At 39.2% G+C, this 279,858-nt stretch overlaps 1 protein-coding gene and 1 long non-coding RNA gene across 3 annotated transcripts; one reads left to right on the plus strand and one right to left on the minus strand.

Annotated features, from left to right (window-relative positions):
- Positions 1 to 7,744: 7,744 nt before the first annotated feature.
- Positions 7,745 to 120,927, minus strand: LOC132540922 (uncharacterized). Its single transcript, XR_009552111.1, has 4 exons — positions 120,790 to 120,927; positions 19,546 to 19,658; positions 10,324 to 10,424; positions 7,745 to 8,077 (listed from the first exon to the last, which is right to left on the minus strand). It is a non-coding gene; the product is annotated as an uncharacterized LOC132540922 (long non-coding RNA).
- Positions 120,452 to 123,332, plus strand: MSC (musculin). 2 transcript variants are annotated; one of them, XM_007527263.3, is made up of 2 exons: positions 120,452 to 121,182; positions 122,139 to 123,332. In XM_007527263.3, exons 1-2 carry the CDS (start codon positions 120,676 to 120,678, stop codon positions 122,223 to 122,225), a joined length of 594 nt encoding a protein of 197 aa, XP_007527325.1. In that variant the 5' UTR covers positions 120,452 to 120,675; the 3' UTR covers positions 122,226 to 123,332. The 2 variants fall into 2 exon arrangements, with proteins under 2 accessions (XP_007527325.1, XP_060056271.1); XM_060200288.1 differs by having other exon boundaries at positions 120,452 to 121,173.
- Positions 123,333 to 279,858: the final 156,526 nt, after the last annotated feature.

Below are 279,858 nucleotides of genomic sequence, written 5' to 3' on the forward strand. Positions count from 1 at the left end.
TATTAGAATTAGGTTCCTGTGACCAGAGACTGAGAGCTCAGACTGACAGGGACATAGAGGTTACACAGGTTCCTTTGCTAAATATGAATAGACATGGGCCCTAGGTTAGATTAATGGGGTTTATAGTTAATGGTATTTTTAAAAATAATTTATTTATTTATTCATGAGAAAGACAGGCAGAGAGAGAAAGAACCAGACATCACTTTGCTACCTGTGCTGCCAGGGACTGAACTTGGGACCTCATGGTTGGGGTTTATCCACAGTGCCATCTCCTGGACCACTGCTAATGATATTCATATACTTTGCTCATACTTGGGAGCTACTCTCTGCCCTAAACCAGCTTTCTAGCCCTATTTTCAACTCTGATACCATCTTCCCAGACAAAAATTTTAGGCCACCTGCATGTTAGCTATCTGGCTCAGGCAAAAATTACTAAAGTCATGGGCCACATAGAACATACCTAAAATAGTCTTACTAGCTTTTTTCCACATAAAGACCTTAGTTTCATTTTTTCTACTCCTACCTTTGGCTCCTGTTTATTGAACAATTTCCTTTATGTCTTAATGCCTTTCAGCCACCAAGTTGGAGATGCTAACATGATGCCATCCTGACCTCACCATGCATATGACCTCACCAATGCATCCTGGAACCTCACCTCTCCAGAGCCCTAGCCCACTAGGGAAAGATAGAAATAGGCTGGGGGTACATGTCAACCTTCCAATGCCCTTGTTCAATGAAGAAGCAGTTATAGAAGCCAGAACTCCCACCTTCTGCACCCCATAAAATGTTTTGGTCCATATTCCCAGAGAGGGATAAAGAATTGGGAAGCTTCTAGTGGAGGGGATGGGACATGAAACTCTGGTGGTGGGAACTATGTGGAATTGTACCTGTTACCTTACAATCTTGTTAATAATTATTAAATAACTAATAAAAATAAAAAATTATCAAATAAAGCATAATACAATGGTCTGTTTGACATATTTCTTTTTTAAATTTATTTTTATATGTATTTATTTTCCCTTTCGTTGCCCTTGTTGTTTTTCATTGTTGTAGTTATTATTATTGTTATTGATGTCGTCATTGTTAGATAGGACAGAGAAAAATGGAGAGAGAAGGGGAAGACAGAGAGGGGGAGAGAAAAACAGACACCTGCAGACCTGCTTCACCGCCTGTGAAGCGACTCCTCTGCAGGTGGGGAGCCGGGGGCTCGAACCAGGATTCTTACTCTGGTCCTTGTGCTTTGTGCCACTATGTGCTTAACCCACTGCGCTACCGCCCAACTCCCTGATTGACATATTTCTTCATTGAAAAGAACCCGTAAGGGATGTAAATATCATTTGTAAAGGTAATCTCCATCCTGTCTTCAGGGTACTTCATATGAAATTAATATTTTGTCCAGAACATAATTGGGGGTGACATATTTTTGTTCCATTCCTCCCCACTGAATCTGGAAGCACAGAAAATTCTTTCTTAACTGAGTGATGAAATTGGATAAGACTGAGGAAATTTCTAAGCAAGGTGGTGAAAGTGTGAGTTGACTTCTTTTGACCACCTTCATTACAATGTGAAAAAGAAATGACTTAACAATTGAGTTATTATTTAGAAGGAAAACAAAACAAAATATGAAGAAATTCTTACCCTATCTACTTTGTAACAAATAAGTAAATTTCATAAAAATGAGAGAATCAGTTTAGGACCTTGAAAGAAGTGGTCAAATGTGATAAATATTATATATATATATATACTTTGTCAATAGAAGTCAAAAGAATTAAGGGAAGTCATGTGGTCATGTAAACACACACACACACACCATTATTCAAGATAATTGAAGAGTGACTTGGCAGACATTTAACACATCATTGGGACTGCTCCAATCATCACTTGTCCAGAACACAAGCGTAAGTGGGGCAGAATGATTTCAAAGAAGGGGCCACTGCTGCCAGTGTTACCTTATGGTTTTACACCATCAGCTTTGCTTCCTGCAGTCAGTCTCTGTGTTCTTTTGTGTCCTTGGTATGGTTTAGATGATTCCTGGGCAGTATGGAGTATGCCCACAAAACCAGTGGTGGCATACCTCTACCTAGCGGTGCTCCCTATGCAACAGAGCTCAATGCCAAAGTGTGTGTGTAGGTGGGGTGAGGGGGTTGGCTTTCTAAAGCTCTGAGTAGACCATGTGTGTACCCCATTGAGCCTGAAGTTCACATCCTTGAGTCAAAAAAGGCTATTCTCACCCCACGAAGGTTATTCTTGAACCATAAGGGTATATAGATTTGTTTGAGACTCCTGTTTTATTTCTTATTTCTCCTTCAGGATGGGAGTATCTATTCTATGTCTGTTCCAATTATATTCTGGAAGCAAGAGCCACATTTCATGTTTATATTTCATAGGTAAAAACTAGAAAGAAATCTGCCTCAGCATAAACTGAGGCTTACTCATACCTAATAAAGAAAACATTTAGATAAACCATTAACCCCTCAGTAATTTTTTTGAAGTTGGATTCAGATGTGAGTTGTAGACCTGTGAGAGAACCAGGGATATGAGAAGAGCCTCATGTAGTATACAATAGAATGAATATTGATGTCACGCTTTCCCTCTAACCCCCTTCTTCTGGGTAAAATTCCAGTTCCCAAGGTTATGGTATTAGGAAGTAGAACTTCTGACAGGTGCACAGGTCTTTTAGGTTGAATTTTCATGCATAGGATTAGTGATTTATAAAAATAAAACCCACAGATACTCCTGCCATGTTAGGATACAGTATGAAGACTGTGTTTGAGAAAGTAGGTTCTCAGTGGATTTGAATTGCTGGCATCATTATCTTGGACTTTCCAGTCTCCAGAATTGTGAGAAATAAATGCTTGTTATTTATAATTCAGCCAGTCAGTGCTGTGCTACTACAGACCAAGTGACCTAAGACAAGCAGGAACTACATTCCAGCCTTTTGTGTACCTTCAGGATTCAGCATTTGTTCACTGAACATTTAATTATTGGAGGGAACTTAAGACTGAAAAAAAAGTATATATATATATATTTACTTTTGAACTTCCATATGTGTGTGTGTGTGTGTGTGTGTGTGTGTGTGTAGAGAAAGTCAAAAGACTATTTAACCTTAATCTCTGATTAATCTGAATTGTTTTCTCTTTTTCTCATGCATTAGCAATCCTTAAACACATCTGTTTTTCACGCACTTCTTCTTTTCGCATGTTCAAAGGACATTGTGTATACAAATGAGATAAGGGCAACTAAACTCCCAATATCCACATGTATACAAGTGTCAGTGTTTAAGTAGACAGTCCCAGGAGAGAACACTTAAGATGTCACATTTCATAAAACTTCCCTCACTGAAAGACATAAAAAAATTGGCTGGATTTGTAAATCTGAAATTTCTCTCAGAGAGGCTTGGCTCACCATACAGACAAGCAAACAAATCTGGAATTTAAGAAATATGAAACACTAGAAATAATATATTATTTTGTGTTTTTTTTCTTTTTAAAAAATTTAGTTATTTATTTGATAAGACAGGAAAATTGTGAGGAAAGGGAGAGGGAGAAGGAGAGACAAGAGAGACACCTGTAGCACTGCTCCACCACTCGCTCCTGAAGCTTCACTCCTGCAGGTGGGAGCCAGGGGCTTGAACCTGGGTTCCTGAGCATTGCAGCATACGCACTTAACCAGGTGTGCCATAACCCAACCCCTGTATTATTCTTGTTTAAAACAGGGTTTTATTACTCTGGGGTGATTTGTCCAGAGAAGAAGAGAGGAAGAAAGAGTATAGGGGGAGGGGGTAAGGGGGCGGGCTACAGCACTGATGTATGGTGCTCCCATTCAGCGAACTGGGGGCTTGAACCTGAGTCACATGCACAGCAAAGCAGGCATCTTCCCAGGTGAGCTCTCTCATTGACCCCTCAGATATCCTTTTAAAACTATATTAATAATCATTTTAATAAGACCTCAGAAAATGGGACATTTTCATAAATATAAACTTTTCATATTTTGGATATTTTTATACTAACTTTACCTCCAAATCAGTTCAGTATCAAACCTTTCCACATGTGGGTCCATGCCAGAGGGAGTTTCTAATGCAGATATTAGCAATCCTCTTTTTGACCAAGTAGGAAAAACTGCCAGAAGACCCAAACTGGGAAGCTTAAGCTCTTCACATTTAATATCTACTATAGATCTGGAAGGAGAGAGGGAGAGGGAGAGGGAGAGGGAGAGGGAGAGGGAGAGGGAGAGGGAGAGGGAGAGGGAGAGGGAGAGGGAGAGGGAGAGGGAGAGGGAGAGAGAAGGGAACATTCTTTGCAGAATTTGGTTCTTTCTAACCTCTCACTTGAAGTACAATCATATCGTCCTTGTAACATCTCTCTTTTTTTTTTTTTTGGAGTGGGGGGGCTCTTCATAAAGAAGGTGAATTACTAGCCTGTAAAACAAAACCAGCATGCAGCAAACTCAGCCAATGCCCTTCACATGTCACTGTGGCTGCTCATACATCATTCATACAATCCAATCCATCCCCACACCTTCGGCTGCTGCTTGGGTTTCCCTGCTAATGCACTCCTGCAGTGCCTGCTTTCATGTTCTGACTTTGCTCGGAATAAAAACGATTGGGTGTCCCCACCCTGTATATCCTGAAACTAAAAAGAATCAATTAAATCAGCCATATTTCCATCAGGGGGGCTACCGCTGTTCCCCAAACAGCTTAAGCTGTCTTCTCATAGTTTATGATGTCAGCAGGATCTCCTGACTGAAATACAGCCTGGAAACCTCACCCCACCCCCCTCTCTGGCCCTCTGTCTGCAGTATATATTATTCTTGTAGTTTTCAGAGACAGCTGTGTGAATTAATGAACTGATGTGAGAATCAGAGTTGGCCCGGAGCCCCATTTAAAAGTCATGTTGATGACCTCATAAAAACAGCAAGGAATGCTTGCAGTTTGCTTGTAAAATAAATCCATTTCTTAATAACTTGGAATGCCCACATAATTCAGTACATATTTTAACCCCAAATGATTACTTCATAAGAGAATGAAAATTTCCCATGAAAAAGACATTTAGGGGACCCAGGCAACTATAAACTTTAATTGATATTTCACAGTATGTACAAGTTTGCTCTCTGGGGAGTGTAGAATATCATTCTTGCACCTGCACTTTCTCTCCAGAGTTATAGTATTTCAACCATTAAACATTTTTCATTAAAGCACCTCATATAGAATTAGTCTAATCTTATTTTAACAAAAGTATTCTATATTTAGTTTTTTCACACTGTATTAGTCCAAACCGTTAGAACTAGCAAGACTGCTTTTGTTCTCTGGCAAAAGCAAAAAGGTAGTCTGTACCCACTCACTTCAAAGATGGCCCTGACTGCATTTGTGGCCTTTTGAAGCCAATGCAACATTTCTAAAGTCAGACCCTCCTGGGAAAACTGCAGACCCCAGAAAAACTCAAACACATGAGAAGCTGTACTGGCTGGCAGAATCTTCCTTACCTGTGAAGGGCCACAGAGCCAAAGCACCTCTCAAGTAGGGAAGGAGGCAGCATAGTTTCCCCTAGTTAGAACTGAGGAAACGTGCAAAGTTCTGCACTTTACAATTTGAATTGTACAGTTGCTATCTTGCTGGCAATCTTGGGTGAACTTGAACAAGGAGAAGGAAGCCTTTCTGAACGCCTCAAGTTAGCAGAGAGGGGACTCAACGTGCAGTTAGAATATGAAGCTGAGCAAGGTCTAGAGAGAACTTCTGAGGACTGCTTTCCCCTGTAAGGCTAAACACAAGTCTCTCTCTCAACAGTAACTAAGTGCTCAGCATTGAGAACACCTGCAGTAAACTAAAAGCTTTTGATTCCACAATGGTCATCAGCTTTTTTTCAAATAAACACATTCCTGAATACTTTCCTGACTGAGGTTAGCATTTACATCTCTATGCTTAGCATTTACGTAAAATCATCTTTATATTATTTCTTTTACAGGTGTTTTAACTTGACAGGCAACCAATTTTAATGTGACCTGTGACACTTTGCAGTTAGCTGGAAAATAGATAATGTGCTAGAATTTCATATATATAATATTTATTTTCCCTTTTTGTTGCCTTTTTTTTAATTGTTGTTGTAGTTATTATTGCTGTTGTTACTGATGTTGTCATTGTTATAGTTCAGAGAGAAATGGAGAGAGGAGGGGAAGACAGAGAAGGAGAGAGAAAGATAGACACCTACAGACCTGCTTTACCACCTGTGAAGCGACTCCCCTGCAGGTGGGGAGTCGGGGGCTTGAACCAGGATCCTTTGGAGGGTCTTTGCGCTTTGTGTCGTGTGTACTTAATCCGCTGTGCTACTGCCCGACTTCCTATTTCATATTTTATATTTTTATTTTTCCCTTTTGTTGCCCTTTTTTATTGTTGTAATTATTACTGTTGTTGATGTCATTGTTGTTGGATAGGACAGACAGAAATGGAGAGGGGTAGGGAAGACAGAGAAGGGGAGAGAAAGATAGACACCTGCAGACCTGCTTCACCACCTGTGAAGTGAACCCCCAGCACGTGGGGAGCCAGGGCTCGAACCGGAATTCTTAAGCTTAATTCCTTGCTCTTCGCGCCATGTGCACTTAACCCTCTGTGCTACCGCCTGACTCCCCCTATTTCATATTTTTAAAACTTTATTTATTGCATAAAAACAAAGAGAAGTAGAAAGGGAAGGAGAAAATAGAGACAAAGAAAGAAAGGGACACCTTCAGTAATGTATGGCTGTTTGCAAACCTTCATCCCACAGGTGGGGACAACCGGCTCCAAACCTGGTTCTTGTGCATTGTAATATGTGTGCTTATTATTATTAACTGGGTATGTCACCACCTGGGGGGTCTGGTGTTTAAATTTACAACAAAGAGTGGTCCAGGAGATGGCGCAGTGGATAAAGCCTTGCACTCTCAAGCATGAGGTCCTGAGTTCAATCCCTGGCAGCACATATACCAGAGTGGTGTCTGGTTATTTCTCTCTCTCCTCCTATCTTTATAATAAGTAAATAAATAAATAAATAATATAGAAAATAAATTTACAGCAAAGAAGAAATGTGTCAAACACAGGACATGATTACTTAATCTTATTATAAAAAGAAATCTGAAGTGATACAAATGTTTTTGTTTGATGCATTAAAATATTAAAGCTTTCTACACAGTTCTGATAAAATGGATGGTGAGTTCACAATGTTAAACTTCCACTACTCTCTGTAAGTTTCTCATTAAAATAAATAATTTTATAGAAGTAAATAAATAAATAGAACCTCTATGACACACTCCTTATATTTTGCTAAGTGCAAGATTAAAACATAAAACCTACCAATATTTGTTGTTTTGACCTGTGGGGATAGTCCAATCAAACAGTTCCAAGGCTTCCCTAAGTGTTACCTAAAATGGAGACCAATCAGGACAATGATCCCATTGGAAGAAGTTGGACAGGGAAAAGAAAAGTTGCAAAGGAGAGTTTCCAGCAAAGGATCCCTAGGATATTAAAGGCGGGACGTAAACAAGACTAAAAAGAGAGAACTCTTGTCCACATAGGAGGGACTCCATCTTAAATCACTTCTAAAAAATAATCCGCATGCTATTGTCATAAGAATATACAGATATCACTGTTGTACACTGTTATGGAGTCATCTCTGATCTTTCTCTGGAAAGGGAGGCAGGTAAAGACAGAGGTGACTCAGGTTCTTTGGCTGAGGCTGGTTGTAACAGGTCCAAGCTTGCCTCATAGAGACACAAGTCAGAGAGGAAGTAGCAGAACTGTGACTTTGGAAGGGAGAGAGATGGTCAAAGTCTCAGCTGTCAAATGAACTAATACGCTTTTTTAAAAAATTTTTTTTATTTATTTTCCCTTATGTTGCCCTTTTTTATTGTTGTTGTAGTTATTGTTGTTGTTGTTATTGATGCTGTCGTTGTTGCATAGTACAGAAAGAAATGGAGAGAGGAGGGGAAGATAGAGAGGGGGAGAGAAAGATAGACACCTGCAGACTTTCTTCACCGAAGTGACTCCCCTGCAGGTGGGGAGCCCCGGGCTCGAACCAGGATCCTTACGCCTGTCCTTGCAGCTTCACACCACCTGCGAATACAGCTTTGTTTTAATTAGAACTAAATGGTACAGTACAGGTAAAGTCCTAGGTACAGATTAAAACTTCCTTTCTCTCTCTTATTTTCCTTGGTTTTTTTGTGGAGCAGTCAAGGTCTCCCAAAGCTCAAAGTCACTGCTCCCTGATTGACTTATAGATTATTGTTTTAGTTTTTTTTTAAAACAATTTTTATTTGTGATTAATAGTGTTTTAAAAGACTGTAAAATTACAGGGTATAGTTCCACACCAGAACTACCATGTAGGTTCTGTGTCTCCGCCTCCCCAACAGTCACCATCACAGTTCTCACACAATCTAACAGCTTATTTATTTTTTGATTCTGCATATAAGTGAAACCATCTGGCATATAAGTGAAACCATTTACCACTTTACTTATTTTGCTAAGCATGGTCCCTTCTAGTTCTATCCATTTTGTCCCAAAGGATACAGTGTGATCTTTTTTGATTATGGAATAGTATTGCATGGACTATATATCCCATAACGTATTTAGCCACTCATCTGATGATGGGCATAAAGGCTGCATCCACGCTTTGGCTATTGTGAATCCTGCAGCTATGAACATAGGGGTGAATGCATCCTTTCTAATTAGCACTTGAGTGTCCACTGGATAAATGCCCGAGAGTGGTATTGCTAGGTAAGGTAATTCCATTTTTATTTGATCAACTATTTTTCCAAATTGGCTCAACCACCTGACTCCTACTCCTCCCTACAAGGTTGAAAGATAGCCAGCTGGAGAAGACTACTTGTTGTCTAAAAGCAACCAGCCCATAAGCTACCCATATCCTTACTGGAGTGTGCATAATACTGTTGAAAAACAAGGGGACCAGGGAACTGCAGGAGACTGTCATATTGTCAGGAGTAATAAAAAAAAAAGTTACTGAATAATGTTTTGCTTTTTCAGTACCTACTCTCAGCTTGCTCTACCAAACTCTCCATTCCAGCTGGCTTTCTGCCTTCCTTAATATTGCTACTCCTGATCTCTCTCTCTCTTTCTTTTTTTTTTTTTTTTTTATTTCTACCATGTAACATTATCGGTGGGGCTCGGTGCTAGCACTATGAAACCACTGCTCCCAGCAGCCATTTTTTTCCTTTCTATTTTAGTTGACAAGACAGAGAGAAATTTAGGGGGGGGAGAGAGAGAGAGAGAGACCTGCAAACCTGTTTCACTGCTCATGAAGCACCCCCCTCCCCTGCAGGTGGGAAGCAGGGTCTTGAACCTGGGTCCTTGTGCATGGTGATATGTGTACTTAAACAGGTGAGCCACTGTCCACTTCCCTTAATATTTTTTTAAGTTCCTTTTACTTTAGTAAAAGTTTTAATGTCTTGTGCAAAGCAGAGACACACATGGAGGAGCACACATGCTACAATGCAAAAGGACGGACCCAGGTTCAAGTTCATGATTCCCACCTGCAAAAAGAACGCTTCAGGAGCTGTGAAGAAGTGCTTCGGGTGTTTTGCTCTCTTTCTTTCCTTTTCCTTTTTTTAAACATTCTATTTATTTATTTGTTGGATAGTGATCATTAGTAATCTTGAGGGAAGGGGGAGCTAGAGAGGAAGAGAGACAGAGAGACACCTGCAGCCCTGCTTCACCATTTGCAAAGCTTTCCCCCTGCAGGTGGGGACCAGAGAATTGACCCAGGGTGCTTGTACACTGTAACATGTTCACTCACTCAGGTGGACCACTACCTGACCTCTCTTTCTTTCATTCTATCTACCCATTCCTTAAAGATTTCTGTCTGTCTATCTCTAGTCAATAACTAAATAAGTAATATATTTTAAAGTTTTATTTTAGTTTTTAAAGTATACTTCACTTGTTTCACTTTTTAAGTTAAACTTCATCTTCATCTCCAGCTTTTTTCCTTCCCTTAGTAGCATAAACAGGAGGATCCTTCGTGGAGGTGGGATAGGCCTCCTTCCATACATCTACTCCACTGAGAGGTTGTGTAGAGGAGAAAAAGGGAGATAGTGACAACATGTTTGAAGGCCTGTGACAAGGTGTCTGTCCTTTTCTACTTTTATTGTGGCTTTCCTGTGCACTTTCACAAAGACAAACAAAACAAATTGTAGTGAATGATTCCTATGCTAAGTTGTCATTCCAGAAGAATGGTCTTTGAAAAGACCACTAGAATTACTACCACTGTGGGGCTGGGCGGTGGCACACGTGGTTGAGTGCAGATGTTACAAAGCACAAGGATTCGGGTTCAAACCCCCAGTCCTTACCTGCAGGGGGAGAGCTTTGCAAGTGGTGAAGCAGTGCTGCAGGTGTTTCTCTGTTTCTCGCCTTCTATTACCTCCTCCCGGCGCTCAATTTCTGGCTGTCTCTACCAAATAAATAAGATAATAAAATTTAAATAAAAAAGAAAAGCATTACTGCCGCTGAGTGTTGTTTCACCGCTGCAATAAAGAAAACCAGGGGCCGGGTGGTGGCGCACCTGGTTGAGCGCACATGTTACAGTGCACAAGGACCCAGGTTCAATCCGCTGGCCCCCACCTGCAGAGGGAAAGCTTTGCGAGTGCTGAAGCAGGGCTGCAGCTGTCTCACTGTTTCTCTCCCTCTCTATCACCCCCTTCCCTCTCAATTTCTGGCTGTCTCTATCCAATAAATAAATAAAGATAAGAAAGAAAGAAAGAAAGAAAGAAAGAAAGAAAGAAAGAAAGAAAGAAAGAAAGAAAGAAAGAAGAAAACCATAGGACCAGAGCAGAGGAAGGAGAAGAGAAAAAGAAGGGTGAATGTACACAGCTTTTCTCGGAAAACTGAAAAGCAATGGAGTTGCTCTGTGGCCCAAGTTCTAGGTTCTCATGTAATTGAAATTGGCAAGAGAACACTTTCCAGATGAGACTTCACAGAGTTTATGTCTGGACCCTAGGGAGAGAGATTCAGGCAGCAGATTCCCATGCTGGCTCCCTAGGGGGACCCCATGTTGTGGTATTTAGGGGCAGGGCTGAATGAACTGCCTGTGACCCGATGGGGGTCTTCCTTCCCATCAGCATCAGAGGGACGAGTCAGGTTGAGTGTCCTAGTCAGTGGATAGGTGGAGTGTGGACAGATCAGGCTACTCCGTCAGAAGTATAGAGGCTTAGGTAACCACGCTAAGTCCATTAATCAAAGACAGTGAGCAGATTCAGCTCACCATTTAGGGGTGGTTGGATAGTTGATTGCTCTTGACCTAGGTGGGCAAGTTATTGACCCAGACAGGTGTTCCAGGGACACTTACCCAAGCTTATGACAGCATAATTTCACCACAACCATCTAAGAATGTCACAAAGGGGGTAGTGATAGCACTTAGGAGTTTGTACAAGGACAGGCTCTAAACTCAAATCCAATAGGGCGTTCCTGATAAGCACTTTCTTATCTTAGCCCACAGGATTTTGGTAGTCAGGAGGGATAAAGCCAACTCTTGGTTTCTTTGACAAGGAATATATTGTTGATAAATTTCCTGAGGACAAAAAAGGAAATACAAAGAAAAATCTCAGGAAAGGCACATAAATGAGAGGCCTGGCAATCTCTACACATCTGGATTACAGATTTCAAAGCGCTCATGATCTCATTCTCTCAATACAATGAAAAAGAGCGGAGAGGATACCCTGAAAATAAGCACCACTGCCCTTGTTTCATAACAAGGAGACGCTTGATTTGTTCCATCCTTGCACTTGTACTTTCTACTCCACAATCACATGGAACTCTATGGTAAATCACACATAAAGATTTATTCTTATAATAACGAATTTGGAGAGTTATTGCCACAATGGTGTTACATAAAAATTGACCAGAAATGTATCAGCCACAAAAAATGAAAGACAGAGAGAAAGGAAGGAGGGAAGGAAGGAAGGAAAAAAAAGAAGAAAAGGAGGGAGGCAGGGAGGGAGAGAGGAAGAAAAAAAGGAAGGCAGATGTGCAGGGAGGCAGGGGTCAGCTTGGCTATGCTCCTAGTGGGTTTCAGTCTCTGCTGGGCCCAGCAGGCCAGCTCAGGCGTCTTCTGATGGAGATAACAGAGGAACAAGAAGGCAAGCCCAACCACTAAATCAGCGCCAAGGCCTCTGCTCATGACACGTTTGCTAACATTCCACTCACTAAAGTAGAGTCAAAGGGTAACTCCAAATACAAGCCTGCTAAAAGAATTCCTTCATATTATAAGAGCTACAAAAAAAATCACGTGGTAGAATGCAAGAATACAGAGAAGGCATAACCAAGAACATTAAGATAATTGGGCAAAAATAGTAGCAGAAATTTTGGAAAAGATAGGTGCCCAGTGTTAACTTTAACAAAACAATCTCAAAGAGGGCACTCTGGCAAAACAGATGAAGGCTGACCACACACTTGCAAGCACACTCTGTTTTTACATGCTCTTATCTTGTTTACATGATACCATTAATTTTTTCAGTATGTCCTGCTTTTTGGTCTTACATTCCATGTCCTATTTTGACACTGTATGCACCTTTAGAGAAATGAACCCTCAATACTAGGACTGATGACTTGCAAAACACCAGAAGAAGACAAATATGATGAAAGAAATTAAAAATGAAAAAGAAAACATAGTAAAGAAAATATGAGATTTCCTTTATAAAAGTCAAATGTTCTGCAGTGGAAAAGAGGGCAGGATCATAGAAAAAATAGGAAATATCAGCCCATATCTGTGACCTTGGGGACAACCACTGCAGTTCCCAATTGAGGAAATGGGGACACAGAACTCTGGAGGCGGGAATGGTGTGGAATTGTACCCCTCTTATTTTGTAATTTTGCAAATCATTAATTTAAAAAAGGCAATTTTTCTCTGTCTCTTTACAGTCAGACTCTTCCCTGCTTTCTGTTTGCCGTGCCTCTCTGCTCAGCAGTGTTCCAGTAAATATATTTCACACTTTGCCTTTTGTGACTTTGTTCACGAACCCAAACCATTGATTATATCCCTGCCCACATCTCCATAAAAGATTATTTTGGGTAGGTGGGGCCAAGATGGCTGCTTGAAGACAGTACCTAGCATTTGTTCTGCAAGGAGGCAGCTTTGAACCTGGGAATTTTGGGTGAGGGCAAGATTTCCAGGCCAGTGGTGGAGGAAGTATGCAGGAGAGGTCAAAGTAGAACCAAGGCAGAACCATATAAACCACCCTTAGGCTGGCAAATGGAGGCTGAAAAGGACTAAGGAGGCATGGAGTTCCACCAAGTTGTAGATACTACTGTGACACCAATCTGATTTCACTGGAAATATCTCACCAATGTAGCCTGGAACCCCACCTCTGCAGAGCCCTGCCCAACTAGGGAAAGATAGAAACAGGCTGAGAGCATGAGACGTGCTAATGCCAATGCCAATGCCCATGTCCAGCAGAGAAGCAATTATAAAAGCCAGACCTTCCATCTTCTGTACCCCATAATGATCCTGGGTCCATGCTCCCAGAGTGATAAAGAACAGGAAAGCTTCCAGTGGAGGGGATAGAATGTGGAACACTGGTGGTGGGAACTGTGTGGAATTGTACCCCTCTTATCCTATGGCCTTGTCAATCATTATTAAATCAATAAAAAAAAAAAACACCTCATTTCCTAAACCCACCATTCATATATAGAATTTTCAGAAAAGCCAGGACATTTTTTTCTTTGTTCTTCTTTGCAAAACTGCATCACAACTTTTCCAACAACCCAATATAAACAGTACTAACAATACCTTTTTTATCTCACTATGTCCTATTATTTCTGTAATCTGAGGTCAAATTAATTATACAGTTAATTGGGGCTTAAAACTCTTATCAAAACATATTGGAGGCAATTTTCCATGTCATTATACATCATTATCATCCCAGGGGCAGGGATGTGGGATAGGATATAGTTCAGCAGGTAGAATGTACACTTAACCATGTGCAAGGAGCTATGTTCAAGACCCTGACCACTACATGGGAGCACCAAGCAAAGGGGGAAGTTTTATCATCAATAAACCAGTGCTGTGGTGTTTTTCCTCAACCCCCCCTCACCCTTTTGCTTGAAAAAATAGTCCACCAGGAATAGTGGGATCCTGTAAGCACAAAGCCCCAATGAAGCTTTGGCAAGAAGTGTGTGTGTGTGTGTGTGTCTGCTGACTTTATGTTGATTCAGCATAGACACACACTGTATTTAATCATTTTTGTTAGGGAACATTTAGTTTGTGGATGCTGTTTCCTTAACAGGTAGAAATGATGCTCTTGGTGAGGAAAAAAAATGGTACTTCTCTGAGTTCAAAGGAATATGCTGGATAGGCAAGCTATAACAGGTAGAGAATGAAAATTCAGGCCTAAAAAACATAAATTTGTCTGCATATACTCTTGGGAAATATATATCTTTTTCTTCATAAGAGGCATGAACTTTTAGAAAACTGTATTTTAGGGCCAGGTGGTGGGGCACACCTGGCTGAGTGCACATGTTACAGTGCTCAAGGACCCAGGTTTGAGCACCCGATTCCCACCTGCAGGGAGAAAGCTTCACTTGTGGTGAAGCAGGGCTGCAGGAGTCTCTCTGTCTCTCTCCCTCTCTATCACCCCTTTCCCTCTCAATTTCTGGCTGTCTCTTTCTAACAAATAAAGATAGTAAAAAAAATTAAAAAGAAAGCAGCACACTATCCAAGCGAGCTGTTAAAAAAAGGAAATAAAACTGTATTTTAATATAAAGCAACAACAAGAAGTCATTGTATAATGAATAACACATCTCAGTATATGTCATCTTAACTTTGTAGTGCTTTGCTTTTTACATATTACCACTATAAACAAAAGTACTAGCAATTTCAGTCTCCTTGAATTTTCCAGGTGGTATTCTAATGACCATGCCATCAGATCAAGATAAATATTATGTTATGAAAAGCTTATCAGTTATTTAATTAGCTAAGTAATTTTTTTCTTTTGTATTAAACATAGTTACAGTGGCCAGGAGATGGCTCACTTGGCAGAGAGTACACTTTCTTTGTTTTTCTTCCTAGGTTTCCTATTAGCCCTGCCTTAAGTCTCTATTTTTATTTGTATTTATTTTATTTCTTTATTTCACCACTCCCATCACCAAAAGGTCTGTGTCCCATACCCACACCGACAGATAATCACTGTACTTCTCCCACAGTCTTGAAAGTTGGTTGACATTTTTTTTTTTTACATTTGTATGTCTAATTGTTTATGTTCGCATACGAGTGAAACCATTCTGTGGTTCTCCCTCACCTCACTTGCTTCACTGAGCATAATCTCCTCCAATTCCATCTACTTTATCACCAAGGACACAATATCATCCCTTTTTATTGCTGTGTTATATTCTTTTGAATATGTGTCTCATAATCTTTTTATTTATTCAGCCATTTGGTGAAAGGCATTTTGGTTGTTCTCAGGTTTTTGCTATTGTGAATAAAGTGCTATAAATATTGGGGAGCATGTAGACCTTCAAATCAGTGTTTTACTGATCTTTGGAGAGCATACACTTTCTTTTTTTAAAATAGTTTTTAATATTTATTTCCTTTTGTTGCCCTTGTTGTTTTATTGTTGTTATTATTGTTGTCGTTGTTGGATAGAACAGAGAGAAATGGAGGAGGGGAAGACAGAGAGAGGTAGAGAAAGCTAGACACCTGCAGACCTGCTTCACTGCTTGTGAACCGACTCCCCTGTAGGTAGGGATCCCGATGCTCAAACCGGGATCCTTACGCTGCCGGTCTTTGCGCTTTGTGCCACCTGCGCTTACCTCACCTGCGCTGCCTCCCGACTCCGAAGCACACACTTTCTAAGTATGAAGCCCTGAGTTTGAGTACTGGAACCATGATCTGAGAACCATGAATAGCACTGGGTAAGTTCTATCACTGGGCTAGTGCTATTGCCTCTCTCTCTCTCTAAAAGTAAAGAATGAAAATTTAGGGTGGGAGGCTACTCAACACTATTGTGTTGAAATGAAGTGCTGGGCTTATCGTAGAGGCCTCCTAACTCATAATATCCCACTACTGTTTACTGGATAACTGTTTCAAAATTCAAATACATCCTAGGAAGAAAACCCTGTAGGTCAATCATTTACAAGCTATCAGTTACATAATCATCAACTCATCTTGAATCAAAGCCGATAGTGAAAAGGGGAAAATACTTAAGATGCCAAGAGTTTACTGAAAGAACATGGGGCTTAAAATTTACTACTGAAAATCAGTATTTGATGATAATATTGAAGCTTAAGGAAGGCCAGTTACTGAGCTTTCAATCCTTGCAAATTGTGCGCATGCAATTATTCACTTTGGTCACTAGATGGAGATATTTCGCCCATTAGCTCTTGACATGGCAGCCTTTGGTCTTTTCCTTTGCAGTAGGTATTTAATTTACTGGAAATTCTACATACAGCTCCACTATGTTAACCAACAAACATTTTATTATTGAAACTATGATTTTTCTCCTTGATAAAACATTACAAGGTGCTTTTATATTAGGTATGTCAAAATAATGTAAAGAAAAAGATCAAGTGTATAGTTTTTTTTTCAGAACTTCACTATAATGATACAGTATGAAGACTTTTTTCAAGTGAAAGGATAATTTTCCATCAACTCTGGTATTTTAAAACAATAAATCTACTAAAACAGTGCAATTTGTCTGAAAGCACAACTTAGTAAGGGTCTCAGCTGAAATTTGTCAGTGTATTTAAATTTTAGTGTTTTACCTGTGAAATTACAACTTTGACTGGAAGTGCTCATTCACTACTGAGGGATTTGCTGCTTTTCTACAACTACCCAGTGGCACATTGGTCAAGACCAATGTTGACACAACACTTAAGTTAGACAAAGAAAACGCTACTGAGAAAGTAGGTAGAAGGGACCTACTAAAAGTGCTAGTGCGCTAATAAACAGCTATATCACAGCACCAGAATTCATGTGGGTTTTAAATTTTTTTAAGGTAGTCAGGCTATAGGGCAGCAGGTTAAGCACATGTGGCGCAAAGCTCAAGGACCGGCTGAAGGACACCTGTTCGAGCCCCCAGCTCCCCAACTGCAGGGGAGTCGCTTCACAAGCGGTGAAGCAGGTCTGTAGGTGTCTATCTTTCTCTCCTCCTCTCTGTCTTCCCCTCCTCTCTCCATTTCTCTCTGTCCTATCCAACAACGACGACATCAATAACAACAAAAATAATAAATATAACAATAAAACAACAAGAGCAACAAAAGGAAATAAATATTCTTTAAAAATTTATTATTTTATTTATAAAGTGGAAATATTGACAAGACTATAGAATAAGAGGGGTACATTTCCACACAATGCCCATCCCCAGAGCTCCATATCCAATCCCCTACTTGATAGCTTCCCTATTCTTTTTTTTTATTTACTTATAAAAAGGAAACACTGACAAAACCATAGGATAAGAGGGGTACAACTCCACACAATTCCCACCACCAGAACTCCGTATCCCATCCCCTCCCCTGATAGCTTTCCTATTCTTTATCCCTCTGGGAGTATGGACCCAAGGTCATTGTGGCATGCACAAGGTGGAAGGTTTGGCTTCTGTAATTGCTTCCTGGCTGAACATGGGCGCGGACAGGTCGATCCATACTCCCAACCTGTGTTTCCCTAGTGGGGAAGTGCTTTGGGGAAGCAGAGCTCCAGGACACATTAGTGGGGCTGTCTGTCCAGGGAAGTCTGGTCGTTTAAAAAATTTTATCATTGATTTAATAATTGATTTACAAAATTACAAAATAACGGGTGCAACCCTGCACCGTTTCCATCACCAGAATTCTGAATCCCCAATATCTCCATTGTTAAGTTCATGTAGCATTTTTTTCATTCATGTAGTTTTCCAAGAATAAGACCCCAAATAGTAACCAAAAGTAGTGGCAATCCATAGGACATTTGAAGTCAGTGAGCTTTCAAAAAAAAAAAAACTCTACTTTTATTTTTTTCTTTCTTTTTTTTTTATTGTTGTAGTTATTATTGTGGTTGTTGCTGGATAGGACTGAGAGAAATGGAGAGGGGAGGGGAAGACAGAGAGGGGAGAGAAAGATAGACACCAGCAGACCTACTTCACCACTTGTGAAGCAACTCCTCTGAAGGTGGGGAGTGTGGCTCCAATAGGAATCCTTACAAGGGACTTTGCACCACGTGCGCTTAACCAACTGTGCTACTACCCAACTCCCTTTTTTTTTTCTTTCAACAATTCCACTCTTTGTGGTATGTCTGTTGAGTTTATCTCTGATTGTTAGATTTTTTTTTCCAAATTGATTCCAATAATGCCTTGTTATGACATCTGTTAATTCAAGATAGCATTTTACTCAGTGATTGAATAAAGTCCCCTGGAGAATGAAAGGATTTGTAGAGTGAAACTGATGAAACTGAAGAGCGGTAATTAGCAGTATGCACATTATTCAGATTCAGCCTGGGTAAGCTGTTGAGGGGATGCATTCTTGATTACTTTCAAGTTTTTACGCTATCAATATAGCTGATGGTTCAGAATATGGACAGAGTGGGCAGAGTATGAACCCCACTCTCAACTGCAAACAGCAGATTGTTAAGAACAAAACTTTGCCACTCACCTTGATTCTACACAGTGTTGATTCATATTGCTTCCTCTCTCACTGGAAAAATCAACAGTAAAATCCCTGACACCTTCATGTTTGTTACCAAGTCAGTAATGGGTAAATAAATGAAAGGAATTTGCTTTCCATTTCTTGTTTGAAAAGAATAAAATGTATGAAATATTCTGCAAAATAAAAGTAGCGTGTCTATTTCTCAAATAAAGCCCTTATCCCTGTATGATTCCAACTCATCTCTCCAGTCATACTTTTTTTTTTATTGTTGTTGTAGTTATTGTTGTTATTGATGTTGTTAGGTAGGACAGAGAGAAATAGAGAGAGGAGGGGAAGACAGAGAAGGGGAGAGAAAGACACCTACAGACCTGCTTCACCACCTGCAGGTGGGGAGCTGGGGGCTCAAACCATGATCCTAATGCTGGTCCTTGTGCTTCGTGCCATGTGTGCTTAGCCTTCTGTGCTACACCCAACTCCCAGTCCTACTTTTTCATGAGCTGCAGATACACAGTGAAGCCCTATCAACTCCTAGACCTGTCCCATACCAGTGTCCCTTTGCCAAATTTCCTCTCTTTAGTCTCCAAAGGAAAAATTCTGAGTCTTTCATTAGACCTCCCTGTCCAAATAGGCCCATATTTCCAGGCCCCGCCTCAAGTTTCCCTTCTCCATAAAAGGCATTCTGATTCCCCAATAAGATGATGATCTCTGTCAAATACTGAATCTCGGCATCAATTTATGTGTCCATGAACAAGTAAGTAACTGCCATTGGATTATAAAACTTTGGTGTCTGTGTGTCTCTGGTTTTTTGTTTTTTTTTTTTTAGAATTCTCACCCTTATTCTACTAGAAACTCCAGGTCTACAGAGATTACCTGTTCCTATATAAATTTACATTTACTTAATGAAAGCACACCCAGTTACTATTGGCAGAGTATATAGAAAGTAATGCTGTTTATGGTAGCATATTTACCAGAGGGCACCATGTTGGAGAAAGAAGAAATGTTGCTGGCTCCTTATTATCTTGGTTCTAATGTGTTTCCACATATTCCCAGGACAGTGATGATTCATCATCTGGATTGGAAGCTGAAGAGATAAGCAAAAACTATTTAACAATGTTGTTTTTCAATCCTAGAATTCTATAATCCTATGCAAATCAAGTTATTAGGAGAAGTTCTGATACTAGGAGTCCCCATTCATAATCTTGATTTAATGAAACAAATAAATGTTTGTAAGTGGGCACTACTCAAGTTGTCATTAAAAATGTTAAATATCCACTCCCACAATTAATGAAGTGAAGTATGAAATTAACTTATCAAGGTATTGAAGTTAAAGAAGAGAAAATACATAAATAAAATCAAATCATGTCATTAGACTGCTGGTTCTCAAACTTTTTTTGGTCATTGCACATGCACACAACACATTTATTTGCCTAATTATAAGGACAGAATTATTTTCTCAATTACAGATTGACACAAAATGTAGTTTAGTGGAAGTTTACATGAATCCAGAATGTCTCCACAGTATTTTGCCTTTTCACACTTAAAAAAAAAAGAAAAGAAAAACCAACTTTGCCTTTTCATGCTTTAAATTTATTTAACTCAAATGTTAATCCCTTTGGGATATCTAAATCACATATGCAGGAGGAAACTCTTTTTTTTTGTTTGTTTCTTTTTTTTTTTTCCCCTCCAGGGTTATTGCTGGGCTCGGTGCCTGCACCATGAATCCACCGCTCCTGGAGGCCATTTTTCCCCCTTTTGTTGCCCTTGTTGTTGTAGCCTCCTTGTGGTTATTATTATTGCCATTGTTGATGCTGTTCGTTGTTGGATAGGACAGAGAGAAATGGAGAGAGGAGGGGAAGACAGAGAGGGGGAGAGAAAGACACCTGCAGACCTGCTTCACTGCCTGTGAAGAAACCCCCTTGCTGGGTGGCTGGAACCAGTATCCTTACGCTGGTCCCTGCACTTTGCGCCACGTGCCTTAACCCACTGCGCCACCGCCCGACCCCCAGAAACTCTTTCATAAGGAAGACACTCGTAATCTGTGAAACTGTTTCAGCCCAAATGAGATTTTTGTGTCTTTTGTTGGTGGAGACAGTGTGAAACAGGACGCACATGTCTCAGTGATGACTGCAGCCCCACTGAGAAAGCAATTTGCAGGTCGTATCTTTGAAAAATTATTATCTGAGATATGAAAAGAGGAAACAAGAAAATAGATCAGAGGGCAGCCCAATAGATAAAAAGGTAAAATTCAGTTCTATTTGAATAGTGGAATGTCATCAGCGCCCTTTAATTTGGCCTCAAATAGCAACTGTCAGCAATTTGCTTTCAGTTTCTCTGTGAAAAAGAAACACTGACCATGACCCCACGCACTATGCCTAATTTTCTACCTGATGGAAAGGGATGCTGGTAGCTTCTTTATCCCAACGAATGGACGTGTGGAGAGACAATGCTGACCTTGGTAGTTATTAGTGGATGCTGGTTTTATTGGTTATAAGTGTTATTAGTCATAAATCATGAATGGAGAGCACTCATGAAGGATCCATTCCTCCACAGATAAGTGCATTTCACACATAATCAAGAAAAATTATCATCTGAAATATAGGAGTAGGAGTAGAATCTTGGTTCTCTGTGAAGGTAGTCAAGCAAAAGCATATGACTTTGTAAGAATTGTATTTCCCAAGTCTGCAGTAAGGGGAATGATTTTCAGAGAGAGAGAGAGAGAGAGAGAGAGATCTGCAGTGAGGGGACTGATTTTGAGAAAGAGAGAGAGAGATATCTTTATTAGAACTGAGTTCCTGGATTGGAGGTGGGGAGACAACTCTACCTCCATTTTGCTTCTTAGCCACATCTTGTTCTAATTTACTCCTGCTAAGCACACCACCTCTGGACCTTCTTTTGATGGTTATAACTATTAAACAGGAAGGCAGATGCTACTCTGACTATAAGAGCATAAAAGTGGAGCTTTAAGGCAAAAAATGATAGGTTATTGTGGAGTTTTATTGCTTGAACAGCTCAAAATGTTAGTCATCTTTATTAATCAAGTGCCATTTTGATTTACATCTCTCTTGGACCTGTGGATTTGATCGGACTAATTGATCATCACTGATGTATCATAGTCATTTGTGAGTTGTGTTTCAGGTTACCCATTGGTAATAATAAATTGTTCTGGTATTTAGAAATTGATATTTGGTGGGGGTTGGAGGGGTGGGGTGAGTGGGTGGGTGGAGGACTGGTATACCTGGTAAAGTGCATATGTTACCATGAATTTGGGTTCAGGTCCTCTGTTTTTCAGTTGCAGAAGTGGAGAGGGAGCTTCATGAGTGATGACGTAGTGCTGCAGATGTCTTTACTCTCCCCCTCTATTTTCCTTTTCCCCTCTCAGTCTCTCTGTCTCTATAAAAATGAAGTTGATGCCAATAACTGATTTGAGAAGCATCAAGTCTATTTGAGGAGTGTCAATCTTGAAAGTTTCATATGTGCTGAACATTTTTTTTTGTGCCTTTAGGGCTCAGTGCCTGCACCACAAATCCACTACTCCTGGAGGCTATTTTTTCCCCTTTTGTTGTTTTATCATTGTTGTGGTCATTACTGTTGTTATTGATGTCCTTGTTGGACAGGACAGAGAGAAATGGAGAGAGGAGGGGAAGACAGAGAGGGGAGAGAAAGATAGACACCCGCAGACCTGCTTCACTGCCCATGAAGCAACCCCACGGCAGGTGGGGAACTGGGGGCTCGTACATATCAGATGATGACTCCTGCTTTAAAAGACTCACACATGACCATGGCAGTCCAGGGCTTTACTTGCACAGGAGGTCCCATAGACCCAATCTTTCCTTCTATGGAGATTACTGTGGTGGTGATATTGTGACCCCTAAGAAAATTTGGATACACCAGCAACCTGGCACTCAAATATCTTTTTTCTTAGATAAATACCCACTTTTGGATTGCCAACCTCCCTCTCTAGAATGTGAACTCCATGAACAGAAGAATTTTGTTTTATTCACTGCTGTATCCCAGGTATCAAGAAACCGTGCCCTCCAGTGAGCAGAGTCATAAGGGGAGAGAGACTTGACTCAAAGTATTTAAGCTAGAATTGCAGGGACTTAAAAACAGCATAGGTTACTGTTGATCTGTGAAACCTGGAATCCATTATCAGCACATAATTTTTTAATTTTAAAATTGTAAAAAGAGCCTTTTGCCATTCAGGGTAGAATGAATGCCTGGTGTTGGGGTATAGATATGAGTTGATATCCAGATTGAGAGCCAGGAAAAGACTACACTTATCACTAGAGAAGTGAAAATTAAAGCAATATTGGAGTCCATGTAACCCCTGTGAGAATGGACTACATCAACAAAACAGGAAATGGTTCCTCTTGGCAAAGATGTGGAGATTGAGAAACTCTATTATACTGCTGTTGTAAACACAAACTGGTACAACCATTATGGAAAACAGTATGGAGAGTCTTTAAACAAATAAAAATGCAAATGCCTTATGATCTAGCAACCACTATTAGGTATTTATCCAAAAGACATGAAAACACTAATTCTGAGGGGCATATGCACCCCCAGGTTTATAGCTGCACTATGCACAATAGCTAAAATATGGTAGTAACTTAAATGTTCACTGACAGATTACTAGATAAAGAAGTTATGGGGCATATGCTCAATGAAGTATTACTTAGCAATTAGAAAAAAGACAATAGTATGCCTCTCAGGACACTATGGATGGAATTGGAGGTGATTAAGCTTAGTGAAGTAGGAAAGGAAGTGAAAGACAATGGCAACATGTGGAGTAAGAAAATTGAAACACTGCAGCTATCAAGAACAATGAACCCACCTTCTCTGACCCATCTTGGACAGAGCTAGAAGGAATTATGTTAAGTGAACTAAGTCAGAAAGATAAAGATGAGTATGGGATGATCCCACTCATCAACAGAAGCTGACTAAGAAGATCTGAAAGGGAAACTAAAAGCAGGACCTGATCAAATTGTAAGTAGAGCACCAAAGTAAAAACCCAGTGGTGAGGGGTAGGCATATAGCTTCCTGGGCCAGTGGGGGGTGGGAGTGGGCGGGAGGGATGGGTCACAGTCCTTTGGTGGTGGGAATGGTGTTTATGTACACTCCTAGCAAAATGTAGACATATAAATCAGTAGCTAATTAATATGAGAGGGGGAAATCAATTGTATGTCTCAAAGTTTCTCAAAAGACAAACTGAATCTTTTTAATATATAGGCTATGTATTTGATATGCGGACTCTCTCAAAAGCCTAGACCAAGTAGATTAGAAGCTTCCAATAGCACAGCTATATACAAGATACTGGGTACTGTCCAGCAAACCATAACAAAGGGACTTTTCAAAGTTAACCCAATTAACAAATAATGTGATGATAATATTAACTATTGATTGTCTTTTTGAACCCTAAGACAGCAGGAACCTCACATCTTCACTATAGAGCCCCTACTTCCCCCAGTCCTGGAACCCTTGGATAGGGCCCACTTTCCCGTATGCATCTCCCAATCCAAACCAAATAACATTGCATCTGCCGATCACAACCTAACCAAAGCAACGATTGCTACCTCAACATGCTTCACCTCAGAATGTATCCAGAGACTTCACGTGTGGAATGACAACCCTTCAGCTTCATTACTCGGGTGAGACCTTTCCTTTAATAGTACACTCTAATTTCATCTCAGGTAGTTCACTTTCTAACAAAGTCCCATAACCTAGATATACACCAGTTTCTGTGAGAGAGAGCTTATGTGCACACATATCCATAAACTACTGCAGAATATATACCTGAAAGCAGAAGTACACTAGAGTTCGCAGTTCCAGATGCCACCAGAATGCTGGCTAGGCTTCCCTGGATTGAAGACCCCACCAATGTGTCCTGGAGCTCAGCTTCCCCAGAGTTACACCCTACTAGGGAAAGAGAGAGGCAGACTGGGGGTATGGACCGACCAGTCAACGCCCATGTTCAGCGGGGAAGCAATTACAGAAGCCAGACCTTCTACCTTCTGCAACCCTCAACGACCCTGGGTCCATGCTCCCAGAGGGCTAGAGAATGGGAAAGCTACCATGGGAGGGGGTGGGTTATGGGGATTGGGTGTTGGGAATTGTGTGGAGTTGTACCCCTCCTACCTTATGCTTTTGTTCACTAATCCTTTCTTAAATAAAAAATTTTAAAAATAAATAAATAAATAAATAAATAAAAGAACAAGAAAAAAAAAAAGAAAATTGAAACACATGAACTTGCAAAAAATAAAAAGCCAGGGTGGTGGCGCACCTGGTTGACTGCACATGTTACAATGTATACAGACCCTAGTTGGAGCCCCCAGTCCCCACCTGCAAACATAAAAAAAAAAAAAGAATAATAAGTAAAAATCCAACCTATCTTCAAACCTGACCTTGGGAGAATTATGGTGATTATCCTTGAGGGTGTGGGGACTCAGAACATTGGTGGTAGGAGTGGTGTGGAACTATACCCATATTATTTTATAATCTTGTGTCTCACTATTAAGTCACTAATAAAGAGAGGAAAGAAGGAAAAGATAAGAGATAAAGAAAAAAAGGAAGAGAAGGAAGAAAGAAAGAAAGGAAGGAAGGAAGGAAGGAAGGAAGGAAGGAAGGAAGGAAGGAAGAAAGGGAGAAAAAAGAAAGATCCTGGCAAAGGACAGGGGCTGAAGAAGCAGCATGGACAGAGCTATCGTGCATGAAGACAAGGCCAGGCTGTGCATGCAGAGCAGTGAGGTAAGGTCTCAGAAAGCCCCAAACATTGGTGACAGCGCCATGTTCTGAGTCATTGCATGAAAGGGAAAGTTTGAAGATTTCCTTTGGATTTTACTTTATTTTCCAGATGTAGGAGGAAAGAGATTATCAGAAAGCCCAATAATAAAATGTGATATTTGGTGCCATGAAGAAGGTTCAGTGGTACAGCACAAGTCTCACACAAAAGTGAGTTCCTGGGATCATTGTCCTCACAGCATTAATAAAATAACTTTTTTTCTACCAGGATTATCATTAGGGCTAAGTGTCTGTGTGACAGCTCCACACCTGCTGGTAGCTATGTCTTTTATCCTTCCTTCCTTCCTTCCTTCCTTCCTTCCTTCCTTCCTTCCTTCCTTCCTACCTTCCTTCCTTCCTTCCTTCCTTCCTTTCTTTCCCTCCTTCTTTTTCTCCTTTTATTTTCTTTAAAGGGACAGAGAAAAATAGGTGGGTGGGTGAGGAGAAAGAAACAGCTGTAACACTGCTCCAATGCTTGTGAGGCTTCACCCTCTCCACCCCTCCACCCCACCTACTGCTGATGGGGACCAAAGGCTTAAACTTGGTCCTAATGCATGGTAAAATGTGTACTTTCCTGAATGCGCCACCACCCAGCCCCAAGAAATCTTCTTAATAAGTAGTGCATATACAGTACAAGTAAGGCACTGCTCTTAGTAGTTCACATGGATTGACTCATTTAATCCCCACAACAGCAACTGATTTGGAGAGAGGTTAAGTCATCACAGTTAATCAGGAAATGACTGAGCTCAAATCTGAAGCTCAGGGTGTCAGTTGTCTCTCTGTTTTTTTTAAATGTATTTTTTTATTTTTATTAGTGATTTAATAATGATTACCAAGATTGTACAATAACCAGGATGTAATTCCATATAGTTCCCACCACCTGAGTTCTGAGTCCTACTCCCTCTATTGGAAGCTTCCCTATTCTTTATCCCTCTGGGAGTATGAACTCCCTTAAATTCCTTATGGGGTGCAGAAGGTGGGAGGTCTGGCTCTGTAATTGCTTCTCTACTGAAAGATTGACCTGTCAGGTAGGTCCATGCCCCAGCCTGTTTCTATCTTTCCCTAAGGAGTAGAGCTCTGGAGAGGTAAGGTTCCAGGACACATTGATGAGGTCCTCTGCCCAGGGGTGTCAGGATGGAATCATAATGGATGGCATCTGCAACTTGGTGGCTGAAAGGCAGTAAGATATAAAGTAGGACAAATTGTTGAATAAACAGGAACCCAAAGGTAGGATTAGAGCCAATGAAATTAAGGGTTACCCTAAGCTAGGAAGTCTATTTTAGGTATATTCCAAGGGGCCCCTGACTTTAGTAATTTTTGCCTGAACCTGATAGCCAACACGTAGGTGGACTAAAATATTGTCTGGGAAGATGTGTCAGAGTTGAGAATAGGGCTAGAAAACTAGATCAGGACAGAAAAGGGTGCCAGAAACAGCTAAAATGCAAAGATAACTTAGATCAGTGCTGCCTCCAAAATGGGTGGTACTTGAGAAAACAAGATTTTTACACTGACAATGAAAATAAAGTTTTCTCAAATCCTAGGGTCACGACTTCACTATAGGGTTTTTTTTTCCTTTTGTAGGAGTAAGGTACATAGAAGCAATTACACAGGACACTTGGGACGCTTGCCTGGACTAGGGCTGTATCTCTGTTGTACACAATAGCAACCAGAGAATAACAGGTGGCCTTTCATTGCTGGAGACACATAGGTGATGAAGACAGCACAGCCCTCAAGGTGGGTTGGGGTCAATAGGACCTGTATCTCCCCACATCCTGAAACAGAGTAGGACAAATATGTTCATGAAGACATGACCTTGTTGCTAAAATTCTCCAAAGAGGACTTTCAAGGGCATGTCCATGGAGTTCAAGTTTAAAAAAAAAAAAATCACAGCTCAGAAACAACCCAATAAATTCAGGAGAAATAAACCAGAATGTTACAACATTACAACTGTAAGGTTTGAAGAAAATCCTTCCAGAGGTGGAAGGGAGGAGCATGGAAACTCTACAAAGATAGTTTAAACTGGAAGCAGACACCAGGCAGTTGGTACCATTTTGAGTCACATGGCAGAATTCATAGGCATGGACAGAGAGGCAGAGAAAAGAGTGTTACTCCACGAATGAAAAGCTGTATCCTCCACTCAAAGGGTGGAAGCAAGCTGCCATAGTCCATAAGGCCTGGAACAAGGCAAGAAAAACTCACTGCTTAAGCTCATACAATGTGAGGACAGAAGATGCTCCTCTCCTCTCCCACCTAATAAGGACATAGAAGAAAAACACAGACATAGCACCACCTGCTGACTGAACAGGATTTGGAAAAGATGTCTGAGTTGGAGTTAAGAAAAATTATTGTGAAGGAAATTCCTGACTCCAATCATCATATACAAACATAGATCCACCATCTCAGAGACAATCATCATATACAAACATAGATCCACCATCTCAGAGAACGTTTTACTAGAGAACTACAAAATCAAAGGAAACTTTGAACGGAGGTCCATGAAGTCAAGTTCAACATTAAAACCCAATATTACATACTTCAAATTGAAAACTCTTAAAACCACTATTTTTCCTACAAGTCACTGTTCAGAATCCACCAGCTGGCTGGAGTGGTGTGTGTGTGTGTGTGTGTGTGTGTGTGTGTGTGTGTGTGTGTGTGTGTGTGTGTGTGAAATCATAATATTCAGAGAGTTGTCCCTGCACCAGAGATTTTTCTCAGCATTGTGGTGGCTCATTCCATGCTGCCTGGGCACCTGCAGGATCAGTCAGTTTGCACAAGCAGCTTCCCAAGCGAATGACGTAGCTCCCCTTCTGTTGTTCCCAAAGACCAACATCTGTCAGAGATCAGCATGTGCATCCATGTATTAAAGCGCTCACTGTTCTAAGGCCCTGCACTTAATTTTCCCTTGGGTAAACAGATCCAATAATGGATAAATACTGAAGGATCAAATATCCCTAAACTATTGGAGAAAGCTATGAGGGTAGACTTTAATCCACACCAGGAGTGAGAGAGACAGAGAGAAGAAGGAGGAGGAGGAAGAAGAGGGTGAAGAAGGAGGAAGAGGAGGAGGAAGAGAAGAAAAATAATGACAGAGGCTTTCCAAATTATGAGACGCCTGATATAGAATTCATGCCACTGATTGTGTACTATCTTGGAAATATCTCAAAAAATGGTGGTGGAGAGAGCTGTGCGGTTCAATCACTTCAAATGTTAAATATGGTGTGATTGAAGTAGACTATCTTTGCTCCCATCAGAAAAGAATAGCATAGAGCTTACTTGCTGCTCTTCTGCAAGCTGAGTTGACCCCCACTCTCTGTAACAATACACCAAAAAAGATATCTACAAGCATCTACTAATTGCATTTTGAGACAAGTCCCAAAAGGAAGGTGAACTCTGGACAGGCTCAGAGTCCTGGCCTTTCAGTCTAAGGCTGGCCTTTCTAATGACTAAGCCAGTCCCTCTGGGAAAACACACAGCTCAAGTTTATCTTTCAACTATAAACTTCTGAGGAAGAACATTTCAACTTCTCAGGAATTTTACCTAATGCAAAGACATATTTTATAATTTTTCTGTAACTCTTTCTCATAGAAGAAATGTTCTAATGTTAGATATAAGTTTTTACTTCAAAGGATTGCTCCAATAGAACTTTTTAGCCCTATGCAATCACACTATTATTTTCTGATTTTTTTTTTTTAAAAAAAAAAGAGGGAAAATTTAGCACTGCAGGTTAGAGATGCCTTCTTGTTACCCAAAAAGTATCAATTACAGATGTTTTCTTATTACTTAAAAAGACAAACCAATCTTGTTGTAGACTGATATTCATTACAACCATGCATTTATCTTACTTAAATTTTGTGGGTCCACTCAAGTTAGTCACATTCCCAAACCTCAAAAACAGGTTATGTATACGACTACTAGATATGATGATGACTTTTATCTAAGAAAGCAGAACTGCATCCCAGCATTCATAACTGCATTATTTATAATAACCAAGAAGTAGAAATAGCCTAACCACTTATCCACAGGTGACTTGGTATAGAAACTGTAGGGCAATACATTCAAGTCTCTGCAATCAAAATAGGTGGTATTGTGTCCTTTGGGACAAAATAGATGTAACTGGGGTGGGGGGGGGTGGTTATGCTTAGTGAAGTACGGAGATGAATGGCAACTACATGACAATTTTACTTATTTGTGGATATATAGAGATATAGATAATTAAAATATATACTCTTACAGGAAAAAGCAGTCAATGTGAAAACTATCTTTAAGACTCTGAGAACCATGGTGGTTGTTGGTGATATTAGGACTATACTCTATAATCTTAGAATTTTGTTAACAAAAAATAAATTATTTTTTTGCATGACAATTGAGCATGAGTGTAAGAATCCTACACTTTGAAAATGTTCACATGACACAACTTTGCTTTTATTAAAGGCCTACGTTAATATCGACTTTAGGTAATGAAAAGAGAAGTCCAAAAAGGTTGCTGGTGGATATGGTGTGGAACTATACTCCCGAAATTTTATAATCTTGAAGATGATTATTACTTTTAAAAAAGTAATGCAAAAAGGACTTTTGATATTATAACAAAAATAAAACTAAAAGTATCATTCAGGTTTCATAGGGATATTGTATTTCAGACAGCAAGGAAAATTTTGTTTGTAGAGTATCACTAGTGTTATAAAGCTAAGGACTCAGAAAAATCTCATGAGGATAATGCTATGAAAGTAATGTAAAAGGACATTAGAGCTGGCAGCTTTTTCAGTTAAAGTAGTAACTTTAATATCCTGTAGCATCCCTTGATTCACTCAGCCTACAGCATCTTCTTTCTTCTCTTGTGATAGATCCTACTCTCTCTATCCTTACTTTAGCTGCCTGCATTTAAGACTAAGACAGACCTACTCAGAATCCCTGTCTAGTTTTAGTGTGACTCAAGAAGCACATATGAGTCCAACCACATTAGTTAGAATTATTCCTTGGTCCTTTTCTAACTGCTTTGCACTCTAAAAAACTGGTCTGAATGTCTAAATGAATATTAGATAAGTAAAGGGTTTAGAACAATGAGGATATGTGCCTTATATACATGCTATGCATTAACAAAAAAGAAGGCAGGAAAGGAAAGGAAGAAAAAAGTAAAGAAAGAGAGAAAGGAAGAAAGAGAAAGAGAAGAAGGAAGGAAAGTAGGAAGGAAGAAAGGGAGGGAGGAAGGCAGATAAAGAAGGAAAAATGACTTAAACAAGATACTCCTCAGAAACAGACTGACACTGAACCATACAAGTTATATAAACTAGATTGTTGTTCGCCTCCACAATTCTTGCCATATTTAGGCAGTCCCATCTGACTGTTTCAGTAGATTCTGTGACCTGTTCTCACTCAGTCTTGCCAGACAAGAACCTAAATAACCTTGAGAGTAGACCAAGCACATTATTACCTGGTTTTGACTAATAGAAGGAGGACAGCAATCAAAGGATTTGGTCTAGTATAGACTCAAATTCCTTGCTCTCTCTTCCATATAAGTGAGTTGTAAGTACAATGACAAAGGAAAATGAGAATTGCAGAAAGCAACTCCTAAAAGCTACATCAGATTTTCCTTCACGTGGGTTAAATAATGTTTAAACCTTGAGAAATCAATGAGGATTGAATAACAGCACATAGATTCCATAAATAATAAATGAGGTGGCTGTATAATCAAGTATGTTAAAACTGCATTAATAAAATGACCAGTAACCAAGAAAAGAGAGAGTAAAAAAATAAATAAACCTGCCTTCACTAGTAAAAGATCTCTTCACGCTAATAGCCTGTGTTTTTGTAAATGAGTCCTTTCCCATCTTTCATGGTAAAGAAAAAACAGACAAACACACATGTTGAAGAGGCAATAGTGATATGACTGCCACTTTAAAGACCACTTGACAGATTTCTGGCTTCAAGCATGGTTCTTCGTACTTGTTGATTTATTTTCTGGAAATTTTTATTTCTGTGTTTCTGTCTTCCTCAGAACCAGAGATCTGTGTACCTAGTTTGGTATATATTTTGCCATGTACCATTTACAACCAGTTTTTATATTGGGCTTAATGAAAGGACAGCCATAAACAGTATAAAATGAGCTGGAATTTAAACCTAGTAGTATCTGTATACTACCATTGTCTTTTAGGATGTCGTATTTTCTCTTCTAAAGAAATAGATTTCTCCCTTTTTACTACCCAAGGCCTCTTAATTTTTAAATATTTTAAGTAATTTTAATATATTTATTTATTTATTATTGAGTAGAGATGGAGAGAAACTGAGAGAGGAGGGGAATATAGAAAAGGAAAGAGACAGAGACCCTGCTTCACCACTCCTGAAGCTTTCCCCCTGCAGGTGGGAACCAGGGTCTTGAACCTGGGTCCTTGTGCACTGTACTGTGTGTACTTAACAGGTTGCACTACTGCCTGTCCCCATTTTAAAATATTTATTTATTTATTAACAAGTGAGAGGAAGAGAGAACCAGAGCACCACTCTGGCAATGCCAGGGACTGAACTCATGATCACAGTCTTACAATCCCAACATTGGACCCATCTCCTGGGATGCTCTAGGACTTCTTTTTTAATTTGTCTTTTTCTCCCACTGAGATTCACATTCTAATAGAATTTTGATCAACAGGTACATAATAAAAATGAAATAACTAATTCCTCATTTGTGGTCATAAGAAATATTGATTAAAATACAAGCATCAAACCAATGTGAGTTAATACTGAGCTGATACAATTTCAGTTAAAAGGTTTTCCATGGGAATTGGGCAGTAGCACAGAGGGTTAAGTGCCCGTGGCACAAAACGGAAAGGACCCTGGAAGGATCCTGGTTAGAGCCCCCGGCTCCCCACCTGTAGGTGGGGAGCCGCTTCACAAGCAATGAAGCTGGTCTGCAGGTGTCTTTCTCTCTCCCCTTCTCTGTCTTCCCCTCCTCTCTCCATTTCTCTCTGTCCTATCCAACAATGATGACATCAATAACAACAACTACTACAACAATAAAAAACAAAGACAACAAAAGGGAATTAAGTAAATATTTTTTTTAAAAGGTTTTCCACAAGACTCTATTTAATTCCTTGTGTTAAAACGCTTTTATGTATAGTCTATTTTACTAATTAAAAATATTTTTAAAAGAGGAATTCTATGCACCTTGGGGACTCTAATCCACCGTGAGAAGCTACCAGATTTTGTGTTTTTGAGCAGGAGATGTCATTATGCAGTTCATGAGAAAGCATTACCTTGAGTCAAAAATCCTTTCATATGCCAGTCTAAATCCCTCCTGCTCCAGTGTAAACCCATTTCCTTTCCTGGTCTCAGGAGAAATGGGAACAGCTGCTAGTTGTCTTTTAACTCTCGCTTTGTGACCCAGGGCTGGTCTGTCTTTATTGTCCGTGCACCATATTGTGAGCCACTTTGGACAAATTCCTGAGGAATGGTACGTTTTGTTATCCTACTCTCATTTCCCGGGTTTCCTTTTTGTTATGCAAGTAGGGATTTAAATTCTGGGAATCTGGACAAGAAAGCTCCAGACTTGAGAAGTATCTCACAGGACTGCTTGTATTCTTCATGTAGCACCAGGAAGGAGGAGATTGAAAAACCTGATACCATGATAGCTGAGACTAATATCTGTTGCTGCTGTTCCAATTGCATTTAGTATTTCTGGAAATTCTTGCCTTGGGTCACAGTCTTAGTACCAGCTGGGGTCAAAATACACCATATGAAGGATTCATATTTCCATCTAATTAATTATACTGATGCATCTGGAATTGGGCATGCTAAAGAAATTTAGAGATATTTGGTGGAAACACAAAATTGGTTTTTTATTGTTATTCAGTCATATGTTGACAATCATTAAATAATATTTTCAGTTCCCATCAAAGCATAATAAAAAATATAAATGTAATATTTAATTCCACTCAAAATCAGGAAGTCCAAGTAGTCCTAAATCACATTTTTTTACAAAATACTTTGCTCTTGTTACGTTGCATTTGACCTCCAAGCTTGAAACATTCAGTAACATTTGTGACAATATTGAAAATAGACTTCAATCTTTTATGCAGCTGCTTAATGAAACCTATTTCCTAACTTGATATTTCATTGTGGGAATTCAAAGAAACCAAAACAAGTATCCCTTCCCACCCAGAGATTTGAAAAGTGTCATAAAAATTAGAGGTTGTTGGGGAACAAACATTGGTGCAACCTGTTGGTGCATTTTACAAGGCTCAAAGTTCAAAGTTCAAAGATCAAGCCACTGGTCCCCACTTGCAGGGGCGCAGGGGCTAAAGCTTAACAAATGGAAAAGCAGTTCTGTAGGTGTCTCTCTTATTCTCCTCTTCTTCCTTCCCCTTCCTCTCTAACAAATAAGTATAACATTTTTTTAAATGGGAAATTGTAACAGAAGAACCACTTTAGTTTTAATTATGCCAATTTCAAACTATTTTTTTGCTACTTTCATTTCACTTTGACTTTTGAGTCTCTGCACCAAACTTTTTATAGTCACTCTCTTTCAGTCATTAGAATGTTAACTGGAATAGATCTGCTGAAAGACAGGGGTGAAAATTTGACTTCTACTTAAATAAAAATGTTTTCTGAAACACTAGGATTCAGAATGGAAATCCACAGAGTCCAACTTGGCTAGATTTTCTGAATCATCTATCTGGCCATCACAAACATTTAAGGAAGGTAAACTGCACGTCTATTGACATTTCTATCATTATTAAGTAGAAAGTTTTTGACATGAGTCCTTTTATTGATTAATACCTTTATTTCTATTGCCAAGTAAAATAAAATAAGCTTATAATTTATGATTGCTTCAAAGAAACAAAAATCTAAAACTGGGTTATATGGAATAGGAGTCCTTCCCCTTTCATGGTTGCAAAGGAATGGAATTGTCTTACACACACACACACACACACACACACCAATAAAAAAGATACATCCACATTACATTCACAGAACCTGTAGCCTCAACTTATTAAATGAAGTCCTTTCAGGTGTAACTATATTAGGAAATCACCCTGGCTTTTCTGGGTGGACTTTAATGTAATTATCCTTACAAGAGACACACAGAGTTACTGTGTAGGTGAACTATCCAGATAAGCTATTTTGCTGGCCCTTGTTCCTCTCTTTCAACTCTATAGAACTGATATAGTTTAGGGCACTCACTTCAGTTCCTTTCCCATATGCCTTTTCTGACAGAAACAACTGATGTTTCCAGAGACTATCAGAGGCCCAAATAACTCAGGAAGCAGAAAACTGAATAAGTCAATGAAGAAATCAATCTGCTTGGTTTTGCTATATTGTAATTTTACTATACCCATTTATAATCTTCATTACTGAAATAAATGTTTCATATATTCTGAATTCATATAAGAGAGATAACAAAATATTTAAAATGTATGTATGAGCAAGATCAGGTATGTAAAACATTAGTATAAAGAAATGAATAGATTATTAAGTGAAAAATGGAATAGTTATAGATTAGGACATTTAATGAGTTAGAAATTCTGATTAGGGCTGGGGTTATGAATTGACCTGTCAATGTCCATGTCCAGCGAAGAAACAATTACAGAAGCCAGACTTTCCACCTTCTGCACTCCATAAAGAATTTTGGTCCAGCAAGAACCCAGGTTCAAGCCCCTAGTCTTTACCAGTAGGAGGAAAGCTTTGCTAGTGATGAAGCAGGTCTGCAGGTGTCTCTTCTGTCTCCCTCTCTATCTCCCCGTATCATCTCGGTTTCTGGCTGTCTCTATCCAACAAATAAAGATTATGGAAAATAGAAAAATAATTAAGTGGGGTCAGGTGGTGGTGCACCTGGTTGAGTGCATATGTCACAATATGCAAGGACCTGGGTTAGAGTCCCTGGTCCCCACCTGCCAGGGGAAAGCTTTGCAAGTGGTTAAGCAGTGTTGCAGGTGTCTCTCTGTTTCTCTCCCTATCACCTCCTTCCCTCTTGATTTCTGACTATCTCTATCCAGTAAGTAAATAAAGATAATAAAAAATTAAAGAAGAAAAATAAGTAAAATAAAACAAAACTTTTTTTTTTGCCTCCAGGGTTATTGCTGGCGCTCAGTGCCTGCACCATGAATCCACTGCTCCTGGAGCCACCTTTCCCCCCTTTTGTTGCCCTCCTTGTAGCCTTGTTGTGGTCATTATTGTTATTGTTGACGTCATTCATTGTTGGATAGGACACAGAGAAACGGAGAGAGGAGGGTAAGACAGAGAAGGGGAGAGAGAGAAAGACACCTGCAGACCTGCTTCACTGCCTGTGAAGTGACTCCCCTGCAGGTGGGGAGCTGGGGCTTGAACCGGGATCCTTACTCCAGTCTTTGTGCTTTGCGCCACGTGCGCTCAACCTACTGCACTACCGCTCAACCCCCAAACTAAAACTTTTTAAAAAAAAGAATTTTGGCCCATACTCTCAGAGTTAGGGAAGCTTCCAATGGAGGGGATGGGACAGGGAAGTCTAATGGTGGGAACTGCATGAAATTGTTCCCTATTATCTTACAATCTTGTTAATCATTATTCAATCACTAATCAAAAAATTTAAAAAGAAATTCTAGTTAGTAATTCTCCATGAAAATATAAACCAAATGTATAGGGTTGTGGAGACATCACAATGATAGTACACAGAATTTCTGTACCTAAGGTTGAGAAAGCCTAGGTTCAGTCCTCAATATCACCATAATCCAGAGCTGGTTAGTACTCTAGTGTCATTTATTTTTATTTATTTTTATTTATTTATTGGGTAGAGACAGAAATTGAGAAGTGAAGGGAGATAAAGAGGGAGAGACAGAGAGACTCTCATGCCCAAAGTGTCAATCCCCTGCACTACCATAAGACAGAACTGAGCAGTTCTCTGTTAAAAAAATATACATATACATATATATACATATATATACATATATACATATATACATATACACATATACACATATACACATATACACATATACACATATACATATACATATATACATATATACATATATACATATATACACATATACACATATATACACACATATACATATATATACATATATATATATATAAGCAAGAAACAAAAGTGGAAATATTAGGTATGTAAAATTAAAACATTGGTATAAATAAATTAATATATTATTAAGTAAACAATGAAATAGTTATAGATTAGGACATTTAATGAGTTAGAAATTCTGATTAGGGCTGGGGGTATGATACAGTCCAGTACAGCTTTATAATATCAGTTGCCAGCACTGCTGATGACTTGAGAAGAAAGTCTGGAACAGAAAAATATCAAGGCTAGGTCTCATATTAAATCAAAGTTCTTTTCAAAGTTTTTCTCATCAAGGAATAATACAGGTAAAGTGGAAGTTTGCCCCAGTTTTAGAAGACCATGGGGAAAATTTAATAGGAGAAGCTAAAATAACTTGAAGTAAGTTCCTCCTTGCATGGTTACATTTTCACTCATTTAGATCTGATAAAAAGCAAAAAGGTATTTTTTGTTTTTACAAAATGAAGTTTTTTCAATGAAAAGTATTATTCTCATAGTTTAATTATTTAGCAACATCATCAACATGGTAATGAGAACTGTTAATTTGTTCCTCTCATATAGCAAATCAACCTGAAATGATTTTCTAAATTGAATAGCTTTAATTCCCACTATAACAACAATAAATACACACACACACTAAAATTTAAGTTTCTTAGCTGTTATAATCTAAAGTTACTGTGTGTCTGTGTACAGTAGTAGCGACTAGACTAACTTAATAAGACCACTGAGTATGTTGAATTTGTGTGGTGTGCAGGGGATGGGTTTTCAAATAATGTTGGTCAGAATAAGAATCATATAAGGAACACCTGTCTTGACTCTCAGCCATGCATTAGTTAGAAACTGGAGAAAGAACCACTTTTGGAAACACTAATGAGCCCCCGGTGAAAACACTGTTAATAAGAAGGCTACCTTTTTGTCCTCAAAAATTCTAGTGTTTTGATTGATGAGCAGATTGTTTTAGGATCCCTAATTCTCCATTACACTAAAACATAACCTTTGTTTTCTTCCCAGTTAAAATGTTTCTGGGATACCCCTAATGCCTGTCATGGTTATAGTAAAGGCTTCCTTTTGCAGAATCACTCAGTGAGTGATAGAGTCTGCAGAGTGTTTGTGATCCAAGAAAGTAAGAGAAGAACACCATAGGGATTCAATTGGTTAGTTATGAACATATTTTTACATTTTCTCACATTTGCAAAATTGACAAGATTCAGAATCTTCCAACATTTAATTTTTTAATATTTTTTTTCATATTTTCTTTGTTGGGGATTAATGGTTTACAGCTGACAGTAAAATATAATAGTTTCTACACGTGTAACATTTCCACATAACAATACAACCCCCACAAGGTTCTCCTCTGCCATCATATTCCAGGACCTGTACCCTCCCCCATACGTGAGTCTTTTACTTTGGTGCAGTACACCAACTCCAGTCCAAGTTCTGCTTAGTGTTTCTCCCAACATTTTAAATAAAATTGTCTTAATTTTGCAAGTATGATGTGAAAATGCTCAGTTACTGTCAAGTTCTAGGTGCTGAGAAGAGTCACTAACTTTAAGGAAAAGCAATCCAAGTATAAGTTTTCATTGTGCAGTATTATTAATTTAGCATACAATTGTCATGACTAACATGTTATGATCTACTACAAAGAAATAAAAATGTAGGTAGAAAGTAATAAAAATGTAGGTAGAGAATCCAGCAGTCGTCTACATTTCTATCAAGATCAGAGCCTGTAAATTATATGGCAACATTTTGAGTTTTATAATTTTGTTGTGGCCCCAACAGGAGTTTGGGACAATTGGCATACGAATAACATCAGCCTGAGGTGGAAAAACTGACAAGGGATCTGTATGTAGTAAGCAAGGACTTGCAGCAACTCCTTCTCTTGACTGGATTACCTTCATTGCAGCACACTTCTGTTAGTTTGGCTGTAGAGTTATCTCTTCACATGGTGGTCTTGGGTGGCTTTGTTGCAGACTTGGACTTTTGCCTACTTTCTTTTTTTAAAATTGTTTTTATTTATAAAATGGAGATATTGACAAGAACATAGGATAAGAGGGGTATAATTCCAACTACCAAAATTCCCTACCTCATCTCTCCGCTCCCTTGAAAGCTTTCTTATTTATCCCTCTGGGAGTATGGACCCAGAAGGTCTGGCCTATTTTCTTAACTAGACTTCTTTCCTCATGATTACAATGATTTCATGAATAAACTGCTCTTTTGATTTAACCTTAAACGGAGCCATTTATTGTTTGCTATATTTGGCACCCAATGTGGGGCACAAACCCAGGACCCTGAGATTAAGAGTCTCATGCTCTACAGACTATTTAATAAATACTATCCTGTGTATTGATGATCACAGCAAAGAAATAAACAGGTATCATTAGTTTACTCATAGATAAACATAAAAAATAAATAAATGCTGGGAAATTGTGCATATGTATTCACATCTGCCATGTTTCCCCCCCAGGCTACTAGTTCCCATGAGAGTTGGGACATTCTTGGAGTGCCTGTTCCGCCATGTTATGCCCTCAGGACATTGTCTATATCCCCACGATATTTGGAGTGCTTTGGTTACTCCTCCCCCCTCCCATTCTCACGAGAGTCATCATCCTATCCTGGAGTGCTATGGTTACTCCTCCCCCTTCCCATTCTCGTGAAAGCTACTCCTATAAAAACCCTTCGTTTTCCGCACCTCACTCTCTTGCTAGCACTTCACTCCGGTGTTCAGACGCAGGAAAGGTTACTGCGTGAGGCGGCCATTTTCACTACCTCCACGTGGCCCAACCTGCTTCTCTAGCACCCAACTCTGAGGTGTCAGCGCAAATAAAAATTTGTGTTTCCTCTTCACTCCAGACCCCCCCCCCTTCTCTGTGGCCCACGCACAACAACATCTGGCTCAACAACAAATAGATGTTTAGAATAAGATGAAAGTGTATACAATAGAAGGACAAAATAGTGACAGGGAAATCAGGGAGGATCTCCCTGAGGAAGTAACAATAACTTATACCCTAGAGCAGAAATTAGTCCAGTGGAAAAACACATAAACAAGCACACAATGACAGTAACAACAAAACCCTTACACAGCACAGACAAGGCCATGAGGGGAAGGAACCTTAGATTAAAGACAGTAGTCTCTATAATTGTTTGTTAGTTCCCTATCTTTGTAATCCTATGTGATATAAACTTTTATGCCTAATTCATGTCAATGTTTTAATCATCTGCAATGATATGGTTCTCAAAAATGCCATCTTGAATTGCCATCATCAGTGATTTGAAAAGGAAGTCTATAATAGATATATTGCCCCTGAAATAAATGGCCCCATAAAATTGTTCTTGAGGTTTTTAATTGATATATTTAGTGTCCTTATATTCAAAATTTTATAGTCTTCTCCCATTACTTTTTTTGATAGTACTTCTGCTTTTAGTATCACTCTGTTTTGGGGGTCTGCGGAAGGTGGCTGTGGCCTGTACATGTACTATTTCACTTCTCTGGTCTACTTTTTTCATTCAGATGAAGAGAAATGGTAAAAGGGAGAGTTCCCATGCCCACCCCCATAGATAACTAGCATAGTTCTCCCACAGTCTTGAAAAAAGGTTGATATTTTGTTTGTTTTTCTCACATTTGTATGTTTACTTGTCTGTATTTTGCATATGAGTGAAACCACTATGTAGTTTTCCTTGGAGATACAGATTTTGGTGATGGGAGTGGTGAAAAAAAAAAAATAAAAAATAAAAAATCTTCCGTGGTCTGAAAATATAAATTATATACAAAAAATGGTGATTTTATATTTTAAAAATACATCTTAAGTCAAAATAATCTTAAGTTAAAATAGTCAGGTTTTAACATAACATTCATGGTACCTAGACAAGATACATAATCCTAAAAGTCATGGACTATATAATATCTATCCTGATATTTTGAAGAGCTTTCCATATCTAGGACTGAGTAGGGTCTTGGGCAGTCATGCCAGGCCTGGCAAGTCTAAAATTCTTAAGAAAGTTATATCAGAGGACATGCCCTATATCCTAGATTTGCAAATTAAGTCTGTGAAGCATTTAACCTCACTTAATCTCTATTGTTGTTTTCGACAGGTTATGTTGTTTTCGCCGGGCTGGCTTCACAGGCAGGTAACAGACGACCAGGGACTCATGGTTGAGCCGAAGGCAGTATCTCTTTATTCATGCAGGACGCAGCACAATCTAAGACGAGCTAAGTTAAACTCAAAGTACAGTACTGTAAAACTCACAATGCTGTCTTTATATATACTTGCCAAGTAAGGTGGAAACAGGATGTGACATAGAGAGGGTAGAGAGAAAAGTGACTGGTGAAAATCAGAGTGTGACAAAGAGGGGGCAGATTAGGCGAGAATCCTATCACTGAACCACAAATGCCCTGGAGGGAGGGTGGAACTTGTTAACAGTGGTTATGTAAATAGAATGAAGTGGTTATGTAAATAGAATAGTGTTAAGCAGGGGGGATTTAAACCAAATGAAACAGAAGGGGTCTCATGCATACCAACAATTCCCCCTTTCTTTTTAACTAATGGCCATTGTGGGGTGAACAGAAATGTATATCGTACAGGTGTTTTCAAAAGAACTGGCATAAGACATGGAAAACAAAATAGGTGAGCAGCAATAACCAATGTGATGTCAAGGGGAACGTTTCTTGCCTCAAAGGGAAAGGCCTAGCAGGCGAAATGGCATTTCTTGCCTCTGGGAATGCTTCATGCCTCTGGGGGCATCTCTTGCCTCAAAGGGCGTTTCCTGCCTCTGTGGGCATCTCTTGCCTCTTGGGGAGCTTCATGCCTCTGTGGGCATATCCTAATAAGGAGGGGGAGTTTTCTGCCTCTGGGACAGAGCCTGCAGGCGAGGGGACATGGTCTATAAAGTCTCAAGGTAACTGGCTGACGTTAGTCTTTGAGAAACACAGCAGCGTGTACCAGTAAGTCCGATGGAGGTGTCAGTCCAAAGTAGCTGACCACAGAAGAAAATGCCAGAGGATGAAACGCTGCACGTCTGTCTCGATGGGGAATGTCGGCCACCAGAATTCTGCTTTTCTGTAGAGAGTGAGCTTTGGAGTCTGTGAATCTGTTTCTTCAGGTCATGCCAGGTCTCATCATTGGTTTCCGGGGGTGTGTTGTAGTCATTCCATCTTGTGGGTGATGTTAGAGAACAGGGGTCCAAATGTATTTCCGGGAATTCCATTTGAGTAGATGCTTTTTCATGTGAAGACTTGACAGCTGAAATTCACTTACTTGTTGAACAAAACTTGTAGCAGATTAGAAGTTTACTATAATTGATAATTCCATTATAATTGGAAGTCCTTTCTAGTATGATTTTAAGGTTGTTTAAACAGTTTAAGCTCAATAAAATGTGAAAGGTAAACAGAAGAACCACGGTTAAAAGCCTCAGGCATGAGAATAATTAACATAATCATTGCACTATCTGCCCCACCCATAACTCATACAGTTTTCAGGATTAAAGGTTTCAGATTCATGTCAAGACGTAAAAGAGAAATCAAAGGAGGAAAAAACAATTTTTTGGATTGTTTCTGGATGTCTCTAGAAATCATGGTTGCTTCCAGCATTTTTTTTAAAGTCAATGTCAAACAAAAATTTAGTCATTCAAATCATTCTCTTATGAAATGTAACTTGAACCAGATTATCAAGATCTCACCATGTAGGATTAAGAGTCCCCGGAGGGCGTCCTAGTCCAAAAAGCTCCTCAAAATTCCATTTAGGGTGCTTCTGACTGTTCCTGCTGGATTGCTTCAGGCACCCATTTTTAAAAGTGTCTTCCCATCAAAGAAAGAATCCAATCAGGAGAGTAGAACTAACCACGTGTCTCCATACTTGGGAACTGCCAGGGTACTCGAGAATGTTCTTCAAATTAGAGTAGTCCTTCTCCATGGGAAACATTCGAGAAGAAGTCCAGAAAGTTCCAGGGGAAATCCCCATGTATACCCCAAGGTCTACGATCACAGTCATAAAGAACCAAACTGTGGCCTGGAGCAAAATGTAGTCCTTTTCCTCAGGAAACATGGGAGAGGGAATCCAGAAAGTCCAAGGAGAAATCTCCGTGCATCTCCCAAGCTCTATGATCCCCGTCATAAGAAACCAAAGTTCCCGGTCAGGGAACCGAAATGTGGCCCAGAGTAAAATGTTCCAGAGACAGACTAACTATCTCATGATGAAACAGTAGAGGCTTTGGCAAACCTCTTCATAAGTAGAAGAGAAGACCATAGTGCATAGGTAGGCAAAGTCTTCACTTATCTGGGAGTTGCACAGGTCTGGTCCCACATTGTAGGCGCCATATGTTGTTTTTGACGGGCTATGTTGTTTTCGCTGGGCTAGCTTCACCGGCGGGTAACAGACAACCAGGGACTCATGGTTGAGCTGTAGGCAGTATCTCTATATTCATGCAGGACGCAGCACAATCTAAGACGAGCTAAGTTAAACTCAAAGTACAGTACTGTAAAACTCACAATGCTGTCTTTATATATACTTGCCAAGTAAGGTGGAAACAGGATGTGACATAGAGAGGGTGGAGAGAAAAGTGACTGGTGAAAATCAGAGTGTGACAAAGAGGGGGCAGATTAGGCGAGAATCCTATCACTGAACCACAAATGCCCTGGAGGGAGGGTGGAACTTGTTAACAGTGGTTATGTAAATAGAATGAAGTGGTTATGTAAATAGAATAGTGTTAAGCAGGGGGGATTTAAACCAAATGAAACAGAAGGGGTCTCATGCATACCAACACTCTATCTCAGTTTTCCCCCTTCTCTATATTTCCTTTTCTGCTGAACTTCATGTTAGTTAACATTTCAGCAGGGATTACACTACAACCTGAGCCAGGAAGGTAAACTGATGCTGGAGAGTAGCTAAATTGCTGACATGTAAGCAGTGCTTAAACACTATTTATTTTAAAATGTAAATAACACAATGTGGTCAAATGGACCCACCTTCCAGCATGTCAGCAACTGGCTTTTTATTTCTGGAGAGCTGAGTTCTACATGAAGTCTTCACATTTATAAATGCTTTCAGCTAAAAATCATTTTAAAAACACACAGACACAGTACACCTATGAGCTAGGATCCCTTTGTTTTGAAATCTCTACTTTTTTATTATCTTTATTTATTTATTGGATAGAGACTGTCAGTAATCCAGAGGAAAGGGAAGGTAGAGAGGAAGAGAGACAGACACCTGCAATACTGCTTCACAACTAGCAAAGCTTTCCTCCTGCAGGTTGGGACCTAGGACTCAAACCTAGGTCCTTGTGCATTGCAACGTGTGTACTCAACCAGGTGCACCACCACCTGGCCCCTTGAAATCTCTACTTTCCATTCTCATTTCCTTTTTTCTAAGCTGATGGCAAAACAAGTTTCTCTCAGATCCAGGTTTCTCTCCTAGCAGTAGTAAACAGACAAAGGATGAACAATTTTTATATACTTTAACTCATAAGACTCCTTTTTGTTTAACAATAAGTGGGTTTAGGGTTGGGGCCACAGCATAATGGTTATGCAAAATGACTTTCAAGCCTGAGGCTCTCAAGATCCCAGGTTCAATCCCCAGCACCACCATAAAAGATGAGCAGTGTTCTTGTAAAACAAGTCAAAATAAAACAAAATATCAATTAATGCACTTACAAAATTCCTAAAACTAATCAGTTCCACTGGACTTTCCTGAACTGTCTCTTGGTATCAGGCAAGCCAGATAGGGAATAAAGGGAGGAAGGGACACAGAGTAAGCTCACTGGATGGAGAGGTCACAGTCCAGCAGCGAAGGTAAACTAGAGCTTATTTTGGTAGCTCTGGCCTCATGTAGTTGTGAATCATGTAGCTGAAAATAAAAATGACTATTCTCTAGAAGAGAAGATGTCAAATTGTAGCATCTAAAGTTCCTTAGGACATTTATGTATAGGTTTGAGTAGGTGCTGGGAAATTATGCCGATGCAGTCACATCTGCCATGTTGTCCCCTCAGGATACTGCTAGTTCCCACGAGAGTTGGGACATTCTGGGAGTGCCTGTTCCACCATGTTATGCCCTCAGGACATTGTCTATATCTCCACGATATCTGGAGTGCTTTGGTCACTCCTCCCCCCTCCCATTCTCACAAGAGTTATCATCCTATCCTGGAGTGCTATGGTTACTCCTCCCCCTTCCCATTCTTGTGAAAGCTACTCCTATAAAAACCCTTCGTTTTCCGCACCTCACTCTCTTGCTAGCGCTTCACTCCGGTGTTCAGACGCAGGAAAGGTTACTGCGTGAGGCGGCCATTTTCGCTACCTCCACGTGGCCCAACCTGCTTCTCTAGCACCCAACTCTGAGGTGCCAGCACAAATAAAGATTTGTGTTTCCTCTTCGCTCTGGACCCCCTCTCTCTTCTCTGAGGCCCGCACACAACAACATCTGGCTCAACAACATCTGGCACTCAACATGTCCCGCACTCACGCCCAGCCTGAGGTCCAGAAAAGCCGCCCAGACACAGGTAAGTGGCATCCGCCCGCCTCTGTGGCCCTGCGTTTCCCTCCACCATGGGAATTTTTTGTTTTATCAGGAGGTGTCCCAGTTATTATCTCCTTCTGCCCTGGGACAGATTCGCGCTCTCACAGACGGTTTAATTTTCACTACCCCTTGGATTTTTATAACTGTGGTCGCCACTTACAAGATCTGTACAACGTGGTCTGCCATGAGGATAAGTGACCTTGAGGCTGAGATACGAAAGTTAAAGCACTTGTGCTTAAGACTCAGACACCCTCAGCGATCAGCAGATAGACCCAGAACTTCCGTTCCCACAGACATGTACATGTGTTCGGAAGCTCCTCCTCTGACCCCGCCCCCTGCTGCCCAGGGTTCAGCTTCTCCTGAGATACAAGAGTTAAGAGATATGTGCTTACAACCTAAATGCCCTAAGTGATTTGCAGTCAGCACCCAAACTTCTGTCCCTGCAGACACGTGTTCGGCTCCTTCTGCAGACACATGTTCGGTTCCTTCTGTGGCAGACACGTGTTCAGTTCCTTCCACTTCTCTGGCCCTGCCACCTGCTTCCCCTGAGGCTTCTGGTTCTCTAGCCCTTCCTCCTACCGCCCCAGTTTTGGCTTCCCCTGAGGCTTCTGCTTCTCTGACCCCACCACCTGCTGATACGTCATCATTAAGAGACCTTGTGGCTGAGATATGAGAGTTAAAGGATATTTTTTCAGGATTTAAGGACCTTAAACCATTTGCAGTCCACCCCAAGAGCTCCATCCCCGTAGATACGTGTTCAGTTTCCCCTGTCACTACAGCAGTTTCCACGGCACCTTCCACTTCCATTGATCTCTCCCCAGCATCATCAGACCAAATCCACACCTTCCCGGTAAACGTGGCCCCTTCTAAACAAAACCCTCAGCCTTGGCAGCCATACTCCTTTAAAAGCCTCGGAGCACTCAGGCAAGTGGTCAGGGAGGACGATATACACGCTCCATGGACCAAGTTCCTTTTAAGGAGTTTTTACCACCATCTTAACATGCTGCAAGATTGGAAGGATCTGGTTTGTGCTGCACTCCCAGACCCCCTCTACCTACAGTGGAAGGCATGCTTCCGTGATGAGTGCTCTAGACAGTTGCAGGAAAATAGTAACAAACAGGTAGGATGGGATTCTGATGCTTTGTTTGGAGAAGGAACTTATGAATCTGGAGCTCAGGAGGCAGAAGCCAGGTTTCCAACCAGTTATTTTAAACAGGTACGCATCTGCACAACACAAGCATGGGAAAGGGTGACCCCACCCAATGTAGATTCGTCAGTTCCCATTAACTCTCTTCGCCAAGGCACTGATGAATCATTAGCGAGCTTCATCTCAAGGGTGAAGACAAGTTTAGAGAGAAAGGTTTATAATCCTGATGTCCACTCACTACTCCTGCGCTCTATTGTCTGGGAAGGCATGATACCACAATCCCGTCAGGCATGCCTTAATCTTAAACACTTACACCCAGATAATTGGATTTTAGCGACACAGGAACTTACATCAGGCAATTATGGGGCATCCGCTACGACACAGGTTTATGCAGTCACCCCACTTAATCAAAACGGGGCCTGCTTTCAGTGCAGTCGCCAAGGACATTGGCGTAACCAATGTCCTGATAAGCTGCGACCACACCTCCAGTCAGGGAAACCCCGCCCCCAGTTAGAGCAACCACGCCTCCAGTCAAAGCAACCCCGCTTTCAGTCAGGGAGCCAGAGGCCACGTACTGTTTGTCCAAGATGTCGTAAGGGGGTTCATTGGAAGAGAGATTGTTGGTCCAAATTTCATAAATATGGTTCACCCCTGAATGGTACAAATTCGGGGCCTGGGATTTTGTGGACCACTCCTGTTTTAGAACGGGGTCACCCTTCTATGACAGTAAAGATTGGCAATATTCTTTTTAAATTTTTGATTGACACGGGGGCAGCAAAGTCAATTTTAAGGCAAGAAGAGGTTCCTCAAGATTGGGAACTTATCCCTGGACCCAGTATACATGGAGTAGGAGGGGTGACCCAATCATTTTGCACACGAAATTTGCTCATGTGGGAAAACCCGGAAGGTTCTACTGGACACTTCCGCCCTTTGGTAGCTAATATTAGCACCAACATATTGGGCAGGGATATTCTGGAATGTCTTGATGTTAGGATATCCACAGATGCCTCTGCAGAGCGTAACACTCGCTCCCTCGAGACCAGGTCTAATCAGCACCCCCAATACTAAATGCCACTGTTCATAGCCAAACACCCCGCTTAAGCTGGCTTTCTAAAGAGCCTCTCTGGGTAGAACAGTGGCCTTTACCTCGTGATAAGCTAGAAATTTTAAAAGAGCTTGTCCGAGAGCAGTTGTCCTTGGGACACATTCACCATTCTCGAAGCCCATGGAATACTTCTGTCTTTGTGATTAAAAAGCGCTCAGGAAAATGGCGCCTCCTCCAAGATCTTCATGCACTTAATAAAACCATGCAGGTCTGGGGCTCCCCCCAAAGGGGTTTGCCTCTTGCTTCTGCAATTCCCACAGGAATTCCAATCATAGCTATTGATATACAAGATTGTTTTTTCTCTATTCCCTTGCATCCGCAAGATTGTAAACGTTTTGCCTTCTCTGTTCCTTCTATTAATAACGCAGCCCTGCTGACAGATTTGAATGGGTGGTGCTGCCCCAGGGTATGGCCAATAGTCCTACAATTTGTCAGGAGACTGTTAAATCTGCCCTTGTCCCATATATTAATAAGGGCCTTAATGTTTTTCATTATACAGATGATATTTTAATATGGGGAAAATCAGGTACAGATCTCTATGCCTTATGTGATTTTCTCATTCCTGCATTAAAGAAAAGCGGCCTTAATGTAGCTCCTGATAAGATACAGCTAGTTCCTCCCAATATCTTTCTTAGGTTCAGAGATTTCTTTAACGCAAATTCGTCCCTTAAAACCTAATGTCACCTTTCCTTCTAACCTTCCTCTGGCTTCTTTACAAAGTTTTCTAGGAAATTTAAATTGGCTTAGGCAATTTATCTCTATCTGCCTACAAGCTGCCTCCAACCACTGTTTGACCTGTTAAAAGGAAACAAACAGCCCTCCTCAAAATGTAAGTTAACTCCCGAGGCCTCCTCAGCACTGGAAAGGGTTAACCAGGCCCTCCAGGACATGCACCTTGTTCGATTCTCCCCCTCCTCTCCGGTAAACCTTCTAATCTTCAACTCCACCCCCACAGAAGTAGGGGCATTGTGGCAAGACCATGGATTCTTGAGTGGATTCACACGCCAGTAGGAGGAACTCCAAGACTCCTCACTGAGATAGACGCATTAGCATTCACGGTATGCCAAGGGAGAAATAGGTCTGTGCAGGTCTTAGGGAAAGAACCGGATTTAATTATTCTTCCCTTTTCTCTCACAGATACAGAGTGGCTTATATGCCATCATTCCCACTTTGCCATAAGCTTCATGGGGTTTCCAGGACAAATAGATAACCATTTTCCTTCCAGTAAATTGATAGCTTCTTTACCTCTTCTGCCTCTACTAGCACCTAAACTTGTCTCTCGAGATCCCATTCCTTCTGCTCCTACAGTCTTCACTGATGGTGGAAAAAAGGGAGCTGCTGCCCTTATATATTACCCAGACAAACAATCTCCTAAACCTCTCTTTACTGAGCTTCCTGAGAATTCCCCTCAGTACAAAGAACTTTATGCTGTTTTCCTTGCATTAAAAGCTGTACCAGAATCCTTCAACCTTTTTTCTGACTGTGTGTATACTGTTAACTTACTCTCATGGCTTGCTCGTTCTTATGTGAAAATTGATGACAACCCACTTTCCCCTCTCTTGATTCAAATCACCTCTATGCTCTCTTCTCGAACCCAACCACTATATATTCAGCACCTTCGTTCCCACAGCCCTCTTCCTGGTGCCCTGTCTTAAAGGAATGCTGCAGCTGACTGCCTTACCTCCACAGGAGCTCTCCTAGTCTCTGTCTCTGATCCTGCTGATTTCCATTCCCTAACCCATGTTAATCTTAAAGGCCTTCGAGCTAGATTTCCTGGTGTTCCGTTACCACAATTAAAACATATCTTAGCTACATGCTCTTCCTGTGCAAGTGTCATAAAAACACCTGCTATTCAGACTCTTGGTATTAACCCCCGAGGCTTAAAAGCTAATGCTATTTGGCAAATTGATGTCACCCACATACCAAACTTTGGCAAACAAAAATATGTGTTTGTCTCAATTGATACCTTTTCTAAATTTATGTGGACAACCACTCAGACAGGAGAAAGCTCTAAGAAGCTTATAAGCCATATGCTCTCCTGTTTTGCTGTGATGGGCTTACCTCTTCAAGTAAAAACTGACTGTGGACCAACATTTACCAGCAAACAATTTAAAGATTTTTGTTCCCTCTGGAACATTACTCATACCACAGGCATTCCCTATAATCCACAGGGACAAGGCATTGTCGAGAGGGCCCATAAAACCCTTAAGACTCAATTAAATAAAGATAAAGGAGGAATGTACCCCCCCAAATATCCAGCTAGCAAAAGCCTTAACTACGTTAAATCTCTTTAATATTTACAATAACTCAGACTTACCTCCTATTATTCTTCACTGGAAAACACCACCTACTCTCCCATCTATTAAGGTCAAATGGAAAGACCCACTTGATAAAATTTGGAAAGGGCCTAACTCTCTATTGACCATGGGAAGAGGTTTTTCATGCATTTTCCCACATAATTACTCTAAACCTGTCTGGGTTCCTGCCTGCCATGTCCGACAATAACCTCATGATGGCACTGTTATCCCTGAAGAACAAGAAATACAAGAGGACTAGCCGCAGGATACATCCCAGGATCTATAATATGACATGGCAGAACCTACAAAAGTTGGCTCACATGACCTCTCTCCTACCCTTTCCCTGAATGTCTTATATTATGACTGGCCAGTTGTGTTTTGTGAGTGAGTGTGTTGAATGACCAAAAATTTTTGTATGACCCATCTGCTCAGATTACTCTAAATGTTCAAACCATTGACACTAACATGCATTAACTCTCTAAGTAACCTGAGTCTGTTTATAGTCCGAAGTCAATTATAGTAAACCTCTAACTTGTTACAAGTTTTATTATTTTTTTTCACAAGTAAGTGATTACAGCTATCAAGCCTTCATATGAGGAATCATCTGTTCATATGGTAAGGTATTAAACTGAAAGAAGTTCCTCCATATCCAACCTATGTGAATTAACAACATTCACATATTCTTGTAAACTTAACTAGGGTATCTTGTCTTGCCACCATAATCCATGCCTTTGTCAGCCAACAATTTAAAGATGTTTCCCTTTATAACATCACCCATGCCACAGACATCCTTTACTACCCCCAAAGACAAATGGCTGTTCCCCTAGACATCACATCCACTGACTGCTTCCTTAGACTTGAGATATGATCCCACCTCTTCATACAATGGATACATTCCCCCTTTCTTACTTGTCTACCCTTAGTTGTAGGACCCTAGTTTGTTTTACTTCTTCTGCTCACAATAGGTCCTATAATTTTTTTAAACATTCTAATTAATTTATTAATAAGAAAGAGAGGAGGAGAAAGAAAGAACCAGATATCTTTCTGGTACACATGCAGCCAGGGATCGAACTTGGAATCTCACACTTGAGAGTCTAACGCCTTATACACTGCGACACCTTCCAGACCACGGTCCTATAATTCTTAACAAGCTCATGGCCTTTTGCGGCAACAGATTGATGCCATAAAGATGCAACCTATGCAAACTCACTATCATAGGCTGGACATGGCAGAATATTGAGTTGCTGTGGAGGATTTTCCCCCCTCCATCAGAACATCCACCATGTAGAGGGCTGGCTAGCCAATGATGGTAAGAGGAAACTAGCGCTATCCAGTCAACCTAAGACAGGGCACCTGGTACTACTGGGCAAAAATGACCAGGTGTTCCAATGACGGGTAAGACGGAAGGCTGATCCCCAACCTAAGACAGGCACAGTCCACCCTGGCACAAAACAAAGTCCGCCAAACATCAAAACATGATATAAGACAGGGGGACATGTGGGGAGCCACATGTGCCCTCAAGGTTGCTATTGGCATGGCCATAGAGTTTATATTAAAAGATAATTCCTGGGAATCGGGCGGTGGTGCAGCGGGTTTAGCGCAGGTGGCACTAAGTGCAAGAACTGGCTTGAGGATCCCAGTTTGAGCCCCCGGCTCCTCACCTGCAGGGGAATCACTTCACGGGTGGTGAAGCAGGTCTACAGGTGTCTTTCTCTCCCCCTCTGTCTTTCCCTCCTCTCTCCATTTCTCTCTATTCTACCCAACGACCACAATATCAGTAATAACAACAATATAATTACATACAATAAAACAACTAGGGCAACAAAGGCGAGATACAAAAAAAAAAAAAGGATAAGATAGTTCCCGCTTCCCTACACCTTAGAGTCTTTGTTAAAAGATAAGTTCTTTTTCCCCATGAATCACCCAGGACCTTCCAGATAACGGCTGACTACCATGACAAATAATATAAAATATAATCATAAATGAATAGGAAAGATACATCCTCCAATACTCAGTTGGTCAAGGCACCAAACCTCTTTTTCTGATTTATGTGTTTCTTTTTTTTATGCTCTGTTGTTCCTCAGTTGTTGTGTATTGAGTACAAGTAACACTGTACTAAATACCTTTATGACAATTGCACTCACCAACCTCAGGAATTACAGTAGCAACTGAAGTAAGTATTGAAGTAGTTTAATCGTTACCAGTTAGCCAAACAATTTCTCCAGTCCGTGAAAAAATAGTAACCAAATCCCAGTGAAGAAAGAGAAAAGAAAGAAAGGATAGCAAGAATAGACAGTTATGCAAATCTACTATCCATTGTATATTCTAGGGGTAACAAGAAGGGAAAGGGAACTAGAGCAGAGATACACACATAGAGAGTCCACTCTGAGTCAGATTTCTTCCCCAAAATAATTCACAAATTCAGAAAGGCAAATAAGAAGGAAGAAGTGGATGACAAGATTAAAAAAAAAGAGAAATAGAGACAAGAGAGAGAAAAAGGAGAAGATAAGAAAAAGAGTTGTAATTAAAGAGCAGTGAAAGGAAATTCCAAAATGTGTATCAGTGAATTCAAAAAAGCACCCTGTTTGGTGGTGTGGGGGATCCTGCTAGGAGCTGGTCCCCAGGGACTGCTTATGGGGGGGGGCAGGAAGGAGGTATGCTTGAAAATTAAAAGGAAGAAAAAAAAATTTTTTTTCCCCTTTTTTCCCTACTCTAATTCTTAACCCAAATTAAGTTATAGTCACCTCCTTGGTGTCACCGCTAGGACCCCTTATTGGCTGGCCTGCCAAAGGCAGAAAATCCTACTGTTTCCAGGAGATGTGTTTGGAGCTCAGCGGCTAGCAGCTTCTCAGTCCGCCATCTTCCGGGAAAACCCCCCCCCCAGACTTTTTTTAAAGGATTTCTAGAAAATGAAAACTAGCTCCAAGTACTTTGATCCAATGAGAGCTATACTCAAGAAGTCTTCGGATCCGCCCTCAGGGTCTTGGTGGTCCCTGGAGACTCCCAAGAGAAAGCCCCTGAGCTACAGTGCTCCCTCCCGGTCCTCTGCCGGCCACCCAGCAGCGCTCTGCAACTGGCGGAGGAGCCGCCTTCCCGGGCGGAGGACAGTGCCCGGCGCACTCGCCTTGCCTGCCGCTGCCTGGGAAGTCTGGAGCAGCCTCCTGCTAGTCCGTGCCACCTTTACTCTAATTCTTAACCCAAATTAAGTTATATTCACCTCCTTGGTGTCACCGATAGGACCCCTTATTGACTGGCCTGCTAAAGGCAGAAAATCCTACCGTTTCCAGAAGATGTGATCAGAGCTCACGCCACTAGCAGCTTCTCAGTCTGCCATCTTCTCTCTCCATCCAAACCTCTTTTTCTATAAAGCATTCAAATCAGATGCCCTGCTAACCATGAGAAGCAGATCGTTTGTGTTTCTTCCACAGGAATCCCGGAAAAAAACATCTGGACCCCTTCATACCCTGACATGACCCACTAGATGGCATGACTACAGTGGCACACCCCCTGAAACCCTAGATGTCACCTGACACGATCTGAAGAACCTGATTCACAGACTCCGAGGACAGAACCTTTTTACTGCCTGTCTGCCTTTCCTGCTTTTGCTTTGACCTGTCACGTTTTGGCAGTTCCAGCTCACTTTCTACGGAAAAGCAGAATTCCAGAGGCTGACCTTCCTCATGCAGCATTTCATCCCCTGCCATTTCTCCCCCTAGTTGCCTACTTTGGACTGAGACTTTTATCAGACTTGCTGGTATACCCTTTGGACACTTTAGACAATTTTACAGCAGTTTTCTTCCCTTCACGTTGCTAGTTTTTCATAGACTGACCCTGAGTAGTTCACAGACTTTATACACTGTTGCCCTGGGCATTAGATAAAAGGAAAGAGGGAGATGCTGGGAAATTTTGCCGATGCAGTCACATCTGCCATGTTGTCCCCTCAGGATACTGCTAGTTCCCGCGAGAGTTGGGACATTCTGGGAGTGCCTGTTCCACCATGTTATGCCCTCAGGACATTGTCTATATCTCCACGATATCTGGAGTGCTTTGGTCACTCCTCCCCCCTCCCATTCTCACAAGAGTTATCATCCTATCCTGGAGTGCTATGGTTACTCCTCCCCCTTCCCATTCTTGTGAAAGCTACTCCTATAAAAACCCTTCGTTTTCCGCACCTCACTCTCTTGCTAGCGCTTCACTCTGGCGTTCAGACGCAGGAAAGGTTGCTGCATGAGGCAGCCATTTTCGCTACCTCCACGTGGCCCAACCTGCTTTTCTAACACCCAACTCTGAGGTGCCAGCGCAAGTAAAGATTTGTGTTTCCTCTTTGCTCCGGACCCACTCTCTCTTCTCCGAGGCCCGCGCACAACAACATCTGGCTCAACAACAAGTAGGTATTTGGAGAGGTGTCCTAACGAGGTTCAAAACCACAGGCTCACCACAGCACATCTTCCTGGACTATTGTTTTTACAAGCAATTAAAAACAAATCTTAAAATTCTTATATATGTGAAAGCAAAAACCAGAAGAATCTCACTTTTTTCACATCAGTCAGTTATAGGATGTGGAGGGATGGAAAAGTGAAAATATGTGAAATAAATTAAGACAGTTTTCATTTTGATGCAAGCTTGTGAGTTAAAGCTGGTAATTTTGAGTATAATACTAGTCAAGATTATCCCAGTATCACATATCTGATGTCAACAGAGAAACATAAATGGATACTAATACGCAAGATTAAGAAAATTAAGTGGCTTAATATTATTAAATCTCTTAGAGCAGTGCCTGGTACAGAGTCAATATGTTTGTTCGTTTGTTCGTTTTAGTAGTTCCATGTCTTACCTCTTCCATACTCTTCTCCTTGTGAATTTGGGAGAAGTAATTTAGCCCTACTCCCTCACATACTTGTTTTATAAAGCCCACAATGGACAGGGGAAGGTAGGTGGTTTGAGTTTTCTCTAGTTAGTTAAGGGGTCAAAGAATAGTGGCACTCATGAATCAGTCAGTAGATGCACTGCCCCATGTAGCCATTGTATGTGTGATCTAGCTTGTCAGGTTGCAGGGGCTGAATGGCAGAGCACACCACACATGCTCACACATTATATCAAGGATTTCTCTAATTATAAGTAAAGTGGAGCATTTCTTCATATGTCCCAAACACAAATTCTACACTCCTACCTTCAGAGCTGCATTATTCACAATAGCTAAAGAGCAGAAGCAGCCTAAATGCCCATTGACAGTTTACTGGCAAAAGAAGTTATGAAATATATGCTCCATGGGTTACTTACTCTGTAATCAAAAAAGATGATATTGTATCCTTTGGGACAAAAATGGATGGAACTTGAAGTGATTATATTTAGCAAAAATAAGTAAAGAGATGAATGACAACTCCAGATAGTTTCACTCATATGTAGACTCTAGAGAACTTGTATACACAAACTTGCAAAAACAAATAATAATAATAAAAGAAGCAGTTACTAATACTTTGTGATAGCTATGGTGATTATCTCAGGGAGGTAGGAGGGAGAGGTATGCAACTATATCTTGGCAGTGGGTGTGGTACGGAATTATATCTTGTAATCTTCAAATCTTTTAATCTACTAAAATTAAACACACTAAAATAGACTTCCTAGCTTCTTCCAACATAAAGACGCCAAATCTCACCTGCTATATTCTTACCTTGAGGATCCTGATTATTAAACATCATCTAAGTTCATTTCCCACGTCTACGCTCGACTGGACTTGCCAATATACGCGGATATCTTCGCCCACCCTGTCCAACACTTGACGTCTCGTCATCCAATCTGGTCTCCTATGCCTACACTGAACTCTGTTCCAGACTCTTGGAAACAGAGTTGGCAGTCAGCTGAGGTAAAGAACAAACACCTCATCACAGACCCCTGCAAGCGTCAACCCGGCTTTGACCTAGCACGTTATGATTGGGCCCTCCTCAATCGCTATCAAACAGGCCATGGCCAGTGCACCACTATGTTCCACCGCTGGGGAGCCAGAGACGACCCGAACTGCCCCTGTGGCTACAGACAGACTATGACCCACATAGTCAACGACTGCCACCTCTCCAGATTCAAAGGAGGTCTCAAAACTTTACATCAGGCTCAACCTGACGCTGTTGACTGGCTACGAAAGAAGGGCAAACCCTAGAAGAATTAAACAATTTGTTCCGCTTATACCTTAGTGCTTTTTGACCACCAAGTTGCAGATGCTACCATGATGCCAACCTGTCTTCCCTGGGCAGACAACCTCACCAGTGTGGCCTAGAGCCCCACCTATCCAGAGCCTACCCAAATAGAGAAAGGCAGAGAGACAGGCTAGGAGTATGAATTGATCTGTCAGCACCCAGGGAAGCAATTACAGAAGCGAGACCTCCCACCTTCTGCACTCCATAAGGCTCTTTGGCCCAGGGCAGGGGAGGGGGTAGATAGCATAATGGTTATGCAAAGTGACTCTTGTGCCTGAGGCTCCAAAGTCCCAAATTCAATCCTGCACCACAATAAACCAGAGTTAAACAGTGCTCTGGTAAAAAACAAACAAACAAAAAAAAATAACACAAGTTTGGTCCATACTCTCAGAGGGACTAAGAATAGGGAAACTTCCAATGGAGAGGATGGCATATGGGACTCTAGTGGTAGAAAGTGTATGGAATTGTATCCCTCTTATCCCACAATCTTGTCAATCACTATGAAATCACCAAAAAAAAAAAAAAAAAAAAGGTGATACCAAGGAGCCTGCCATACTTGTGTTGTAGTTGTGACAATAATGTGCAGAGCAGACATTCACAGGGTTGAGCAGGGACCACTTACTGAATGAATGTGTTAGCTGTGACACCAGTTGACAGGGAACTAGAAGAAACAGGGAAGAATGTGAATCCATATATGTTGAAGAGGGCCACCTGGTAGACCTACTGAAAATTACACCTATCTCTTTTTGAATCAGTAGCTTAGTTTTTTTTCCCTTTGATTTACACAGAAACTTTTTTTTTTGGATGAAGAAGATAAGAATAATGGTTATACAAAAAAGATATTCATGCCTGAGGCTTCAAAGCTCCATGTTCAATAGCCAGCACCACCATAAACCAAAGCTGAGCAGTGCTCTCTGGCCTCTTTCTCTCTCGCACACACATTAAAATAAAACAAAAGCAATATTTTTTAAATAAACCTGTTTTTACATACCCAACCAAATTTATTGCAACCAAATTTATCTTAGTTTGGGAATTCAAGGTTCCTCATGTCTGATCTGTTTAGACACACAACTTTAAAAAATATGTGCTGTGTGCTAACATGAATCAATGTTTAAAAAGAATGAAGTATTGATTGATCACTTTCCTCAATTATTGTTTTTAGATTTAATATAACCTCTTTACAGAGAGAAAAAAATATACTATTTAATGGTACCACTAATGGAATTAGTGAACTAAAACCAAATACTAGGTCTCTTAAAAATATTAATTTTACTCAGAATTTTCTAGGATTAGTTTTTATTTGTGCATATGCAGTAAACCTATAAAATGTGATATTCCTTTGGGAAAATGCACAACTTCCTGAACAATACTTTCATAAATCTAGAGGACATGCCCTACCATTAAAAAAAAACTCACAATTTTTAAAGACAGTCAGAAGCAGTACATTAAATATAGTAGGAATAACTTAGCTCAGAGCATGATAATGAAAAGTACAATTAAAATTAAAACTCATAAGAAAAGTAAAATAATGATGGCACAACTGGGTTATACTTCTCCCACTGTAACAATTTATTTCTTATCACCAGGGCTTTACTACTCTGGGCTAAGTTTTCTATATATACAGACAGAGACAGAGAGAGAGAGAGACAGAGAGAGAGAGAGAAAGAGAGACAGAGACAGAGAGAGACAGAGACAGAGAGAGACAGAGAGAGAAAGAAAGAGAGAGAGACAGAGAGAGAGAACCATAGCACCTAGTCTGGGCGCATAGCAATGCCAGCCGTCTTCCCAGGTAAACTATCTTGCTGGTCCTGAATCAATTCTTTAATGAACAAAATATCTGACAGTAGTGATAAAACTGACAACAATCAACAAGGAGTTTGAGACTGTCATTTCTGAAAGAAAATCAGTAAAGGAAACAAACCTTATGGTCATTCAATCGCTGTCTGAAGTATTTTTGGTCCTCTGTGCAGGGCCAAGGACCCATAAGTGGAACAGAAATGTCTCACTGAGATGATGAGTCATAACAGAGTTCATAAGGCTGAAATAGCTGGTACTTAGGGCATCAGAGTCTAGTGGAAAGGCCACTTCACAATTCTAGAATTTTCCATAGCACTCATCTTGCCTTGTTGGTTGATACCAATGAGCATATATGTAGGGTAAATTCTGCTAAACTAGACAAAAACTAAAAGTCTTTAAACTTAGAAATTCCTAAATCTTACATAGGACTGAAATATACTCAAATTCTGACTATTCAAAGAGTTCTTGTGGAACACTGGATACACTTAATAAAGACTCCAGAAAGACTGTGTTCCAAAGTAAGTACTATATTAAACTTTTCTTAGTGTAGATTAAAAACAAACCTTGAAAACATTAATGGATTCATATATATATCTTAAATTTATGCTAAGAGAAAGTTCATCATCTTTAAAGAAGGGCAACAAAATCCAGTGTAAAATAATGTAGTATCTAAAATATCTGCATTCGGCTCAAAGACTACAAAGAGTGAGAGAAATACATACAACTCATAAGCAAAATTCAAATCAGTCAATATAAATATACAGTAATGAAATAAATGATGAATTTTGCATCAGGGATATATGAAAAGCTATGCCATATATACTCATGGGTTTAAAAGAATACATAAGTATAAAAATGATACACCTAAAGATAAAAAAGGACTGAATGGAATGTCTAAAGATAATATGTCAATCAAACAAATAAAAACTAAATCACTGTATAAGAATATGAGATTCTACAAAAGAAAAAAGTAGTGAGCTTGAGGACAAGTAATAGACTTTTTTTTTTTTCAAAGTAAGCAGAAAGAGACAAAAAAGACTAGCAACTTCAGAAAAATGTTGGAGAGGTACAGAAGAAAAAAAATCTTATTATCTAACCTAGCACCTGACTAGAAATTGACCTAAGTGGGGGGGAATGAAATATTGTATCTAACATCCCCCTCACAACCAATGTAGCCAGCCTTGAGTATAAGCCTTGATGCTGTAAGTAGCATCTCTCTAGCACTTACAGGTGAGAACTGGAAGAGGCATCTCTGAAGTGCAGGTTCACAGAAAAGTCTAAAGCTACGAATAGAACAGAAAAGAGAAAAAATAAATTCTCCAGAAACAAGGTCTTCACCCTGAGGGGGGGGAAGGAAAAAAAATGCTAGAAATATTTTAAGCCAGTGGTACATTTAGAGAGACCACAGCAACACCAAACAGATCTCGGGCCCCAATTACAAGAACTTGAGCTAAACAATAAAGACCTAGCAGAAGAATGCCTCAGCTCATTTTCAGGCATAAATGCAGATTATCACAGTCTCCGTTATCCTACACAGGATGTTTAGATTTCAACAAATTATTATGAAACATGAAAAGGAGAAGAAAAAATTTCTTAACAGACAAAAAAAATCTACATAGCCATACTCAAAATAGGACAGATGCCCACTAAGTCAAACAAAATAGTCAAGAGTTGAGCCAGAGAGATTCCTCATGGTAGGGTGGGTGCCTTGCAATGCATGTGGCCCAGGTTCGACAGCAGGCACTACACTCCATATCTGAGGTGACAGGGTATGTCACTCTGGTGCTATGGTTTCTCCCTATCTCTACTTCTCTATCTCTCTTCCTCTTAATTTATCAGAATGAAAAGTGACCCAGAATGGTGAAATTATGAATTCATAAAGCCCTAGTCCTGCAAAAAAAAAAATGAAATTACTATGATTCAGAGTGAGCTACCAGAACATACTTATCAAGATGACTTAAGTAGCAAACAAACAAACACCAATGTTACCAGATATATAACAATGGAAGCTCTCACAAAATGCTAACTGGCGTGCCATATATATATAACTACTTTGGAAAAAACAACTGGACAGTCTTTTATATAGCTAAATATGTATTTATCATATATTCTACTATCCCAACCCTACATACTATCGAAGTGAGAGTGGGGGGCAGGGAGGAAAGTGAGGAAGAGAAAGAGGCACCCACTTTGTTGTTTTGGGGGGCTGTCCATGAAGTTTTCATGTGGCTCATGAGGACTGAACCCAGGGAGGCATGTGTTCTACCCACTTAGTCACCTCCTGAACTCTGATCACACCCATTTTGCAAATAGGAAATAACAAGGCTTGCAGACTTCATTGTGAAGACAACATTACAAATGGAATTTTCTTCTTTTTTTAAAACTATGTCATCTTTATTTGATAGAGACAGCCAGAAATTGAGAAGGAAAGGACTGATAAAGAGGGAAAGAGACAGAGAGACACCTGCATCCCTGCTTTCCCACTGGTGAAGATTCCCCCCTGAAGGTGGGGACCGGGGGCTCGAACCTGGGTCCTTGAGCATTGTAACATGTGTGTTCAACCAGGTGTGCTCCCACCCAGCCCCTCATATGGAATTTTCTGACTGTGTTTTTTGAGATAAATGTTTTACAGCACAGTTGTTCTTAGAGGTGTGTTTACAATGGCTGGCCCACCTTCATGCAGTAGCAGTAGCAGCTATGCCAAGTTTGGCCTCCTGAATATGAACATGTTCCGTATCTTAAAGCTGGGAGCTTTGACGCTGATTTGCTTTGTGGCCAACTAATATAACAGTATAGCATAGCTTTATTATTATATTAATTTAATTTCATAATTAAACGGATACAGATGAGATTCCTAAGTGTAGACAGTTAAAGAGACATAAGGTTACATCAATACCTAAGCACATAGAATTCCTTTGCTTTTTTTTTTTTTTAATCTCACTAACACTTTTAGACTTTAAACTAGGATTTTCATGTGGCAATTCGAATCTTGAATCTGGGTTAGTTGCAATATATGAAAAACTGTGAGCAGTGAAATTTACATTTGCAACAAGATCTTCTTCTGAAAGGATTGAGACTAAACTACTATTTAACTTCCCATGTTTGGAAAAGGAACTGAAATAAGTACTTAAATCCCTTTCCCTCCATTTTTTGTAATATGAGTCAAACTTCAGGAAAACTCTACTCATTCCTCACACAAAGCCAAATGTTATGTTCCTATATGGTGTAGAGCTATCTAATAACCAGATAAAATCCCAAGATCTTTTTTTTTTTTTCCTGGAAAAGCCACTTGTTGTAATAGAACATTCAGTATGTCAAGGAGAACCCAGCAAATTCAATTGGCAGTGTTCCTGATGGTTCCTGGAGTCTGTTCATGCACCTGATATGACTGAAACTGTTATTGAAAGGCCAACATGTGGTTTTTGAATTGAACAGAACTGAATGGTATGAAAACCCCACCCAGAATCTGTGATGTTATTTGGTATTTTATAAACTGTTCTACCTCTGAACTCTGAGTAATTTCCCTGACTCTTCTTTGAAAAAACTTATGCCAAAGAGCAGCAACAACAATGACAACAAAAGAAAAAAAAAACAGTCCTTACGATATTTTTACTGGACAATTAGTTTCTCAATAATATTTTCTAGTCCATTTCTGAAGTTTGGACCCAGTGTCTCAGGCATGTGCTCTACTACCTTATTGACTCCACCAATGATTTTTTAAAATAGATTCTCAACTTTAAAGGTTAAAACTGTCCAAATTTGTGCTAGTTGACACCAGTTATCAAAAATGCAATGCTGTGTGTATATCAAATGCATTCATTCAACAAATATACTGCATTTCCAAAATATAAGATTACTATGGTGAATAGAAAACTACTGATTTGTACTCTTTCCTTATAAAGTTTAGAATTCGCAATGGGGTAACACTAGCATTTTTTTTTCATGTGACTTATTTAACACCAGTTGATGTAATAAGTGAGACAGAGAAGTATTCAGTGCCCAGGGATATAAGAGGGAGAGATCCCCTAGGTTAGGAGGAACCACTGTAAATATATGTGTGTGTGTGTGTGTGTGTGTGTGTGTGTGTGTGTGTGTGTGTGTGTGTGTGTGTGTGTGTGTTTGAAAATGTGCCCCTAAGATCTTATGATTTTATAAAGCACTGCTAAATTCCTACTAATAAAACTTTCTTTTTAAAAGAAAACAGGGCTGGATGGTGGCAAACCTGACTGAGCACATGTTACAATTCACAAGGACCTGGGTTCAAGTCCCCCATCCCCATTGCAGGGGGAAAGCTTTTCAAGTGGTGAAGCAGTGTTGCAGGTATCTCTCTGTCTCTCTCCCTCTCTATCACCCCCTCCTCCCTCTTGATTTATGGTTGTCTCTATCCAATAGACAAATAATGATAATTACAAAATTTTTAAAAAGAAAACAAAAAGTTCCAAGAAAAATGGCTGAGTTTTGATGGAAGGGAAAAATTTTATGGATGACATTATAGGCTGATGAGGTGGCCGGCCACAGGACAAGCAATAATGTCTACAAAGGAAAAAAATGTAACCAGTATACTGATAGTCAGTGCTATTGCCTATTAAAATGGTATTGTCCATCACCAAAGTCATTTACTGCTGCTCAAATTACATTAAACTATATAGTTTACTGCAACATGCTAACCCCAGAATACTGATAGTTTTTTAATGGTTAGTGGTTTTATGCTATTCCTACTAGAACTTCACCAATGGAGCAATATGATATCAATCAACATTCAGTAAACAATCTTATTTATAATCTAATAAAAACCTGTAGTCATTTTTATTTTATCTTTGAGTAAGCCAAAGTTCAAACATATTTAATTTGCTTTGATAGAATATTCCATGACATCAGAATTTACGTACTGGAAACTGCTGGCTGCTACATTTTGTAGGCATTTTTTTTCCTAACATACAAAACAGGGGCTTGGATCACTTAATGCAAATAGCTTTCTCCAGATGTATAATTCTTACTTATTTATCTATTTATTTAACCAGAGCACTGCTCAGCTCTGGCTTAAAATGGTGTAGGGACTGAACGTGGGACCTTGGAGCCTCAGTTATGAAAACCTCTTTGTATAACCTTTATGCTATCTACCCCCACCCCAGATATATAATTCTTAAAATAGACCTTAATTCTAGATATATGTCTCCCATCTATATGCTGTGCAACTGCAGTAAATTCTCAGACACCAGTGCCTGACTACTTCAAAGCCTAATACTTTTAGAAAAATCATCATCATTTTTTTTTTTAAGTTAGGATTTAAGAAGATTCTCAGACAAAGAAATGTCAAGAACAGTCATCAAGAGACTGAGCTAAGAACATTCACCGCTTCAGCTTTGGCTTAAAGGGACAAGAAGTTTAAAGGAGTGTAGAGGAAGTAGATGTGGTGGAAAGAGAAGTTCAGTGTCTGGGAACAGAAAATGTGTTCTGTTCCCAGTTCTGCCAGTGCACTAGCTGTGTGACTCTGGGTGAATCTTTTAACCTCTCTGGGCTTAGTATATCAGGTTAAAAATAAATTGACTCAAATTATATCTGAGATCCATTTTAGCTCTACTACAAAAAAAAAAACCCTCTCTTTTCTTCTATGTGGAACACGAGTCAGTATCTTGATGCTAAATCACAGTAATCATTCTCAGGTTAATAAAAATGAATGCATATTATCATTTGAGACAGCCAGTTTATAAAATTCAGGAAGTCTTTTCCTCCACTGCTTTGATTCTAATTCTGTTTTCTGCTTTCATTGCAGAATCTTTGGGTTATTACCAATTGTTCCCAATAATGTAAATGCTCTTGCTTATCTCCTGAGCTATTCAAGAGGGATTTCTGAAGTTTGTGGGAGACTCAGATCCCCTTCTACTCATTTATGTGGGAAGTGAGACTTCCTTGATGCTTCTCCTTGCTGAAATGCAAAACATTCACCCCAGACTCTAAATTATTAGACTAAAGATAAGCAAAAAAAAAAAATTTTTTTTTGAGAGTTAGAACAGCTGCAGTCACTGGTAGATCTTTGAATTTCTAGTAATTGAGTACTAAAAGGAACTCAGTAGATGTGATTCATTCATGAGTTTGCAAGGGTCATGAAACAACTGCAAAATAATGAGGGTTATGGTAGTTTATAGAAATCACATATTTATGAGACCATTATTAGCAGAAGTATGTTCTACTTAGTATTAAGGGAACTTTTAAATGTATTTTATGTGGATTTTATCCCTGGGTAAAACAGGAACCAAAAATGATATCTTATCTTATGAAAAGCACCTGATTTCAGGAGCACAAAACCTCAGGAGGGAATATATATTTGCTAAATTCCCAGAATAACAGATGCTGAAAGAAAGTGATGGGTTCCTTTTCCCCAATGATTTATTTGTTAATGATTTAAAGTAGCTTATTACTCCCTCCCAGAGGGGTGGTGGTGGTGGCACACACAGTTGAGAGCACATCTTACTATGTGGAATGACCCAGGTTCGAGTCCTTGTTTCTTATCTACAAGGGGGAAGTTTCACTAGCAGTGAAACAGATCTGCAGGTGTCTATGTTTCTCTCCTGCCCCTCTCATATTCTCTATTTTTCTGTCCTATATAATTTAAAAAAAAAAGGAAAAAAATGGGTTCTGGGAGAGGTAGATTTGTAGTGCAGGCACCAAGTCCCAGCAATAACCCTGCTGTCTAATAATAATAATAATCCCTCCCCATCATGATATCTTTCTCACACACATGCGTGAGTGTGTGCTCACATCGGTTTTTAAAAGAATTATAGAAATGTTTATTAGATAACTTCATGTAAAAACTTAAACATTGTTATTACCTGTTTTCCATTTCAGTTATTTATACAGAACACACACTGAAATGCTAAGGCAAAGGACAACTTTCAATATAGAGATGTGCTAGTTATAAAGCTATAGAGACTAAGAAAATGAAAGTCTGTAAAATGCATAGAAAGGAAACACAAGATTCCAGTCGTATCCAGTAGCTCTAGAAGACTCTAGGATTGGCAAAAGTTGGTGGAAACTAGGAACCAGGATTTTGTGGGGGCTTAAGAACAGTTACTTGAAATTGTCGGCCTCAACTGTAATTAAACACTGAAAATTCATGCTGGCAGCTACCTTTCAAAACAGGAGGAATGACCAGCCCATAGGCCAAAGTTATTTGGTCTGATCCTGTCAAGATAACCCCAAGCAGAAATTGACAATTCAATAAATCTAGGAGTTTTTTTTTTTTTAATAGTAACATTAAGTACTTATTTTCATTGTACTTTATTCTCCTTTTTTAAATTGCCACTAGGGTAATTGCTGGTACTGAGTACCCTGCATTATGTACCCACCATTCCCAGTAGCCACTTCCTTTTATCCTTGTATCCCCCACATCTCTCCTTTTGTCCTTACTTGATAGAACATAGAGAAATTGAGAGGAGAGGGGTATAGTGAGAGACCTCGATTTCTAATCTTTAAGTTGATAATGTTACATGGCCTGAGAATGATGTTATAAATATCCTTGGCAAAAAAAAAGGTTGTCCAACCCTGTTTTAAAGTCATCCAGTAGAAACACCTGGGAATTAATGATGGGTGGAGGTGGCGTATTGAGGACCTATGGAGGTTTATTGCTTGATGATGTACAGTATGAAGAATTTGCATTCATCACAGTAAATATGTGAATCTTTATGTGAAGTTACCAACACTTTATTTTTATCAATAAAAATATTTAAAAACTAAAGCATATATTGCTAAGTGGCTTTCATAATAGCATTATAAGTGTTTATTTTTAGTGTATTTGATTTTATTTTTTTAATTGCCACCAGGGTTATTACTGGGACTGGATAGCCTACACTATGAATTCAAAGGTAGTATGTCACATACTATCCGTGCTCACATTCACATCTACTTAAGTCCAGGTCACACTTTAGCTGTCCAGCCTCTCAGGGACACTTTCATCATCATCATCATCTTCTTTTTCTTAAATATCTATTTATTTATTCATTCCCTTTTGTTGCCCTTGTTTTATTGTTGTAGTTATTAGTGCTGTTGTTACTGATGTCATTGTTGTTGGATAGGACAGAGAGAAATGGAGAGAGGAGGGGAAGATGGAGAGGGGGAGAGAAAAACAGACACCTGCAGACCTGCTTCACAGCCTGTGAAGTGACTCCCTGCAGGTGGGGAGCCGGGGTACTTTGATCTTCTAATGACACAGGTCTGACTGGAAGCTTAGGATGGGAGTAACAGTTCTCTTGGCTTCCCCTTTCCCTCTCAAGCTAGGGGCTCTAAACCATGTAAGGAACTACTACTGACTGAATTGGTGTTGAACTTATGTAATTAAATGCCTGTCTTAAATATCTTCTGAATATTGGCATCTTTGTACTTGATTTCTACTTTCATGTAGTCCACTACTGCTGCAGGTCTTTTTCTACAGTCTGTATTTTAATGTCAACAGAGAAGGTGCAATATTTGCATTTTTCTATCTCCTGCTTTTTCTTCTTCTTCTTCTTATTACCAGATCACTGATCAGCTCTGGCTTCTGGTGGTGGTGCTGGGGATTGACCTGGGACCAGAGTCTCAGACATGAGCATCTATTTGCAGAACCATTATGCTATGCTATCTCCAGGATTTGCATTTTGTTTAGGTTCTTCTTTTTTTCCCCCTTCCTTCCTTTGTTCCTTTTTTCCCCCCTCTTCTCTTCCTTTACCTTAATTGGTCATCCTAGCACTAACATCTGGTTATACAATCTGCTCTAAGGAGTATGAATAGTGTGTGTGTGTGTGTGTGTGTGTGTGTGTGTGTGTTAGAGAGAGGTAAAAAGAGGGAGAGTGAGGAAGATGGATTAGGATGTAGTTTTATGTACTTTAAATTTAAAAGCAGTCTTAACTTATTTCAGACAAATATATGAAGATAATATAATAAATGTCATATACTTAATATAATTGAATCCCTCTCATATCCTATTCCTTAAAAGAGTACAGATATCTTAATTACTTAAGTATAAGTTTTAGTGCCTGCTTTTAAACCATTTAAAAAATATTTGAAAGACTTATTTTATGAAAGAGAGAGAGGAGGAGAGAACCAGAGCACCACTCTGGCACATGCCATATCAGAGATCAAACTCAGAACCGAAAGCTTGAGAGTCCAGTACTTTATCCATTGCACCACTTCCTGGGCCATTATTCCTTTTTAACATTTTATTATTACTGATTTAATGTTACTTCACACACACACACACACACACACACACACACACACACACACACACACACAAGATTTCAGAGGTATAGTTTTTCATTTAGTACAGCCTGCTTCACTCATCACCAATGTCCCTGTGATATCTATCATAGTTTCTACAGTCAAAGAGACAGTTCACATCAGAAAAGCAGTTACAGAAGCCAGACCTTCAATCTTCTGCACTCCATAAAGAATTTTGGTCCATACTCTCAGAGGGTTAGGGTATAGGGAGGTTTCCAGTTGAGGGGATGGGACACAGAACTCTGGTGGTAGGAACTCTGTGGAATTGTACCTCTGTTATCTTACAATCTTGTTAATCATTATTAAATCACTAATAAAAATGTAATATAGCCATAAAATGGTATATTATTTGGTGATAGAAAAGAATCACAGATACAGAACATAGATGAAACTTGACAATAGTACATTAATTGAAATAACCCACTCACATGAAAAAAGAGAGAGTTCAGTTAGTATTTTTCTGTATTTAAAAAATATTATCTATATTCTACATAAGGGCAAAACCACCCATTAGCTGCCTTTCGACTCAATAAACATAAACATCTGGAGTTCTATACATTTTGTCCTGAATAACAAAGTTATTATCTTATTTAGTTGCAGAGCAGTATTGCATTGAGTATATTTCCCAAACTAATTTATCTAGTCATCTGTCAGTGGGTATTTAGGCTGACTTTAACTTCTTTCAATTTTTTTTCAAAATTTTACTTTCACTAGTAACAAAAGATTCTATCCTCCTCCACCCCGTTTCTTCACATATGTGTAGCGTTTTGGGGCTTGTGAAATAGTGTGACACCTGATTCAATAAATTCTATCTCTGCTTTCCATCAGATGATGCACAGAAACCAGTACTCAGTCAGCAGGGTTCAATGCATTTGATCCATAACCTTTCATTCAGAAAGGTTCATTCATTTTGCCCTCCTCAGAACACCAAGGCAAAACTGTCCTGTTGCATAATAAATCTATTCATTTGAAAAAAGGAAATTCAAACAGGAAACATTTTATAGAGAGAGGCAAATCTGATGATAGAATGATCCAAACTACACAAAAAGGAGGCCAAACCCCAGTTAATCCTGGCTACAAATCAAGCCTACTGTGAGATGACTTTTAGCTGTCCCCAATTTCTTAGAAGTATGCTGAGAAGTCATAAGCCTTGAAATCTTCAGTTAGGATTCTAGCTAACCACTTGGATGTGGGTTGCTACAGGGTGTTAGAAAGGTTTCAGTTTGTAGTCCAAACTTGCTCTGAGTTTCTCTGAGGTCATAGAAGACTGCTTTATGACTGTGTCTTGGTCCTTTGGTCTCTGGAGATAAGATTCATGTTCTGCTAAAAAGATCATGATTGTTAAGAGATCAAATGAGATACACAAAGGCCCAGGTTCAAGCACCTGGTCTCCATTTCAGGCAACACTGCATAAGCAATGAAGCAGGGCTGCAGGTGTCTTTCTTTCTCTCTCCTGGCTCTAACTCCCACTCAATTTCTCTGTTATACCAAAATAAATTAATAAATAAAAATAAAATAATAACAATAATATAAAAGGGAGTTTTGGATTCATCCTGCAGACAAGCCCTACAGGGTGAGATAGGGCAGGGTGAGAGATAAAAATTGACTTTGTGTATAAACATTTAATAAAATTAGATATAATTTTTTAATTGACCTAACATGAAAAAGTGCTTCACAAGTCAAAATTCTACTCAGGGTAGAATTGTGAAATCTTCTTCCCTGTAGTAGTGGCACTTAGTCAGGAGAGGGCATGTGCCAAGATATTCTTTAAGGCACCTTACATGACTGAAATATTTCAAAGTCTAGTTTCTGGCCCTCTGAGAAAGTCCAAGTTGCCAAATGTCCTTTTATCAAAGTTCTTTATTATTAAATTAACTAGAGTTGGTTTACATTGCTTGCAAATAAAAATGATCTCTTGGGGGGAACTCAAGGAAACTTTTTTTTTAGTTTTTTAAAAAATATTAATTTATTCTCTTTTGTTGTCCTTGTTGTTTTATTGTTGTTGGATAGGAAAGAGAGAAAAGGAGAAAGGAGGGGAAGACAGAGAGAGAGAGAGAAAGACACCTGCAGACCTGCTTCACCACTTGTAAAGCGACTCCCTGGAGGTGGGAAGCCAGGAGCTTGAACCGGGATCCTTACGCTGGACCTTGCGCTTGGCGCCACCTGCGCTTAACCCGCTGCGCTACTGCCCAACTCCTTCAAGGAAACTTTTTATCTGATTTTCTTGGAAAGAAATCTACTATAGTCTTATAACATGGAAAGCTTGAATACATAAGATTAAGATGTACATTCTATTTCCAGGAAGGTCTACAACCTTGCTTAATGGTAATACATCTTTCATTGCAGAACTTAGTGTGAATGATAGGTATATTTGTTAGTATCTTTATGAACATGTGTTTTAGGTCACCAAAAAGTTTTATTGGAAATAACATTAGTGCAAACTTATCTTTCAATAAGCACAGCAGAGCGCTGTTCAGATAATCTTTTCAGGTTAAAGAATCTGTCATGACAAAGAAGATTGAGAGGGGGTAGTATAGGCATGGATAAGAAGACTGAGGGAAGCACTGTAGTACAGGCATGGATAAGAAGAAAGCATGTCGAGCCACTTTACAGTTTGAAATTATCTGCCACCACTGAACTCTCTCTATATGCATACTGCACAAGCCACCACCTCCACTGATTGGTTTACACCCAAAAGAAATATGCACATGTGCGCATCAAAAGATGTGTGATATTTTGTTACCAAATGCATAAATTACATAGTTCCACTTGTACAAGGCATGCTCAGAGAGAACCAGGGGGAACAAAAAAGTTTCTGGTATTACTGGAAGTCTAGTGGTTACCCTGAAGGATAGGAGCCGGTATTGACTTGCAGAACAAAAAGCAGACTTCTAGGATAACTCACTGGCTCTCAAAAAGTCTTCATGTGAATTGTGTTTTTATAAGCATATTATTTTTCAGTTAAAGGTTTACTTAAAATTATTATGGTGTGGTAATTTGCCATATTTTACTTTAAATGTTTCTAAGGCCAATAAAATACTTTTGACACTTTTCTTCTGACTTTTAAAATTTATAAATCTGTCATTTAGCAAAATAAACTAGTGTGTTGCTTTTATTGATGCATTCACTCAATGTGTTTATTTGCAAATCTATTCACACATTTAAAATCTTCCTTTGGGGGAGAATGAAGAAGGGGGAAAGGTTTTTTTTTAAAAAAAAAATTTAATGTGAAGAAGGTGATTGTTCTGTTATAATTTAGAATCCACTACTTTTTAAACTTGGCAAAGAAGTAGTCCAAAAGGAATTTGCTGGGACAACCTGAGTAAGTGATGATGGAGCTGGAGTGAATGTTTGGACTTTAAGTGCTACATATAACCATAACCAATGTGTTTAAACCAACTCCAGCAGCACGGAGCCACACCTGTGATGTGTGTCCCTTTGGATGAAAGTTGCGGCTAACTTGTTTACTAGACTGAATTTCCTGACCATTATTTTAACATGAGTCTTAAAGGGAAAAATGTTCCTTGCAAAAAACATTTTATCTGAAATTCTGGAAGAAATCATACAGTATAGTTCAGCTATTTTGTGACACCTTCACTAGCTTTTAGAACTAAAACTTAACACTTAAACAGCTTCCTATTTAGTCATGTATAACTTAGTATCAGTAAACTTAAAAAGAAAAAAACCTCTTCTTGAACAAGTCTAGAGGTATGGGATAAATCAGGTTTCTAAAAGAAAAAGGGTTTCCAGTATTGAAACTTATAAGAAAACTCCATGTAGTGCAGGATTAGAAGAAACAGCGCTAAAAGCAGGTTCTTTGGAATAATGTCACTTGTGTTCTCAAATTAATGAGAACCAAATATTTTCTCATCACAATGCACTAAATTATGAGATCTTTATATCAAAGTATAATTACACTAAATAATTATTAAACTATCTAGAATTTAATTTCCTTACCTACAAAATAAGAACTGCATTGGACAGCCCTATTATAAACTATGATTCATGCCAATGAGACAGCACAGTAGTTATGCAAAAGATTTTCACGTCCAAAGCCTCAACATCCCAGGTTTAATCCCCAACACTACCATACATCAGAGGTGAATAATGTTCTTGTTTGAAAACAAAAACAACTATGATTCATTGACTAGTAACTTGTTACTTAAAAGGAAGGCTTTGTAACATAAAAAGAACCCCTACCTAGTCTTTATCCCTCTGGGAGTATGGATAGAAGATCTTTATGAGGTGCAGAAGGTGGAAGGTCTGGCTTCTGTAATTGCTTCTCCACTGGATGTGGGCATTGGCAGGTCAATCCATACCCCCAGCCCAGTTCCAACTTTCCCTAGTGGATCAGGGCTCTGGAGAGGTGGGGTTCCATGATACATTGGTGAGGTTGTCTGACCATGGATGTCAGGCTGGCGTAATGGTAGCAACTGCAACTTGGTAGGTGAAAAGCATTAAGATATAAATGGGGAGGATAGATAGCATAATGCTTATGCAAAGAGACTCTCATGCCTGAGGCTTCAAAAGTCCCAGGTTCAATCCACTGCACCACTATAAACCAGAGTTGAGCAGCACTCTGGTTAATAAAAAAGAAGAAGAAGAAGAAGAAGAAAGAGAGAAAAAGAAAAAGAAAAAAGAAAGATACAAAGCAGAGGACAAATTGTTTAATAATCAGGAATCTCAACCTTGTCAATCATTATTAAATCAATAAAAAAAGAACTTCATACCAATGGAAATTTAACAGATATTCTCAGAGCTCCACTCATATTCCTTAAACCCAATTAAACACCATTCAAGTGTCCCAGTTGAGTTATGTTGGGTAGGATCTTCCTCTTCATACAGAATAACCATTGTCATATCTATGGAAATACAAAGGCAGGGGCCGGATGGTGGCACACCTGGTTGAGTGCACGTTACAATGCACAAGGACCCCATTTCAAGTCCCCAGTCCCCAACTGTAGGAGGAAAACTTTACGAGTGGTGAAGCAGTGCTGCAGCTGTCTCTCTGTTTTTCTCCCTCTCTCCTTCCCCTTTCCTGTTGATTTCTGGCTGTCTCTAAATAAATAAATAAATAAATAAATAAAATGGGCATGCAAAGGCCTGGTAATTAGCACTCTGAGAGGGCAAGCTTTAGGTGCTAATGACAGGAGCTGATGTGTTCATACCCAGGCCTCCTTTCCTAAACAGAGAAAGTATTCCATTTTTCAGGGTTACCCCCACGGAATTAAGCTCCAGACTGCCTCAATAAATTACTCTATATTGTGAGATATAACTGAAGAATTTGAATTTTCAGTGTTTCTTCTGAAGCTGAAATATTTATTTAATGCTGGGAACAGTAATAAAGAGGAAATGGGGGTAGTTGGGCATCCAATAAAGAGCTGCCTCAATAAATTACTCTTTATTGAATGCCCAACTACCCTCATTTCCTCTTTATTACTGTTCCCAGCATTAAATAAATATTCAAATTCTTCAGTTATATCTCACAATATAGACATTACCTAAACATTTTATTGAGGGTAGATGCCTGTTCTGATGCTCGGGAATAATGAATATGTGCCCATGAGGTAAAGTAAAAAACAAACGATTAAATTTCAGTTCTGCAAAATGAAGCAGCCAGCCCTAGCATAAAAGAAATCCAGAAAAGTTCATGTACTCTCACATTTTTCTATCAAAACTACCCCTTCCCCAAATTCCCCTAATAAATGTAACACAACAAAACCTGAGATCATCCAAAATCCCCCAAATCATACTTGCATAATCATAACAACAATTTGATTTCTATCATTTTCTGTGTTTTATATATTTAATATAGAATTAGAAAAATAATCATCATTTCCCTTATACATATGTCATTAATTAACAGACATTAAGAAACAGTTACAGATGATTCATTACCTAACAGAAAAGAATATCAACAAAATGCAGATCTTTTTATTTTTTATATTCCTCCTTTCAAAAATCTACTTTCAGTTTACTTCACTGATGCTTTCACTTGACTGTTCTGAATACTAGCAAAGACAATAAAAAGAATTTCAAATGGCACAGATCTGTTGGCATAGAGAGGTCAAGAAGTCAGAAAAATAGTTAATCTGAGCACCTGTGAATCTAGTGCTTTACCTTCTTTCTGGTCAGTCCTAATTCTAAAACCATCCAACTCTGAGGTCAGTGCCAAATAATTAGGAAGGAAGGTGAAAATGCAAGCCTGTCTTCAGGACTATTCAGAAGTACTGGCCTTTAGTGAAACTTTCCTAGGATTAGTGTTCACAGCAAGCACAGTCTCCCCTGACTAGCAATACATTAGTTTCAGACAATGAGATTATTGCACCAGACACCAGTTCACAGTGTAAAGTCCCTAGCTAGCAGACTTTTTGTTCTAGTTTCCCATATAAGGAAGTCAGTGTTAGTGCTTTCCTTCTTGACCTAGTTGGAACGGGAGCATTGTTTCGAGGAAGAATATTGTCTGAGTAGATGCAATACTCAAAGTCTTCTTCCCCCCAGGCGTATTGCTTAATCCAAGTTTAATACTATATATATATATATATATATATACATATATATATAGTATTAAACTTATATATATATATGTATATATATATATATATACATATATATATTCTAAATTAGGATATGAGCCATCACTTTAAGATATAAGATATATCTTGAAATGACAATATAGCAAAATAGCAATTTCTTCTTTTTTATAGCAGTATTATTATTATTAACAAATATAGAAAGGCAGGGAGAAAGAGAGGGGAAAAGGCCACGGCATCAAAGCTTCAATGCAGTGGGGGGCCAGGCTTGAACCTAGGTTGCACACAGGCAAAGCAGCACACCATATAAGTGAGCTATTTTGCTGGCCACACTTCCACTTTTATTTTAGAATATGTTCAGAAAGGAGTTGGGTGGTAGCGCAGCGGGTTAAGTGCACATGGCGCAAAGCCCATGGACCAGTGTAAGGATCCCGGTTCAAGCCCCAGCTCCCCATCTGCAGGGGAGTCGCTTCACAAGTGGTGAAGCAGGTCTGCAGGTGTCTATCTTTCTCTCCCCCTCTCTGTCTTCCTCTCCTCTCTCCATTTCTCTTTGTCCTATCCAACAACAATGACATCAATAACAACAATAACTACAACAGTAAAACAACAAGGGCAACAAAAGGGAATAAATAAATATGAAAAATAATATATTGAGAAAAGTCTTTAAGAACTTATAAAAAATATAAAACAATTCAGCCATCTGCTGACTATCACTATTCCCAGGAGTGACTTCTAATAATACCTTGGCAGTTTTGTAAATATTAAACCATGTTAATAATGAGTTCTGCCTTCAAATTCTAAGGATGTATGACTACTAGTATTCCTTCTTCTTCTTCTAGCGTTTGCCCTTCCTCCGTAGCCAGTCAACAGCGTCAGGTTGAGCCTGATGTCTGCTTGTTGCTGGCTTTGAAAGTGACTGGGATCCATGTGGATTCAGTCAGCTAGGAAGGATCATCAGTTTCCCCAATAAATGGGTACTCACGGGATGCACCACGAGAAGGTCAATCCAATACTGAAATAAAAGCCACATGCATTGAGCAAAGATACTGGAATGAATCCGAAAATTACTTCTTTTTCAAAAGATTTTATTTTAATGAGAGAGACAGAGAGAAAGACCAGAGCTTTGGCTTATGGTGGTAAGGGTATTGAACCTGGGACCTGAGAGCCTCAGGCATGATATTCTCTTTGCATAAACATTATGCTATCTCCTCTGCCCAGAAAATTACTTCTGAGTCTTTGTGGTGGCACATCTGGTTGAGCACATAATTTACCATGTGCAAAGACTGAAGTTTAAAACCCTGGCCCCCACCTATAGGAAGAGAGCTTCTCAAGTAGTTAAGTAGTGTTGCAGGTGTCTCTCTTTTTTTTACTTATCTATCACCTCTTTCCTTCTCAATCTCTGTGTCCTATTAAATTTAAAAAGGAGGAAGGGTGGGCGGTGGTACACCTGGTTGAGCAGGTTACCATGCCCAAGTACCCAAGTTCAAGAACCCACTCCCTACCTACAGGGGCAGATTTCGTGAGTGGTGAAGTAGTGCCTCAGGTGTTTCTGTTTGCTGCTTCCTATCTTCTCTTCCATTCTCAATTTCTCTCTGTTCTGTCAAAATAGTGAATAAATATTAAGAGAGAAAAACTTTCCAGACAGTAATATGACAGTATGCTGTTTTTAACATTTGCCATTTTGTAAAATGATCACATTTTCTTTTTTTTTTTTTAATTTATTTATTTTGGAGAGAGACAGAGAGAAATTGAGAAGGAAGGAGAAACAGTCATGGAGAGAGAGAGAGAGAGAGAGAGAGAGAGAGAGAGAGAGAGGTGTAGCATGGTCCCTGCTTGTGAAACTTCCCTCTATAGGTGGGGACTGGGGTCTGTGTTTACAATATGAATAGTCACAGATATTTATTTAAAGTTTTAGGAGAAAAGATCAGAAATACTATAGTATTAGGAGAGGATTTCAATTTTAACTTTCATTTTTTAAAATTTACATTTGGACCCTGAATCATGTATCTTCATAATATCTCATCTGCATCAAGGAGAACTCAACTTCAGAGTCCTTGCTAAAGTTGACACAGAGAAAAAATATTACAGTTAAGTGAATGAAAAAACCTTGGCAATTTCAAACTCCCATTATTTTCATCACATTTATTGAGGTGTAAAATTCAATAGCTAGAACTGTTTGTCTAAAGGCTCAGATCATTCAACTTCATCCCCAATTCTTCTGCCTGAAAGAGTCATAAAGCTCATAAGATCAGATATATTTCATTTCCGTATGTTTCTTATCCTTTCTGAACATGTGAGTGAAGAGAGATTGCTGGGGGCTGGGCCCCTGCCCAGGGAAGTCCAGACCATTGTTTCCATGAGAGTCTGAGTGGGTCGACCCCAGAACCTCCCCACTGCGAATTGAGATATGGCAGGTCCCTCCTGACCTCTGGAATTTATGACTTGGACCCCCAGACATGGGCACCTCTCTACACATGCCACCCTTCCTCCCTTTTTAAACAAAGACCATAAATTACTGTGTATGGCTAACTTGAAAACCACCAACAAACATCCTGATTGCTCAGCTACTTCCCTTCCGCCCTCTGCTCTGAAGTGCCTGCAATCTACCTCCGGAAAAATATACATTATGAAGCTTGTGATCAAACTTTGTATGGTAACCTTTCACTTGTGATCATAGTCTGTAAGTCAAAATGTGACTATACATTGTGTAGGGTTAATGATTAACCTTTCCCTCCCCCCCAGCAATGGGTATATTTGCCTGCCTTTTCCCCCAGTAAATGAGTTGTCCCACTGAGGCTCTCCGAGAGCTGACTGCTTGTCTCTCTGAACACTTTGCCCTCTCCATGCAGAGCTACCCCAGGACTCCCAGAAGGCTGCTCTGACCCTTTGCCGCCACTGGCCAGTGCAGTGGGGGACCCAGAGTGAGCCCTCAAGAGATGTACATTTCAGATGAAATGTTACCCTTCGGGTCAGTGAACATAGGGCTTTGACCAAAGTAAACCAAAGATAACAGATATACTATCTTTGATTTGACACATTAAAAAAAAAAAAACAGTGTTGGTTTTCTTTTTCAAAATAAAACAAATCTTTGATTATGAGATAGCATATATATATAAAATTTACAAACACATCCAAAGAGGATAACTACACATACGCATTTGTAGACACACCTATCTCACTAAACACTGAACACATAGTTTCTCTTTCAAGCCCTTCCTCAACACTAAACTCTCTTATTCTCTCATCCTTTAGAGACTTTGATGTGTTTTTTTTTCTCTTTGTAACAAATTCCTCCTGCTTACTTTTAAACTATCTTCTGGCTTCAATAGTACCAAGGTTGCAGTGTCCACCCAAACTGTAGGTATAGAAACAACTTTATAGTGGATGAATCATTTGTCTGTCAAATTACTGGAAAAAAATCACTTAGGAAAAAATGATAGTCAGTCAGTGCATTTTTTTTTTTTTTTGCCTCCAGGGTTATTGCTGGGGCTCGGTGCCTGCGCTGGAATCCACTGCTCCTGGAGGATTTTCCCCCCTTTTCGTTGCCCTTGTTGTTTTATCGTAGTTGTGGTTATGATTATTGTTGTTACTGATGTCATTGTTGTTGGATAGGGCAGACAGAAATCAAGAGAGGAGGGAAAGAGAGAGGGGGAGAGAAAGATAGACACCTGCAGACTTGCTTCACCACTTCTGAAGTGGCCTCCCCCCTGCAGGTGGGGAGCTGGGGGCTCAAACAGGGATCTTTACACAGTCCCTGCACTTGGCACCATGTGTGCTTAACCCGCAGCGTTACTGCCCAATCCCTTAGTCAGTGCATTTTTTTTAATATTTTATTTAATTTATTTATTCCCTTTTGTTGCCCTTGTTGTTTTATTGTTGTAGCTGTCGTTGTTGGATAGGACAGAGAGAAATGGAGAGAGGAGGGGAAGACAGAGAGGAGGAGAGAAAGATAGACACCTGCAGACCTGCTTCACCGCCTGTGAAGCGACTCCCCTGCAGGTGGGGAGCTGGGGTTCGAACCGGGATCCTTATGCAGGTCCTTGTGCTTTGCGCCACCTGCGCTTAACCCGCTGCGCTACAGCCCGACTCCCTAGTCAGTGCATTTTTAATAACATGGCACTAGCTGTGCAGTTCATCCAAACAAGTTATATTTCATTAATTGCTCCAGATGACTTCATGGCATACCGATAACATGCACGAGCTCTGTAACTTCCCCAACCCACACAGGACAATAATAACTGCTGCATATTTATGGAAGAAAGTTTTAGAGAAAACTTCATTATATATAGCAAGGGCTGTTTCAACAACAAGTACTGAAGAATCTGGTTTAGATGTTTATTTCTCTCACACAAGACTTCTGCAGGCAGGCACACTGTGTTAGTTCAGTAGCTCAAGAATGTCAGAGAGAGATACTCTTGAGCCCCATAGAGCTTTATCTCCTTTACAAGGTAGATGCTTCCAGTTTCTGACCACACATTTCCAGTAAGGCAGGAAGAGGGAAGAAAGGAAATAGCAGAGAAACCACATTTATTCCTCTTTAAGAAAAAAAAAAAAGAGTTCTTCCAGAATCCCACTCTTTCCATACTCACAGTTACTCCCACCCCACCCCACCCCACCGCCTTTCAACTGAGACCTTATACTTGCCCAGAGCTGTAGGGGGAGACTGAAGATCAGAATGGAGCTTCTGTACTCTGTTCTCTTTCACTCTCTCTATGCCTTTCAGTCTCTAATTAATTATAATAATAATAATAATAATAAATTAAAATAAATAAAATTAAAAGTAAATAACAGAGGGAGTTGAGCGTCAGTGCAGCGGGTTAAGTGCAAGTGGCTCAAAGCGCGTGGACCGGTGTAAGGATCCCCACCTGCAGGGGAGTCGCTTCACAGGTGATGAAGCAGGTCTGCAGGTGTCTATCTTTCTCTACCCCTCTCTGTCTTCCCCTCCTTTCTTCATTTTTCTCTGTCCTATCCAACAACGACGACATCAATAACAACAATAATATCTACAACAATAAAAAAGGACAACAAAAGATAAATAAATAAATAAATAAATAAATAAAAGAATAGTGAGGGGAGGCATCAGAAAAAAAGATAATGTTCTGATAGTGACAATAATCAACGCTCTATGTGATCTCTTCCTTCTAGATGATGCTTCAAGATTTACTAGCAATCCTGCCACCTGGGACCTCTACAAACCAAAGCCTCCAGTTAGTGATTAACATGCTTTAGTAGAACTTAGTCATCTCAAAACCAGTTCATTCTGGAATTTCCTTTCTTTCACACAGACCTGGATTTTATTATTTTAGTGCTAGTAATAAGAGCCACCATGCAAAAACAATTCTACCTAGGTAACCACATGTGAAAAAACACCATGAGAAATTTGTGTGAACATCTCCTCTCGGCTGTTTTATGACACTCAGGTGAATATTCTTGGGAGGGCATTATAAGTAAGTAACTGGCACCTCAATGTGTTTTTACTCAAACTGTTACTTGTTGGTTCTTAGAGCTGTGTCTGAGAGTGCCAAACACATTACATTCTGAAGCAGTATAACAAACAATAAACAAAAAATTAGTAAAAAGTCCCAAAATATAAAAACTCAACAATACACTACTTAACACCTACTGGGTCAAAGAGGAAATTAAGAAATTAAAATGTTTTGAGAAACCAGTGAAAATGAAAACACAAGCTATCAAAATATTTGGGACACAGCTAAGGCATTATTGGGAGGGAAGTTCATAGCCATACAAGCACACATTAGGAAACAAGAAAAGTCACAAGTAAACAACCTGACTGCACACCTTCAAGACTTAGAAAAAGAGGAACAAAGGAATCCTAAAGCAACCAGAAGGACTGAAATAACTAAAATTAGGGCAGAAATAAATAACATTGAAAATAAGAGAACCATACAATATATCAACAAAGCTAAAGGTTGTTCTTTGAAAGAGTAAACAAAATTGACAAACCCTGAAACAGTACAACAGCTTCACTGTAGTCCAACATATATGTGTTTAAATTCCTTGTCTTTGAACACGTAATTCACAACTTTTGTCTCCTTCAGTTTTCTCTGAAGCTTTCCCTGCCTATAAATCAATACAGACTCAGCTAACTTACTGGGCCAAGCAATGAGAGTCAAAAAATATAGTTGACTACTCACTCATCTTATTTAGGAGTTTGGTCTATGGAGATACAAGACTGACTTGCTATACAATGGATTTTACTGTCATCATGAAATGAAGTTGGTGTCTAAATTTCAAGATTTGCTTTATAATATGCTATTCATACAATAATATGCCATTAAAATGTTTACATGGCCAGGCAACTATGAAAATCAATGCTCATAAGTAGGTATTTTATGCATAAATGTGTGTTAGAAAGAATATTTATTAATAGCCTGAAGTAACACTCTGAAAGCCACACCTTAAAATATGCTTAGCTAGTTCATAAATTATAGACTGGCCCTGTTCCTATTCTTTTCTTTCAGCTGATAATCTTCTTAAATTTATGTATTTATTTTAATTATTTACTGGATAGAGATCAATTGAGAGGGGAGGGGGGAACAGAGAGAGAGAGAGAGATTTGTAGCACTGCTTCACCACTTGCAAAGCTTTCCCACCAAAAGCAGAGAGCGGGGCTGGGGTGGGGGCAGTGTCAAACCTGGGTCCTTGTACACGGTAACATGTGTGCTCAAACAGGTGTGCCACCACATTATTTTATTTCATTTATTTCAGATACGCTATTTTATTCAAGTATGTCCATTTCTTCCATACAAGGTACCAAATATGACCTAAGGTATGAGACCTAATAGTGTGTGTGAGCTAAATTTCAGTCTTTTTATTCTTTTAACTCACATTTAAATACAGAAATTTCTTGAAAACGTAATATGAATACTCAAACAATTTCATTAAAACTATAGGTTCTAAGAACCAACTAACAAAATATACATTGTGAGCCCATTATAATTAGATCAGCATCTGTCTTATAATTAAATGGCGAAAGTATTGTAGACTTTAATCTGTAACTATAGACAGATTTTCAGAGATATAAAAACTTTTAATTTTTTTCCCCTTTTTGTTGCCCTGTTGTTTATTGTTGTTGTTATTATTGTTGGATAGGACTGAGAGAAATCAAGAAAGGAGAAGAAGACAGAGAGGGGGAGAGAAAGATAGACACTTGCAGACCTACTTCACTGCTTATGAAGAGACCCCCCCCCGCAAGTGGGGAGCGGGGGCTTGAACCTGTATCCTTATGCCAGTCCTTGCACTTTGCGCCATGTGCACTTAGCCCGCTGAGTTACCACCTGGCCCTCAACTTCTAAAGTTTTAACTGAAACTTTTTTTTTTCCTTTGCCAAACTGTTAACAAAGCCAGGACTAAATATTGCATGTCTTAACTCCTATCAATATTATTTCTCCCTTTTCTGAATGATATGTGCTATTTTGGAAAATTCAATGCTGTTTCAAAAAAAAAAAACTACATCTGTTTTTTAAAAATATTTATTAATTAATTTATTTTCCCTTTTGTTGCCCTTGTTTTTATTGTTGCATTTATTATTGTTGTTATTGATGTTGTCGCTGTTGAAATGGAGAGAGGAGAGGAAGAGAAATGGAGAGAGGAGGGGAAGACAGAGAGGAGAGAAAGATAGACACCTGCAGACCTGCTTCACCGCTTGTGAAGCGACTCCCCTGCATGTGGGGATCCTTATGCTGGTCCTTGAGCTTCGTGTCACATGCACTAACCCGCTGCACTACAACCCAACCCCAAGACTACATCTGTTTTTAGCAAGTCAATCAGGAAACATTTGCATAGTCTCATTGAAACACATATAAACTGCACCATTTAAAAGCTCTACAGGGGCTGAAGAATGGTGCACCCACTAAAGCATACACATTACGACATGTAATGATCCCATTCAAGGGTTCAATATCCCTGTCCCCGCCTCTAGAGAATAAACTTCATGAGTGCTGCAGCTATCTCTTTTTCTTTTATATTTTTTGTTATTGTCTTTATTTATTTATTGGATAGATACAGTCAGAAATCTAGAGGGAAAGGAGTGATAGAAGGAGACAGAGAGTCACCTGCAACACTGCTTCACCACTCATGAAGCTTTCCCCTCCAGGCAGTGACCAGGGATTTGAGCTGGGTCCTTGTGCATTGTAACATGTGCACTCAAACCAGGTGTACCACCACCTGGTCCCTCTCTTTCTTTCTCTCTCCCTCTCCTTTTCCTTTCCTCTCAATTTATGTTTTTATCAAAATAATAATAACAACAACAACAAATGCAGCCACAGATGTAGTGGTAGATTCCTTATGCAGGCACTGAGCCCCAGTGATAACCCTGGTAGCAAAGAGAAAAGGGGGGGATGTGGGGGAGTAAAAAAAGTATATGCAGTGGCCCAAGGTTCAGTTTGGCCATTTTCATCCCTCTCCTCCCCCAACCAGTTTTGTGAGAACCGTGCTCTTTGTTGGCATGCATCCAAAGAATTTGCCACAAATAAATTCGCTGCCTGTCTATAAGAAGATAACTTAACTGACTGTTGGTTTTGCAAATTTGCCTTAACTTTGGGAATGGCTGAGTTCGGGGATGTTGTAAACCTCTAAAGGATTGTGTGCATGGAAATTTAGAAATCCGAAACCCCTGTACCTTCCACATGCCAGTCAGAGGCACAAGTCATACAGCAAAAATTCCTGTGCCTCCCATCTTACCACTAGTAAGTGACATATTCATCAGAAATTGATCTCGAGAATATAGAAGAGTGAAAGAAGCAGATTATTCTCATCCTTTCCTATCACTTTTCATTGAAGACAGCGGGAAAATCAATTTACTTTTTTTTTGGCACAAATTTAAATAGAAATAGAAAGATAGCACCAAGAATTCCTTCAATAAATTGTAGAATTTAGATCTGAAAACTCCAAAACACACATTTCATTTGCTTACTGGTATTGCTAAAATTTCTGTTGACTCAAATTAAAAACCAAAGTAGATTTTACACAACTATATGTTTATGCTTTTCATAGCTGACTACTGCTTTGAACAATATGCATTCCCAAATGAGTCAGTCTGGGATCTACTTCTGATGTTAGTTTACTTGTTAGTTTACACATTAGCACACATCTATTTATTTCCCCAAGTAATGTCACATACTATCATGCCTGGGAATAACACCATCTTTTAGATGTGTGATTTTTGGCAGAATTAGTAAAGGGTATTTAATTTGGATATTCTGCAATGAGATTTAAAAGGTGGTTCCTGGGGCTAGGCAGTGGCTCACCTGATTAAGTGCTCACATAACCCCAAGCAAGAACCTAGTTTCAAGGCCACACTTCCCCTCTGACAGGGAGGAAGCTTCATGAGTGGTGAAGTGGGCAATTTCTCCCAGAGGTGGGGGGAAGGAGACCAAACCAATATGAAACATACCAACATTCAGGTGTCTATTTTTCCTCTCTCCCTCTCTATCTCCTCCACCTCCTCTCAGTATCTCTTTGTCTTATCAAATAAAATAAAACGAGCGGATGGAGGAGATAGGAAAAAACAACACCAGGAACAGTGTATTCCTAGTACCTGTACCCATAACCCTGCCGCAGTGATAACCCTGGTGACAATAAATAAGTAATAAGTAAATACAAAACATGGTTCCTAGAGGCAGACTGGGAGTATGGACCGACCAGTCAACGCCCATGTTCAGCGGGGAAGCAATTACAGAAGCCAGACCCTCTACCTTCTGCAACCCTCAACGACCCTGGGTCCATGCTCCCAGAGGGATAGAGAATGGGAAAGCTACCATTGGAGGGGGTGGGTTATGGGCATTGGGTGGTGGGAATTGTGTGGAGTTGTACCCCTCCTACCTTATGCTTTTGTTCACTAATCCTTTCTTAAATAAAAAATTAAAAAAAAAAAACATGGTTCCTGGCCAGTTTTCCTTTATTAAAACAGGGACTGTAGTAAACCAGAAAAGGAAAAATATGAAAAGGTCAAATGGCAACACATCTGTAGGACAATGGGAACACATGTGCTACTATTGCTTATAGAGCAACTAGTACAGCTGTTAGAAATCAGTTTGGCATAACACCTGTGTCCAGTGAAGTAGCAATTACAGAAGCCAGAACTCCCACCTTCTGCACCCCTAAAAGAACTTTGGTCTCTAGTCCCAGAGAGGTAAGGGATAGGGGAAGAAGGCTAGAGGGTTCTGAATCCTAACTCCACCAGGACCCCAAAATTTGTCACCAGGAATCTTGGTTTTTATCACTAGAAGTCCAATGCATTATCCACTGCGCAACAGAGCCAGGAATCTTGGTTTTTATACCATCACTGAAAGAAGCAAATCTGGAAAACACCAGAGAAAGCCAGGCACAATTTCTCTTATCGGAGCAAGAAGAAGAAAAAAAGAAAGGACACTCGGAAGTAGTAAGAGGTGTAGGTGTAACTTAGAAAGGAAATGAAGGTAGGACCGTAGAAGAAATGGGCAATATATAAATATAGCTGTATAGCTATAGATAGATAGTTATTTATAATCAACCCATCAAAGTGACTTTTGGAGAACCACTGCAGTGTCAAGTGGAGGAGATAAGGACACAGAGCTCTGATGATGGGAACATTCTGGAGTTACACCCTCTATTATCTTACAACTTTGTAAATCAATATTAATCACTAATACACCTTTTAAAATTTAAAAAGTAGAAATCAGTTTAGTACTGCCTAATAAAGCCAATGTGTGCAGATTCTACACTGAGAGACTCCAACCCTGACTAGAGCAATACTCAGAAGGCCCTGATAGCTGACTGACTATGGACCATTAAATGGGTCAATAAACCAAAATAAGGAGAAATTTTTAATAGAATGAAATGAAGCAAAAGTATCAAAAGAAATCCCCTATAATCAAAGCATTAGTTTATATATAAAGTTTTATAAAACCAATTTCTCAGGCTATTGTCAGAAACTTGTAAATTTCAGTTCATGTTCACAACAACAACAAATATATAGTATATCAAGGCCAGGTGGTGGCACACCTGGTTGAGCGCACACATTACAGTACACGAGGACCCAGGTTCAAGCCCCTGGCTCCCACCTGTAGGAGGCGAAGCTTCATGAGCGGTGAAACAGGGCTGCAGGTGTCTCTCTGTCTCTCTCCCTGTCTCCCCCTCCCCTCTCAATTTCTCTCTGTTTCTATCCAATAATAAATTAAATTTAAAAAGAAGATATTAGAAAGTATATAGTATATCAAAATAATTCACAGTCTGTGTACTTATACCCACTAAGAATAAGCACTGAAATACATGTCCATTAAAATTAGAGTTGATAAAAATATCTCTGAAGCATTATTATAAACAGATATTATAAAGCGTCAAATATAACTAGACATCAACATTATTAAATTTCAATATTTTCATAGCAATGAAAGAAAATAAAAATAAATCACAAAGGGATGTACACAGTGGATTCCATTTATGTAAACATCAAAAGCATACAAAATTTTTTAAATGCAGTAGATGTCTAAATTTGTCTTAAATGTTCAATAAAATCAGAAGAGAAAGGAGAATGGCAAACACAATTTTAGGCTCACGATGCCCTCCAGGAGAAGAGAGAGAAAAGGAACCAAGAGAGAAAATGAGGATTGTAAAGACAATGGGGATATTCTATTTCGTAAATTGGATGTCAGTAGTGTGGTAATTGATTTGACTATTTGCAAAACTTTCTATCCTAAAACTTTCTATCCTGCAAAAATTTCTATCTATGTAATCATAAAAATGTAGGTTGGGTTGTGTTACACTTCCTAAATTTATCATGTTCTGTGGTTCATGTTGCTCATCTCAACAATTCCACAAATGAAATTCCTTCATATAAGTTGATATATAGTTATCTTTGATGAATTTTTCAGCAAAACAATATTTCAGACATTCTTTTCACCTCTCATAGAATTTATGACTATAGAGCGATCTCATGGCTTACAGAACTAGCTGAAACACAATATTCCATGAGCTCATAACATTTCATATAGGAGTCTATTATCCAGCTTCAGCAGTTATAACAAACATGCTAAACTATGTCTATAGCACAGAAATAAACTCTTTAAATTTTACCTCATGCTCCTTTCAGTAATATCACAAATTATCACCCATAAGCACAGCAAAATAGATAATAGATACCCCGGAATAACTTATATAACCAAATGTTTGCTTTCAAAATTCTTATCTTCTTCTATATTTTTTATATATCTTCTATATAGGGTTATCGGTGCCTGCACTACGAATTCACTGCTCCTGCAGCCACTTTTTCTTTTCTTTTCTCTTCTTTTATTTTCCTTTCTTTTCTCTTTCTTCTCTCTCTCGCTCTCTCTCTCTCTCTCGATAGGACAGAGAGAAATTGAGAGGGGAAGGGAGGTAAGGAGAGAGAAAGATAGACGCCTGTGGACCTGCTTCGCCGTTTGTGAAGCGACCCTGCAATTGGGAAGCCGGGGGCTCAAACCGGGATCTTTTTGTGGGTCCTTGCAATTTGTACTATGTGCACTTAACTTGGTGCAACACCGCCTGGCACCCCAAATTCTTATTTCTATCTTGTTTTGCAATCAGCTAAAATGCAATATGACTTAGAAAAAAGCTATCAACAATCCTTGAAGAAATCCATGTGCATCTTGCTAAAAACCCAGTAGGACCAATTTTGTCCTCTGACACAGGCTCTGGCTTAGTTCCCCCACAGCCTTCATACTCCTTCAGGGTAGACCAGAATATACTTACACCAATCTAAGGTAAAGAGACTTCATGAGAGCACGAGGTCTACCTTCTACCTGCTCAAAATGGGTAAATATATTGCTTGCAAACATGCAGAAAAGGTAAGTTAATTATTATCTGTTCAATCTTAGAAGCATAGAGGGTAAATTCAGCAATAGCTCATGCAATTCCAATTCCAATTACTCCAAATCCTGCTTACTTCTGAAGATCGCATTTAAATTATGTAATTCCACAAAGCTTTCCCTGGTTTCTCTCCCCAACCTCACCCAGTAAATATAATTGACCATAGTCTGAACCTATATAACTTTTCATTATACTTCACATTATACTATATTGTGTCACTGTTCTTTGTATTTATTTATTTTTTTCCATCACTGGGTTTCATCACTTTTTGCACAGAGAGGGAGAGAGGGGAGGGGGGAAGACACCACAGCGCTGAAGCTCCTCCCAGTGCTGTGGGTTTGGGGGCTTGAACCTGGGTTGTGTGTATGGCAACATCCACAAGGTGAGTTATCTTGCCAGCATATTTCTAGCACTGAGAACAGAGACTGCGGGAGCATGAGAGAGCTCACTCAGTACAGCTTGCACTTTACCATGTGTGAGAACACGGTTTGAACCCCCCAGCCATCACATAGGAGCATCATGCAAACGGGAAACACCACTAGCAGTGCAGTAGTGGTGTGGTGTCTCTCCTCTCTCCCTTGTCCCTCAGTCTCTATCTACAAAAAAAGATAGAGGGAGAGAAAGACTGCCCACTGGTAGAACCAGTGTATAGACACAAAGTTCCAATGAAAACTTTAGCAGAATAAAACAAAACAGAGATGTGTGTTAAATTATTCAACTGCGGCTAAAAAGTGAATAAATCATGTGAAACTTAAAAAGTAAATGTCATTATATTATTCAAGATTATAGGCTATAAATGAAAGCTATATAAATGTATGAAACAAAAATGTGAATTTTTGACCATCATAAAGAGGGTCTAGAAGAGCTTTCAACTTGAAAATAGGAAAAAATTATGGGTGTTGAAAAGGAAAAATGACAAAAAGCAGAGTGGCTAACACCTGAACCCACAGAAAACAAATAAGCAAATAAAAATGGCCTTTCCTCCCATGCATGTGTGCTGGCTACATACAGGGTGCATGAAATTAAATATGACTCTACCAGAAAATTTACTGACTCACAGAACACTGTATTCAGCAAGTAAAACACAATTATTGGATTGAAGGAAGAACAGGAGGAAGGGAGGCAAGAAAGGAAAGACAGACAGATATGAGAAAAGAGCAAGAAAAATGTGATAAAAATATTTTAAACAAACAAACAAAAAAACCCTAACAATGACAAGAAAGGTAGCTCAGAGGTTGAACATGGTGAAGTTGTGTGATCCCTGGCACAAATCCTGGAGCAGAGTGGTTCTCTGGTGTTCTCTCTCATTAATAGATAAGTACAAAGATACGTATTTTTTAAAATGGCAGTACCTAGAGCCGGGTGGTGGCGCACCTGGTTGAGCACACGTTACAGCACGCAAGGTCACGGGTTCAAGCCCCTGGCCCCCACCTGCAGGGGGAAAGCTTCACGAGTGGTGAAGCAGGGCTGCAGGTCTCTCTCCCTATCTCCCCATTCCTCTCAATTTCTGGCTGTCTCTATATAATATAAATAAAGATGGGGGGGTCGGGCGGTGGCGCAGCGGGTTAAGCGCACCTGGCGCAAAGCGCGAGAACCCGTAAGGATCCCGGTTCAAGCCCCCGGCTCCCCACCTGCAGGGGAGTCGCTTCACAGGCGGTGAAGCAGGTCTGCAGGTGTCTATCTTTCTCTCCCCTCTCTGTCTTCCCCTCCTCTCTCCATTTCTCTCTGTCCTATCCAACAACGAACAACATCAACAATGGTAATAATAATAACAAGGAGGCTACAACAACAAAGGCAACAAAAGGGGGAAAAAATGGCCTCCAGGAGCGGTGGATTCATGGTGCAGGCACCGAGCCCAGCAATAACCCTGGAGGAAAAATATAAAAATAAAAATAAAGATAATAAAAAATTTTTTAAATGGCAATCAATACCTAATGCTGGATGAGATCCAGCAAATTTGGTCCCACTCATACATTACTGGTAGTAATTTAAATAGTATAGTTACTCTAGAACATAATTTGACAGTTTCTTATGAAATGAAACATATTATTAGCAGATAAGCCAGCATCTGCACTACTGAGTATTTATTGAATTTACGGTCAATTAGAAATATAAGTATAAATATTCATAACAAATGCGGCAAAAGGTGCCCTGTTGGTTACTCAGTAATGGTGATGATGGTGATGGTGACTGACGATGAGATAGTGAGAGATGAAACACTAATTTCCAAAGAGTGTAGGTGAAATGAAAAATTCACAGGCAAAAGAATGAAAGAGAGAAAACTACTGCAAGTACTGGACTCTCACTTTCACATTCCAGTGTCCCGTGTGAAAACCTTGGTGGACTTGGGGCCAGGCAGTGGCACACCTGGTTAGTGCACACACTACAGCACAAGGACCTGGTTCAAGCCCCGAGTCCCCACCTGCAGAAGGGAAGCTTCACAAGCCGTAAATCAGGGCTGCAGGTGCCTTTCTACCTTTCTCACTCTCTGTCTTCCCTCCACCTCTCAATTTCTCTCTGTCTCTATCTAATCATAAATAAATAAATAAATATTTTTAAATTATTAAAATATTTTTAAAAAGAAAGAAATCTTAGTGGACTCTGACTACACTCAACTTGCTCTCACTTTTGATATTGTCAGCACCTTGATGAATTCTGCTGGTTATCAATCAACTTTTGCTGTGCCCAGATTGTAAAAAGAAAAAAGGCTGGGTGCTGAGATTGGAAAATTGTTCAGGCCTAGTAGGAATCGACCTGAAACCTGTTAATGAGAAATAAAGGTAACTCCCTGCCCTCCATGTGGTCTTGATCTCATTCCTTAATTACTTTTGAGCTGTAACCCTGGAGAGATGTAACAGAGGGAGCTGTATTTTGGAATTTGGTAGTCCTCTTTTACACATTTATAAAGCATGTTACAGAAGTTTACTGCTTATTTGATATCTTTGCCACGTTACAAACAGAAGTTGACACAAAATTGATTGAGAAAAAGGAGGAGGAGGAGGAGGAAAAAGAGCACCACAGGTTGAAGGAATAGCACACAGAAATGTGAGAAGTAGGAACAAATATAGAACAGTCAAAATAGAGCTCTCTGGCTAACACATATACCTGGCCATGAGTATGGCCCAGGTTGAAATCACAGTACCAGGGGTACATCTGGTTCTATGGTGGCTTTCCCTCTCTCTGTTTCCATCTCTGTCTCTGACTCTCTCTGTGTCTCTGTCTCTGCATATACATATGTGAAATAAAAAGAATGCAGAAGTCAGCCAGGGAGAGTGAAATTATGCATATGTGAGGGTCCAGTGCTGTCAAAATCAAACAAAAATATGCAGTGTTTAAGGAATGGTTTTACATGTAGTTGAAGCTTAAAATCAAGAGTGATAGGAGATGAGAATGGGAAGGAACTGTGGACAGTATTGTATTCTGCCTTAAGATGTTGCCATCATGAGGTCAACCAAAAAAAAAAAAAGCGTGAGTCAATTGTGTCACTTTAACTAGTTATGCAGCCTAGGGGAATCGCACAATTCTCAGCTTTTGTGGACTCATCCACAAAATAGAAAATATTCTGAATATAATGTGGGCAGAGAATATTATGTTATATCAATTGTTAAGTGATAATAAAGTAGACATACAGATAAATGATTTAGCACCAAACTCAATAAATGTCAATGTTGAGTAGGATGAGAGAGAAGAGAATTAGAGTCTATTAATATCAATAAATATCAATATTTTGTGACTAAAGTCCACAGAAGTGATGAGAGTGAGGAGAAAGGAAGGTTTCAAAACAGAGTGAGGACACTGTGCAGGACTACTGAGAGTTAGGTGGAGCAAAAGGAATGACCCTGTAGAAAGAAAGAAGCAGTAAATAACATAAAAGAAAAAACATTAGTATGTATTAAGTCCTGAAGACATACTTTTGCAATATTAGTAGCTCATTTAATCTTCACAAGAACAGAGATTGTTATCCCCATTACTTAGAAGAAGAAATTATCTCAAAAAGGTAACTCAGCCAAAGGGCTGTCCCTGCAATATCCATACTCTTCCATTACACCAGGTAAATCATTTCCAAGTCATAGTAAATGGTCCATAAAAACAGTTCACCATCAGTAATAAGTAATTCTATACAACAAATAATTCTCTGTGACTAATGGGGTTTTTATGCCTCTCGGTAACCTTCCCCCCCCCCAAGAAACAGTCACTTTGTTCAAAAAAAAGGGGGGGAAGTCAGCAGGAAAGGAACACATAATTGATTATGATTATGGCTGGAATTCTGGATGCAAAGAAGAAAAATGATCATTCAAGTTGAAGCTGAATGCTAGATAACACTTTCTACTGTCATCTAATAACAATTATTCCGTAACTCTCACCTTTCTCCAACTAAAATCCCCTAATGGTTTTACCATAATATCCAAACCCATACACCAAATTAAAACACACAAGATAACAGAATCTGAAAGAAGAAATCCTCTGTGAGTGAGAGAATAATCATGGTTAATTTTCTTGCTTCTACTCCAACTGGATCCAAATGTTTCCTTTTATATGATAATTTACCATTTATAGACCAGGTAATAAATATATTTAATCAATTTCTCCCACCACCATTACCGATAAAATCTGTCCCATGGATTATTTTAAATTTTTATTTATAAAAAGGAGACACTGACAGAAATCATAAGATAAGAAGGGTACAACTCCACACAATTCCCACCACCAGAACTCTGTATCCCATCCCCTCCCCTGATAGCTTTCCTATTCTTTATCCCTCTGGGAGTGTGGACCAAGTGTCTCATGGATTTTTAACTGATTAGCACACACATATTCTAAGCCAGCAAGACAATTTTTCACATGTCACAATAGCCTAAAACACAATGCCATGTTTCTTTTCCTAAAAGTATTATCTAACATTTACTTGTTTAAACGATATGCATTAAATGGAATTTTAGTTTGTGACCTACTGGTTAATGTAATGCTTTATAATGTTTTCTTACCATTATATAGAAAATATAGATTTTAAGGGAAGAATACCACAGAGCTCAAATAGTCTTTTCTTCACATCATGTCATGAAAGCTAGCTTGCTGGTGGCTAATAAGGTTAGTACAGCAGTTAAAGTGATGCCTGTCATGACTTTTCTTCTTTAAAATTACTTCTTCATCATCATACTTTTATACACAATAAATTAAAAAGGAACTTTATGCCTCTCTCACAAGGATGGAAATCAAGCTCTATTGATTGAAAAGGTAAGTGTCAAGCACAAGGACCCACAAAAGGAGTCCTAGATCCCCCACCTGCAGGAGCTGGGGGGGTGGGGATGGCAGCAAGCCACTTCACAAAAAGTGAAGCAGGTCTGCAGGTGTCTATCTTTCTCCCACTCTACCTTCCCTTTCCTCTCAGTTTCTCTCTGCTCTATTCAGTGGAAAAACTAGCTTCCAGGAGCAGTGGATTCATAGTGTAGGCACCGAGCTCCAGACATAACTCTGGAAGTGAAAGAAAGAGAGAGAGAGAAGAGAAGAGAAGAGAAGAGAAGAGAAGAGAAGAGAAGAGAAGAGAAGAGAAGAGAAGAGAAGAGAAGAGAAGAGGGGAGGGGAGGGGAGGGGAGGGGGAGGGGGAGGGGGAGGGGAGGGGAGGGGAGGAGGAGAGGGAGGGGAGGGGAGGAGGAGAGGGAGGGGAGGGGAGGAGGAGAGGGAGGGGAGGGGAGGAGGAGAGGGAGGGGAGGGGAGGAGGAGAGGGAGGGGAGGGGAGGAGGAGAGGGAGGGGAGGGGAGGAGGAGAGGGAGGGGAGGGGAGGAGGAGAGGGAGGGGAGGGGAGGAGGAGAGGGAGGGGAGGGGAGGAGGAGAGGGAGGGGAGGGGAGGAGGAGAGGGAGGGGAGGGGAGGAGGAGAGGGAGGGGAGGAGGAGAGGGAGGGGAGGGGAGGAGGAGAGGGAGGGGAGGGAGGAGGAGAGGGAGGGGAGGGGAGGAGGAGAGGGAGGGGAGGGGAGGAGGAGAGGGAGGGGAGGAGGAGAGGGAGGGGAGGGGAGGAGGAGAGGGAGGGGAGGGAGGAGGAGAGGGAGGGGAGGGGAGGGGAGGAGGAGAGGGAGGGAGAGGGAGAAGAGAGGGGGAGGGGAGGGGAGGAGAGGGGAGAGGGAGAGGGAGAGGAGAGGAAGGGGAGGGGAGGGGGAGAAGGAGAGGGAGAGAGAGAGGGAAAGACACATACATACAATAAGTAATAAGTCTCCTGGGGGAGAAATACACTACATAAATATGCCACTTCTTCATAAATATTTATTTGCTAATATTATCTATCATCTGCAAATCATACCCAGGACTGTTATTTTTGAGGTGTTCTAATGGTTATTTTCTATTACCCTAGTCCTTTCTACATATATTAGACTTTTCTCTAAAGAATTAGCCCCTTCCACTCTTTTTACTGAATCGTTTGGTCTTATCACGTGCATATTATTTACCTTTTCTCTTAAGTTATAGTCCAATACTATAATTTATTCTGTTTCTCAAATTGCTCCAGGCCTAATCATGAGGATTTCTTACAGATTAGTTTCTGTCTTCTTGACAGAACTGTATCTGGTTTAAGTTTTGTTTTGTTTTGTTTTTTAGCACTTCCTTGCTTTCTGGTACTACACAATATGCTACAGATTTCTCTTGACACAATCTGAGAATCTGTCTTTGCTCCACTTCTTTTTCTCTGCAGTGGTGTTTAGAAACTAGCATCAGGAAATTACAGTGCTCATTTCTACCAAGCAGCTTCTGTTACTATCTCAGTACACGGAGATCATCTACCAATCTCTGCCTGCTTTAATTTCTTCTCACTTTTTGAAACTATGTATTTATTGTTACTTGATAGGACAGAGAGAAATTGCACAACGTCTGTGCACCTCCTTCCTTTTCACTATTTCACCAGAGAAAGAGAGAAAGGGAGTGGGCAGTACACCACTCCAGCATCTACACTGACCATTCTAATGTCTTCCTCTTGCTCATCTCTAAATTCTCCAGCAGTGAGAATCCTCTCTCCTGCCACTGCCATACAGTTGCTTAGTTGTTCAATTCCAGTTCACATGCATCAGGAGTATCAAACCATATCCCAATGACAAACAACGTTTGCTGACAACATTATCAATTACAGTCTTAAAGGTTTCATTCATTTTAAAATGGATTTGGTAACTGTTTTCCACAGCTTAGTTACATATTTATAATATAGATTGTTTTACTGTAGTCTACATTTCTTTTTTTTTTTCTTCTTGCCTCCATGGTTATTGCTGGGGGCTCAGTGCCTGCACTACGAATCTACAGCTTTTGGCAGCCATTTGTTCCATTTTATTGTATATGGCAGAGAGAAACTGAGAGGGGATGGGAAGATGGCGGGGGTTGGAGGGGGAGAAGAAGACACATGCCGACCTGCTTCACCACTAGTGAAATGCCCTCCAACAGACGGGGAGCTGGGGGGGGGGATGTTAGAACCAGGACCCTTGAGCAGGTCCTTGCGCTTTGTACTGTGTTGCGCTTAACCCAGTGCACCACCACCCAAACCCCTACATTTCATCTTAAATTCCTCCAGCCTCCTACACTTTATAACTTCTCATACATTAGATTTCACCCTGTGCTGTAGAAGTACATGGGTCTCACCAGTGCATAATTGTTTATTTTTTATAGATGGCATTGTGCCTTTTAGGAAAAAAAAATATCAGTGAAACAAAGTGATTGTATTAAGTAAAATAAAGAAAGAAGTAAAATGCTATTACTGCACTGTTTCACTCATATGTAGACTATAAATAAATAAAACAAACAAACAAACAAAACTAACTCTTAGATGATTACCAGAGTGAACAGGGAAGTGAAGATAGAATAGACAGTGGGATCTCTGGTGTGAAGTAGGAGCCTCAGGTTAGAGCCCAGTCCCCATCATAATCAAGGATGTTCTAATATGCTGTTATCTTTTTTTCTTTCCCTTGGTCTCTGCTTGTATTTGAAAAAGCTGATCTGGAGTAAGGAAGCCCCAGTGACAACAAAAACAATCAGCCTGTTTCATTGTTCAGGTGGGAACTGTTTTATATCACATCTGATCTCAAGTGTGCTTAATTGCTACCTTTATGTCAACAGTTTTACTTTTCAACTCAAGGGCACATATTTAAATATACATATTTAAATTTAAATATATATATTTATGTATATTTAAATATATATATCCACCAGGGTCATTTCTGGTACTTGCTACAGTGGCTTTTTTCCTTTTTTTATACTTATTTATTCCCTTTTGTTGCCCTTGTTGTTTCATTGTTGTAGTTATGATTGTTGTTATTATTGATGTCGTCATTGTTGGATAGGACAGAGAGAAATGGAGAGAGGAGGGGGAGACAGAGAGGGGGAGAGAAAGACAGACACCTACAGACCTGCTTCACCGCCTGTGAATCAAACCCCCTGCAGGTGGGAAGCCAGGGGCTTAAACCAGGATCTTTATGCAGGTCCTTCGGTCCTTCCTTGCGCTTTGTGCCACCTGCGCTTAACCCGCTGTGCTACCGCCAAGCTCCCCCCCCCCTTTTCTTCTTTTGATAGAGACAGAAATTGAGAGGAAAGGGAAAAATAGAAAGGGAGAAAAAAGAGAGAACTGCAGCACTGCTTCACTGCTTACAAAGCTCTGGCCCTGCAGATGGGGCCCAGGATCTTGAACCAGTATCCCTACACATGGTGTTTTACTGGGTATGCCACTACCTGGCCCCATAATATAATCATACTAGGGCAAGTCCGTTCTACAACAGCAGCAGCACATAATTCAATTAGCAGTAAAGGAAGGCGTAGGAGCAGTAAGTATACTGTTGTCCTGGCTCAGGAGACTAATGTGAAGGATCAAATGTGAAGGGTCAGGCAGTGACAGAAAATTCCCAGCAGGTAGACTCCCCTTGCCGGGAGGATGTGACCACATTTCACAAAGTCCTCAGAGGTTGTTACTAAAGAAGGCTTCTGCACCATGGACAGACTCCAGAAAGTCTCATCTGAGAAGACTCAGATTTGGTCTTATCAAATACCCAGTCTTATCAGAACTCACAGGTTTGTGACATGGGCCACCTGTGGCCAGTTTCACCTCCCCCGAGACAGCATCACAACACCTGGGGAAGCTCCACTGAAGTGGAAAAATACTATGATGGCTCTCCTTGGTCTCTTCGTCTTTTTGAAATAAAAGCAAAAGCAAAAGCAATAGGGCCAGAAGTGGTGGAAGCACACATAGGTGACAATCTGATGCTGCTAGTAGAAAAGGATATAGATATTTCTAGAGATGTAACTAACAATCAGAATTCAATAGAAAAAGAAACTGATGAGACTTGTTGTTACTACTCTGAAAGGATCAAGTGATACAGCAGAAGACAAAAATAATAGGAATGTAAACAAGTGTGAAATGAATGTAAAATATTCTCTTACATTTTACTGGTTAGTTGAAGGTTGTATGTTTAAAACTAAAATACTGGACAGACAACCCCACCAATATGTCCTGGAGCTCCCTCCGCTTCCCCAGAGCCCTTCCCCACTAGGGAAAGAGAGAGGCAGGCTGGGAGTATGGGTCGACCTGTCAACGCCCATGTTCAACAGGGAAGCAATTACAGAAGCCAGACCTTCCACCTTCTGCATCCCACAATGACCTTGGGTCCATACACCCAGAGGGTTAAAGAATAGGAAAGCTATCAGGGGAGGGGATGGGATATGGAATTCTGGTGGTGGGAATTGTGTGAAGTTGTACCGCTCTTATCCTATGGTTTTGCCAGTGTTTCCTTTTTATAAATAAGTAATTAATTAAAAAAAACTATAATAGGTGTGTGTGTGTGTGTGTGTGTGTGTGTGTGTGTGTGTGTGTGCATGCATGCGTGTATGTCAGTGCCAGCGCTAAGAATTCACTGCTACTGAAGGGGGTCGGGTGGTAGTATATCCAGTTAAGCACACACAGGACAAAGCCCAAGGACCCCTGAAAGGATTCCGATTCGAATCCAGGCTCCCCACCTGCAGTGGGATGGGTGGGAGGAGATCCCTTCACAAGTGAAGCAGGTCTGTAAGGTGTCTGTCTTTCTCTCCCGCTACTTTCTCCTCCTCTTGAATTCTCACTGTCCTATCCAATTTAAAAAAAAAAAAAAAAAGGAAAAAAATAGTCCCCAGTAGCAGTGGATTCGTAGTGCAGGCACTGAACCCTAGCAATAACCCTGGAGGCAAAAAGAAAAAAAAAAAGAATCCACTGCTCTTGGCAGCCATTTTTTCCATTTTACTGGTTAGGATAGAGAGAAAGTGAGAGGATGGGGGAGATAGAGAGGGAGAGATACTTTGCAGTTTGGAAATCATTCCCTCCCCCTGCAGTTGGGAAGCCAGGGGCTCACACCCGGATCCTTGAGAGGGTCCTTGTGCTTAGTAGTACTACATGTGTTTAACTGGGTACACCACCACTTGGCCTCCTAAAATAGGTGTTTTACCAGTGGTCACATATTCAAGTCAACTTGGCAACGGTTAAGGAGAACCTACTACTGGCTAGCTCAATCCAGGATGGTTGTGGGATCTGTGTGCAGACACTTATGAAAGGATGAGAGATCATACCCCTGGGACAACAACTGCACTGCAAATAACTATTTCTCTAATAAAACATTTTTTAAACAATAATTATTTGTCACAGGGATAAATAGAGTTTAGCCTACACTCCTGATGGTCTAGCAGAGAAAGCAATAGGTTCTTAAACTAACTTAATCATTTAATTACAGACATCTGACACTAACATTGATCTACTCTGTTTTTATAGGAACAAAACCTCGGTAACAGAATGTATACCTAAGAAAATTAATTGTTTATGTTTACATTACTACACATTAGAATATTCTCTTAAATCTGAAGAAAATGCCAACTGGCTGTCTTTAAAATATGATCCTGGATGCAACTTTATTAAGTAAATATTTGTCTTATACCTAGAGGAATCTTTGGAAACAACTAATCTGCATCTCTGATGCGGTGGTACCATGGTTTAGAAGTGTAACATTTGCTATCAGCATAATTGCATTAATAATATTTTGTTTTGATGTAGAAACATTTTTTGTATCAATTGATAGCTCCTTAAATGATTGATTCATGTTTCCAGTAGGTCAATTATAAATAAGTGGATCCTAAAACTGAAGGGTTAGATGCAAAAACATGTGTTCAGAGTTGAGACAGAAATGGCAAATGGCCACATTCTTAAGATCATGTAATTGAGTAAAATAGGGAATTCAATACCTCAACAGATGACAAGTTCAAGGATGACCCTGTTTTAGCAAAAGCTGAGCTGGAACACATGAAACCATCTTATTTTAAGTTTTCATGTGAATCATTTTAGATCATAAGGATTAATGAATGTATCAGAATGTGTCCTTGGATTAGAATACATTCCTACAGAATGAGAATAAGAAATATGAGAAATATTAAAAAGTAAGCAAATACACCATTGTTAATTTCTTACAATGTGACTAAAAGACTTGAAGAAAAGGATTTGTGTGACTTTAGTGGTGGGCTACTTTCTCACAAGGCACCTGCATACAATAGACAACTATAAACAGTGTTCCCAGTCACAAATATTCACAAGCTACCACCAAACTTGGCCCCATTTTCTTTATACACTGCTAGTCTTCTGGAACTAACAAGATTAAAAATTAAACTCTGCTCATGCTTTGTGCAAAACAGTAGAACTATTTAAAAACCAACACATATATGCTTATGGTGTATGTATATAATTATGAACTGAATAATTTGAGTACATTTGGGGCCCTTAAAATATCAGTTGTGTAATTCCAGGCTGCTTTTATGAAAAACTTCTCTTGCCAGTTCATATCATGTTACCAAACATAATAGGAGACAATGAGCTAAATATCTAATCTAAATAAGTCAAATTCAACTCTGTTTATAAGAAAGACAAATCAAAGTTCTGAGAGAACTGCAAACTTTTCTAAGGTTAAGAGTCTGTTGGAACAAGGGTGTCAGTTGTTCTATTAGATAATGTCTTGGATAAAGTCACATTTTCACACTTTGTAATGATAATGCATCACTACTTAAAAGAAAAAAAAAGATATTGACAGATATTTGTGATAGTCCAAAAACAAATTCTTTTCTTTTTACATGCCTGAATTTATTTTTTAAGCCAAGAAAGAATTCAAATTTTGTCAAATTCCATGAGACAGTTTAGGAATGAAAATGACAGCACTGTTGTAATGGCAACATGTATTCAAAGTATAAAGCGATTTTATCTACTGTGATCTTCCCTCCCACAAAAAGCAAAAATAAAAGTGGTCACTTTAAACTTTTAGTTATGCTAATAAAAAACTTAGAAAAATTAAAGAGCTAAGATAATGCACAAGCTTACACTAAAATCATGAGACTGACTCCCTACTGTGCTAAGAGAGCAGCTATTAAATTATTACTACTTCTTCTAAAACTATCATTATTTTTATATTTCAGATTATCAATAGTAATAAAAGGAAATGAAGAATACTCTTGTGCATGGCAGAAATGCAGATGGAACTGTTCACAAGTTTATTCTGTCAGCAGTTACTCTTATGGAGGTAGTGGGATTTAAAGAATATATTTCACTTATGCAGCCAAAACATTCTTACCCATTAAACTGGTTAGCAGTATAAGTGAGAGGTTATTTTTGTGCATTTAAATGCTGTTGATTTTCTTTTTCAATGGCATAAGATCACACAACAGTTCCCTAAATTCTCTTCATCCAAATCAAAATGATTGCTGGAAAATCAGATAGCAATATTGAAAAGTTAATACTAAATTGTAAATCATGCTTTTCTTCCAACTGTGGTTTACAATGGCTTGAATTATGTCAGGACTCTGTTCTAGACAATTTAAGATCAAACATGAGAATATGAATATCTCATACCACAATGTGATACGCATGGCTGCTATACAGTAATAGACAAGCAATATTTTCTTAAAGCAGAGAACAGTGGGTGTTCTTTTTCAAGGCAGATGTTTTCTAAATATGCTATTGTCATTCATTAAGAAAGTAAGAAGTCTGTGAGTTATGACACAGTGAGATTCAATATTGGATGTGGCATCTCATCCATAAAGCACCACAAATTTTCGAGTTAATTCTTTTCATGCTTGTTTTAATTGGTTCAGTGTGATTGCTTTTCTTTTAGTATATAAAACTTATCTTGTCCATGTGATAAAATGCACACAGAGAAAACAGAGGCAAAGGGAATGTTGATATAGTAGAAGCCAGGGATATATTTTAGTGGACAGGATCCATAAAAATTTAAACTGTGCTATTTTAAAGCAGTATTGAAAGGAAATTATTTTGTGAGTTCTATGAAACTTGGTAAGAAAATCTACTGGAATTTGGAGACTAATATGTACTTTAAACACAGTATAAAGATAACCCAATGAAAATCCCCATATAAGAGAAGAAAAGGTATTTTTGTCCTCATAGTTTTCTGGAGTAAATGGCTAAACTGACTTTACAGTGACTGTGACATGCTTAATAATGGAAAATAATGAAAGCTTCATATTTTCTACCTATAAAGTAAATTATAAGTAAAATAATATAGAATACCTATTAATTTTCAATCTAATATAGTATATGCCTTCTCTTTATTTTTTTTTTGTGATTAATAGTGAGATACAAGATTGTAAGTGTACAGGGACTATTTCTACATTGTATTCACCACCAAAGTTCTGTGTCCCCACCCTCTACCTCTCAAAGATAACCACCATAATTCTCACAGTGTCTTAGAAGCCATTTATGTTGTTTTGTTTTTAATATATACCTTCTTAAAGTTATATGCTTACTTACATAGTTATAAAATTTGAAATACGGTAGATGAACTATGTAATATATAATTTAATGATCTATATATTTAACTGGTATGTCTTTATTTATTTTTTTCCATCATTGCTATTAATATATATATCTTTCAGATAATTTATTGAAATCAATAGGGTAACTAGTGGTGAGAGAGGTTTCTATTTTCCCACACAGTGGATATCTGTGCAGGACTCCCAGCTGGCCTGCTGCTCAGACCAGAATTTGCAAAACCACATTCCAGACCACCTCAATATTTCAATATAAGATGATCTAATCATATAAAAACACACTTAAATACCTACTGAAAGAACTACAAAAATCCATCAATAGTAAGACAATCATAGTGGGAGACTTTAACACCCCACTCTCACATTTAGATCAACAAATTAGAGAGTCAACAAAGAAACAAGAGAATTAAATGAAGAGATGGACAGACTAGACCTCCTGGACATTTTCAGAGTTCTTCACCCAAAAAACTGGAATACACATTTGTTTCAAATCCACACAGCACATACTCAAGGATAGACCACATGTTAGGCCACAAAGACAGCATCAACAAATTCAAGAGCATTGAAATCATCCCAAGTATCTTCTCAGACCACAGTGGAGTAAAGCTAACATTTAACAACAAACAGAAAATTACTAAAAGTCACAGAATTTGGAAACTAAACAACATACTCCTTAAGAACCACTGGGTCAGAGAGACACTCAAGCAAGAAATTCAAATGTTCCTGGAAACATGAAAATGAAGACACAACCTATCAAAATATTTGGGAGACAGCTAAAGCAGTATTGAGAGGGAAACTCATAGCCATACAATCACATATCAAACAACAAGAAAAAGCTCAAATAAAGGACCTTACTGCACACCTTAAGGACTTAGAGGAAGAGGAACAAATGAACCCTAAAACAACCAGAAGGACAGAAATCATTAAAATTAGAGCAGAAATACACAACATCAAAAATAAGAGAACCATATAGAAGATCAATGAAGCCAAATGTTGGTTCTTTGAAAAATTAAACAAGATTAACAAACCCCTAGCCAGACTCACTAAAAAAAAAAAAAAAAAAAGAAGACTCAAGTAAATAGAACTGTAAACGATAGAAGAGATATCACAACTGACACCTCAGAAATCCAGAAAATCATGCGAAACATCTATGAAGAACTATATGCCACTAAGCTAGAGAATCTGGAAGAAATAGAAGAATTCATTAAAGCACACTTAACTTCTGAGATAACCAATGAAACTAAAACTATGACTATCTTACAAAACACTAATCAAAATATTACTCCTTGTAATACAAAAAAACTTATAAGGCATTAACAGTATCTCCTGTACATATACATCATGAGTATTACTTAGAAATGTATGTACTGATTCATAACCCCACAGAAATCAGTTGTGGACATAATAATGGATCCCAGAATTCAGTTCTTCTTCTTCTAGCGTTTGCCCTTCTTCCGTAGCCAGTCAACAGTGCCAGAATTCAGTAATTCTGAGTATCACATGTAGTACTTCTTTTTTTATTTTCATGGTATTTCTTCCTCATTACTCTACAATTATAAAATATGTTTCCATCCCCTGCATCCAGCATCACAGTCCAATATTTTATATGACTAAAATAAAACAAAAGGGGGTATAACTCAAAAGAAGGGCTTCATAACCTCTGTATACTGACCTCAATACCATGAAAAGTTGGGGGCTGACTGACAACCCCACATATAATCATTAAGATTTCTACCCAGATTAACTGCTGAACTCTCAATGGAATTTTTCGTCATTTAGTGACAGCTATCACTGATCGGTACTGAGTTCTGATCTTAGTATTCTTTGTGGCTACCTGTTGCTGAGAAACCTTGTGTTCAGAGAGAACTACTATCCTGCTGAAAGAGCTGAAGCAATTACCTTTTGATGACACTTCTTCTAGAAAATGAATGATTCTGGTCCCACACCGATTAATGTTATCTGCAACAATCTGCATTTAGATTACTTCTAGAATTATGAAGAGGCAGCCAGAGTACATGAATAAGCTTCTCACTATCCCAAACAAACGTAGATTGTGAGAGTGAAGAGAGATAAAAATCCCAAAAGGCTTAGGCTATCCCAAGCAAGTGTGAGCCCACTCTTGGCAAAAAGATTTGATCTGAATCCAAAAACAATATAACACCAATTTACTGATTAGTCTGTACCAGGAATTGTCCTATGGCATATGACAGAAATTGTTCCACATGAATCTCAAAAGTCTACGAGAGAAGCTGTATTGTCACCTATTTTGCAATTTGAGGTTTAATAATCACAATAAGGATGTGAGTAAGACACAAACCCAACCTCTCCTCTGAACCTACAGCTATAGTCAGGGAAATGCAGTGCTCTAGAGGCCGGCCCTGTGGGGAGCTCAGCCTATAGTTGCCATATAAATTGAGAGGTAGATACTCAGTGAGACCCTGAATTTTTGTTTCCACCGTGTGATCTAGAGGGAAAATACTGCAGAAATGAACATGTGTGTGTGTGTGTGTGTGTTTAAGATTTTATTTATTTATTCACAAGAAATTATAGAAGAGAGAGAAAGAACCAGGCATCACTCTGGTACATGTGCTGCCGGGGATTGAACTTGGGACTTCATGCTTGAGAGTCCAAAGCCTTATCCACTGTACCGCCTCCGGGACCACAAGAACATGGTTTTTTAAAGAGTAGTGAGAAAGAAATATGTCTTTGATTATACAATTAAAATAATGCAAATGCCTTGATTTTTTTCTTGCTTATCTAAATCATAGTTATAATTAAATAATTACAGGCAATGACTTTAAACATGATTCTTCATCTTGTTTACTTCCTTTCTACTTTCCCCACTCCTGGGAGAGAACACATTCCCCAGCTCCCCAGGGTACCTATCAGTCTCAGAGTGCTCTCCAGCAACCTAAAACCAGCCCTCTAAAGTTTTACTCTCCCTGCTACTGAGCTACTGAGTGTCCTGTTTTCTGGATTTAATCTTTATAAGAGCTAAACATCTGGTATCAACAAACTAAACAAGTCATCAAGTTGCCCTTGATCACCTCTTCCTGTAAAATGAGGGGACTCTTGAGGCATTGCTAATGCACCTTATATAACCAGTTTCCTCAGCCCTTAGACTCAGTGCAACTGAAATCCATTTGTTGACCTCACTGCCATGATCTCATTTAGAGGAGGGGACTCTTTCTATCCCTCATTAATCCACCAAGCTAGGGAAAAGTTCTAGGTCTTCCCTGCTCTGGAAAATAATGAAGTCATTACTCCCAGCCACTCCCTCTCTCTACCCATTCTTTCCCACAGGACTGAGAAATGTTCATTTCTTAGATTCCAGTCTAATTTCTACCAGAACCTGTTTCTCTGTGCAGTAACACCCCAGGTCACTACTTTTGTTATTGCTGTTGGTGGTGTTTTCTTGATAGAGACAGAGAAACTGAGAGTGAAAGAAAAGGTAGAGAGGAAGGGAGAAAGAGATACCTCCAGAATAGCTTCATCACTCATGAAGCTGCCCCCTTGAACATGGGAACCAGAGATTTGAAAGTGAGTTTCAAAACTGACCTTGACCAGGTGTGCCCTTACTTAATATGGCATTATGTCTAGTTCTGATATCCCTCTTCTACTGGTTTGCAAGTCACAACTTTTTCTATAAGTTCCATTCTAATTTGGGAAAACCTGCTCCACTCATTGGGGAGGCTAGCTAGTCTCTCTATTTCAGCTGTTCCTGCCCACCAGCAGTAATCCCTGGAAGTGCAATAGAGTAACTGGTAGGCTGCACCATAAACTCCACTCTCTTTTGCAGGCACAGAAGCTTTCATTAAACTGAGAAGGACTACCCAAGTCTTAAACCACATTCCTCAATCCAGATTTCCCAGGGTTCTGTATCTTATTCACCACTTCTTTGCCTGAAAGGAGGTTACCTTGACATTCCATTTAGCTAATGATTCTTCTCTCTTATAGGTGATAACTTGGCAGGGAAGAAAAGAGAAATGCACTTGAGCTGTCGTTTGCCTTTTGCAGCCATCCCTAAACTATTTTAACGTGCATTCTTATCCTCTCATTTTCACAACTGCTTTGTGGTGCTGCCAAACAACGATGATCAACTTATTTTAAAGTTAAGAAAGCAGAGATCTTGGTTGAACTTGGTGCACTTGGATGAACACACACATTAAGGATCCAGGTTCAATTCCTGCTTCCCACCTGCAGAGAAGTGGTACAATAGGTCTGCGGGTCTCTATCTCATTCTCTCCCTCTTTATCTCTTCCTCCCCTCTCAATTTCTCTCTGTCCTGTCAAGTAAAATAGAAAGGAAAAAAAAAAGGAAGGAAGGAAGGAAGGAAGGAAGGAAGGAAGGAAGGAAGGAAGGAAGGAAGGAAACGAAATCAGTAGATCTGCAGAGCTGGTATTCAGGTAATAATAACCCCTAGTGGCAATTTAAAAGAAATAAAGGGGGAGATGGTGTAGGGTGCTGATACACTGAGTTAAGAGCACACAGTATAAAGTACAAGGATCTAGGTTTGAGCCCCCAGCTCCCCACCTGCAGGGGGGGAGGTCGCTTCACAAGCAGTGAAGCAGGTCTGCAGGTATCTCTCTTTCTCTCCCCCTCTTTCTATCTTCCCCTCCCCTCACAATTTCTTTCTGTCTTATCCAATAAAATGGGGAAAAATGGTTGTCAGGAGCAATGGATTAGTAGTGCAAGCACCAAGCCCCAGTAATAACCCTGCAGGCAAAAAAAAAAAAAAAAGAAGAAGAAGAAGAAATGAAAAGAAAAGAAATGAAAAGAAAAAAAAAGAAAGGGAGGGGAGGGGAAGAGAAAGGAAAGGAAGACAGGAAGGAAAGTGCTGTGTCCATGATCTAGTTAGTGGAGTGGAACTAATTTCACATCATCAAACACTAAGGATAGAATCTCAGAACCAGAAACACACAGACATTATACAACTTCAAAACTCTACACTAACACTTCACTAGAAGAAAAACATTCAATAGTTACAGCCCATCTCTTGTACAGCTCTGGCAATAAATGTTATGAGGGTCTAAGAATTTCGATCTTTATGTAGTGTGCAGAGTACACGCAAAACCAAAATCATGTAGGTAAGAAAATATCATAATGTCAGGCCCATAATTGAATTTCTGAGTTCCCGTGGCACTGTGACCACACAGATAACACACACACACACACACACACACACACACACACACACACACACACACTGCAGATTTTTTTTCCCATGTGGATCTTAGTGAATGTTATAACTGTATGCCCTGGTGCATATGCATGCTTGCATTGCTTCTGCTCTTTTAATGACCTTATTGGAGAAGATATTGGATATCAGTAGAGATAATGCAAGCCTTAAAGCCTGTCAAATTGAGGAAGTCTGTGCACCTGCACCCAGCCATCCACCACCACTGATTCTGGCAGCTGTCAGTGTTTCCACTCTCCCTCCCACCCCAAGAACTAGCGTATCAAGCCACACACATAATATATCCGCCTATGTACAAAGAGGGAGTAAAATGACCAAAACCAGCAATACCTTGGCAACCTCCAATATTAAACTAGAATTTCTGAATTCTGCAAAATAAATTGATGAATTTTTTTTATAATTTTATTTTAATGAGAAAGAACAGATACAAAGGGAAAGATAGAGAGAGAGAGAGAGAGAGAGAGAGAGAGAGAGAGAGAGAGAGAGAGAGATTCCAGAACACTGCTCAGTTCTGGGTTATGGTGGTGCTGGGGGTTGAACCTTGGACCTCAGAGACTTAGGCTTGAAAGGCTTTTGCATAACCATTATGCTGTCTTCCCCAGGCTGATGAAATATATTTCAAGCAATACCCCATATGCATTTGATGTAGAGCTGGAAACTTTACTCCTTCCCCCTTCCCTATTTTCCCTCCTCTTTCCTTCCATTCATCTTTTCTTTCCTTCCTTCCTTCCTTCCTTCTTTATTAACTTGTGCTGGTCTCTTTTTTTCTTTTTGTTAATCTGTACCCATTTTCAACCTGATAAAGTTGTATTGGTTTGATAGGCTTTAGAAAAAGTTTTTATGTAGGTAAAGGAGTGATATAGTAAGATGTAGTCTCCCCTCTGAGTTTTCCCAAATAATAAACTAGGAGCATTTACTTATCTTGGATGGAAAAAAATGCTAATTCACATATGAGAGAGTTGGCTAACTGAGACAAGGAATAGAATCTGAAGGAAGTTTTATCAAGGGAAGACTGAGAAAACAGAAAAAAATATATAGTCTGGGGTTCCAGTGAATCTTTTTTTTTTAAAGTTTCCAATTTTGGGTTTTTATTTATTTTAAGTCTAAATCTTTTATTTACCACTGGTCTATAATATTATAAAATATCATGAGTACAGCATCAAATATAGCTAAAATCTTCAAATAAAAGAATTTCCCTGCAATCTCCTAGATCTCAAATTAGTATCTGTATATGTCTTAGAACACTAAGCAAAGAAAAAAATGATAACCATTCTCTTGCATGCCTTTGTCTCATACAAGCAAATGGTAGGAGCTTAAAATTTATTTTCATTTAAACTGCCTTGGGTTTATAAATAGGGTGTCCTTATATTTTCCGTTAGGTGCATGTAGGGTCATAAGTGTTAGAGACTACTAGAAAAGCAATATCAAAATTTTGTGTACCATCTGAATCACTTTGTTCTATGTTTAAGGATAAAGAAAAGGGCAATAAAAGTAGGAATGAAAAAAAATTCTCTTGGATTGTGTGCTGCTTTGCCAAGTGTTCCCCCTGGGCTCAAGGTCTCATAGCATTGGAGGAAGTTTCCCTGTTGTAGCTTTTCTAGCAAAGAAAAATATATAAATAAAGCTGTTGCTACAGTCCATGGTTCATGACCAGAATCAGAGAATTAAGGCAGGTCCTTAGTTACATGCCTTATTCAGAATAATTGCTTCCCACTGATGAAAGAATGAAGTTAAATTGGTTTTATCCCAGAAATTATTGATTAACTATATCCTAAAGTGACCATTACTGTTTAGTAGTAGCAAACTTGTGTTTTCATGTGAAAATGTGAAGTGGATGAAATAAACTAAATATGTTCTCATTATTTTTACTCACTTAGAAACTGTTTATAAAAGGGCTGGAGATGGGGGGTACACAGGGTTAAGTGCCCATAGTCCTAAGCACACATAGTGCAAAGCACAAGGACCCATGTAAGAATCCCAGTTTCAGCCCCCAGTTCCCCACCTGCAATGGGGGTTGTTGCTTCATAAGTGGTCAAACAGGTCTGCAGTTGCCTATCCTTCTCTGTTTCTTTTCCCTCCTCTCTCAATTTCTCTCTGTCCTATTCATTAAAGCTAAGATAAGATAAGATACAATAAAATGGAATAAAATAAAATCATTAAAGTGCTGGAATGGGCCAGTGAAATAGCTCACTGGCATAGTGGCAAAGTGCTGCTTTGCCATGTGCGTGACCCAGGTTCAAGCCTGGGCCCCACTGCATTGAAGGAAGTTTCAGTGTTGTGGTCTCTTTCACCTTTTTCCTCTAGCTTTCCGTTTTCTGAAAAAAAAAAAAAAAAAAAAAAAAAGGGCTAGAACATTAAAACTTGTCATCATCATAAACTTAATTAATCAAACCCACTACTTCTAAATAACTTCACATCTTGGAGTCTTGGAGGAAAAGTTTTTAGACATATATTTCTGTGCCAGATTATTTCATAAGAGAATGATTTCATCTTCACAATGAAAAGACTAAACTCAGAGAAAAGTGGAAGACAGCTTACATAGTTAATGTACCTATTTTGTTATACCTGTGACCCAGACTTCCAGACTTGAACCGCAGCCCCCACCTCACTAGAGAAGATCTCTGTCTGAAAAGCAGACTTAGAGCAGTGCAGCACTGGCAACTAAATAAAAAGTCAGTAAATGTTTAAAAAGGGATTGGAGAGAAAGTATACTGATTATGCAAAAAGACGTCCATACCTAAAGCTCCAAAGTCCCAGGTTCAATATTCAATACCACCATAAGCCAGAGGTCAGTGGTGCTCTGGTAAAAATAAATAAATAATTTCAAAGTAAGTAAAATAATGAAAAAAAAAATACAACAAAGCTACTAAGGAAGATGAAAAGGCAAAAACAGAAATTCACAAAAACGTTGTTTACACAGGATGCTGTGGTGGACAAGCAATGAAAGTATAATCTTACTGAGTAACAAGGTGCTCAAGGCTCCCCTGCTTTACCCTAATTCTTCCACTAGTGAAAAATGGAACACTCCTGAACACTTAGGGCTCAATTCCTAACAGGACCTTTTAATATTCTTCTACTTTCATGTAAACAGAAAAACTGGCAGTTCATTTATTGCCCTTCTAATTGGATCTCATGCTATCTATACTATATAGCAAGATTCTGTAGGGAAGGAAATATCAACAAGAAATGACAGAAAAAATACTTCCAAAAATTATCTCCTTCAGAAAAAACAATGAAAAAAAAATCTCAAAAACTTGTCACAATCAGCCTTTTCAGAATGCTAGAAAGTCACCAAAGACCAATCTGGATAGTGGTTTCTAAGAAAAAAAAATAGCTAAACTCTGATAAGAACAGTAAGCTTCATGACATTTCAACACATTCTGTTTACATTTTTTGTATCTGGAAAACTAAGACAACCACAGTATAAAGCAGCTGGCTGAAAACTACTGCTAAGAGTAGTTTTCAGATGTAGATGGGAGCCAGCCAGTTAGTTCCCCTGAATAGTGATGCTTTATCTGTCACACACAGGACTTAGTTTCCAGTCCAGCCTCCACTATACTAAAGGAAGCTTCAGTGCTGTGGTGTCTTTTTCTGTTTATCTCTGTTTCTTTCTGTCTAAAAAAAAAAAAAAAACTCAGAAGAGTTCAGGTCCTAGAACATGAAGTCAGAGGACCTAATTGGGGTTGCACTGTTATGTGGAAACCTGAGAAATGGTATGCATGTACAAACGACTGTATTTACTGTCGACTGTAAACCATTAATCCCTTAAAAAGAGAAATAAAAAAAGAAAGAAAGAAACTGGAGAGGTGAAGCCTCAGTAATGACAGAGAGAAAGAGAAAGAGAAAAAGAAAGAGAAAGAGAAAGAGAAAGAGAAAGAGAAAGAGAGGGGGTATAAAATGGGGTGGTGCTCCACTACAGCTTCATCCTAAGTGAATTATCTTTATTTGTGCTATCTATTAGTCCCCTGAAAGACTTCACTTGAAAAGATGTGTTTGACCTAAGAGTTTACCAAGTGAAAAATGTCTTTTCCCCAAGTACATATGTCAAAAGCAATTACAGACAATTATTTAACTTTGAAGCTACCTTTGTGGTAAGAGTTGAAGGAAATAACAGGCTAAACAAACAAAAAAATTAAAGGAATAACCCTATGAGATTTCCACAAAGGTTTGAAAAGCTAAAGAGAGAGAGAGAGAGAGAGAGAGAGAAAAGAAAAGAAAGAAAAGTTCTAGCATCCTCTTGTAAATCAAGAAAACTACAAACAGATGTCAGGCTGTTCACATTCAGCAGAATTTTAATATGCTTCGGAAAGATCTGATTATCCTAGTCCCTCACCTCTAGCTAACCTTGAGACTCTGTGCAAGTAGGAAGTAAAGATCAAAGCAGAATCATAAACTCACTATTGAAGCTGTGCCCCACAACCATGGAAACCACAAAGCCATGAGGTAACACATTGCTTAAAGAAAATATTTAATACCCAGCAAAGCTGTTTATCAAAACTGAAAAGCAAACTAATAACATTCAGATTTTTTTTTAAAGAGTGTTACTAGCTAGCTTAATCTACAAAACATACTAAAAGGAGTTCTGTAGTCTAAAGAGAAAGGATACTAAAGAGTTCATTCAAATCCTTAAACAAAAATGGGGGAAAAAAAAAAGCACAGGCAAAATTAACTATTGATACATAGGTATATATTAAAGGCAGTATAATAGGATAAATCTTCAATGGACCTCAATCTATTATAGCTGATTTGGAGACTCAGAAAGTGGAAAGGAGGGACACTTGATGGAGGCTAGGGGCCTATATTCTCTATGGCGCAAGAAGATGATGGTTGGCTGAAGGAGAAATGTACTGACACCTATGCTGAGGAATTGTGGATATGTGACCTTTTTACAAAAAGTCTGTAAATCAACATTTCCTCAATAAAGTGATATCAAAATGGGAAGGAAAAAATAAAAGGCAGTTTTTTGTTGCTGGTAACTCTATTTGATTTAAAAGACAGCAATAATTATCAATCTGAGTTGGTGGACTTATATAGAAATATAATTTATATGACAATAACATAAGCAAGTAAGAGGGAATAGAGGTATACAGGAACATAGATTTCATATGCAATGAATTTTAATTTGGTATTAACCTGACATATATAGTTATAAATTATTATTAATTGCAGTTCCCAGAGCAACTGTAAAGAAAATAATTCCAAAAAATATATATTTAGTAAGAGCAATAATAAGAGGGCTAAAATGGTACACTATAAAATATTTACTCAATACTAATGAAAGCCATTATGGAAAAACAGAGGAATGAAAAGATACAAGATATACAAAATTGACAGTAAAATAGTAAGCATATATCTCACCTCACTGATAGTTGCACTACATGTAAATGGATAAAACTTGCCTGTTAAAAAGCAGAGATTTCCAGCATACATTGAGAAGTATAATTCTGCTGAAAGTAGTCATGCAAGTGAAGTAAACCAAGAAGAGAAGTACTGGGTGATCTCAATTATAAGTAGAATATAAAGAAACAAAGCAAATTTTATTTGACCCCCGTCAAATAAAATCAAGCTCTCAGTTTAGGATACAGGACTGATGTCACCAAAATGAGATACTGAAGTTTAGTGTGCATAATGAAAAGATAAAGACATCAGAAATCTAATCAGGTCCAGAAGGTAGAACACATGCTTTGAAGTCATGAGTTTGATCCTGAGTATATGATTAAGTAGCATTATCTATCTGTCTATCTATCTATCTATCTATCTATCTATCTATGATCTATCCATCCATCCATCCAACATCTCAATCCCTCTCTTCACTCACTCATAAAATAAATATTTTAAAATATTCCAAATATACTGTCCTAGTGTTAAAAATAGGTATGTTACAAAGTTACAAATAGATGTATGTGTGGGGGGTGGGGTGGGGAAGACCTGCCAATATCTCCAGGTAACCTAAATTTTTGAAGAAGACTATTTGAGTTTATGTAGATATGTATACATTCACATATTTTGATCTTTAGTTCATTCTACATAGACAAGGACAGTTGGGAAATAAACAGATTATTTCACAATGTTTTCTAAGTTCCTGGCATATCTGAGATTTGCATAAGATGAAAGGGTTTTTTGTTTGTTTGTTTGTTTGTTTTGTCTTTAGGCTCAGAAGGCCCAATAAGGATTCCTGGTAATGCATGTGCCAGAGTAATGCTTTGGTTCTCTATACATAAATTAATAAATCTTTTTTAAACAGGATATTTTACCTTTGTAAATAATTCTATTTCCACTGAGCAGCAAAAGAAAACAAAGAAGTATAGTAATCCTTCATTTTTCTCCCTATCTCCATTACCTAAATCCCCAAATACAACAATCTTATCTAATTTTCTAAGAGTGTTGCCCACAAGCTCCACCATTTTAAACTATGACTCTATTTTATCATAACCTAATGAATTTACTAATGGCTAATTTCAGCAAGATTTTATTGTCAAAGATGTAAACAGGTATTCTTATTATCACTACTCAAATATTTATTTTTGGTCTTAACCTTATTTTATTATTATTATTATTATTTTTTAACCAGATCACTGTTCAGCTCTGGCTTGTGGTGGTGCAGGGGATTGAACCTGGGACTTTGAAGCCTCAGGCATGAGAGTCTGTTTGCATAACCATTATGCTATCTCCCCTCCAAGAATAACATTTTATTATACTTTCAGATTTTAAACATATTAAGTAAAAAGGAAATGAGTAAGTTTCACAATGTACCAGGGAAATAGTTATGTAATTAGATACATCGCTGGGGTAGAAATCTTCATATTGGAATTTGTTTTATTGTGTAGTTAATGATTTACAGTGCAGTCTTTGATGCATCAGCACAACCACTCCGCCCCTCCTTGATAGACAGGTGTCTGGGAGATACTTGCTCCTTCAACCTAGAGCTCTCTCCTTCATCATACTCCAGGACCCCTATGTCCTTTCATCCAATCACTTTTCAATTCTTTCTTTCTTTCTTTCTTTCTTTCTTTCTTTCTTTCTTTCTTTCTTTCTTTCTTTCATAAAGATCCATTTCAATTATTTCTAAATGAAAATTGCAAGATTGTGCATAACTTCACAATTGTTAACAGGTCTATATTTTAATCAATCAAACTCACAAGGACCTTAAACATTGTTTTGAAATACATTTCATTACACCAAACCAGACCCTTCTTCAATTTCCTAAAATAGTTATTCTCCACACTCCTCATTTCTGCTAATCGTGTTATCTCATGTTTCCTTATTTACTCTGAGTTGATAATCTTAATTTTTACTCCTCTGGGAGGGCAAGGGGGAACAGATACTATCAGAAGCACCTCTTTGCAACTTTGGAGGTGGCATAGTGCCTAGAGTTCTGAACTTATAAGCATGAGGTCCTGAGTTCAGTCTCTGGCATCACATATTCTAGTTCTCTTTATCTAGTTCTATTTAATTAATAAATAAGTAAAAGATTTTTTAAAAGATGCAAACCTCTAACTTTCCATTACAAATCTCTACTGATCTATAGTAGAATCCAACATCATTAATTTTTATCTCTTCTTGGGTACTAACCTGCCACTCAATTCCCTTTTCACCTACTAGGACATCTTGGCCCATTTTTATCCCCTTACTTATGTTTTTTTAATGCATATTTATGTAATTCTCACCTGTAATTTTTTTTAATGAGATAAAGTTTCATTCTAAGATGCCATTTCTAAGACCAAAATTTGTGGCTAATATCTCATGTCAGAAGTAAGACTCATCTTTCTAGATGAAACAACAACAGAACAGACTAACATTATATGATACATCTTTGGCTAGGAGTTTATAAAGGACAATGAGCACAGAAAACAAACAAGACAAGCACTATATTTGCTACAATTGCCCCAGCTATTACCATGATTAAGGTTTCCAAGAGATGGAGAGCAAAGAAAGAATGAAGGCTGACTCCCTGAACTGAGAAGACTTGAGACATGGAAGTGAACAAGATTTCACTGAAGAAAGTGCCAGAAAGATTCCTGTTGACAAAGAACTCTGGCCAGCTACACAGTATTCCCCTGGGGTATCAGCCCATTAGCAGAAGCATGTGAAGAAATTACCAGAAATGAAAGATGACCTAAAAGAGGATTAAAGGGAAGGGCATGTGCCTGGTACTCACACAGATCCAGGAACAATACCTCCCAGCAAGACAGGAAAATCTCAAAATTCACAGGGCATTAGGTTAAGTACGTGGAGAGGTCTTGCCTCAGTAGAAGAAATAAAGCTCTAGAATGAGGTTTGCTCTGATTTCTCCTACACATTTTAAATGTAAGACCTAAAAGCTCTGCACTACTTCCAAATAGCTGCATCCTATAATAAAAAGATTAGCTTTGTATGTTAACTCTTTTTTCAGCCACCAGGTTTCAGATGCTAGCATGATGCCGACCAGACTTCCCTGGACAGAGGACCCCACCAATGTGTCCTAGAGCTCAGCTTCCCCAGAGCCCCACCCTAGTAGGGAAAGAGAGAGGCAGGCTGGGAGTATGGTTCGACCAGTCAACGCCCATGTTCAGTGGGGAAGCAATTACAGAAGCCAGACCTTCCACAATGACCTCGGGTCCATACTCCCAGAGGGATAAAGAATAGGAAAGCTATCAAGGGAGGGGATGGGATACGGAGTTCTGGTGGTGGGAATTGTGTGGAGCTGTACCCCTCTTATTCTATGGTTTTGCTAATGTCTCCTTTTTTAAATAAATAAAATTTTTAAAAAAGAGAGATTATATGTACAGGAATTCACAGATATCCAGAACCCAAAAGACAAAATTTATAATGATTGGCAACTAAACAAAACTTAGCCAAACAAAGATGGAAAATGTGCCTCATATTGAAGAAAGAATTGAAGTTAACTTAGTCACAGAGCCAGTACTGCCTGAACAGCACAGAGACTAGCTGATTCCCTTTGCTTCCTTCATGGCTCCATTCACTGAAATGGAGTCTCAGGTCAGTATCCTAATTTAGCGGTGACCCAACTCAGTATTTCTCTTCACATGGGAAACTATGTTCTTATTTGTAAAGGAACACAACTCCTTGAGGCTCCTGCCTACAGAAAATCCAGAGCAATTAGCTTCAACACCAACTCACCATTCTGGTTCTGTTTGACTACTTGTTCAGAGAGATGCTTTTCTTACTTTTAAACATGATTATTTCTTTTTAGTTTTTTATTTTTTCAATTTTTAAATCTCACCTCTATCTGCCAAGTGCTTGGAACACAGGGGAAGCTTTGAAATGTGACCTCGGAGCCTATCAGAAAATTAAAAATTGATCAGTGAGCTAGCACCACTGGTAGTACAAGAGATTTTCATGCCTGAGATACTGCAAGTCTCGGGTTCAATGAACAGTACCACCAAAAGTCAGAGCTGAGCTGTGGCCTGGTATAAATAGATAAATAAATAGCAGCAACAAGGTGGTGGTGCACTGAAGTGAGAGCACGGACTACCAAGTGCAAGGAACCGGGCCCGAGGATATTTTATCCACTTCTGTTTCCAAAATCCTCATGGAATTCTCCTTCGAGAGTAAAACCTGGAGAATAATGTAGCAAACTATTTTTCCCTCTCTGCAGGGTAACTGGATCATTATTCCTGCAAATTGGGCAGAGCGGCACAAATAAGCCAAAGGGAACAAATCAAGGAAAAGTAGCCACATTTCCTAAAACATTTCTCTGTTCTCTGATCCTCTATGAAAACTCCTTGCAGAACTGGAGGTCAAAGGTACTACACACTAAGGAAACAAAGTGTGGGTGTGAACAAGTTAGCACTTTCTTTTGCAGGAGTTGTTTGAAGGACCCACTGACACAGTGTACAAAGTCTCAGCTCTCTGACACTGCAAAGTATCTACTACATGGGAACTTCTTTCTGGCAACAGGAAGTGTACGGTTTTTACTTAGTGTAAAATAGAATCATAGAATGAGATGAATGGGGGCAGTTGATGGGGTGCTAAGATGAGAGTGACTGATCAGGGTCCACTACTAAGAGAGGGAGTGGCAAAAGAATGAGTTCCTCAGAGAATTATGACAAAATGGTATAAACTGGCCTTGTACAATGCTCTATAATATCCAGTGAAGGTTGCAGGCAGTAGAATGTCGTGCTGAATCTCACTAGCACCTGGATGGTAGAATGTACACAAGAAAATAATTGTCAGAAAGCAAGCAAGTAGTCCTGACTCACTCTGCTAATAAATGTCCAAATTTTCTAAACAGGGAAGCATAAACAAGGACAATAAAGGAAAAAATACTGTGAAACTTGGACTGAGTGTATGTGTTGCACCATAGCAGAGGATTCTGGGAAAGGAATGGGATGAAGGGGCTCTGGGCTTTTGGTGCACGATGGTGGAAAAGGACCTAAGTTGGGGGAGAGAGTGTCTTGCAGACATATATTATGGGGAGATGAGCGGTTGTACTTATGTGTCAACAACCATCACTTTCCCAGTAAAGTAGGGAAGGAAATGTATATATCACATGACAAGATGTCATTATTCTCCTTGGTTAACTTAACAACTAAATCAGGCTAGGCTTGGGACCACATACTGGTGATCAAACCTGTGTCTTGCATTTTAAGGGATATCACAGTAATGGAATATTTTCATATTACCAAAGTCTTTCTCCTAGAAATTAATAGTAAAAGAAAACTTTCCAAAGAAAAGAGACTTCTTTAGTGTCTAAGAGTCAAAGTCTCAAAGTCTACCGGAGATATTTTTGTTGTTGCTGCTATTTTTTCACCTTCAGAGTTTCCAGGTTCCAAGCTAGTTTTTTCAAGTAAAAGAGAGAGAAGCTGGGCAGAGAGAAAGAAAGAAAGAAATCACAGCACTGAAGTTCCTCCCAATGAGGTGTGGTGTCTGGGTTAGAATCTGAATCTCATGCTTATAAGGCTATCCATGTGAACTATTTTGCAAGCCCTTGTGAGTTTTTTGTTGTTTTGTTTTGTGCTTTAAATAAGATTGTCTCTCTGTGCCTGGTGCCACAGTGCCTAGAGATCCCAATAAGTAAAAAAATAAATATTTTTAAAATAAACAGATAAAGACTGTCTTAGACTAATAAGTCACAGCCCCAGTTCAAAGTAGCTGATGTTGGCCTTGGGCAGACAGCATAATTGGCTGTGCCAACGACTTTCATGACAGAAGCCCTAAGGTCCTAAATTCAGTCCCCAGCATGACTGTAACCTAGAGCTGAGCAGTGCTCTGATAACTCTCTCTGTAGCTCCTTTCTTATATCTCTCTCATTAAAATAAAACAATAAAATATTTCAAAACAGACAAGCACACAAAATCAAAGTAGTTGATTCTCCAACTCACTGAGATTCAAGGATTTCTATAAATGGGTTATTTTTGGCCTTTGCTGCAAAACTTGTTTCTTCTTGAGAATAGGCAACTTTACCCAGGTGACTGATATTCAAAATCATTTGCAAGAGATACACAAAAAAAAATCCAGTTAGAATTTGACACTTTCCAGAGTGCATCTTGACCTTGACTCCCTAGAATTCAGAGATGCTATAAAAATACGTCTTCCAGGAACCAGACTCACTTTTTAGTGCACAAGGAGTTGGTCCCCAGCTGTACAGGGAAAGCTTCATGATGAGGCAGGGCTCCAGGTGTCTCTGTCTCTTTCTATACCTTCCTCCTCCTCCCCTCTCAGTTTCTGTCTGTCTCTATCCAATAAATGAAAAGATTAAAAAAAAAAAAAAACTTTTTCCCCATGGCAATTCTGTAAACCAGCATTTCTTCAAAAAATATATACATTTTCCCAAGTCCACCTACTTTTTCTGTCATCAACAGTACTTTACCGCTCTAGATGACTGTTTTCTGAGAAAGAGACAGACAGAAGGAGACAGTCAGAGAGACAGACAACACAGCACCAAAGCTTCCTTCAGTGTGGTGGAGACTTGCCTCAAACCTGGGCCCAGCTCAAGGCAAAGCAGTATATTCATTATCCACATGAATTATTTTCCCAGCTCACCACCTACATTTTTACCGTCAAAACAATCACTGAATACATTTTCTTCTCTTCTGAATGGAAATAATGTCATAGCTGAGCCTCATTGCTCTTTGTGTCCCCCATTTCATTCTTAGCTCTTTTTTTCTATCCACGGTCTCTACAATCCCAATGTGCCCTTCCATACACTAGGTCTTCACCATTCTCTAAGGAAACTAGAATCTTGGCAACTTTTGGATAAACCAGCAGCAAGCTCTTTCAGCCAATGCTAACTGTTCCCTGTAGCATGCTTAGAGAGTGCGCATTCACATCATGTGATCTGCTTAATTCTGCTCCATGTGACCCTGACCTTTGCCCCCATGGTGGGCAGGGCACTCTGAATTCAAGTTTTTCTGTAAATGTCCACAAACTGAGGCTGAAAAAAAAAATCAGTTCCTAGGAAGAAGATGCAGCAAACATGAAAGAGTCAGAGAGAGAGAGAGAGAGAGAACTGTTTAAGTGGCAGGTTTATAACTATGCATATATGGTGGGGAACGGGGTCTCTGGGGCCTTGAGCATGTGTGATTTTACTATTCTTATGTTGACTTCATCATTAATTTATTTCATATATATATGTATATGTGTATATATATATATATATATATATATATATAGAGAGAGAGAGAGAGAGGGAGGGAGAGAGAGAGAGGTGGGGGGAGACATCAAAGCACTGCTCCACTATCTGTGGTGTTTCTCTTAAAGCTGAAACCTGGGCCTTGGCCCAAGGTTTGTGCACTACAGAATAAGCTGTCTTCCTAGCCAGCTTTCTAATATTATATAATCTTCAAGTTTACATTACACTTCTATGTCTGCATGTACTATATTATCTTCACTACCAGAAGTCCGATTTTCATCCATCACTATACAATTGAATCTGTTAACGTTCTTCTAATTACAAAAATAGTTATTCATTTTACAATATGTGGCAATGTGACAAAACAACGCTACTGGGCTTTCTGAAGAGATCATTCTACACTGTTCAACTCATGGAGCTGCTCTGATTACTCCGAGAGAATGAAAAGTAAATGCATTTTAAAAAGATAAAGAGATGACAAATGGCAGACATGACTACAAATGCGAATACAAACTACAATTATATATTAGTATGAAATGCACATGAAGACAGTTTCTACCAGCCATTAGGAGTCTTCAACTTGAAACCAGTAGTAAAAATGAAGATATGACAGCAAAGAAATGGAGGGAAAGGGGAGGCTAAAATCAACATTAGCCCTCTCAGTATTATATAGTAAATCTTGAACAATCCCAATGCCATCAATTTATACAACAATCAACAATAAATATATGCTAATATATCTAAAATTGAAAGCATGAACAAATTGGAATTGTTCAAAACATGCTTTTTTAATTTTTTTGTTTTTTAAAAAAGAAAACTATTTCTCATGAAAGAGAACAGGAGAGACAAGGAGGAGAAAGAAACTAAAAGATCAAAGAGTTATGGAAAACATAAGTGTGAATTGTTGGGATCAGGCAGTTTCTTCAAGAAAGAGAAACTGGTCATGACCCAGTCAGATTTGGGGCTGGCTATAGTTTTTGTGACTGTTTAGAAGAAAAAAAAAACTAGTGTGCTCCCCACCATTAATCTTTCCTAAAGAAAGATTTTGTTCTGCACCTGTATAAACAATCCAGATTTTTAAAACCTGTAAGTCTGCCCCTAATGTGTGGGACTTTGTATTTATTATACTGATAGCTTCAAGTCATCAGTAGGTGATGCAGAAAGCTAGCTTGAGTCAGGCTCTTTGCATCTTCCTCCTGCTCTATTTTTGCTGCCTTTCTTACTTACCCTGGCACAACTAGTATAAAGTTCAAGTGTTCCACGAAAGATCTCTATCCTCTCAGATTTTCCTCAGCCCAGAGGAGAAATGATACCGATCCCAAAAGGAACCCCTTTTCCTCCAGCAAGTATACTGGGAGAAAACCTCTAAAAATGGGGGCAAGCAAGAGGGATTTGTAAAACATTCCCTCTAAGAGGGAGGCATGGCCTGGGAGAGGAAGGTGAACTCATGCCTAAGTGATGAAGTCAGCCCTGGTCAGCCACCTGTTGTGGCACTTCAGGCCAGGAGCCAGGCACATTTGTTCTGCAGTTAAGGGAGGCTGGGCCAGCTTTTCTGCCTGTTCTGGCCTGGGTGCACATCTGTCTCCCTGCACTTCCCTCAACTTGGAAGCCTTTGGCTTTTAGGCAAAGAACAAGTAAGTACTTAGGATGGGTGTGGAGATACAATTTCTGCACAGTAAAAATGAATAAAAATACCCCCCCAAAGAAAATAACCCTAAACAATGACCTTAACCTCATGGAATTTTCAGCACTTTGTAGCTCAGTGAGCAGGGCACACAGCAGGCACTTGGAGACTTATCATATATTAGCCTTCTCTTCCAAAATGAAGTACACAGCCCCAATCCACCTGTCAGAAATGTCCATCTCTCCCTCCAGTTTTGTTGCCATTGTGTGAAGGGACAAGCTGTTTTAACTTGGGTTGAGTTTGGGCACTAGAATTCTGAGTACTATTTTGTGGCTTTTTACTTCAAGAATTTAGTCCAATTTGATGGTCTGCATCCAGGAGCGTGGTGGACTCTAACACAAACTAATACAGTAATTTACTTCTCTGTCTTTAGCTCAAAGCATTGGCACTGTGATATTAAAAAAAAAAAAAAACTCACATGCAATTCTCAAGACAGAAGAAACCAGATAGAACATTCTTTGGCGTGGGGCGGGGGATAAGGGAATCGTCCCGGTGACCAGGAAACTGAGGGTCCCGGGATTCTGAGCACAGATTTTCCAGGTCCTTAACTTACTGGCTATCTCTGCAGTTCAGTTTTAAACTCAGCAAAGTGTAGATAATGCCTTTTAACTTAGGGATATTATTCAATGATGATTCAAACCAAAGTAGATAAAACTGCCTTATAAGTCATAAAGCAAAATTAAAGGGAAATGATGAGGAAGAAACGAGAGACTGCTCGGTGCTGTCCTTATTTTGCTTTTGTCTTTTTTTCTTCTGTCGGGCAAGCCGTGGATAAACAATCCCATCATAGGCGTGATAAACACATAAAGAGATTGGGGGGGGCAGTAAAAAATGGGAAAGAAGCAGAGATCTTGGTCCTGAGCTTTTCTAAGTGTCTAGCCACCTTCGTCTTCCTGTGATCGATCAACTGGGGGTGGAAGTGAGGCGAAGTGAGCCAAGTCACCTCCTTCGCTCTCCCCAAGCACACTCATCCTCTCCAGAAAAACTAAAGGTCGGGCAGGGACCCAAAGCACGACTTGGTGAAGACTCCCACTGGCCCGCCCCGACCCGCAGAGCCTCTGCCAGCAGAAACAGCGGTCCCCACCCCTTCCACGCCCCCGCCCCACCTCTTGTCCCCCTTCCCACCCCCTCTCGTCTTTGCTCGGGGTGGTTTGTTCCGAGGAGCGCAGATAAACCGTTCTGTCAAAAGGCGCAGCTCTCCGTTGTGCGCGCCAAGCCCGGGCCGGGGCGCCGGCTCCCGTGCGCTCGCTCACCGCCCACCTCGCTCTCCAGCCCCGGGACCGGGTCGCCCCCTCCACGAGGCAGCGGAAGGCGGAGACGGCGAGACTGGCCTGGGGGCGGCGGGGGAGGCCGCGATGTCCACAGGCTCCGTGAGCGACCCGGAGGAGATGGAGCTGCGGCGTCTGCAGCGCGGGTACCCGCCCCCCGCCTCCAAAAGACCGCCGCTCCGGGGCCCCGAGCGCAGCTACCTCTCGCGCAGTGACAACTCTTCGGCCGAGGAGGAGGACCCCGACGGCGACGAGGAGCGGTGCGCGCTGGGCGCGGCCGGAGGCGCGAGAAACTGCAAGAGGAAGCGGCCGCGCGCGGCTGGGGGCGGCGGCAAGAAGCCCCTCCCGCCCAAGGGCTCGGCCGCCGAGTGCAAACAGTCGCAGCGGAACGCGGCCAACGCCCGCGAGCGCGCCCGGATGCGAGTACTGAGCAAAGCCTTCTCCAGGCTCAAGACCAGCCTGCCCTGGGTGCCCCCTGACACTAAGCTCTCCAAACTGGACACGCTCCGGCTGGCTTCCAGCTACATCGCGCACCTGCGGCAGCTGCTGCAGGAGGACCGCTACGAGAACGGCTACGTGCACCCGGTGAATCTGGTAGGGACCTGGCGTGGGAGCCGCGCGGGGCCTTGAGCCGCAGGCGCCCCTGGGCTCCAAGTGGTGTCAGCCAGCTAGGAAAAACCCGAAACTGGGGGGTGGAGTGGTGGGGTGGTGGTGGTTCTGCCACGGGTGGGGAGGAGGCCAGTTCAAATTTCCCCTGATCACCAGAGGGCCAGTTTTTGTTTTGTTTTGTTTTCCCTAGAGAAATCTTCACTGCGATGTTTTTGCATCATTCTTAGGATTGTACGTGATGCTTCGCCCAGTGAGCTCTTGGCTGCTGTCCTACTTCCGGGGTTCCAACTGAATGTAGCACCCGGTTGCATATTGCATTAATGATAAATCTCCCATTTGCAGCCAGCTAAGACTGACAGGTTAGATTCAGTCGGCCCTAGTTTCTGAGAGCAAAGATGAAAGGCCAAGCTCTAATATTGAAATATATATATTTAATTTTTTAAATGTTTACAGAATAGCAGAGGTTTCCCCCAAACGAGATTTGCCTGGAAAGTCCCTTTGCGAACAGCCAAGTCTCCCAGCTTGTTAAATCTTTTCAGGCCCCAGTTTTTAATTGGAGAAGAGGGGCGTGTGTGTGTGTGTGTGTGTGTGTGTGTGTGTGTGTGTGTGTGTGTGTGTTGGGAGAAGGGAATTAAACTATAAATCACCCACTCATTCAAATTTCATCAAATTATATGCGAAGACCAAGTCCATAAGGCAGTATGGATGGACTTCTCACTTCTCAGATAGTAAAAACTCAGTAAAATTAAAATCCTAGTTTAGAGACAAGACATAAATTCCCAGAACAATAATATAAACACTAAGAAGATACGAGGAGGAACTACTCCAAGTTAGGGATGGATGTTCCAGGGGCCCTTTAGGAGAGCATTTTTAGTTAGAGGTTGTGGTTTCTTTCCTAATCCATCTGACTTCCCCTCCGAACCTCCCCCTCCCCCCCTCAGACGTGGCCATTCGTAGTCTCCGGAAGACCAGACTCTGACACCAAAGAAGTTTCTACAACCAACAGGCTATGTGGGACCACTGCTTAGATGAACTGACTTGATGGGAATATCCGTTCAAGGCTTCCATCTGGGGGATCATGGAGAGAAGGAAAACCTCGGAGAATAAGAAGAATTGGATTCTCTTAAACCCTCCTCACCTTCCCTGGAATTGAGAACTGGACAGGTGTTAGACTTGGGGGACAGAAGCGGGTGTGGCACCTGTGGCTGTGCGTATTCGCAAAGCACCGACCATTAGGCTGCAGCAGATCTACGCAAAGACATTTAACTCTCCCGAGTTTCCTAGATTCGTGGACGAGATAGCGTCTCTGCGCTGCTGTAGGAGCCTTGTACAAAGCTTCATTGGAGTTTTCAGGCCGAAACAGATACCTTTATGATGGCACAACTCTGTACAAATCAGACTTGTTACGGTTACACATGGTTAGCACGGTCTCTCGACGATCGACTTTCAAGACAAATCTTACATGCGACCCCCCACCCCCAATCGGAAGAGGTCTTAAAGTTGCCGAGAGAGGAGAGTGGCATATATGGGTCAGGTTTGTATACCACAGGACAATACTCTCCAAGTGGGCTGAACTTTGCTCATTCCGAGTTTGGAGAGGTGGAGATAAACTTTCAGAGACTTCCAGGACTGGACTTTGCCTGGAGCGCGCGCGGGGTAGGGGACCTTCCAGCTTTGGTCAGACCCTCCCCTGCCCCGGACTCCCACCCCACCCGTATGTTTCCACCTCATCTCACCTTAAACTTTGAAAGCTGGTGTCTCACACCCTCTTCCCTACCAGCTCCACTCCAGTCTGCATCCTTGGCTCCTTGGCTCTCTAGTCCTCCTCCTCCTCCTATCCCCGTTTCCCATCAAGGACTCCTGACACTTTTGCCCTTTAACTTCTAGTTGGCCCTCCCCAATAACCTCAGCACTAATTTGCTGTTTTCTTTTGTTTGTTTTCTTTGTTTGTTTGTTTTTCAAAAGGAGCATGCCATGCCGACTGTTGGGTGGGCAGCTGAGGCTGTGGGGTAGTTGTTACCCAGCCACCCAGAGGCCCCCCCCCCCGTAACTCCCCCTGATACAGCTGCACCTAGACAGTCGTCAGAAAATGTAAATGTTTATTTTTATGAATAATAAAAGGCTTTGTGAAAATCGACTGCCCCTTGGGCTTTCAGAATGTGGTCTTTGTTGCCCTTTATTTAATCTGGAAGCAAATTTTAATGGTGCTGACTTGGTATGGGGCAGGGGTTGAGCCACTATCAGTGGCAATAATGGTGATGATATTTGGATCATTGTTTCCCCCTTGGTTAAATATTAATCTCTGTAATTCTGATGAATTTACTACAGGCAAAACTTACTGGAAGGCTAGAACTTGGGCTTATTTGATTTTAAAAGTCTCTTGTGGCCAGGACTGCACTAAGCACATATCTTTACCTCAAACCCTCCTCTTTTATCTCCTTCCACCTAAGGCAACCTCCATTGCTTTCAACTGCAAGTAGTGCCAGAACCAAGCACAGCCCATACGCCACCAATATTAGGTCTAACTGGCAGAATAAAACCATAATGCAAAATACCAGTGTGTACTTAAGTAAGGCGTCTTTCTTTTTTTTAAATTATTATTTGTTATTATTAGTTTGTTACAAGATTGTAAGATTACAATATACAGTTCCACACCACACCTACCACCAAAGTTCTGTATCCCTCATCCTCTCACATCCCAAAGATAACCACCATATTCTCATAATTCTTTTTTAATTTTTTTATTAATGATCTAATAATGATAAAGAAGATTGTAAGACAACTGGTACTATTAATTCCACACAGTTCCCACCACTGAAGTTCTGTGTACCATCTCCTCCATTGGAATCTCCCCTATTCTTTATCCTTCAGGGAGTATGTACCAAAATTCTTTATGGGGTGCAGAAAAGGTGGAAGTCTGGCTTCTGTAACTGATTCTCTATTAGACATGGACATTGGCAGGTGAGTCCATTTCCCCAGCCTGTCCTTCTTCTCCTTCTCCTTCTCCTTCTCCTTCTCCTTCTCCTTCTCCTTCTTCTTCTTCTAGCGTTTGCCCTTCTTCTGTAGCCAGTCAACAGCGTCAGGTTGAAAGCCTTCAGGAGCTGCTTGTTGCTGGCTTTGAAAGTGACTGGGATCCATGTGGATTCAGTCGGCTAGGAAGTCAGTTTCCCCAATGAATGGGTACTCACGGGATGCACCAAGAGAAGGTCGATCCAATGCATCCCCAGCCTGTCCTAAAGCTTACAAGCACTTTGCTTGCTTCTATTTGTTTCGATTTTTGTTTTTTGGCAAGTTCATGTGAATCACATCTCTACCATCTGGTAGTTGTCTTTCTTCTCTTTACTTACTTTGCTAAGCTTAATCACCTCCAGTTCCATCCATTTTGTCCCAAAGAATACAATATGATATTTTTTACCGCAGAGTATTATTCTGTGGAATATAACTCCCATAACTTCTTTCGCCAGTCACCTGATGATGGGAATTTAGGCTGCTTCCACTCTGGTTATTGTGAATAATGCAGCTAGAATGCAGTAGGGCATCTTTCTTTCAAAGAATGCCTTTATCGTGTTTTTAAGGACCACCTCACTTTCTTTATTTTCTTCCATTTTCACAGAACTTTGTAATGTATGAATCCCATCACAGAATTTTTCTTTCAATGGCTGTTTTTGTCAAGGCAATATTCTCTTTACAGAACCAATAGGGGAAAAAAAAATCTAAATGTGAAAAACTACCCAAACAGCATCCCAGTGTTTCTTCATAAAATCAAATCACAATTCTCTTGACTTACAGAATGAAAATACAACTTGGGTTTAGGGAATGAGAGAGTGGTAAGGGAATGTGACTTGCTATTTTGGACTGAAACAAATCTAAACTGGAGATTTGGTTTATGACATCATTTTTTCTTGGGCCTTTGCTCATACCTTGGGGGAGGAATGCAGTCTTTAGCAATGCTGACTTGGCCTCACAGTTTACATTAGCTGGTTTCTGTAGAAACAGGGGCTTTCTGGTAAAAGTACTCAGTGACTAGTGGCAGGAAGCACTCACTTGCTTGGTTAAGGGCACTTTGTCAGCTATTAATTCTGGGTGTCCAGCTACCTGGAGGTAGAAAGTCTGCTGACGACCAGCTCTGAGTAAAGTGTTTTTCCAGTATTTTCAGCAAAATAAGGTCTTTTCCTTTTTAAGTAAAGGAAACACTACTTTGCTTAAAACAAACGAGAATTTCTTCAGAAAAGTTTGAAATCCAAGCTGTCACACCACAGGTTTGTTACTATGTGCAACCCCTCAGTTTCCTGGTCTACAAAATAAGGATGGTGTAGATGGTGCCTATCTGAGCAGATCACCTCCAGTAATAAATGTGGTAACAATATTTAAGCCAATCTCCTAATAGGTAGTGAACAGTACCCTAAATGTGGACTCCTGAGGGGGTGGGGGTAGGTTTTTTTTTTTTTTTTGGTGGATACTTCAAATCTGGGATATTTTGGGAATCTAATTATAGACTAGGTTTGGGTTTGATATGCCTATTTTATAATTGTAATATTAAAATGACCCACAAAAGCAAATAGACAGAAACCTAAATGCTTGCATTTATAGTGAAAATACATATGAACTAGCATTAGAAAAAAATAAGAAAATACTTGAGCAAGTTTCTATAAATAAAAACCATTTAAAATGTATGTCTATAATTCCTTGAGAAAAATTTAGGGATCAACTCACAGATTTTAACCTAAACTCTGCCTCCTCACATTGAAAGGTGCTATTCACTGACTCATGTAATGCTAAGGGCTGTACCCTGGAGCTTTTCTTTTTTTTTTGCTTCCCTGCCACTTTATAGGCCTACAATTTATAGAAAAGGAATAAAAATATGATGATTTTTTTTTCTTCATGGGTTCTATAAGAGAAAAAGGATCTCATGCCAACAATTTCTAAGATTTTAAAATTTTATTTGTAAAATAACATATTTATTTATTTATTTAGTGGATAGAGAAAGAAATTGACAAGGAAGAGGGGACATAGGGAGAAGGGGAGACAGCTGCAGCACCATATCACCCTTTCTGAAGCTTTCCGCCTGTACTGGGGGCTTTAACGGGGACCTTTGTGTATGATAACATGTGCAAGACCACCCAGCCCCCTCTCAACACTTTACTTATTCAATAAAATGAGAGCGCCTTCTATTAAGTCCTCATGAGTTGCTTAACCTTCTGGATAAACACAGTTGTTGGGAGAGTCCTTAAAGCCCTTGGACTCACTAACCTGATACAATGTGACTTAAGTGGTAGAAAGGCAACTTAAAGCCTTCCTTAATTTTTTGTCATCATTTTATTTCAGGGATTTGGTTGGATAAATGGGAGTTCGGATCAGGAGGAAGAGAAGAGCAATAAGAGAAAAACAAAGCCTATCTTTTTCCCCCTTAGAATTATTCTTAAACTTGATTATATGACCATGAGATAAAAGTCGAGGTGGTTATCTAAGAAATGTAAAAGTGCTGACTAACACAGAAAATGTGAGAAACTTGAAGACTAATGTTCAGGGGGCTTTTTGAGAGACCAAAGCATTACTATTAGTGATCCTGACTCAATCAAAGAGAACAGAAAATCCCCTTTCACAGGCTCTTCCTAAGATGAATATCTTAAAAAGAAAAGCTCTCTCGGCACTGTAATTTTGAAACACTGAGGCATTTATTTTAGTTGTGGATGATGACTTGATTTGGTGCTGATTCTCTTGTGTTAGGCTTTCAGTTAAGGCTATAGCTCATTCTGTCTCCTTAGGCAGTGACAGTGACCATGAAAATTTACAAAAGAGCTTCCCCTGTTCCCATGTTCCCCCACACTCCTATACTAAACACTTCATAAACTAAAAAGCAATGCTGGAAAAAAAAAAAAAAAAAACCTCTATGTAAGAAGAACCAAGTGAAATGCATCTTGGTTTAACAGGTTTGGTTACTATTTTTAGAAAAAAAAAGATTGAAGCAAATGTGAAAGTCATTTTTGTAATCTTTAGAAGGGCAAGAAAAAAAAAGGTAAATTCATAATTGGCTTCTTACTGTCAAGCACCTGACTTCTAAAGAAATCTACCAGCAATTTCAGAGTGATGCCCTCCCCTTGTGACTGAGCACCTGCATTCTATCTCTTTACTTTTATTTGTTTGTTTACTCATTAGTTTATCTTATTTCCACCAAGGTTACTGCTGGAGCTCAGTTCCAGCACTATGAATCCACTATTCCCAGAGGTCATTTTTCCTCTTTTTTTTTTTTCTATTTTTAAAACTATTTATTTATTTATAAACAGGACAGAGAGATAGGAGAGGACTACTCTAAAACATAGCCAGGAGCCAAAACTACATGTAAAATTGTAAACCATTAGCACTAATGTCCTAGTTTTCTGGAATTAGCTGTGTCTTATACCTTGTTGATTCTGCTACCACCAAGATAATAACTGGATCAACTCTGGGATCCTTCACTGGGAAAGAGGACTGTGGAGCAATTAGGGGTTTGGTAAAAAAAAAAAAAATGAAGGAAGGAAAGGAGGAAGGAAGAAAGAAAGTAAAGGGAGGAAGGGAAAGGAGGTGGGTGGCTGTGTACCTGATTAAATACACATAGTACAATGCTCAAGGACCTAGGTTCGAGGCCCACTTTCAGGGGAATGCTTCGCAAGCAGTGAAGCAGGTCTGCAGGTGTCTTTCTCCCTCTATTTCTCTCTCTGTATGTGTCCTGTGGAATAAAATGGAAGGGGAAAAAATGGCCTCCAGAAGCAGTGGATTCATAGGGCTGGCCCTGGAGGGAAAAAAAAAAAGAAAGAAACGGAAAAACTTCAGTATTGGTTATTACTAACTACAGTGGATCTGGGAGGAGAGTGGGAGGCAAAGAATCAGAGGTTTGTATGTTTTCCCTATCTTTGTGTAGAAAGTTTGTATATTATCTTGGAAATTTGACAAAACTCAATTTGTTTTGTTAGACACACAGCTTACCATCTTCTAAAAACAAACAGATATACAGAGTTCCTGTCTAATTTAATCATTCCATAGCTTTGTGTCCCCCCAGCATGTCACCATTTCTCCTTGAGACAAGGACAGTGCAAACCCTGTCACAGACTGTTTTGAAAATAAAATAAGTGAGGGGCCAGGTGGACGCACCTCATTAATTGCTCACATTACAGTGTGCAAGGACCCAGGTTCAAGTCCCTGGTCCCCACCTGAAGGGGGAAAGCTTCAGGAGCGGTGAAACAGGCCTGCAGGTGTCTCTCTGTCTCTCTCCTTTCTATCTCCCCCTACCCTCTCAGTTTCTCTCTGTCTCTATCCAATAATAGATAAATAAAAATATTTTTAAAAAGAAAATAGAATAAGTGAGGCAAAATCAAGAAATCCTCCTAATATATGGATTTTAGAAATAATATCCTCAATTTTCTTTCTTTCTCTCTAACAGTACCTCAGGGTTCTTTATTGTCATCTGCAAGTTTATCCCACATTCCCTCATTGACCCTATTTTATCTTATTTTATGCCACTCGAATTTTTTATATTCACCTTTTTTTCCCCCACAAAAGAAAATTTTCTTTTAGTTTCTTCTGAAAAAAGTAAAGATCCTAGCACTCAACATCAAAAATTATCCCTGGAGTGAAGTACAGACTCATTTAGGAATGTAAGATAGACCAGTGGACTTTTTTAAATTAAAATTTAAAAAATATATTTATGGGAGTCGGGCTGTAGCGCAGCGGGTTAAGCGCAGGTGGCGCAAAGCACAAGGACCGGCATAAGGATCCTGGTTCAAACCCCGGCTCCCCACCTGCAGGGGAGTCACTTCACAGGTGGTGAAGCAGGTCTCAGGTGTCTATCTTTCTCTCCTCCTCTCTGTCTTCCCCTCCTCTCTCCATTTCTCTCTGTCCTATCCAACAACAACAACAATAATAACTACAACAATAAAAAAACAACAAGGGCAACAAAAGGGAATAAATAAATAAAATAAATATTTAATATATATATATATATATATATATTTATTCCCTTTTGTTGCCCTTGTTGTTTTATTGTTGTAGTTATTGTTGTTGATGTTGTCATTGATGGATAGGACAGTGAAAAATGGAGAGAAGAGGAGAGGACAGAGAGGATGAGAGAAAGATAGACACCTGCAGACCAGCTTCACCGCCTGTGAAGTGACTCCCTTGCAGGTGGGGGAGCCGCGGGCTTGAACCAGGATCCTCATGCCAGTCCTTGCGCTTTGCGCCATGTGCACTTAACCCACTGTGCTACTGCCCAACTCCCAGACTGGCAGACTTTGATCAAGCACGGTAACAAAACGTTCATTGGTATGATTTTGCATTACACATTGCAGCCAACCTTTGAGAAGTTACACTAGGATTTTTTTTTTAAAGATTTTAAGATTTATTTATTTATGAGAGGACAGAGGAGAGAGAAAAACAGGGCATAACTCTGGCACATGAGATGCAGAAGATCAAACTCAAGATCACATACTTGAGAGTCCCAGCACTTTTTCCATTGTGTCACCTCCTGAGCTACACTAGTGGAATCTTAATATAATATCTAGGAATGTTCATAATTACTTGAAATGGCAGAGAACAGATTCCTTCTATTTACAACTAGATGTTGTTGTGAGATTTAGTTTCCTTCATTTACATTAACTAAAAGAGTATTATAATACACTCATCTAGAAAGGAACGATGAGGGGCCAGGTGGTGGTGCACCTAATTGAGTGCATGTTTCAATGCACAAGGACCCAGGTTCAAGCCCCCAGTCCCCACATGCAAGGGGAAAGCTTCACGAATGGTGAGGCAGTGCTGCAGGTGTCTCTCATTCTCTCTCCCCTACCCCTTTAATTTCTGGCTGTTTCTAATATATAAAGACAATGAAAAAAGAAAGCAACTGGGAGTCGGCGGTGGCACAGTGGGTTAAGCGGACGTGGCGCAAAGCGCAGGGACCAGCGTAAGGATCCCGGTTCGAGCCCCCGGCTCCCCACCTGCAGGGGAGTCGCTTCACGGGCGGTGAAGCAGGTCTGCAGGTGTCTATCTTTCTCTCCCCTCTCTCTCTGTCTTCCCCTCCTCTCTCCATTTCTCTCTGTCCTATCCAACAACAAAGCAACTCAACAATGGCAATAATAACCGCAACGAGGCTGCAACAACTAGGGCAACAAAAAGGGGGAAAAATGGCCTCCAGGAGCGGTGGATTCATGGTGCAGGCACCGAGCCCAGCAATAACCCTGGAGGAAAAAAAAAAATTAAAAAAAAAAAAAAGCAACTATGATAATCTAGCCTTCTTCTATTTTGCATTCTTTTTATTTATTTTATTTTATTTTATTTAAGAAAGGATTAATTAACAAAACCATAAGGTAGGAGGGGTATAACTCCACACAATTCCCACCACCCAATCTCCATAACCCACCCCCTCCCCTGATAGCTTTCCCATTCTCTATCCCTCTGGGAGCATGGACCCAGGGTCGTTGAGGGTTGCAGAAGGTGGAAGGTCTGGCTTCTGTAATTGCTTCCCCACTGAACATGGGCGTTGACTGGTCGGTCCATACCCCCAGTCTGCCTCTCTCTTTCCCTAGTAGGGTGTGTCTCTGGGGAAGCTGAGCTCCAGGACACATTGGTGGGGTCTTCAATCCAGGGAAGCCTGGCCAGCATCCTGGTGGCATCTGGAACCTGGTGATTGAAAAGAGAGTTAACATACGAGGCCAAACAAATTGTTGAGCAATCATGGGCCCAAAGCTTGGAATAGTGGAGAGGAAGTGTTAGGGAGGTACTCACTGCAAACTCTAGTGTACTTCTGCTTTCAGGTATATATTTTGCAGTAGTTTATAGATATGTGTGAACATAAGCTCTCTCTCACAGAAACTGGTGTATATCTAGGTTATGGGACTTTGTTAGAAAGTGAACCACCTGAGATGAAATTAGAGTGTACTATAAAAGGAAAGGTCTCACCTGAGTAATGAAGCTGAAGGGTTGTCATTCCACACGTGAAGTCTGGACACAGTCTGAGGTAAAGCTTGTTGAGGTGGCAATCGTTGCGTTGGCTAGGTTGTGATCGGCGGATGCAATATTATTTGGTATGGATTGGGAGAGGCATACGGGAAAGTGGGCCCTATCCAAGGGTTCCAGGACTGGGGGAAGTAGGGGCTCTATAAGTGGAGATGTGAGGTTCCTGCTGTCTTAGGGTTCAAAAAGACAATCGATAGTTAATGTTATCATCACATTATTTGGTAATTGGGTTAACTTTGACTATTTTGCATTCTTATAAAACCTATGCCAGGGCAAGAGCAAAATGGTTATACAAAATACTTTCATGCTTGAGGCTCCAGGCTCAATTCCAGGCTTCACTAGAAACTGGACCTTGTGAACTAATGTTACTCTTCCCACTAGAATGTTTTAGAAAACATAATATTTTAATATGCTAATTATATCCACACATAGCTGATTTACTATTTTGTAGAAGTAAATTTACAAATGCTATCTTTCAGGGGCCAGGCGGTGGCACACCTGGCTAAGCACTCACATTACAGTGTATAAGGACCCAGGTTCAAGTCCCTGGTTCCCATTTCTAGGGGGGAAAACTTCACAAGTGGTTAAGCAGGGATGCAGATATCTCTCTGTATCTTTCCCTTTATCTCCCACTCCCTTCTCAGTTTCTCATTGTCTCTAATAAATAAATAAATAAACAGATAAATGCTATCTTTCAGCCATATACAATCAATAGAGCCATATACACAAATAAAGTCATATACATAACTACTTTTCAAGGTCTTTAATTTCTTGAGGATTCATTTATCATGTAAGATAAAGTTTCATATCAGACAGGCAGAAGCTAGGGATCCAACTGGGAGCCACAGACATTCAAGTCCCTTTTCTAAAGACTGAGCTACCTCCTGTCTGTGTAATTTTTTTTGTTTTGTTAATTAGTGATTTAATAATGACATGACTGTGGGATAAGAGGGCTACAATTCCATATAATTCCCACCAGCAGCATTCCATATCCTACCTCCTCCATCAGAAGTTTCCCTATTCTTTATCCCTCTGGGAGTATGGACCAAAGATCTTTATGGGGTGTAGAAAGTGGGAGGTCTGGCTTCTATAATTGCTTTTCTGCTGGACATGGACATTGATTGACAGGTCAACCCATACCCCCAGCCTGTTTCTGTCTTTCCCTAGTGGGGTAGGGTGCTGGGGAGGTGGGGTTACTGGCTGTGTAATTTTAATTATATATATATATATATATATATAGAGAGAGAGAGAGAGAGAGAGAGAGAGAGACCAGAAGAGAAAAAGTTTGAGAGCTGACCTAGATGATTTTTAAGATCCTTTTCTTTAGAAAGATTTCATGTTTTCTTGATTTTGTGAAAATTCTACTAAGAGAGGGACTTGCAGATAATACCTAGGTTGAATATAGAGGTAAACATTTGATCAGAAAGATCCTTTAGGTTAGGAAGATGGCTTAGATGGGATAGATTTTCCCATGCTATGCTTCTGTCATCTAATCAAGGAGATCATTAGGGCCAGTGACTGAGCTGCTTTCACAGTGGCTGCTCTCAGAGGGGTCTGTTGAGGAAGAGGGAGCAGCTGATCCCCATTTCCCTCCTGTGGGGCTCTAGACTGACTCCTACATGGCAGAATCACAGGAGAACCAGTCATGTTTCAGAGTTGAGCATTTATTGGTTTGTTGCGTGTACACCTCAGAGAGAGAGAGAGAGAGAGAAAAGGTGCCCCAGCCATCAGGTTTTTATAGTCCTTATGGTGATCCCCGGAACCTGAGACTTCAGTTTTTGTTTTCTTTTTGTCTCCAGGGTTATCATTGGGGCTCAGTGCCTACACTATGAATCCACTGCTCCTGGAGGTCATTTTTTCTCTTTCATTGCCCTTGTCATTTATTGTTACTATTATTGTTGTTATTGCTGTCATTATTGTTGGCTAGGACAAAGAGAAATCGAGAGAGGAGGGGAAGACAGAGAGGGGGAGAGAAAGATAGACACCTGCAGACCTGCTTCACTGCTTGTGAAGTGACCCCTCCCCCCCCGCAGGTGGGGAGCCAGGGCTAGAATGGGGATCCTTATGCCCATCCTTGCACTTCGTGCCATGTATGATTAACTCACTGCCTGGCCCCCTAGTTTTAGTATTCATATACTCACATCTGCAGCCATCTGCAAATGATGGCCTTGCAAGCTGTGTATGGGCTCTTCCGGCTGCTTTTAGCCATTTCTTCTGTCTAGCTGCAGGGTTCAGGAGAAGGGATTATCTTCCCTAAGCAGACCCTAAACATCTATTCTGCTTTCAATTCATTTTGTCACAGCCCCATACCTCCTGTCTGCTATAAGCCTTTAAGCCGTCCAGCCTAAGGGCATGGTCTGGCTATTTATTTATTTATTTATTTATTTATTTATTTATTTTACCAGAGTACTGCTCAGCTGTCCTGAGCTTATGGTTCCATGGTGCTGCTGGGTGAGGGTGATGGGGACTGAACCTGAGACTTTAGATCCTCAGGCATAAGAGTCTTTTAGCATAACCATTATGCTATTTATACCCCCAACCCCCACAGCCCCACACACAGGGCACCAGGCATGGCCTGACTTTAAGATAAAAGAAAAAATGATGCCCAAAACTTGTGGCAACAAAATTTCCTAGTTGTTTTTCTTTTTCTCTTTGGTTATATAATAATATTCAGTGAGAGCTATGTTAACATCATAGAATTCTATCACTCCAGTGAGGAAAATTATTTTAGAAAATGTGGAAATCGAGTATTTCCTTTGATTTTCCAGTAAACATATTTTAAGAGGCAGATAAATATATTTTTTCATAATAATTGATTATCTAGGGGGAAAGGCAATGGTGTACCCAGTAAAGCACATATGTTACGTGCACAGGTCCCGAGTTCAAGTCCCTGGTCCGTACCTGCAGGAGGGAAGCTTTACAAGCAGTGAAGTAGTGCTGTGTGTGTGTCTCTCTCTCTTCCTGCTACTTTCCTTTTTCCTTTCAATTTCTCTCTTTTAAAAATATTATTTATTTGTTATTGTATAGAGATAAGCAGAAATTGAGATGTGAAGGAGAGATAGAGCGGGAGAAAGACAGACACCTGTAACCCTACTTTACCACCTGTGAAGGTGAGGGCCAGGGGCTTGAACCTGTGTCCTTGCACACTGTAATGTTTGTGCTTAACTAGGTGCACCATCTTCTGGCTCCCTTTCTCTGTCTTTATCCAAAATAAATAATTAAAATTAATAATAAGATAAAAATTAAAAATATTTTCTTACATAGGGCATATCACTGAAGCAAGTAAATGTCTTGGTCTTGACTTAATAAAATTTGAGTACAAAGAAAAAAACAAACAACAAGAACCTAGAGACTCTTCACTTTGGAAGCAAGCATCTTAAAATGTAAAGAAAATCTCTACTAAGTAATAAAACGTCGTGTTGGTGGTGGTCCTAGGGATTTAGAGAGTCCTTACAGAAATTTCCAAGAGCTAGGGAGTGTAGAGGGAATAACATCCCCGCAAAAATAACAACAAAGCCCTCTCAGGCAAATGCAATTAAGGAATATTTAAATTGCAAAAGAGACAGTGGCTCCAACTAGTAGGAGCAAAGACCTCAGGAGCCTGAGGATACCAGGTCAATAAGGTTCAGAGAAAAGGATAAGAAAGACCATAAAGGGAGTTGGGGTGGGGGTGGCTTAGCGCAGCACAGCAGGTTAAGCACACGTGGCACAAACACAAGGATCCTGGTTGGAGCCCCTGGATCCCCACCTGCAGGGGAGTCACTTCACAAGCAGTAAAGTAGGTGTGCAGGTAACTATCTTTCTCTCCTTCTCTCTGTCTTCCTCTCCCCTCTCCATTTCTCTCTGTCATGTCCAACAACGACAGCATCAATAACTACAACAATAAAAGCAACAAGGGCAACAAAAGGGAATAAATAAGTAAAAATAAATATTAAAAAAAAAAAGAAAAAGAGACCATAGAGTACAGATCTTAAACCCGTGTATTGCTAGACACAGATGACATGTAATGCTTGGAAATATAATTTACTAGGTATTTCTCTCACAGTGCTAGTCCATGGGCTCCTGAGGCCTTTGCACCTACTAGTTGGAGCATTTGAAGATGATTTTCTACTTTTATTTATATCGAATTTCTGATCTTCATGTGGTCTGGCCATGTTCCTGAAGAGACTGAATGGTGAGGAAGCCATATGAAAGAAAGCCTGCAACTGAAAAAACAAACAAACAAACAAAAAACCAAGAGCCAGCTGGCAGTGAAAATAAAAGTTCCTGACTTCTAGTTCCAGCAGAGCCATTATGGTCTGTTATGGAGACATCTAAATTCTAAATGGAGAATGAAGAAGTGATTGAGGATAAATGGCAAAGATCAATTATTTCCTCTGGGTCCTGTCCTAAGTTTTGACCAAAGAATCCTGTGATATTATAGTTGTTTTAAGCTACTAAATTTCTGATAGTTTCTTATTTCTGCAATAGGAGATCAAAACACTGTCAAGTAAGTTTTTACTTCCCAGGTGAGCTAAATAATTCGGACAACTTTCTTATTTTCATTCTACCCAGGTGCTAGTTTTTTTCTTTCTTTCCTTCTTAATTTCTTTCTTTTTGCCTCCAGGATTATTGCTGGGGCTCAGGGCCTACACTACAAATCCACCGCTCCTAGAGGCCATTTTCCCCATTTTATTGCCCTTGTTGTCATTATTATTACTGTTGTCATTGCTGCTGTTGTTGCTGGATAGGACAGAGAGAAATAGAGAGAGGAGGGGAGACAGAGAGGGGGAGAGAAAGATAGACACCTGCAGACCTGCTTCACCACCTGTGAAGTGACCCCCCTGCAGGTGGGGAGAGCTGGGGGTCTAATCGGTATTCTTATGCCCATCCTTGCACTTTGTGCCATGTGTGCTTAACCCCCTGCACTACCACCTGACCCCCCTTATTTTTTCTTCTTTAGCAGCTCTATGCTTAAAAAAATTCTTTAAGGAAAGAAAGAGAGAGAGAGAGAAAGAGAGAGAGAGAGAGAGAGGCCAGAGGAATGCTCAGCTCCAGCAATATTCATGGACTTTTATGGACAGTACCACAATTTATTTTATAACATATTAATTACCTCAAAGAGAAATACTTATTTGCATTTAGTTGCTACACTCAAATCTCCCCAGCTCTAGGCAATTAGTAATACATTTTTTCCCTCTGTATCTATTCTTGGTAGAGGTCATTTTAAGGTCATGATCTCTGGTTGAAAGAATCTATGCTCTTGCCTAATTAGTCACTCTTCTTTCACCTTTACCATTGCTTCGTGGGGTGCTGCTGTATTCTGGTGTCCCCTAACTGCTCATCAGCCAGGGTTACTACAGTATCAATATACATTTTTACTCGTCATGATTTTTACCATATCTATGCATATAGCAAAAGGGTTGCTTGAACAAACTCTAAGTTAGAAAAGACTTCCAATACTAACTCAGTGATAGGTGCCAATGTTGACCTAGAATGGTTCTTAAAATCATGTTTAAATGGCTTAAAAATCACTAAGTCACAGTTTATTTAGTTGTACAATGAAGAACAATAGAACTATCTAATAGAATTGATAAGAATAGTAAAAGAAATAGTAAATGTCAGCTCCTTAGCATAGTGCCTATATCATATCTTAGTCAGTCAGAATCATCATTCTGACAGAATCATCAGTCTGTTAGTCTGTCAGAATCATCATTAGCCTCATACTGAGATGGCCTGAATAGTCTCTGCTTTGAGAAGGTCCAAGAGCATGTCCTAACCATTCAGAGTTGCATCATATGTCATATGGAAAGTATGAGAAAGTATGTGAAATATAATTTGCGTTATCAAGACAATCTGACAGAGAACTGTAGATTGGCTGTATGCCCACAGCAGTTAGGCTTAAAGCAGCACTAGCAGGGCCAGTAAGATAGTTCACTTGAATAGTCTGATCCTTTGCCTTGTCCAGGTTCCATCCTCACCCCCATCACATTGAAGGAAACTTCATTGCTGTGCTCTTTCACCCTCTGATTTCTCTATTTCCTCTCTCTCTCTCTCTCTCTCTCTCTCTGTCTGTCTGTCTGTCTGTCTATCTATCTATCTATCTCTATCTCTCAGGATTGTTTCTGGGGCTTGGTGCCTACACCACAAATCTACTGCTCCTGGAGGTCATTTTTTCCCTTTGTTGCCCTTATTGTTGTTGCTATTATTATTGTTGTCATTGCTGCTGGATAGGACAGAGAGAAATCTAGAGGGGAAGGGACGACAGAGGAGGAGAGAAAGATAGACACCTGCTTGTAAAGTGACCCCCTGCAGGTGGGGAGCAGGGGACTCCAACTGATATCTTTATGACCCTTCTGTATTCTATCGCTATCTAAAAAAATGAAAAAATAGCAGAAAAAGAAGGCGACATGGAAGGAGACACAGGAGGAAGTGGAGAAGAAAGAAAGAAAAAGAAAGAAGAAAGAGAAAGAAGGAAGGAAGGAGGAAAGAAGGGAAAGAGAGAGAGAGAAAGAGAGAGAGAGAGACAGCACCAATGTTATACATAGACTCAGAGGCACCACAGGATGCACTTCTGTGTTTCTACTCCCTTGCGATCTGTCCCAGAACCTCTGCTCTAGAGGGAAATTTAGGGCCCTCTGACCAGAACTGTTCAGGATTAGAATTCACAGACACTGAGTTTCCCCCTGGAAGTCAGCCCATCCAATCTGAAGGACACCAACAGATAAGAATTTGGCTCAGTGACAACTATTTTCTGCAGCTGCTTTTGACGCACCCACACACGACACTCAGAGTTTGCCTGGGGTAGCAAGCAGAGTATTCTAAGAGTATTCTAGGAACCTGCCTCGGAGAGGACCCTAGGCATCATTAGCTTTTTCAACTTAGGTTTCTGACCTAAAGCAAACTACCTGAGCTACTAAGAGATGAAGTCCTATGTCTTTATTCTTAAAATGTTCCATCCTTTTTGAGTTTTCTGAGCAGCATCAGCTGTGCTTTCTGTGCTGTCTGCATTATAAATATCTAGGCTAAAAGCCTGAGCAGAAAAGCAAAATCAAGCCACACTTAAGTATGGTTTAGATGGGTTCAAACCCCCTCAGGTGCCTTTTGTCTGGTTCTACAGAAGAACTGTGCTATTTTCATAAAATTTAATTGTCTAGGGGCCAGACAGTGGCATATGCCTCAGAATGCACACTGGAAGACAGCATGCACACAAAGACCCTGGTTCAAGCCCCCAGTGGAAAAGCTTCACAAGCAGTGAAACAGTGTTGTGGATCTCAGTCTCTCTCTCCCTCTCCCTGCCCCCCTCCCTCACTCTTCCTCACTCTATCTCTCTGATATTTATTAGAGAGATAGGAGGAGAGAGAGAAGGAAACCCAGAACATCGCTCTGGTGTATGTGCTGCGAGGGATTGAACTCAGAATCTCATGCTTGAGAGTCCATTGCTTTAGCCACTGTGCCATCACCTGGGCATGAAGTCTCTCTTTTTTCTCTATCCCTCCCTCTTTACCTCCCTCTTCCTTCTCAATTTATTTCTCTCTATATATAATAAATCAGTAATAATAACCAACATATATAAAGAGCTTGCCAGACTCAACAACAAGACAACAAATAACTCAGAAAAGAAAACACAAGTAGAACCTGAAATGGAATTGGCATATTGCACCAAAGTAAAAGACTCTGGGGTGGGTGGGTGGGGAGAATACAGGTCCATGAAGGATGATGAATGACATAGTGGGGGTTGTATTGTTAAATGGGAAACTGGGGAATGTTATGCATGTACAAACTATTGTATTTACTGTTGAATGTAAAACATTAATTCCCCAATAAAGAAATAAATTAAAAAATAAATAAATAAATAAATAAAATAAATAAGTAAACTATTTTTAAGGCACAATATTATTAAAAATTTAATTGACCACTATAAATTGTCTATTATAAACTCTTCATGTTTACTGTAAGAAAACAGGCTTACAAAGATACAAGAAATTGTTGTTAAAATTCGGTGGCTCCAGCTGGCCGGGCTAGCTTCTCGGGCGGGTAACAGAGATGACCAGAGACATACGGCTGGGCAGGGAAGCTGTATTTCTTTATTCAGGAACAACGATTCATAAACTAAACCAAACTGATCACCAAACAGAACTCTGCTGTCTCTTTGTGGCAGTGCAAGCACTCTCTCCCACTCTCCAACTCTCCAACTCTGGAACTCTGGAACTCTTCAACTCTGGTACTCTCTGAACTCTCGCACTTTGGAACCCTCTCTCGGGGTTTCTCGGGGCGGGGCCAAGCAGGCCTGCAAACTGACTGGATTGATCCAATTCTCTTGGCGGGGGAGAACTAGAACCCAATTTAAAGCATACAACAATTCCCCCTTTTCTTTTTAACTAAATGACTATAGTATCAAGGGTGTGGGGTTAACAGAAACATATATCATACAGGCATTTTTTAAAAAAGAAACTGGCACAAACATGGAGAAACATGTAAGCAAGTAACAAGAACCAGTGTGCTGCCAAGGGAAGGCCTGAGGGGGCCATTTCTGCCTCTGTGGGCTAAACTTTATCAGCTTAAAAAAACATTTCTTGCCTCTGGGGGGCATACTTTCTTGCCTCTGGGGGGCGTACTTGCCTCGACGGGCATTTGCATGGGGGCCGGGAACGGCCTAGAGTCCCAAAGGCAGCTGGCTGCAATTTACTTACTATGAAACAAAACTTGTTATTAACATATTTCTAATAGAGAAGGAATTTGAGACTTTTACATATCAACAACGTCTTTTTAACCTTTTGTTACACCCATTCAAGATGGAGTCAGGAAAGGAAACCTCAGGCATGAGAATAATTAGCATAGCCATTGTGCGATCTACCATTTCTAATAGAGAAGGTAATGGAGAATTTTACATATCAACAAGTCTATTTAACCTTTTGTTTAGACCAACTTAGTTAAAATATATTGATTGTTAACTAATTTTTACCTTAGACTTTAAATGTAAGTTAATTTTATCTTTATGAGAATTACGTTGAAAACCTTTTTCATTTAACTTTGACTAGTAAGAATTTAGCCTTAAAGTTACTGTTTACCAAACTTTAAACATACACATAAACATGGTCATTAATACACTAGGAGAGAAACCTTTGTTATGAAGACATGTCATTTTAAACACGAATTTAAATCTGTACTATCTTAGTTGTTGGGGGGGGGTTCACCATCCGGAGGTGGCTTCCCACGCAGCTTCACTTTTAGGAATTGCAGGTTGCGATCTCTGCACAAACCTCTGCGTACTCCAGCTTGTCTGCCTTCAGACCGGACCGGCAGCTGGAGATCTCGTGTGCCCAGTTTCGGCAGGGAGCCCAGGGGTCCAGGATGTCCGGGATCATTCCAGAATTCATAGCAAGAGGGCGGGCAGGCCACCCTTGTAGAAGTCGTGGGCCTAGGTGCCCAGGGGTGGCGACCATGATAGGCCCCTGCGGCCCTGCCCCATGGCCCTGTCATGTCTGCTGCCCCGCTCACAGTGGCCGAGCAGCATGGAGGGATCACACGTCCAGTGCCCTGCGCCAGGTGGTGGAGAGCTGGCTCCTGTGGGCTGGCCTGCATGCTGGCATCGGGCTCCTGCGTGTTGGCATCAGGCTCCAGCGTGTTGGCATCGGGCTCCTGCGTGGTGGCATTGGGCTCCTGCGTGTTGGCGTCGGGCTCCTGTGTGGAGGCATCGGGCTCCTGCGTGCTGGCGTCAGCCTCCTGCAGGCTGCCGGGCTGCGGGGCTGCGGGCGCAGTGCGTGGGGTTGTCTGGGCGCAGCCGGCTGGCTGGCTGTTTAACCAGGTGGAAACAGCAGCTCGGCGCCTCGCCTCCCGCCCGCTGGCTCTTCCCGCTGGCTGTTCTGAGTTCGCCCAAGCGAGTGGAAACCACAGAGTGGTTCAGACATAAATGTTCCAGAAACAGCAAAACAGTCTCGTGAAGAAAGAGCAGAGGCCTTTGGAGATCTCTTCACAAGCAGAAGAGAAGGCCATAGTGCATAGGTAGCCAAATTGTCTTTACTTATCTGAGAGATGCGCAGGTCAGGTCCACGTGGGCGCCATTTGTTGTTAAAATTCGGACGGCTCTTGCCGGGCGGGCTAGCTTCACAGCGGGTAACAGAGACGCAGAGACAACGGCTGGGCAAGGAAGCTGTATTTCTTTATTCAGGAACCACGATTCATAAACTAAGACAAACTAATCACCAAACAGAACTCTGCTGTCTCTTTGCGGCGGCACAAACACTCTCTCTTACTCTTGAACTCAGGAACTCTCCAACTCTGGCACTCTGGAACTCTCGTACTGGGGAACCCTCTGAAACTCTTCCACTGAGGAACTCTCTCTTACTCTGTAACCCTGAAACTCTCCAACTCCGGAACTCAGGAACTCTCGGACTCAGGAACCCTCTCTTGTTGTATGCTTTAAATTGGGTTCTAGTTCTCCCCCGCCAAGAGAATTGGATCAATCCAGTCAGTTTCGCGGGCCTGCTTGGCCCCGCCCCGAGAAACCCCGAGAGAGGGTTCCAAAGTGCGAGAGTTCAGAGAGTACCAGAGTTGAAGAGTTCCAGAGTTCCAGAGTTGGAGAGTTGGAGAGTGGGAGAGAGTGCTTGTACTGCCGCAAAGAGACAGCAGAGTTCTGTTTGGTGATCAGTTTGGTTTAGTTTATGAATCGTTGTTCCTGAATAAAGAAATACAGCTTCCCTGCCCAGCCGTATGTCTCTGGTCATCTCTGTTCACCACTGCGAAGCTAACTCGGCCGGCAAGAGCCTTCCGAAATTTTAACAACAAGAAATTAATTTCATCAGAGTGATATGGAGATCAAATTAGCAAAATAACTGAAGTATTCAAAGGTATTTTCTTTTAAAGGTGACTTTCATTAGAATTAAAAGAAAACAATAAGGCAAAGAAATTGGTTAGACCTTGTAAGTAACATTCTCTGATACTGTTTGAATTATCTCAGAACTAAAGTTATAATGGAAACACATCAGTTGCAAAGAAAAGAAGTCTTAATAAAGAATAAAAATGCATAAAAAATTAGTATCTTTCTTTCTTTCTTTTTTTTTTTTTTGCTTCCAGGGCTATGGCTGGGGCTCAGTGCCTGCACTACAGATCCACTGCTCCTGGAGGCCAGTTTTTTATTATTATAATTTTTTGGATAGGGCAGAGAGAAATTGAGAGAGGAGGGGAGAGAGAGAGGGAGAGAGAGAGAGAGAGAGATACCTGCTTCACTGCTTGTGAAGTGACCCCCCCCACCCCTACAGGCGGGGGTCAGGGGCTCAAAGGTCCTTGTGCTTGGTACTATGTGCACTTAAGCTAGTAAGCCACTGCCTGGCCTCTTATTACATTTCTTTAAACATCAGAAAGTATAGAAACTTTGCCTTGGATTTTGAGAATCTAGTAATTTTCTTCCTCACTAAGGCAAATATTTTCCCTTTTCTTACTGGTATCATTTTTTAACGTTCTCCATGACTTCTCAGAATGTATTGTTGCAGTTTTAGATCCATATCAAACCTGTTTCATGTCTGAAAGTATGAGTCATCCAAATATGTAAATTTAGAATGTCCACAGGCTTGCAATGTGTTGAACTGACTGAAGAAATACGGACACACTAGGCAAGAGAGACTGAGGGCTGAGACTGAGAATGGTGTGGAGAATACAAGGATGAACGTCAGGGACAATTTGCTATTAGAATCAAACTGAGTGGGACATAGACTGTAGATGAATGAGGAAGACAGAAAGATATGAGAGACAGACGACTTCATCGTCCTAAATTTAAAAAGTTCAGAGTTAAGAAACTTTGCTATTTATTTAGGAGCCCTACTGTCTATTGAGCTAACAGAGTTTATCAAATTTGTTTTTGTTTAAAGGGTTCAGAAATCTCTTTCTCTCTCTCTCCTCTTTTAATTGGGGGGGTTGATGCCTTATAGTAAATACAATTATTGGTACATGTGTAAAATCTCTGTTTTCTTCAAATTGCTCTCACCCCCAGCCTGGGATCTCCTCCACCCTCATGCATCAAGACCTGAAAGTGCCCCCACCCCCAACCCCAGTCCTTTAGTTTGGCACAATATACCAAACTCAGTTTAATTTCTGCTTTGTGTTCTCCACTCTGGTCTTATTTCTCAACTTCTGTTTATAAGTGAGATCATCCTATATTTATCTTTCTCTTTCTGGTTTATCTCACTTAACATGATTACCTTCAAGCTCCATCCAAGATGAAGGGGAGATGGTGCATTCTTAATAGCTGAGTAGTATTCCATTGTGTGTATAGACCACAACTTTCTCAGCCACTCATCTGTTGTTGGACACCTAGGTTGCTTCCAGGTTTTGGCTACTACAAATATGTGCTGCTATGAACATAGGTATACAAAGATCTTTTTGGATGGGTGTATTTAACTCCTTAGGATATATCCCCAGGAAAGGAATTGCAGGGTTATAGGGAAGAGCCACTTCTTATTTATTTATTTTCCATTTTGTTGCACTTTTTTATTGTTGTAATTATTGTTGTTGTTGATGTCATCATTGTTAGATAGGACAGAGAGAAATGGAGAGAGGAGGGAAAGACAGAGAGGGGGAGAGAAAGATAGACACCTGCAGACCCACTTCACTGCCTGTGGCCTGTGAAGTGATTTCCCTACAGGTGGGAAACTGGGGACTGGGAGCCAGGGGCTGGTACCAGGATCCTTATGGATCCTTACACCAGTCCTTTTGCTTTGTTCCTTGTGCACTTAACCCCCTGCACTACCACCCAACTCCTGAAGATCCACTTCTAGTCTTGTGAAAGTTCTCTAGACTGTTCTTCACAGGGTTTGGACCAATTTACATTCCTACCAGCAAAGCAGGAGGGTTCCTTTGTCCCCACAACAACTCCAGCATTTGTTGCTGTTACCTTTTCTGATGTATGACATTCTCACAGGAGTGAAGTGGTATCTCACTGTTGTCTTTATTTGCATTTCTCTGACAACCAATGACTTAGAACATTTTTTTCATATATCTATTAGCCTTTTGGATCTCTTTTATGGTGAATATTCTGATAATATCCTTTCCCCACTTTTTTTTTTTTTCTTGCTGAGTTTGGTGAGCTCTTTATATATTTTGGTTATTAGCCTTTTGTCTAATGTTTGGTATATAAATATCTTGCATTCTGTGACAGGTCTCTTTGTTTGGGTAGTGGTTTCTTTTGCTGTGCAGAAGCTTTTTAATTTGATGTAGTCCCATTGGCTTATGTTTATTTTAGTCTTCCTTGCACTTGGATTTGTATCACTGAAGATGCCCAGAAAATTTAGATGGAAAAAAGTTTTGTCAATGTTTTCCTCTAAATATGTGATAGTTTCTGGTCTAATATCTAAATCCTTGATCCATTTGAAGTTTATTTTTGTGTGTGGTAAAATGTAGTGGTTCAGTTTTATTCTTCTGCACATTTCAACCCAATTATCCGAATACCATTTGTTGAAGAAATTGTCCTTACTCCATTTAATAGTCTGAGCAGCTTTGTTAAAAATTGGAGGACTGTAGGTATGGCAATAATTTCAGAATTGGAGGCAGATATACTGATGTTGTCTAGCTAAAAGAGAAATAAGTGCTACTTGACTCAGAGATACAAAGTTAGGAAAAATTCTATCTTGGTTCTTAAGAAGCTTTTTTTTCCCCCTCCTGCTACTGGATTGTAAGTGTCTTGAAAATCGGACACAAAAAGATATCTTGTTGGATAATGGATTCCTACCAACTAAGTACTGCATCTCTGGGTGTTGAGGAGGAACAATAGAAGATACGTAGATTCACATTTGGTCAAAATGAGGAAGATTGGAAATGGGAAAAAAGTCAAAGTCACTGTATTAGAAAAATGCAAAATAAGATTAAAAAAAAGGTTCTATTTTCAGCTCATGAGCATGCCATACATTAAAAAAGGGTAAAAACAGCAAGTGCTGGTGAGAATGTGGGGAGAAAATGGAACACTTCTAAACTGTTGGTAGAAATGTAAATCTTGTGGGAGCAGGTGGTGCAGTGGGTTAAGTGTACATGGTGTGAAGCACAAGGACCAGTGTAAAGATCCTGGTTTGAATCCCAGGCTCCCCACCTGCAGGGGGTTTGCTTCACAGGTGGTGAGGCAGATCAGCAGGTGTCTATCTTTCTCTCCCCCTCTCTGTCTTCCCCTCCTCTTGATTTCTCTGTCCTATCCAACAACAAGATAGCAATAACATCAACAATGACAATCAACAACAAGGGCAATGAAAGGGAAAAATAAAATAAAAAGCTTAAAAAAAAAGTGGATTTGTTCAGACCCAATGAATAAGAGTTTGGAAATTCCTTAGAAACATAGAAATGAAGTTACCATACAACCCAGTGATTTCTTTCCTAGGAATTTATCTAAAAAAAAAACACACAAAAACACCTAGCCCAAGAGATCTATACAACACCTATATTCATAGCAACAGCACTATCTGCTATACTCCAGGCTTGGAAACAACCCAAATGTCCAAAGCAGATGAGTAGGCAAGAAGGCTCTGGTAAAGATTCACAAAGATTACTACTCAGCTGTCAGAAGTAATGAAATCTCTTTGGCCACATCTTGGATGGATCTCAAAGGAATCATGTTAAATGAGATTAGTCAGAAGGAGAAGGACAAATATTGTGAGGCTTCACTCATAGGAAGAATTCAAGATTATCTGGCTACTTATGTCCTTTGTAGTTTCATACACATTTTTGAAATGGTTTTTTTTCATTAGTCTGTGAAAAATGGCTTTAGAATTTTGTTAGCTATTACACTGAATCTACATTGCTTAAGGAAACAAGGACATTTTGGCAATATTAATTATTTTCATTTATGTGTCCCTCTTCACCTCTTCAGTTTCTTTCATCAGTGTCTCATAGGTTTTTTTGTTTTGTTTTGTTTTGTTTTAGCTCTTTGGTTAACTTTAGCTTTATTTTGTTTGTTTTGATGCTATTATGAATGGAACTATTTGCTTAATTCTTTTCTTCCTAACAGCTCATTTTAGCACAAGTTAATGAAACTTGCTTTTAAAAAAACCCTCATATTAATGAATGCATGAGTTATAATAGACTTTATGGTGCATACTTTAGGGGTTTTTTTGTGAAAAAAAAAAGTTTGCTTAATTAGAGATAGAAAGACTAGATCATATGCAGTGCTGGAGTCCCAGTACAGTTCTTCTTATTTAAAAAGCATATGTTGTGGCTACTGAGACACTTTCCAAGACACTAAGATTGTCTCTATATAAGAATGTATACACATATGTATATGTATTGTATATGTATATGTATATATATGTGTGTGTGTGTATAACCATAAAGAAGTCAATTTTATAGCTTTATTTCTGATTCTTATGCTATTTAACCCAGTTTTTAAATTTTGTGATTAACAGTGGGTTACAGTATTTTAACTTTGCAATGTATAGTTGGACACCACACCTACCGCCAAAGTTCTGTGTCCTCCAACCCTCTGATCCTCCAAAGACAACCATAGTTCTCACCAGTTTTAGAAACATTTTGCTAGCCTCTGTGTTTTTTATGTTATTTCTCTTTCTCCCCCTCCTACATTTTTTTTTTCTCCTTGTCGGGCTAGCTTCCACAAGCAGGAGACAGACGACCAGGGACTCATGGCTGAGCTGTACGCAGTAACTCTTTATTCATGCATCAGAATGCAGCACAATCTAAGCCAAACTAAACTAAACTAAACTAAAACTAAACCAAACTAAACTGAAAACTCACAAACCTGTCCTTATATATACTTGCCAAGTAGGGTGTAAACAGAATGTGATGTAGAGAGGGTGGAGAGAAAAGTCACTGGTGAAAATCAGGGTGTGACAAGGAGAGGGGGCAGAGCAGGCGAGAATCCTATCACTGAACCACCAATGCCATGGAGGGAGGGTGGTGCTTAGTTAACAGTAGTTATGTAAATAAAATACAGTGTTAAGCAGGGGGGATTAAACCAAATGAACAGAAGGGGTTTTTAAAAGCAGAATTAGAAGCATACCAACATCTCCTCCTCAGAGTACTGCTCAGATCTAGCTTATGGTGGTTCCAGGAATAGAACGTGGGGCATTCAAGCCTCGGGTATGAAAGGTTCTGCATAATTACTATGCTATCTCCTTTAGCCTCTTTTTTCCCCCTCTAACATAGAGAGAAAAAGAACAGAGATCTCAGAGAACTCAGTTCTGGTTTACTGTGGTACATAGGGCTGAATCTAGGACCCCTGGGGATTTGGGCATAGAAATTCTTTACACTAATATATTAAGCTGTCTCCTCAATCCTTTTTTTTTTTTTTTTTTTGTCCAGGGGCTTGAATCTTGGGTCCTTGTGAATTCTATTTATTTGTTTGTTTGTTTATTTTTTTATTTATTTTGCCTCCAGGCTGGGATTATCACTGGGATTCAGTACCTGTGTTATGAATGATCCTGGAAACCATTTTTTCCCATTTTATTATTGTTGCCATTGCTGTTGTTGTTGGATAGGACAGAGAGAAATGGAGAGAGGAGGGGAAGACAGAGAGAGGGAGAGAAAGATAGACACCTGCAGACCTGCTTCACCACCTTTGAAGCAAACCCCCTGCAGGTGGGGATCCTTGAGCCAGTTCTTGCGTGGGCTTAATCCTCTGTGCTACCGCCCAGCCCCCTATTTCTTTTTCTTGACTAGCTGCTTTAACTAGAATTTCTAGTGTTATGTTGAGTAAAAGTAGTAAAAATGGACATTCTTATCTTGTTCCTGATCTTAGAAGAAAAGCTTTCCGTTTTGTACTGTAGAGTGTGGTGTTAGTTGTGGACTTGTTACTTATGGCCCATTTTATATTTCAGCACATTCCCACAGTAACTAGTTTGTTGAGTATTCTTATTACAAAAGGATGTTGAATTTTGTAGAATTCTTTTTCTGCATTAATTAAGATGACAGATCTCTTTCTTTTCAATCTCCTAATTGTTAGGAATACATCATTTATTGACTATAAGCAAAAGGAATTATGAACTATGTACATAATCAGCATCTGGGTGACAAGTCTAGCAGATGGAGACTTGTTTCAAGTGGCCTCCCCCAGGGCTCTGTTCTGGCTCCTACGCTATTTAATATTTACATCAATGACCTTCCAGAAACTTCTTCAAGGAAGTTCATCTACACAGATGACATCTGCTGTGCAACTCAGGCATCCAAGTTCGACATCCTCGAGGAAACACTCACGAAAGACATGTCTCTGATATCTGATTACTGTAAAAAATGGCGACTAATCCCTAGCACTGCAAAAACGGTATCATCTGTTTTCCATCTACACCATGCCTCGGCCTCGCGTGAGCTTAATGTGCAGCTTGGCGATACGAGAATCCGGCATGAAGCCCAGCCAGTCTATCTTGGCGTTACTCTCGATCGCACTCTGTCATTTCACAAACATCTCATAAAAACTGCAGCAAAGGTGGGCGCGAGGAATAACATCATTGCAAGACTTCCAGCTCCTCATGGGGCGCGAGCGCTTCCACACTACGATCATCATCTCTGGCTAATGCTATTCCACTGCAGAATACTGTGCCCCAGTATGGTTCCGTAGCCCCCATGTCCACTTGGTCGATTCCAAATTATACTCCTCCATGAGGATAATTTCTGGAACCATTTGTTCCACCCCGGTTCCATGGCTGCCAGTTCTTAGCAACATCGCCCCACCAGATATTCGTCGGGATGCGGCATCATCTAAGTTCATTTCCCACGTCTACGCTCGACCGGACCTGCCAATATACGCGGATATCTTCGCCCACCCTGTCTAACGCTTGACGTCTCGTCACCCAATCTGGTCCCCTACGCCTACACTGAACTTCTCTGTTCCAGTCTCTTGGAAACAGAGCTGGCAGTCAGCTGAGGTAAAGAACAAACACCTCATCACAGACCCCTGCGAGCGTCAACCCGGCTTTGACCTAGCACGTTATGATTGGGCCCTCCTCAGTCGCTATCGAACAGGCCATGGCCGGTGCGCCGCTATGTTCCATCGCTGGGGAGCCAGAGATGACTCTGGCTGCCCCTGCGGCTACAGACAGACTATGACCCACATAGTCAACGACTGCCACCTCTCCAGATTCAAAGGAGGTCTCGAAACTTTACATCAGGCTCAACCTGACGCTGTTGACTGGTTATGGAAGAAGGGCAAATGCTAGAAGAAGAAGAATCAGCATATGGCTTATGTTATGACCTATATATAACAAAGGATCAAATTCCCTAGGGATTGTGAGTATGAGGGACAACTTAAGCAAGCCTGTGGAGGAAGTTCAGCCCCTTTTTTTCCCCCTTATCCCTTTCACCCCTTTCAACTATTGACTATTCTCCCTGGACTATGTGATGTCATTTCCCACATGGGACCCATGTGTTTTGTAGCTGAACACTACTGAAAAATGCTTAAGGATTGGTACCCATGCCGCATGGCTGGCTGGTCTTTCTCTCTTTGCTTATTTTGCTCCTGCAGTTTTTAAGTACCTAAAAAACCTGCTGCTTTTATAAAGCCCCTAGATTTTTAAAGTTATCTTTATTGGATAAAGACAGCCACAAATTGAGAGAATGGGGAGAGATAGAGAGAGAGAGAGACAGAGAGACACCTGCAGCCCTGCAGGGGTGGGGGGTGGGGGACTTGAATGCATTGTGACATGTATGCTCAGCTCAACCAGGTGAGACACCACCTGGCCCCAAGCCCCTAGTAGTTTTTACTTCTTACTAGTAGTTTTTACTTCTTACTATACCTAATGAAGACGATTTTAAATGTCTTAAATTTATAAATGAACTGATTCAAAAAGCATAGATTTATCCGTGCCTAGGATTTTTTTAAATTCATAGATGCATGCTTCTGTAGAATGCAGCAGAGAGGGCAGGACGTACGCAATCTAGAGATTAGAGAAGAGCTACAGGAAAGGAAAACCGAGGGGAGGAGAGGTAAGGAAAGTTGTGACTGTGGCACTTGTCACCACACATATACTCCCCACAGCATCTAGAGGAGCCACACAATTTTGGATGGATTTTAGATACTAGTTTAAGTGAGTTTGGGGGGAAGGTAATTCTCCCTTAGTGTTTCGTGTTCCACTATGTTCCACTCTCCCACGCTCAAGACAAGAGATAATATGTTTGAACTGAAACAAATGAAAATGAGGATAAAGAATTCTCCCAATAAAGAAAAAAAATGTGGGATTAGGCATTAAGCATTTGTAGAAAGTCACCATATCTACTGATAACTATTTCTTGCCTAGGATACCTAAAATACTAAATGAAGACAGGAGAGTCTTTTCAACAAATGGTTCTGGGAGAATTGTGTTGAAACATACAGAAGAAATAAGTAGAGAGGTGAGGTAGATAGCTTAATCATTATACAAAGAGATGCTCATGCCTGAGGCTTAGAAGTCCCAAGTTCAGTCCCTCACACCACCATAAACCAGAATTGAGCAGAGACTTGGACATGAGACAAGAAAGGATCAAATACATAGAAGAGAGGACATCTATAGGTATGGCTATGGAGGAGGAGTTGCTTCGTATCGCTCTTCTGATCAACTAGTTAAAGCAATAAACAAATCACCTGAGCAGCTGGGTGGTGGCGCATCTGGTTGAGCACTCATGTTACAATGTGTAAGGATCCAGGTTCGAGCCCCCGGTCCCCACCTGCAGGGGGAAAGCTTTGCAAGTGGTGAAGCAGTGTTGCAGGTGTTTCTCTGTCTCTCTCTCCCTCACTATCTCCCCTACCTTCTCAATTTCTGACCATCTCTATCCAATAAATAAATAAGAATCATAATAAAACAATGTAAAAATATCACCTGAAAAGTCACCAAATTACAACTAGGATTATTGAAAAAACTGACTTATCCACAGGTGTGTGCAGCTGCACATGGTCAGTGAAAGGAAAAGAAGTGAGACAGAGATTTTCAGGACGTAGAAGCCATGCTCAGTGGCAGCTGGCACCCTATTAGGATTTATACAGTGAAGCCTATTATTGGTGGCAGGAACGTGGGTCGGGATACTTAACCCACGGACTCAGGGGCGACAGGAGTCTGAGCTCCCCACAAGGATTCATCAGTGTTTAAGGAAAAACCTGAGAACTACAGCCCAGTGGTCAACTCAAACCAGTTAGGAAATTAAATTAAATTAAATCCCAGCCAACTTTCAGTGGCATGGCCAGAGAGTAGCATCTACTGTACTTTGCTTTCCTGATCAACTACTTAAACCAATGAGAAAATCATCTGAAAGCTTGCCAGTTACAACTAGGGTTTCTTAGAAACACACTTAGCCACAAGTAGGTGCAGGTACAGAAGTTCAGTGGATGGAAAAATCAGATTCCTGAATTTGTGTCTGTCTGCTAACAGATGTGTCCATTAGGACAAAATGCAGATTACCTGGTTGTCAGTTGATGGGGTAGGGAGTGATGGGGAAGAAATTGCTTAAAGCATGAGGAGTGTTAGTTGAGAATGATGAAAAGTATTTTGGAAATATAAATGGTGAATATATAACATTGCAAAGGACTTGACCAGGTGTAATAATTTCTTAATAGATTATTTCTCATTTTTCTCTTTTGTTCAAGATGAACAATCTTTTTAATATGCTGCTGTGTCTGCTTGGCTAGAATTTTGTTCAATATTTTGGCATCGATGTTCATCAGAGATATCGGTCTGTAGTTTTCATTTTTGTTGTTGTTGTATCTCATATTAACTTTTTAAGTGGAATTCACATGACATATTATGAACTATTAGAAACCTGTTAGTACACTAATGGCATTTAGTGTATTCTCCCCATTCTGTAGATTATCTTTTCACTTTCCTGATAATACTCTTTGATGCACAAACATTTCTAACTTTGATGCAGTCAAATAGTATCTGTTTTTTCTTCTTCTGTTTCTTCTCTCTAGGTACTGTGTCCAGTGACTCATCTCATATCTTATATTTTATTCTAAAAACGGAATAGCATTTAAATATTGATGCATTTTGAATTACTTTCAGGCATCATTGGACATTTTCACAATATATTATTTACTTGCATAACCACTGTTTCTACCATTTGGGGGAGTTTTCCACAGCTCCAGCACTTCCAGAGATTCAATCTGGGAAAAGAAAAACTGAATTAAAGGAGGCTCAAAGTCTTGAGTTTCTAAGGGTAGGTCCCAGTACCAAAATGATGTAATTTGTGCGCCCCCTAGTGGGAGATATTGAAGTTCCAGCAAGTCTTTAGGTTGCACCTTCCTTTGGGTGCCCGCTTTTTGTCTCAGATTAAAGTGATTTAGGTAACTGGTCCTCTTTACAAGGATTAGTTTTACACACCTTCTCAAAGACCTCAGATTCAAATACAACATTTTTTCTTGTCTTCAATTCCCTTGGAAACATAATCTGAAGCAAAAACATGCCATTAATGCTTTTTTTTTGGGGGGGGGGTTTAGTGCGGGAGGGAGGAACTTAAACACAGCAGAGTGCAAACGGAGAGAAATGGAATGGAGACAGAGAAGAAAGGAGAGGAAAACTTGACACAGTATAATTTACTACCTTAGAAATGCAAAATTTTCCTCTGAAACCTTATAGCCCTACTAGGATCCAGGCGCTGGTGTACCCAGTTGAGTGCATACCATGTGCAAAGTACCTGGGTTTGAGTCCCCACTCCCTACCTGCAGGGGGGAGACTTCCTGAGTGGTGAAGCAAGTACTTCAGCTGTCTGGCTTTCTCCCTGTCTATGTTCCTCTTGCCTCCCAATCTATCTATCTTATCCAATTAAAACTAGGGGGGAAGGAGAAATGGCCACTAGGAATGGTGAATGCCAGCACTGAGATCTAGTGACAACCCCAGTAGAAGAAAGAAAGAAAGAAAGAGAGAGAGAGAGAGAGAGAGAGAGAGAGAGGTAGAGAGAGAGAGAGAAAGCTTAACTTGGGAGAATCCAAGAAGACTTACACCTGGAGTCAGCAGATGTATCAATGTCAGGAGCATTTTTTTTTCTGCCTCCAAGGGTTACTGCTGGGGCTCAGTGCCTCCACCTGGAGGCTATTTTCCCCATTTTGTTCCCCTTGTTGTGCTTATAGTTGTTATTGTTATTGTTGTCATAGCTGTTTTTGTTGGATAGGACAGAGAGAAATTGAGAGAGGAGGGGAAGACACAGAGGAGTAGAGACAGACACGTGCAGACCTGCTTCACCGCTAGCAGAAGCGACCCCTACAGGTGGGGAGCTGGAGGCTCAAACCCGGATCCTTATGCAGGAGCTTGAATTTTGCGGCACAATGGCTTAGCCTGCTGCGCTACCGCCCAGCCCCCATCAGGAGCATTCCGCAACCCCACCCCACCCCCACACACATCACTTGTTCTCTCTGTGAGTCTTCTATGAATTCTCAACCCCCTTGTGGAAATTCTGTAACAACATTGTTGTATTTGCTAGGTCTTTCAAAAAATGCTATGAGCATTCTGTTCCTTCTTGTAGAAAGCTTGCACAAGTATTCAGTCAGTGCTGTAAAAAATTTTATTTTATTGACATGAGAGAAAGGAGAGAGAGAGAGAGAGGTTGAGAGAGAGAGAGAGAGAGAGAGAGAGAGAGAGAATGATTCTGTTTATCACTCTGGTACATGCAGTGCTGGAGATGGAACTCACAATCTCCTGTTCACCCTGGGGCCACAGTATCTGTGTTAAGATGACAATACACTGTTTTTCTGTTTACTTTCATTCAGTCTGTTTTTTTTTCACTCAGTCAAATAATGATTTTATGAATGAAAATAGAAGAACTAAAAAATTGCTAATATATACTCTGTATTTTGAATTGCTTTAATTAATCTGAGCATAGATAAACCTGCGCCAATTTAAAATGAGCACACTTTAAAACCAGTGTTTGTTCTCCCCCTTGTGGTTAATGGTTGTATTACAGGAATGCGGATGAGTGAGGAAGAAATGCAGTGTGAAGGGATCTACTACTTGAAATAAGGTTACTACTGTTCACAGGATTTAATCCTTTCGTTGCTCCTTTAATGTCTCCAAATTTTCACGTTCCTTTTCTGTTTAATAGAGAAAGTGTAAGAGCCTTCCAGAGTGTTCCTGTGAAGTGTGTGACATAGCTCTCTGCTGTGTGCTTGAGATAAGCACAAAGGACTAGTTGGTGTGTGTGTGTGTGTGTGTGTGTGTGTGTGTGTGTGTGTGTGTGTGTGTGTGAGAGAGAGAGAGAGAGAGAGAGAGGGCTTGTGCTATTTCATGACTCCTAGACTGACTTTTAAGTTCGTTTATTTATTTTTCATGTCCATCAGGTTTTCACTGGGGTTTAGAGTCTGCACAACAAATCTTCTTTTGGTAGTCATTGTTTTCTTTTTGCTTTCCCTTTTTCTTTATTTGATGGTGACAGAGAGAAGTTTAGAAGAAATGGGGAGATGTGAGAGAGAAAGAGAGAGAGAGAGAGGGAGAGAGAGAGAGAAACCTGCATTACTATTACTATTGCACTGCTCGTGAAACTTCCCCCAAGTAGGTGGGGAATTGTGACTCAAATGAACCTCAGTCTTTGAACATAGCAATGTGTGCAACCTACAGAGTGCACCACTGCCCGACCCGCTGGACTGACTTTTTAATTAAGAAAAAGGAGAGAGACAGACAGAGAGAGATAGAGAATACAGCACTGGAAAGCACCCCAACCGCCTGACCCCCAAGCCACCACATACAGCCAGCCATACCCACTATCCGGTGAGTTACTTTCCAGCCTGCAGCTCATGCTTTTTTATCTGTTAACTTAGAATTAAGCTATATTATTCTATAGTAAACACACACACTGTGTCAGCAGAATAGCACACCTGGCTAGTGTGCTTGCTTTTTCAAGTACATGAACCAAGTTTGGGAATAGTTCCCACCACAATGGAGAAAGTTTTAGTGGTGTGGTATTATTCCTCACCCTCTTTCTATCTGAAAAAGGGCCAGTGATGAAACCCCAGTGGTGACAAAACAAAAAACTAACAGAGCATACATATCAATACCAAAGACAGAAGGGGCAATCATCAGATAGGAAGAAAATATGTCTAAAGCTTATAACTAGTAAAGAATTATCATCATCATCAAGAAATTAAGTGCACAATTTATTCAAGTTAAGATGCTACAGCATTTTTTATGTCTCCCTATATAATTGCAAGTTCCTTTAAACTAGCAGAAGTTTTATACTTTAATATAATCAGAAGTATTACTCATTTTTACATATTGGTTAGAGATACACACATCTACTAAAATATAAAGAGTTTTATATATACACACACACAACATCAAATTCAATGTAGTGATTATAATTATACATTGGAAGAAAAATTGTGTGGATTCCGGGAGAAAAATGTAAAGGGTATTAATTTTATAACAATATAATTTTTTAGAGCTGATGACAAACACAAAACCATAGTAGCATAACTCACCATGCTGATGGATTAGTTTTTGCTTGAGGAGAATACTTTGACTTACACAATCATTAGTGTTTCATTAACATGAATTTCACCTAAAATTACATTATATAGTGTAATATATATATGTCCAGTTAAATTTATTGTGTATAAATTCTGAGTATAGAAATTGAATGAGATTTAATAACTATAAAAGATTTTTATCTTTCCAAGAAAATTTCTGGGATATATAAAAAAATGTTAAAAAAACCACTTTGCTCTTTTGATATATATCTTCTGGGACATTTCATAAATATCATAAATTTTATTTCTAGAATACAAGTTGAAGAAGCCACTTATTAGTATGTTTTACAGCTATTAGGAATCAATGATGTCTATTTTTTGCTTTGATTCATTCCATATAACACTATGTTGTTATGGGTAACAGAGAATGGGCCCCAACCCTGTAAAATGATGACAGTATTTTTTTAAAATATTTATTTTATTTATTCCCTTTTGTTGCCCTTGTTGTTTTATTGTTGCAGTTATTATTGTTGTTGTCATCGTTGTTGGATAAGACAGAGAGAAATGGAGAGAGGAGGGGAAGACAGAGAGGAGGAGAGAAAGATAGACACCTGCAGACCTGCTTCACCGCCTGTGAAGCGACTCCTCTGCAGGTGGGGAGCCGGGGTTCGAACCGGTCCTTGTGCTTTGCGCCACCTGCGCTTAACCCGCTGCGCTACAGCCCGACTCCCGTTTCTTTTGTTTTGTTTTAACTTTAACTATGGGACATAAATTTAATGCCCTCTGAAAAGCTGAATATAAGAAGACATTTCTATACTTCCTACTGTTTGTATTTCTGTGTCATAGCAAATTTCACTCAATGATTACCTAAATGTTTTTCATGTCTATTGCCAGGTACATCTATCATAAGGTTTGCTTCCAGCCCTCGGGAACTTTGGCTATCGCTGAGGAAGAAAGAAGAGAAGGGTAATATGTTTAGCAACTGTTATTGGGGAGACATGCTAAATTTGAACTTAATCCATATTATTCCTCTTGACTCAAATATTATACCTCTTAATTAATACTATTACTGAGAATCCAATGCTTTCAACTGTTATAGCAGGACAGCTGGATTATTGTCAAGGGCATTTGGATGATTGTTCAGGTGAAAAAGATCTGAATAGACATGTCTGCAAAGAAGACCAACAGATGGCACAGAGAAATGTGAGACATACTCAGCATCACTTATTATTAGATAAATGTAAATTTAAACACAGTAAGAGAAAACCTAACTTCCATCCAAAAGATCAGAAGTAAGAAGTGCTGGTGAAGATGTGGAGAAAACAGAATGCTGGTATACAGCTGATGGGAATGTAGACTGAGCCCTTATGGAAAACAGTATGGAGAGCCTTTAAAAAGTAAAAATGGAAATATCCTACAATTTGGCAGTACTACCCCTAGGCATATATTCAAAGGATATAGAAGCACTAAATCAAAAGGATATGTGCATGTGTAAATTCATAGCTGCACTGATCACAAGAACCAAAACGTGGAAATAAGTTTAATGCTCATCAATAGATAACTGGACAAAGAATTTATTTGGAGGCCAGGTGGTAGCACACTGGGTTAAGCTCACAAGGCGCAAAGTGCAAGGACTGATTCAAGAATCCCAGTTCAAGCCCCTGGCTCCCCTCCTGTGGGGGGTGGGGGGTGGGGAAGGTCGCTTCACAGGCGGTGAAGCAGGTCTGCAGGTGTCTATCTTTCTCTCCCCCCTCTGTCTTCCCCTTCTCTCTCGAGTTCTCTCTGTCCTATTCAACAACAACAACAAATGGAAATAACAAACAAAATGGAAAAAATGACCTTCAGGAGCAGTGGGTTTGTAGTGCAGGCACCAAGCACCAGCGATAACCCTGGAGGAAAAAAAAAACAAACAAACAAAAAAAAGAAGAAAGAAAAAAAGTTATTTAATGGAATAACTCAGTCCTTAAAGAATAACGTTGTGTTACTTTAGACATAATGGGGTAAAACTGAAAGTGATTATGCTAAGTGAAATAAATAAAGAAGTGAAGACAAGACAACTACTGGATTATTTTACTCATGTGGAATGTGGATAACTAAAACAAGTGAATTCACATAAAATAACAGGAATCCAATTGACTCATGGATGCTGGAAACCTTGGTGATTGTTGGAAATAAGGGGATGGGAGAAGGAAAGATAGGTGTGCTGGCATAGAAACTTTTGGTTGTGGATCCAGGAACATATATATATATATTTTTTTCTGAAACCTTATTATACAGTAAATACATATTAAATCAATTCAATTTTTTTTGAAATTCAAAATGAGTATTGTTTACTTACTGCCTTATTTACTTACAGTGGCTTGGTGTGTTCCTGGAGTGATCCTAGTCTCCTTGCGTTCTCAGTTGGACCTCTTTGCTATTCCTAATTGATCCTAGAGAGTAAAACGCAGCTGCTGCTATTCCTTAACAGAAGTCCCTCTAGTTCATTTTTTAAAAAACCAGAATACCACTCAGCTCTAGTTGTTAGTGGTGCTGGGGATTGAACCCAGAGCCTTGGAGCCTCAGGCATATAACATAGTTTTTACATAGTTTTAATCCTATCTCTTTGTCCGTAACAAAGGCAATATTCACACTTCTCTCTCCACTTTATCCTTTCTCCCATTCTTTTTGTTCCCTCTCTGCACCTCTGAAGAAATTATCACTAATTTTCTGTGCAACTCAGCACTTGCTAAGTAAGCATTCTTACCTTGAAATTAATAATTTTTGTGAATTGTAGTCACTAGGGACCTCGCATGCTTCAATTCAAAGACAAACCCAAGTGTTTATGAGCCATTCCTATAAAACAGGAAATGACTTGTTGTTCCTGGACATCTGCCCTAGAATCCATCTTCCTGCCAAAAAAATCACAGGGTGTGCAGTTGTTCCCTGGTTTAATAGATGGAGGATGATAGTTACAGTTCTTGTTTCCTTATGCTGGTCCTTGCACTTTGCACCATGTGCACATAACCTGCTCTGCTACAGCCCAACTTCCAGTTCTTGTTCCCTAATTCCAACTTTAATGTGCTATCAAACAGAGACTCATAGACAAGGGCTGCATGGAGTCATGTGTAGAATCCAGTTCTGCTTTTTCATAAGATCGATGGAAGATAAGCCTTGAGACCTAGAGAGAGGATAAATCACTCTGACCCTTCCATTCTGCGTGATTACTTATTTACAATAAAATCACATTTCTTCCTTTTGTTTCTGCTTTATTAATAATATCAATTAATACACCATGCATGCTTATATCATATCACATGCCAAGCTTTAGAGGTGTGAGCTCTCAGAGCCACAGAAGAGATAGGAGATAGGCATGTTTGAAAAGACTGTCATGTAGGGACCTTTAGACACCTATTCAAACTGATGCACTGGCTATGTGGCACCATCATAGAACGAATTCATGTTTCCTATTTGGGAATTCTCACATCTGATCACTTTACACTGCTGTCTCTCATGGTTTAGCATTTGAAGACTTAAGTTTCATAATTTTTTACTTCCTTTTCCTTGTCAGATTAGTCCAGGGAATAATTGCTACCAGAGTGTTTGGATTTTACAAGCCCTGGATAAAAAGAGAAAGGACTTTGTTGAGTGGCATGAGAGAAGAGACCATCTGACCCCACGTGGGCAGCTTCCCTGGTGATTCTGGTGATTCTAAGAAAGCAGACAGTGAGTAGCTTTGTCAGGTGGAACTACAAAGGAATCAGGGAAATAGACAGGTGTTGGGTAGTATGCCAGCTCCCCGGCTTAAAGCTTCTGTCTCTAATCCTGCTTAACTAAGCACAGGCATGCCTGCAGGGCACTGGTTTGATCCCACTTAAAGCTGTGGTCTATTTACATAACCACTGTTAACTAAGCACCACCCTCCCTCCAGGGCATTGGTTTAATCCCCTCTGGTTCATGATGTCTTTTTGCTCCGCCCCCTCTCGTAGTCATCCTGATTTCCACCAATCTCTTTTTGCTCCACCCTCCCTACGTCACATCCTGTTTCCACCCTACTTGGCGAGTATATATACAGCTGCTCTTCTGTTTTAACACACTTGGGATTGCTTTCTGGCTCCGAGAGTTCCAGAGTGTATCTCCTGCCATGCTAGCTCGGCACTAGTTCCTGTTCCCTCTCCCATGCAGCAGCCTAGGCTGGCTCCAGTTGAGTTCTCTCCAACCTAGAGAGCACTTGCTTGGGAAGAAGCACCCTCAGGCTATCCCGGCAGACAGGAGGGCACATACCCCCCCCCACACAAAAAAAAAACCCAAGAGTTATTCAAATCAGCTGCTTCTGAGCAGTCCTTTATTCAGTCATCATATATCTTTACATCATAGCTAGACATAAGGTACTAAGACATTAGAAATACCACAAAGATATAAAGCAGAACAAATTATTTAATAATCAGGAACCGAAAGGTAAGAATATAGGAGATGAGATAAATGCTTTTCAGTCACTAAGTTGCAGATGCTATCATGACATCAATGTGAATTCCCTGGGCAGAGGACCTCAACAATGTGTCCTGGAACACTACCTTTCCAGAGCTCTGGCCCTCTAGGGAAAGATGACTGGGAGTGTGGCAACCTAATAATGCCCATGTCCAGTGGAGAAGCAGTTACAGAAGCCAGATCTTCCACCTCCTATACCTCATAATAGTCCTGGGTCCATACTCCCAAAGGGATAAAGAACAGGAAACCTTCCAATGGAGGGGATGGGATGCAGAACTCTGGTGGTGGGAATTGTGTGGAATTGTACCCCTCTTATCCTATGGTCTTGCTGATCATAATTAAATCAATAATAATAGTAAGAAGAAATACCACAAAGAATAAAATGTGTGTCTAGAAAGCTCATCCCTTTGCATGGCATGGTGAATGGGGTAACAGTGTAAATTTGTGAAAACAGCATGGATAGGGAAATGAAAGGGTTTATATCTAAAACACACACACACACACACGTGATGCAATCCCAAATAGGCAAACAACCTAATTCTTTAGAGCCTGTTTCCAAATACACACAATTGTATGTCTAATACAGGTATAAATGCATGTGGGATAAGGTGGTGGCATACCTGGTCAAGTGCTCACATTACGTTGCTCAAGGATGCAGGTTCAAGTCCCTGGTCCCCACCTGTAAGGGGAAAACTTCTTGAATGGTGAAGCAGGACTGCAGGTGTCTCACTGTCTCTCTCCTTCTCCACCTCCCTATGTCTTAATTTCTCTCTGCCTCTATCCAGGAATAAATAGAGAGAGGAGAGACACTTTAGCACTGTTTCACCATCCATGGAGAATCCCTGCCCTACTCATGGTGTTACATAGTGCCAGGGGTTGAATACAGAGCTTCAAGCAGCAAGCTGCATGCCTTTATGAACTGGTAAATTATCTCCTGATTCTTGAATTCATTTCTTAAAAGCCTAAGTCCATACAGAACTGAGCACTTGCAGTGGTGTTCCTGTTGTAGCTATGACCTTATATCAAATAATGCTTTGGATCTGAATGACTTCTTACTTACAAAACTGGGAAGGAAAAATAATTCTGTGTACATAATATTGATTCCCAGTAAGTGACCTCCCACAAAGGACCAAAAGTTGCTTGGATGCGCTTGGAGTACTGTCATCAACAACAGAATGACTATTCTTGTTCATCAGAATGATTTTCTGTTTATGGCTTTAAGACATTAGATGAAGAGGTCAGATGGCTGTGCATGCAGTGGAGTGCAGGCATCACCAGGTACAAGGACCTGGGTTCAAGCCTTCAATCCTCACCTGCACAGAGGAGGCTGCCTAGCTGGTGAAGCAGTGCTGCAGGTATCTCTCATTCTCTTTTTGTCTCTGTCTCTCCCTCCCCTCTCAATTTCTCTCTGTTCAATCAAGGAAAAAAGGGCCACAGGGAGTGATGGACTCATCAAGCAGGTACCAAGCCTCATCCAGAATCCTGGTGGTAATAAAAATAAAAATATACGGGGAGTCGGGTGGTAGTGCAGCGGGTTAAGTGCATGTGGCGCGAAGCGCAGGGACCGGAGTAGGGATCCCTGTGCGAGCCCCCGGCTCCCCACCTGCAGGGGAGTCACTTCACAGGCGGTGAAGCAGGTCTGCAGGTGTCTGTCTTTCTCTCCCCATCTCTGTCTTCCCCTCCTCTCTCCACTTCTCTCTGTCCTATCCAACAATGACAACATCAATAACAACAGCAGCAACAATAAAAAGACAAGGGCAACAAAAGGAAAATAAATAAACAAAAATAAAAACAAAATTAAAAGGTGCTAGATAAAATCACTAAAAAACAGAGAAGAATGAAACTTCCATTAACCAGATGACTAGAAGTACTGTATTTTTTCTTGCTGAATTTTAACTTAAATTTCCTCTCTCTCTCATTCTCTTTCTCTCTCTCTTTTTTCTTCAGTAAATGCAAGTTTCTTTTAGCTTTCATTGGATATCTTCCTGAGATATGGAAAACCAGCCGTGTGAATTCAGGCCTGAATGTTCATTTTTCCCAATCCCAAACCTAAAGGTAGCAGGGATTTCCATGTACCCTAAGATGTGCCAGTAAATGTTTTTGGTTTTTTTTTTAATCCTCCTCATTATGGACCAAGTTATCCTCAAGTTTATATGTTGAAGTTCTAAACCCTCTGTGATTGTATTTGCTCACAATTAGGATCTAATCTTAAATGCAATCATTTAAGTGTGAGGCCTAATCTGATAGGACCAATATCCTTATAAGAAGAGAAAGGGATACTAGAGCTCTCTCTCTCTCTCTCAAAAGGTCATATGAGGACATAGAGAGAAGATGGCCACTTAGCAAGCGGGAAGTGAGAACACAGCTCTGAGAGCACATTTGTCTTGAACTTGTAACTTCGAGAATCATCGAGGAAGAAGTCTTTTTAAAGTCACTCCTTTGTAGTATTTGCTATGGATGCTTTTGCAGACTAACACTTTTCTTGTTATGATTATCTGAAGATAAAGATCATAAGGAGGGGCTGGACTTGATTGAGCATACAAAATATCAGCCCCTGCTCCCCAACGCTTCGTAAGTGGTGAAGCAGGTCTGCAGCTATCTATCTTTATCCCCATATATCTCTTCCTACCCTCTCAATTTATCTCTGTTCCATAAAATAAATTAAGAAAAGGAAAAAATGACCACCAGGAGTGGTAGCTTTGTAGTGTCAGCTCAAAGCCCAGTGACAAATCTGGTGAAAAAAAAAAATCACAAGGAAAACTTCCACATTCCCAGAAGATTTGCCTGTACCTTCTCATCTCTACCACAGTCCTTTCCTGGGAAATTGTTTAATTTTTTTCAACTTTATTTATCATGAAAGAGAGAATGAAGTAGGAGGCAGAGAGACCAGAGTTTTCCTCAGTTCTGACATAAGGTGGTGACAGAGATGGAACCTGCCGCCTCTGGAAGTACAGTCATGAAAGTTGGTGCTTTCATAAGCTGAGATGTTTCCCTGCCCCTCAACAGTCACAGTCTTCAGACAGTGATGTAAAAGAAATATCCGGTCTAATATCGTTGACCTTCATGTTCCTTTCAGGGACTCATATTGTATTAATTACTACCTTTAAGGTACATATGAGCCCCATTAAATTAATTCTTTAATTGTAATCCAGATTATGCAGCACACAATGAGTTTAAATGTTGCATTTAATCTCGTTTTATACTCACAGTACAAACACCGGATCTGTGTTGCTGAATAAAACAAGGAGTTGTAAAAGTTCCCTTTAACCAGAAGAGGGCAGTGTTTACCTGCGAAAGAAATAAGATGCAACCACCACTACCCAGCATGTCCGCTCCCCCCACCCAGTATTTATTTTCCCATCTTTCTTTAAGATCTAATCTTCTGAAAACTTATTAGCTAGATTTGAAAATTGTGTTCTTAGGTGAGTCTGTTGGGAATACTCTTTTTAAAAAAAGGTACTTTAGTTGAAAAAATTAATTTTCTTTCAAGGAGCTGTTGACATGGTCCTTTCCCGATGAATTATTACCTAGTGTGGCAGACTTATTTTACTTTGATTTCTGCCACAGATTATTCTGATAGGAAATTTCAAACATATAAAAACTCATAGAAGGTATTAGGACAAGAAGAGCACCAATCATTCGAAGAAAAAATGAAATTATATTAGATTTTACCTTGCATTTCCTAATAACTTACATTTTTGTCACATATACTATTAACGTTTGAGTGATTAAATAATTAAGGGATGATTGAATAAATGCTGAGTACATGTTAAATATTTGGCGCTATCATCTGCTCACCTATCACTACGGCATCATCGGTTCTTAAAAAGTATTCCTTTGCCTACATAAACAAGAGTATTGTTGCTTCAGAAAATATGTTTTGTTGTTGTTATTGTTTTGTTTTGTTTTGCGCTGGTCCTTGCCCTTTGCCCCATGTGCGTTTATCCGCTGCTACTGCCAGCCCTGCCGCCCTGCCGCCCTGCACTATGAATCCACTGCTCCTGGAGGCCATATATTTTCCATTGTTGTTGTTGGTTAGGACAGAGAGAAATGGAGAGAGGAAGGGAAGACAGAAAGGGGAGAGAAAGATAGACACCTGCAGTCCTGCTTCACCTGCTTGTGAAGCAACTCCCCTGCAGGTGGGGAGCCAGGGGCTTGAACCGGGATCCTTATGCTGGCCCTTGAGCTTTGCGTGCCACGTGCCCTTAACCCGCTGCGCTAAGGCACAGCGCCTGAAAATATGGGTTTTAGACATAATTTTGACTGTTCTTTGTTTATATAAATTGGACAAGTTGTTCAACCTCTCCAAGCATCAGATTTCTCATTTATGAATTGTGGATTGACAACTTTGTCTACATCACAGGGCAATAAGGATTCAAGGTGAATCTTATATAGACATTTAAATTCTACATCAGTTCATATGTGACACATCATAGATGTATAAGAACATTATTAAAAATTGAGTGAGGCCTTTGGAAGATCTGTATATATATGTGTATTTGAAAATGCTAAGTGATATATGTGTTTAAACTTTTATGACTAATATACTGTTTGGGCTGGAGTTACTGGATTAGAGAAAGTTTTCTATATACTCAAAGTCAGACATACTAATATTCTCTGACCAGAGAATCTGCATTTTCACATTGGCAGTAAAATATCTCTAGGGCTAAATATCGATGACTCTCATTCTAGCATATTCTTATTCTTATTTTATTTTATTTGCTTCCAGGGTTATCACTGTGGTTCACTGCCTGCACTACGAATCCACTGCTCCATTTTTTCCATTTTGTTGCTCTTGTTGTTGCTGTTATTGTCATTGTTGCCATTGCTGTTGTTGTTTTCGGATAGGACAGAGAGAAATCAAGAGGGAGGGGGAACAAAAAGGGGGAGAGAAAGATAGACACCTGTAGACATGCTTCACTGCCCCATAAAGCAACCCGTCTGCAGGTGGGGAGCCAGGGGCTCAAACTGGGATCCTTATATCCTTCCTTGAACTTTGTGCCACGGGCACTTGACCTGCTGCACTAACTTCCAGCCCCCTCCATTAATTCTTTTAAGATCAAGGATTGTTGTAGAATTTAAATGTTCAATTCAACCTAATTAGAAACACTTAGTAGGTGCCTAAAACTAGAAAAGGTACTTGCTAGTCACTACCTGGGCGACAAGATGAATGAAACACAAATTCACTCCACCATGAGATTTAACCTAACATGATAGTAAGACAAAATATGTTGTATAGGAAACTAGGGGAATCCTAGGACCAGCAGTCTACTCCCAGTAGGATTCAGTCACCGGCACCCTCTTGAAAGGAATTACAAGTGATTCTGTGATCAGGTGTGCACATTCCTTTTACTTTTTATTACAAAGATGTGAGGTAGAAGTTGTGCAAAAGAAGATTAGGGTGCAAAGAAAGCTCACTGGGATAGAACCCATGAGGGCCCCGAAGTAGAAAAAAGCAAAGCAAAGCCCGCTCATGCACCCTTCCCTCTCTCAAAGCTCCATCCTCATCCCACACAGGGCTAGCTTCTCATTAGTTTACTGAGAGGACCTGTCTTCCCACACCCGTCCAGGTGTAGCTACCTTCCCAAAGCTTCCTTAAAATGTGCTAGGTGCTTCCTGTCATGGCTATCTGAGGTTTCAGATCTTCTTCTTCTTCTTCTTCTTCTTTAATTTTTATTTATTTATTCCCTTTCGTTGCCCTTGTTTTTTATTGTTGTAGTTATTATCGATGTCGTTGTTGTTGGATAAGACAGAGAGAAATGGAGAGAGGAGGGGAAGACAGAGAGGGGAGAGAAAGATAGACACCTGTAGACCTGCTTCACCACCTGTGAAGCGACTCCCCTGCAGGTGGGGAGCCGGGGGCTCAAACCGGGATCCTTATGCTGGTCCTTGTGCTTTTGCGCCATGTGCTCTTAACCTGCTGCGCTACCGCCCGATACCCGGTTTCAGATCTTCTATCCGTGTACTGTCCCTAACAAAATATCTCAAACGAAAGAGAGATTTTGATGAATGCTATAAATAAACATTATCCCAAAGGGCCAAAGAATGATTCTAATTAAGACTGTACACAAGAGTCTTTAATAAAGTAGTTCGGTGATGAAGGGGGTAGAAATTTTCTACACTGAGAGAAGGGTTCAGAAACAGACAAGGTCACATTTTTATCTAGCTAAAATAATTTTAGGGTGGCATATAGCCGTGCGAGGGACTAAAATGATGAAGTGGAGCCAGCTTTAGAAGGCTTTGCATATCATGTAAAGGGTTTTAGTCTTCATGAGGAGTGATGACCCCAGAACCGTGAATATGCGGCCGCTTAGTTTTTAAATCTACAGACCCATATGCAAAATTCACTATGAGACTGGCAGTCAAAACACCCAAATGTGCAAGCAGAAATAATCACTCTGTGGTTTTCTAGTATCTTATGATATTTTTAAACTTTTAAGTAAAAAAATATTTTCATTAGATTTCCTTGTTAAAGTACAATCGTTTTGACTATGTTTTTAATTTCTTATGACAATTCTCTGTACATTTGTATCTAAATGTGAGTTATATGTTTACTAGAAAGACAGAGGGAAATTTTATGTAGGGCTGCTTTATTTAATTGCTTTGATTTGTTAAGCCAAGCTTTCCTCTGTAGAATAACTTCAAAATCTCATTTTTTTGTTATGCCATTATCTATTATTTTAATAGTCACCAATGTGGATGTCTTGAGAGACACCTTAAAGATAAAGAATGAATTTCCCAGTCATGTTCAATAGCCTAAGCTATGAGTCAAGCCGAAGGATTAAAAGACTGAAAGAATTTTGCTAAGAAATGTTCACAGACAAAGGATCACACATTGTTTACTCTGGGGAGTCCAAGATCCAAAGATTATACAGACTGCCCACCTGCAGCTTCAGAACCTTCCCAGTTAAAGGAGAAGAGTGGCTTCCTCCACTGGTCTTCTGATACCATCTCTTGGCCGATTTTGAAGTCTCTACCACAGAATACCACAGGTTCTGAAGTTGCTATGCATTGTCAGAACCAGACCAACCGGAAGTGAAATCACTCCTGACTGGGAAGGTTTAGAGAGAAGCATTATGTGTGAAATCCTGTAAACCATGAGCACTTGGTGTTAACTCAATCCGATGGTGTCTCCTAACATGATTTGGCTTTAAATAGTAGCTTTTTAGAGTCACCTTGATTAGATATTTATTGCAGAGAAAAGCTGACAATGAGGATCTTCAGCAGATGAGGGTGCCGTGTGAGCAGTAATCTTGCTACAATTGGTGACCAGAATTCTAGTCACCAACAAGAACAAGGTGCTTATCCAGGGAAAAGGGATTTAAGACAGGAGACCTCCACTTATGACTGTGCAGTTGGAGAGTTGCTATTGCTTGCTCTTCTTTAATTCTGAAGAGTCTGTAAGACTGTGTTCCATCCAGCATATTTAGATCTGTTTATGCATTATCGAGTGCACAGGCTAAGGAGACTTTAATCATATAGTCTGTTGCAGTGTGGCTATTTGTTATCTCTTGAATATAAGTTCTGGCATATTCTACTGGACACATTAAAAGTAATTAAGCAGAAAGAGATACTGATGGAGAAGAAGATACAGAGAGGAAGACCAGAGCACTGCCTAGCTCTGCCTTATGGTGTTGCTGGAGATTGAACCTGGGACCTCGGAGCCTCAGGCTTGAAAGTCTTTTGCACAAGCATTATGCTGTCTTCCCAACTCTCAAACACAATTTTTCAGAAGAAATTTTATGCTTTGTTCTAATGCACACTGAAGTCTGAAAATCAGTAGTTAGATTCACCCTCACTTGGTACGTGGGAGAATCAAGGTCCTAAAAGCAACCTCTTGCTCAGGTGTTACTCACTGAATCTGAGGACAGCTCGAGAGCTCACATAGAGGGGGCCCAGTTCAGACAGTTTTACTCGAATATATAACTGTTAGTTCCAATTCCTTCAGCCTTCCCAGACTAAGCAGACAAAGTCAATCAAAATTTATAATGTTACTACTTTGCTTTGTGAGCGACCCCAGTTCTCTCCAGAGCCCCAAAGCATTAATAGAAGCTTTAATTCTGAGCTCTCCTTTCCATGATCTCTGTTTGTCATGTTTTATAATTTTTCCAAACAATTTTATTTAGGAAATGATAGTTTACAGGACAGTTGTTATCACATGGATCCAATTTCTTATCTCCCTGTGATACCCACCACCAATTTAAGGCTTCTTTTATCACTGTGTGCTGTGAGCACAAATGTCAAACCTGTCTTGAAGGGTAGAAGGGATTCTCTGGACTTTCTGAATGTCAGAAAGAGATTATTTACTCTAAGAAATGGAGACTATCACTTTGCTCCAGCTGGTATGAAATTAGAAAAGTCTGGTGCACTGTACGTTTGTGAGCAAGTGGCTCCTAGGTTCCAGCTCCATCTGCCACTAAATGATCAACGGAGTAGAGAGCCAGCCCTGTCTGGGTTTCTACAGCTCTGTTCATAAAATGAGATGTTTAAAAGAGATTATCGGTGTGCTTCACAGTTAATGTACATCAGAAATTTGAGGGCCAGGTGGCGGCACACCTGGCTAAGTGCTCACATTACAATGTACAAGGACACAGGTTCAAGCCCCTGGTTTCCCCCTGCAGGGGAAAAGCTTCACAGGTGGTGAAGCAGCTGCAGATTTCTCTGTCTCTTTCCCTCACTATCTCCTCTCCCTTCTCAGTTTCTCATTGTCTCTATCTAATAACAAAATAAATAAAGTACATAAAAAAGAAATTTGACAGTGCCTGTTACCATGCAGTTTTCTGGTCTAAGTTCAACAGGTTATCTGAAGGTAGACCAGGAAGAGTGTACTTTTATTTATTACTTCAATTATCTCTTTAGCACAACAGAGGCCCTCTGCTTGTGCAGTTTTACTGCTTTAGGCTGCTTTTCATTATTCATATAGAGACAGAGAGCGTGAGAGACACCACAGCACCAGAGCTTCCTCTGATGCCAAGCACATCTTATTTTATTTTTATTTTTTTTATTTTTTAAAAATTTTCTTTCTCCCTCTTTTGTTTACCTTTTTATTGTTGTTATAGTTATTATTGTTGCTGTTGTTACTGATGTTGGCATTGTTGGATAGGACAGAGAAAAATGGAGAGAGGAGAGGAAGACAAGAGATGAGGAGAGAAAGATAGATACTTTTAGACCTGCTTCACCACCTGTGAAGTGCTCCCCTGCAGGCTCGAACTGGGATCCTTATGCGAGTCCTTGCACTTAGCACCACGTGGGCTTAACCCACTGCGCTACTGCATGGCCCCTGCCAAGCACATCTCATACTGCATAATGCCTGGACTCAAACCTAGACTGTGTGTGTGTATATATATCCCACCCATCGAGCTATCTTTCTGATACTTGACTCAACATTTAAAAAGCACAATAGTGAAGTTCATCTCATACTTTCAATAGAATAATGGTATGCTACTGTGACACACACACACACACACACACACACACACACACACACACACGAGTAGATAATCTTAGTGCTGAGAAAATTCCTCTGTTGATTTCTATGTGGCCAATGTGTTGCAACAACAACAGTACCAACATAATATCGGGCTTTCAGGAGAGTTATAGTGTACTTTTTTCTGTTTTTCTGTGAAAAAAAAATGTACCATGGTATTCCCAGCAATCCAATAGTGCAACAGGAGTAATAATATCGATTGAGTGCTTAGTGCAGATTTGATTCTGAACTAAGTTTTTAGTACATCTAACCTCATTTCATTTCCTGTAACAGTGGATACTGTTATCATTTACATTCGTAGAAATGGAGACGCCGGAATTTAGAGAAGATAAATCTGCATCTAAAGTCATTCAGCAATTGAGTGACAGAGAAAGAACTCACATGCAGAGTCTGTTCTGTTAAAAAAAAAGTAGGAGGCACAGGTAATGAACACATGAGAATTGGGTGCAAAACACACTATTCTGAAGCAATTATTTGTGACATTGCTGTTGTGTGGCTTTTTAGGTCATCTCGAGTAAAATGACATACACAATTTATGAAGAAAAATATATATAGCTGTATATACATCTTTTGTACCCTTTTCCACTTCATATTAAATAGTGTAGAAATATTTCTATGCAATTGGGAGTTTAATGACAGACAGTCTAATAAGCTGGTCATTCAGGCTTCTCCAAGTGTTGGCAGCAGACAAGTGCTTATTCAGCATGGTGCCCATGAAATAAATGCACAGGCAATGGATTTACAAAATGAAACCCTGGACATCCAAGTCTATAGCAAGACCACAAAGTCTGACGGCTTTGAAACCTCCTCCAGCACATTCTCACATTCCTCTATTTTACAGACAAGGGTAATGAGCCCAAGAATTACCGCCCTGCAGCTTCAGGGGAGTGAAAAATGAAGAGTTGTTTTCCAAGCAATGCGACACCAGACAGCTGGTCCAACAATTGACAGTGCCAGGACTTCTCTTGAAGGCCAGTATCAACCTCCACCTCCCCCTCACCACTGAATGTCACGGTGTGCCCCGGACCAGGGAAATCTGTCCTTCCACAGGATGTATAACTGCAAGAGGAAAGCAGGTTTTACTGGCTTGTGGTTTGCTGGGCTCTCAGAATGTTGAATACAGCCTGTGTGTTGGCAGCTGAAGAACTTGAGAGAAACCACGGGGTTGGAATTGATTAGTTCCTGTTAGTCCCCCTTTCCTCCAATATCAGTACCTGTCTCTTGATAAATAGACATACAAACACACTCCAAATACAACGTCCTTCCACAGCAAGCAATAAAAATGTGCCTTTACCCACTGAAATAAATTGTGCCAAATGGAGTTATTGTTTCCATATATTATTTATTAGTCATGTCCCATGGAGCAGCTAGTGGAATAAATATTTTTTCCAGTGGAAAATGGATGTATGACCTGTGAAGAATAACTCCACAATCAGATGTAATAGCGATCACAAAATTACTATTCTCCTCAGCTTGGGCCAAGTCGGCTTTTTTTTCTACGTGATCATATTTCCCTTTGTAGATGAATGTATGTCTTTTCCTGCTTGCTTTTTAAATCTTTACTGCAAATAATGTCTCTCTCATCTACTTTCTCTTTCTGGTCAAACATGTTCTCCCAAATGCCCTTCAGGATTCTAAGATTATAGAAATATTAGTGAGACTGATAGGTGAAAGGACCATAGTGGTCCAGGGAATTCATTGGGTTTTTGAATTAGTTCAAAAGAATAGCCACTTGTACACAATATTTTATTTGAAGTAGAGGGAATATGTTACTTAGTGATAGTTGCAATTTACAGTCATTACCACATAAGGACATCTGTCTAAAGATCATCTTAGAATTTGGTTAATTTATTTCACCTCCAAAGATGAACTTTAAGACCCTGGACCAATTCAAGTTTATTATAATTTACCATATACTTGATAATTTAGTAGGTATAAGCCACTATATTAGAGGTTAATCAAGTGGTTTGGTGGTTCATATTGTATAGAGCTATACCCCATGGCAGTATAGTCTTGTAAGCCATTATCAAATCACTAGTTTAAACAAAGAGGTAAGATAAGAAAGCAAAGAAGAAAAAAGATTAAGTGGCAAAACATGATATCTAATGGTTCTTTTTAGCTACAGATGATTATATACTGAAAAAGGCCTTGATGGTATTCAAAATCTTTTGGTCGTTAAAATTATTCATGTAATATGAATTACCTTATTCTCTTTCATAGTGCTCAGAATAAAGAGGACCTTAAAAATGTGATGGCTAGTGATTTCCCAGTGAGCCTGGCAAAATAGTGCTGCACTGCCTCTTGTCTCTATAGTGCTTCTATTAACCTCTAACTTAAACAATTTAAGTTTTTGTTGTTTTTTTTTAATTTGGAGTGAAGCTTGTAAGTGATTGTCAGCTCCCATGTTTAAACATGTTGATGGCCCCTTTTGACCACTGATTATTAACTGTAAATGCAAAATCATTACTTAAAGAATTCATCCAATCTGACTCTAGGTCATCTTTTGTACTTCCGCTTCCTCTACCCCCTTTCTTTTCTTATTCTCTACTTCTGAGACATACTATAAACCAGCCTGCTCCACCCCCTCCATTTTCATGTCTGTAGTCATATGCGGGATTGAATACTGACTGGCCCTTTCAACCGGATGCTACATTTTCAGTCCCAATAACCAGATTACCTTTTCCTTAATTCTTCATTTAAAAGTCACTTTAAAAAAATTTATTTATTTATTTTCCCTTTTGTTGCCCTTGTTGTTTAACATTGTTGTGGTTATTAATGTCGTCGTTGTTGGATGGGACAGAGAGAAATGGAGAGAGGAGGGGAAGACAGAGAGGAGGAGAGAAAGACAGACACCTGCAGACCTGCTTCACCGCTTGTGAAGCGACTCCCCTGCAGGTGGGGAGCCGGGGGCTCAAACTGGGATCCTTACGCAGGTCCTGGCGATTTGCACCATGTGCGCTTAACCCACTGCGCCACCGCCTGACTCCCAAAAGTCACTTCTTTTAAAAATGTTATTGGAAGGGGACATTAGTGGATGATTACAGTGAAGTTCTTGATGCATTAGTATAATTTCTCATGTCTCCATGGTAGGTGTCCATAAAACACTCTCGGGGGGTCGGGCGGTGGCACAGTGGGTTAAGCTCATGTGGCGCAAAGCACAGGGACCGGAGTAGGGATCCTGGTTCCAGCCCCCAGATCCCCACCTGCAGAGGAGTCGCTTCACAGGTGGTGAAGCAGGTCTGCAGGTGTCTTTCTCTCCCCTTCTCTGTCTTCCCCTCCTCTCTTCATTTCTCTCTGTCCTATCCAACAACGAACAACATCAACAATTGCAATAATAATAACCACAACGAGGCTACAAAAAGGGGGAAAGGATGTCCTCCAGGAGCGGTGGATTCATGGTGCAGGCACCGAGCCCAGCAGTAACCCTGGAGGGGAAAAAAAAAGAGAGAGAAAACACTCCCACCTCCAATTTAGGCCTTTTTCTGCTAATATAGACCTGGAAATCACACACACACACACACACACACACATACACACACACACACACACCCATCCCGGTCCCAGTCTCCTTCCCCAGAGTTCCATGATTTGGAGCAATACACTAAACCCAATCCAAGTTTTACTTTGTATTATTTATTTCTGTCATTAATTCCTAATAGCCTAAAGTTTGAAGACACCCACCCTATACCTAACAACAGATGAGTGGTGAATGAACAAACTTTGGTATAGGAACTAGGGCAATAGCTTACTGATTATGAAAAAGACTTACACACTGGAGGCTCTGCAGTACTGGGTTCAGTTCCTAGAAAAACCATAAACTAGAGCTGAGCAGACCTCTAGTCTCACTGTATCTTCCTCTCTGCATCTTTCTTATTAAAACAAATATATATTTGTTTTTTAAAAAGAAGGCTGTGTTATAGATATACCATGGAATACTACTCAGCTGTTAGAAATGAAGTCATTTCATATACTTCCTCTTGGATAGAATTTGAAGGAATAAAGTTAAGTGAGATAAGCCAAATTGAGAAGAATGAACACACGATGATCTCACTCAAAGGTAGAATTTACTATTCAGCTGACACCTTTTCTAATTCTGAAGATAACCCTCCTGTGGTACTGCCTTAGTGTCCTGAGATTGTCACATGTAGTTATTATAATACCTGTCAAAAGTCCACACTCTCCTTCTGAGGATGATTTTCTCTTTAACTCTTTCTCAGTTCTAGATTCTGGACTTAGGTCCTCTATGATTCATCTCCTACAGCCCAGGCTATGAATTCCTGTGCTAGGAAGTCTCTCCCTTACACTGGTGAGCATGAGTGTGTTTGGATGTCACTGAGTTAAAAAATACATTATTTTTCAAGCAGCCACCATAGAAAGATACAGGAGAGTAACTGAATTTACTGATCATTTGAATATGTAGTCACAGTTTATATCAGAGCAACAGAAACAACCTGTAAAACCCTCTACAAAAGAACCCTGCACTGAAAGTGTTGACTGACACTCATTCCCCTACTGGGAATTCCTTCTCTCACACTAACTTCAGAATTCCTTCCATGTGTCCTGTCTGCTTTTTTATTTCATTGCTCTTTTATCCTCTCTGATATTTAGTTTCTTTCTCTGTTTAATTTGAAGAGTATAACCTGATAATCAGAGAAATATTTTTCAACACAAGTCATGATTCCATCTTCTGAAAACTCGTCATTAGCTTTTACTGAAAATCAGATCCTTTTAGACTAACCCTGATAGACTTCCAAGGACCAACTAGGAAAGGTGACAATGCCTCACACCTCACCATCCTCTAATATCTGTGCTATTACTTCTTATTTATTTATTTATTTATTTATTTATTTATTTATTTATGTAAAAAAGGAGACTTTAACAAAACCGTAGGACAGGAGGGGTACAACTCCACACAATTCCCACCACCAGATGTGCTATTACTTCTATACCACCGGCCCAGGCCATTTTTCCTAAGGAGATGCAGGCAGATTCTCTCCTTGAGCCTTTATACTGGTAGATACCTCCTATGGGTCACTGCTTCCATAATGACCACATATTTAATTTCTTCACCTCAAACAAGTCTATTTTTTAACGGTCTCCTTCCTGTGTTGAACTTGAGCCCTTAATGAACTGCACCACCCAATCACTTTCTTCCTCTAAAATGTAGACCATGCTCATCTATCTATCTCCCTTAAGTAGACTGTAAAGTTTCTGGGGTCAAGGGTTTTGTGTCTTATTTGCTGATGAATTCTAGAAATATCTATAACATATTGGACTCTCAAGTACTTGTTCAATGGTTATATCTTGTTAATCCAGTTTCCCTTTCTTCACTTTCAAATTGCTTTTTTTCCCCCCACCAGGATTATAGATGAGACTCAGTGCAAGCACTATGAATCCATCCTCTCACTAGCCATTTTTTCCTTTCTATATTGTTGGATAAGACAGAGAGAAAATGAGAGAGGAAAAGGAGTTAGGGAGAGATAAAGACACCTCCAGACCTGCTTCACCACTTGGGAAATGCCCCCCCTGAATGGGGATAGCTAAGGCTCAAACCCAGGACTTTGTGCATGGTAATATGTACATTTAACCAGGAGTGCCACTGCATGCCACCCATCCCCTGTTGCTTTTTTTAAACAGTGAGAACTTCAGCCCTAAGTACATCAGAGAATTCATTTTTTCCTTTTTTCCATTCTAAGAAATTTTATTTGTGTATTTTTTTGTGAGTTAGTGTTGTCACAGTTTTGACTACTAAGAGACATCAATGCTTGTTTTGTATGCTTTATTGAAATTGATAGTTTTCATTTCTTTTTCTTTCCTTCTTCTTTTTCTTGCTTGCTTTTTTTTTTTCCCCCACCAGGATTATTGCTGGGACTTGATGCTAGCATGAAATATTCCACTCCTTACAGCCATTTCCTCCTCCTCCTTTCATCTTCCTCCTCCCCCTTTTCCTTCTCCTCCTCCTTTTCCTTCTTCTCCTCCTCTTTCTTCTCCTCCTTTTCATCTTCCTCTCCTTTCTCTTTCTCTTCCTTCTCCTCTCTTCCTCCTCCTCTTTCTCCATCTCCTCCTCTTCTTCCTTTCCTTCTCCCCCTTCTACTCTTCCTCCTTCCTCCTCCGCTTCTTTATTTGATAGGGCAGAGAGAAACTGAGAGATGTAGGCGAGATGGAGAAAAAAAGAGACAGACAAACACATGCAGTACTTGCTATACCTGCAAGTAGGGAGCCGGGGCTCAAACAAGAGTCCTTGTGCACGGTAATGTGTGCTCTTAACTAGCTGTGCCACCACCTGGCCCCTGAAATTGATCATTTTTTCACAATCCGCAAAAGGCTTCCATTAAATTCCTTGAGAATAGGGATACTTTGCTCCGTAGGTAGCACAATGGAGAGATGTTTAACTGATTTGTAACAAACTCTTGATAAATACTGTTGAGTAAATAATGACAATGCTTGACTCCTCTAGAATGCTCTATTTATATAAAACACATAAATATTTAAAAACTTTAGTTTTCTCCTAATAATATCCCACACATTTTAAGATTAAGGAGCCCAAAGCTCAGAGAAATTGCTTAAGGTCAGGCAATAAGGAATAAATTGAAGTTAAGCTCTTTGCCTCTAAGTTCTATGCTTCTCCAGTCTCAGAGCCATGGTATTCCTAGAGCTTATTTGTTACTGTATGTCTGAACAGTGTGAGCACGAGTTGTTAGTTCTGCTAGAGTCAGTATCAGACACATTTCCTTTATCTTAGGAAACAGAGGCAGGCCTATCAGACAAGTCATATAACCATGTCGTTTGGAGAGGAAATGCATGAGGAAATCCTTCTGTGGGGTGATGTGGAGGGGAAGACAGAGAGGGGGAGAGAACGACAGACACCTGCAGACCTGCTTCACTGCCTGTGTAGCGACTCCCCTGCAGGTGGGAGCCGGGGGCTCGAACCGGGATCCTTACCTGGTCCTTGCACTTTGCGTCACGTGCACTTAACCCACTGAACTACCGCCTGACTTCCCCTGCGTGCTTATTTTTAATGTAGAATGCTATGTTATGGAACAGGTGCAACCAAGTCAATCAGGTCAAGCATTTTACCTGGAACTTGGCAGTGGTTTCAAATTTTCTGATTTTGTAAAATAAATAAATAAATCAATAAAAATTATAAATGCAAGTGAAATTCCAAACCAAGCAAAACACAGTGACTCCTTTCCCTCTGTTTAAGTGCAAGGGTACTACTTTAAGCCAATAACCTCTGCATAAATTGATGGGGGTAGTGAAATTGAGTAGCAAGTCTTAAATACAAGAGAGAGTGGTCAAGAGATGGCACTGGAGCAAAAAGCAAGGAAGTGGCAGCATAGAAAGTCCTGAAGGACTGTCAGTTAAATACATGGATTGAAGAAATGACTCTGGATGTGGAATCAATAAATTGTTTGGCTTGTTCACAAGGTGACTCACGCCAATCACTCCTTTGATCATTTTACGTAGATCATGAGTTGCTACAGGTTTGCATACTGTCCAACTACAATGAGTTTATTAAGCAGATATAGCTTAAGTTATTTTACTTTATCCTCAAAGAAACTCTGCGACAAAACCAAAATTTCATGGGTATATTTAAGTATGTATAGGATTTTTTTTATAGAAAGTGAATTTTTAAATCTTGACTAAATTATGTCATACAGCCAGAATTTAGTTGTCACGTTTTAGCTGTACCTATGTATGTGCTAGAAGGCAACTTGTCAGGTGCAAGAACTCCTGTAGGGGTCACAGTAATTCTTCTTCTGGACTTTCTTGGAATCCACTTTATATTTTAAAGATAGATCTTTAAATATGATAGTAATTGTACTAAATCAAGTGTATTGAGCTGTTAACTAAATGTAGGGAAAAGACAGGACTGTTGTATGCTTTACATTGAGTTGTTCTAGTTCTCCCCCGCCAAGAGAATTGGATCAGTCCAGTTAGTTTCGCGGCCCGCTTGGCCCCTGCCCCAAGGAACCCGGAGAGAGGCCAGAGTTCTAGATTTCCAGAGTTCGAGAGTAAGAGAGAGTGCTGGCACCGCCGCCGTGGGGAAAGAGACAGCAGAGTTCTGTTTGGTGTAAATTAGTTTGTCTTAGTTTATGAGTTGTTGTTCTTGAATAAAGAAATACAGCTTCCCTGCCCAGCCGTTGTCTCTGCGTCTCTGTTACCCGCCCGTGAAGCCAGCCCGGCCAGCTGGAGCCTACGAATTTTAACAACACAGGACACTTAGAATGCCGTGTCAAAGTAGACAACTGGTGCTTCATCAACATGAACACCAGCATATGGGGACAACTGATAGAAATATTTTCAATGAGAAATAGAAACTTAAACAACATGGATTTTTTTGGAGAAAAAAAATTTGCTAAAAAGAAAAAACACGTAAAAATGTTTGGTTGTCAGAGTATGTATACTATAGTGCTACTAGTGTTTCCAAGGCTTCCACTCCTTCAACCCTCTTTATTCATGAATATATTAGAAATGGGACTCAGATTCAAAGCACCTCAAATTCAAGGACTACATTAGTGTCTGTTGGCCTCCTTGGAAAATTACTCTAGAATGACTGTGCTGTCTGGATTGTTATTTATTTGTTTTCAAAATAAAGGAAAAATAATTCAGAGCTGGCTGTGATATACAGAGTGTATATTCTCTGAAAATTATTCACATTCCAAAAAAAGCAACACTGACCTCCAGCCCATTTTTTTAATTCATTAATCCCCAAATGACCTAAGCTTGAAAATACTTGAAGAATAAAGTCTCCAGAGGATATTCAGTGTGTGGTATGAATTAACAGGGACCACAATGACACTAAAGCTATAATTATACAGTACAAGAATAAAAACAAATTGGCATGCTTCTGAAGTTAACATAACAAAAAGGAATATGTAAGGAAAACACATAGCCAAGTTTAAGATGAGCTCAAAAGCAAGAACTCAGAACTATAATTGTACCTATTTTCTCTATTAGTTCATTCAAAGAAATTTATTATTTTTGTACTCGGGGAAAATGCAGAGATAAACATTTTTCAAGTGACAAAGACAACTGAATGGTTAATTATTCTTAAAATTATTTATGACTCAAATAATATACTAAATAGTAAATCAAACATGAATTATTAATTTTTCTGTAAGTCTGATGATGCACTGATCTAAAAATTATAATTTTTACATATTTTTTAATAATATGCTGTGCTAGTACATTACAGTGCACATGTAGTCTCTCAGGGTGATATTCAAAAGAGTTACTAGTTCGCAATGAATGTGCACCTATTTGAGAAGAAATTCTAGTTTCCATCACACACTAACTGAAAATTAACTCCAACAAGAACTATTCTTTTCAGGGATGGTGAAATAGCTCACTTGGATAGTAAGCTGTTTTGCCATGTACCAGTCCAGGTTAGAGGCTGGCCCTTAATGCATTGAAGGAAATGGGTGTTGTGGTCTCTTTCAATTTCCAGCTGTCTGCCTCTAAATAATAAACAAACAAACAAAAACCAAAAGCAAGCAAGCAAATAAACAAAACAGTCCTGTTTATTTGGAAGTATAGTTTCCATAAAGGTAAATGGCATATACCTCTCTGACTCAAAGTTGTGTGAAAGCTGTGAGTGCTTTGCCCCATGTCATCATGGGTAGAGGAGGCTTTGGACCAGCAAGTTGTGCCCCTTGATTCTTAATCTGGATTGTACTCATTCACTGATGGCCCATAAATTCTCACCCCCTCCATTAGATGGTTCAGACAAGACGATGCAAAAGGGTCACACATTTATTGCCAGAAAAATGAATCAAGGTTTATGGAATGGGTCACAACCACAAAGTGAAGGACAGATTATTGTTTATATCATAAGTTTATGATTATCTGTTTTGGCTCTTGTTTCACTTCAGGACCTTTTAACAAATTTCTGGATGATGCTGGCATTGTTAGGAATTCTTTCCCAATCAACTCCATTTTATTTTATCTGGCATGGAACTATAAGGCTTATGAGAGATTTCATTTTTTATGGCTCCATTATGCATTTTTTATCTCTGCAGAAACTGCTAGAGTTAGGCTCTTGCCCAACCTTCAGGAAAATATGTATATCTATCTGTATATGTTTATGAATATGAGGATCCTGATATTTTCATTTAAAGAACTCATCAGTGCTTCAGTTTTTGAGATTTATTTTTATGCTTTTCATTTTCACTGGAATAAAAATCCGTTAAGGAAATTTTATTCTACACTTTCTTCATGCTTGATGAGAAGTCAATTCTTTTCAAACCACTGGTGAAATGACCCCCCCAACCCCTGCCCAGACCCCCCCCAAAAAAAAATAGAGGTGAAAAATGGATTAAATGCCTCAAACTTTTCTTTAAAAAATTATATATATATACATATAGTGGTGAGAGAGTCAATTTTAGAGTAGCCTGAAAACACATTTTTAAGAGCAAAGCCCTTTCTTGACAGTTAAGGGTAATTTTTAGGTATAGACAGTAGAGAAAATTGCTCTGAAAATCTTACTTTCAGAGACTTGTTTTTTGATGCTTGTGTAAGAGTGTTTTGCATACGTGCTGAGATCAATTTCTGGGTTTTGAAATTTGACATTTGAAAATTGCTATGAAGTTCTACAAAAGAGGGAAATTCCAGGCTCCACAATATAGACTATAAGACAACACTGTACACTTAAGTATTTTTGTGCTAAATTTTAGACTCACATATGCATGATTTTACTGTTCCTAGGTCACTTTTCTATCTATAGCTAGTGAGACTGATTTCAAGGGAGAAACACCAGAGCACCTGAGCTTCCCCTAGTGCTGTGGCACTCCCACACGGTACCAGGGTTTGGACATGGGTAATGTGTATGGCAAGACAGCTAAGTTCCCTAGAAAGCTATCTTTCTGACCCTTCAACATCTATGAAGAGGGATAGATGTAGTGAAAAGCCTCATTACCAAAAACAGTACAAAACAAAAACACAACGAAAGGAAGCAGGGAAACTTTTGGAGTTGATGGATATCTTTATTTCCTGGTTTGTACTGAGGATATCACAAGTGTACACACATAGAGCTAAACTTACCGAATTGTGTTTTGTTTGCTGTGTGTAGTTCTTTGCACACCAATCACACCTTGATAGAACTCGGGGAAAATGAAAATAAAGTTTCAAAAATCCATGTTAAAGTGGTTTTTAATTTTGAAGGATAACATTTTTTTTTAAAAAATTGAATCTCATAATAAGCATTCCTCGGGCTGACGGATATCAGCCACTGCAGAAACAACTTAGCCCTTAGCCAGTCCCATGCGACTACTTAGACAACTTCACATATCTCTGCCTCAAATTCATAAATAAAAACAAAACCAAAAAACCCTCTCTACCTATTTCTCTGCTATGTAATTAAACAGTAATAGTCCCAAGCAAGTTAAATCATGCTATGGGTTCAGTTAGGATAAAATCTTGATAGAGTGTCTGTCACACAAAAGATACTCAGAGGGGCTAGGTGGTGGCATACCTGGTTGAGCTCACATGTTACAATGCACAAAGTCTCAAGTTCCTGGTCCCCACCTTCAGGGGGGAAAGCTTTGCAAGTGGTAAAGCAGTGCTGCAGTTGTCTCTCTGTCTTGCTTTCTCTCTAGCTCTCCCTTCCTGCTCAATTTCTGGCTGCCTCTGACCAGTAATTAAATAAAGATTAAAAAATACACTCAGAAAACAGGAACTATTACTGTCATTTAACTACCCTCATATAGGAAGGCAATCAAAGCTGGGAACTGTCAAAGTTACCATCAGACTTGTTTGCTTACCGCCAGAGTATATGCTCTGAATCAGCTGTACTGTCCCCTTGTTGGGCATGCAAATAGATCAATTTAGAATTTTCCCCTTTTGTCTCTTTGTAATGTCTTCTAGGCCTTATTTAAACAGTATCGGGAGAGTCTTTTTTGGTTATATATTTTTTTAAAATGTTCCATCTGCTTTCTAGTTTCAAAAGTAAATGTTCTTTAACTGATGGGACTCCCTGTGATTATTTCCCTCAGTATTATATTATGTAAGTTGAAAATGTTTCCAGGTAAGTGCACAGTCCGACATTTTAAGGTTGTACCGTGGAGATCATGTTCTGCACCAGTGCAGATTTCAATGAAATGGACCATGCAATTTTATAATGATGCATATATCTGATTTACCTGAAACCTCATTTAGTCACTGTGGAAGCAGCAACTAACATCTGGCTTTACTTTGAAAGTCCACAAAAGGGTCTTGTTTGTGAGTCCACCATATAACGTCATCCTGGCCATAGCTATGCATAGAAGAAGAAACATAAGAGTGGTTTTCCATGGAAGATCTGAGTGGTTCCAGTATTCACTTTGTGAAGAAGCCTTCAGAGCTGGAGGTACAACCAATTCAGTTTGGAAAAGAAATGTCAACTTTAAGAAGGGCACAGAGTTTTGACTATGTCCTCGATTCGCTCTAGTGATCATAGTTCTCTATTGGGTTTGAGAACAGTGTTGGTATTTTATTGTTTGCTTCCATGTGGTTCTGGCTGCTATGGGAACCACCACTTTGGTGTTCTAACGGTCAGCATATTTGACTCACTTGAGGGAAAGGTACAGTAACACTATGGCAAACTTTCAGGAAAAAGCATGGAAAGCTAAACAGAATCTATGTCCCCCTTAAAATAAAAAGAGACTGTCTAACATCCAAATCAGCCTAAACCTGAAAGCCTGGCTTGGCAGTGTTTAAAAGAAACTCAAACATGATGTGTCTGGGAGTCTGAACTTTCCTTTGAGTGGTGGTTTCTCTGTTCATACCACCAACTTCTTAACAACATTTAAAACACATAGTAACATAGGACATGACCCTCGGCTGGAGTTTATAATACTTATGTCATTATTTAGCACTGTCTCTTGAAAGTAGCTGAGAAAATAGTGTGGATTATTCTAAGATTAACACAACTAAATTCCTTCCCAAGAAGCCCAGCACTGGCTTTTTTGTGACCCGATACCCCAGTTTCTCTCCTGTGTTGGCTATAATCCCAATTCAACTATAATTTGTATTTCTCTGGGAACACACACACACACACACACACACACACACACACACACACACACACAACCTTTACATTGGCTTTTCTAGATGACCTTGAGACAGATTAGTTTCATTTCAACCCTTTATCATAACATCACTCTTTATTGAACTTATTGGCAAATATTCATCTTAGAAACGATTTGGAATAAACCAGAGAGATTGTTCACTATATAGGGCTCATGCTCTATACAAGTGAGAGTGGGGGTACCAATTTCAGATCCAGATTTTACTAGGTCATGCCCTAGTAAGTGCTTACTGTATTTAACACTTCCTAGGTATAATAGCAGTTTTCAACTGTGGCAACAGACTGGAGTTTGAAGTGATTCACAAAGCAGGTTGAACACATTCCCCTACCATTAGATAAGTAAGTGGTTTTCCAGGTTGGACCATATAACTCCAGGATGATCAGGCCACCTTCACATCTGACTCTTGCTTGAGTCCTATTAAAAATGATGATGAAGAGACGCAATTAAGTACATCACACAAGTAAATGAGTACATATTGTAGAAAATAGTTTGGCCATTCCTCAAAAGGTTAAATTTAAAATCATCACATGGCTAGTACTTCCAATCCTATGTATATACCCATGAGAATCTAAGACAGGTGTTCAAAAGTACATACACAAGTCATCATGACAACACTGAATTATAATTACCAAAAGGTGGAAATAATCCATTTTCCGTCAATAGATGAACAGATAAAGAAAACTGGTGTATCCACACAACAGAATATTATTTATTTATAAATATGAAGTAATAATACACAGCCCAGATGAACCTTGATATCATTATGCTAACTTAAGAACCCAAACACAGAAGGCCATGTGTTAGCTGACTCCTTTATATGGCATATCGAAACTAGGCAAAAACTCAGAGTCAAGTTGATTAGCAATTCTTTAGTGGATAAATGGAGGTGGGCTGTGGGAGTGACCACTATTTAAATAGATATGGAATATTCTTGGGGGAGGAGGGGTTTGACACTGTTTTGGAAATAAAAGTTTGCACAATATTGTGAATAAACTAAATAGTAGAATTTCACACTTTAAAATGTTTACTTAAATTTTGCCTTTCACCTTAACACACACACACACACACACACACACACACACATACATACATACATACATACACACAAGCACATACACACACATACACTCTCTTCTCTTTCTCTCTCTCTCTCTTAAATACTTAGAGTTACAGAGGCTCTACAACATAAAGAAGCAAAACTGTATGACATTGTAGCAATTCCAAAGACCTTCTTGTATTTAGTTCAGTGCCAAGTTAATAGAACTGTGAATTCCAATCCAATTCAAATTCCAGCAACAATGTTCTTGAAAGATATATTTGATGATACCCCCTGGACTTTTCTTTTGTTGTTTGGGAGGAAAATATCTTAGATGGCCCACATTACAGGTTTTTCACAAAAATCTCTGGAGAATTGCTCATGCAGTTCAACTGAGAACAAGGATTTTTAAAAAACAAAAACATGGTAAGGAAAAGTACTCTCAGAGATTCCAACAGTTTATTGAACTCAAAGTTAGTTTTCACTGCATCTTGAAGTGTTTCACCCCAGTTTTCATTACAGGAAACTATTTGAAGTCAGTCCTAACACCTAGGTTTTGGCTTCATTTTCTTTGATTTAGTTAACAAAATAGGATAACTTAATGTCTAGTATTCTTTTTGACAAGTTTACATCGTCCCTACATAGAGGAAAATATATTCCTCTCTATTGATATTTCACACTACCTATAATAGAATTTTAAATGACTTAGTATGTTCTGCAATTCCCATAAAAATATAAATCACAAATTCATCTGCAAATAAATTTAAAATGACTTAGCCCACTAGGAAGCCTTATACAAATCCGTAGTCCCTTGACAGTTTTCTCAGAACTAAACAATAGAAATTAATCTGTAGCTGGCAAGCATCAAAAGGTGATCAGTCCCTCAAGTTCACTATGAAAGATGTGGCTGGCTTTGAGCTTGGAAGAATTTATTCTTCCTTCCTGACCAAAGTAGATGTGGCGGAGGTGTCATTCAAGAAGATGATAGGGTTACCAGCCTGGAGGTAAAAAAGTCATTTGGAGCACAGTGTCTTTTGTGTCTGAGCTGATGTTTGGAGTAGGTCAGGCTAGGAGCTATGGAATGACATGTCAACTTCCGCCCCAAAGGGCTTCCTCTCATGCCATTTGAAATCCAGCAACTTGTAAACTTGCAAATGCTGGGTCCCTTCCCTGCAGAGTTTCTCACTAGAGTAATTTTTTCTTCCTATTCTTTTATTTAAGCTGATGTAACTGTCAGACATAAGCTAAAAAGAAGGATCTTTCATTGTATACTTACAAGTTGGCAAGACAGCAATTAAGCCTTTGCTGTTGGTGTAATTTTGACCTATGACACAGAAAAACCATCCCAGTTAGTTTCAAAAAATACTTTTAAATGTCAAGTCTCCCTGTAATGCAAGCTAAAGATCAATGTGATTCTTTGATTATGTGAGATTTTGTAGCATTCCAGAAGAAATAACATCTTATAAGCTGTGTCATCTGCATGCTTTCTCATTCCATATAGAATCATTTTGCATATTATACAAATTAAAATTTCCATAATGATCAGTTCTCTACTGGAGCTGACTGGATTCCCAAAGTACAGCACTGCTTGCCATGGGGCAAACTGCAGAAAAGTGTTTCCAGCTGAGTCAGAGATAGCTCCACAGGTAGGGCCTTTCTATACACAGTTTAGATTCTAGTCCTTGCACCAGACTGGAGATGCTATGGCACGAAATGGAGATTAGGTGTTATGGGTTCTCTCCTTCTCTCTCCCTGTGTCCCAAGCTGAATGAAGTGTGACCTGAGTGGTGAAATCACATATATGAGAGGTCCTGGCTAAACAAAGTACAAACAATAGTTTCCATGTAGAAGAATAAATAAACCTAGTGACATAATAGTTAGAAATCTGTTTAAGCTAAGTTTCTCATTGTAACAAAATGTAAAAAAGTCCCACAGAATTTCAAACCTGGGTGGTTCCCGGAAGATGGCGGACTGAGAAGCTGCTAGTGTCTTGAGCTCTGACCACATCTTCTGGGAACGGTAGGATTTTCTGCCTTTAGTAGGCCAGTAAATAAGGGGTCCTAGCGGTGACACCAAGGAGGTGACTATAACTTAATTTGGCTTAAGAAATAGAGTAGAAAAAAAGGGGGGGAAATATTTTTTTCCATTAAATTATAAAGCACACCTCCTCCCTCTCCACACCCCCCCATAACCAGTCCCTGGGGACCAGCTCCTAGCAGGCTCCCCTGCTGAGCCTCTTTCTTTCTTTACCAAATTCCTGTCTCACCAGGGAGTATCATTCATTCTAAGTCTATACCCTTCTGAAACCTCTGGCCTTTTTTCTCTTTCTAAGTAGCCAACCCCCCCCCCCACCTCACCCCACATAGCTAATTAAATAATTAAAAATAAATTTTAAAAAATCTTTCCTTTCACTACTCTTTTATGACTGTTCTTTTTCTTATCTTTTTCTTTTTTCTCTCTTTTTTTTTCTTTTTCTCATTCTTGTCATCCTTTCTGCCTTAATTCTACAGCTTCCAAAGCCACAGACCCCAGCCCCCACACCACCAAACAGTGTGCTTTTTTGAATTCACTGATACACATTTGGGAATTATTTTGGGGAAGAATTCTAACTCAGTGTGAACTCTCACTGCGAGTGTCTCTGCTCAACTTCCCTTCCTCCTTTAGCCACCCCTAGAATATACAGTGGATAGTAGATTTGCATAACTGTCTATTTCAGTCATCCTGTCTAGTCCTGAGGGTTTTTTTTCTTTTCACTGCTCTTTAATTACAGCTCTTTTTCTTATCTTTTCCCTTTTCTCTCACTTGTCTCTTTTTTCTTTTTCTTTCTTTCTTTCTTTCTTTTTTTTTATCTTGTCATACACTCCTTCCTTCCTTCTTCTTTGCCTTTCTGAATTTGTGAATTATTTTGGGGAAGAAATCTGACTCAGAGTGGACTCTCTATGTGTGTATCTCTGCTCTAGTCCCCTTTCCCCTCTTGTTACCCCTAGAATATACAGTGGATAGTAGATTTGCATAACTGTCTATTCTTGCTATCCCTTCTTTCTTTTTTCTTTCTTCTTCACTGGGATTTGGTTACTATTTTTTCACGGACTGGAGAAATTGTTTGGCTAACTGGTAGTGATTAAACTGCTTCAATACTTGCTTCAGTTGCTACTGTAATTCCTGATTGGTGAGTGCAATTGTCATAAAGGTATTTAGTACAGTGTTGCTTATGCTCAAGACACAACAACTGAAGAACAACAGAGCATAAAAAAAGAAACACATAAATCAAAAAAATGGGTAGATCAAAAACAAATAAAACTGCTACTCCAATGAATGAAGACAAGAGCCCAGAAGAAACTACAAATCAGCCATAAGTAACCATAGATAAGAAAAGTATGCAAGCAATAATAAACTTATTAATCACAGAAATGAAAACAACATTGGAGGAAAGGAATGGCAGTATTAGGGAAACAACAGTTGAGACCCCCAAGGAAAATACTGATTATCTTGAGGCAATTAGAGAACTGAAAGCTGAAATAGCTGTAATGAAGAAAGAAGCTAAAGCAAGGGAAAGCAGACTAATAGAAGCAGAAAACAGAATTAGTCAGACAGAGCATGAGTTAGAGAAAACTAAGAAAGAGGTGAAAGAGCTCAAAAAGAGATTGAGAGACACTGAAAACAACAACAGAGACATATGGGATGATCTCAAAAGAAGTAACATTCACATAATTGGCCTACTAGAGAAAGAAAGAGAGGAAGGGGAAGCAAACATTCTAGAGGAAATAATAGAAGAAAACTTCCCAGACCTGAATAACAGAAAGGACATCAAGATTCAAGAGGCCCAGAGAGTACCAAACAGAATCAACCCAAACCTGAAGACACCAAGACACATCATAGTCACAATGAGAAGAAGTAAGGATAAAGAAAGGATCCTAAAGGCTGCAAGAGAGAAACAAAAAGTCACATACAAGGGAAAACCCATAAGATTATCTGCAGACTTCTCCACTCAAACTCTAATGCCATAAGAGAATGGCAAGTTATCTATCGAGCCCTGAATGAAAAAGGGTTTCAACCAAGGATAATATATCCTGTTAGACTTTCATTCAAACTAGATGGAGGGATCAAAACCTTCTTAAACAAACAATAGTTAAAGGAGGCAACCATCACCAAACAGGCCCTGAAAGAGGTTCTAAAAGACCTCTTATAAACAAGAACATCACTATAAAACTGGCAATATATCAGAGCAAACAAATTTTTTTTGAACAATGGCACTACAATACATTAAATCCATAATATCAATAAATGTCAATGGCTTAAACTCACCCATCAAAAGGCACAGAGTTGGGGATGGATCAGAAAACATAACCCAACCATATGCTGCTTGCAAGAATCCCATCTGTCACAACAAGATAAACACAGACTTAAAGTGAAAGGATGGAAAACTATCATACAGGCTAATGGACCACATAAAAGGGCAGAAACAGCCATTATCATCTCAGACACGATAGATTTTAAATTAAATAAAGTAATAAAAGATAGGCAAGGACATTACATAATGATTAGAGGATCAATCAGCCAAGAACATTTAATAATCATTAACATCTATGCACCCAATGAGGGACCATTCAAATATGTCAAGCACTTACTGAAAGAATTTCAAAAATACATCAATAGTAATACAATAATAGTGGGAGACTTCAATACCCCACTCTCAAACTTAGACAGATCAACAAAGCAGAGAACCAAAAAAGATACAAGAGAATTGAATGAAGAGATTGACAGACTAGATCTCTTGGACATTTTTCAGAGTCCTTCAACCCTAAAAAACTGGAATACACCATCTTTTCAAATCCACATAACACATACTCAAGGATAGACCACATGTTAGGTACAAAGACAGCATCAATAAATTCAGGAACATTGAAATCATCCCAAGTATCTTCTCAGACCACAGTGGAGTAAAACTAATATTTAACAACAAATAGAAAATTATTAAAAGTCACAGAATTTGGAAACTAAACAACATACTCCTTAAGAACCATTGGGTCAGAGATTCACTCAAGCAGGAAATTCAAATGTTCCTGGAAACAAATGAAAATGAAGACACAACCTATCAAAATATTTGGGACACAGCTAAAGCAGTACTGAGAGGGAAACTTATAGCCATACAATCACATATTAAACACCAAGAAGAAGCTCAAATGAACGACCTTACTGCACACCTCAAGGACTTAGAGGAGGAGGAACAAAGGAACCCTAAAGCATCCAGAAGGACAGAAATCACTAAAGTTAGAGAAGAAATAAACAACATCGAAAATAAAAGAACCATACAAAAGATCAATGAAGCCAAATGTTGGTTCTTTGAAAGATTAAACAAAATTGACAAACCCCTAGCCACACTTACCAAACAAAAAAGAGAGAAGACTCAAATTAATAGAAATGTAAATGATGCAGGAGATATCACAACTGACACCACAGAAATCCAGAGAATCCTGCAAAACTTCTATAAGAACTATACGCCACCAAGCTAGAGAATCTGGAAGAAATGGAACAATTTCTAGAAGCATATGCCCTTCTAAAACTGAAGCAAGAAGAACTACAAAATCCAAATGCACCATTCACAGACAAAGAAATTGAAACCGTTATTAAGAACCTCCCCAAAAACAAAAGTCCTGGACCAGATGGCTTCACAAATGAATTATACAAAACTTTCAGGAAACATTACCCATGCTTCTTAAGCTTTTCCATAAGATTGAAGAAACAGGAATACTCCCTTCCACCTTCTATGAAGCCAACATCACCCTGATACCAAAAGTTGATAGGGACCGAACAAAACAGGAAAACTACAGACCAATATCTCTGATGAACATAGATGCCAAAATATTAAACAAGATCTTGGCCAACCGAATACAGCAACATATCAAAAAGATTGTTCATCACAACCAAGTGGGATTCATCCCAGGAATGCAAGGCTGGTTCAACATCCATAAGTCAACCAATGTCTTTCACCACATCAATAAAAGCAAAGCCAAAAACCACATGATTATCTCAATAGATGCAGAGAAAGCCTTTGACAAAATGCAACACCATTCATGCTCAAAACTCTACAAAAAATGGGAATAGATGGGAAATTCCTCAAGATAGTGGAGTCCATATATAGCAAACCTACAGCCAACATCATACTCAATGGACAGAAGCTGAAAGCATTCCCACTCAGATCGGGGACTAGACAGGGCTATCCACTGTCACCGTTACTCTTCAACATAAGTATTGGAAGTTCTTGCCATAGCAATCAGGCAAGAGAAAGGAATCAAAGGAATACAGATTGGAAGGGAAGAAGTCAAGCTCTCACTATTTGCAGATGATATGATAGTACACATAGAAAAAGATAAAGAATCTAGCAGAAAATTACTGGAACTTATTAGGCAATATAACAAGGTATCAGGCTACAAAATCAATGTACAAAAATCAGTGGCATTTCTTTATACAAACACTAAATCTGAAGAAGAAGATATTCAGAAATGACTCCCATTTACTGTTTCAGCTAAATCAATCAAATACCTAAGAATAAAGTTGACCAAAGAAGTGAAAGACTTATATACTGAAAACCATGAGTCACTACTCAAGGAAATAGAAACTGATAACAAAGAAATGAAAAGATATCCCATGCTCATGGATTGGAAGAATAAATATCATCAAAATGAATATTCTCCCCAGAGCCACATACAAATTTAATGCAATACCCATCAAAGTTCACCAAGCTTCTTTAAGAGAATAGAACAAACACTACAATCATTTATCTGGAACCTGAGAACACCTAGAATTGCCAAAACCATCTTGAGGAAAAGAAACAGAAATGGAGGCATCACACTCCCAGACCTTAAACTATATTATAAAGCCATCATCATCAAAACAGCATGGTACTGGAACAAAATAGGCACACAGACCAGTGGAACAGAATTGAAAGCCCAGAAATAAATCCCCACACCTAAGGACATCTAATCTTTGATAAGGGGGCCCAAAAGATTAAATGGAAAAAGGAGGCTCTCTTCAATAAATGGTGCTGGGAAAACTGGGTTGAAACATGCAGAAGAATTAAATTGAACCACTTTATCTCACCAGAAAGAAAAACCAACTCCAAATGATCAAAGACCTAGATGTCAGACCAGAAACAATCAAATACTTAGAGGAAAACATTGGTAAAAGACTTTCCCACCTACACCTCAAGGACATCTTTGATGAATCAACCCAATTGCAAGGAAGACTAAAGCAGAAACAAACCAATGGGACTACACCAAATTGAAAAGCTTCTGCACATCCAAAGAAACTATTAAACAAACAGAGAGACCCCTCACAGAATGGGAGAAGATCTTCACATGCCAGACATCAGACAAGAAACTAATCACCAAAATATATAAAGAGCTCAGCAAACTTAGCACCAAAAAAGCAAATGACCCCATCCAAAAATGGGCAGAGGAAATGAACAAAACATTCACCTCAGAGGAGATCCAAAAGGCTAACAAACATATGAAAAACTGCTCAAGGTCACTGATTGTCAGAGAAATGCAAATTAAGACAACACTAAGATACCACCTCACTCCTGTAAGAATGGCATACATCAAAATGGCAGCAGCAACAAATGCTGGAGAAGTTGTGGGGACAGAGGAACCCTTTTACATTGCTGGTGGGAATGTAAATTGGTACAGCCTCTGTGGAGAGCAGTCTGGAAAACTCTCAGAAGGCTAGACATGGACCTTCCATATGATCCAGTAATTCCTCTCCCAAGGACTCCATAACACCCAACCAAAAAGAGTTGTGTCCTCCTATGTTCCTAGCAGCATAATTCATAATAGCCAAAACCTGGAAGCAACCCAGGTGCCCAACACCAGATGAGTTGCTGAGAAAGCTGTGGTATATATATACAATGGAATACTATGCAGCTATCAAGAACAATGAACCCACCTTCTCTGACCCATCTTGGACAGAGCTAGAAGGAATTATGTTAAGTGAGCTAAGTCAGAAAGATAAAGATGAGTATGGGATGATCCCACTCATCAACAGAAGTTGAGTAAGAAGATCTGAAAGGGAAACTAAAAGCAGGACTTGACCAAATTGTAAGTAGGGCACCAAAGTAAAAGCCCTGTGGGTGAGGAGTAGACATGCAGCTTCCTGGGAGAGTGGGGGGTGGGAGTGGGAGGGAGGGATGGGTCACAGTCTTATGGTGGTGGGAATGTTGTTTAGGTACACTCCTAGTAAAATGTAGTCATATAAATCACTAGTTAATTAATACGAGAGGGGGAAAATCAATTGTATGTCTCAAAGTTTTTCAAAACACAAACTGAATCTTTTCAATATATAGGCTGTGTAACTGATATGCAGACTCTCTCAAAAGCCTAGACCAAGTAGATCAGAAGCAAACAATAGCACAGCTATATACAAGATACTGAACACTGTACAGCATACCCTAACATAAGGACTTTTCAAAGTTAACCCAATTACCAAATAATGTGATGATAACATTAACTATCTATTGACTTTTTGAACCCTAAGACAGCAGGAACCTCACATCTCCACTATGGAGCCTCTACTTCCCCCAGTCCTGGAACCCTTGGATAGGGCCCACTTTCCAGTATGCCTCTCCCAGTCCATATAAAATAATATTGCATCCACCGATCACAACCTCACCAATGCAACGATAGCCACCTCAACATGCTTCACTTCAGACTGTGTCCAGAGACTTCACGTGTGGAATGACAACCCTTCAGCTTCATTACTCAGGTGAGACCTTTCCTTTCATAGTATACTCTAATTTCATCTCAGGTGGTTCACTTTCTAACAAAGTCCCAAAACCTAGATATATACCAGTTTCTGTGAGAGAGAGCATATGTTCACACGTATCCATAAACTACTGCGAAATATATGCCTGAAAGCAGAAGTGCACTAGAGTTTGCAGTGAGTACCCCCCTAACACTTCCTCTCCACTATTCCAAGCTTTGGGTCCATGATTGCTCAACAATTTGTTTGGCTTTGTATGTTAACTCTCTTTTCAGCCACCAGGTTCCAGATGTCATCAGGATGCCGGCCAGGCTTCCCTAGACTGAAGACCCCACCAATGTGTCCTGGAGCTTAGCTTCCCCAGAGACCCACCCTACTAGGGAAAGAGAGAGGCAGACTGGGAGTATGGACCAACCAGTCAACGCCCATGTTCAGGAGGGAAGCAATTACAGACGTCATACCTTCTACCTTCTGCAACCCACAATGACCCTGGGTCCATGCTCCCAGAGGGATAGAGAATGGGAAAGCTATCAGGGGAGGGGGTGGGAAATGGAGATTGGGTGGTGGGAATTGTTTGGAATTGTACCCCTCCTACTCTATGGTTTTGTTAATTAATCCTTTCTTAAATAAAAAAATTAAAAAAAAAGAATTTCAAACCTGGAGTCACACTTCATTCATATATGTACTCATTCATTCATTCATGTTGCTGCCAGGGCCTCACACTTGCACAGTTTCAAATTCCAATGCTTCCAGTGGACTTTTTCTTTTTAATTTTAGTTAGAAAGAGACACATTTATGAGAGATGTAGGAGAAACTCGATCACTGCACCACCATTCATGAAACTTCCCCATGATACCATGCATGGTGCTTCCTGTGGTAGTTCCAGTTGTAACTCAGGGCTTCAAGCATAGTGAAGATGAGTTTTACCAGGTGAGCTATCTCCTAGTTGACTGTAGTCACCTTTTTACAAGAGGCAATTGTCATGTACTTTTTCTAGGCACATTAAAATATATTCCAGATGTAACTGGTCCTATCATATTATTTATTAGTCTAGTTGTGCAACTGTTGTTTCCATATTTAAATTATTTTTATTAGTGATTTACAAGTTTGTAAGATAATAGTGGTGCAATTGAACACTAATCCCACTGTCAAAGGTTATATTAATTTTAATACTAAGTGCCAAGTATGATATGTACTAGGAGAAGCAAAGTATTTAAACTGCTTAACAGAGGAAACAGTGAATATTGCCTCACACTTCATAACCATTTTCACTTCTTTTTTCTTTCTTTCTCTCTTTTATTATTTTATTTTATTTTTTTATCAGAGCACTGCTCAATTCTTACTTATGGTGGTTTAAGGGATTGAACCTGGGACCTCAGAGCCTCAGGCCTGAGAGTCTCTTTCTTTAACTATTATGCTATCTCCCCTGTCCTTTATTTTTTTTTCTTACTTGATTACTATGAAAGCTCTGTAAAATAAACAGGGCATACGTCCATAAAAAAATTATTCCAAATGGAAGAGAGAGTTTCATGTGAAGTGGGGAGAGAGAGACAGAGAAAGGGAGAAGTCAGAGCAGCACTCCAGCACAAGCTATGATAGGTATTAAACTGGGGACCTCAGGCATGCAGTTCCAAAGCTCTACCAGCACAACTCTTTCCCTAGTGGCAAGAGGACATATTGTTCTTATCCTTTTCTTATAGATGATGTTTGAAAGTGTGACCTGAAAGTCAACCCCAGTACTCACCACAACACTCACTTTTGAACTCAAAAGTAGTATTCTTTGAAAGCAATGAATAAGTCTCAAAGTGAAATAGTAGAAACCTTAATGAGGCTTGCTGTGGGTCTTTTCACAGTGATAATTCTTCCTAGCAGAAGACAGTGCCTTAATCTTCTCTCTTCTCATTTCACAGTGATTCTGAGACAGAAAAGGGACAATGATAGTAGGTAAGGAGAGACCAAGAACTCTTTGGTTCCCATATCATCAGAAGACACCATGCTCTGGAGTCGGGCTGTAGCACAGTGGGTTAAGTGCATGTGGCACGCAAAGCACAAGGACCAGCTGTGAGGATCCCAGTTCAAGTCCCGGGCTCCCCACCTGTGGTCATTAGTTATTTCACAGGCGGTAAAGCAGGTCTGCAGGTATCTATCTTTCTCTCCCCCTCTCTGTCTTCCCCTCCTCTCTCCAATTCTCTCTGTACTACCCTACAACAATGACATCAACAACAATAATAACTACAACAATAATAAAACCAACAAGGGCAACAAAAAGGAAATAAATAAATAAATAAATATTAAAAAGAGAGAAGATACCATGCTCAAGATGTTCCCATGAGTCAGGCTCATAACACTCATGAAGTTGCAGAAAATGCAACCACCCAGCTATGCAGAGGACAAGATTCCCATACAACTGTTAGAAGAACCAACCATATCAGGAGCTGAGAATAAAGGTAAACAGAAGCACTGGAAAATAATGACACGGATTAGAAATTACTAGGGTGGGTACAGCAACTGAATAAGTTTCAGACTTGTCAGTTGCAAAGTGCCGATGTGAGCACTGCAGGAAGCTGAATGAGGGGGCAGAAATAAAGGGGATTAGAAGCCGAGGGTTGAGATCAGATAATGGGAAACTGGACATGTGTCCATGCCATCATAAAAGGCACTGAACTGGCAGTAAGACTTTGATTATAGTTACAAAACTACCAGCTACTTGTTGTCTGGAAAATCAAGCCCTTTTCCCTGACCCTGTTCTCTCATTAAACACAACACTTGGTACAAAACCATAGTTTCTCTGCCTAGCAGTGACCCTAGTAAGGAGAAAACTATGCACACAATTGTGTTCCTTTTGACATACAAACTACACAATCGTTTATTTTTATGTTGCTAGATAATTTCCTTTTACTCTGTTCAATACTCAACCATTTTTCTTGACGGTCTTATTTTATTTACTATATATTTCAATTATAAAATGTTGTTAATGCATTACATGCACATATAGAAAGGTATACAGGCCATTATTGCACACAAGAACTTTTACAAGGGTTAGATAGTGGCACACCAGGTAGAGCATGTGTGTTACTGTGTATGAGGATCCAGGTTAAGTCCTCACCTGAGCAGGGGGAAGCTTCACTGATGGTGATGCAGTGTTGCGGTTCCCTCTCTTTTACTCTCCCCCACCCCAATTTCTCTTTGTCTCTATCAAAGAAAGAAAGAAAGGATGAGAAAGAAATAATGAAATAAATAAAAGAGAAAGAGAGACAGAGAGAGAGAGAGAGAGAGAGAGAGCTAGCCACAGGGAGCAGCTCCAACATAAACCTGCTGGTAGTGAAAAATAAAAAAAAACACTTTTACAGATCTAACACACCTATACTACCAGAACAAGATGCAGAATGTCACTAACACTCCAGATAGATCCTTGTGCCTCAGCAGTCATTAGTTATTTCACGAACATAAATATATCTCAGTGTCTAACAGAACAGACTAAATTTGCCATGTTTGAGCTTCATATATCAATACGCTAAACCTTAAATATGTACTCTCTTTTCTTTTGTGGAGGGGAGGATACCACTGAGATCTCATGAAGGCACAATTTTACCATTCCAAACTGACTTTTTCAGAAAGATTCAGACAGAGACACTGAGAGAGGAAGTCATACCACAGCACCAAAGCTCCCTCAGTGCCCCAGTACTCCCTCCTGGTGTGCTAGGAGTTTGAATCTGGGCCAAAGACATGGGAAGGCAGACACCCTCTCAGGTGAGCTATCTCAATAACTCTCTGTACTCTTTTTAGTGTCTGAATTCTCTAACTCATTGCTTGTGAGATTCCTCTTAATCACTGTGATACTAGCTAATTCTTAATGTCATATAAGTTCCATTCTGTGAGAATGCGTGGTTTATTTGTTGGTGGACATTTCTATAATACTCAACTTAGGACTATTCTAAAACAAGGCTATTGGGACTTTCTCTGCATGATCAATGGAGAACACATATGCATGTTTCTGTGGAGTAAACATCAAGGAACAGAATCACTGAATCATAGGTAGATAAAAATTTTAATTTATTTATTTGTGAGAAAGAGGAGGAAAAAAGAGAACTATCACTCTGGCACATGCAATGCCGGGGATAAAACACAGGGTCCTGGCTTAAGAATCCAGTGCATTAGACACCGTGTCAACTCCTGGGATGCAATAACTACTTTCTAACGTGCTAAAAAAATGCAAGAATTTTGAAAAACAAAACAAAACTCTTCATACCAGTAAAGCAAATGGAGAGCCAGTGCTACTCATAAAAGGAAGACAGCTATGCAAAAACAAATATTATAATAAGAAAACAATGAGGCTTTATGAACCTTTCTGCTGAGGGCTCTGCACCTGAAGACTAGCTTGCTTTGACTGTTATCTTATAGAACTATTAGGGAGGTGTTAAAGATGCTCTAGTACTAAGTAGGAACATTCCTTGGTAAATAAATGTTAATACTAAAAAAAGAGTGCTTCTACGACATGAGTCTACTATTTAATGCTGAGTTCTACCCAAAATCCTCAAGTTACCACAAATGACAGATAAGCTACAATTTGGGAATGAAGGCATTAAATGAGACAGTCAGCTTCTTTTTAATTTTCATATTTTGACTTTCTAGGATCATTGCACCTTCCAGAGGATATTTGTCAATATCTGGTGACATTTTTGTTGTCATCACCATAGAGAAATCCTACTGGCATCTATCAGGTCGAGGTCAGGCTTGCAATTAAACATTCTACAATGTTCAGAACAGCCTCCCTTTCCTGAACAAAGGATTATCCACCCACAAATGTCAAGGGAGCTGAGACTGAAAAGCCCTGCTATAGACTAAGACGTCACCATTGTGAAGGTTCTTAAATGGAAGCATAATAAAACTACGCAGTGATCAAAGGGATTCTACACTGAAAACCATTGACTAGTACTTTCCCAGAGAGCAAATGAAAAGGGGTCAGTGTAATGGAGCTATGTGGATATTCAGACGCGAGACCCACTCCCCACCTTTCCCCACTCTTTTCACCTACCTTTGAAGCCAATACAAGAATGAAGTAAATTTCACAGTAAGAAAAGGCTGCACTTTCCAGGTAACAGAAAGGTCCCGTAACCCTCCCCACCCCCCCAAAAAAAAGCAATTAGGCTAATTACAAGTTCCTACACTTGAAAAAAGGCATACTTCTAATTACCTTGGATCTACTGCTATTGACTTGATTGACAGATACTTCAGGAGAGAGTTGTTTCCTAGACCATTCTTCCTCATTCAAGTGGAGCACATTTGGAAAAGCATTTATCTCTGCTTAGCTCTTAAGATTGGTGATGCTGAAGGAAATGTACTCATTAAACTTTACAACATCTCCACCATGTCTTATAACAATATACATTATCCCAATGATGAAACTCCAGGGTTTGATAATGAAGAGAGATGGTGCCAGAGTTTGAACTCAGACTTTCCTGTGGTTAGTTCTCTAGGCTCAATTACATCTTCTTTCATCATGTATTCAAGGTTCCTTGTCACACTAGTCCAACAGGGAGGAAAAAAAGATGAGGTAATGGAGAGGAATAAAAAGATGTGCTCAAAAAAAGTAGATTACATGTGCTGTGCATTGGAAACTCAATTAAAGAAGGAACTATGACTGAAAATAGTCATTCTTTAGCGTTGTCATAGTGTTTGGGAAGTAATTAATTAGCCATAACTTAATGGTATAAACTTCATATAGATGAACATTATAATACCATTTTACTATCTAATTGGTTTGGAAAGAAAGGGTTAATTAATATGAACAAAGTTGCAATTTTTAAGTAAGCATGAAATATGTAAAGTAGGAAAATCAAATTTTCATTTTATATTTTATAAAGAAGTATCATATCAATCAAAGACATGTTGTGCTCCAAAGAGAACTTTTGAATTAACTGGGAATTTTCCCTTAGAGCTCGCCCGCTAGCATTTTTCTTAGCCCATACTAGAATTCACATCAATTAATTCTTCTATCTACATTTTACAAAAATGTTTGAATAAAGAGTCTTTGGCTCAAAACTCAGAATATGACTTAAAATCAGTTGTGGGAGAATTAAGACATGCCAGGCAGACTGGGAGTATGGACCGACCAGTCAACGCCCATGTTCAGCGGGGAAGCAATTACAGAAGCCAGACCTTCTACCTTCTGCAACCCACAATGACCCTGGGTCCATGCTCCCAGAGGGCTAAAGAATGGGAAAGCTAACATGGGAGGGGGTGGGTTATGGGGATTGGGTGGTGGGAATTGTGTGGAGTTGTACCCCTCCTACCTTATGTTTTTGTTCACTAATCCTTTCTTAAATAAAAAATTTTTTAAAAAAAGACATGCCAGGTAAGGACAGGTCGTGGTAAGGACAGGTCAGGTAAGGACAGGTCGTGGTACCTTTACATGCCAGGTAAAGACATGCCAGGTAAGGACAGGTTGAGCCTGGTCCTCACTGCACTGAAGGAAGTTTTGGTGCAGTCTCTCTCCCTCTCTCTCTCTCTCTCTCTCTCTCTCTCACAAATAAAGACATAACAGGATAGAACTTGTCATGAGATAAATGGCAAACGGGACAAATATCTTTACAAAAAAAATTTTTTTTAATTGCCACCAGGATTTTCACTGGCACTCAGTGTCGGCACTATGAATCCACCACTTGGGTGATCACTTTATCCTTTATTATTTTGATTTCTATTTTGTTTGATAGGACAGAGGGAAATCCAGAGAGGAGGAGGAGGTAGAGAAGGAGAAAGAAAAAAGCCTGTAGATTTGCATCACTCATGAAGTGTCACCCCATTGGAGGTGGGCACTTGGGGAGAGACTGGAACTAGGGTGCATGATAATGTCTGCATTGAACAGGGTGCACCCTGTCCGGCCCTCTGCCAATCATATTTTTAAACAAGTTCAAACTTTATAAAAGCTCTTAGGAAAAAAGTAAAATGGAGTCACAAAACATAAAACTCATTTGAGTAACAATCTACGTAGAAACTTACCACTTTTCTCTACATTACAGGGCATGAAAAGAAGGGTTAATTAAACTGCCTATATATAGACTAGCATAACTTTGTCTCTCAAGGTATTTTAAAGAACTGTTTAATATCTGCCATGGTTATTCTGTTTTTAAAAATAATTTGGGATTTTGTTAATTAAAGATTAATTTGGTATTTTTTTTAATTGGGTATTTTTCTTCCACTACGAGCAATAAGAAACTAGTAGGGCACAGATGATCTAGTCTAATAGTTTTCTTCTTGCTTGAGCTCAGAATCCCTTTTGCTTCTCAAAATTATTGAGAACCCACTAGTTTATATGAGATGAATTAATGATAGTTAAAGAACTAGGAAATAAAACTAAAAATAATTTTGAAACACAAAATTATGTGAGTGCCATGTCATGGAGCCTCTGAAAAACTGCACTGTACACAGTGCATGTGAATGAAAGGCATAAGTTACAATTTTCAATGTCAATAGTTCCCCAGCATTTCCAATAATAGAACTTACATATGTTATTAGAATGCATGTTGAAGAAAACATCCCACCCCAAGTAAAAATCTTTTTTCTGGTTTTATTTGTCTGGAGAAATGTCTCAGATTTGTGGATATTGACTTTGTCACCTACTACTTTATGGGATTTATTGAAGATTTCCAGTAGTGTTTTTGGTAAAGTTTCTGAGATCCTCTAGGTATATCAAAATGCCATCTGAAAATAATTATAATTTAACATCACCCATTCCAATTTGGTACCTTTGACATCTCTTTCTTGCCTGATTGTGATGGTAAAGACTTCGAGGACTATGTTGACTAGAAGTGATGGTGAGAATAGACATCCTCGACTAGTTCCTGATTTTAGGAGGAAGCTTTTAATTTTTCCCTATTGAGTATGATGTTACTGTGGGTTTGTCATAGATAGCCTTTATTATATTGTAACATGTATGACCAACCAAGTGTACCACTACCCGGCCCCCTAGCCTTTATTATATTGAGGAACTTTCCTTCCACTTTCAAATCTTAAGAGCCTGTATCATAAATGGATGTTGGACCTTGTCAAATGCTTTTTCTGCTTCAATTGATAAAATTTTGCTATTTTAAACTTTCTTTTTGTTGATATATGATGGGTTACATTGATTGACTTATGGATGTTTAATCATCTCTGTTTCCCAGGGGATGAATTCCATATGGTTTTGGTAGATTATTCTCTTCATATGTTGTTGGATTTGATTAGCCAAAAATTTGTTGAAAAATCTTTCTGTCAATTTTCATCAGAGATATAGCTCTATAGTTTTCTTTTTGGTGGAGTCCTATTCTGCTTTGGGGACAGAGTGATGTTAGCCTCGTAGAATGTATTTGGGAGTGTTCTCTCTTCTATTTTCTGGGAGAGTTTAAGGAGAATAGGTGTTAGTCTTTGAATGTTTTAGAGAATTTATTAGTATAGCCATCTGGACCTGGACTTTTGTTGTTGGGGAGGAGTTTGATTGTTGTTCCAATTTTGTCACTAGTAATTGGCCTATTAAGTTTATCTCCTTTCTCTTGTGTCAAGGTTGGCAGTTAGTATGACTGTAAGAATGTATCTATTTCTTCTAAGTTATTAAATTTATTTCCATATACATGTTCATAATAGTTTTCATGATCCTTTGTATCTTTACCTGTCTGCTTTAATATCTCCTCTCTTATTTTTGAGTGGTTTTATCTTTACATCAGGCTCAACCTGACGCTGTTGACTGGCTACGGAAGAAGGGCAAACGCTAGAAGAAGAAGTGGTTTTACCATAGCTTTCTTTTTCTTTAGTGAGTGTAACTAGTGGTTTTTTTTATTTATTTATTTTTTATTTAAGAAAGGATAAATTAACAAAACCATAGGGTAGAAGGGGTACAACTCCACACAATTCCCACCACCCAATCTCCATATCCCATCCCCTCCCCTGACAGCTTTCCCATTCTCTATCCCTCTGGGAGCATGGACCCAGGGTCATGGGTTGTAGAAGGTGGAAGGTCTGGCTTCTGTAATTGCTTCCCCGTTGAACATGGTCATTGACTGGTCGGTCCATACTCCCAGTCTGCCTCTCTCTTTCCCTAGTAGGGTGGGTCTCTGTGGAGGCAGAGCTCCAGGACACATTGGTGGGGTCTTCAGTCCAGGGAAGTCTGGCTGGCATCCTGATGGCATCTGGAACCTGGTGGCTGAAAAGAGAGTTAACATACAAAGCCAAACAAATTGTTGAGCAATCATGGACCCAAAGGTTGGAATAGCGGAGAGGAAGTGTTGGGGGGTTACTCACTACAAACTCTAGTGTACTTCTGCTTTCAGGTATATATTTTGTACTTGTTTATGGATACGTGTGAATATATGCTGTCTCTCACAGAACCTGGTGTATATCTAGGGTTTGGGACTTTGTTAGAAAGTGATCCACCTGGGATGGAATTAGAGAATGCTATGAAAGGAAAGGTCTCACCCGAGTAATGAAGCTGAAGGGCTGTCATTCCACATGTGAAGTCTCTGGACACAGTCTGAGCTGAAGCATGTTGAGGTGGCAATCGTTGCGTTGATTAGGTTGCGATCGGCAGATGCAATATTATTTTATATGGATTGGGAGAGGCATGCGGGGAAAGTGGGCCCTATCCTAAGGTTCCATTTCTGTATAGTACCCAGTATCTTGTAAATAGCTGTGCCACTGGTTGCCTCTGATCTACTTGGTCCAGGCTTTTGAGAGAGTCCGCATATCAAATACACAGCCTATATATTAAGAAGTCTCAGTCTGTGTTTTAAAAACTTCGAGACATACAATTAATTTTTCCCCTCTCATATTAATTAACTAGTGATTTATATGACTACATTTTACTAGGAGTGTACATAAACACCATTCCCACCACCAAAAGACTGTGTCCCATCCCAGCCACCCACCCCCACCCCCCACCGGCCCAGGAAGCCACATGTCTACTCCTCACCACAGGGTTTTTACTTTGGTGCCCTAGTAACTAGTGTTTTATCTACTTATCTTTTCAAAGAAACAGCTCTTGGTTTCAAAAAATTTTTTATGATCTTCTTGTTTTCTATTTTGTAGATTTCTGCTCTGATTTTAAACTATTTCCTGTCTCTTGCTGACTATTGGGTTTCTTTGTTGCTCCATTTCTAGTTGGTTCAGTTGGGTTTTTATATGGTTTACTAGTGATTTATCTTCTTTATTAATGTGGGCCTGTATTGCTATGAATTTCCCTTTCAGGATTGCTTTTGCTGCAGCCCATAGGGTCTGATATCTGGTTTCTTCATTTTCATTGGTATCAAGGCAATTCTTAATTTCTTTTTCTGTTACCTTGAGCTGCTCTGTAATTCATGTGGTGTGCAAATATGGTTTCGCTATATGTTTTCAATCTGACAATAAGTCTCAAGGGTCTGCCCCCGGGCTGCAACTATGTTTACAGAATCAGGTCTGACTTTACCATTTAGCCTCTGCCACAAATTACCTTCATGTGCTGGTTACAGACTAGACTTCTTTTGGTTATAAATGCTCCCTGCTTTTTTGGTGTGTCCTTGCCTGTAATTCAGTAGGCTAATCGCCCTAAGGTCATGGATTGAAGGTCATAAATTTCATTCTTTTAATTCAGCACTGTGTGTTGCATTGGGTACATCGGGCACTAAAGGGGGAAATGGTGCCATGCTCTTCTGGCAATATAAATTCTTTGTTTGGTCCATGCCCCTTGTGACCCCAACCACTCATGTGAGCACCCACCTGAGGCTGTGGTGTGAAGATGTCTCAGTTGTAGTTGGTGAATTTCATTAAGTTTGATAGTTATAGATATTTGTTGTTTTGGGGGAGATTCTGATCTGGTACCTACTACTCCCGACTATGCCTCCCAGTTTGACAACACATTAAATGTCCTGTGTCTCCATTTAAAAAAAAATCAGCATTAATATTTTCAACATTACAACAGATAGATATCATGAGCAGTATTATACATGTGATAAAAATGTTAAACTCAGAAAAGTTTATCAATTAAGATATTCAGAGCTAGCTAAGTCACCAAGCTAGTGTCCAAAGTCACTGTTCTGTTTGCTAATTCTCAAATTCTTATGGATCTCTCTCTCTTATTTCTCACTAGGCATGGTCATTATGACAAAAGCCCACCTCCATCTCAACTTAGTCATCTCCAGCCCCCTTTCCTTTTACTCTGAGAGTACCCTTCAACTTTTATTTGACCCTATTTCATATATGGCTTCAGAGCTTAAGAGAAAAAGTATGGTCAGTAGAGATAATGAGACAGTGTTCCAGACCAGCTGACTGGAAGTTTCTGAATATTTGAGCTTGCCTTGATATTTTCACACACACGCACACACACACATCCCCTTATCCTTCTCAAGAAGCTCCTGATAGTTCAAAATTTAACACGCCTTTAGTGGAATTGATCTCAAACATACAAAATGCTTCATGATTCCTATGAATATCTTATAGTAAAGCACCTATCTCAGTAAATAAACATCTTTAGAAATATCTTAGGACTAGGTAGTGGTACACCTGGTTAAGAGGACATAGTACTTTTCACAAGGACCTGAGAAAGGACCCAGGTTCGAGCCTCTACTCCCCACCTGCAAGGGGGAAGGTTCATAAGCTGAAGCAGGTCTGCAAGTGTCTATCTTCCTCTCTCCCTCTCAACCTCCCCTGGCCCTCTCAACTTCTCTTTGTCCTAGCAAATAAAATAGAAAAAAAAAAGTAAGTAAAAGGAAAAAATGACCACAGTGGACATTAGTGCTGGCACCAAGCTCCAGTGCTAACCTTGGAGGCAAAAAAAAAAAAAAGAAAGAAAGAAAAAGAAAGATCATAATGTATAATTCAAATCTATTATGCTACAGTAGAAGACTCTAGAAAGTGTTCTCAAATGCATATAAATCAGCAGCTTATTATTCCAGACAAAATTCCCTTAGTCAAGTCCCCAGACATGTTTTCCCATTCATGAAATAAAAGTGGTTTATATTTCTTTTCTTCTCCAGATCGAGTTCCCAAGCCCATAATCAAACCATTAAAAAAATCCACTTCTTTGAGAATTTTCCAAATTGGTCCACCATACACTGATGTTGCAATCAAGACTCAAATGACCTGCCTGTGTGTTCCAGGCACCTGTGTCTCTGCTTATTCACTTTATGCCCAGTCATCTCTCATCTCTTACCAGTGTTGACAGATGGGAGGATACAGTGACTAGGAAGGGCTAGGGGTGCAGCTGAAGTGGAATATGGATCAGTGTGCCTTTGGCAGGTAGCAGGATAATTTTTCCTGCTACAAAGGGTGACCACTAATTCACAGGCATTGTTAGCAAATCTAATGGAACTAAGTGTTGGTTCCCCAGATGCTAAGGGCTGCTGTCCACATGGGGCAGCTCCTTCCTGCTAAAATTTTACATTCACATTGCTGTGAGGTCAGACATTAGGATAGAAGCCCATTTCTTGAAGGAAACAGAAGCTATGAAAGAATTCATCTGTAAAAACATAGTCTCCTTCCAGGAGCTCTCAGTGGCTTAATATGATGAGTTTGTGAGACAAAGTTTCTGGCTGTGGCCTACTGACTTCAATCTTAGTCTGAATTTTTAACACTGAGAAAACAGCTCCTTTAAGTCTCCCTTCCACCCCATTCATATGTTAATATTAATCATTTACTTCACAAAAGCATATAAAGCCTCCATTTCTATGTTACTTTAGTATTTTTTTCAGATCTTTCCTAAACAGTATGCACAGAATACAACCTCCCTACCTTTCTCTTACCCATTCCTACTTCTTTGCTGATTCAGTCTCTGTGACTTTGCTTTCAACTCTGACTTGTTCCTCTATGTCTTCGCCTTTGTTACACCATTTAACTAGTTTTTTTTGGCCTATTTTTTGTTGTGGTTCTTTATAGTATCATAGTTACCTAATTTGGGTGATTTGTACATTTGTTCAGAACATTCTGTAGCAGTTTATGGGAGTCAGCTATTAAATCGAATTGTGGAGATTGGGCAGTAGCACACTCAGTTAAGCTCAGAGTGCAAAGTGCAAGGATCTGGGTTCAAGCCTCTGGCTTCCCACCAGCACCAGCACCAGCACCAGCACCAGCACCATACCAGCACCAGCACCAGCACCAGCACCAGCACCAGCACGGGGTGGGATAGGGGGAGTTACTTCGCAAGTGATGAAACAGGTCTGCACTTACCTTTCTCTCTTTCCCCATCTGTTTTTCCCTCCTCTCTCTATTTCTCTCTGTCCTGTTCAACAACAGCAATAGCAACAACAAGAAGAAGAGCAACAACAACAACAATGGAAAAAAAGAGGTGTCTGCCAGGAGCAGTGGATTCATAGTGCAGGTAGCAGTAAGAGACCTAGAACACAAAGAACTGAATGCAATTCCTTTACTTTGTCCGCAGTAGTTCAGAGCCAGGAGGTGGGAGGTTGCACATAATGCAAAAGAATTTCATGCCTGAAGGAAGGAGGGGGGGGGGGGAGAAATGGAAAGAAAGAAAATACAGTAGAGTATGAACTAGTCTCTTGCATACAGGATATCACTAAGCTGTCTCAGGGACCCAACTCCTCTCTCCCTTTTCCTCCCATCAGTGATGTGTACTTTCTTTGGAGTGCTTACTGTATTAGTCTAGACCATGAGAATCCACAAGAGAAATTCAAGTTATCTGCTCTCACAGAATTTACTTACTAGTGGCAGTGTTGGAAGGACAGATACTAAATAGGCATATGCTATTTCAGGTAGTAAGAAAGAAGATTGTGATGACAGATGTGTGAGTATTATGCTACCAATCATCACACTATCCATGTGTCATATACCATTGAGCTACTGCTTCTCTGTCCCAAACTTCGAAAAATGCATTTAGTCACACTTTCACCCTATGGTCAATATCTAAATTCATGTCTTTATCTTTTCATTTCTTTTAATTTAATTGTTATTCTCAGGGATGACTTTTCTGTTCTGGGTGGTTACCTAAAACTGTCTTATTATAAAGCAGTTTTCTCATAGGGAATTTCAGTGAATCCTGAAAGCAACATTATAAGAAAGTTATTGTGTCTATTCTTTTATGTAATTGTTTGTACTGGAATATTGGATGGAACAAATACCTAGGTCAATTTATGACATATTTTAGTTGTCATTCAGGTGTTGGTCATTGTAGACTCCCAGTTGTCATCAAATATCATGTCAGCTATCAGACATCTCACTTGAATTATTTTTTCATTATTCAAGGAGTCAGAGAAAGAATTCCTCATCATGCACCTCAACGGATTTACTAATGCCTAGCAGGCAAATCCAAGAAATAAATACTATGGTAACTTTGAAGCTGCTATAAATTTCATCTTTCAGGTAGTCAGCTTTTTATAGACAAACTGAGTGTAGACAATGGAGCACATCCCCACTGCTGACTTTTGCTGTGTTGAACCATTTCCAGACCTGGAAGTACTTAGCCTCTGGGAAAAACTTAAGATTGAACAAAATCGTTGTGAGTTTAAGTTCATTGTGTTTCTATTTAAGAATGGAAACCATAAAAGTATTTATTTTTTTGTGAGAAAGGGTTTATTTATCTATTTTATGAGAAAGTGAGACAGACAGTATATGTGATACCAGAGATAGAACCTGGGGCTTCATACAGGCAGTCCTGTTCTTTATTACTAAGCCAACTTCCTGGCAGCAAGGAATTTTGTCCCTTATTCACAGAATCTGAGTGTGGAAACTCATATGTTTCGCAGCTTTGACACACCACTTGTCCACTTATAGGATGACTTAGAAGAAGAAGCTGCAATTATCTGACTCTATTTTCATCTTGACATATGACTCTTAGTCATATATGACTCTTAGTCAAATAGATGAAATGTAGTTTTACAATTCAAGGCTGTAACATTGAATTAAGCAAAGTCCTAAAAACACTTTTCTTCCTGTCTCATAATTTTAAACTATCAACTGAGAAAAAACAAATGTCAGCTGTGAAATGAATACCCCCTGGTGGAGGCCAGGGATCTAGCTGTTGGCTTCCAATTAGTGGTAATGAGAATCATGAGGACTCTTCCTGCACTTCTCCTTGGTGTGGGTGTTATTCTTGCAATCAAAGCACTGAGTGTGTGTGTGAGTGTGTGTGTGTGTGTGTGTGTGTGTGTGTGTGTGTGTGTGTGTGTGTGGGTGTGGGTGTGTGTGTGTATCTCCACAGGGTTTTTATTTAACTGGCAACTATGATATGACATAAGTCAAATTTCATCAGTTCTTAAATTTTGTAGAAAAATGGATTTGAAGTTTCTGATGGTTAACTTCTACATGTCAAGTTTCTCATTCCAAACCCTATGCAGTTAGTTTCTATTGCTTCATTGTCTGTAGTGCATAATCCAGGAATAGATTTATGAATGACACCTATTAAGTAATAGTTTGGGAATAGTCAGAACAACTTTAGACTTTCTTTCACTTTCCTCCTTCCCTCCATGCCAAAAATTATATTCCTATATGTCTTGTCTGAATGAAAGCTAAAAGGTACTTGAACACATCTGGCAGTAGAATTCATTCAAACATTGTTTTTACTTATTATGAACATTTCCACCTGCACATAATTCCTGAATGTTTATTTGAGGTGACACCTGACTACTGTTTACCTTAGGGAGAGAAAAATGTTGGTGGATATAATAGCAGCTCCATACACCTCTTATCATGAGTCAAGGAATTGCTGTTTGCAAATGTCTAATGGACTCCATTCTTCCAAAACCCCACAAGAGGGCACTAGTTTAACACCTCCCAGGACACACCATGAAGTCAGGGCAAGTTTATCAGTCAAATTAAAGATACCATCAGTCCAAAGCAACAGATTTAGGGACTGCAGAGCCACTCAACTTTGATATACACCAAGCCAGATGGAATCTGGTGCCTCAGACATGCAACAACTATGTTTTACTATTTACCTTGGCCCAGAAGCTTAAAATTCTTGTGAAATCAAATTTATCATTTCTTCTTTTGTGGGTGGTATTTTTGATGGCATATCTAAGTAACATTTCCCTAAGGATGGTTAGAAATGTTCCCTCCAATTTTCTTATCTAGTTTTAAAACTTATAAATGAAAGTTCATAATGTTTTAAATTAATTTTTGCACATGTGCAAGTTTTAGTTTGAGGCTCTTAATATTTTTACATATGAGATTCAAATAGTCTCAGTACCACTGTGGAAATCATTTTTATTTTCTCCACCGAATTGTCTTGGTACTTTAGCAAATTAAGGAATTAATTTGCTAAAGTTGAACATCATATGTGTATTAACTTATGGGCTCTTTCTATGGAATAGACTGTGTGATCTGATAATTGTGGCTTTATAGTAATTCTTGAAAATATGTAGTCTTAGAATTTGTACTTATTTTTCAAAATTACTCAGGCTACTCTAGTTTTTTTGCCTTTCAAAATTTAATGTTTTTGAATTCAGTTTGCCCATATCTTAAAAAAAAAAAAAAAAAGAAAAAAATCTGACTGGGAACACACTGAATCTATAGCTTTGAGAGAAATAATATTGAGCAGTCTGATAAATGAACATGGTATAGATTTTCATTTATTTTGGTTTCTGATTTCTTTTATTAATATTTTGTAGTTGTCAGCATATGGATCCTATTCAAATTTTGTTAGATTGTATTCCCTAAGTAATTCATGTCTCTTGGTAAAAATGCAAATGGTACTGGTTTCTGGGGTCATATAATGAGGCTCATTTTTTCAAACTATGTATCTGATTTTACTATAATCTACTGACTACCCCTTTTCTCTAGACAGTGCCTTGGATTATATTAGCAGTGTCTTCCCATTCATTTCTCTAACTCTAGTAAATTTATTTACAGCCATTATTTCTTAAACCACAACTTTCATTCTGTTAGGGAGATTAAAAATCTTTGCATAAACCTTTGCAGTGTAGTGTTCAAGGCAGACATGACAAATGCTATCTCCTATTCATGACAAATAATTCTAAGTGACCAGAATTAATCTACTCATTAACTTTTTGTATGTTTATTTGAGTTTTACAATTTCAGATGTAATGAGATAGGGAAAAGAACAATGGTGACTTTTAATAACAAACTAATAAACACAATAAGAATAAAAAACTCAAGACCTAGAAAAATATTATCTGCTTTGCCAAGTAGCTCTGCAGAAGACTCTAATGTTTCTCTTTAAATAGAAGCTTTAAAGCATTGAACACTAAGTTTGTCCCCATTTATAAGCTAAGCACTTTATATATTTTCTCATTCATCTTCATGAGAGCCTCTGAGAATATGATGCTCATATTTTATTAATGAGGCAACTGCAACTTAGAAAATGTTTATGATCTACTTAAGACTAGTTTTCTTGCAAAGTGGCCAAGTTGGGACTTCATTCATGGGCTGACTATGGAGATATGCTTAACTTTTCATAGTACTTTGTGGTAACCACCAGGCAGCAAATATTCATCAACGAAGAAGCAGATACCTACTGTTTCTAGCCAAGAGAGAGACATGAGTCTAGCTTCTTAGGATCACTCCCAGTGCTGCTGAATCTAAATCAGAGGTTCCTACTTCTCTACCCTACTAGGGAAAGATAGAAACAGGCTGGAAGTGTGGCTCAACCTGCCAACATCCATGTCAGTAGAGAAGCAATTGCAAAAGCCAGATCTCCCACTTTCTTCAGGGCCCCTAGAGATTTTTGGACCTTACTCCCAGATGAATAAAGAATAGGGAAGCTTCCAATGGAGGGTACTACGGGATATGGCACTTTGGTAGTGAGAACTGTATGAATTGTACTCCTCTTATCACACAATCTTGTTGATCATTACTAAATCACTACTACTACTACTACTAACAATAATGATGATGATGATGATAATGGAAGTTGAAAAATAAGAAAACACAAAGCATAATTTGGACTGGGTTTGGTGTATTGCATCAAAGTAAAAATCTTTTGGGTAGAGGGGAGGGTTCAGGTCCTGGAACATGATGGCAGAGGAGGACCTAGTGGAGGTTAAATTGTTATGTGGAAAAGTGAGATATGTAACAAACTACTGTATTTTACTGTTGACTGGAAACCATTAATCCCCCCAGTAAAGAAAAAAATCAGAGGGTTCTTTTTTTTCTACCCCAGTTCTTTCCCCTCACCTGGAATATAAAATGAACAGAAAGGGAAGACAAAGTAAAACTTGGACTGGATTTGGTGTATCGCTCCAAAGCAAAGGACTCTAGGGAAGGAGGGCAGGGGTCCTGTCCTGGTGCATGATGGTAGAGAAGGACCTAAGTTGGGAGTGAGAATGTTTTGCAGACACCTGTCATGGGGAGAAAAAAACATTATTCATTTGTCAACAAATTTACTGTAAACCATTAAACCTCCACCCTCAGATGGTAAAAAAAAAAAAAAAAAAAAAAACCAAAAAACAGAAGTGTGAGTGTATTAGGTATTGTAGGTCTTTACATTTTTTTTATTATTTATTTTCCCCTTTGTTGCCCTTTTTTATTGCTGTTAGACAGAGAAAAATGGAGAGAGTAGGGGAAGACAGAGGGGGGAGAGAAAGATAGACACCTGCAGACCTGCTTCACCACCTGTGAAGCGACTCCTCTGCAGGTGGGGAGCCGGGGGCTTGAACTAGGATCCTTAAGCCAGTCCTTGAGCTTTTTTTTTTTTTTTAATTTAAGAAAGGATTAATTAACAAAACCATAGGGTAGGAGGGGTATAACTCCACACAATTCCCACCACCCAATCTCCATAACCCACCCCCTCCCCTGATAGCTTTCCCATTCTCTATCCCTCTGGGAGCATGGACCCAGGGTCACTGTTGGTTGCAGAAGGTAGAAGGTCTGGCTTCTGTAATTGCTTCCCCGCTGAACATGGGTGTTGACTGGTCGGTCCATACTCCCAGTCTGCCTTTCTCTATCCCTAGTAGGGTGGGTCTCTGGGGAAGCTGAGCTCCAGGACACATTGGTGGGGTCTTCAATCCAGGCAAGCCTGGCCTGCATCCTGGTGGCATCTGGAACCTGGTGATTGAAAAGAGAGTTAACATACGAGGCCAAATTGTTGAGCAATCATGGGCCCAAAGCTTGGAATAGTGAAGAGGAAGTGTTAGGGAGGTACTCACTGCAAACTCTAGTGTACTTCTGCTTTCAGGTATATATTTTGCAGTAGTTTATGGATACGTGTGAACATAAGCTCTGTCTCACAGAAACTGGTGTATATCTAGGTTATGGGACTTTGTTAGAAAGTGAACCACCTGAGATGAAATTAGAGTGTACTATAAAAGGAAAGGTCTCACCGGAGTAATGAAGCTGAAGGGTTGTCATTCCACATGTGAAGTCTCTGGACACAGTCTGAGGTGAAGCTTGTTGAGGTGGCAATCGTTGCGTTGGTTAGGTTGTGATCGGCAGATGCAATATTATTTGGTATGGATTGGGAGAGGCATACGGGAAAGTGGGCCCTATCCAAGGGTTCCAGGACTGGGGGAAGAAGGAGCTCTATAGTGGCGATGTGAGATTCCTGCTGTCTTAGGGTTCAAAAAGACAATCGATAGTTAATGTTATCATCACATTATTTGGTAATTGGGTTAACTTTGAAAAGTCCTTTTGTTAGGGTTTGCTGTACAGTATCCAGTATCTTGTATATAGCTATGCTATTGGATGCTTCTAATCTAATTGGTCCAGGCTTTTGAGAGAGTCCGCATATCAAATACACAGCCTATATATTAAGAAGATTCAGTTTGTGTTTTGAAAAACTTTGAGACATACAATTGATTTTCCCCCTCTCATATTAATTAACTACTGATTTATATGTCTACATTTAGCTAGGAGTGTACATAAACACCATTCCCACCACCAAAAGACTGTGACCCATCCCTCCCACCCTCTCCCACCCTCCACTGTGCCAGGAAGCTGCATGTCTACCCCTCACCACAGGGTTTTAACTTTGGTGCCCTACTTACAATTTGATCAGGTCCTGCTTTTAGTTTTCCTTTCAGATCTTATTACTCAACTTCTGTTGATGAGTGGGATCATCCCATACTCATCTTTATCTTTCTGACTTAGTTCACTTAACATAATTCCTTCTAGCTCTGTCCAAGATGGGTCAGAGAAGGTGGGTTCATTGTTCTTGATAGCTGCATAGTATTCCATTGTGTATATATACCACAGCTTTCTCAGCCACTCATCTGTTGTTGGGCACCTGGGTTGCTTCCAGGTTTTACCTATTCTGAATTGTGCTGCTAGGAACATAGGAGTACACACCTCTTTTTGGTTAGGTGTTAAGGAGTCCTTGGGGTATAACCCCAGGAGAGGAATTACTGGATCATATGGAAGGTCCATGTCTAGCCTTCTGAGAGTTTTCCAGACTGCTCTCCACAGAGGCTGTACCAATTTACATTCCCACCAGCAATGTAAAAGGGTTCCTCTGTCCCCATAACCTCTCCTGCATTTGTTGCTGCTGTCCTTTTTGATGTATGCCATTCTTACAGGAGTGAGGTGGTATCTTAGTGTTGTCTTAATTTGCATTTCTCTGACAATCAGTGACCTAGAGTAGTTTTTCATATGTTTGTTAGCCTTTTGGATCTCCTCTGAGGTGAATGTTTTGTTCATATCCTCTGCCCATTTTTGGATGGGGTCATTTGCTTTTTTGGTGATAATTTTGCTGTGCTCTTTATATATTTTGGTGATTAGTTTCTTGTCTGATGTCTGGCATGTGAAGATCTTCTCCCATTCTGTGAGGGGTCTCTCTGTTTGTTTAATAGTTTCTTTGGATGTACAGAAGCTTTTCAATTTGATGTAGTCCTATTGGTTTGTTTCTGCTTTAGTCTTCCTTGCAGTTGGGTTTGATTCATCAAAGATGTCCTTGAGGTGTAGGTGGGAAAGTCTTTTACCAATGTTTTCCTCTAAGTATTTGATTGTTTCTGGTCTGACATCTAGGTCTTTGATCCATTTGGAGTTGGTTTTTGTTTCTGGTGAGATAAAGTGGTTCAATTTAATTCTTCTGCATGTTGCAACCCAGTTTTCCCAGCACCATTTATTGAAGAGAGCCTCCTTTTTCCATTTAATCCTTTGGGCCCCCTTATCAAAGATTAGATGCCCATAGGTGTTGGGATTTATTTCTGGGCTTTCAATTCTGTTCCACTGGTCTGTGTGCCTATTTTTGTTCCATTACCATGCTGTTTTGATGATGATGGCTTTATAATATAGTTTAAGGTCTGGGAGTGTGATGCCTCCATTTCTGTTTCTTTTCCTCAAGATGGTTTTGGCAATTCTAGGTGTTTTCAGGTTCCAGATAAATGACTGTAGTGTTTATTCTATTCTGTTAGAGAAGCTTGGTGGAACTTTGATGGGTATTGCATTAAATTTGTATATGGCTCTGGGGAGAATATTCATTTTGATGATATTTATTCTTCCAATCCATGAGCATGGGATATCTTTCCATTTCTTGGTATCAGTTTCTATTTCCTTGAGTAGCGACTCATAGTTTTCAGCATACAAGTCTTTCACATCTTTGGTCAACTTTATTCCTAGGTATTTGATTGATTTTGCTGAAAGAGTAAATGGGAGTGATTTCTGGATGTCTTCTTCTTCAGATTTAGTGTTTGCATAAAGAAATGCCACTGATTTTTGTACATTGATTTTGTAGCCTGATACCTTGCTATATTGCCTAATAACTTCCAGTAATTTTTTGCTGGATTCTTTAGGTCTTTCTATGTATACTATCATATCATCTGCAAATAGTGAGAGGTTGACTTCTTCCCTTTTAATCTGTATTCCTTTGATTTCTTTCTCTTGCCTGATTGCTATGGCAAGAACTTCCAATACTATGTTGAAGAGTAATGGTGACAGTGGACAGCCCTGTCTAGTCCCTGATCTGAGGTGGAATGCTTTCAGCTTCTGTCCATTGAGTGTGATGTTGGCTATAGGTTTGCTATATATAGACTCCACTATCTTGAGGAATTTCCCATCTATTCCCATTCCGGAGACTCTCAACAGAAAGCCCCCGAGCTACAGTGCTCCCTCCCGGTCCTCTGCCGGCTGCCCAGCAGCGCTCTGCAACTGGCGGAGGAGCCGCCTTCCCGGCCTGAGGACAGTGCCCGGCTCAGCCGCCTTGCCCGCCGCCACCTGGGAAGTCTGGAGCAGTCCGCCCGCTGGTCCACGCCACCTCTACTCTAATTCTTGACCCAAATTATGTTATAGTCACCCCCTTGGTGTCACCGCTAGGACCCCTTATTGACTGGCCTACTAAAGGCAGAAAATCCTACCTTTTCCAGAAGATGTGATCAGAGCTCAAGCCACTAGCAGCTTCTCAGTCCGCCATCTTCCTGGTTCTTGAGCTTTGTACCACATGCACTTAACTCATTGCACTACCGCCTGACTCTCCCCCCACCCCTTTTAAGAAGTATTTTTTTCTCAGCGTATCTAGTGGATCATGGAAGCTGTGCTTGCTAACAGGACATGTACCTATTGTGTAAAGTGGAACAGTCCTGTAATCTCAGAAACTTTCTTTCTTTGTTTGTTTCTTCCTTCCTTCCTTTTTTTTTATTGATTTAATTATGATTAACAAGACCATAGGATGAGAGGGGTACAATTCTACAATGCCACACGATTCTCACCACCAGAATTCTGTATCACATCCCCTCCTTTGAAAGCTTTCCTATTCTTTATCTCTATGGGAACATGGACCCAGGATCATTATGGAGTGCAGAAGGTGGAAGGTCTGGCTTCTGTAATTGCTTCTCCACTGGACTTGAGCATTGGCAGACTGATCTGTACTCCTACCCCAAGAAACCGATTTTCTGTGAAATGTGGTAATGTGAAGGATGTGAAATCATTCACTGTGGCAGCATGCTCATGTATTTGTAAATACTACTGATAAAGCCACTGTAACCCATGGAATACCCTTCACAGTACCTGTACTAGGGTGTGCAACATAAAGGGGGCAGACTTGGAATGAGTGATTAGGTTGAATCTTTCAGAACATTGACAATGTGAGTGTTTTAAGTGTACATGTATAAATTTACCTTCTCAGGTGATGGTAAAACTCAACTAAAAACTCAATAAATGAAACTCAAATCATACTTGGTAATGATAAATCTTAATAGTCATCATCAAATACAGAGAACATTTAATTCCCAGAAAATTAAATTAGTTCTTACAGGAAAATTTTAGTCCCTCCCCCTAAATATTTTTCCCTCTAGCTTAGTCACATTGTTTTAAGAAAAACATGTAAAGTTTCATTGTATCATATATGATCTTAGATGACCTCTTATTAAAAATATTTCATCATTTATCAAAAAAGAGGACGTGTTTTATTTGCCCACAAGGTACAAATGTTTTTTTTTTTACAAAGTAAAAATTTCCCTTTGTTATTAGTAAAGTATTACTTTTTGTAGATGTACTTTTGAAATAAAACGTACTAACACATAGAAAGAGCTCTGAAAAGCAGTTTGTACTACACACTTATCTGCATTTTAGAGTTCCATTAAGTCAATGAATCGTCACAGCAAAGTGTATCAAGTTATTTCTATTCGATAGAAAATCAGTCTACCTGAGAGAAGGCTTTTCTATGGAACCATTTTGTCTGATGAAATATCAGATGGCTTGTTGATTATTCTAACTTCAAAGGATACAGGCACTGAGACCTTCAAGGTGGTCTGTAATGCGCTGAGTGTTGAGGCCACCTGTCAGTATAGCTTCCAAATTAAAGAGAATTGTTGGGAAATGAAGGGTAAACTTCCTTTCTTTCAGATTAGGCTGATTAACCTTGCCCAATTTTACTTTTTCAATACTGGTTAGTATAGAGAAAGTATCACCAAAACAATTTTGCTTCCCTTTATTGTGGGGATAGATGAATTTGCTTGCCTCCCCTCCCATGGCAAGAAAGAAAGAAAGAAAGAAAGAAAGAAAGAAAGAAAGAAAGAAAGAAAGAAAGAAAGAGAGGAAGAGAGGAAGGAAGGAAGGAAGTATCAATTTCCAATTCTGCAGAATTATAGGAAAATTTAGAGTAAAGGGTTATAATTTTCTACTTTTACAGCCTTAAAAAATAGTTCAGTACTACACTTATAATAATGTAATCATTTGCATTCTAGAGATACATTTTGAAGATGAGAACATTGCAAACAATTGTCAGTAAAATTTTTTGCCTTACAAAATTGTAATAAGCATTTGATTATTTATTAAATTTTATATATCGGGTGATACTACTTCCTATATATAAAAGACATGCCACTGTGACAACTAAGAATAATTTTAAAAACTGCTATACTTGACCAGACTCATGTTATAAAGTAGAAAAGTTATGGGTGACTTAAATTCTGTACTTTTGGGTACTGGGCGGTAGCCACAGCAGGTTAAGCACACATGGTGCAAAAGCACAAGGACCAGCTTAAGTATTCCAGTTAGAGCCCCGGCTCCCCACCTGCATGGGGTCATTTCACAGGCCCTGAAGCAGGTCTGCAGGTGTCTATCTTTCTCTCCCCCTTCTGTCTTCCCGTCCTCTCTCGATTTCTCTCTGTCCTATTCAACAACAATGACAGCAATAACAACAATAATAATAACAGCAATGATAAACAACAAGGGCAACAAAAGGGAAAAAATAGCCTCCAGGAGCAGTAATGCAGGCACCCAGCCCCAGCAATAACCTGGAGGCAAAAAAAAATCTGTACTTTTAAATATATGAATAAAATTGAATAGAAAAATTAATAAAATAAAATTATTTAAAGTTAGAAAGTCCATAATGGATTAAAATAATTCATATAATTAGTTTAAATATTTAATATAAATTTTACTGTTGCTTTATCAGATATATATATATACATATATATATACACATAAATATATATCAATTCCATTTCCTTAAGAATATGTGACTTCTAGATAAATCCAATGACAAAATTCACTAATATTTGGGCACTTCATTTTAATTTCATCTAGAAGAAAGTGATTCATGTTTATTAGGAGCTTTGAAAGTTATGTTGTCAAAGTCTTTTTTTTATTTATAAAAAGGAAACATTGACAAAATCATAGGATAAGAGGGTTACAACTCCACACAGTTCCCACCACCAGAACTCCATATCCCATCCCCTCTCCTGGTAACTTTCCTGTTCTTTATCCCTCTGGGAGTATGGACCCAAGGTCATTGTGAGGTGCAGAAGGTGAAGGTCTGGCTTCTGTAATTGCTTTCCCACTGAACAAGGTTGTTGACAAGTTATTCCATACTCCCAGCTGGTCTCTCTCTTTCCTTACTGGGGTGGGGCTCTGGGGAAGCGGGGCTCCAGGGCACATTGGTGGGGTTGTCTGTCTAGGGAAATCTAGTTGGGATCATACTAGCAACCAGAACCTGGTGGCTGAAAGGAGAGTTAATATATAAAGCCAAACAAGTTGTTGACTAATTGTGAACCTAAAGGCTGGAATAGTGCAGATGAAGAGTTAAGGGGGTCTCCATTTTGTAGACAGTAGGCCTAATTTAGTTGTATTCCAAAGGGCCTGTGACTATAGTAGATAAATAATATAATGTTGGTATGCATGAGACCCCTTCTGTTTCATTTGGTTTAAATCCCCCCTGCTTAACACTATTCTATTTTCATAACCACTTCATTCTATTTACATAACCGCTGTTAACAAGTACCACCCTCCCTCCAGGGCATTGGTGGTTCAGTGATAGGATTCTCGCCTGCTCTGCCCCCTCTTTGTCACACTCTGATTTTCACCAGTCACTTTTCTCTCCACCCTCTCTATGTCACATCCTGTTTCCACCCTACTTTGCAAGTATATATAAAGACAGCATTGTGAGTTTTAGAGTACTGTACTTTAGTTTAGCTTAGCTCGGCTTAGATTGTGCTGCGTCCTGCATGAATAAAGAGATACTGCCTACAGATCAACCATGAATCCCTGGTCGTCTTTACCCCCCCGTGAAGCTAGCCCGGTGAAAACAACATAGCCCGTCGAAAACGACAATATAAAGCAATTTTTCTCTGTCCATTTCATTATTACTTTCAATTTTATTTTTAAAATTTATTTTATTTCTTTTCATTATTTTTCTTTTTTATTTAAAAAAGGATTAATTAACAAAACCATAGGGTAGGAGGGGTACAGTTCCACACAATTCCCACCACCCAATCTCCATATCCCACCCCCTCCCCTGATAGCTTTCCCATTCTCTATCCCTCTGGGAGCATGGACCCAGGGTCATTGTGGGTTGCAGAAGGTAGAAGGTCTGGCTTCCGTAATTGCTTCCCCGCTGAACATGGGCGTTGAATGGTTGGTTCATAATCTCAGTCTGCTTTTCTCTTTCCCTAGTAGGGTGGCTCTCTGGGGAAGCAGAGCTCCAGGACACATTGGTGGGGTCTTCAGTCAAGGGAAGCCTGGCCGGCATCCTGATGACATCTGGAACCTGGTGACTGAAAAGAGAATTAACATACGAAGCCAAACAAATTGTTGAGCAATCATGGACCCAAAGCTTGGAATAGTGGAGAGGAAGTGTTAGGGGGGTACTCACTACAAACTCTAGTGTACTGCTTTCAGGTATATATTTTGCAGTAGTTTATGGATACATGTGAACATATGCTCTCTCTCACAGAAACTGGTGTATATCTAGGTTTTGGGACTTTGTTAGAAAGTGTACCACCTGAGATGGAATTAGAGTATACTATGAAAGGAAAGGTCTCACCCGAGTAATGAAGCTGAAGGGTTGTCATTCCACATGTGAAGTCTCTGGACACAGTCTGAGGTGAAGCATGTTGAGGTGGCAATCGTTGCGTTGGTTAGGTTGTGATAGGCAGATGCTATATTATTTGATATGGATTGGGAGAGGCATACGGGAAAGTGGGCCCTATCCAAGGGTTCCAGGACTGGGGGAAGTAGAGGCTCTATAGTGGAGATGTGAGATTCCTGCTGTCTTAGGTTTCAAAAAGACAGTGGATAGTTAATGTTATCATCACATTGTTTGGTAATTGGGTTAACCTTGAAAAGTCCTTTTGTTAGGGTTTGCTGTACAGTGTTCAGTATCTTGTATATAGCTGTGCTATTGTTTGCTTCTGATCTACTTGGTCTAGGATTTTGAGAGAGTTTGCATATCAATTACACAGCCTATATATTGAAAAGATTCAATTGGTGTTTTGAAAAACTTCGAGACATACAATTAATTTTCCCCCTCTCATATTAATTAACTAGTGATTTATATGACTACATTTTACTAGGCGTGTACATAAACACAATTCCCACCACCAAAAGACTGTGACCCATCCCTCCCACCCACTCCCACCCCCCACTCTCCCAGGAAGTTGCATGTCTACCCCTCACCATAGGGTTTTTACTTTGATGCCCTACTTACAATTTGGTCAGGTCCTGCTTTTAGTTTCCCTTTCAGATCTTCTTACTCAACTTCTGTTGATGAGTGGGATCATCCCATACTCATCTTTATCTTTCTGACTTAGTTCACTTAACATAATTCCTTCTATCTCTGTCCAAGATGGGTCAGAGAAGGTGGGTTCATTGTTTTTGATAGCTGCATAGTATTCCATTGTCTATATATACCACAGCTTTCTCAGCCACTCATCTGGTGTTGGGCACCTGGGTTGCTTCCAGGTTTAGCTATTATGAATTGTGCTGCTAAGAACATAGGAGTACACACCTCTTTTTGGTTAGGTGTTAAGGAGTCCTTGGGGTATAACCCCAGGAGAGGAATTACTGGATCATATGGAAGGTCCATGTCTAGCCTTCTGAGAGTTTTCCAGACTGCTCTCCACAGAGGCTGTACCAATTTACATTCCCACCAGCAATGTAAAAGGGTTCTCTGTCCCTAAAACCTCTCCAGCGTTTGTTGCTGCTGTCCTTTTTGATGTATGCCATTCTTACAGGAGTGAGTGTTGTCTTAATTTGCATTTCTCTGACAATCAGTGACCTTGAGCAGTTTTTCATATCTTTGTTAGCCTTTTGGATCTCTTCTGTAGTGAATGTTTTGTTCATATCCTCTGCCCATTTTGGATGGGGTCATTTGCTTTTTTGGTGCTAAGTTTGCTGTGCTCTTTATATATTTTGGTGATTATTTTCTCGTCTGATGTATGGCACGTGAAGATCTTCTCCCATTCTGTGAGGGGTCTCTTTGTTTGTTTAATAGTTTCTTTGGATGTGAAGAAGCTTTTCAATTTGATGTAGTCCCATTGGTTTGTTTCTGCTTTAGTTTTCCTTGCAATTGGGTCTGATTCATCAAAGATGTCCTTGAGGTGTAGGTGGGAAAGTCTTTTACCAATGTTTTCCTCTAAGTATTTGATTGTTTCTGGTCTGACATCTAGGTCTTTGATCCATTTGGAGTTGATTTTTGTTTCTGTTGAGATAAAGTGGTTCAATTTCATTCTTCTGCATGTTGCAACCCAGTTTTCCCAGCACCATTTATTGAAGAGAGCCTCCTTTTTCCTTTGGGCCCCCTTATCAGATTAGATGTCCATAGGTGTGGGGATTTATTTCTGCGCTTTCAATTCTGTTCCACTGGTCTGTGTGCCTATTTTTGTTCCAGTACCATGCTTTTTTGATGATAGTGGCTTTATAATATAGTTTAAGGTCTGGGAATGTGATGCCTCCATTTCTATTTCCTTTCCTTAAGATGGTTTTGGCAATTCTAGGTGTTTTCAGGTTCCAGATAAATGATTGTAGTGTTTGTTCTATTCTCTTAAAGAAGCTTGGTGGAACTTTGATGGGTATTGCATTAAATTTGTATATGACTCTGGGGAGAATATTCATTTTGATGATATTTATTCTTCCAGTCCATGAGGATGGGATATCTTTCCATTTCTTGGTATCAGTTTCTACTTTCTTGAGTAGCATTTCATAGTTTTCAGTATGTAAGTCTTTCACATCTTTGGTCAACTTTATTCCTAGGTATTTGATAGATTTTGCTGAAAGAGTAAATGGGAGTGATTTCTGGATGTCTTCTTCTTCAGATTTAGTGTTTGCATAAAGAGATGCCACTGATTTTTGTACATTGATTTTGTAGCCTGATACCTTGCTATATTGCCTAATAACTTCCAGTAGTTTTCTGCTGGATTCTTTAGGTTTTTCTATGTATACCATCATATCATCTGCAAATAGTGAGAGGTTGACTTCTTCCCTTCTAATCTGTATTCCTTTGATTTCTTTCTCTTGCCTGATTGCTATGGCAAGAACTTCCAATACTATGTTGAAGAGTAACGGTGACAGTGGACAACCCTGTCTAGTCCCCGATCTGAGTGGGAATGCTTTCAGCTTCTGTCCATTGAGTATGATGTTGGCTGTAGGTTTGCTATATATGGACTCCACTATCTTGAGGAATTTCCCATCTATTCCCATTTTTTGTAGAGTTTTGAGCATGAATGGTGTTGCATTTTGTCAAAGGCTTTCTCTGCATCTATTGAGATAATCATGTGGTTTTTGGCTTTGCTTTTATTGATGTGGTGAATGACATTGTTTGACTTACGGATGTTGAAACAGCCTTGCATTCCTGGGATGAATCCCACTTGGTCGTGATGAACAATCTTTTTGATATGTTGCTGTATCCAGTTGGCCAAGATCTTGTTTAATATTTTGGCATCTATGTTCATCAGAGTTATTGGTCTGTAGTTTTCCTTTTTTGTTCTGTCCCTATCAGCTTTTGGTATCAGGGTGATGTTGGCTTCATAGAAGGTGGAAGGGAGTATTCCTGTTTCTTCAGTCTTATGGAAAAGCTTAAGAAGTATGGGTACTGTTTCCTGAAAGTTTTGTAGAATTTATTTGTGAAGCCATCTGGTCCAGGACTTTTGTTGTTGGGGAGATTCTTAATAACAGTTTCAATTTCTTTGTCTGTTATTGGTGCATTTAGATTTTGTAGTTCTTCTTGGTTCAGTTTTGGAAGGGCATATGCTTCTAAGAATTGTTCCACTTCTTCCAGATTCTCTAGCTTGGTGGCGTATAGTTCTTTATAGAGGTTTTGCAGGATTCTCTGGATTTCTGTGGTGTCAGTTGTGGTATCTCCTCCATGTTTACAATTCTATTAATTTGCGTCTTCTCTCTTTTTTGTTTGGTGAGTCTGGCTAGGGGTTTGTCAGTTTTGTTTAATCTTTCAAAGAACCAACATTTGGCTTCAGTGATCTTTTGTATGGTTCTTTTATTTTCGATGTTGTTTATTTCTGCTCTAACTTTAGTGATTTCTGTCCTTCTGGATGCTTTAGGGTTCCTTTGTTCCTCCTCCTCTAAGTCCTTGAGGTGTGCAGTAAGGTCGTTCATTTGAGCTTCTTCTTGGTGTTTAATATGTGATTGTATAGCTATCAGTTTCCCTCTCAGGACTGCTTTAGTTGTCTCCCAAATATTTTGATAGATTGTGTCTTCATTTTCATTTGTTTCCAGGAACATTTGAATTTCCTGCTTGAGTGAATCTCTGACCCAGTGGTTCTTAAGGAGTATGTTGTTTAGTTTCCAAATTCTGTGACTTTTAATAATTGTCTGTTGTTAAATGTTAGTTTTACTCCACTGTGGTCTGAGAAGATACTTGGGATGATTTCAATGTTCTTGAATTTATTGATGCTGTCTTTGTGGCCTAACATGTGGTCTATCCTTGAGTATGTGTTATGTGGATTTGAAAAGATGGTGTATTCTAGTTTTTTGGGGTGAAGGACTCTGCAAATGTCCAAGAGGTCTAGTCTGTCAATCTCTTCATTCAATTCTCTTGTATCTTTGTTGGTTCTCTGCTTTGTTGATCTGTCTAAATGTGAGAGTGGGGTATTGAAGTCTCCCACTATTATTGTATTACTATTGATGTATTTTTAAAATTCTTTCAGTAAGTGCTTGATGTATTTAGATGGTCCCTCATTGGGTGCATAGATGTTAATGATTATTAAGTCTTCTTGGCTGATTGATCCTCTAATCATTATGTAATGTCCTTGCCTATCTTTTATTACTTTATTTAATTTAAAATCTATTGTGTGTGAGATTAGAATGGCTGTTCCTGCCCTTTTTTGTGGTCCATTAGCCTGTATGATAATTTTCCATCCTTTCACTTTAAGTCTGTGTTTATCTTGTTGTGACAGATGGGATTCTTGCAAGCAGTATATGGTTGGGTTATGTTTTCTGATCCATCCCCAACTCTGTGCCTTTTGATTGGTGAGTTTAAGCCATTGACATTTATTGATATTATGGATTTAATGTATTGTAGTGCCATGGTTCAAAAAAATTCTTTTTTTGTTTGCTCTGATATATTGCCAGTTTTATAGTGATGTTCTTGTTTATAAGAGGTCCTTTACAACCTCTTTCAGAGCTGGTTTGGTGATGGTTGCCTCCTTTAACTGTTGTTTGTCTAAGAAGGTTTTGATCCCTCCATCTAGTTTGAATGAAAGTCTAACAGGATATATTATCCTTGGTTGAAACCCTTTTTTATTCAGGGCTCGATAGATATCTTGCCATTCTCTTCAGGCTCTTAGAGTTTGAGTGGAGAAGTCTGCAGATAATCTTATGGGTTTTCCCTTGTATGTGACTTTTTGTTTCTCTCTTGCAGCCTTTAAGATCCTTTCTTTATCCTTACTTCTTCTCATTGTGACTATGATGTGTCTTGGTGTCTTCAGGTCTGGGATGATTCTATTTGGTACTCTCTGGGCCTCTTGAATCTTGATGTCCTTTCTGTTATTCAGGTCTGGGAAGTTTTCTTCTATTATTTCCTCTAGAATGTATGCTTCCCCTTTCTCTCTTTCTTCCTCTGCCAGGCCAATTATGTGAATGTTACTTCTTTTGAGATCATCCCATATGTCTCTGTTGTTGTTTTCAGTGTCTCTCAATCTCTTTTTGAGCTCTTTCACCTCTTTCTTAGTTTTCTCTAACTCATGCTGTCTGACTAATTCTATTTTCTGCTTCTGTTAGTCTGCTTTCCCTTGCCGCAGCTTCTTTCCTCTGTTCAGCTATTTCAGCTTTCAGTTCTCTAGTTGCCTCAAGATAATCAGTATTTTCCTTGGGGGTCTCAACTATTGTTTCCCTAATACTGCCATTCCTTTCCTCCAATGTTGTTTTCATTTCTGTGATTAATAAGTTTATTATTGCTTGCATACTTTTCTTATCTATGGTTACTTCTGGCTGATTTGTAGATTCTTCTGGGCTCTTGTCTTCATTCATCGGAGTAGCAGTTTTATTTGTTTTTGATCTACCTATTTTTTTTGATTTATGTGTTTCTTTTTTTATGCTCTGTTGTTCCTCAGCTGTTGTGTTTTGAGTACAAGCAACACTGTACTAAATACCTTTATGACAATTGCACTCACCAACCTCAGGAATTATAGTAGCAACTGAAGCAAGTATTGAAGCAGTTTAATCACTACCAGTTAACCAAACAATTTCTCCAGTCCGTTAAAAAATAGTAAACAAATCCCAGTGAAGAAGAAAGAAAAAAGCAAGAAGGGATAGCAAGAATAGATAGTTATGCAAATCTATTATCCACTGTATATTCTAGGGGTAACAAGAGGGGAAGGGAAGTAGAGCAGTGATACACGCATAGAGAGTCCACTCTGAGTCAGATTTCTTCGCCAAAATAATTCACAAATTCAGAAAGGCAAAGAAGAAGGAAGAAGTGTATGACAAGATAAAAAAAAAGAAATAGAAAAAAAAGAAAAAGAATAAAAAGAAAAAAGAGACAAGTCAGAGAAAAGGGAAATGATAAGAAAAAGAGCTGTAATTAAAGAGCAGTGAAAGTAAAGGTTTTTTTATTACTTTATTTTTAATTTAATTTAATTTATTTTTTTAATTAGCTAGGAGGAGGGAGTGGAGAGTCTGTAGAGGAGGTAGGAGTAAGGAGACAAGTTCCTCCCACAATAGATAAGATGCCCACTACCCTAGCAATGAAAGATACCCTAAGAGTTAATTCTGATCAACCTAAAGGGGGGGAAGATATATGCCTTTATATAATATTAATAATAAAATAGAGCAGGGTAAAAAAAAAAACCTGTCCCAGATTACCTCAAACCTCGTGATCAGAGGCAGCTGATTGTTAAGAATGAGAAAAAAAAAACAAAAACCTCAGGACTAGACAAGGATAGCTGAAATAGACAGTTATGCAAATCTACTATCCACTGTATATTCTAGGGGTGGCTAAAGGAGGAAGGGAAGTTAAGCAGAGACACTCGCAGTGAGAGTCCACACTGAGTCAGAATTCTTCCCCCAAATAATTCCCAAATGTGTATCAGTGAATTCTGAAAAGCACACTGTTTGGTGGTGTGGGGGCAGGGGCCTGTGGCTTTGGAAGCTGTAGAATTAAGGAAGAAAGGATGACAAGAATGAGAAAAAGAAAAAAATAAGAAAGAGAAAAATGAAAAAGATAAGAAAAATAACAGTCATAAAAGAGCGGTGAAAGGAAAGAGTTTTATTTATTTATTTATTTATTTTTAATTATTTAATTAGCTATGCGGGGTCAGCTGGGGGAGTTGGCTACTTAGAAAGAAAAAAAAGGCCAGAGGTTTCAGAGGGGTATAGACTTAGAATGAATGATACTCCCTGGTGGGATAGGAATTTGGTAAAGACAGAAGCTCAGCAGGGGAGCCTGCTATGAGCTGGTTCCCAGGGACTGGTTATGGGGGGGGCAAGGGGGCAGAGGTGTGCTTACTAATTAAAAGGAAAAAATTTTATTTTCCCTTTTTTCTACTCTATTTCTTAACCCAAATTAAGTTATAGTCACCTCCTTGGTGTAACTGCTAGGACCCCTCATTGACTGGCCTACTCAAGGCAGAAAATCCTACCGTTTCCAGAAGATGTGGTCAGAGCTCAAGCCACTAGCAGCTTCTCAGTCTGCCATCTCATTTTATTTCTTTTCATAAGAACAGAGCACTGCTCACCTCTGGCATATAGTGGTGCCAGTGAATGAACTTGGAATATCTGAGAACTTGTGCATGAAAGTCTGATGTGCTACCACTGCAATACTTCTCAGAACCTTTACTCAGTTGTTAGATGCAGTATCAGTGATACAGAATTTAGTTTTTCAAGTTGTTACATGGAAGTAGAAATGAATGACTTTAAACATCTGGTGGCAACCTCCAGCACATACCTGCTTCAGTGGTTGACCTCTCTTGTAATAATCTTCAGAATAAATAACTATGGAATGTTATCCAGGAAACTTAAGTGGTAAAGGCAGTTTCTTTGTTTTATTTTATTGTTTTGGTGCTTTTACTTTGGGCTAGAGAGAAGTCTAGGGACAGAAACAAGAAAGAAGGAAAGACCACACACCAGTGAAGCATCCTCCAATGTGGTTTAGACCAGGCTAGAACCTGGATTTGAAACACCACAAAGCAGACACACTATTCAGTGAACTATTCTTTCCCATTCTAGGCTATTGTTTTATAACTTTTTTATTGATTTAATTAGGATTGACAAGTTTGTTGGATAAGAGGGGTATAATTCCACACAATTTCCACCACCAGAGTTCCAAAGCCCATCCACAGCCTCCATTGGAAACTCTCCTATTCTTTATCCCTCTGGGAATATCAACCCAGGATCATTGTGGGTTGCAGAAGGTGGAAGGTCTCATTTCTGTAATTGCTTCTCTTTTGGACATTGGGTGTTGGCGGTTCAATCCATACTCCCAGCCTGCAACTATATTTTCCTGATGGGATAGGGCTCTGAAGCGGTGGGGTTCCAGGACATACTGGTGAGTTCATTTGCCTGGGGAAGTCAGGTTGGAGTTATGATAGCATCTGCAACTTGGTGGCTGAAAAATCTTTACGATATAAAGCAGAACAAATTCTTTAGTAATCAGGAACCTAAAGGTAAGAATATAGCAGGTGAGATTTAGGGTCTCCATTTTGGAAAAAGGTAGGAAATTTATTTTATGCTTATTGTTCAATATTTTCTGCAACTTCTATTTTGAAATAGAGAAAAAGTTAGAAAAATAGAGCAGGAGAGATAGCATAATGATTATGCAAAGACACTTTCATGTTTAAGGCTCCAAGATTCCAGGTCCAATACATATTACCACTGTAAACTAGAGCTGAGCAATACACTGGCAAAAAATTAATTAATACAGGGAGTCAGGAGGTAGCGCAGCAGAATAAGCCCAGTGGGTTAAGCTCAGGTGTCACAAAGCGCAAGGACCTGCATAAGGATCCTGGTTTGAGCCCCCAGCTCCCCACCTGCAGGGGAGTCTCTTCACAGGCAGAGAAGCAGGTCTGCAGGTATCTCTCTCTCTCCCTCTCTGTCTTCCCCTCCTCTCTCCATTTCTCTCTGTCCTATCCAACAAAGACAACATCAGTAACAACAACAATGACTACAATAACAATAAAAAACAAGGGCAGAAAAAGGGAAAATAAAGAAAATTAATTAATATATCAGAAAATAAATAATAATAATATTCTAGAGTTGCCATATAGTTTCCCAGTAGATTTCCCTAGTTTTAACTATAGTGAAAAGGGGGGAGGGGCGGGGAGTGGTGCACCTGGTTAAGCACACCTATCACCATGCTCCAGGACTCCTACTCACCAACAGCAAGATGGACGCTTCACCAGTGGTGAAGCAGGGCTGCAGGTGTCTATCTTTCTCTTTCCTTCTCTATTTTTCCTCCCCTTTCTATTTCTATCTGTCCTGTCAAATAAAATAGAAAGAAAAAAATTGAAAAAATGTCCACCAAGAGCCTCGGCTTTGTAGTTTCAGTACTGAGCCCCAGCAGTAACCCTGGTGACAATACAAAAAATAAAATAAAATAAAAACTTCTGTTGGGCTTTAGCTGTGGGGCTTATTTAGGTACATGAAAGCCATAATGGGAGGAACAATAGTGAAAGAACTAGAACGCAATAAGGTACAAAAACGAAACTATCAGGTGAATAAGATGACAGCACAGCATCAAGTGTAAAGCATGGTAGATAACTATAACTGATAACACTTTAGGGTGCAACTAAAATTTGCTAAGAGAGTAGAATATAAGTGTTCTCAACAATAAAAAAGAAATATATGAGGTGATGAATATACATATATCAAATACCCATGGTGTATATTTTAAATATATTACAATTTCGCAGCCAGGGAAATAGTTCAACTGGTAGAATATGGGCCTGGAATGCCTGGGGTTCCTTGTTCTATCCCCAGTGCTGCAGGTATTGGAGTGATGCTTTGGCTTCTCTCTTTACCTCTCTAGCTATCTCAAATGAAATTAAAAAATAAGTCTTATTAAAAAAAAACCATGATGGGGAAATAGAAAATGGCTAGCTAGACATGTGGTAGAGGACCATGAATCCTTAAACTTGGTTCACCAGCTCTCATGCTTCAACACTTACATGTCCCAGGGAAATGGTATCATCAGGTCTGGGAAGAGGAGACAACCAGGCAAAGACTAAGCAGGAAAGGAGAACAACTTTCACCAGATACTCATTTAAGTAATTTCCGATAACCACAATCCCTTGTGAGTTTGCATATGTCTATCTTATGCTGTTGGTATCAGCGTGATGTCAATTGTATGCTAATTATATTCATGTTCCATAATTCCTTTTGTTCACTGTGAATAAAAACAGTGTGTTCCCAAAAGTTAACATCTTATATACCCATGGCACAGTTTTCAAACTCAAGAAAATATCTTTTTTTTTTTTTATTTAAGAAAGGATTAATTAACAAAACCATAGAGTAGGAGGGGTACAACTCCACACAATTCCCACCACCCAATCTCCATATCCCACCCCCTCCCCTGATAGCTTTCCCACTCTCTATCCCTCTGGGAGCATGGACCCAGGGTCATTGTGGGTTGCAGAAGGTAGAAGGTCTGGCTTCTGTAATTGCTTCCCCATCAAGAAAATATCTTTGGCACAATATGATTAAATAATCTACAAACTGTACTATATATATTATATATTATTATATATTACCCATGTATATTATATATATCATATATCATATACCAATCTATAAACTATATTCAGATTTCCCAGACTTTTTTGGTTGTTGTTCTTGTTTAAATATCAAATCCAGAAATCTACATTGTGGTTAATTATTATCTTTTCTTAGTCTCCTTTAGATAATTTCTAAAATAAAATATTTGATCACTTTTCAAGAGTAACTTCTTTCCTACATTGTTTTGTTTTAACTTTGTTTATTTTTTATCATTACCATTTTGAGATTTTTCTCTAGAGAAATTTGAAATCATTTTATTTATATCTTTAGCACTCATCATTGTTATGAAGAAAATAAACAGCACAAGCACACTGATTTAAGCTAGTTCACAGAGCTGAATACTATTTAGTCTTAAGCACACAGAGCTTTTGTGAGCTAACTGACACAAGAAGGGAAAGAGGGGAAGAAAATATGATTCCCAGAGTTCTGAAGTGTTCAGTCAAGTAGTAATGTTGACACATATCCACAAGTAACTATTGGCAAAGAGTTGTAGCAGTGTATCTAAGTCATTAATAAAATGAGAAAAAGAAAACCAAATATCTCAACTCTTGTTCAGTACAGAAACTTAAAAGGAACACATTAGAAATGTCTCTTGTATTAAGGATTCCAGATAGTTTCATTATGATGTTGCAATTATAAATTAATTAAATTTAAAGAATTTTCATTAATCATTTAATAATAATTTACAAAATCGTAGGACTACAGGAATATGGCTCTACACAGCATCCACCACCAAAGCTCTCTGCTCCCATTCCCCACCTCAAAGATAACCACCAAAGTCCTCATAAAGTCTTAGAGAACTTCACTGAATTTTAGTTCACGCTATCTTTATGAATCTGTACTTGCAATTTCATAAGCTAAAATATTTTCTTATAAATAACATTTTTACTTATTTTTTATTTAAAATTCTAGTATATTTATTTATCTAATCAGAGGGAAGGAGAGACCAGTCATATGCAGTACTGGAGATTAAAGTTACCTCCCTGGCTGCCAAACTTTTACTTTTATTATTTTAAAATTTGGGGCCAGAGAGAGAGAGAGAGAGCTCACCAAGTATGGTATTTGTCTTACTATATCCATAGTACAGGTTTGAGTCCTGGTAACACCCAGCAGGTATAATTATATCAGCAGATACTCTGGTGCTGTATTATCATTCCTTTTCTGTCACTCTATCTGGGTGAAAAAGGAACATGGAACAGTGATATATTACATGTCCTACATCCTGGCTCTGCAAAAATAAGTAAAGTAGTTAATAAATGAATAAAATCCATCATTTATCAACAACTTCTGAATTATTTATCAGAGTTTATTTGTTGTAGCATAGCTCTTGAATAAGACTTTGGGACTTGATTAGCATACAGCTGAGACTGAACATAAGAATGTAGTGAGCATACAGTTGACTTCAGTCTGACAGACTTAAGTAAATCAATTTATTTAACTTCCAGGTGCCCAAATTGAATTCCGGCCTTTACCCTGGCTCTTTTTTCCTGCTCAGGCTCAGTTCTGTTCCGCTTTCCAGGACCTGCCATGCTACCTCTCCTGGGAGACAACATGTGAAACTGAACTTGGGTAACTTACGGATTCACAGGTCTGGCCTGCTCTTACCTCTGTCGATAATTGCCTATCTTACTGTACCTAAAATATAATGTCCCATACTGCTGTACCACCATGTAATAAACGATGGAATGATTGTTTTAAACCACCACCGATCCATGCCCCCTCTAGTCTTCATTTTTAAAAATTACAATAGTTTGTGAATACACATTTTATTAAAAAATAATAAAACCCTACACTGTATAAAATGTGTAATAAGATGTTATTGGCTAAGCATACTGACCTTTAGTTATATATCTAAAGGGGGCTAGCTGTGGCTCACCAGGTTAAGCACACATAGTGCTAAGTGCAAAGATCTGGGTTCAAGCCCCTGGTTTCCCATCTGCGGGGGGTGGGGGGGACACTTCACAGTGGTGAAGAAGGTCTGTAGGTATCTGTCTTTCTCTCTCCCTCTCTATCTCCCCATTCTCTTTCAATTTCCCTCTGTCCTATCCAGTAAAATGGAAAAAATGACCCCTGAGAATAGTGGACTCGTAGTGTGGACACTGATCCCCAGGAAAACCCTGCAGGTGAAAAAAAGAATATATATTGTAAAAGGATATTTAATGAGTTAAGATAGATTCATTATATGTGGCTTATCAAAGAATGTCTTTAATAAAGTTATATATGTTTAGGACTGGACATACAAAATATGCTATGTGCAGAATAAAAAACAAAACACCAAATTACAGTGCATATGCAAAATGTTAATATCAAGATAATAAGAAAAACTAGAGTTTATATTGCCACTTTGTGTTTATTTTTATTAAAAATATTCTATCCATAGCTTTGTATTCCTCTGATTTGTGAACAATGTTATTGAAATTCTGAACAGAAGAAGCTTTTGGAGGCTACTCTCTGCCTTGATCCAGCTTTCAAGTCCTTTCCTCAACTCTGAGAACATTTTCACAGACAATACTTTTAGCCCACCAGCATGTTATCTGTGGGGCTTAGGCAAAAATTATTAAAGTCATGGGCTCCTTAGAATATACCTAAATTATGTGCAGGGAGAAAGTTTCACCAGAGCTGAAGCAGGACTGCCGGTGTCTCTGTCTCTCTCTTCTTCTCCATCTTTTAATCCCCTCTCAATTTCTGTGTGTTTCTATGCAATAAATAAATAAATAAATATAATTAAAGAGAAATATATACCTGAAATAGACTTCCTATCTTCTTCCAACATGAAGACCGAAAATCTCATCTGCTATAGTCTTACCTTTAGGTTCCTGATTATTAAACAATTTGTTTTGCTTTATATCTTAATGCTTTCCAGCCAACAAGTTGCAGATGCTACCATGACACCAATTGACTACCTGGGCAGACAGCCTCACCAGTGTGTTCTGGAACCCTACTTCCCCAGAGCCCTGCCCAACTAGGGAAAGATAGAAACAGGCTGGGGGTATGGATCAACCTGCCAACAACCCTGTCTAGATCTTCAACCTTACGTACCCCATAAAGATCTTTGGTCCATACTGCCAGAGGGATAAAGAATAAGGAGCCTTCCAGTGGAAGGAGGGTATATGGAAATATGGTGGTAGTAATTGTATGGAATTGTACCACCTCTTATTTCACAGTCTTGTCAATCATTAAATCACTCATAAAATAAAATGGGAAAAAATGTAGCTTCTACTCCCATTTTCAATTGTCTTGTTCCCAACTTTGAGTACCTATTTACTGAACAATTTGCTTTATTTCATATAGCCTTTCAGCCACCAAACTGCAGATTCTACCATGATGCCATCCTGACCTCCCTGGACAGACAGACAACCTCATCAATGTGTTCCAGAATCTCACCTCTCCAGAGCCCTCCCCTACTAGGGAAAGAAAGAAAGAGGCTGGAAATGTGGAAGGACCATTATAGAAGCTTGACCTTCCACCTTCTCACCCCATAAAGAATTTTACTCCATAGTCTCATACAGGGATAAAGAATAGGGAAGCTTTGGGGCTTGGGTGGTGGTGCACCAGGTTAAGCACACATAGTACAAAGCACAAGAATGAGCTCAAACATCCAGGTTCAAGCCTCTGGCTCCCTACCTTCAGGGGTCACTTTACCTTTACAGGCGGTAAAGCAGATCTTCACGTATCTATCTGTATCTCTATCTACCCTCCCCTCTCAATGTCTCTTTGTCCTATTGAAAAAAAATAAAGAATATATGGAAGCTTAAAACAGAGGGGAATGGGACACAGAACTCTGATGTTGGGAACTATGTGGAATGGTACCCCTGTTACCTTATGATCTCATTAATCATTATTAAATCAATAGCAAATTTTTAAATGTAGTTTCCTACTGCCAAACAGGATGGTTAACCTGGATAAAGTGCCTATTTTGTTCTGTGTGCAGCCCAGGTTCCAGCCTGAGTCCCCATAGAACTGGGTAGAGGTTTGCTGCTGTTGTCTCTTTTCTTCTGCCTTGCTATCTGAAAAGTCTGCCTGGAGCAGTGAAGCCTTAGTGATTAAAGAAAACAAAACAGATTCTTCTCATCTCTTCTTTGGCAATTTTTTTCTCCATTGGGTAATTTCCCTCACTATACAATGGTTTTTCAGGTTTCCTCTCTTTAAAATAACAAAACAAAAAAATTGACCATATGTCTAGAACTTCTTAAAACACAGACTGAGTCTTTTTAATACATAGGTTGTCTTTGATATGTTGACTCTCAAAAGCCTAGACCAGGGAGAACAGAAGCAACCGGTAGCACAGCTATATACAAGATGCTGGGTATTATACCCCAAACCCTAACAAAGGGACTTTTCAAAGTTAACCCAATCACCCTAAGACAGCAGGAACCTCACATTTCCACTATAGAGCCTATATTTCCCCCAGTCCTGGAACCTTAGGGTAGGGCCCACTTTCCTGCATGCTGGAAATTCACATCAAATAATATTGCATCCGTGGATCGCAACCTAATTAATGCAGTGAGTGCCACCCCAACATGCTTCACTTCAGACTGTGACTAGAGACATTAGGTGTGGAATGACAACCCTTCAGCTTCATCACTCGGATGAGACCTTTCCTTTCATAGTATTCTCTAATTCCATTCCAGGTGGTCCACTCCCCAATAAAGTCCCCAAACCTAGATATAGTTCAGGTCCCTTGAGATAGAGCGTAGGTTCACATGTGCCCATAAACTAGGGAAAACATATACCTGAAAGCAGAAGTACACAAGAGCATGCAGGGAATACCCCCCAACACTTCATCTGCACTATTCCAGTCTTTAGGTCCATGACTGTTCAACAATTTGTTTGGCTTTGTATGTTAATTCTCTTTTCAGCCACCAGGTTTCGCATGCCAACAAGATACTGACCAGACTTCCCTGCACAGATGACCCCATCAATGTGTACTGGAGTTTCTCTTCCCCAGAGCCCCACCCTACTAGGGAAAGAGAGAGGCAGACTGGGAGTATGAACTGACCAGTCAACTCCTATGTTCAGCGGGGAAGCAATTACAGAAGCCAGACCTTCCAGCCTCTGCAACCCACAACAACCCTGGATCCATATTCCCAGAGAGATAGAGAATAGGAAGGCTATCAGGGGAGAGGATGGGATATGGAGATCAGGTTATGGGAATTGTGCGGAATTGTACCCCTCTTATTCTATGGTTTTGTTCATGTCTCCTTTCTTAAATAATAATTTAAAAAAAAACACCATTCCTTGGGTTCTCAGTAATTTTCCATTACTGAACTACTCCTCAAAGCCATTACTCTTTTTAGAGGCGTCTTTTACCTGCTAAGTATATTTCCTTATCTTAATTCACCTAGTATGGCTTCCACACTCTCACAGACTGCTATAACTGATCTCTCAATGTCACTATGACCTTCAGTTGCCAAACACACACACACACACACACACACACACACACACACACACACTGTCTTCAATTTTCTCAATCTTTCAAAAGCATTAGACAAGTTGACACCATCCTTTCCAAAATGCCTTCCCTCCTGGGCTGCTCCCTCCTTAGTTTTCTGCTGGATATTCTGGCCTTTCTGTTTTGTTGCTCCCTGTCATCAGCCTAACCCATAAATTTTAGTGCTTTTTGTTGTTCAGTCTTCAGTCAGTTTCTGATATCTCTGTATGCCTTTTCCCTGGAAGTGTCTATCCAGAACTTTAATTTTGAACGAGCTGATCAGTATCAAATCTCTATCATTATCCCACACCCCTTCTCTGGGTTTGATTTTTTTAAATCCACCCACTTGCTTAATTGTCCCACTCAGTTTTCTCCTGGGTGCTTTAAATATTAACATTTCCCAAGCAGACTTCTCATTTTCCAGTCTATTGCTTCATGGGCTTTGCTCTGACCCCTTCCTTCAATTCTTCATCCCAATTCAGCAAAGTCTAGAGATTTTAAATCCAGCCAAGTGCAACTGGTGCTAGAACAACAAAATGTACAAAACCCATACATTTGAAGAGCAGATTGCAACTTGTAGACAGGATAAGACTCCCTTCTTTCCTTCCTTCCTTCCTTCCTTCCTTCCTTCCTTCCTTCCTTCCTTCCTTCCTTCCAGTAAGCAGAAAGTCAGAGAGAAAAAGAATGGAAGAAACCACAGCACCAAAGCTTCTTTCAATGAAAAGGAGGCTAGTTTGTATACTTAACAAGACAGCACACTATCCAAACGAGATATTTTGCAGGGCCTATAGACAATTGCTGGATGGGAGAACTTAGCCCCACAACCCCCACGGCAAGTCATAACCCAGTAAACTCTACCCAATATCAATTATCTTCTTTTTTTCTCACAGCAAAGGAAAATGTGTTACATCTTAATACAAAACACTCAATTTTATTGCATGTGTTAATGTATTTAACTGAAACAATACACATTTTTCAGTCTTGGGCAAATGGAAGTAACTAGAGTCCTGGTGAATAAAACAAAAGCAGAAGAATTGAATGAGACTTCCAAAAAAATGGTTTTAAGGGGGTAAAGGGTTACATGCAGATAATATTTGTGCTGTTTTTTTTTTCCTGCTGAGAGCAAGGCAAGCTGATCAGGACTGCTCCAGCCAGTTAGGAAGCATGAGATTATTTTAAAGATGGTTGCCACTATGGGGAAGTGGAGGTGAAAGTTTATGGGACCTCTATTTTAGTGCCAGGCTGAAATGTCAATTTCAGTGTCGAATTTATATCTGTGAGTATATCAAATTCAAACTTTAAATTCAAGTCAACTCCCTGTTGACAACCCTCCTCCCCTAAGCTACTCTTCAAATAGTACTAGGCACAGGACCTATCACAGAGAAGGTGCTTGGTGAGTCTGTTATGTAGAATTTATTCGCTGTATCCAAAGATGCCTTAAAACACTCCATCCTCTTTATTTATTTGGGCCCTTAGTAGTTTCTTCTTACAAGCCCTTGTCCTGAGCTTTCTTGACCTGAATTAAAAGCAGAAATTAAAAAGTCAATTTCCAAATTGAAGCTATGCTAACAACAAGAACAAATAGCTCCCAGGACATAGAAATCACAGGTACCACAGTTCCTTTGAGTGAAATTATTTAATATGCTCCTTTGCTTCTTCAGCTGGTGTATTATCTTTTCATGTTTTCCAAATTATATATATATATATATATATATATATATATATATATATATATATATATATAGTCCTAACATGACTTTCATTTATTATTTCTTTATTTCTTTATTTCTTTATTTATTTAGTCTCCAGGGTTATCTGGGCTTGGTGCCTGCACTTTTGGCAGCCTTTATTTTCTCCCATTTTATTGGATAAGACAGAGACAAATTGAGGGGGGGTGATGATGGGGCAGGGAGAGGAAGAGAGGTAAAGAGAAAGATAGACACCTGTAGACCTGCTTCACCACTTGTGAAGAGGATCCCCATCAAGTGAAGAGTAGGAGCTCAAACCTGGATCCCTGAGCTTGTCCTTGCACATAGTACTATATGCGCCTAACCTGGTGTGCCACCGTCCGGCCCCCACAACATGACTTTTATATTGTAAAAAAATGCTCAAGTTAATTTAAAGGAGCCTCACTTACCTGTAGTGCTGTGAAATATTTTGAATGTTTCTGAGAAGTAGAAGGTAGAATAATTTGTTACAAAGTGCCAATCCCAGCAGATAATACTTCCTCCTGGAAGATACAAAATCAACTGACAGTTCCAAAATGCTTAACAAGTCATGATGTCCAACAAAAGGGTTCTGAGTATCAAAATGTTAACTATTGCCAAAAAGAAGACTCAAAGGCATCCTACTGTTTTCACCAAACTCATGGACTTCTGATGCTGTTATACCACCCCACCCCCCAGTTCCAGTCATGGTAATACAGGCTTTGATGGCCAAGGACTTGATTCACCTCAAGCCTGGAGAATGGTAAGTGCTTGAGAAATATCTAACTATTGAATCCATGAATTAAAATTAATTTTGATGTAATAAAGTCAAAAGCAAATATGTACAGGATTTTTAAAGTAACTCATATTAGACAGGTAAGGATGTGGGAAGACTAGGTAAGGATGTGGGAAGTTGGGTGTCTAGACAGAAGTCAAAATACTCCTCTTCCCACACGTCTGTGTAGGTGCCATTGTTCCAGAGAAACAGCTCCTAAATGGGACAAGAACAGAATTCATCCTCCTGCATAGGGGACCTGGAGGAAATATGACCTGGGCACATTATTAATGCTTTATTTGTGAGCTCTTAACCATGTAATTGTTTTTAACTAGTATCAGATGGGCAGGGATCCCAAATTTCAGGAACATCAATGTGTGACTGAATCAGGATATATTCAGGCTGAGAACTTCAAAAAGTTTTTTGTTTGCTTGTTTGCTTTTGCTTTTGTATTTAATGAGAAAGATGGCTCACTGACAATTCTACAGTGTAGGGGAGAAGGAACGCTGGATTTATTTCAGGCAACTGGGAAGAATTCCTTACTAGAAAAGCTTATCTTCTTGTGTTCCAAAATCAAGTAGAGGTTAAATGATCACAGGTGTTGGGGATTTAATCCTGTTCTGCAGCATCTCCATACCTGAGAAACAACTCAAGTAGCTTCAACAGAGGAACTAGCCTCCCTTGTGTCTACCGCCTCATACTCAACTTCTCTTCCAGTAAATAATGATTTGCCCCTTATTACTTATTTCCACTGTAGCTTTTCCTTTTCTCTTATATTAGAAGAACTAATACAAAATGTGTAATTATCCCCTCTTCTAAGACATCAACAATGAGTTTTTCCAAAGATGGGATTCATTCCTTTTAGGATAAGGGGAGTAGTTACTCTTCTCTCTCCCTCCTCCCAGACTTCTATCTTTCCTCTCCTCCCCTCCCCTCCCCTCCCCTCCCCTCCCCTCCCCTCCCCTCTCCTCTCCTCTCCTCTCCTCTCCTCTCCTCTCCTCTCCTCTCCTCTCCTCTCCTCTCCCCTCCCCTCCCCTCCCCTCCTCTCCTCTCCTCTCCTCCCCTCCCCTTCTCTTTCTCCTCCTCCTCCTCATCCTCCTCCTCCTTCTTCTTCTTCTCTCTCTCTCTCTCTCTCTCTCTCTCTCTCTCTCTCCTCCCTCTTTGTAGAGCCAGGGTTGGAATTTTCCCTGGTGCCATGGCACTTCCCTTCTTCTGGTGCTAGGGCTTAAATCTGGACAAGTGAGGATGGCAAGGCACACACCCCACCCCACGTGGTGATCTTTGAGACAGATGGAAGCATATGGTTCCCTGATTGATGCTATGAGTAAAATTCCCTTCATATTCCCATAAGAAATGCATTAGTTATTTAAAAACATTTTTGAGACACTTGTAGTCCTCTACCAATTCTATTTTATTTTTCTTCTTAATAAAGCTAACAACAGATTTTAAGTCTTTAGAGAAAGTTTTATAAAAACATGCAGCTTCTAGGTCTGAATAGGAGTCCATCCAGCCTGATTCTTGATCTCCATTTGTGGACATTTATTCAGTGTCAAAACAGTCCTATAACATGCCTGACAGTCCTTTAAGAGTTTCACATACATGAACTCATATAAACCTCATACCAGCATCTATTCTTTGTTAGAGAAATGGGGATTCCCAGGGGTTAATTAATATGCTTACGGTCCTATAGATAATAATTAGGAGTTCTGCTTTTTGAACCAAAGCTACCTGGCTCCAAATTAAATTGGAGTTTCTTCTTTTTTAAAACTTTTTAAATGTTATTATATTTATTTATTTTTCCTTTTGTTGCCCTTGTTGTTTTCTATTGTTGCTGTTGTTATTTTATTAATGTCATTGTTGTTGGATAGGACAGAGAGAAATGGAGAGAGGAGGGGAAGACAGAGAGGGGGAGAGAAAGACAGACAACTGCAGACCTGCTTCACCACCTGTGAAGTAACTCCTCTGCAGGTGGGGGGCTGGGGGCTCGAACTGGGATCCTTAATTGTAGTTTCTTAACTACTGTTTTCCTGGCATTTTTTTTGACTAGATATTGATCAAAGTACTGCAAGAGCACAATTTTGTCCCCAATAGAGTACTCATGTCCCAGATGGTATCTTTAAAACAGGCACTTTGTCACCCTCATGTGTATTTGAAGCTTCTCAAATCAATTTAACTGAATTCTGTTAATATTTTTTTCTTGTTTTTTTATTGTGTATGTTTTTTCCGTTCAGAAAAATATTATGTTTTAAAGTTTTGTTCTCCTTTAATCTCCATAAATTAACTGTTTCATAAGGCTCAGCAATTCACTCTTTCCCTCTTTTTGTAAACCTTTTTGAACTGCATAAATCTTATTAATCTGCATGACTGTTATGTCTTCATGAGCCACATAGCTTCATTTAGAATGGATATATTGACAGTATCCAAGTTGCACAGTATTATCTCTATGGAGAGAGAAAGAGAGAGGGGGAGGGAGGGAGAGGAGAGAGAGGAAGAGGGGAGAGATGGGGTACAAAATGTATTAGAATATAGAAAGCTTTAGACTAAAGGTTACACGTGTCATTTCATTTAACCTTCACAACAACCCCATAAGGTAGGTAATCTCATCAGACTCACAATTTTTCCCCTAGGAGTTGGGTGGGATATTGCACAGATTTGATTTTACCATTTCCACTTGACTTTTTTTCATTCAATTAGAGATAGATAGAGAGGATGGAGGGGATATAACACAGCACTGGAGCTTCCTTCAGTGTTGTGATACTTAAAGTTTGGTACTGAAGTTTAAACCTGGGCTATTTGTATGACAAGGCACATGCCAGACACATGCCTTACTGCGGGGCAAGCTCTGGAAGGCCTGCCCTGTCCACCCCATGCCTACCATTCCATTGGCCACCAGAGAGGTGTCATAGAGGAGGAGGGAGAACAGGCCGTGGTGGGGGTGAGTGCACAGAGTGACGACTCTGGACACTATGGCAGGGGATAGTGCATTTATTGGGTTTCACGGAGGTATTCTTATACTCAAGCAAGCAGGCAGAAAAGAGCAAGCATTGTCGGACCAATCATTTTAAAGGTCAATATCATGAAGCAGGAACAAGCTGGGGACAGGGAAATTGTGGTCTTATCAGTAATGGGCTGGGGCAAAGGCTGATGCAATCTCAACAGTTAAGCTATTGAGGAACCTCTACAGCCTTTTGCCTGCGGGAAATGGAAACTTAACTATAATCTATGCAGCAATTTCAGTTAACTGGGCGGACCAGATGCAGAATACTGGCAACAGAGGCCATCTGAGGAGAGGGAGGAGGGACAGGGAGGCTTTTTTGGGTGAACTCCTACTGGTCTCAGAGAGATAATAGGGCTGTCAGCCCTGCTCGACCTGCCATATCCCCACACCTTACTCAGTGAGTTATCCTTGGACCCCTCTTTATACCCACAATCTATGGAAACTGAAATCCAGAGAGGGTTCCATTACTTGTCTTCAACTTTAGGATTTAACCTGTTGTCTGACATTATTGAAGCTGCCTCCAGAATCAGGAGAGTTGACTGTAAGTTATCATACTGTAAGCATTGCTGTCTTGCATTAAATTCTCTGATCCTTCCTTGTTTTAATTTTAAAATACAACACTTTAATACAAGAATTGATGGCAGGTAACTTGCTTAAACAACATAGTGTTGTTACATTAGTATGAGATTTTTTTTGTGAACTTAATTTAAAGTGGAGAATTCATTCTTCCCCCACCTTCCTCCCCAGAGTCTCTTGTTTTGATATTATACATCTTGTCCAGTCCACATTTCACTTTATTACCCCCCTCCCTTTCCCTGTATTCTTCTTCTTTTAGCTTATCTTGCTTAGCACGGTATCTTGTTTCATCCAAGATGATGCAAAGGAGAGTAATTCATCATTTTTGACAGCTCAGTAGCATTCCATCATGTATATATACTACTTTTTTTTTTTTTTTAGCAACTAATCCAGAGTTGGACATCTAGGTTTCTTCTAGGTTCTGGCAATTACAAATGGTGATTCTATGAATATAGGTGTACATAGAAATCTCCTGATAGGTGGTTTTTCTTTCCTTTGGATATATCCCCAGGAGAGGAATTGCTGGATTATAAAGTAGGTCAATTTCTAATCTGCTGAGAAATCTCCAGGCTGCTTTTCACAATGGTTGGCTGGTCCCCCATTTAAAGGATGTAATACTACAGAATTTTCAAGTTCCTTTAGTAAAATTCAACTATTCCATTTAGTCTCACCTAGGAAATTGACCACCCCAGAGAAACCAAACCAGGTTTACATTTCACATTTTTCTTTGGAACGAAGAAGAAGGAGAAGGAGGAGAAGGAGGAGAAGGAAAAGGAGAAGGAGAAGAAGAAGGAGAGAAGAAGAAAAGAAGGAGGAGAAGAATGAGAAGAAAGAGGGAGCCAGGCAGTAAGTAGCACAGTGGATTAAGCACATTTGGCAGGAAGCACAAGGACCAGCGTGAGAATCCTGGTTTGAACCCCTGGCTCCCCACCTGCAGGTGGGTCACTTCATAAGCAGTGAAGCAGGTCTGCAGGTGTCTATCTTTCTGTCCCCCTCTCTGTCTTCCCCTCCTCTCTCCATTTCTCTCTATCCTGTCCAGCAATAACAGCAATAACAATAATAACAATAACAACAACAAGGGCAACAAAATGAGAAAAATGGTACCCAGGAGCAATGGATTCATAATGCAAAGACCGAGCCCCAGCGATAACCCTGTAGGCAAGAAAAAAAAAGAAGTTTATGCCAAACTCAGTCCTAAAATAGTAGCTGGTACAAAGAACGTATTTAGTAAATACATGTTAAGTGAGAAAAATGGGAAATTATAATTGCTTTCTAGCCTAACTGTCAGATTAATTTGAAATAAATACAAATAAATACGTAGTCGACGTAGGGCACACTCAGTAAATGTTCACAGTGAAGCACAGCATTGTGATCATGGCCAGCTGTCCTACAAATAGCTACATAATAATCTGTTGTAGCTTACATTAAAATGTATACTTTAAAAAATCTGAAGAACCTTTATATGTTGTGTTATTTATTTCATTAATGGAAATTTTTAAATTGAAGTTATTTTCCATGTCTAATTTTCAGATAAATTTTAGACCCAATCTTTTCATCATTTACCTCTTTCTCCAGTTGTGTAGAATTTTCCCTTGAGTCATGTGAATTATAGAAAAAAATATAATATATATATGTATATCCAAAATTCAAGACATTGCATTTATAGAAGCCCAGGCCAGGACTTTTTATGCAAAATACTCTCATACCTGAAGTTGTAAGGTTCCAGGTTCAGTCTTCAGCACCACCATAAGCCAGAACTGAGCAATGTTCCATCTCTCATTAAAAATAAGTAAATAAAATCTTTAAAAATTTTATAGAGGCTTATTTAATAATTGTGTGTTTCCCAAACAATATTATTTTCTTCCTGCCAATAACAGTTAGTGAATTAAGCCTCAAAATGCACTATTTTAGAATAAGAAAATGATGCATGGCTTACTGGAGATAGAAGCTCTCTTCAAGAGCCAATTAGTTTGAGGGTTAGAAAACAAACAAATGGTGTGGGAGGGGGAAGGCTAACAGTGAGGAATGACACTTAGATGTGACCCAGAGAGAATAAAACCCAAACTGAAATAGGCTAAACACATAAATTGCTATTAAATCATGGCTTTTATTTTTCCTGCCTCTGCCCTTCTAACGTTTGGTTTCTCAGTAAATGAAAGGAACCATTTGAAGTAAGGGCTTGGAGAAGGCAGGCCTCTGACCTCTAGCTTGACCACAGAGATCAAAGGCAGGCCCCATATGTGTGAGATACTATCTTTTCCAGGCAAGTGGGCATGATGTTTTGTGATGCAGTAGTGTGGAAAGAGACAAATAGCCAGGTTAGTGCTGCTGAGAGGGGAGTGAAGGACACAGGGCTGAGCATGAGGAATGGGAAAGTCACAAGACCCTTCTGGTGCTTTTTGTTTTAGTTCTCATAAATCCCTTTACATTTCTTCTCCTTCTTCTCCTCCTCCTCCTCCTTCTCCTTCCTCTCTCTATCTCTCTCTCTCTCTCTCTCTCTCTCTCTCTTTCTCGTTATCCTATATGACCAAATCATATTTTCATGTTTGCAAGGAATATTTATCCCTGTGAATACTTCCCTTAGCTGTTTTTTGTTAACATTCCTTATTTTAAAAGGCATTTTGTTTACTTTGTTTTAAGAGACAAGGAAAACAGATGCTTTTCTGTAAATAAACTATATGACTCATTCTTTACTATAGTGCACACTGTATGCAAATGCCTTTTTTCATTATGAAGACAGAGCTATATAGAGAGGCAAACCAAGCTTTCCTTTTCCTCTATTGACCCCCCCCCCCCACACACACACACAAAGAATTAATTCCAGTGGCAGCTCTCTTCTTTTGACAACCAAGCCTTCCTCCACAGGAGGGATTATCCAGCACAGCTATAGGAAGCTTTCACCCATCTTGGCCTACAGCCTGTCCTTCATTAGGTTGATCAGTAGCGTTCTTCAAAAAGAGGGGCAAAAGAGAAGTGAATATGTTTGAGCCTGACCTTTAAATATTTTTTTCTTATAATACATATGGGGATTGCTCTGTGGGGAATGCATTATTGACCCAGGTGGCATTGTTACCTGTTTAACTGCTTCTAATTTCTTTCTCTCTTCCATCTAATGCTCACTCTCTCTTCAGTCTTGATGTTTCTCAATTTATCCTTTTTTTTACCCATTTTCTTTGCCCCAGTATTTATTGAATAAGTCTACCTAGCATTCGTATGGAAAAATAAAAAAGGAGCAAGGTCTTGTTTAAATTGCTTGTTCAGTTTCCTATTTTTACTTGAGTTAACCCTCTATTTTTAGAATATATGCTGGAACACCTACCACACCAATACACAGACACTACCAAACAATACATTAATGCACATTAATACATGTAATAGCATACACAGTAGCATATGTTATAACTTATACACACACCAGTACACATGGAGAGAACAAGTAACTTCTAGAGTCTAGAATATGTTTTCATTATCCAGGTGACCATCCTTAGGAATAGATTCAAATTGCCAAGTAGTTGACAGAGAGATCTATTATGTTTATTGATAATAACATTGGGAGGAATCCTTGTCCCTCTCTTTGCAAATAAAGATCTTAGTGAAGCTGAAAAAGTGCCACACAAGTATGAAAATAAAGTCTGTGTTTCAGTTCAGAAATATTACAATTAGACTTTTAGTTTTCAAGCAGGCTCCCAATAGCCAAAGTGTGCCAGTAGCTTGTAAAATGATAGATTTAGGCAGTTAAATATTCAAATTAATCCAAGTAGGAGATTGTTCCCTCTAATACAATGTGTCTAATAGTGGGCAACTAAGCATGATAGTTTTGTCAAAATAAATGAACTTAACTCCTAGCAATGTTTAAATGGGTATGTAGCAGTTTAATATAATCCCAATTATTATGTTGAAAGAAAACAATCTAGTGTTCTCTGCCCCCTCATATCTGTCTAGACAATTTTAGACAAAAGAAACTCCTTTGCTTTTAATGTGTTGAGTGAGAAGTCACTTGGGATAGATGGAGAATGGAAGTCAAAGAACTTGAAGTAAAACACTTTGTGCTTTCCAGGATCTAAAAACATCCCTATGTGTTCTGTGTAGAAACTAACTTAGGAATAATTAGGGGGAGGGCTTCAATGACTAAAATAAAGGAAGAATTTTCTTCTAAATCTATCTCATCTTTTCCTTTCAGTTTAGACAAAACAATCTTATTATTTTAATACAATATTTTATTTTACATTTCATAAAAAGAAAATCAGGCAAATACATTTTATCTCTCTAAGTAACTTGGAGCACCATTTTTAAGAATTGCTAACCCAGAATCTCATTTCAATAAACTAAGATATCACAGTGTGGATTTTAGGTTTGAATATTATTTTATTTTATTTTGAGGGATAAAATAATTTATTCCTTTAAATTTTTTTATCTGTCATAGTGTTGAGAAGTTCCCATGAAATGTTATATATTAATATGTTTTGAAAAACACCAAGTGCCCCCAGACAGTAATGAATGGAGTAATAAGTGGCATGATATTTTGTTAATGTTTCATAATCTATGTTTAAATTATATAAACAAAATAAGTAACAAGATTAATTTGGGACTCTTAACTTTAGGGCTGGAATTTTTCAATATTTACTTGTTTATTTATAAGAGAAAGAAAGAGGAGGAAGAGAGAGAGAGAATCAAGATCATTAGCACATTTGTTGGCAAGTATTAAGCTCAGGCCCTTATGATTGAGAGCCTAATACTTTATCCATTATATTGCCTCTGGGGCCACAGAACTAACTGTTTTTTAGCTTAACTTATTACAAGACTTTTTCCTCTCCCTCTGAAAATAAATTTCCACTGGTTCCAAGTTGCCAAGTTGAGCATGTGTTAAACAAAGATATATACATATCTTTATATATATTCAGGTGATAATATATATAGTAATATATATAACTATATATTCAGATGAGAGCTTCTCAAATGAACCTGTAATGTTTTCTGCCATTTCACCTACTATAGTCTGTTATTAGAAGAATTCATTCAAAAAGACTATTCATTAAAGACAAGTTGAAAAGACACTGACTATTAGTTAAAACGTAAAGGATATTTTACTTGGCAAAAATGATGAGTGGAACTTCAGCCCCTATTTTAGTGGTCTCATTGTCAGCTCATTTTGTCAGATTTTATGAAGGCTTGCATGGAATTCTTTCATGGTTTCACTGCATGGAAACAAAATTTCATTGATTTGCTTGCCTCTTTGGCAAATTAATACTGAATTCTGAGGTATTGATATGATTGATTTTTATACCCACTACCTCAAAATAATGTCTAGAACACCATGGAGACTCAATATATGCTTGTCTGGGTACATTTTATTTTTATTTCATAGCAAAAGAAGATGAGAGCAGTTGAAGAGATTTCTAGTAATTCATTGGTTTAATTTTAACCACAGCGTATCATTCCTTTTGCTATAAAACTTGGAAACATTGAACGTGATGTATAGTGGTTAGTGGTTTGCATATATACTGTTCATCAGTGACCCCGGGGCATCAAATACTCTGTGACACTAATTTGGAAGTGATCCCCAAGTGGGACGACGAACAGGTGTATCCTCAGGTAATATACTAACTTTGATCCATGATGTATGTGTGTGGGGAGCACCATATCATAATATCTACTGTATTTGCTTAATAATGTTCTTTTAATGTCTCATTTAGGTTATTTTGTGGCATGCATGGTATATTAATATAAATATTTCTGTATAAATAAATATATATACCTGTGTAACCATATGGTCACACATGTCTGAAGAACATGGCTAGCTGGCACAAAGTTTTATTATGTTTAAGATTAAAGAATATAAACATCCATTTATTTGACTAAGACTTATGAGAATCTTCCAGATTCTGAATAATTTTCTAACTGCTGGACATAAGGGTACAAGAGAATAAAACATATTTGCATTTCTGAAGTAGTTTCAGTCTATTAAAGTAGTGAGACTTCAAGTTACATAAATAAATGCTACTTCCTCCATAAATGCCTTGCTGATTTTGCCTCTCTCTTCTTGGAACACTGGTGCCCAATGTCTACTGGGGTTCTTTAATGCCAAGTCAGTGAGAAATGCTACTAATAGCAGCTTAAAAAAAACACTTTGTTTGTTACCACCAGTCTGAAGCTAGGACTTTGTTCATGTTGATTCAGCTGCTTGGTGATGCATAGTACACTCAGCCACCAACCTTATTATGTGGCTTTTCACTCTTATACTTATTGCCTCTTGATGCAAGATGTCTGCCTAATCTCTGCACATCTTTTTTTCCCCATTTCTGATAAAAAGATAAGGAGTGGACAACAAAAGACCACGTGTGTTGTATTTGGATAGGAAAAGTTTTTTTTTACATATATGTTGTATTTCTTTTCTATTCAGTACTCAACAAAACCTCACTAAGACAAGATACAGATTCACTTCTCCTGCAATACATATTTGTTGATTTGACTCAAAACACAAGTGAGTTTAATTATGTTAGAACAGAATAAACAGATATTTTCTACTTCACTTAGATCAGGTTCTGATAACACTTACTTTAAAGAAGGTTAGTTTACAGACTTCATGAAGGAAGTTTAAACTTATTGAGTCCCTTATTAAGTTTTGCATAATGCTAGGATGTTCAGAATCTACTTATTAAATGCTGAAAGGTAAATAGAATGAAATAGCCATGGGAAAATTCAATGTTGCAACAAGAATGAGGTCATCACTGATGATGTCTGAACATCTTCTTTTTTTTCTCTTCCTTTATATGTTTTCCCTTTAATGGGAGATTAATGCTTTACATTTGACAGTGAATGCAATAGTTTTATACATGCATAACATTTCTCAGTTTTCCACATAATAATACAACACCCACTAGGTTTTCTGTCATCCTTTTCCAGGACCTGTACTCCCACCACATCTCACTCCAGAGTTTTTTACTTTGGTGCAATACACTATGAACATTTCCCCCCACCCAATCCAGTCTTTTATTTTGGTGCAATACACCATAAACATTTTCAGGACAAAAAGTTCCACTTTTGTCAATACTCGTACATGAAATTCTAGCAATTTATAGCAAAAAAAAAATCCTTGTTTTTGAAAATTTTGTCTGAGAAATTTTGTACCAGATTTTCATTTGGTTTCTGATTAAAAAGTGGATTTTCCTCTCAAAGTTTCAATTCATCAACCCCGGGCCTAAATTGAGTCCTTACTGGATGCTAAAATTCTGTGCTCTAGAAAAAGCATTAAAAATGTTTCAGTGACAAAGTAAGCAGATGATGGGACTAAGCCCAGGGTAAATTTACAAAGAAAAAAATTAAAGATTTCCCCTGGAAATCACTCTTTTATTATCCAAGCTACTCTGATTCAGTGTGGAAGTTTGCGGGCCCTAGGGAGGTCAAGGAGTTCTTTGTCAAGACCTCACTTATGACCTCTCCTAAATCATTTCATCCCATTGAGAATATGTCCCCTAATGGACTTTTGTAGGATCTATAGTATCATTAATATGCTACTACAAGATTTGAAAAATTCATTTTGCAACAAGTATCCTGACTTTTTAAAAAATTATCTTTTGGATAGAGACAGCCAGAAATCAACAAAGAAGGGGGTGACAGAGAGGCAGAGAGACAGAAAGATGCCTGCAACACTGCTTCACCACTCACAAACTTTCTCCCTGCAGGTAACAGAAATCCCATGAACTGTATTTTAGCCATTCTAATGGCTGTGACCATAGAGGAGTTAGAGAAGAGCTCTCTAAAAGTCTTAGTGAAAAAGGCTTTACATTGAGTGTGGCTTACTATTTTGTTCTTAAAAAACTCAGTGATACAACTCCATTTGCAGTTTCCCTGGAAAAAAATACTTTAAGTTTCCCTTTAACCATGTGTAATTGTCAAGCCAGATATGGACATAACTTCTTTCTGAGTGGGCATTCGACACAGTTCTTATGTTACTCCCTCAACATAATTGTGGGATCTCAGTATTGAGTTTAAAACTGTTGTTAATCTTCTTGCCACCCAGACTCACTCATGTCTAGCTAACATCTATCTAACACAGCTTTCTCTTATTCCATTGTGCACTTCACATTTTAAACTTGTTTTTGCTTTTCACTACCTATCAAATTTAAAAGGTCGCTTTGAATTTTTATTCTTTTTGATATTGTGAACATAATGTAATCAAGATACATTGGACAAATTTATAATTATCTTTGCTCTTTGTTCATATGTTCATTTACCTGTTATTTTATTCTTTTACTTGAATCAATTATGTGCTGGCTAATTGAATTAATTAAGAGTCAAGAATATGCTGAGCACTGTTAGGTACTAGGAATAATGCTTTTAGTCAATTGTGGGAGGAAATATCAATGAATAATGCTATGAATGAATAAGTACAAAAACTGCATCTTTGATTAAAAGAAACTGTGACAGCATTTAGTGTAAAGGAATGTATTAGATGTAGATTTCACTCAGTATAGGGTATTAATAAAGGTTTTCCTGAGAAAGCCATGCTTGAGCCAAGTTATGAGAGATACGGAACTATTAACTAAGTGAAGAATGGAGGTAGAGCTTCCTTAGAATCTTCAGATAGTTTTTTCATTCCAGAAACTTCACTATTGGAATGGGGAGATGCCCAAGTGGCGGCATGCCAGCCTCAGATGCCTCAGGCACTAGGGGTCCCAGATTCAACCCCCTATGTACCACGATATTGTTGGAGTTAAGTGGTGCTTTGGCCTCTTTCTCTCTATTAAATATATATATATTTAAAATGACACATTTGATGTTTGGGGCTCCTATGTAAAAAAAAAAAAAGAGGTGTTCATAGGTGTAGGGGTTAAGTTCTGGGCTCTCAATTTTAGTCCACTGGTCTATTTTGGCTCCAGGACCTGATAGTTTTGATTTTAGTAATTCTGTAGTATGTTTTGAAGTCAGGAATCCAGGAAGCATGATGCTTCCATTCTTGCTGTTTTCTTTTGGAATTATTTTGGCTATCCTACATATTTTCTGGCTCCAGACAAACTTTTATATCGTTTGTTTTCCTCTATTAAAGAAATTTGGTTAGGCTTTGATAAAGATTGTATTAAATCTGTTTATAGTTCTGGGTAGATTACTCATTTTGCTGATGTTAATTCTTCCAATCCATGAGCATAGAATGGTTTTCCATTTCTCTGTATCACCCTCTATTTTCTATTTCTTTTGTTAGCTTTGTCCCTAGATATTTGATTGTTTCTGCTGCTATAGTGATTGGAATCGATTTCTAGTTTTATTTTATTATTTTTTAAATTTTCTTTCCTTTTTAAAATTTTAATTTCTTTTTAATTATATTTATTTATTGGATAGAGACAGCCAGAAATCAAGAGGGTAGGGGCAGATAGAGAGGAAAATAGACAAAAACAGAGAGACACCTGCAGCCCTGCTTTACCACTCGCAAAGCTTTCCCCCTGCAAGTGGGGACTGGGGGCTCGAACCCAGTTCCTTGTGCATTGTAACACTGCACTCAACTAAGTGCACCGCCACCCAGCCCCCTCTAGATTTCTTTTCCTCATCCTCTTATTCCTCCTCCTCTTTCTCTTACTCCTTCCTTGGTTTTTGCATAAAGGCATGCCACTAATTTTGGAGTCTACCACTTTACTTAAAAAAGGACAGTAAGGAAAAATAAGGTGAAGCATGGATTGGCTTTTGTATTGCACCAAAGCGAAGGACTCTGAGTGAAGAGGGAAAGGGTTAGGATGAAGGGACATTGGGTTTTGGTGTATGATGGGGGTGTTGGCCCTAGGCTGGGAGACTTGAGTGTCTCCCAGACATCTAGATACCTATCATGGGTAGATGAGGGATTCTGCCTATGTGTCAGTGACTTTACTGCAAACTATTAATACCTCAATTAATATATATATATATATACATATACATATACATATATAGTTTACTGGGGGGATAGTAGATAGCTATAGAGTACATGCCTTGCTGTGTGAAAGGCTCTGAGTTCAAGTCCTGGAACCACATGGGAATAGCACAGACTATGTTAGGAGAGTTTCAAAGATGGTGGGGTTGTACTATGTCTTTCTCTCTTTCACTCCTCTTTCTCTTTCTTTCTCTATCTCCTAAGGAAAAAAGGGGGGGGGAATGGACTGAGTAGTTTATTTGCCATTACTGCACACATATGAATTCTTGAATTCATTACTTGGCGCCACATTTTAAAAAAAGAAATATGTATTGAGACTGGGAAATCTAGAATTTGCCAGAGATAATGTCCGATAGTGGAAATACAGCAATAAAGGACTTCACTGAGCATTCAGTGTAGTAGGGAAGACAGATTTCAAACATATTGTCATACCTGCCAGTGAGTTAAATTACAATCAAGATAAGGTTTATGAAGAAGAAGCAGCTGGGCAGCTGTGAAATCAATTAGGACCAGTTTATAACTTTCTTGAGAAAGTAGAACGGAAAGGTCATATAAATATGGTACCAGTTTACTACGACCAACCCTTGCTTGCCAACTCTAGTGATGTTTCTAAGATTGATGTTGATGTGTTGCTACTTATTTTCTCAGAAAGTCTGCTTTATAGACACAAAAATGCTTATGAGTTAAGTGGCCTTACATACTTTTATGAGTTTTCTATTGAATATGCTGAGTAAGAAATCTTTCTTGAAACCGTGGGCTGGCTTTTCTTGGTGTCAAAAGTAGAATTTGCATAGCCTGACAAATTTATTCTTGGTAGTGTAGACCATGATATCAATGACAGCAAAATCATTTTTGTTTGGAATCCTTTTTCTTTTGTTCATAAAGGAAAGATAAAGCTGTTCTTTGTTTCCAAATTATGCACAGTACTAGTCTTTCTTATTTTTCTCTTCTTTCCCCTTTCCTCCATTTTTTATTTGGGATTAATAGTGAGTTATAAGATTGTAGGATTATTGTGTATAACTCCACACCACACCCACCACCAAAATTCTCTGTTCATACCCTCCCACCGCCCAAAGATAACCAATCTAGTTCAAAAGTCTTAGAAACAATTTTCTTGCTTCTGTTTTGGTTTTGTTTGTTTGTTTGGTTGGTTTTTGTTGTTTTGTTTTCCTTTTCAAGGTTTTGTCTCTATCAAGTATTTTGCAAGACATTGGCCTTTTATTTTTAACTTATAATTCATCAAATAATTTCCTACACAAAGTATTTTCATGCTAATTAGAAAACAATTGAGGGCCCAGGTGGTGGTATGCCTGTTTAAGTGCTTGTGAGCTATATTGTGTATAGTTCACAAAGATGAGGGTTCAAGCTCCTGACTCCCACCTGTAGAGGGAAAGTTTCATGAATGGTGAAGCAAGGCTGCAGGTGTCTCTCTGTCTCTTTCCTTCTCTATCTCCCCTACCTTCTCAATTTCTCTCTGTCTCTATCCAATAATAAATAGATAAGTATTAAAAAAAACAGTGCTTGACAATAGCTTGTATCTTTTCAAATAAACATTTTATCATAAAATCAGTTAGAAATACAATTTTTCATTTTGTTCATTTGTTTCCTGCCCAAGTAAAGCTTTCCATTTCATTTGCCTCACTCTTATACATTTTAGCAATATCTTTGGATTTATCCTTGAGGGATAAATGCTAATTTTATCCCTTTTGAGTGAGATCAAATATATGTATTTGTCTTTTTTTTGTTGGTTTCTATTATTGTCATGGGAATTTTTTAAATTTCAGATATTTTTGGTATGTCCTATAGTGCTGTGTAGTAGTTATTCCTATTTGGATGTTCAATATTTTAAAGCATTTCTAAAAAAACAAAACAAAACAAAAACACTTCTACAATATGTTGTTGTAGTATCTTAACTTATCAAGTTAAATAAAGCATAAATAAATGTCCCTTACATCACTAAATTCTCCTCTGGTTCTAGAAAATTTCAGTTCCAGCATTTATATCTCATTTTATGGCTATTTTTTTGCCTCCAGGGTTATTGCTGGGGTTTGGTGCCTGCACTAAGAATCCACTGCTCCTGGAGGCCATTTTTTTCCTTTTGTTGCCCTTGTTGTCTATCATTGTTGTTGGATAGGACAGAGAGAAATCGAGAGAGGAGGGGAAGACAGAGAGGGGGAGAGAAAAATAGACACCTGCAGACCTGCTTCACCGCCTGTGAAGCGACTCTCCCCTGCAGGTGGGGAGCCAGGATCTCGAACCCAGGTCCTTACACTGGTCCTTGCACTTTGCGCCACATGTGCTTAACCCGCTGCGCTACCACCCAGCCCCCGGTTAATTTCATTTTTATGTGGCATATGCTGCTTTAATACAAGCTCAAAGCCTCATACATGGTAAGGTGTGTGCTATAAAAGTGATCTATCTCCCAAAATTTAAAAGTCATATTATAAAATATGTATATTTATTTTAATATGTAATATTTAATAATAATATTTATTACTTATTTATTATTAATGAAAGACGAAGAGAAAGAGCATCATTCTGTCACATTCTATGCAAGGGCAGGAACTAGGGACTTCAATTCCAGAGCCCAACACCTTATCCCTTGTGTAACTTCCTGAAATAAGGTTAATTTTTTAAATTTGGATATTTAAGTTTATCCTTTAGCTTTTTAAAATTCCATTAAGAAATGTTCTAATTAGTTAATGGTCTATACCTGAACATATTCTTTAGCAGGAAACAAGGCTAAGTTCATTTGTGCACTCATATAACTATTCCCTCATTCTTATACCCATATAATATGACAACTGTTTCAAGGTTTATTTACACATTTTGAGCACTAGGAGGAATTGTATTTCTTCCTCTATGTGCTCCCAACCTGGTTAGTGGATGAGGAGCAGAGAGGAAGAGTGGAGAAAGCTATAGAGCTTTCCCAGTGTTTAGTCTGATTGCACTAATTTAACTACCATAAAAACAAAAATATTCAAGGAACTCATACTGGAGATTTTTTAATGTTTTATTGTTTTTTAATGAGAGAGAGGAAGGGAGGGAGAGAGAGACAGAGTTGGAGAGAGAGAGAGAGAAGAGAGAGAGAGAGAGAGAGACACCAGAGTACTGAAGGCTTATCTTGGTTCCAAGGTACTGAACCTGGTACTTCATAGCTTCAGGAATGAAAGTGTTTTTGCATAACTATTATGCAGTCTCCCCAGCCCCTTCTGGAAACTTTTAGTAAGTGCTACAAAATACAATTTTTCTTACCTATTGTTTTTGTTCATTGTTTCCTGTAGGCTGTTGGTCTTTCATCACTTTATAATCCTTGAAATAAGTAATCAAGTATTGAGGGCAGAGGGAGAGACTGAGATCTTTGTACCTTTCACTCTGATGGAGATAACTAAGTTTGCCTGCTTGCCTACATGCTGGGACAATATTCCCCAAGATTCCTTGCCTCTAGGCTAGACTATGTGATTGGGTTCTGATCAGTGACATGTATGCAAATGCATGTATGGCCCTCCTCCAATACCCATTCTTTCTCTTTCCTTAATGGTTATGATACCTTAGAACTACTAGTACATTGAGAAACTCAGTGTGGGTAATAGAATCAGAGGACTAAAGAAACCTGCTTCCCTGAGTTACCACTTGTGATTGTAACAACATCTGATCAGGGACACCCATTATGTAATAATAAAGGAAACAAACTTTATGCAGTATTAATCAATTGAACTATAAGGATGTCTCTCTCTCTTTCTCTTTTATCTTTATTTTTTGGGTAAAGATAGCCAGAAATTGAGAGGAAGGGGATGATAGAGAGGGAGAGGGACAAAGAGATACCTACAGCACTGTTTCACCACTTGTGAAGCTTTCCCCCCCACAGATGGGGACTGTGGGCTCAAATCCAGGTCCTTGCACATTATGCTCAACCAAGGGTGCGGGATGCATTGGATCGACCTTCTCATGGTGCATCCCGTGAGTACCCATTTATTGGGGGAACTGACGATCCTTCCTAGCTGACTGAATCCACATGGATCCCAGTCACTTTCAAAGCCAGCAACAAGCAAACATCAGGCTCAACCTGACGCTGTTGACTGGCTACGGAAGAAGGGCAAATGCTAGAAGAAGAACCAAGGGTGCCACCACCCAGCCCCTGAGAGTGTTTCTCTATTACAGTTCTGGCTCTGTAAACACGCAGTCCTTATTTCACCATAAACAATGAAGCAAGAAGAGAATATGGTTTGGCACAATGTTGGACATGACCATATTGCCACTCCTGTGATGTATGAATGAAATTTATATTCCATTTCTTCTATTTGTATCTATTTGGGTAATAGGGTAAAAATCTTTAGTGTAGAATATTAAAACAATATTGCCTCAAATTTGATGTCTGTAAAAACGAACCTTTTCATTGTTCTGTAGTAAGTAGTCCAAGGTGTGTAGATCACTATCCAACGTGTTAAAACAGCTCACAGAATTCCTAGAAACAAAATAGGCAAGCCTATCTCTTTAATTAAAATTAGTAATGGAGACAACTGTCAAAAATAGCTCTCTGGAATGTGTGATTGTTTGTGCCATGCTCTCAACCCAGATTTGAGTCAGGCCTCCACTACACTAGAGTAAGCTTTGTCTTTCTTTCTTTCTTTCTCTCTCTCTGCCTTTGTCTTTCTGAAAATGCCAGTCTAGGTGGTGAATGACAAAGGCCATTAAGTACCATTGCTTCAAATAGTTATAAAAACAACCTTATAAATGGGTCTTGAGTTTCCTAACCTCAGTATAAACCCATCCGATTTTTAAAAATCCAAACTTCATTATTTTTCATGGTACATTTCTCCTCAAATTTTATACATCAGATGCATCATAACTGGAACAAATGCACTTGCAAGAGGCTGTTCTCCACCACCCACTCTGAATAACTGGGAAAGTAATAAGCAGACCGTGGATACTGCAATGCGATCTTTCAATCTACAATAACTGATGACAATTTTCTGCTTGATTGTGAGCATAATGACTTACAGGAAATTTCAGACCCAACCTTGGGCAAACTCTGCTGTTGGTGACATCTGCCTTATTACCAATAAAAATGATGTATTGTTTAACAGCAAATTACTCAGCAAACAATTTCCAGAGATCACCTTTGCTATGGAGTGTGAAATAGAATTACTCCCTTTCCTGAATGTCAGGGATTTTACAGAGAAGAAATAGACAGTTATTCAATGAGAAAGCACCTTTTCAAACAGATAAATGATGTTTAACTTTATATACTTGGTACAACTATAAAAAAGTAAAATAAAATCATCAGTTTTTTTAAATATAGAATTTAGTATATTTTACATAGGTAGCTTATTCTGTATTGAATATTTGCTTTAGAATATACTGAAGTAAAGACACATAATATATAAATGCAATCAATGTGTATGCACATACTTTAGAAAAACAACTTGTGCAATCAAAAAAGCATCCTTTAAATGGATGCTATCTTAGTAATTCTGTCCTGAGTAAATATTACAGCAGCAAGTTGATCTAGAGTCATTCTACATATGCAATCATATTGCAAACATTTGAAAATTTTGAGGTCTGAAGACACTAAATTTGCTTAATACCTCTCTGCCTAAACACTGTCAGAATAAAATCTAAGCAGCAATAACAACAAAAATTATTTTCTTGTTCCACTGATTTCAGTAGAGTTGGGAATTGTCTTGAGATCAGTGAATCCTAGGCAAAGGTATTATTAGTTGTAATAAGGTTCAGATTGAAGGGTTTGCCAGTCCAAGTATTTGAAACAAAAAGCTACCCAACCCCTAGTTATATCACTTAATGTATCAAAACTGTTCAATAAATGAAGGAGTTTGAGTCCCTTTTTATAGTGCATTGCCTCTTTTTTTTTTTTTCTTAACTTGTTCACATATGTCCATGGGAGTTCCTTGCATTGGTTCTGAAAGTTTAAGTTGAATAAATCTAGAGACAGTTTCTTTCCCACACCTTGTAATATTCTGGGTGCATTGAACAAAGTCTTCACATAGCCTAAAAGGACACTGGTGCTTTAACTTTTAACACACTTCCCCAATTAAGTGTTTTAGGCTCCAGACTTTAACAGCTGTCTGCAGCTGTTGAAAAGTGATTCATCATTGTCAGAGTTCGTGACCGAAACATTAAAAGATTTTTTTTTTAAATGTTTGGCAGCGTAACTTTCTTCTATACTCATTCATCCTCTTTAGTGCTTTCCTATTCACAGTAGCAGTAAAAAATGAAAGAAAAATATTTTACTGAATAATTTGGTATTTTATTTTGCTCACACAGCACACTGTAATGATTTGTAAAATTCTTCTGTGAAAGAGAATATTGCTGTGAAATATTTGTTTTGTTTTATAGAGAAAAGTATAGTGTCTTACTTAAAAATCTTTTGATGAAAATCTGATTTTATTCATGCATAGGAAATTCTTTTAAACTAAAATGTTCAAAGAAATTCAAAACCATTCCCCTGTTTTTGAAATAATGAATGATTTTTTCTCTTTTTTTATTGATGTTAAAAGGTTTCCACATCAAACATTCAGTGTTTTCATACTGTTAAACTATGTTTTTAAAGGAAACTTTTTTACCTTAAGAAGTGCAAGTAGAAAGACTTGAGGAAAAATCTATGACCTTAGTTTCAGTTTTCTACTATGGATTCAACATGATCCGTTGAATTTGAAGAAACTGGCTTGGATAGAGGGATTCCTCCCCGCCCCTCCATCTTACTGTCTACTCCTCCTTACTGTGATTTGCCTAAACATAATTGGGAGTCTAGTAATTACTCAATTTCCTATTCAGCTACTAATTCAACAAGCAGTTTTTGATCATCCAGTGTGTGCCTATGCCTATGGTGGCCCAAAGGCACAAATGAATCTGAACACAGGAACTCATACTACATTTACATATATTGCATAGGATCTTTAGACTCAAAAGCAGACTATTAAAACCAACTTTCCTCCCATTTCAAAGGGTCCAAAGATATACTTATTACAGTACTTTTTTTTGAAAGTTCTATGAAATGAAAAATTTTAATTTTACTCTGAAAGATTTGGACATTGAATCTGAAAACCATTTATATCCTTCCTGACTTCAGTACAAAGACTTTATAGTATGTCTTTCAATAAGTGCTCCCCCATCCCACCCCCTACACACACATACTCATCACTTTTTCTATCATGGCCTATGGGATATAAAGATTCAGGAATCTTTAAGCTCTCAAAACAGTAAAGACAGATTTTTGTTTAATCATGTATAGACCTCACCTGGACTCTTTGTTCTCTATATCCTGAAAAACAGGAGCCATCTGCATGGGTATACAGGAGTTGGGACTCTGAGTGATAAATACAGTGGAAATGAGTAACACTGAATGAAGAAAAAAAAGAAAGAAAGGAAGGAAGAAATAAAGGAAGGAAGGGAGAAAGAAAGAAAGGAAGGAAGGAAGGAAGGAAGGAAGGAAGGAAGGAAGGAAGGAAGGAAGGAAGGAAGGAAGAAAGAGGGAGGGATAGAGGAAGGAAGGAAGGAGGAAGGAGGAAGGAAGGAAGGAAGGAAGGAAGGAAGGAAGGAAGGAAAGCTCTTTATGAATGAAGCTCATCACTGAATCTTAGACAAAGCAGGGAAATAGAAGGAAAAATGACAAGTGTGTTCATAATGATATTTTTACTGAGAAATATAAACTAACTCATTGAATATGACATTACTTCCTTTAGGGCTTTACTTAAGCTACTCTTATTTTCAGTCCATACAGCAGTTTCTAGAGGAATGGGAATAAGAAGAGAGAAAGGAGCAGATTAGTTGTGCTCCCAAGGCATACCTCTGCTTGCCTCACTGAAGAAAAGGCAGTTGGTTGGCCTTTGCAATGTTTTGGCCATAGATCTGTCCTCCTAAAGATAATAATTTGCTTGAGCAACTTCCTGTTTTAAAGATACTCCCTACGGTGTGAATGGTCCTGAATCATAGAAGAGACAAAGTGCCTTAAGAATGCTAATGTTGCAGATTCCAGATTAACCATGATCTGGAAACTCCAAGGGAAGCAAAAGAAACATTCAAAGAGACTAGAAGAAATTCTGATTTGAACTCTTTCAATTTTCCAAATTATGTAGCTTATCATTGGCTTTATTGTTTACATAATGGAGACAATCAATATGAGAAAAGGTAAAAGAAATAGAAGGGCGGAATAAGGATCAAGGTTAAAAGTAACATCACATTTTAATGACCTTATAGACTAACATAAAACTGCTTGCCTATGCCTTTTTAATTATAAAGAGTTGGGATACTGGGACCAGGTGGTGGTGTACCTGGTTAAGCGCTTACATTACAGTGCATAAGGATCCAGGTTCAAACCCCTGGTCCCCACCTGCAGGGGGAAAGCTTTGCAAGTGGTTAAGCAGGGCTGCAGGTTTCTTTCTGTCTCTCTCCATATTCCTCACACCTCTCAATTTCTCTCTGTCTCTGTCCAACAATAAATTTTTAAAAAGTATTTGGGATACTTAAGACATTTTTTTTCATTGTTTATTACCATGTCATTGGCCAAGTATGAAGTGATGTGAGGCTTACTAGGAGCAAAACAAATCTTTTCATACATTTACCTGGTTATATCTCTTTAGCTTTTAAAAATACAAGTGATTTAATAATGATTAACAAGATTGTAATAGGACAGTTCCCACCACAAGTTCTGTGTCCCACTCCCTCCAATGGAAGGTTCCCTATTCCTTACCTTCTGGGGGTACCCTACGTACTTTTTGAGTTCCTGCCGCTGCCGCTGGAGGAGAAGGACGCAGGACAGATCTGTGTGGTGATTAGTTTAGGTTAGTTTTTGAATCGTTGCTCCTGAATAAAGAAATACAGCTTCTCTGCTCAGCTGTGTGTCCTCAAGTCTCTGTCTACCGCCGCGAAGCTAGCCCGGCCTACTGGCGCCCCGAACTCAAACGACACCATAGAGATCTTGGGGCCATATTCCCAGAGGGAAAAAATGGCAGTGGCACCAAGCCCCAAGCAATAACCCTGGAGGAAAAAAAAATTCTGGGTGACATTAAAAAAAATAAATTTGATGTTTCAAGTTTACTCACTACCTGCTAAGTTGACTTGTCCTTTGACTCTTTGATCTGCACAGAAATAAGAAAATTCAAATGACAGGACTGGGAGTTGACACCGTGGATGAAGTATTGGACTCCCAAGCATGAGGCCCATGCATACCTGCATTGAATAATTGAATATGTCAGAGGGCTACTTTGGCTGTCTCACCCAAATAAATAAAAATTAAAAAGCCTGAATATATATATATGTATACATATATATATATGTATACATATATTTTTTAAATAAATAAATATATATATTAAATAAATATATATATGTATACATATATATTTTTTAATCCAGATGATAAGAATTGAAGATTCTCTCTTTTCTAGACAACAAAGACCATGGTCTACAAGTGGTTATACGTAAGTATAGGGCAGTGAATTAGCCCACTTGAAGAGGACAATGCTTTGCCATGTCCATGACTGAGGTTCCAGCAGGCCCCCACCACACTGGAAGAAGCTCCTTAGTGTGTCCACTTTCATTCTCTCTCTGGCTTTCTGTATCTAAAATAAATAAATAAATAAATAAATATGTACTAGGGAAAAAGCATAATATTATGCAAAAAATATAAGTAAAAATAACTTGCATGGCTAAAGCATCTAAGGTCCCAGGTTCAGACCCCAAAACCACTATCAGCCAGAGATAAGCATGCTCTGCATAACACATTCTCTAAATGTGAAATATTCATGTTTATGTGGACCCTGCTCAGAAAGCATCATCATTTAAATGAGAGAATCAATACTCCAAACACAGTCTGATCATGGACGTACAGAGACAGTGACAGGTAGCACATAAAAGATGAAAAGTGGGACCTGAAGGAAGGAAAAGAAACAGTAGATTTGAGATCTGACTACATAGAAATGTTAAGAAAGACTTTGAATTAATGATGATACTGATGTTTTTCTAGATGGTTAAAAAAAAGTGTAGTGTGTTTCCCGTGGTTAAGAGAAAGAAGTCTGTTAAAACATCTAACTTAAGATAAACAGCAAACCAGTGGTAAAAGATAAATGACTTTCATTTTGTAGCCTGATTTTAATTGATTGATTTGATTACTGAAGCACCAGGCTAAAGAAAATTCTAAGGCTACACTGAAGCTCAGCAGGAAAGAGAGTCCAGGTCAATCGCTGATATCTACAGAGGAGGTAGGCTAAGAGGAAGTTGAGAGTGAGAATTATGAAAGTAGACCTGATTACTGAAGTGACATTATGAATGGTGATAGACTTCTCTATTAATAGCTTTCACTAGACACGGGGGATGTCAATTGATGATTGTTTCCATTTATTCCTGAAGATGTACTTTCAGCCTCCTCTACACTGTTGACCTGCTGGCATCAGCCCATGAAACTGAACTTCAAGAACTGCTTCAGTAGGTTCTTTTGTCTTGTGACTTTTAACCATCTTACTGCCACCCCACCTGAGGAGACTGGATGGCCTATCACTCAGTCTCTTTGGGTGCAACACAGATTAAGAGCTGGAAGGGAAATTATGTCTCTGCCCTATAGAGCCAACAGCAGATCAACATCTATCTGATCTAGAGAATGAGTTAACTAGTAACCAAGCTTGTTGAAAGGAAGCAGTAGCAGCAAATAACAAAGAGTAAGTAACAAATTACATCTATGGCTAGATAATACCCACATCATCATCTTTATCTCCGCCCTTCAGCAAAACCAGATCTGGAAGAGGGAAGAAATTATAAAAGTAGACAATTCTCCTTTCCTACTTCAGGGCAGTTCACTTGAAGTGAAGAGAACACAGGAGAGGAGAAAAAGACTTGTTAAATTGTACAGGTCTATACTTCATGAAAACTGAAAGTTGCCAGCAAGCAATGATCTGTATCATTAAAGGTCAAAGAAGAAAGATTTTACCGAGCACATGTGATGGTTCTGATTGCAGACAAGCAAAACTGAATTGCAGTTGATGTAGTTTGTGAACTCTTTGTGCACATATGAAATTATTCATTTTTTAAACCTGACAGCAATTTCCTTTCCTTCTCCTGATTTCCCAAACTGAATTTTTGGGAAGCAAAATAGCTCACCCTTTCCTCTCTGTTGCCCTTCCCCAGAAATTTCAAGACAAGTTCCCTAAAATTTCAATATAACATTTCTTATAGAATATCTGTTTATCCTGTGTTATCATCTGTAAAGGAAAGACAGGTTTAGATATTCATTTCCCCTTTTTTATTTTCAGAATAATGAGTACTCCTCCAAGCATCCTCTAACTATAGACATTGAAATAACTCCTGCCTTCCTTTGTCTCACTGTGAACTCACGGTTTTAAGCATACTTGACATCTCTCAACTTGTCGAAAATATTATTACTGCTTTCTTTTTTTTCTTCTTCCATCTTTGACAATTGGTATTCTCTTCAATTCATTTCCTTTTACTACCACTTCAGTAGTCACTATTATTCATTTTTTTCCCTCTGTACAAATAGCATATCTGGATTGGCCTTAGACATTTCCTAAGTGAGGATATTTTCTCTGTACATTTTTCTTAGTCTGATTCTATTGAGAAGAAAATGTATTTAGAGACTAAAAACTGGTACTCTTGTTCTTTTCAGAAGTTTCTTAGCTATTTTATTGCTAGAATTTTATAATATTTTACAACTCTCAAGAGATTTATCCATAGATATTTAAATTCTGTCAAGAAAAAATGCTAAGAAAAATAAATGATTTTAGAGTAGTCTAATTATATATTATCAGTTCATTAGTAAATGTTGACCTGTTAGTATTTTGCCTAATTGCTGTAGGTTAAAGTATATTTTGAAAACAGGAACCTTCTCCTTTTCCCTGCAATATAAAGATTTTAGACAGTATCTGGTATATAATAATGTTCAATTAGCATTAACTGTGGTTTTATTGTTATCAGTGGATCCATAATCTATTTTTTCTTCCAAAAAGTAATTGAAAATGAAATGGGGGTGGGATGTGCAATGTGTTCCCTGCAGTGGAAACAAGGGCTAGTTATAATTTGCTTTCAGTCTATCTCATTCTGAAAAGTCGTCTGTGTCACAAAGGAGATAGAAAACTACATTTTCGGGGGTCGTGCGGTGGCGCAGTGGGTTAAGCGCATGTGGCGCAAAGCGCAAGGACCGCGTAGGGATCCCAGTTCGAGCCCCCGGCTCCCCACCTGCAGGGGAGTCGCTTCACAGGCGGTGAAGCAGGTCTGCAGGTGTCTATCTTTCTCTCCCCCACTCTGTCTTCCCCTCCTCTCTCCATTTCTCTCTGTCCTATCCAACAACGAATAGCGTCAACAAGGGCAATAATAATAACCACAATGAAGCTACAACAACAAGGGCAACAAAAGGGGGAAAAAGTGGCCTCCAGGAGCGGTGGTTTCATGGTGCAGGCACCGAGCCCAGCAATAACCCTGGAGGGGAAAAAAAAAAAAAAACTTGTAAAAAAAAAAAAAAAGAAAACTACATTTCCCAGACCCCTTATCATTGACTTGGAACCAAAGTAACTTCAGAAAAGCTGCCTGAGAGTTATTACACTGCGGCAATAATTCTATTGGTTCTTCCAGTTTGAACCACATAGAATTGTATCTATTTTGATGACTAAACATTGAGTCTGAGTTACCTTCTCAGCTCTCAAGATTGAAAATAATGAGCAGAAATGTTTCGGGCAGGTCCCTTCAGCAACCAAAGTGTGGAATTCTCCTTCCTTTCTATTCACTTCATAGTTAACTTGGAAGGAAAGCCAACACATTTCAACCAACAGAATAGAAGAAAGGCTGATTTCAGTCTCCAAACAGCTGAATCTTATCTCCATAGTTTTCTGACAGCTGTAGTCTCCTCTATCGAGAACCACATGCATGAGCCTAGGAAACATATTCAGGTAGTCATATAAGTTTATGGGAAACATAAATAGGGAATAAGAAAGAGACAAAGCTATGTTAAAGATTCTTCAGTAAATTTGTTTTTAGAATATACCTACTTTCAGTTTAGGTGAGAAAATTATTTCATTTCAGAGAAAATGTATTTGATCATCAATCTGGGAGTTTGCTTAGAAACCAGATTCTGGGGCGGGGGAGATAGCATAATGGAGATAGCATAATTTTTTTTTTTTTTTTTGCAAACAGACTCTCATGCCTGAGGCCCTAAAGTCCCAGGTTCAATCCCTGGCACCACCATAAGCCAGAGCTGAACAGTGCTCTGATGTTTCTTTCTCTCTCTGCGTCTCTCTCTGCATCTCTAAAAAATAAAATAATATAAATATAAAAAAATAAACCAGATTTTGTGATGACATGAAGAAAATACTGGGATAGTGGACTTTTATCTGGGAAAAGTTAAAGATAGAGAAATTTTTCACAGATTTAAACGTCAAGAAAGAAAGAAAGAAAGAAAGGAAGAAAGAAAGAAAGAAAGAAAGAAAGAAAGAAAGAAAGAAAGGAAAAATGTAATAGAAGAAAATGTGCAAATTTTTATACATCATGATTTGGAAAGTAATGTAATAGAATGATAAATTTGTTTATATAAATAATAGAAATATTGCATATATGAAAAGTCCATATACAAAATAAGAGAAGCTGGGAGGTCACTAGGTCAGTAAAGCACCTTAATCCACATCCATAAGTCCAAATTAGAGTCTTGAACCATAAAAGACCACTACAGATAGCACCAAGGGAACCCCATGGATGGTGGAGTGGTTTTATGGTATCTTTCCAGGGCTGTCATGCACTGCTCCTTCCCTCTCTGTTCTACCTCTCTAAATTTATCAGATAAAAGTTCAGCTGAGGGAGTCAGGCTGTAGCGCAGCAGGTTAAGCGCAGGTGGCGCAAAGCACAAGGACCGGCATAAGGGTCCCGGTTCGAACCCCGGCTCCCCACCTGCAGGGGAGTCACTTCACAGGCGGTGAAGCAGGTCTGCAGGTGTCTATCTTACTCTACTCCTCTCTGTCTTCCCCTCCTCTCTCCATTTCTCTCTGTCCTATCCAACAACGACGACATCAATAATAACAACAACAATAAAACAACAAGGGCAACAAAAGGGAATAAATAAATAAAATAAATATTAAAAAAAAGTTCAGCTGAGACAATTTAACAGGATCGTACACAGGGAAGGCTCTGGATTTGTTCACACAAAATAATAATAGTGGTAAGGATAATAACTGTTATCACCATGATAATGAAAGAATAGAAAATAGTAACAAAAATACCCATATCTTATATTTTATTATTTGTTTGTTTTTACCAGAGTACGGCTTAGCTATGGTTTATGGTGATGCAGAAAACTGAACCTGGGACTTTGGAATCTCAGGCATAAGAGTCTCTTTGCCATTACGCTATCTACCCCTTCCCTATAGCCTTACATTTAAAATATACCTTTCAAAGGTAAAAAAAAAAAAAAGCATCTAAATATATAGAATGATAAAAAATAGCACTATAAAAGAGATAAACTGTGAGATCACAGAAAAGAAACATTACCTTAACGGTATAAAATATGCTTACAATGAGAGAATTATAAATTAAAATACACTTCGAGGTGACTAAGCAGTTCTAAAGCACATATGCAGGTATAAAACAGGAAATGCGGAAGATGAAGGTACTCCAATTTGTTATACCTACCCAGTAAAAGAAGTTTGCTAGTACTTTCTTAAAAGAATTAAGGAGCTAATTTAAAAAAGTTTTCCTTGCACAAGGTTTAGATAATTGAGTACATGAAGAATTAGAGACACCCTTAAGTTCATAATGATACTAAATTAAAAAATAAGTAAAAGTCATATTGTTCAACATTTGAAGGAAGTAGAGAACAAATGGTAAGTATATTAAAAGTCTTCCTGAGTTTGGAGTATGGCACCAAAGTAAGAAAGCAGAAGTACACTAGAGTTTGCAGTGAGTACCTCCCTAATACTTCCTCTCCACTTTTCCAAGCTTTGGGTCCATGATTGCTCAACAATTTGTTTGGCTTTGTATGTTAACTCTCTTTTCAGTCACCAGGTTCCAGGTGTCATCAGGATGCCGGCCAGACTTCCCTGGATTGAAGACCCCACCAATATGTCCTGGAGCTCAGCTTCCCCAGAGACCCACCCTACTAGGGAAAGAGAGAGGTAGACTGGGAGTATGGACCGACCAGTCAACGCCCATGTTCAGCGGGGAAGCAATTACAGAAGCCAGACCTTCCACCTTCTGCAACCCTCAATGACCCTGGGTCCATGCTCCCAGAAGGATAGAGAATGGGAAAGCTATCGGGGGAGGGGGTGGGATATGGAGATTGGGCGGTGGGAATTGTGTGGAGTTGTACCCCTCCTACCCTATGGTTTTATTAATTAATCCTTTCTTAAATAAAAAAAAATAAAAATAAATTTAAAAAAAGTCTTCCTTTCTTCTTACCTTAAATCCTTAACTGTCATGCAACGTTGTCTCAGTATCAGAATTCTTTCTGAATGTTTTAGAACCTAGGCTTTTATGGAGCTGATCTCATTACACATGTAAACCATCACAGCCCTCACTAGCTATTAAAATGCAAAGCAAATGTTTTATCTTTTACGGTATACTACTTCACAAGGAGCCACTAACAGAATGCCCAAAATACAGACAACATTTGATAAATGTTTGTTGAACATCTATTAGGGAGAGTTGATTGATTTTTGTCTGTAAAGATAAAGCAAAAACTTAGCCAAGTTCCTGCCATCAAAAAGACACACTTTTACATAAAAAAAAAAAAAAATTTTAAATGGGGTGGAAATGACATAATCAAAAGGTGAACTGCTCTATATAGTACTATAAGGAAACTAGTAGAATATAAAATAGTACCAAAGAGAAGTATTGTGATCATATTCTTCCAACACTACTTACTTGTTCTTGTTTAAAAAAAAAAAAGACTTTAACAAGATATAGTCATTTAATATATTTTGTCTTCATTTCTTTCAGCTCAGTTTTTCATTCGACAAATTCTAGATTATTTATCTCATTGCCTTTTAAGCAAATACAAATGTGAATTCCCTCCTACAATAGGAAGCTCCATTTTGGAACATACTACTTAAATATAATGACTCTTTTCCTCTGAGAATTGGTTTTGAAACTAACCCAAACTTACTCAGAGGAAACTCATTTTGACTGTAATAGCTACATGTGTAATGAGATTAGGCTGACAGAATCTTGCTTTTTATAAAAATTTTCTAACAGTCCAAAATATATCAGATTTAAAGGCTTTTTCTTTAAATCAAAGAGTAAAACAGTAATAACTTTTGAGCCAGTGATAGCTTACAAGTGTTCAAAAACTCAGTGTTTTTTAAGTTTTGAACACAAAGGCTGCATTTATTACCTGCAAACAGTATTGGGATAACAATTCTAGTGTCTAGATCTCTAGGTAGAGGCATTTCCTTGCCCAAGAGTCTAATTAGCATGCCAGAAAACCACAGAGTATATGTTATATGCCTCAGTCTAACCTGGGACTATCATCTTGTTCATTTCCTGGTGCTCATGTATGTTTTGCTAAAGCATCAATTCAGTGGTTTCTGAATTTTTTGTGCTTTGCCATTTATGTTCGAATAATGGTATATGGGTGGCATTTGCTGGCAGGAGAGGAGAAATTTGTCACAAACAGGTTTTTGGGCTTTTAAAAATGAACCCTAAAGAAATCCTCTTAAATAACAAACTCTAGTGGTAATCTCATACTTGGCTGAAATGTGAAAGTGTCTGCTTTCTTAAAGCTCTGCATGGTTCTGTGTACTTAATATGTAATATTAACACATACAGGACACACAGACACATATGCATTTCTTAATTATTTAGGAACAGTTGTATAATTTGTTTTGACCATAATCACATAGTATCTTAAATTTTATTTATTTTCTCAAGTCTATAAGCTCTTGGCCCCAGAACAAAATAGGATTATACCTTATCTTCTTTTTCGAAAGCCCCTATCCTCCCTTCCAATCCTGTCTGCATTTTTCAGGAAATTTGTTTGCAAATAGCAATTGTGAAAGAAATACAGGGTTCATTTGTAGCATTATTTTTAAACAATAACTAGAAATAAGCTAGTGGTTGAAGGGGGATAGTTTTCATTAACAATTCCCTTACATTGAATAAACTGTATATTCTTTAGCCACTTATTTATAATAAAACATTTTGAAAGTTTTTTAAAAAAATGAAATAAAACTCAAGTATCAAATGAGACAATAATTAGGTATATTTCATTAGATATAGATACTGAGACTCAGGGTCAAGTAACTTGCCAATATTTCACAATTAAGAAGGAGCTATTTCTTTTTTTTTTATTTAAGAAAGGATTAATGAACAAAACCATAAGGTAGGAGGGGTACAACTCCACACAATTCCCACCACCCAATCCCCAATCTCCATAACCCACCCCCTCCCCTGATAGCTTTCCCATTCTCTATCCCTCTGGGAGCATGGACCCAGGGTCATTGAGGGTTGCAGAAGGTAGAAGGTCTGGCTTCTGTAATTGCTTCCCCACTGAACATGGGCGTTGACTGGTCGGTCCATACTCCCAGTCTGCCTCTCTCTTTCCCTAGTAAGGTGTGTCTCTGGGGAAGCTGAGCTCCAGGACATATTGGTGGGGTCTTCAATCCAGGGAAGCCTGGCCAGCATCCTGGTGGCATCTGGAACCTGGTGATTGAAAAGAGAGTTAACATACGAAGCCAAACAAACTGTTGAGCAATCATGGATCCAAAGCTTGGAATAGTGGAGAGGAAGTGTTAGGGAGGTACTCACTGCAAACTCTTGTGTACTTCTGCTTTCAGGTATATATTTTGCAGTAGTTTATGGATACATGTAAACATAAGCTCTCTCTCACAGAAACTGGTGTATATCTAGGTTATGGGACTTTGTTAGAAAGTGAACCACCTGAGATGAAATTAGAGTGTACTATAAAAGGAAAGGTCTCACCCGAGTAATGAAGCTGAAGGGTTGTCATTCCACACGTGAAGTCTCTGGACACAGTCTGAGGTGGCAATTGGTTAGGTTGTGATCTGTGGATGCAATATTATTTGGTATGGATTGGGAGATGCATACGGGAAAGTGGGCCCTATCCCAGGGTTCCAGGACTGGGGGAAGTAGGGGCTCTATAGTGGAGATGTGAGGTTCCTGCTGTTTTAGGGTTCAAAAAGACAATCGATAATGTTATCATCACATTATTTGGTAATTGGGTTAACTTTGAAAAGTCCTTTTGTTAGGGTTTGCTGTACAGTATCCAGTATCTTGTATATAGCTGTGCTATTGGATGCTTCTAATCTACTTGGTCTAGGCTTTTGAGAGAGTCCGCATATCAAATTGAAAAGCTTCTGCACATCCAAAGAAACTATTAAACAAACAGAGAGACCCCTCACAGAATGGGAGGAGATCTTCACATGCCTTACATCAGACAAGAAACTAATCTCCAAAATATATAAAGAGCTCAGCAAACTTAGCACCAAAAAAGCAAATGACGCCATCCAAAAATGGGCAGAGGATATGAACAAAACATTCACCTCAGAGGAAATCCAAAAGGCTAACAAACATATGAAAAACTGCTCTAGGTCACTGATTGTCAGAGAAATGCAAATTAAGACAACACTAAGATACCACCTCACTCCTGTAAGAATGGCATACATCAAAAAGGACAGCAGCAACAAATGCTGGAGAGGATGTGGGGACAGAGGAACCCTTTTACATTGCTGGTTGGAATGTAAATTGGTACAGCCTCTGTGGAGAGCAGTCTGGAAAACTCTCAGAAGGCTAGACATGGACCTTCCAAATGATCCAGTAATTCCTCTCCTGGGGTTATACCCCAAGGACTCCATAACACCCAGCCAAAAAGGGATGTGTACTCCTGTGTTCATAGCAGCACAATTCATAATAGCTAAAACCTGGAAGCAACCCAGGTGCCCAACAACAGATGAGTTGCGGAGCTACTTCTGACTGACTACGTAGAAATGAGTAAACAAAGCCATGCAGATAAGGGTGGTATGATTCTTCAGAGGGCTAAAGCAGTAGTTACCCTAATCATCTAATGTGTGGCCAGAAAGTTGCCAGTGAATTGTGAAAAATCTGGCTCAATATTTTAGAAAACTTATTCCATAGTCATCCCAGAGGGCCTCACTGATAACCCTCTCCTCTCTCTTCCTTCTTATCTCACGGTTTGGTGATTTTTATAGCATGTTTTTCTTATTTTCTATGAAACATTTATGAGATCCTGCCACTTTAAAATGTTTCTTTAACTTCCGAAGGCAAGTGTAGAATTGCTGCAAGTGAATAGTTTGATTTAACCATTGCTTCAGCTTCAGAAGAACAACTGTCAAGAGTTGGAGGTCATTGCTTGGGAAAATGTTGGACTTCTGGGGAAAATTATCTTCAGAATTGCAATATCTCCAGGCTATAAAATTCAATTGGAATATTCTATGAAAAGGGCCTTTCTAGTAAGAGTTTTCATAGTTTTGCATCTAACTGTGACTGAAAATACCACAGAATAATTAGAATAAAAATTATTTCAATATTTTAGGCATCACTGGATAATGTAGTACAAAAAACCTACAGTAGTATAAAACTTTGACCTCACAAGCACTTTAGATAAACATAAAGGAAGGTTGTTTTTTTTTGGGGGGGTGGGAAAGATACTTTCTTTTCTTTTTTTTATTTCCTTCCCTTTTTTATTTTAACCAGAGTACTGTTCATCTCTGCTTATGGTAGTGTGGGGGATTGAAGATACTTTCATTTTCATAATATTTTTAAGCCTGTGCCACTGTCAGCAAACTTACAAGACCAAGATATTAATTGCTATTACATCAAATATGTCTTCTTTAATGCCTTAGTGAGACTGTAACATTGAAAATATGCTCTACAAGTAATAGTGAAACAATCCTTAAGTCAAATATTGTATGTTCCTAATAGACATTTTGCTTTGAAATTGTCATACTTTTATTTGTTTTAATTTATTTTAGAGATACACTCTGTCTTGAAATATTGTCCTAGAATCACAGTGGAATACACAGAGAAATAGGCCTTAGTTCCAAAATTAAGGAACTTATTATGAAGCACAACGTCAATATCTATATGCAATCCTATAAGAGAAAAAGTATTAAGTATCACAAGAGAGATACAGATAGAGAAACTATATAGACTAGAGAAGAGAGTGACAACTTTTACTGTTCTTCATATTGACTGTACTTAGATTTGTGTATTGAAACCAAGAAAAAGTATGAGTATGCAGAGAAGGAAAATGTGGGCACAGAATATGATTCACCCAAAGGAAGTAAAGGCATCCATCTGAAGAGATCTATGTATAACTATGTTCAGAGCAGCATACTTTGTAATATTTTGGGAACTTGAAAGCAATCCAGATGTCCAATAGCAAATGAGTGACTAAGAAAATTCTGAGATATATATTCAATGGAATACTACTCTACTATTGAAAATGAAATGGTCTCCTTCACCTCATTTGATGGGGCTTAAAGACATCATGTGCTGAGAGTTCTCCAGACTGCTCTTCACAGGGGTTGGACCAATTTACATTCCCACCAATAATGCAGAATAATGTGTCCCCATAACCTTTCCAACATTTGTTGTTGCTGTCATTTCTGATGTATGGCATTCTCACAGGGGTGAGAGGTATCTCATTGCTGTCTTTATTCACATTTCTTGGACAGTCAATGACAGAGCATTTTTTTATATGTCTTTTGGCCTTTAGGATCTCTTTGGTGAATATTATGTTCATATCTTCTCCCTACTTTTGGATGAGGTCATTTATTGTTGTTGCTGCTGCTGCTGAGTTTGGTGAGCTATTTATGTATTTTGGATATTAGCCTTTTGTGTGGACCTACCCTATTACCCTGCAATTCTTCTCCTGGAGATATATCCTAAGGAACCAAACATACCCATCAAACAGATCTGTGTATACCTATGTACATAGTACAGTTTGCAATAGCCAAAAACTGGAAGCAACTCAGGTGTCCAACAACAGATGAGTGGCTAAGAAAGCTGTGATGTATATATCAGATATTTAAAATGATGAATTCACCTTCTTCATTGCATATTGGATAGAGCATGAAGGAATCATGTTAAGTGAGATAAGTCAGAAAGAGAAGTATGAATATGGGATGATATCAGTCATGGAAAGAACAGAAAAAGGGGAAGCACAAAGGAGAACTTGGACTGGGTTTGGTGTATTTCACCAAAGTAAAAGACTCGGGGTGTGGAGGCGGCGGTACTCAGGTCCTGGTGCATGATGGTGGAGAAGGACCTAGATAGGAGGATTAGAGTACTTTGAAGAAAACTGAGAACTTTTATACATGTATCAATTACTGTATACACTGTTGACTGTAAGCCGTTAATACCCTCAATAAAAAATTAAGTGATACAAAGAATATATATACAAATAATATACATAAATAAATACAAATATACATAAATAGCTCACTTTGTATTCTATACAAAGAATTAAGAAAAGTGAAAAAATTAACTAAGCAAGTACACAGGACACATGTTCCAGGTAGCAAGTAAGTCTACTATTTCTAGAGCAATTGTCCTACAGTAAGAATATAGCATATTCTAGCAATCTCAAAGTGTGACTAGGATTAAAGGGGAAAGATAGCCAGAGATGAGGTCAAAGAAAGACCAGATTATAAAATCTATGTAGACCTTTATCTCCTCCTCCTCCTCTTCTCCTTCTGTTTGTTTTCATTGTCTTTATGTTTGCATGATTCCACCACTCCTGGTGAACTTTCTTTTTTTTTGCCTCTTTTTTTTTAGAAGTTCTCTCTCTCTCTTTCTCTCTCTCTCTCTCTCTCTCTCTCTCTGTGTGTGTGTGTGTGTGTGTGTGTGTGTGTGTGTGTGTGTGTGTGTGAAAGAGAGAGAAGCAGAAATTATACAACACTGGTCCACCACTTGTCACCTTGCCCTTAGCATGGTGTCCCTTAGCATGGTGTCCATGTGGTAGCCTGGGTGTTTGAACCATGAATCTTCATGTATGACAGAGTTTACACTCTACTGGGTGAACTATATCCAGAATAACACATGGAGATCATTTTAAGGACTTACATTGAGTGAAATGACTCAGTACTGTAGATTTGTTGTTGTTCTTTATAGGGAATGGTTATATTACATTTAAGTTTAAAGGATCTTTTGGGCAGCTGTGTTGAAGTTAGTGTAGATTCTGGGAGTCCAGCTAAAACTGTAGTGCAGTAATGTAGATGAAAGTTTAGACCAGATGATTGCTGAAAGAAAAATGGTAAGTGGCTATATTATGGATATACTTTACCAATAAAGTTAATAAGACTTGTTGTGTTAGAGGGATGGTATAAAAGATATTACTTTTAATAACAGTAAAAATGAAGTAGCCATCCAATGAAATAAGAAATCTATAATGGTGTAGATTGAGGACATTTAAAACTTAGGTGTTGACCAGTGTGATATCAATTGATTATCCAAGTGGAGATGACAAGATTATTTTACCTAAGTGCTTCCTGTGATCTTTCTTTCAGATATCTGGGTTGCAAACACAACATCCCTTAATAGCAAATTTTGAAGGGGCATTTGTAGAAGTAACCACAGTAACTTGTTAGAAATTGGACATATTCATCATATGATAGAGTCTGGTCAATGACTGAAATTTCAGCACTGGATAATGACACCTCTCTCTCTACAAAAAAAAAAGAAACTTTGTAAAATATATGATTTCTTCCAGCAAAACTATTACTGATTCATCTATTTCTTGGAATAGAAGTGATTATATCTTTATGTGCTTGCCTCTCCCATTTGATTATGAGGTTCTTAGAGACTATCACTTTATTCCTATAATGTAAACAATTGGTAGCCTAGTGTCCAGTGGCAATACATACTTTTTGTGTGGATAAATATAATTTTGTTTATGTGAATCAATAAAAAAGACTTGTTAAGTGAGATAAGGCAAAAAGAGAAGAATAAATACCGGATGATCTCACTCGCCGAGGAACTTAAGAAACAAGAATAGAAGGGAAAACACAAAGCACTGCATATTGCACCAAAGCAAAAAGGGTTGGGGGTGAGAGTATTCTGAAAACACTATTTTGCATTACAGACAGTGAGAAGTTGTACCCATGTGTCAGCAATAATACTCTAAACCAATAACCTCTCAGTAAAATAATTGAGGGGGAAAAGAATGAATGGAGGTTAAGCTAAAAATATTATAGAGGTAGACTAGGTAATACTTTAGAAAAACTGTGACTTTCAAGGAGTAACAATTGTTAGGAAAGTTTGATAAGCGTCATAAATATCTTGTTTTTTTTTTTTCTTTTTCAAACTGTGAGACCATAAGAATAATAGTGCTATTCATATATATTTGTTGAACAGTAAAAAAATGTGGAGTAAAATTTAATGATTATTCCAAACAACAGATTTCAATAATTTGTACAATACAAGACCGATTCCTAGCCAGAGTGACAGACTACTAATTGCCTCACCAACACTACTTATTATTCTCTCAGTAAGTTCTCCCAAATGTTTTCTCTCGGATTCCTTGTCAGGAAAATTCAGTGGAGCTCAGAGACACTCAGACAAAGATTTGTAAGGTCTTCCTTACAATTAAGACATAGTGAGGTGTATAGGAGTGATGATATATGAGATGGTGGGAGATAGATCATGTTGGGGCTTGACTTTAAAACGTTGAATGTACTCTGTTCTTATTTTTTCACTTTTTTTTTTTTGCATGGTAGTAAGAAAGTGGCCCAGCTATGAACAAATTTCTTAAATATCACTTCATATGACAGTGCTACAAGTTGAAGGACTAGTATCTCCAGTATGACTTGTGGATTAGATACGCTCAGTCAAATAAACGGGGCGTCAGGTGGTAGCTCAGTGGGCTAACGCACATGGTGCAAAGCACAAGAACCAGAGTAAGGATCCTGGTTCGAGCCCCCGGCTCGCCACCTGCAGGGGGGTCGCTTCACAGATGGTGGAGCAGGTCTGCAGGAGTCTATATTTCTCTCCCCCTCTGTCTTCCCTTCTTCTCTCAGTTTCTCTCTGTTCTACCCAACAGCAATGACAATAATAAGAACAGTAATAATAACAACAACAAGGGCAACAGAGGGAAAAAAATAGCTTCCAGGAGCAGTGTATTCACAGTGCAGGCACCAAACCCCAGTGATAACCCTGGAGGCAAAAAAAGAAAAGAAAAAATAAACGTTAACTTTATTAAAGTCATTGTCTTTAGATATTAAGCCTCTTAGCTAACTCAATATATGTTGAATAAATGAGTTAGCTTAAGATCACTTTAGAACATTAAACATATTCAGATGGAAATGTGTATTCAAAGTGTAGGAAAAAGTATGCCATTCTAAAGAGTAGAGGTTAAGGGGCTGGGTGGTGGTGCAGCTGGTTGAGTACGCATGTTACAATGTGCAAGGACCTGGGTTCAAGTCCCCAGTCCCCACCTGCAGGGTGAAACTTCACAAGTGGTGAAGCAGTGCTGCAGGTTTATCTGCCTTTCTCCCTTTCTATCTTCCCCTTCCTCTCAATTTCTGGCTGTCTTTATGCAATAAATAAACAGAGATAATAATGAAGAAACAACAGTGGTGGGGGGCTGGGTGGTAGTGCACCAGGTTAAATAGACCAGGTTAAGAGCATATAGTTAGTATGAAGCACAAGGACTAGATTGCAGAAGAATCCAGGTTGGAGCCCCCGGCTCCTCATCTGCAGGGTCGTCGCTTCACAAGTGGCGAAGCAGGTCAACAAGTCTATCTTTCTCTCCCCTCTCTGTCTTCCCCTCCTCTCTTGATTTCTCTCTATCCTATCCAACAACAACAATAACAGCAGCAACAACAAGTAAAAAGAATGGCCACCAGGTGCAGTGGATTCATAGCACAAGCACGGAGCCCCAGCGATAACCCTGGAGGCAAAAAAAAAATAGTGTTTAAAGTGAATATGATTATGAAAAAGACAAGGGAAACAGAAAGAAAGGAACTCAGGAGGAGGGCCTAGTGGGGGTTGAATTGTTATGTGGAAAACTGGGAAATGTTACACATGTACAGACTATTGTATTTTACTGTTGACTATAAACCACTAATTCCCCAATAAAGAAATGAAAGAAAGAAAGAAAGAACCTCAGGAAGCTAGAGAGATAGCATACTGATTATCCAAAAGACTGTCATGCTTGAAACTCTTAAGTCCCAGGTTCAATCCCTGACACCGCTATAAACCAGAGCTGAGCAGTGCTCTGGTATCTCTCTCTCTCTGGCTCTCTCTCTCTTTCTCTTTCTCTCTCTCTCTCTCCCCCTCTCTCTTTCTTCCTCTCTCTCATGATTGAAATAAAATAAGATAAAGTAGATAGCCACAGCCAGAAGTGAAGGAAAAAATAAGCAAAACAGATCCTTGCAGCCCATTTTCACATAGGAATGGTAAGTAGAAAAAACAGAAGACACACTGAATAAAGTAAGAGATCGATCAAGGAGATATGATTGAGAATCACATATGTTAATGTAAGTTTTGGAAAAGAGATGTTTCAAGAATTAGGTAGATCATTTTGGTGGTCTGGGTGGGTGCTCAGTCACTGTGGTCAGTAAATGTGGACAATCATCTTTCCAGAAGTTTGGCAATGGTCTGAAGGAAAATCATGGGTTGTTCAAGGAAATGGCAGGATCAAGAGAAAGCTGGGTTTGTATAGGGAAACAATGGGGTGTTGGCAGGAGGAATGGAAGAGACCTTTGAAGAGGGTTATATTCACAAATCTTAGTGAGGATGGGGTGGAGCTCTGATAATTGATTTAGCAGTGTTTTAGGAGGAGACCAAGGGATTCGGTAGAAGAATTAAAATGAAATAAAGTGGCAAAGATGAAATGGGGGAGAAGCTGGATGAAGCCTCCAGGAAATGTTAAGAACAGAAAAGCCAGGAAGTAAAGGGAAGCTGAGGGAGTTTGGTCTCTAACATTCCTCTTTTTATCCACCCACAAAAACAAGGCTTACTATGTAGTATTCTCTACTGTCCTCTGTAACACTCTGAGCAAACTGACATTAAGCTTATGTCTACAGTCACTAAACAGTGTAACTGCTATAATTAGACAGTGGAATAATGCTAATTAGTGTGTGGTGCTACCCTATCAAAAGTAAAGTTAAGTTTCACCAAACATAATTCTGTTACTTTCCTTCAGTGTTAGAATAAAATCTTTATTTTATTATTTTCCTGTAACTGTGTTGTCTTAGGTTTAAGTAGTGATGAGAGATCATATAATTTGGGGTTAAGTTTCTTTTGATTATAATTTAGTTGACAGCCTATAGCATTTTTCTTTAATTTGACAAGTTATTAGACATTTATCTTTACATCATCATCATCGTCTTCAGACAAGACCTATCTTTACTAGAGCCGTTAGTAGAAAACTCTTATTACATTCAGAGGGATGTATGAAAATATATTTAAGAATCCTACTACCATTAAATAATAGAGGGCTATCAAGTAGGTGTTAAGAGTAAAAACTGGAAAAAAAAAACAGAAGTGTACTTTTGTGCACCACAATTTCATATATTTGAACAGCATATAATTTAGCAATGATGATCATATATCATAAAAACCAGATAGAAAGATAATTATCTGGGGAACAGGCAGAGATGCACCTGGTTAAGTGCACACATTACAGCATTCAAGGACCCAGGTTCAAGCACTTGGTCCCACCTGGAGGGGGGAAAGCTTCCCGAGTAATGAAGCAGGTCTGTGGATATCTCTCTGTTTCTGCCCCTCTCTCTTCCTCTTCTGTCAATTTCTGTCTGTCTATATCTAATAATAAATACATAAATAAAATATTTTTAAAAGAAAGATTAATATTAGTTTAATCTTTAAGATGTTTATTGAAAATAAATACAATGACTATAAAATACTGTACTCAGTGTTTAAAAGTGCAGAATGCAAAGGCTGGAAGATCACTCCTGTGGTAGAGACACTTTGCTATTCTCAAGTTTTCTAATTCCTAGTACCACCTGGGAGCAAAGGAAACATTTCATGAGTAGTAGAACAATGCTGTGGTATCTCTCCTTTCTTCTCTTTAATTCTCTGTCTGTCACCCTGTATCTAAAAATAAATCTGCTGAGAGTAGCAAAATAATGCAGGTCATAGAACAGGGATCAGTAAGGCATAGCGCCCAGTCAAATTTTGTCCTCTCCTCCTCCTGCCTTCATATTGTGGTACATAAAGTTTTAGTGGAAGACATCCATGGCTATATGTCTACATATTGTCTATCATTGTTTTACTGCTGCCACCAAGAATTAAGTGATTTTGAGAAGTCTTTATGACTTATTAAGCCTAAAATATCCACTACATAGGCTCTTGCAGAAAAAGTTGCCAATCTCTAAACACAGAAGGGAAGATTAAAGGTTCTGATAATTTAAGGACATCAATGACTATGTCTTAACATTTTAGAAAGTCCTACGTTACTTTGTCCTACTAGTGAAAAAATTGTAAAATCAGAACTGTGAGAGTGACATCATTAAGTCACTACTCCAAAACAATTAATCTTTTCTTCATTCAAAATGAGAGATAAAGGAGAAAATAAACATTAATGCACACTTTATTTTTTATTTTTTATTTATAAAAAGGAAACATTGACAAAACCATAGGATAAGAGGGGTACAACTCCACACAGTTCCCACCATCAGAACTCCATATCCCATTCCCTCCCCTGATAGCTTTCCTATTCTTTATCCCTATGGGAATATGGACCCAAGGTCATTGTGGGATGCAGAAGGTAGAAGGTCTGGATTCTGTAATTGCTTCCCCGCTGAACATGGGCATAGACAGGTCGATCCATAGTCCCAGCCTGTCTCTCTCTTTCCCTAGAGGGGCAGTCTCTCTGCTCTTTTTTTTTTTTTTTTGGCTGAGTTTTTGACTGAAAAACCACTCACTTCTTTAAAGAACAATAACCAAGATGTGCTTGATATGCTTAATTAACCTTCAACCAGAAGCTAAAGCTATGTGGTGTATTGAAATCTTAGTATTGAAATAATTCTGGCCCATCTCTTATGACAATCCAAATCATACAATTATTCAAAGTTTTGAGTTTCTGAGTCTAGAATTTTCTGTGGCAGTGTAGTTACTAAAGAAACTGTTAGAGAAGTTAAAGCTAACCCAAAATTATAAGTATGAATTACTTTGCCCACAAAACATTCCATCTGAAGGTAGGTTGCTTTGGCTGGAGGTGACACTTGCATTATCTTGTATCTGGAATTTCTTAACTTAAATGCAAAGATTTGAAGCGTCATTACTTTTTGACAATGATACATTCTTTTCTATAAAAGTCAATTAAGAAATCTTGGCCAAGACCCCATATGAGTTTTGCAGAATGAATTTGTGATTCTGAATCATCAGCTAAAGTTTTTCTCATTGCCTCTTCCATCTTAAGATATTAAAAAGAAATCAGGGTCAGTTATTTATCATATAAAGATTTCTAGGAGCCATTAATTCTGATAATCATCAGTTGGATTTTAGAAATTCATGGATAGAAACTTTCTGAAGCAAACAATGAGCAACATGAGAGAGTGCTACTGGCTAAAGGACATTTTTTTAAACATTTTTAAAAATATTTAATTTAATTTATTTATTCCCTCTTGTTGCCCTTGTTGTTTTATTGTTGTAGTTATTATTGTTGTTGTCGTCATTGTTGGATAGGACAGAGAGAAATGGAGAGAGGAGGGGAAGACAGAGAGGAGGAGAGAAAGACAGACACCTGCAGACCTGCTTCACCGCCTGTGAAGCGACTCCCCTGCAGGTGGGGAGCCGGGGTTCGAACGGGATCCTTATGCCGGTCCTTGTGCTTTGCGCCACCTGCACTTAACCCGCTGCGCTACAGCCCGACTCCCTAAAGGACATTTTAAGAGCCATTTTTATCAGATATCAATGATACATCTTGCTCTACAGGATTCATTTTAAAAATCTGTTTTGCTGAGACACACAGCAGAAGATACCAATGTGAACTCAATTCAGACTTATGACTGTCTGGGTTTTTAAGCCAAGAAAACATTTTAATAACTGTGTTCTTCACTAATTCAGTCTGTTTCTGTTACAAACAAAATTTTTTTCTCAGGCAGGGGTAGATAGTATAATGGTTATGCTATGCAAAGAGACTCTCATGCCTGGAGCTCCATCAAGTCCCAAATTCAATCCCCCCACACCACCATAATCCAGAGCTGAGCAGTGCTCTGGTTTAACAAAAAAAAAAAAAAAAAAAAAAAAGGGAGGGGTTTTCTCAGAACCTAAAACATGGGTTTCCATTAACGACTTTGCTTTCTGGGGCCAAAAGAGCTTAACTGGTTAAGCAAATGCTTTGCATTGGATGTGACCTGGGATCGAAACTTGGTACCACATGGAAATACCACAACACTGGGAAAGGCTCCAGTGTTGT

The sequence above is a fragment of the Erinaceus europaeus genome, chromosome 1 (genome assembly GCF_950295315.1).
Source record: "Erinaceus europaeus chromosome 1, mEriEur2.1, whole genome shotgun sequence".
NCBI classification, from domain to species: Eukaryota; Metazoa; Chordata; class Mammalia; order Eulipotyphla; family Erinaceidae; genus Erinaceus; species Erinaceus europaeus.

Coding starts and splice junctions, on each gene's coding strand:
- MSC (XM_007527263.3), top strand. CDS start 120,676: ATGTCCACAGGCTCCGTGAGCGACCCGGAGGAGATGGAGCTGCGGCGT. Junction 121,183..122,138: donor ACGTGCACCCGGTGAATCTG/GTAGGGACCTGG, acceptor TCCCCCCCTCAG/ACGTGGCCATTCGTAGTCTC.